Source organism: Haliotis cracherodii, unplaced genomic scaffold, assembly GCF_022045235.1.
Source record: "Haliotis cracherodii isolate W230 unplaced genomic scaffold, xgHalCrac1.p SCAF_10, whole genome shotgun sequence".
Lineage (NCBI taxonomy): Eukaryota > Metazoa > Mollusca > Gastropoda > Lepetellida > Haliotidae > Haliotis > Haliotis cracherodii.
The window spans coordinates 36,372,684-36,661,041 of NW_027266265.1; the positions used below are offsets into that span (position 1 = coordinate 36,372,684).

The window sequence follows — 288,358 nt, forward strand, 5'->3', positions numbered from 1 at the left end:
AGTTTAATTATTTGTTCAGTGACACTGCAGATGACTTCTTCCAAGTTTTGGGCTAGTTTTCACTACCATACGCTTTGTACAAACTGCAGTCTGCCCTGCTGTTAAATGCATGATGTAGAGCTCAGGCTAGAAGCTGTAGCGAGCTATGTGAGCTCCATACAGGGTGCTGCTCAACAACTCCACACACAGCTGATAGGGGTGCAAAGAGCTCAAGAGCTGGGGGTATCATTCACATTGGTTGAAAGGTTTCAAATTGTCAATAATGCAGTCCAAACCTTCTGCATTTATACAAGTTTTCAAATGTGCATTGACTAGTTTGACTCATGGTGTTTACATATTGGTAAAATAAGTCTTTGTTGCCATAATTTCCTGAATTTGTATGGAATTTCTTTTGGTTTCGACCTAATTTCTTATTTAATGGCACTCTCACAGTGCCTGTAACCAAGTAACACACTGCTGTAACAGGCTGCCATAAATACAGGCTTTTTGTTTGCTCTTTACCTTCACATGCAATAAGGTCTCAAGGAAATATTATCAACACAGATCTAATCAAGATGAAAAATCGTTGGTTCTCAAAGTTAGATATATGCTTGGAAAGTAATTATCGGCTGCCTTTTATTTGCAGTAAAACATTACCTTGTATGCAAATTTTCGTTTTTTCGTCAAGTAGCAAAATAAAATGCTTCAATACAACTTTATTGAGGTATTGAAATATCGTTGGAGAGCCAGCTTTTTTTTAGCATCAAGTTTGAAATTTGTTTTTGAGAGCATCAAGTTTGAAGCTTGTTTGCATGAGCACCAAGTTTGAAGCTAGTTTTTGTGAGCTTCAAGTTTCAAGCAAATGTTTGTAAGCATTACATTTGAAGCTAGTTTGTGTAAGCATCACATTTGAAACTAGTTTGTGTAAGCATCACATTTGAAGCTAGTTTTTGTAAGCATCATGTTTGAAGCTAGTTTTTGTAAGCATCATGTTTGAAGCTAGTTTGTGTTAGCATCACATTTGAAGCTAGTTTGTGTAAGCATCATGTTTGAAGCTAGTTTGTTACAATGCTCCCTGCTCAGCCGGTGTGGTGGTGTTGAGTGCTGCCCAGTGTGTGCATGTACTATGTCGGTACCTGCAAGTGCTGCGCTAACCTTGAGGTTCAAGCACTCACATGTTGTACAAGTTTTAACATCATAATAAAAATCTGATGAGTGCTACTATGCATTCAGAGTTCTGTTGTGTTTTTGTGTGTGTATCAGTTGGACAAGACACAGAACAATACGCGACACCTTTTATCGTAAGATACACCAACTGTAATGTCCACATGACACAGCCACATGACAATCTTTGATATATTGGTTTCTTTGTTTGTTAACCTGAATTGCTCAGTTTGGACAGATGAACGATTCATGACATACAATGAAACTTAAAATGATGGGGTCAAAGAGTAGCTTTTCTTTAAAATGTTGAAACATTAAAAAGACAAAAGTGGGTTTACGCTTTGAAATGACAGCATCAAAGAGAAGCAAAGACCATGCAGAACAAGGAATTTGTCTTGCCAAATGTGTACTGGTAACTTGAATGTCCTTAAGATTGATAGCTTTTCTTATATACTCACTGCCAAAAGAAACACGAACCATAGAAACATAAAGAGAAGTATGTATGTTGAGAAGAAATTTTTCCAATCTGTACCACTTCATGACAAAACTAACAATCAGTTAAGTGTTACTAGAGTGTCTTTATTCTTATCACGATATGCTGCACATGATTTCCAAATGCTACACGCTAATCCTGCATTAGACAAATGGCACATGGATCTATGATGTCACATGTGATGTGTTCATGAGCAATTGTTCATACAACATACCAGTAAGACCGCCTCCGTTGTCTTATGGTAGAGCGTCCGCCCAGAGAGCGGAAGGTCTGGGGTTAGATCCCCAGCCGCATCATACCAAAAGACGTTAAAAGATGGAACTTGTTGTTACCCTGTCTGGCGCTCGGCATTAAGGGGCTAAAACAAGGACAGGTCGGCTTGGAGTCAGTATATATAGTGGGGTATTCATGTTAAACTGCGGCATGTTATCTCAGTGTGCTAGCACTATAAATCGGCATCAGTCCGGACAAGTACAAGCAGACGCATGCACGTCGCTATATAAGTGCAATAATCTTGGACGCGACGTTAAAACCCATTTCACCTCACATACCAGTAGGTTGGTTTGTGCATCAAACTCATCTAAATCTCTTGAATATGAGTAATTCTTCATATATTAACGAACATAAGGTATTTGTTTTTTTTGTTGGTGAATATATAAAAATGAATTGATCATGACTGAACTTTGACAGTATTTTGGTTATGTGGGTTTGTTGTTTAACGCCACACTCAGCAATATTCCAGCTATATGAGGCGGTCTGTAAATAATCGAGTCTGAACCAGACAATCCAGTGATTAATATCACGAGCATCATTCCACGCAATTGGGATTGATGACATGCATCAACCAAGTCAGCGAGCCTGACCACCCGATCCCGTTATTCGTCTTTTACGGCAAGCATGGGTTGCTGAAGACCTATTCTACCCCAGATCTTCACAGGTCTTTTGGTTATGTCTCTGGATGTCATGATAATATGGGAGGAAAGCCAGAAGTGATGCAGGTTTTGTAAGATGAATGTTTACCAAAATGGTGAAACACACAGTTTAAGGGAGGGAACTCTTCAGTCTTATATGACGAGGTGATGCCACCTTTGTCTATTGGCAAAGTGCTGACAATAATAATTGATCTATGTTTAACCGAGTGTCCATCATAAGGTGCCTTAAGTGCTCACAATACATACAACGTACACAAAAGAGATGAAGTACAGCACAGGTTTACGCTTCCTATGAGGAGACTGTCCTGATGGAAATTGGAAGATTGTTCCAAAGATGGGAGCTGCTGCAGCAGGCTTAAGGGGTGAATTTGTAAAATATATATGAAATATAGAGCAGCATTTGCTGCTTGATCACATTCAGGCTGACCCGTGAAGATCGGGGGCTGAATAGGTCTTCAGCAACCCATGCTTGCCGTAAAAGGCGACCATGCTTGTTGTAAGAGGTGACTAACAGGATCGGGTGGTCAGGCTGTCCGACTTGGTTGATGCATGGATCTATGCTCATGATATCAATCACTGGATCGTCTGGTCCAGACTGCAGTCGTATAGCTGAAATATTGCTGAGTGTGGCGTAAAACAACAAACCAACCAACCAACATTCAGGCTGATGTGGAGTTTCAGGGTTCAGTTTCCCAGTCAAAAGACTGCACTGCTGCAGGTTCAAATGAGCTTGTGCAGCCTGAGTTTTTAAGCAGACTTCACAAAGTACAGATGGTTAAATATTCAACAAAGGCTTACAAAGATCAGTTGCTTTAAATTTATACCATGTGTACAAAATCTATTCAAATACAATTACTTTCATTTGCAGGATGATTATGGTTACATCCTGTTTATTTCAACTGCAGAACGACAATCTTCAATGTTCACATGTTTAATTTGAATGTAAATTATGTGGTGCAGCCAGTTGTCGTGCAATTAGTTACCTGCCGGCAAATAGGTGAGGTGAAATTGGGTTTAACGTCGCGTCCAAGATTATTCACTTATATAGTATACTGACTCCGAGCCGACCAGTCCTTGTTTTAGTCCCTTAATGCCGAGCGCCAGACAGGGTAACAACAAGTACCATCTTTTAACGTCTTTAAGTATGACGCGGCTGGGGATCTGACCCCGGACCTTCCGCTCTCCGGGCAGACGCTCTACCACTAAACCACGGAGACGGTCCTCAGGCAAATAGACTGGAATCTGTCATACCATACAAATCGTCCCCAAAATGATAATCCGACAAATCAGCAGTGTTAAGATGTTTAATTCACCTTTTGTTTATGTACATCCTAAACATCAACAGGCGTCTCATCTATGAAGCCTCCCCATGGCCCCGGATGAAACCAGCGTGAACGAAACTTTCACCTCTAGAACAGGTCACGCATATTTACAAAGAGCAGATTTCCTACTACAGATAACGTTTCACTTCTCAGGTGCCGGGGCGTCTTTGATGGGAACCTCTTCCTTGTTGGCCTTGTTGAAAGGGCCGAACGTCTCCCAGGGGGTGGCGTATTCAAACTTCCTAAATTCCTGGCTCATCTCTATAGGTTCGATGACCACACGCTTTGCTTCATCATCGTAACGTACCTGTTGTGCCAAGAAGAGTGAGTGAGTGAGTGAGTGAGTGAGGGAGGGAGGGAGAGAGGGAGTTTGATGCTGATTTGAACAGTATGTCATCACAGCATGAAACAGCATGATGTGCAAGAAAAGACTGAGTAGATACAGGTCTTAGATATTTAACACTGTGTGAAACCCACTAGTACGGGTCTGGTGCAACTCTGCACAGCAAATGGCAGCGCCTTAGATGACTGTACCACCCGTGCCTCCATTTCAGAAGAGTGAATGTCAATATGAACTAAGAATACACGATGCCATTTAGAAAGTGGTCCAATGTAACAAATCTTATATCTGGGATAAATACTATTACTTTATTAACTTGAGTCCCATCTGGGATTTAAACCAACACTCTCAGAGAGATGCATCTCGGTGCCAGCACACAAAGTCAGCAATCTAACCCACTCAGCCACCGAGGCTTCCACAAAATGGAAGTACGACAACTGGTGGTCAAGATCATGTACTTTGTATACCCCTCTGATACATGTATGTGTAAATTTGCATGGCTCGCATGGCCGTTAGCTATGAAAACAAAATGCCATTTAGAAAGTGGTCCAACGTCACAAATGTTATGTTGGAATAACATCTTCTCAGGAAAGTACCAATTCTAATACTTTTTTGAGTTGAGTCCCATCCGGGATTCAAATCCACACTCTCAGAGTGAGGCACCTAATCCCAAGCACAATACAACATTTCTTGATAATACAAAAAAAAGCACATCTGATAATAATCGTTTCCTAATGCTTCTTTTGTTTATTATTTTGTGATGCTAAAAAACTTAACCAAATGCAGATTGAAGACAATGGCTTACCTCCACATAACCAGAGAGAGGGAAGTCCTTTCTGAATGGATGGCCTTCAAAGCCATAGTCTGTGAGGATACGTCTGAGGTCAGGATGGTTGGCGAAAAACACACCATACATATCCCAGATCTGAAATACACAAACTGCCATTTACATGCTTCATAAAACCAGTATCAACACATAGTGTGTCGACCCATGAAGACCCGGGGTAGAATAGGTCTTCAGAAACCATGCTTGCCATATAAGGCGACTATGCTTGTTGTAAGAGGCGACTAACAGGATCGGGTGGTCAGGCTCGCTGACTTGGTTCATGCATGTCATCATATCCCAATTGGGTTGATCGATGCTCATGATATCAATCACTGGACTGTCTGGTCCAGAATGGATTATTTACAGACCACCATCATATAGCTGGAATATTGCTGAGTGCAGCAAAGTAAAATGTCAACATGAAAATATTCCAAAAGAAATACCGACACGTATATGCAGCAGCATGAAAATGAATATATCTGGCACCACGGTGTACATGTGAGTAGCTGCTTGTACATGTTGTACTGATGCTTGTTGTATTGATTGTATATATGACAACAAGTGAGTTATTGCTGTGCTGTTAACAGCTTCTGTAGACAATATACAAGTTATATCACGATGTCCCAGATCCGCCAAACCAGTGACTGAAAGCATGAGTAACATTCCACACCACTGGCCTGTGGTCAAGATTACAAAGGGCATGCTGAAACGTAAAGTAGATGGCCCGTCTGGCTGGTCAAAATGTCACCCCTTCTCATTTTTTTGACTGCAAACTACTCGTGAATCATTTTGTAAATAACTACTGATACTTTCCAAAGCTTCATTGTTTATTTATGCACTGTAAACAATTTCATATAAAGTAATTGGTTGGGACAAACCCCTGTGGACAAGAAATGATCTTTTTAGTATGATCTGCTCTATTTTTTGACCATTGTTAGTTTTATATACTCTGTTATCATCTGGCGCTCCATCGTTACAATGGATACCGATTAATGAACAATTTATAATAAGCCGGTGGCCCCCTTACGAAATAAAGTCATTCATTCATTCACTCATGAATCATGTAATTTTGATGAGAAAATATTTAGGGGGATGAGGTCGTGTGAATGGTTAATTCAAAGAAAGATACATGTCGATCATCTCAGTAGAATGGCAACCAGACGCCTTTTTGTAATGTTATGTACAACAACATCTTTATTTGCTCACAAATCACCATGAAACGAAGCAAATGGAAGCCAAGGGTTAATCTCAGAGTGCAGAAAAAGGCATTTCAGGGGTGAGGCGTTCTAAAACTTTCAGAGACCTACAAGGTGGCAATGCGACCTCAGGTTCGGACTCTTTGCAGCCTCCACAATATAGTTGTAGGGCAGTTAGTTTGGACAAGGGCCAGTTTGTTTGGAGAAGGCCAGTAAGTTATACAAGGAGCAAGCCCTACTGGCTACATACAAATTTGCTGTTAAATCTTCCACTGGATATTTCTACCTCAACTCTTATGCTTATGGCATGTTGAAAGGGTAATATATACAAAACTTGGTGTGAACCTGACACTTACCTCTCTCTCGTACCAGTCGGAGCCTTTGAAAACCTCATAGGAGGAGTCCAGTGGGGTCAGTTCATCTGTGTAGGTCTTCACTCGCACGCGGGAGTTGAAGCGGAGAGACAGCAAGTTATAAATAATCTGAAACCCAATAGAGTCAACTCAGCAAATATCACAATAGTTCACTCTTCAAACAATGTTCAGCACGTTCAGGTTAAGTAACATCAGCATCATTTTTATTATCATTATACACGTATATACCGCAGGTATCCAGGTACTAGTATCTGCTCAAATGAGGTTTTATTTGTTCCCAAACCATAGGATCTGTTTGCATTCTGGTTATCATTCTCAACTCCCTGGGGAGTATACAACTCAAGCTGCCTACGGACGCTAGAGTGTTACATTCACCTCACATATTGCGTACTCATTCCCTGCTGGTTGAACAGAGGGACATTGGACTGTCGGAACTAAGCAATTTGCCAAGGGTGACACCACATGTTTTGACACTTGTGTTTCGGGTGTATGTATGTATCCTTTGCAAAGAATGTAGTTTCTTGCCTGTAAAGGTAACTGTGCCTCAGGAACTGACAATGATAAAACCATGTTTTACAAAAACTTAAATGCTGACCTTGACCCATGCTGACCTTTGTCAAATTCTGAAACCAAATTCGACCAGTCTATGTTTCACAGGTCTTTCAAATAGACCATAAATGCAGCCTTTGAAATTGATGCCAGTACGCTAGTCCTGAGACTAAAAATTCAGTACAACTTCAGTGATGGTAATCCTCATTGCCTCTTACAAAGACTGCTGAAGACCTATTCTACCCCAGATCTTCACGGGTGCTGAGTACCGGGGAGTGAGTGAGTATGGTTTTAAGCCTCTTTTCACAATATTCCAGCAATACCATGACAGGGGACAACAGGCTTCACACATTGTATCCAAGTGGGGAATCGAACATGGGCCTTCGGTGATGGGCAAATGCTTTAACCACCAGGCTACCCTACCGCACCAAGGACCAGAGAAGTAAAGATCCTCTGGACTATAGTTTTAACATATTTTCTTTACTAAAACTGTGAGTGTAGGATGGTGCAGTTGAGAACTGGACCCACCTCAAATCTGTACTCTCTTGTGGGGACGTCCATGCCAGCAACATCTGCTACGTTGAGGTACTGTGCGTTGGTGTGATCTCGGAGGAAGGTGAGGACCGGGACAACTCCATCTGGATGAATCATAATGTCCAGCTCATCCCCATTGGTCACTTCCACTTGCTGGACATACTTGGGAATACACTCAGCAACATACTGACCAAAGTCCTTCAAGTGTTGCTGGACCACAGCGTTAGTTGGACGTATTGTAGCTGTGGAAACAACATGTTTTATTCTTCAGTCATAGATAAAACATGCAGTGGCTTAAGTGAGTGAGTGAGTGAGAATGGTTTTACGCCGCTTTTAGCAATATTCCAGCAATATCACGACAGGGGACACCAGAAATGGGCGTGACGAGCGAATGCTTTAACCACTAGGCTACCCGACCGCCCCTGCAGTGGCTTAAGATACACTTCATACGATACATGGGATCTTACGATAGCAGCTGCTGGATTGATACATGTAATTATTATACTAATGTAGTTATTGTGGGAATGTAATTACCCAGTCACGATTTGATTTCCTTCAGTACATAAACAATATGTCCAAATTAACAATGTGGGAATAACAAATATTGAATAGGATTTGGCCGAAAACTTAAAAATAAATTGCAAGTAACTCCTTGGCATTTGAGTGGCTAACCAAGCAATAGATCCAAAAACCCAAAATAAATGAGGCCAAGCCCACAAACTGACTACTGGCTGATAACAGAATGGGACGGTGTTGCATTATTACTGAATGATGTCACTGATTTTGTACTGTTTTCTGTGTGTAATGATTAAATAAGCAGTCTGAAGTTATTATTGTGGACATATTTATTAATAAGAACAGACTTCAATATGTATTAACGTTTATACAGCAGTGTTCACATTGTGTATAAATCAACATACACAGTTTGCACACAATATTTTACATAAAAATAATGGAGTCAATTCTTAAATAAAAACATGATCAAGTCCCTTGAACTGCTGACTTTCTGCTCTCTGGGCAGTCACTCTAGACCCTAGACCATGGTGGTGGTTTCACGATCCAGATGGAGACAGTACTCTACCACAAGTGATGTATGTAAGACTGCATGCTCAGAGACCTTTACTTCACACTTACGGCTTGTTTCTTTGACGTCACTTGTCATCCACCGTGAAGGAGCCAGAACCGCTGGTCGGGAGACGGCTGAAAATATATCACTGACAATAACCCACATACTTTAAAATGCTGAAAGTGTGACAATCATATTAACAAGTGTTTGAAATTAAGGGGTTTGTTGCTATTTAGCATGAAATAATATTTGATTCTGAATGAAAGTATGCCTTCGGATATGGTGCTGATGAACCAGGAAACATAATCTAGGCAAACCGGGATTCGAACCCACAATCATAGGTTCTTGCTTGCCCAAGGGACAAAACTCTGCACAGCAAAGCAGACCCTTAGACCACTGGGCAACCAGTTGCCCTTGGCAGCACTTAGTACAACTGCCCTGATACATGACCTTGCAAGCCAATCGCTTGATCAATAGGGACCAGTCATTATCAGATATTGTTACCAGCACTAAGGTTGGTTGGTTGTTTTACGTCACACTTGGCAATATTTCAGCTGTATGACGGCGGTCTGTAAAAAATCCAGTCTGGACCAGATAATCCAGTGATTGACATCATGAGCATCGATGCACGCAATTGGGATCGATGACATGCATGAACCAAGTCAGTGAGCCTGACCACCCAATCCTGTCAGTCCCGTCTTACAACAAGCATAGTCGCCTTTTACGGTAAGTATGCATTGCTGAAGACCTATTCTACGCAGGATATTGCAGCCCCAATGTTGACAGGGCGGATTGTCATGCTTTGGCCCATTTGTGTCAATAAACAAGAGTGGACATGATAATCATTATAGTAAACATACTCTGTGGTGGGGATGACATATTACATCAAGAGCCACGCAGCTTGAGGTGTAACATTGTAATAAGTGATCAGCTGGTGATGGATGGGAACCACTGTCCAAAATATATATGGACAAAGATTGTAATTTACCCTGCCATTTTTCACGTGGCACTTATCTCAGTACAAAGCATGCACTGTACCTGCTTCATGGGTGTCACACTAACAATAACCATTCTGACACCAACAATTACCAGGTTCTAATACAGTACTAATGATTTTCAGACACCGCAAAATTGTAAAATGCTTATGCTGAATCTATTTGCCATGTTTGCAGGAAACATGAACAATAATTAACATGATTCATGCATCGCAACTTTTGCTTTGCGAACAGTAGACGATGGGGAAGAGAACATGACAAATAATAGTATTCAATTTATTTACCATGATTCCGTATTAAAGTTGTTGCGATAGGTCGCAAGGATCTCCACAACCTTGACGCCATTTTGTTGACCGAATGTTTTCACGGATTGTATCACCGGAAGTTGAAAGTTAACACTAAAATATGAATTAAGTACGTCCTTGTTATATGTGAATAGTGTGGCATTATGGATTAATTTATAGTAAGTTTCCACATGTATCATGTAGAAAAAAAAACACATTGTGATTCTCTGCAAATGAGTGAAAATAATTATAATTTGCCCGGATTTTAACTTTTCAATCTCCTATCATAGAAGAGTCCCTGTACGACGAAGGTAATTTTACACTGCAAAGTTGTTTCAATTAGATATAATTGCTGTTTTATTTTTTGTCGTATTTTTGAATTACGAGCTTGCAGTGACGATATTCATTTCATGTTTCAGGTGCATCCTAGTATGCAAAGCGTTGGTCTTCACTTCCAAAGAGATTGTCAATTTCTCGTTTTTCCTTCATGTTCGTCAGCAGTGAAATACCATGTAATTTAAAAAGAAACAACGTTCGTCAGTTGTACTAACGTGCCCTTTCAGAGCCAACTACACATATGATGTATTAAGTCTTTCTATTTTCCTTAAAAGGTATAAAGGTTTCAACCATGACATGAAGTTGCCTGACATCCTGTGGGAGAAGAAAGCAATAGGCCTAGATCTATAACATGAGAAAATGATGTCCCAAGATACATATAGAAGGAGCACTAGTCAAGACAAACCAGCCTTGTACTCCATCTTGACAGGGGAATGGATGGAGTTATCTGATTCTGCTAGGGTAAGCACAAGAATAACATGGGCTGGGAATAACCACAGATTTGGGTATTATACATCAACAAAATAGCTAGTAAAATTTCGATCAGGCAATGATTTTGAAATGTCCCTAGCCCCGACTGGCTACTGAAATTTTAATGATGGTTTTTTTATGCACACCTCACCCGTTTCTATAGATCAATGCAACTATCAAAAGTAAAAAGTAAAATTAACACCTGCAACAAACTAAGACTGAGAGATCAATGTTTCCCCCTTTCATCATGTTTGTGTTACTGTAACTCTGTGTATAACAAACATGTTTTGATTGGTTGTAATTTATAGTTTAACCAATTACATGCTGTGTTATTTAACGCTTTTAACTTTGCTGTACACGTTGGCCAATACGTCATGAGACACCAACAATGTGAAAGAGCAATATAAAGATAAAAATCAAATCAAATATTTCTAAGTTTCTATTTCCATCTTTTCATGCAATTGTGGAAAAAAGTCAAATGACATCTCAGCATTTGTCGCCTCAATTTTTAGGCTTGGACACAATGTTTAATGCCAAAATATATGCATGAGAAATCTTTATCACACATCACCTAGCACGATATGTTCACAAAGTTCAATATCTTAAAGGGGCACTGATCTAACGCAATTCCCCGGACTGGTTGTTGCCTTTGTTATTGTTTTTTCCCCCGTGAGTACCCGGATGATACGCAACGCAACTGAGCGTGACCAGAGACTGGGCTACCGTCTGCAAGGACAGCTAAATAAACTTGGAGGCTGGAGGCAATATTTGTTTTACGCATTTTTGCATAAACACTGATTGGTTAACTGTGATCTATAAAGATTTCGACAAAGGGCGCATGTTAATTAATTTCTTCAGCCTAAACAAACAGACAAAAAGAACAGCGGAGCTCATCGGATGTCGTCATTTGGAAATACCCCAGATGGTTAAAGTTTATACGAAAAAAAGTATCCATGCAGTGAAAGCATTTTCGGATTTCGGCTTGCGTCGATAATACGATTACTACTCCCTTGTTGTCATCCACGTTTTCTCGTATAACCCTACACTTGTGTATTTGTCGTCATTCATTTGATGCTCAGATAATGAATTTATTACAGGTACAATTAGTGGTAGCACCACTTCGATTACCTGACAAAGGTTCCCATTTGGCATTTATTGTGTCTGGGGTAATTATTCAATCTAAATCCAGGTTTGAAGAGAGGTGAAACGTGTGTTATGTAATATGCACGTGGCAGCCCAGCAAGAGATGAATGATCAGTTGATTTACTTTTTTTTGTAAATCAACGGATCATTCCTAGTCATCAAACGATTAACAGAAAATACGTTGATTGATTAATCACTGTTATCTTGCACAGTGGATATGTCAAGAGTGAGTGTTTACATGTCTAGGTTTACTAAACCAAAGGGAATACACTCATATCATGGCGTGAAGTGCCGATGTAAAAACAACATACTTTGTTCAAAGGGTTAACTGATAATACGTTGATTGATTGATAATTGTTATCTATCACTCAATGGATTTTTTAGGAACCGTGGACGTTATGAAAATAGTTGTCACGTGGGCTTTCTCAGCCGACCATTGAGACTTGACACCTATGTAAAACACCTGAAACAATCCAAGTGATTAGTTGAGAAACGAACACGGGTTATAATATCCCGAAACGATATATATCTTTTAAAATATTTGATTGTTACTGAGACACGTGACATCGAATAAGTTTCTTTGTACAGCTGCAGACGAGTGGGATATTGTTCCTTTGTGTGAATATTTACGGATACATTCCTCGAACAAGGAAGCTGCCTAAAATTTATACACATAAATTTGGTAGGTTGTAATTATGATATTTGCATTTTGTTTTCCTTCATTTGAACCGATTTGTTCATGTTTCTCTACGTCTTGGTTGGGAAATTCTTCAGTGCGCGATAGACGTTGTTTTCACAAGTCTTTTCCTTTGTAAGCGTGTATATATTACCGACAATTTGTAAAATGTGATTCTCTCAGGCAATTAATAAAATGTGTAAATATTTCAGTCATTTTAAATAAAAAATCTGTCCAGATTGATTAAGACGATCAAAAGGGCCTTCAAACATCACAACAGATTATTATGTAGGATTAGAAGCCAAACAACATAAAAATGTACTTTTCAACGTAACATTTTCAGTCTCTTGGTGATGACATTAAACATCAAAATGTTTGGAATTCGTTATCATAATAATACAGAAGGAAATGTTTTTCAGTCACATTGTAAAATATCTGAATATTTAGACGTTTAATAAATTTGTTACACATTTGACAGTAAAAAAATATACACACTATATAAAAAAGCAATGCTCAGGTGAAATATTTACTTGGTGTTGCAAGTCAAAATAGTGTAAACGAAAATCGCAAAATTACCAAGCAAGTGACTTATCAAAACTTTGTCACCATTACCGATGCTACCCACAAAGATACCTACAATACCTTATTATCTCAAAAACTGTATTTCATTTTGTTGATCAATGTGACCATACGCCCTTATTACTACCCATAAAAGTGACTAATGCGCTTACGAATGGCGCAGCAGAGGTCGCGAACTAGTCTAGATTTCTGCTATACATCCAGGTACTCACTGGGAAAAAACAATAACAAAGGCAACAACCAGTCCCGGGGAATTGCGTTAGATCAGTGCCCCTTTAAACATAAGTCATAATTTCCTGCTAAAGTAGAATAATAGTAATATAGAGGCTCTTATAAAAACAAATGTTATTCATAAATTCCATGTCTACATCACTATCAGTGATTCAAGAAGCCAGCTGCAATTTTAACTTCTCAGCAGAATGACTTTCATTAAATGAATGAATGAACGAACAATCGAACAAACAAACGAATGAATGATTGACGTAGCTATTTATATTTATTTATATTTTGACCAATCTTGAGTGGAAAAGCTGGAATAAATCTGTGAAACATAAAATCAAAAACATGTGGCTTTGATATAACATTTTGTGCCACACTAGTTTATTTTGTTTGAAAGACAAACCCAATAAATAGAGGTTATCACGCGAGTGTGTTTGGGGATGGTAAATATCCTGCATTAGGAATAAACATTGTATTTAGCGAGCCTTGGCGAGCTAAATACATAGTGTTTATTCCTAATACAGGATATTTACCATCCCCAAACACACAAGCGTGATAACCTCTTTATCATATAATGTCATTCTTTAATTCTGTGCTTCAAAATCGCTTTCCCTCTCTCACAAACATTACCGAAACATTGCGAGTTTTCCTGGAATGCGCGCATTAATATTTATTACGTCACAGGGTAAGTGATGTGTCAGTCGGACAGTGACAGTAGCCAATATAGTTCCAACTGAAATCTGTTTCTTATACAGTGGCGAAGCAACATATTCGCAAAACAAGAGTTGTTTTTAATTGCCTTTCGCGGCGATCCATCGGTCTATCCGCTAGAGTAACTGCCCTTTGTCAAAGGGAAGCTACTCTAACCCTAGTCTATGAGACGTCAGGGCCACGGTCAGACATTGTTGACAGTCGGTCTGTCCTGTCATTACGTTAAGAAGTGTAGTCAGATGTACACACAGCGACAAAACGAAACAAGGTAACAATTCAAACATAGTTCGGCCCAATCCAACTTTTTTAATATGTGGAGAAGGTTTTAAGCCGCAGAGGTCTACAAGCACTGATCCCGCTTGGCTATATAGGCCTCGTGCCCTCGCAAAATTGTTTCAAATTGTATATCTCCAAAGTTGCCAAAACTTATAAAATGCCTTAGCTACGTCACAGTTAGACACTGATTCTCAGTATATTAGACTGTTCTTTTGATAATGATAGCAATTATCCCTGTAGTTTATCCAGATTGCCCATGGTTAATTCTGACTCGATCGCCGAATGACGAGGGCGACGCCATGTTTGTTTACAAACAGTGAAAGTAGTCCTACTTGACCTTTGATATTTGCATCTCTATCCGCATATGACCCCAACGGATATCGTTTTTATCCGTTGGCTTTATCCTGCCGAGAAACCTACCCATTATATGATAATTGGATATATACAATGGGTACTATGGGTATCAATGGGTATCATGAATCAAGTACAAGTATTGCGATAGCTATTGTGAGTAGGCATGTCATGACCCCCAACTGTTGACCGTAGTAGACCTCATAACTATGGTAAAATTATCTGAGCATCACTCACAGAAATAATTAGTAAAAGATTATGAAATATGAAACACCTCTCTTTCAGCTTGGGCAGTCTCGGCCTGTCACAGACTTTGAAAAGCTGAATCGAGTTGGAGAAGGAACCTATGGCATCGTTTGTATGTGGACAGGAATGTCATCATGGTTATGACTGATGAATAACAGTTGGCCATTGCCTGATAGAAATACGAACATTGATGTTGAGGCGATAATAAAAAAGCCTTATTTTGGGGGAACTCACTTGAACTCAAAACAGCTATGACTGAAAACATTTTTCACCAGTTATTTTTTTTCTTATTTCCCCACATAAAATTACCCCAAAACTAACGTCCCCACTGTCACACAATTACGTCACATCCTGACAGTGTGTGAGTGAGTTGGGTTTAACGCCGCTTTTAACAGTATTCCAGTCATATCGCGGCGTGTCAGCTTGATGTGGGAGGAAAGCACAGCGAATTGCGGCGCCTTAGATGTCTAGGCCACCAGTGCCCCCTAAAATTCCAAGGGGATCTAGAAATTAGAATATGCTTAATAAGGGAACAAAAGGGAAGGGAAGTCCAAAATACACCTTAAATATTTGTTATGAGCGACATATTTCAAATTAATGTTTGAAACTTCAATCAATAACCATACCTTAAAATTCGAAACACAGAAGTTAATTTTCTTAAATTGTCTTTGCTTTTCTTGTTTCTTGTTTTTCTTCATTCCAACTTTTGTGGGGCGGTCGGGTAGCCTAGTGGTTAAAGCCTTCGCTCGTCACGCCGAAGACCCGGGTTCGATTCCCTACATGGGTACAATGTGTGAAGCCCATTTCTGGTGTCCCCCGCCGTGATATTGCTGGAATATTGCTAAAAGCGGCGTAAAACCATACTCACTCACTCACTCATTCCAACTTTTGTAACAATCAGATCGGGCCAGAGATACAAGAAGTAACAGAATTGTGGCATTGAAGAAAATGAGAATGGAGAAAGAAAAAGACGGTAAGTATTAGCTAATGTTGTGACGAAAACAATTTCTGGAAATGAATATATATTGGTGTGAAATCTTTTTTTAGAATATAATTCATACTGAATTAATCCTCTTGTTGTATTGAACTATTTTAATGCAATGTTCTGGAGAATATCTTGGCAAAGATGCAGGGGAAAGTCAACACAATTACAAAGTAGCAAATTGAATTTGAGGTTAATGATAAACAAATCACAAATTATAATCTTGAAAATATTTATTGTGTGTAAGTTCTGTTTTTGTTTTTAAGATATGTATCAGGTTGTCACCTATGCAAGTAAGACGTGTACTATCAAGAGGGGTTTACCACTAAACTTTTTGTTCTTGTGTGTAGGATGGCACTGGGGGCTCAATTGTACAGAGTTGTGCCCCCTAGTTGTGCCAGAATTTGATGATCATGGGTTCAAATCCCAGATTCACATTAATGCGGATTCTTGGTTTGTAAGCATCACACCTTTGCTTGTGAGTTTTAAGTTTGGCTTTCTTCCCACATCAAGCTGTCATACCGTGACACGACAGAAATACTGTTCAAAGTAGAGTTTGTGTAAATGGTGTGGATCGCTGCTCATGATGTGAATCACTGGATTGTCTGGTCCAGACTTGATTACTTACAGACCGCCATCATGTAGCTGGAATATTGCTGAGTGTGGCGTTAACACTCCCTCCCTCCTCACTCACTCACTCACTCACTCACTCACTCTCTCACTCACTCATCCTCTCACCCACCCACTCACTCACTCACTCACTCACTCACTCACTCACTCACTCACTCACTCACTCACTCACTCACTCACTCACTCACTCACTCACTCACTCACTCACTCACTCACTGTTTTTGAGGGGCTCACCAGTACAAAAAGAAGTAGTGTTGGCCTGGTATTAAAGTAACTTCATTTACAGGTATTCCTATCAGTGGGTTGAGAGAGATCAATATCCTGCTGAACCTGCGACATGAGAACATTGTTGAGCTGAAGGAGGTGGTGGTCGGCAAGAGTCTCGACAGGTACGGAGTCACCACATGCTATTACTCGAGGAGGCACGGGTGGCCAAGTTGTCAAAGGTGCCACAATTTGCTGTGCAAGGTTGTGTCCCTTGGACACACCAGAAACCTTTGATCATGGGTTCGAATCTCGGTTCACCCCGATTATGTTTCAAGGTTTGTCAGCACCAGTGCACAGTGTCACTGACTCTATATACAACAGACCCGGGAAGACCCGGGAAGACCCGGGTTAGAATAGGCTTTCAGCAAACCATACTTGCAAAAGCCGACTTGCTTCTCGTAAGAGACTAACGGGATCGGGTGGTCAGGCTCGCTGATTTGATTGGTACATGTCAGCGTATCTCAATTGGTGGATCGATGCTCATGATTGTCTGGTCCGTACTCGATTATTTACAAACCACAGACACATAGCTGGAATATTGCTGAGTGTGGTGTTAAACAACATACAAAAGTAAATTCCATTGCACTGCTGGCGATCGTGGTTTGCTGCGTTTCACACATATCAACCAAAGTGCACTTCTAAAATCAGAGGGGGCACGGGTGGCCCAGTCGTCTCAGACGCCGCAAGAGTTGCAGAGTTGCATCCCTTGGGCACGCCAGAAACCTATGATTGTGGGTTCGAATCCCGGTTCGCCCCAATTATGTTTCTAGGTTTGTCAGCACCATACCCGTGCTCTTGGGTTTCACCGAAGTGGTAAACGTCTGAAACCTGCATCACTTGGGGCTTTCCTCCCATTTTAAGCTGACATGCCGCGATATGACTGGAATACTGTTAAAAGCGGCGTTAAACCCAACACACTCACTCACTCTGAAATCAGAAGAAAACTGAGACATGATTGCGTGCTCTGGATGCTATCATGGGATGTTGGGGATGACACTGGTCCTTGGTGATGGCCAATCAGAGGAGTTCGTGTATAATCGCTATGAACAATTATCCGGGGACGACATCTTTATTGATGTTCTTGTCATATTTCAGCATCTTCCTGGTGATGGAGTACTGTGAACAAGATCTAGCTTCACTACTGGACAATATGGCAGCTCCATTCTCCGAATCTCAGGTACCTCACACCATGCCACCAGCAAGGCTGATCTTTCCAACAAACTTCCCAACCATGTAATCTCATTAATATCAGATCTCTGCTGCAGCTTTCTTGATCTTTATGGCACTAGTTTCAAACTGGCGACTTCCATTTCAGACTACGCTTTGAAAAATAGTTCTCCATTCAAAATTTGAAAAGTGAACCAAAGAAAATTCAGGAATGTCTATTAAATCGCCAAGATGGTATAACAGTACAGTAAACTACGGTTATAACGAACTCGAAGGGACCACTAACTTTAGTTTGTTATAACCGTAGTTCGTTTTAAGCATATATACAGCATAACTATAGCAAATAGTCGGGACAAAAAAATCAGTTCGTTATATCCGTCAGTTCGTTATAAACATACTTTACTGTACTTGCCATGGGCTAGGCAAAGTCCCTTCCATTCAAATGTTTATCCCATTGAGGCAAGAGATAGACAATTTTGACAGAATCAGTTGAACAGCTCGTAACTATCGTTCAGAATACCACATGTTAACATTTCAGAGGCTGCATGATTAGAAAACACGTTTCCGACGGTCACTTTTTGCGATCTGGAAAGCTACGAACTGATTGGTTGGATGAAAGGTCGTTCTGGCATGACCTGTACTGGGATATCCTCAGATCTTTGTTTAGCTGTAGCGCACTAAGATATGATATCAATAAGATTGCCTACCACTTGACATTGATCAGCTTGTGCATCATGTCAATCTCGTCAAAATCAGATCTTTTAGGGAGGTGTCGTTATGGACTGTCATGCAAAGTTTCTGTCTTTTTCTTGGGTGGTTATAAAAATTACAGATTGGCTAGAAGCAGTGAGGGAAATAAGCACCTTCATGGCAGGTAGATCTTGTGTCAGGCCCATAATTCCAAATTAGCATAGGTCCTTAGGACCTGCTTCCAGTGTAGAATAGGTCTTCAGCAACCCATGCTTGCCGTAAAAGATGACTATGCTTGTCGTAAAAGGCGACTAATGGGATCGGGTGGTCAGGCTCGCTGACTTGGTTGATACATGTCATCGATCCCAATTGTGTGGATCGACGCTCATGATGACAATCACTGGATTGTCTGGTCCAGACTCGATTATTTACAGACCGCCGTCATATAGCTGGAATATTGCTGAGTGCAGCGTTAAACAACAAACCAACCAACCTTAGGGCCTGCAGTAAATTCATATGTCAATTTATTTGTCACCATTCGCTGCAGTTTTTTAAAAGAGGTCCTGAAGAGAATAGTCAGGGTCTGCAGCTTCTAAAGTCTGTGAGGGGCGGTCAAGTAGCCTAATGGTTAAAGGGTTCACTCGTCACGCCGAAGACCCATGTTCGATTCCCGACATAGGTACAATGTGTGGAGCCCATTTCTGATGTCCCTGCCATGATATTGCTGGAATATTGTCATAAGCGGCGTAAGACCATACTCACTCACTCACTCACTCACTCACTCACTTAAGTCTGTGGGTCCTGATGGCGGCCTGGCAATATGTTTTTATCAAACGCTGCCTAGAAAAAATGCTTATTGGAACAGGGTGTTGATACAGTGAATATGGTATACGTCTTGTTGGTTTTTATGATAAGTCGTCTATTCATGGCACCACCATTTTTCAGGTGAAGTGCATCATTATTCAAGTGTTCAAGGCTTTGAGATACCTTCATGAAAACTTCATCATTCATAGGTGTGTATTACAGTATTAAGTATTCAAATAACTATCGCTATCAACAATAATTCAGTATTTGTGATTATATTATCTGTCTTGTTTTTAAAAAATCTTTAGTTTAAAAAAAATTATTTTCTCGTGTGGTCATGTGATAACCAAATATGGGTTATAGTCTCAATCCAAATGTTACAACGCATACACTTGAGCAGATACCACTCATGAATATTAATTAGACCGTTTACTACGTTAACAGATCGTTATTATAACAGATATAAATGTATGTTATCCATGTATTTCTAAAATGATATTATTTGTTATTAATTGTCCGGTGAATTAAACAATTTAAATCTAAACAATTCATAATTCATCATATTATAAATATGTGACAACTTGTAATGTGTGTGAAAAGTCATACTAAAATATGCTATTTGAAGGGGGCTTGGCCGAAATGCAAATGTCCGATTGGGATTTTAAATTTTCCGAACCCCTGGTGTGTAATAACTGCCAACTCCCTGGGGAGCCCCGGGTCATATCGGGGCCCTGGGTCACATGGGGGCCCAGCAACATTTGCTGGTCGTAAGAGGAGACTTAATGCATCATGTGGTCAGACATGGTAACTAGGTTGTTAGTGTTTCATTGTCTCCCCAACGGTGTGGATCATGGCGCATTTGAATCACAGGATAGTGTGGTCCAGATTTGATTAATTAATGACTGAAATCACATATTTGGAATATTGCTTTGTGTGGCATTTGACAACAAATAAACACACATAAACAGACACACTGTTATGTGATGCCAAATGATAACCTTGATACAGTAAACTACTGTTATAACAAACTCAAAAGGACCACTAACTTTAGTTCATTAAAACTGTAGTTCATTATACATGTTATAAGCATATATACAGTATATATACACCAAATCCATTTGGGACTTAAAAAAACAGTTCGTAATATCAGTCAGTTCGTTTTAAGCGTGTTTGTTATGAACGTAGTTTAAAGTATTTACAGAAGCACTCGCACATCGGGGAAACCAATTTTGGGAAAGGAAATTTTTTTTTAGCAAGTAATCATCGCATTGATGTATAGGACTAACTCATGTAGTACCTGTTCAAACCATGGATACTCATCGACAGAAGAAACAAAAATACCTAAAATGTTGGTTAATATGTGAAGAAATACTCATATTCAAGAGATATTAGATTGGTTCAACGCACAAACGAACATACCGGTATGTTGTGAGAACCAATGCTCATGAACGCATCACATGTCACGTCATAGATCCATGACTCAGGATGCACCATTTGTCTCGTGTAGGATTACATGTAAAGTTTGGACATCATGTGCATCAAATCGTGATGAGAATAAAGACACTCTGTGGTAACACTTGACTGATTGTTAGTTTTGTCATTAATAGGTTCACATTGGAAAGATCTCTTCTTATAGTTCATACTTCTCTATATGTTTCTATGGTTCATGATTCTTTTGGCAGTGAGTATAAATCTGTTTAGTTTATCGCGTTCATCCACTATGCATTGTGTGATATACCGTATTCGACGTAATAAGTGCCCAGGGCACTCTCATAATTAGAAATAGGGGGCTCTTATTATAATATTATTTTGGTGAAAAAAAACAGAGTTGAAAGATAAGTTTCGTGGTTTGTGCTGACAGCCTGAAATGTTCATATACGACAGATATATTTTTCCAGTATTTAATTGCCCATAATTAAGGGTGCATATAAACCACGAGTTCGTAATGAATAAGTCTTTTGTACATTGATCAATCGGAAGGGGATTGTTCACTAGCCAATATATTAGCAAATATCGCCGTAGGCGCTTATCAGAGAGGGACGCTTATTACGTCGAATACGGTAACTAAAGTACTGTTGAAAGCTGTGTGAAACCCAACACACTCACTCACCCTGCTGACTGCATTCATCAGTTATCAGAGCCAGTATGGAGCATGTTGATGAAGCTGAAATGTAGTAGATATTAATCTGGATTTGTGTTGCCATGGTTACAGGGATCTGAAAGTATCCAATTTACTGATGACAGATAAGGGATGCCTCAAAGTAGGTAAGTCAAGTCACATCAAGCCAGCTAGCATTTGATCACTTCATCTATGTAGTGGACATACAGCCAGTCAATGCAGGGTCGGCTGTAGAACGTCCCCATGACGATGTCGTCACCGATGCCTAATATAGAGGACCCATGCAGAACGTTTTCTTCTGAACAACCTGATCTAAATCAGTCAAATGTTTCTCCATAATCTTGGTTATCTCACAAGATTAATGTTATATTTCCAAGTCTGAACTACTGTTGATGGGTATCTTGTAGAGGTGTGCGGTATTACTGATATACCAGTACGTCATCATTTGAAATATGAATGAATACATGTCCCAATACGTTTGATTGAAATACGAATGAATACGTGTCCCAATACGTTTGGAAAATACTAGTATATTTTGTTTTTAAAAATAAGTCATATTTTCATCTTGTTTGCAAAGTTTACATAAGTGACAAGTCAAATATTGAAATTAAGAAATAAGCAACCAGCTTCCTGTATATGATGTGTCAAGTATGCATGTGTTGTAACCATAGCAACATCCCACAAAATGGAGGACAACTATGTGCAGGTCAAGGGATCCGTCAAAGTCATTTGGGTTTTTCTTATTCAGGTTTATAACATATTACAGATGAAAGAATTCATGCAACATATTGTGGTACTTCTTGCAATACATGAATCAATAAATGGCAATACAAAAGTATTTACAAATATCATTTTCTCAATGTTTTCAGCTGATTTTGGTCTGGCAAGGAAACACAGCCTTCCTGTGAGACCCATGACCCCCCGGGTTGTCACTTTGTGGTATGTATAGTCTCGGGCTCATCCTCAGTTGTCCAGGTTGTATTATCATTTAGTTAGGATAAATACCCTGGACTCAACAACACAACGCTTGGTTTTGACAGTGACATGCCCATCTCCATCGTATCACAAACTAGCACGGTTTGGGCAGAGGTCATTTGCCTAGTGTTATGTAGCCTATGGAGCCTTGGGCAGGGATGAGTCCAAATTTTACTACCCAGGTATAACATAAACCCCTATTACTTGACTGGACCCGAATACCCACTGTTGGTCTCAAGGGTTAGGAATTCAATTCGAATTCCGGTTCGCCCCGATTATATTTCTAGGTTTGTCAGCGCCATACCCATGCTCGTGGGTTTCACCGAAGTGGTTAACGTCTGAGACCTGCCTCACTTTTGGCTTTCCTCCCACATTAAGCTGACACGCGGTGATATAACTGGAATACTGTTAAAAGCGGCGTTAAATCCAACTCACTCACTATATATTTTGCCATATTTACCAGTGGTCGACACATTATACAATTACAGAGTTATCTCCCTTTGCTCCTTCCCAGTGCGTGACCCCACGTTACACTCTGGCTGCCACCAGTGTGGGCGCGCCCATTACAGGAATTTGCCCTCTAAAATGTAGTCAGGTTTATATTTTTGTTTGTCTTTTGGAAAGCCATCACAGTTAATTTTGAAAAGTTTTACGACTGACCATATTTCCCAGATGAATTTACCTTTTTGTTTGTTCAGATTGGTTCGGAAAATCAACCAACTTCTCCCTTACATTCTTACCATACCAATAACATGATCGTTGAAATGAAACAGAAATTCAAACTGATTGAAAGAAAATAATTTAACAGGGGTAAGAGTATTCGGCGTCACAGCATTCATCACTTGTTTGTAAACATAACAGTCAGTCGGCTGCGAGTTCAACTATTGTAGCCACCTATCTCAGTGGGGAGCTTTGACTGGTGGCAGTGATAGTATAGAGAGCTACATGAACGGGCTATCGCTGTGGGGAGCTTGATCCACATGATATTACTTCCAGCTTCCTGTGAGGCTTGTGGTTCGTTAGTATCCATGGATTCCTCACATCCTGTTTTGTGTATGTACATATTCTGTCAGGTTCTAGGGGTGCGGGTGGCCCAGTCGTCTAAGGCGCCGCGATTCGCTGAGCAGAGTTGCGTCACTTGGGCACGCCAGAAACCTATAATTGTGGGTTTGAATTCCGGTTCGCCCTGATTATATTTCTAGGTTTGTCAGCACCATACCAATGCTCGTGGGTTTCACCAAAGTGGTAAACATCTGAGACCTGCATCACTTCGGGCTTTCCTCCCACATTAAGCTGACACGCCGTGATATATAACTGGAATACTGTTAAAAACGGTGTTAAACCCAACTCACTCACTGTCGGGTTGTGACGTAATCGTGTGACAGTGGGGACGTTAGTTTTGATGTAACGTGTGCGACAGGGATGGTGTGCTCTCAAAGGCTGAGCCCATTGCGTCTCTGTTTGTATGTTATAGACAGTTGATCTGTGGAATAAATGTACAGACTATTGTATCCTGTTCCCGAGATAATTTCTTCAGCTATAATTATTATTTCATGATATGCCTGTCATGGTATTAACGATCAGTGTGTATGGCACCAGGTACCGAGGGCCGGAGTTGCTGCTGGGTTCACAGAAACACACATCAGCTGTTGACATGTGGTGAGTGACTTGTCCTTTTTTTTTTTCACAGTGTCGTTCCACCACCGCTACCCCCATCTTCCCGAAGCAAGAGAGTTGACTGACTATAAAAGTCCAGTTTCCACCCTTGCCAAACTAGGCTGGAATTCCGTCGTAGCGCCACCAGTGGCTATTACGAGTTATGTCCCTTCTGAGCCTCTCCTTTAGACCAATCAGATTCCACCTCTCGTATCACTTGCATTTGCCTGAAACAAAACAGTGGCGCCCAGTCAAGACGATCTGATCGATAATCAAGGTCTATATTGTGATAAAACGTGTCTTACATCGCGCAATGCGTGAGCACCATGATTAAAAACATGAAAAGATTTGGTTGAACATGTAAAACCCCGAGGGAGGGAAAAGCCTGAGAGCCGTAGGAGGCGTGTTTTATCCAAATTATGAACCATCTAAATGCAAGAAATACCAGAAAAAAATTAGAAATCATCAGGATACATTATAGTGAATCAAATATAGTGTAAAGGGAAAACAATCAAAGCGTGCGAGAGAAAGACCATGTGCAACATGCACACACCTGAAGTCATGACATGTAAAATTAAACAACCTTTTATCACCTGCCCAGGTGTTTCAGTGGGAAAACAGTGGTTTACAAAAAAACTTAACATATGTGAGGTTGCAGGTTCAATTCATGTCCATAAATTTCCAGGTGAAAACAAAATTGTGACTTTTAGCAAATCAAAAATCAACATTATATTCAGCTTCAGTTGTAAAACCTAGGTGTTTCAATTCATATGTTAAACCTCAAAGCAGGTTTATGAAACTGCAATGTAATACGTAGGGCTTACAATTCAAAATGTAAAAACTATTTGTAGACACATGTTCGTTGAAGCTGTTTTAGTAGTGAACTTAAATGCAACACATTTTGCAATTTTTTACTGACAAACACACAGTAAGGTATTTTAGCAAGTGTATCGTCTTGTATTGATACAGAAAAGAATGTATCATGTATCACATCGGCTCATGAAATCTCACAATGCACCGGTGCACTGATGTATCTATTCACCTCCACTGAAGACTAATTTTCATTGACTGTACTGGTCAAGAGGTTTCTACATGTTGTATCTGCCCAGGTCTGCTGGATGTATCTTTGGGGAGTTGCTGGCCCACCGACCTCTGCTTCCCGGGAGATCAGAGGTCCAGCAGGTCGACCTCATCGTGGAGATGTTCGGGACGCCTACAGAAGCTATTTGGCCGGTGAGTAGATTCAGAGTGTCATGGTACACCAGCATAACAGTACTTGAAACATGATCTGGTATCTGTTCCTGGGCTTTAATACAGTCAAGCCTTTTATCTGGATCATTAAGAGATGGAAAGCTTGAAATCTCAAATCACTCTCTGATTTGAAACTTTCCAACGTGTTTCTCATAGTTTTGTTTGTTTGTTTATTTGTTGTTTAAAGTCCTGCTCAGCAATATTCCAGCTATATGACGACAGTCTGTAAATAATCAAGTCAGGACCAGACAATCCAGTGATTGACATCAGGAGCAGACAATCCAGTGATTGACATCAGGAGCATCGATCCACACAATTGGGATACAATGACATGCATCAACAGAGTCAGCTGACCTGACCTTTTCATAGGACATTCTTTTTTTTTATTACCAAACTTGACAAATATGTTCAGGATATTTTGGACGACAATTAGAAACCCTAAATATATACAAATATTCATATATATATCTTCAATCTTATGTCAGATGCACATTTGTGATGCATTGATAGATTGGTCCTTTATCATGTTAAAAGTGGCGTCAGATTAAATTCTGAATGATAACTCCATCAAATACGAATAGATTTATTAAAAATAATTCAACTCATATCGAATTAAAAAAACTTTTCAAATTGGTCAATATTAATGAGGTCAAAGGTCACTTTATGATAGCCACAAAACCTAAACTTATTTGATCTCAAATTTGAAAGGATTTTAAAAGTTTAAAAGAATATGAAAATTGATCATGCAGTTTAGAATTATGAAAATTTTGAAATACAAAATATAATGTTCTATTTTCAGGGATTTTTGGATTTGCCAGCCTTGGAGAATATTACGCTACGAAAACAACCGTAAGTGTCGAAAAATGTTGATAAATTGTCAAATATAGTCCACCTGTACCAGTTTATTATTGTTTCGTTTAGACAGTGAACAGGTGGAATACACAAAAATAAATACTCTTTCAACAGTTTAACTCACTGTAAAGAAATCCTATGGCAAGCACCTACATTTATCCTTGTCGAATTTACACTTGAAGTATTTGTTGAATTGTTACTGAGAAGCACAGATAAGAAATCTGATGATCAACAAACTCACACTCAGAATTCATACATATCCCAAGCTATCACGGAACTTCTGTCATATGTTAAAATCTGTCGGGGTATGGGTTGTCCAGTCATCTAAGGTGCTGCAATTCGCTGTACAGAGTTGCGTCCCTTGGGCAGAAACCTTTGATTGTGGGTTCGAATCCCGGATCGTCCTGATTATGTTTCTTGGTTTGTCAGCACCATACCCATGCTCGTGGGTTTCACCGAAGTGGTAAATGTCTGAGACCTGTATCACTTTGGGCTTTCCTCCCACATTAAGCTGACATGCCATGATATAACTGGATTACTGTTAATAGCGGCGTTAAACACAACTCACTCACTCATAAAATCTGTACACAGACTCCTGTAACAATTACTATTCATGTCATTTTTTTTAATGTTACCAAATTTTATGTAAAATTGTACATAAATTGCAGGGGAAATAGAACTTGGTGTGACAAGCAAACACCATCTTCCTGAGGCAAGGGATTTAACTGACGTTTAAAGTCCAGTTTCCACCCTTGCCGAACTAGGTTGAAATTCCTTTGCTATATACAAGAACCACCAGTGGTTATATCCCTTCTAAGCCTCTTCTTTGGACCAATCAGATGCCACCTCTCGTATCACTTGCATTTGTTTCACACAAAATGGCGGTGCCCAGTCAACACGATCTGATCGATAATCAAGATCTATATTGTGATAAAACAAGGGTTACATTGCGAAGTGCAAAAAATCACGTGAGCACCTTGATCAAAAACTTGAAAAGACTTGTAAAATATCTGTTGACAACGAGTTGGCGGTGCACATGCTTTGCAAATCATGTAGTTTACTCACCGAATTTTGTTTTCGTAGCGTGATATTGATTGTCTATGCATAGACCCGTTAGTCCAGCCAAAATGTAACTCCATAATACCAGCCTAGTTCAGCAAGGTTGGAAACTGGACTTTTATGGTCAGTTAACTCCCTTGCCTCGGGAGGATGAGCAGACACATGCACAACCACTCCTCAACATATTGGCAATTTCTTTTTTACCCATGGGGATTTGTGGTTAGAATCCATCCCCAGCAACCAATGCTGGCTTAAGTGGTGACTACTGGTACGTGGATGGGGTGTCAGGTTCTGTGACTTAGTTGAGCAATATTGCAGCGATATGATGGTGGGCTGCAAATAATTGAGTCCAGACCAGATAATCCAGTGATTGATACTACAAACAAACAAACAAACAAACAAACAAACAAACCTGTATGTATAACCTATATTGACTCCAGGTACAACAACCTGCGACACACGTTCCCCTGGCTGTCCGACTCAGGCATCAGACTGCTTAACTTCCTCTTTATGTTCGACCCGGCCAAGAGGTAAGACTTCAGTATGCTTAGTTTAACAGACCTATCTGAGGGTGAGTTTTGTGCTTAGTCTCTGGCAAATCAAACTCCTGTGTATTTATGCAATTTATGATTTTAAACTTTTATCAGGTTTACCATGTGTGTAATGTCATACGAGGATGACAGGAGTTTTGTGAAATATCATAGCTCTGTTTTCAGTTGATCCTATTGTATCAGATAAAGCAATGGAACTTCAGAATAGATTACGTTCCCTTCAAAAATGTTATGAATGATAATATTATTCTATTAAAAAAATATTATGAATATTGTTAAATATTAAAAAATATTCTGAGCAATAATATTATATTAACAAATATTTGGAATAATAATATTATTCTATTAAAACATATGATGAATATTGTTATTGTAAAATATTATGAGCAATAATATTATTATATTAAAAATATGAATAATAATATTATTATGTTAAAACATATTATGAATAATAATATTATCATATAAAAAATATTATGAGCAATAATATTATTATATTAAAGAATATGAATGATAATATCATTATATTAAAAAATATTATGAATAAGAACATAAAAAAAATATTATGAATAGTAATATACTCTATTATTATGGTGTGGAAGTTCTTGTTTATGAATGAAAATAATTGCATTAAAATCTGGTTAGTGTTTGTCTTGATATGAAAATTGGAGGCTAAAGGGTATCTTGATTTAGAGGCGCTAAGAAATTACGAATATTTGGCTAAATGACATTGGCACCGTGACAGATTAACCACATTTAACACTTTGGCCTGACATTGCCAGGGCCACAGCAGAGGACTGTCTGGACAGTGTCTACTTCAAGGAACAGCCACATCGTACGTATTGATGGACAATCTCACCCGAGTGTCTTCTGATCTCAACATACCAAGCCTTGGAATTTAATATTCAAACTTTTATCAAAAGGTGTTCTTATATTTAATACCAAAGGGCGGTCGGGTAGCCCAGCATTTGATCATCAAGCAGAAGACCCAGGTTCGATTCCGACATGGGTACAATGTGTGAAGCCCATTTCTGGTGTCCCCTGCTGTGATATTGCTGGAATATTGCTAAAAGCGGCGTAAAACCATACTCACTCACTTTAATACCAAAAGACGCGAGGGTGAGATTCTGGTTATCATCCATTTTCATTCTTTGAACTTTATGTTTGTAATCAGTACTAACTTGAGTCTGGAGTGTAACAACTACAGCTAAACAGCCTTAGTGACGGAGAGATGAGTGATGTAACTAGATTGCGATGTCATGGCAACTGATGATATTTTGATTGTCTGCTTTCAGCGTGTGACCCGGAGTTTATGCCATCCTTCCCTCATCATCGTCTCAAGAGGAAGACCACAAAAGATACATCGAAGGAGGAGCAGTGAGTAACACATATCACCCTCCATAAAGTGACCCGGCTGTAAAAGTGTTCAAAATCAATGCTAATTTATATACCCCGTCTGTTGGAATTGGAATGAAGCACATCACCAGCGCATACACAATCCCTCCATTTGCAATAAAAACGTGTTCTGCAGAAAAAAATGACACTGTATCCCTTCAGCAAATTCGGGGAAACGAACAGATCACAACAATTAAACTTGGTCAATACAAATTTGAAATTTGAGATAAAATATCACTAGAGATGATGCCTTACCGATTAAATCATATTTCCTGTTCTGCAAGGCATTGGTTTATATGCAGAGATTAAGAGTACCATGTGTATTGTTTTGTAAACTAAGCCGGAAGCAGCAATCAGCTGTACACATGTTTTCTTGGAATCTGGTTATAAATTACCCAATATATGTAGTTTAACTTTAAAGGTAGCTCATGCAAGTGTCTGATACCGTTTGTCTTACGTGTTGTAAGATACATGGTTCATGACAGGCTGGCGTATAGTAATTAGTGGCAGGACGATACGCTGATGCATCCGTGGATCGCGATTTTATACTTCTTGATACAAGTATCGATCACACTGGCACACTAAGTAAGAAATCTCGATACATACCCTAAATGTCTGCTGTAATCACTGTTACACCAAACACTAATTACCAGTGAAAACCTACATATTTTTATCCATTGCGCCATCCTTGACACTGTCGACTGTGAACCGTCAGTGTGCCTGGTATTTGTCAATCCTGTCTATAAAGAAAATGGCTTACACTCCACAGATAAGAGCACATCCAAGTTTCGTGCTACGAATTGGATCGTGAGCAAGGTATCGTGATACGTATCAGATCTAAAAGTTGGTGTATCGTCCCAACCCAAGTAGTAATCTGTTTCTTAAAGTCCACAATTTGAGCATTGAATTGATGCATAGTTTGTCTATTGTCATGATCGCGTGGTGCATTAATACATAACACAACGATCATTAGTGACATCATCTTACTTACTACCAATGTGAAAATTCCTCAACATTTCAGTCAGAAAACGGGACCAGACCAGATAAAACGTTGCCTGTCCAGAATATTCAAGCATAATCAGTAGAGGACGTAACGTGTACGCGAGACGGCTCTCCCGTTTCGCGTACAATTGACCACCTGAGAGGGGGTCACTCGTATGCGTGACGGTCTGTCAGTGGACCATGGATTTCTGCGTGTTGCACACAAAGTGTTATTTGTGAAAATAATAAAACAAAATTACGTAGAGTCATTGATAATCATACAAGTTATCGTATGACATGAAAAAAATGTCATAAGAAAAATAATAAACGGTCAAATTCGGAGAAAAATGTGAAAAAAATGAGTAAAATGTTAATGATAATGAACAAAAGTTACGAAAGGGTAAACATAAGAATAGTAGTTTAATGTTCGTTCTCAGAAAATAACAAAAAACTGGTGGATTGTCAACTTTAACTCATTGAAATTTTATTAATCAGATTCCAGGTCTGAAAACCATAGTCTGAATCAAGTCCAGATTCCATTTTAATTTCGAGCATTTGGCCAATAGAAAGTGAGGACAGAATCTTGATATCCACATATAAGGAGGTGACTGAATAATATGTTACTTTGACAGTTAATTAACCTCTTACATTAAATTAAAACTAGAATGCTAATAAACCCATTTATTGACTTTGTAAATACAAAAGTCATTTTCAACATGTCACTCTACATGAACCCATTGTTTGCAATAAAATATATGGCCAAGCTGCCATCAGGACCCACAGACTTTAGAAGGTGCAGGCCCTGACTAAACTCTTCGGGCCCTCATCAGAGTGAGTGAGTGAGTGAGTTTGGTTTTACGCGCTTTTAGCAATATTCCAACAATATCACGGCGGGGGACACCAGAAATGGGCTTCACACATTGTACCCATGTCGGGAATCGAACCCGGGTCTTCGGCGTGACCAGTGAACGCTTTAACCACTAGGCTACCCGACCGCCCCTGCCCTCATCAGAAAACTTGAGACAATATATAGACACATTGATTTACTGATTTAAAGACCCATACAAATCTGAAACTACAAGCCTGACATGGGATCCGACTGTTATGGGCGTGCATTATTTCAAACATTGCATGAATCCCCACAATTGAGAGTCATGACGTCACCGAATGCTTTGACATCACCATGGAATGTGATGACGTCATGACAGAATGGATGATGTCACGTTTCCGTGAGAACTGAACACCTTGTTAGCAGAATATGGAAAAAGATGACTAAATCAAAGTTTTGATAATATTGATCCAACCTAATATAGATCTGTTAAGATTATTTTTTTAGATTGCATTGAGAAGAACATGATTGCTTACATCCTTGTGGTTTCAGAAAAGCAAAAACAGATTCTTTCAAAGATTTTGGGAGCAGCTCTGGTCTTAACTTGTCGGTATGTACAGTTTGTTTAACTGGTTTCTTGTATTTAATTCTACAATGTGCCAATGATATAGATTGATAAAAATGCAACATCCGTAGCTTACCATGTGGAGATTCCAGGGGGCAACTAGGTCTCTTGTAAATAAAGGTGTTGATCTGGTGTTCTTATACACTCACTGAATGAAAGAAATATAGAGCCAGGTGACCAGTTTGTTAGGGTGGTTGACCTTTTTTGCAATGACTCCTGCAATCTAACACTGTGAGTGAGTGAGTGAGTGAGTGAGTATGGTTTTACGCTGCTTTTAGCAATATTCCAGCACAATCACGGCGGGGAACACCAGAAATAATGGGCTTCACACAATGTACCCATGTCGGGAATCGAACCCGGGTCTTCGGCGTGACAAGCGAACGCTTGAACCACTAGGCTACCCGACCGCCCCTCTAACACTGTGAGGGGGGGAGGGGGGTCCAGTTGTCTGAGGGGCAGGAATTTGCTTTGCACAGTTGCAACCCATAAAGCCATGGCCGCAGGTTCAAATCCCTGTTTCCTCCTGATAATATTTCAATGTTTGTCAGCACAACACGTCCTCGTGGGTTTCACCCAAGTGGTCAATGTCTGAGACCTGCATCATCTCAGGCTTTCCCCCCAATTTAAGCTGACATGCCGTGATATAACTGGATGCTGTTCAAAGCGGTGTGAAAGCCAACTCACTCACTTGACATGTGGTGATTGACCCGTGAAGATCTGTGTTAGAAAAAGTCTTCAGCAACCCATGCTTGACGTAAAAGGCGACTGTGCTTGTTGTAAGAGACGACTAAGGGGATCATGCTCACTGACTTGGTTGATGCCTGTCATCCTATCCCAATTGCGGGGATCGATGCTCATAATATCCATTACTGGATTGTCTGGTCCAGACTAGATTATTTACAGACAGACAGCATATAGTTGGAACATTGAGTCAAACTACAAAAGACCGCCTCCGTGGTCTAGTTGTAGAGCATCCGCCCGGAGAGCAGAAGGTCCGGGGTTCGATCCCCGGCTGTGTCATACCAAAAGACGTTAAAAGATGGTACTTGTTGTTACCCTGACTGGCGCTCGGCAATAAAGGGCTTAAACAAGGACTGGTCTGCTCGGCTCGGAGTCAGTATACTGTGTCTTGAGTGGGATAATCATGTTAAACTGCGGCATGGTATCTCAGGGTGCTAGCACTATAAATCAGCATCAGTCCGGACTAGTACAAGCAGTCACGTCGCTATATAAGTGCAATAATCTTGGACGCGACGTTAAACCTAATTTCACCTCACCTCACCTCGAACTACAAAACACGTGGTAATGTGTTTTGTCTAACTAGATCTTCTCACATTTATACAGGCAAAGAAGAAGCGAGTCTAGCAGCACATGAAGATAGAGATGAGCCTCTGTCCACTCCTCCATGTGTCGCCACAAACAGATCATGCCATTGTGTCATCCTCATTTGATGCTGTAAATAAATATACACCTCATATTTGCTGATTCCTTTTGTTTTTGGAGATTCCTGGAGCATGCACTCACTACCCACAAGGTATATTAGAATATATTTTTGTTAGTTTGTTGTTTAAGAAATCGCATACCATTGGCAAGACAGAAACCTATGATTATTAGTTCGAATCCCAGATTTGACCCGATCATTTCTAGATTTGTCAGCAACATACCGTATTTGACGTATTAAATGCCCCGGTCTAATAAGCGCCCACGGCGATATTTGCTGATATATTGGCTAGTGAACAATCCCAATTAGCACCCCTTCTGATTGATCAATGTACACAAGACATTTATTCGTGTATAATACGCACAGGTTCTTTAATATCATTTCAGGTTGTCAGCATAAACCACAGAATTTACAATCTCTCAACTGTTTTTTATCTCACCAAAATTATATTCTAATAAGAGACCCCTAGTTCTAATTTTGAGCGCGCCCTGGGTGCTTATTACGTCAAATAGGTAACCGTTTGCATTATGAGCACTCTCTTAGCGAACACCATCCACTAGTCCATCTCGATTCATTTCCAAAACAATTTTAAGCTGAAATTCTAAGGGGTTGTATGACTCATGATAAATGATGTGCATTCTAAGTTCATCAAGAAAGATTACTTTATGAGGTAATCGCCACAAAATGAAACCCCCATTAAGTCCAACTTGTTGCCATGGAAACACAAAAAAATACAAAATTAAAAAATTCCTGAACAGCAAAAGGTGCCAATTCGTTGCATGCCTGATGTGCAGCATTCAAAGTTTCATAAAGAAATAGTGAATAGTTAATGAGTAACGTGTGGGACAGCTAGTTTCTTTATCCCCCTCAAAAGAGAGGGAAAAGAGAGAGAATGAGGAGATAACCAGGGCTTGGCTCAGGATTCTAAAAATACATACCTGTACTTGCCTCTCGTTCTGTCAACCAAACATCAGAATCTACACCTGCTGACAATAACATTGTTACGACACAAATCATATATAGCTCCCATACGATACATCTTTCTAAGCCAATCAGCACCAAGGCTTAGGAATTCACAGTATGTTTGTTTGTTTGTTTGTTTGTTGTTTAAAATAATGCAGTTCAGTATTGTTCAAAATCCCAAATCATCAACAGGCACTGGTTCCCAACTAGACTAATATATAAAGAAAGCTTCAACAAGAAATATTTACGGGTTTGGAGTTCTCCTCCAGAAACAGAAAATGGATGGCTGACGGACAGACGGACATGCTGATCGCTATATCTCCCTGGTTTTTTTTCAAACCGGGGGGATAAAAAGTATCTCTGCAAAGATAACAGTTCACAAACAATGGTGTTTATTGAAACAAATGCTTTATTTGGGAAAGTTTATTTGAAATTGTCCAAATTTACAAAGGTCATCATACACATCATCATCATATTGTCTATAGAAGCACAGCATTATCAGCAAAATTCCACCTCTCCATCCTTGTCTACATATACTGTACATATACCTCAAGTATAGTTTATAATGAGCTACAAGAATAGTCTTCATTACACGTCTGAAAAGCAAGTGGAATTTTGCTTCAATGATATATGGTCACTGTTGTGTTTTTCTCCCGAGTTAGCTCAAGAAAATAGCACTTTAAATACCTGATTTGAAATTTGTCAAAAGTTAAGATTTACAAAAATAAGATCAATAATTTGACATTCATGTGACCATTTGTATTCTTCAAAAAATGACCATTCTTCATAGTCTGGATCCAATTAAATTTAATTTTGATCATACATACAGCGACATTTCTATCCCCTAAATGCTTACCAACAATACTGAAATTTCACATGTTCCAGATATTTTATAAATAGAGCTGAAGCAGCGCTAAGTGGAAATATTTGTTACAGGCAAATTACATGGGCATTACAAGTTAAATACAATGTATATCGATATGATCTTAACACATGGCACCCTCAAACTCCTAGGGTACTTGTATTGTAGACAGTGAATAATGCCTTGGTATTACACAAAAGAATGGAATTGAAGTACCCACGGGATAAAATAGACTGCTTTGCTAAACATGCCCGTTGTTTTCTGTTTGTTGTTTAATGCCACACTCAGCAATATTCCGGCTATATGATGGCGCTTGTGAATAAGCCTGGACCAGATGAGTAACAATCTACATCACCGGAATACAACGCCATGCCACCGACCAGATGAGCATCAATCTACACCATCAGGATACGTTGACTTGCCACTGACAGACCCGTGAAGATTCCAGGGTAGAATAGGTCTTCAGCAACCCATGCTTGCCGTAAAAGGCGGATATGCTTGTCGTAAAAGACTACGGGATCGGGTGGTCAGGCTCGCTGACTTGGTTGATGCATGTCATTGATCCCTATTGCGTGGATCGATGCTCATGATATTAATCACCGGATTGTCTGGTCCAGACTCGATTATTTACAGACCGCCGTCATATAGCTGGAATATTGCTGAGTGCGGCGTTAAACGACAAAGAAACCAAACCAAGTCAAACAGCCTGATCACCAACCAAGCATTGGTTTCGGGGTACCAATACCAACCTGGAGTACCCAGAGGCCAAAAGCGTGCATTAGATATCCCGGGATGAAATGCCCTTTAGAAAGTTGATTTGGCACTCTTGTGTCTGTCTAGGTAATGAAACTGGCTAACACATGTTGTTAGTTAGCACTAACAAGTTCCTTAAAAAGAACCAAGTATATTGAAGTTCAGAAACAAGACAAAATCCCTGGGAATTTGTGGGTGACAGAAAGGTGCCCAAAATAATATCTTGCATTTTTCAGTGATGCACTCAGGAAATAGAGCAAACATCAAAAGGACAGATGCAAGATTAGGAGGACTGACAACAAAAGATGATACTAAAGACAAAGACACCGAATCCTGAGCGCACCACTGGCCTTCTAAACGTGTGAAATAAGCATCTTTGGTAAGCCGTGATCATACAGTTTGTCAAAGGAGAATCAAGATTGAAAATGTGACAATTATTGACAGTAATCCAGAACAGAACAAGTGAAAGAGATAAATACAAACCAATGACTAATGCATAACAGAGGTAACACACAATCTGGAATATCTAGTACCGAAACGGACCTCCTACTGCTGAGAATCTTCTCCAGAGGTCCGATATCGAACTCAAGAAATCAAACAATCTTTGTCACTTGACACATGGCAAACCCTCAAAACTGAGGTGATGTTAAACCCATGACAGAGTCCAGTTCAGGAACTGTATCAGCTCCAACAAAAAAACACACAAGGATTGAACATGTAGTGCCCATGTGTGAGACATCTGAATTTTTATGTTGACTTTCTACATGTATAGGAATAATAAAGTGAGAAGTCTTTTACTTGGAACACTGAGGTTCTAGCTTCAAAAATGGCCACGTACCTCCCATGCTAAGGTGGATATTGAATAAATAGAGGAAATTGTACGGATACATGAAAGTGAATTGGCTCTGGTTTCTGAGGTACGACTAAACAGTTTGTATCTTACAGAAGAGATTCTGTTCTTGAACAAAGAAACTATAATGTACATGGCCAAGGATTTGAAAGGAAGCCATCCTTAGAAATAGATGGACATATACTATGTACAGTAAAAATCTAAAAGTCCAAAAATAACGCCTCTCACAATATTCTTCAGAAAGGAAAAGCTATGAGCACATAACTATAAAGTTAATGACAAATACAAAAGCAAAGTGTTCATCAGAAATTTACACATGACATGGGAAACATTGGCTACACAAAATCTTTTACAAAGAATCTCTTATTTCTTTTGTGTTCCATCGTCAATCAATTCTCTACATCTTGGCAATGTGATATGTCAATATTGACAGGTACAGTGTGCCATGCTCAAATATCTATCCTTACATGCGACAGCTTAACCCGACAACTGCGTCTCAAACAATATTGTTACACCCATAAAAAGACCCACATCAACCTTTTTGGGAAAAAGAGATGTTGAGATGTTGCGCGATGTCCCTTGTGAAACACTGCAAAGTGAACCGTCATATTGTCTCTGGTTAGTTGTAGGTGCATCCCTCAGAGGGCTGTGAGTGTTTACAGTTGTCCTTATGTGACATCAGTTTCCGCAAAGCCTGCAGTATCGATTTAAGACAGAATCGCCCCTTATGTTTACAGTCATCAAGCTTTTTTAAATCAACCTGGAAAAAAAATTAAAAATATAAAATCATGTTTTGTGTTCTTTGTTTCATGTTTAACATCACACTCAGCAATATTCCAGCTACATGACAGCGGTCTGTAGATAATCGTGCATGGACCGGACAATCCAGTAATTGATATCATGAGCATCGATCGATCCACGCAATTAGGATATGATGACATATTTCAAACCAAGTCAGCAAGCCTGACCAGCCGATCCCATTAGTCGCCTCTTACAACAAGCATAGTCGCTGTTCATGGCAAGCTTGGGTTGCTGAAGACCTATTCTACCCCGGATCTTCACGGGTCGAATCAAATCATGAATCGTCAATGCAGTTACTACATCTAATACGGAGGCAGTTTGGTTTAATGCAGATATAAACAGTATTTCAGTTACGTCATGACATGTCAGCTTGATGTTGGAGGAAAGTGGGTTCTGGCTTCTTGATGACTTAGGCAATAGTGTAGGATCTACAGACACTCCACATCTTTAATATCTTTCATTCTTAATAACAAACACTGACATTGGTAATCTACAGAACATGGCAACATGACTGCTAGAATACTTACAACTCCTTTAGAATCTACACAGTTCAAATTGACTTTAGTAACGAATCTCATAGTTGGGCATTCATCAGGGTAGTTTTCTCCACAGTGAATTCGCAGGTTGTAAATTCTTCCCTCAAATGGTGACTGTAAAAACAAAAACAAGAGTGAGTGAGTGAGTTAGTGCAGTTTTACGCCGCTTTTAGCAATATTCCAGCAATATCACGGCGGGGGACACCAGAAATGGGTTTCACACACTAAACCCATGTCGGGAATCAAATCTGGGTTTTCGGCGTGACAAGCGAACACTTAAAACACTAGGCTACCCAACCACCTACAAAAAATAGGTCAATAGATTTCTTATTTTTTTAACAAACTGCAAGGACAAGGTATGACATGGTTTCTCTGGCCTACCAGAATATAAAGAAATTATTGGATATCTTCCTAGGACCATATTTTTCTTCCACTACCATTATATAGTACCAATTCATGAACAAACTGTTTGTTTGCTTGTTTCCTTGTAATTAACGCCACACTCAGCAATATTCCAGCTATATGACTTCGGTTTGTAAATAACCAAGTCTGGACCAAACAATCCAGTGATTGACATCATGAGCTTTGATCCACGCAATTGGGATACGATGACATGCATCAACCAAGACAGTGTGTCTGACCATCCCATCCCAATAGTCGCCTCTTACGACAAGCATAATTGCCTTATACGGCAAGCATAGTCACCTCTTGCGACAAGCATAGTCGCCTCTTAGGACAAGCATAGTCGCCTTTTACAAACAGTACAAACTGAGTACCCTGGGTGGTCCAATGATAGTGCCTGTCCATCTGCACAAGTGTCTATCATCTTCATCTTCCAAGCCCCAACTGATTGTGCCATCACCGTTGCCCTTCTCGCCTTGCTCCAGCTCCTCCAGCAGGTAGAACCCACGGGGCATCTCCGCTGAAACCACAAGCCCACCATTGCAACTTTGAAACAACAAGCCCATCATTGCAACTTTGAAACAGCAAGCCCACCATTGCAACTTTGAAACAATGCGTGATTTAGTGTCAGTCATGGCGCCACACAGGACGGAAACTTTTGTAAATGGCTTCTGTTGAATTTACCACATCATTGTAATGTATATATGTGTATTTCCATAATTAGTGCAACAATACTCTTCCCATGAATATTCTCAAACGCGTGATCGAGCCAATGTATGCAACAATTAGACGAAAGTACCTCTATATATGCTACACAGTGTTATATCTGAATTTTGCTTTGTTTACATTTCAGCAAGTACAGTTTTCCGAGCACAGTTTTCGTTTCCATACCTAATTTATTTCACATGATTTCATCTAGATAATTTGCATTGGTGACAAAGACTATTTATCCATTGTTTCGAAAATGTATGAGGAATTCAGGGATGCATTTATAGCAGCTGAGTTTGAAATATACCTGATCGAATAGTGTTTGTTTATTTTTATTATTAATTATACAGTCCTGTTGTTCAATACAGACGTAGGTGAACATTCGACTGAAGCTCGAGCAACTTATGAATGACTTACACTCAGGAAAGTAGTACGTCATCATTACCAAAATTACAATCACCATAGCAACAACAGAACGTTCGATGTTGACGCCTCACAACCGAGTAAGTATGAGGTGTTAAAGAGTATGCATGTTTTTTTCTAAATAAAACAATAGGTTTACAATATTGATAAATACTATGTGTGTGTCTATTTCTGGGATTTTATCGAGTATTTGCATCTTAGAAATTTTCATTCGAGCCCCTCAAGCTAACACTTTCGGGTCTCGAGTAGTATTTATCTTATAATTATTGCACTTATATAGCGTGTATGTGTGTGTCTGCTTGTACTAGTCCGGACTGATGCCAATTTATAGTGCTATCACACTGAGATACCATGCCGCAGTTTAACATGAATACCCCACTCAGACACAGTAAACTGATTCCAGTCCTTGTTTTGGCCCCTTAATGCCGAGCGCCAGACAGGGTAACAACAAGTACCATCTTTTAACGTCTTTTGGTATGACGCGGCTGGGGATCGAACCCTGGACCTTCCACTCTCAGGGCGGACGCTCTACTATTAGACCACGGAGGCGGTCTGTCATTACACAGACCTACAGGCTGTCCCATATAGGCCAGTAGGAAAATCCTTAATTTGATTAAACCTAGACATTTTCGATAACATACAAACATGCGTGCCAAAAGTATTTACTTCAATCATAAAGTAGCTGCAAACATTCAAGAAGGAAAAAAGAAGACCAACTGATTAACAGCTGAGGCATGCTTAAAGGGAGACAACTCAAGTATGATCTATCCATAAAAGACCGTGACCTAATTCCCTTGACAATTAATCCCAATTCAAATCTCTATTATCATAATCTGTATTTGTCTACCATCATTGTCCTGATAAATAAAATGGTGAAAAATATATTTGCCAGAGGTTGATTTTAGTTCAATAGTTGGGTTTGGCATGGTGTGAGAGAATATACAGACAAATGTTATGTTAAAATGAATTTATGTATAATACATTAATTCATTTTAACATTAAGTTTGTCTGTTTTCAAAAATGTCTAGGTGTTTGAATATTTCTACTGGCCTAATAATGTTTTCCTAAAAGATGCCTGATCCAAATCTGCATCACACTTTATGTGCTTCAGCAAAGTGCATGCATCATGATCTAACGACAAATGCAACATACTTTACTTCCTGAAACACTTTCCTTCAAATATGAGTACTTGTATTTTAGATCGTAGAACAGTGCATTTACCCATCAAGTTGGAAACCGGAACTATAAAGATTTTTATTGCAATGGCGGCTAAATATCTGTACCCTCTTGATGACTCAAACCTCATATGTACGAAGGAAGTTGCATAATAAAAAAATAAGTACACATGCGTTTTACTTTAAGCAAGTGTTTTAGGAAATGAATCATGTATGTTGCAGTTTTTGAAGGATTACGAATCACGAACTTGAATATTTAAAACCTAATGGTGATGTGTTCAGTGACACATGAAGTTACTTTATCACAATTAAATGTCATGGTCAATATCACCATCACTGCTCCAACCTGACACTTAGCGCCTAGTCTTCCAGACATGCAAACTGGTGCTTGCTTCCTTCTATGGGTTTTTAGTCATGCACATAGCAACTGCAGCTTAGGGGTCTCCAGTTTGATGGTCATGATTATGTTCTATTCATAAATGAAAAAAGGATGAACCAAGTACCGATTCCAGGTCCAACACAAGCTTTGTGTGATAGCCACCTGGTCTGCTTTCACAAATATTAATGATGTATTGCTCTTCATAGATATATTATATATGTGCACATAGTCGTGAAGTACCCGCAATTTGATCATGTGAGGTTACTCACAACACTGAGAATAGCGAAGATCAATGTTCTGTAGAAAATGTACTTAGTACTTCAGTCACAAATACATGTACAAGTATGACATGCACTGGGTGCATGTAGAAATCAATAATAAGTTGCATTTTAAACATGTTAAAAAAAAAACATCAATTAATTATCTTTGTTATCTTGCCAGATTAAAACATGTTTGTTTCTCATTCATTGGAAGCAATACTAACCGGGAAGTCAGTTTCTTTTAATATTTTGAGGTGAGTACCTATATTGAAGTTTAGGTCAAGTTTGTTATGTTAAACCAAGCATCATAACTATCCCCCACCATGGATGAATTTTGTTCATATAGTAGTGAATATAAACTATAGAAAAGAGTCCTAGAAAGCATTAAGAAGAGGTAGGCCCTAGGGTACTTCATACCATCAGAAAAAAATATTAAAATGAAATTTAAAAACACAAAAGGCCCTCTCTCTGGAAAATATAAGTTATGGCACAAATTCTCGAACTCTTTGTAAGTATCTCTTAGATAAACTAACTTCAGTACTTTCTGGGAAATGTCCAAATTGAAACAAGTAAATATCAAAGCATGGAGCAAGGGCAATAACTATAAAAACATAATTTTCGGGACCAATTTTCGAACTCAGTCTTGACAAGTATCCTTTAGATAAGCATGCAAATTGTTGTTCATGTAGCGTCAAAAGTTTTTGAGAAAGCTTGTCCCCAGTGCACACACTATGCACTAAGTTGAAAAGCATTGAACAAGGGCTGTCAATCTGTAAACATAAAAATGAATGGACCAATTTTCGAACTCAGTCTTGACAAGTATCCCTTAGATAAGCATGCAAATTGTTGTTCATATAACGTCAGTAGTTCCTGAGAAAGCTTGACTCCACTTCACACAGCATGCACAAAGAAGAAAAGCATGGGGCACGGGCCATAACTCTGTAAACAAAATATGAATTTACAACACCAATTTTGGAAAACACTTTGGTAATATCAGTGTATTAAATTACATTTCTTTGATTTAAATAGCTTTTGAGAAAATTTGTCCCCTTTGAGAACAAAACGGATGAACCCGGTCCACTTTGTGGCAGGGGATAATAATCTAAATGGACCATGTATTACTATCAGTGTTCCTGTTTACCGGTAATTACCAGTTTTTCACTGATAAAATTAGGCTTGGACCGGTAATTATTGTGACTGCCAGTCCCTGTGGACCCACAAATAAAGTACCTTATAAATCTTTGTTGAACAAAACAATGGCGATATTCAAATAAGTATATTTTTTCAAACAAGTCAGCTTGTCTAGGGTTTGCCCTTGTCTATTTCTAGTGCAAGGAAATAACATTACAATATATATTTGTAGCGACGTAAGTCATATTAAAAAAGAAGAGAGAAATGTGACTGAACTTTGTGTGAATGACGAGTAGATATAACTACGCTACTTCAGAGATGACATCATTGCATTGAACATGATGTTAAAAGAATTAATACCAGGTAATTTTCATACATTTTTTTATTTGTTGAAAGTTGGGACTGACAAAAATTAGAGGGGACTGGTAATTTTTAAATTTGCCAGTCCACTAGGACTGGCAGTTTCAAAAGCTAGCGGAAACACGGACTATTAGACTTCAGTTACTTTCAAAACCTGAAAGGTCCCAACACATTCAGTGTAACACAGATTCAGTGTAAGAGTGTATGCATTATCACAACTATCAGTGCCCCAAGTCCACAGCAAATGTTAGCCTAGAAATCACACAAATTGGCATACAAAAATACCAATTTAGGTTACAAATAGAACTTCTGTTTTAGTTTACTTGTACTTCACTAATAACAGGACCAAACAGAAAAGAGATTTTATTCTTAGATAAATTACATAATTTCATTGACCAATGTTGAAACCTGAATGCAATGTTAAATATCTCTTCATTCTCAGAAAATAACAATATTAAATCAAAATCTCAATTTTGATCTGAATAATTTACCTGCCAAGGGCACTTCGTGTGAATGAGACATCCTACACAACTGCCCGAGTAGGTCCCCAATGCCAGGTGGTCTGGCTCAGTGACTCAGATGAATGTGGGTCAGCGTATCACTACCACAACTGCATGTTGTTTATAGCTGTTATCATGAGTCAGCAATATTCCAGCTACATCATGGGGTTTGTAATTAGTCCAGTCAGTGCCAGGTAAACTAGTGATAGATATTAGGATCAACGTCCCATGCTGCTGTGGTACAAATCCATGCAACGAACCGATTCACCAAGTCTGATAATCTTACCATATTGACGGTCTGTATATAATCGAGTCTGGACCAGACAATCCAGTGACTGACATCATGAGCATTGATCCATGCAATTGGGATACAATGACATGCATCAACCAAGCTAGCGAGCCTGACCACCAGATCCTGTTGGTCACCTCTTACAAGCATTGTCCCTTTTTACAGCAAGCATGGGTTGCTGAAGACCTATTCTACCCTGGATCTTCACGGGTCATGTACTGGGAACCTTTTCTGAGGTGCTGGTTAATGGTTATAAATGTGAATGTCACAGGATAATAATTAATAATAGAATGGTCAAATAATACGAAATTTTTGTTGTTGTATAATATCGAAAGTGGTTACATATATACTTCTTATGATTATTGGTCATTATTGGTGTTGATCATATTAAGATTAATGTATGACATAAAGTCATCTTTATTTCTATTCTGACATTTCGTGTTCTTGCTACCTACATTTTCTATTGTGTTGTCACTGGGACCTCCAATAATTAATTTTAATGATCTTTGCGGGCAATATGAGGGTCCTGTAAAAATGGTCAAGTAATGAAATGGTGTAGTATACTGTATGTTTATATAATTACTTCAGTGCCTGGAATGAATAAATTATCATGTGGACAGTGGTCATGATTGATGGGTGAAATACCAGACATCTGTAACTGTTTTTTATGCGCTGTAGGTTCACCAATAATACTGTGCATCCCTCGGGACACGGTATATTTTTTTTCTGTGTACATTCTTTATATTTGTGAGTACTAGACACACATTTGTGCATCACTAAATCCCTGGTGACTAGGTCAAGCAGCTAGACTGAGATTTTTTAGGGTTTTGATCCTGCCCCACTCAGAAGCATACGTAGCACAGGTGGTGTCTCCTTCGTCAAGTGACTTTGTAATATGCCTCTGTTCACCCAGGAGTTAAATTGGTTACCCAGCAGGATGAGATGGTGTTGTGACTGTTAACTTTCTTACACCTGACAACTCACATGGCTACTTGGGTTGCATACTCCTCAGGGAGCTGAGAATGGTTGGTTGGTTTGTTGTTAAACGCCGCACTCAGCAATATTCCAGCTATATGACGGCGGTCTGTAAACAATCGAGTCTGGACCAGACAATCCGGTGATTAATATCATGAGCATTGATCCACGCAATTGGGACCGATGACATGCATCAACCAAGTCAGCGAGTCTGACCACCCGATCCCGTTATTCGCCTTTTACGACAAGCAAAGTCACCTTTTACGGCAAGTATGGGTTGCTGAAGACCTATTCTACCCCGGAATCTTCACGGGTCGAGCTGAGAATGCACACTTGTCCATTGACCGGGGTAATAATGCTGGCGCTTTGAGCATCCACCTTGTGTATGGAGTCATGCGCAATGTAAGTACACACATTATTTATTCATTTTTATGGACCAGCCAGTGAGACAGGAGCATCTGGCATCCAGCAAGGAAACATTATTGATTGCAGTGTGTATAACAAGGGATGTATACAATTACAAACTAATAAGTCAGCTATTCAATGCATTTTACACTTAAGCATTAGGGTAACGTTTAAATTCAGAGATATTTCCCCCATCCAAAAAAAAAATGTCTAAGAATTTCAGTCAGTTCACTTTGGTTTGGGGTTAATATCGTCAACATCAGATCTTAGTTCTAGCTCTGCTATACAAAGACCTGGGGACATCCCATTACAGGTCACGTCAAAATCACCTTTTGTGGAGGTATGAGAATGTGTAAAGCTGTAATACAAACTCATTCTGATTGCTAATATGTTTATGACAGTGGGTTGTCTTTCACTTAACGAAGTTGTTGGAAAACAGTAAGTCTCAGTAACATTTCTAAAAATTACATTACTCTGGCAATGTACAACTCTTCTGGTTCAGTAAGTCCAGTACAATTCTTCTGGTTCAGTAAGATCACATTATCAGCTGATTATACTAGTCTATAAACTAAGATTATAACATACTTAGTGAGTATGGTTTTACGCCGCCTTTAGCAATATTCTAGCAATATCACAGCGGGGGGACACCAGAAATGGGCTTTACACATTGTACCATGTGGGGAATTGAATCCGGGGCTTTGGCGTGACAAGCGAACACTGGAACCACTACCCCACCGCCCACTAAAATATACTAAAGTTATGCCAAAATACATTACCTGCTGGTAGATTTGAACATTTTTGACACTGATGGCCCTCAAATCTCTTGAATACGCATAAACATGATAAAAGGATATTCTCATATGCATACTATTTTCCCAGGTAACCCCCAGATTTGCAGAAGAAAATTGTTCATCAACCCAATTTCAGTAAATGATTCAGTCATCAACCTAAAATACCTGAATGAATTAAACTTTTGGTCCTTATTTCTTTATACAAATTAAACATAGAAAAGTAGCTTGATCATTGCCAATAGACTACTGTGAATCAAAGTAATTGTTTACCATGCTTAACGAAACAATGTCAAAAAAACATAATACTTTCAAGTTTGAACTGCATCATTTCATTAACAGTCCATTTCATAAACCAAATAATATGCTGAAGAAACGATGTCGTCACCAGGCAAGATTCAACTGTTTCTTGGCAACAACAAATATAACGGAAGATAGAAAACGCCATTAGTTACAACGAACCCATTCGCCTGACGAATGGATGTTCATTTATCACACTTTCAGCGTTTAATGCTAATTAAATACCCACCAAAAATTCAAAACATTTCCACTTAAGACTTTTCGGGGCAATCAATACATTATCCAATCTAAATATTTCCTCTTCCTGTCATGGCTAGAAATACAATGCACCTACTGGTTCGCACATGTTAAGATGAAATTCCTTTGATTACATGCAATGCAACATGTGCGTTGGCGTTTATTCAACCATAGCATCTCTATATATTTGACAAGTTAATCGTCTAAGCCTGAAGGAATATCATATCCTGATAAAGACTTTGATGGGGCCCCTTTGGGGCGTTACAAAACATTACTTCAATCTTACAGACGTCAATATAGACAGTTGTGTTGAATGGTGAAGTCCTTAACTCGAACATGATGTTGAAATTATCCATTTCGCGCAACAAACGACACCACTGGCTATCATGAAGACTTCGAGTCGAGCATTTTCTGCTTTGATCATGTGGCCAAATTCATGTCCGAGAAAAATGGCGGTACCATCGCACAGCAATGCTTTTAGCAACCCAGAGAGAAAACGACAGTCTTTGATAGTAACATCTTTTCCCCATTTGTTCATTTTATTGTATACTCCATTTACCTTACTAAATTATCAATCTTTTGTAAATATTTTAAACAAATATTCCACAAACCTGAGCCCTGTGACTGCTGCATAAACGCCGCCATTTTGTTTTCTCTGCTGTGTGAGATGTTCCGGAATATTCAGCAACCAATCTTGTTCAAAATATATTCGTGCCGGGGCAGTTAAAACGGAGTTCCTCTAAAAACTCTAAAATAAATTACGTGGTTTTGTAAGAAGACGCAATTATTTTCCAATACAATAATTCACTGCGGAATATTAAGATCGCATTCGTGACCAACTCGTGTTATTCCGGGACAAGCCGAATAGCGACTCGTGCCCCTCTCGTGGCCATATTTGCGACCGGGTTCCGTCTGAGCGCAAACGGGCATACCTAAAACAATTGTCAACTCGTTGCGTAATGTTTCACATATATGTCCCAATATTATATATATTTCAGATGCAATTAAAAGCACATCGGTACGTGCGGATTTATACAATATGATTGACCACATTTAACTGTGTCTTGGGTATATTTTTAGATGCAAGACATATGTAAAAACAAAAATTGTTTTTGACGGATTCTTTGACGAAGAACTTGAAATCATACACGCATTCTGATTGGTTTGTCGTATTTTCGCACAAAACATTCATCGATAGGGGGACGAGTCTTCTTGCAGGTTACGGAAAGGGGCGAGTGGTGACGAATGATTAAGATCGGAGTTTAGAAACCGGGATTAGTGATAAAATAATAAAATATGAAATCACAGGCGAAACGAAATATATTACCACCATCACGAACACATTGGCTGGATTGATCAATTTTATCAATATCGTTTTATTCATCCTAACTATTTCAAAAAAAGCGAGAGTCAATGGCACCTATATACACCAGGAGGCCTTCTGGAGAAGTTAGGATTAGTGAGGTGAGGTGAAATTGGGTTTAACGTCGCGTCCAAGATTATAGCACTTATATAGTGATGTGCATGCACGTGTGTGTGGCTGCTTGTACTAGTCAGGACTGATGCCGATTTTATAGTGCTAGCTCACTGAGATACCATGCCGCAGTTTAACATGAATACCCCACTCAGACACAATATACTGACTCGGAGCCGACCAGTCCTTGTTTTAGCCCCTTAATGAGGGGTACAACAAGTACCATCTTTTAACGTCTTTTGTTATGATTCAGCCGGGGATCGAACCCCGGACCTTCCGCTCTCAGGGCGGACGCTCTACCACTTGACCACGGAGGATTTGTGATGGGCCTCATTTTTTTATTTATTGTTTTTTTTTCACAATTTGTATTGGATAAGAGGCCCTCTGAGACGCCTATGTGTATTCCACCTCACTCAGGCCACTTGGATGAAAGTCCAAGATATTTGCTTACAAGTGTGTAAACTTGATATTTATTTAGTTAGTCAAGTTAAGTAAGTGAAATTAAAATTTCTTTAGATATGCCAGTGTTCAAAATGTTTCATAAGTTTCCCATGCCGCTTCCATGAGTGAGTGAGTATGGTTTTACACCGATTTTTAGCAATATTCCAGCAATATCACGGCTGGGGACACCAGAAATGGGCTTCACGCATTGTACCCGTGTCGGGAATCGAACCCGGGTCTTCGGCGTGACGAGCGAACGCTTTAACCACTAGGCTACCCGACCGTCCCCGCTTCCATGAAGTTTTTTTCTTACACAAAATGGTTCCGAGGCAGTATCTGCGCTGCGTCACGTTTATTCTTTTCAAAATTTGCCGTGGCATAATAATCTTCAGCGGGACAAGGACTAAGCAAGGTTTGGTTCGAATCATGTTTACCGTTCGTTGTTTGTCTACTAAACCATCGTTTTTATTTACAAATAATGTTTGTTCGTGTATGACAGATGAAAAGAAGAATTGCCCAATCAAAACGGATATCAAAATATTATCTTATCTGATGTTATCTTATTTATGGTGTGAATCAATCTGGCAGGTGCTAATTAACATAATTATTCAGATACAATTTCACACATGCACTAATTACAAAGGCGAGACAATGACTGGAAATCGAATGGCTCTTCGCATTCGATTTTCATTTCCTGTAATATTTCTACTTTTTAACCCACCCCATTTCCGATATGTATTTACAATCCGGATTGTATTGCCAGTGACGTCATGACATATTTTGCTTTCGCGGGGATGTCAAAACATTTCAGTTGTCATCATTTGGTGAATGGACAGTTCACGTATTATCATGGCTGTGTCAGTGAAAATATTTATGATGGACATGTGAGAAAATAGGACATATGGGTGCCTTTGATTTATTTTAATGGTAAACAAGAGCTTTCAGTGGATTTACCGTCATCGTGCACCTGCCTGTTCGCTGGTTTTGCATATTATTGTTAGACTCGGTAAGGGTCTCCATATTAACCTATAACAGTAGTCTTATTTGATGATACTTTGATTTGTGATGTTGAACGTATGCTAATTCGCTTTGCACCAATGCGTGTCACTGTAAACAATAAAACATACGAGTTTGTCCCCAAAATACTTTGAGGTCCGTATATATAGGCTATATATCGACATGTAGGGCTGGGATGAGTCCAAATTTACGACCCTGGTACTCGACCGCCACACCCTCTTACCCGACCCTACCCGAGTACCCACTGTAGGTCACAAGAGTTGGGTACCTAATGTCCTATTGGAAATTGTTTAGGGGAGCCCTGGGAAATGCTATTTTCACACACGTATAAAACGATCGGATCATGCATACACTGAAGTCGACTGAAGTTATATTTTTATTCAAACGTATAAATGTCAGAAACAGTATGTGCATAGTCAGAAAGAAATGCAAACATATGTGATTTTTACTGTTGTTGTATTTAAACGATATATCATGTTACTAACTACGGGGCCGGGAAGTCTTGTGAGTATCCGAGTTGCCCATACAAAAAATGTCTTGATATATCTTTTTTTACCCAAAATAAAATTTGTGAAACGGTAATGCTGTGTAGTCCTACTGATTGTTCTATCTGAAAGGTCATAACTGTCTTCTTTGCTAGCGGACAATTACATAGCTGCACATCCCTTGTACAGTGATGACTTAAAGAGTAGGATGCTAATTCTACATTTTGTGTTCACGAGTGACATCAATTTGCACATTGACAAATCTGATCTAGTTGCCAAACATTTACCTTAAACCTTATTTGCATACTGTATTCTCGTACAAGGTGACTAATGGGATTGGGTGGTCTGGCTCACTGACATGGTGGGACTGTCGAGTAGCCTAGTGGTTAAAGCGTTTGGTCGTCACGCTGAAAGACCCGGGTTCGATTCCCGACATAGGTACAATGTGTGAAGCCCATTTTTGGTGTCCCCCACCGTGATATTGCTGGAATATTGCTAAAAGCGGCGTAAAACAACAAACAAAGCATACTGTATTCTACAAATAGCAATGTGACCAGCTGGAATTCTTTTATCCATTTTAGATTCATTGCCAGGGATTTACCAAGTAGTTTAAATTTTAGTCATGAAGATATTGATAAAAAATAAATAAATACCATGAACAGTCTGTTGAATAAAACAGATATTGGAAAAAAATAACACTGTCTGGTACAGATCTTTGGCTATTTGAGTTGGATCTAGCACTGACTGATAAAAATATAGCTTAATATTGCTGAGTGCAGCGTTAAACAACAAACAAACTAACTTGGTGGGAAATGTAAACTTTTACATTTTTAATGAATCTATTTGGTCTGAAAGATCCTGGTATATTGCTATGTTGGTGTTTAGCTACAAATTGTTGACAAATTATAACCTAAAATTTTAATCAGGTTTTATAATACAGATGAGAGTTTATAACATAATACAGAATACCAGAGTATCAGAAGTCCCCTGAAAGAGCATTCTACGAAGAAATATGGAGTGAGTGAGTGTGGTTCGACGCCACTTGTAGCATTATATCAGCAATTTCACGGCGGGGAACACCAGAAAATGAGCTTTACACATTGTACCCATTTGGGGAATCAAACCCGGGTCTTTGTCTACCCCACCGACCCCATAATTATTGAAGTCCACAATACCCATCTTCCGGAGGCAAGAGAGTTAACTGACTTTAAAAGTCCAGTTTCCACCCTTGCCGAACTAGGCTGGAATTCCTGGGCTCGATCGTAGCGCCACCAGTGGCTATTATGAGTTATGTCCCTTCTAAGCCTCTCCTATGGACCAATCAGATTCCGCCTCTCGTATCATTTGCATTTGCTTCAAACAAAACAGCGGCGCCCAGTCAAGATGATCTGATCGATAATCAAGGTCTATATTGTGATAAAACGGGTCTTACGTCGCTAAATGCATCAAATCACGTGAGCATCTTGATTAAAAACATGAAAAGATTCAGAAAATATCTGTTGACAAAGAGTTGGCGATGCACATGCTTTGCAAATCCTGCAATCGACCGAAATCTGCATGACAGTTTACGAACCGGATTTCGATTTCGTTGCACGATTTTGATTGGACTATGCATAGACTCAATAGTCCAGCCAAAATGTAACTCCATAATACCAGCCTAGTTCGGCAAGGGTGGAAACTGGACTTTTATAGTCGGTTAACTCTCTTGCTTCGGGAAGATGACAATACCATATGCATCTCGATACACTGGTCAGGATATGGTTTGTATCTCTATATGTCAGAATAACAACAAGAAGGTGTGAACTGAAATTCTCGTGTATTTCAGATGAGTGAAAAAGTAGCTGCAACTGTTTCTTCCTTGTTAGCTGTTCTGTTGAATGATCACAAACAGCTGATTAGTAAGATGCGGGCAGGCTTTCAAGCTCACATTTATTTCTAGTTAGATTCGGGGGCACGGGTGGCCCAGTCGTCTAAGGCCCCGGAATTCGCTGTGCAGAGTTGCGTCCCTTGGGCACGCCAAAAACCTATGGTTGTGGGTTCGAATCCCGGTTCGCCCCGATTATGTTTCTAGGTTTGTCAGCACCATGCCCGTGCTCGTAGGTTTCACCGAAGTGGTAAACGTCTGAGACCTGCATCACTTCGGGCTTTCCTCCCACATTAAGCTGACACGCCGCGATATAACTAGAATACTGTTAAAAGTGGCGTTAAATCCGACTCACTCACTCACTCACTCTAGTTAGATTAGTTATTGTGACCCGTGAAGATCCGGGGTAGAATAGGTCTTCAGCAACCCATGCTTGCTGTAAGAGGTGACTATGCTTGTTGTAAGAGGCGACTAACGAGATCGGGTGGTCAGACTTGCTGACTCGCGTGGAATGATGCTCATGTCAGTCACTGGATTGTCTGATCCAGACTCGATTATTTACAGAGAGCCATCATATAGCTGTAATACTGCTGAATGTGGCGTTAAACAACAAACAAACAAACAGTTACTGCTTCGTTAAGAAAGTTAAAGATGTATATTTTGTATTGTCATGTAACGCAATACAGTTAAGATGTATCATGATGCATTGTGTATTGTATTGATGGCTACATGTCGCAGTGCTAACATGGGCATTATTTTATGAACATGGCTATGTAGGTTCCGAGTGTCTAATGCTTCTCATAAGCACCAAGGGAGGATGGGTGGCATCGCAATTAGCTGTGCTTGCCAGGAACCTTTGAAAGTGGGTTTAAATCCCAGTTTGCCTCGTTTTGTTTCTAGGTTTGTCGGCACCATACCCGTTCTTGTGGGTTTCACCAAAGTAGTAACAATCTGATTCCTGACATGGGTACAATGTCTGAAGCCCATTTCTGGTGTCCCCCGCCTTGATATTGCTGGAATATTTCTAAAAGCAGCGTAAAACCTCACTCACTTACTTAATTCACTGTGCATTGTGTGTCGTATTGATGGCCACATATCACATTGCTAACATGGGCATTTTGTAATAAGATTGATGAACGCGGATATGTATGTTCCGAGTGTCTAATGCTTCTCATGAGCACCAAGGGGGCAATCAGCTGTGCAAGCCAGAAACCTTTGAAAGTGGGTTTGAATCCTGGTTCGCCTCAGTTTGTTTCGAGGTTTGTCAGCACCATACCCATTCTTGTGGGTTTCATCAAAGTAGTAAACATCTGAGACCTGCTTCGATTCCTGACATGGGTACAATGTGTGGAGCCCATTTCTGGTGTCCCCTGCCATGATATTGCTGGAATATTGCTAAAAGCGGCGTTAAACCATACTCACTCACTCACTCATGTTTGTGTCCCATGTTGAATAGAACTCTAATATTGCTGACTTCAGCAGGAAACAATATTTGCACATGGATTCTTTCACTTTCAGAGAGGATGTTACACAAGGAGGGCAAGCCTTCAACAACATCTCAGGAAGACAGAATTGTGTGACACCAGTCAAAATGTCCGATGGTACTGGCGCCCTTGCCAGCTCCTTCCTAGAGGTCTTCAAGTGTGAATCCCTGGCGAGAGAGTTCTCTCTGTGGGAGCAGGTGTATTGGAGTCTGACTCGTCCGAGGGAAGGAACGGAGAATGTCTTGGGGACCAATCACAGGACTGAAGCAGTTGATGCCGTTCATTCTGAGCTTCATCTTCTCAATCTTACACAGTCAGAAATTGACAATTTTGTGATATATACATTTGTGCGGAGGTATGGATGGTCGGAGGGGGTCAGGTTGAGCTTGACTGACTCGGGGCTAGTGGTAGAGACGGGTGTGCCTGAGGTGAAGTCCGTCCACAAGCGTGATAAACAACAGTTGGATAAACAGCTGGATGCAATCATCAAATGGTAGGATTTTGTAACTTTTCTTTCAATGTTTGACTAGTCCTTTGTGGATTTGGTGATTCCAGAGTTGCTGATTACTTCCTATTCTGTCGAAATACATTTCGGTGCAAATTAGAGAATTTGCTTTTTTGTATAAAAAATACATTAATACAGCATGTTTATCTGTTGGTAATATGATGGGTTTAAGTGGAATGTTGACACATTTTGAGACACTCATCAAAAGAACCTGATGGCAGGAGTAGACTGCAGTCTTGTAGATGTGCTCGATGTGGAACTTAAAGTTGCACTAAATATTTTGATGTTCTCTACAACTGACAAAGAAGGCTTGAGAATGAAAATTCTTCTGGGCTGTGTCTCTGTTCCTAGCCTTGTGATAACATTATAGCTTATCTATCTGAGGGGGCTATGGGTTCCCAGTGTGACACCTTCATTACATTCTCTGTGACATCGCTGCTGTCAGTGTGGAAGCAGCCATAACAAGAATCTCGACGATGAAGACCAGGGTTCGATTCCCTACATGGGTACAATGTGTGAAGCCTATTTCTGGTGTCCCCTGCCGTGATATTGATGGAACATTGCTAAAAGCGGCCTAAGAGCATACTCACTCATATACAAGGATCTTAGAATTTTCCCTCTAATCCCAAATGTAGTCACGTTTATATTTTTGTTTGTCTTTGGAAATACCATCATGGTGAATTTTGAAAAGGACCACATTTCCCAGATGAATTTACCTTTCTGTTTGTTTGATTTGTTCAAGATTGCAGATGAACGAAAAATCACCCAATTGCAACCTTACATTCATACTATACCAATTACATGGTCGTTGAAATGAAATAGAAATTCAAATTGACAAAGGAAGAAAGTAATTAGCTAGGATAAGAGTATTTGGCGTCACAGCAGTCATCACTTGTTTGTAAACATAATGTTCAGTCCGTTGAGAGTTCAACTCCAAGCATGGTTGTGGCCACCTATCACAGTGGGGAGCTTTGACTGGTGGCAGCGATAGTATAGAGAGCTCCGCGAACGGGCTATCGCTGTGGGGAACTTGCTTGATACTCAGGCTCCTCACAGCGATAGACCGTTCGCGGAGCTCTCTATACTATCGCTGCCACCAGTCAAAACTCCCCACTGTGATAGGTGGCCAGACCATGCTTGGAGTTGAACTCACAACCGAATGACCGTTATGTTTACAAACAAGTGACGACTGTCGTGACGCTGAATACACTTACCCCTGCTAAATTACTTTCTTTGTTTGTCAAATTGAATTTCTATTTCATTAAAACTATCATGTTATTGATATAGTAAGAATGAAGTTGGTTGATTTTCCGTCTGCAATCTCGAACCAATCTGATTATTATAAAAACAAAGTAAATTCATTTGGAAAACATGGTCAGTCATAAACCTTTCCAAATGAAATATGATGGCATTCCCAAAGACATAAACAAAAGTATAAATGTACTACATTTGGGGTTAGAGGCCAAATTTCAAGATTCTTGTAATGGCCACGCCCACATTGGTGGCAGCGATGTTACTGAGAGTGTAACGAAGGTGTCACGTGCTGGGAAGGAGCTGCTTGGCTTGATACTGTTAGAAGGGAGATAACTCTTTAGTAAAGGGATAAGGCTTACCACTAATAAAATATGAATGAACAATGATGAAGAAAGTAGATTACCTTGATAACATCTTGCATGTCTTCTCCAGGCTGTCCGAGCAACATGTGTGTGCACAGTTACTGAGGAGTTTCCTGAAACTAGTGAATGAAGGTGAGTTGGTTGGAACAAATCTAAATCATTCACTGGATTCATTTCCTTTTCTTTTTAAGTTGCCCTTAATCAAAATTCACTTGCATAAACTTCATGACGTTAGACATGTTGGATGAGCTTTGGTCCTTATCCAGATCTGTTTCTTGCATTTCTTTGACACTATAACACTATGGACACCAGGTCTATTCAAGTGGGGATTAACTTGTCCAGCGTGTTAATCTTACCGTATGATTGTGAACATGTCTGTTGCAGCATCAACCCTGCCGATAGTGAGGAACAGATCAGTGGTCCACACCCTCGCCTGGTTACAAGGGGCAGGGGAACAGCTGAACGGAGCAGACGTTCTCCCACTGGTGACGGTAAGCATTAGATAAGGTTCACACTGTTGGATTATTTGAATCCCAACAAGCTCCCGGTCAGAAATGGTGAAAAGAATAACCATTAAGGTAGTATATATAGTAACATCTTTTGCTTTATGCCAGGACCAGCTGATCATACAGTGTTTGAAATAAGCATGAAGTCAAGGGGCCCTTGTCATTGTTCTTATGCTGGAAGTTTTTAGGGATCCATATATTCCAATACCAGGAGGGAACCTCAAGCAGCGTTCTCGTTTACCGGTAATTACCAGTTATTTACTGGTAAACTTAGGCTTGGACCGGTAATTCATGTGACTGCCAGTCCCTGTGGACCGCCAAATAAAGTACCTGATATAAATCTTTGTTGTTGAACAAAACATTGGAGATATTCATATAAGTACATTTTTCAAAAAAGTCAGCTTGTCTGTTACCATCAGGGTTTCCCTATATCTATTTCTAGGTTAAAAATCCACTTGTGGCGACTTTGTCTCAAAATATTAAAAAAGAGAGAGAAATTTGTGACTGAAGTTTGCGTGAATGACATAAAGATCTAACTAAGTTACTTCAGAGATGACATCTTTGCAATGAGCATGATGTTGAAAGAATTAAAACTAAATAATTTTTATACATTTTTTTATTTTTGAAACTTGGGACTGGCAATAGTTAGGGGGGACTGTTTAGAGTAATATTTAGAGTTGCCTGTCCACAAGGACTGGCAGTTTCAAAAGCCAGCAGGAACACTGTCAAGGACCCCGAGGCATCCCTTAATTTCAAACAGTGTAACTGGTTCAAATCCCAGATTGTCTTGAATCGAGTCCACTCCATCCCAGTGTTGGTGAAATACTGTTCAAAGCTCACCTAACCCTGAAGAGATGACAAGTTCTGTGTTGTGATCTCAGCAGGGCTATACAAGGTGAAGTGAGGTGAAATGGGGTTTAACTTTGCGTCCAAGATTATTGCACTTATATATAGCGACGTCCATCTTCGTGTGTGTGTTTGTGTGGCTGTTTGTACTAGTCCAGACTGATGCCCATTTATAGTGCTAGCTCACTGAGATACCATGCCGCAGTTTAACATGAATACCCCACTCAGATACAGTATACTGACTCTGAGCCGACCAGTCCTTGTTTTAGCCCCTTAATGCCGAGCGCCAGACAGGGTAACCATAAGTACCATCTTTTAACGTCTTTTGGTCTGACGCGTCCGGGCATCGAACCTTGGACCTTCCGCTCTCCTGGTGGACGCTCTACCACTAGACCACGGAGTCCATCCAAAGCTATACAAAGGCAAACTACTTTTACAATAATATGGCTACTCCCTGGTATGCAAGGCACCCATTTTCACCAATGTCTCTCTGCACATCTACAAGTCTGTATCAACATGTTCTCACAAGGGCACCTAAGGCTAGAAAAAGACAGAAAAGTTCCTTGAGCATCGGCATGGGTCTTTAGATCCGGCCCATCAGACATGTTTATTATACAAGTTTATAAAGCAGACTGTTCTCCATGTTGGTATTCTTGGTGGGAAACAAATATTGTTCCTCCCTCACCACTTTTGTTTTCAATAGAATGTGTTTTATAAAGTCCTACCTCCCTCCTCACTTATGAGAAAAATGTGCTCAAGAACATACTTTTATGCAGCCTAAAACAAAAGAGTTAAGTAATTAGGAGATGTTCTGTGTTTTCCAAGTTGACCTACAGTCTGCTTCTTTAGCCACTTGTCCGAAGCCTGTGTCTAGTAAAGATCTGTTCAGTTCAGTAAGTAAAAAGGATAGCCATGTTCTGGCTAGTAGACTGACAGGTTTGGAGCAAGGTCACGATTGAGATAACTAAATGTAATTTGGAACTGATTGTGCAACACCCCCAAGGCCATCCATATTTTTTTAATGTTTTTTTTCTTTTTGTGTTTCTGCTTTTCACTTGTTATCTAATGAGTGATGCATTGTTTCAGGAATTTGTTTTAGCAGCACTAACAGATGTCTGGTCAGCTATACGTAAAGTCAGCTGCAAGGGCCTGGGGGATATCATAGACTGCCTGTCAGATGTGCATCAAGAGACGGTGTGGAACAGCCTCGTCAGGGTGGGTGTATGGCCAACAATGTGTTGATCACCAGGTCTGGGTGGGTATATACCACCATGTCTGGGTTGGTATGTAAGGCCTTGCAATGTGGGTATGTTAGGCCTTGTCAAGGTTGGTATGTATGGTCTTGTCAGGGTTGGTATGTATGGCCTTGTCAAGGTTGATATGTAGGGCCTTGTCAGGGTTGGTGTGTATGGCCTTGTCAGGGTTGGTGTGTATGGCCTTGTCAGGATTGGTGTGTATGGCCTTGTCAAGGTTGGTATGTATGGTCTTTTCAGGGTTGGTATGTATGGCCTTGTCAGGGTTGATATGTAGGGCCTTGTCAAGGTTGGTATGTATGGTCTTGTCAGGGTTGGTATGTATGGCCTTGTCATGGTTGATATGTTTGGCCTTGTCAGGGTTGATATGTAGGGCCTTGTCAGGGTTGGTTTGTATGGCCTTGTCAGGGTTGGTGTGTATGGCCTTGTCAGGGTTGATATGTAGGGCCTTGTCAGGGTTGGTATGTAGGGCCTTGTCAGGGTTGATATGTAGGGCCTTGTCAGGGTTGGTGTGTATGGTCTTGTCAGGGTTGGTATGTATGGCCTTGTCAGGGTTGGTATGTATGGCCTTGTTAGGGTTGGTATGTATGGCCTTGCAGGGTTGGTATGTATGGCCTTGCAGTGTTTGTATGTATGGCTTTGGAGTTTTGATATGTATGACCATGTCAGGGTTGGTATGTTTGGCCATTAACAGGGATGGTATGTTTGGCCTTGTGAGGGATGGTATGTATGACCATGTCAGGGATGGTATGTACAGCCTTGCAGGATTGGTATGTATGACCATTGACAGGGATGGTATGTTTGGCCATTAAGAGGGATGGTATGTTTGGCCTTGTGAGGGATGGTATGTTTGGCCTTGTCAGGGATGGTATGTATGACCATGTCAGGGTTGGTATGTACAGCCTTGCAGGATTGGTATGTATGGCCTTGCACTGTTGGTATCTATGACCATGTCAGGGTTGGTATGTTTGGCCATTAACAGGGATGGTATGTTTGGCCATTGACAGGATTGGTATTTATGGTCTTGTGAGGGAGGGAAAGACTGGCAGTGTCAATATGGGTACACAGCCTTGTTCAGATCAGTTTAAATGGCCTTGTCATGTTGTGTCTACTTGGCCATGATTTATGATTTTTTTCTTTGTGATACACAAAAGTACAGTATGTACAAGGGAGATGTGACAAGGTACAAAGATGATATAGTTACAAATGTCATCCCATGCATTGTGTACAATAGTTCTCAAGCCATTACTCATTTAATTTTGACGCAAGCTTAATATGTTCTTGTACAGTCTATAATAGTTTTTTGTTAGAATTTGACAAGTGTCTACTTTTCATCTGTTAATATCTAGATAGGTATCATAACATGTATTGTTACATTGCTGATCAACCATCATGTATCCTCCACAGGTCTGTGATGATGAGCACACATCCTGGCAGGCAGTAGATGGTGCCATGTTAGGTAGGACCTACATTTGATTTTTGTGCCTACCGTATTTTCTTGAGTGTAGTGCGCACTTTTTTTTGAAAAAACACGGCTTTGTAGAAGGGGGTGCGCATTATACACAAATTATGAGTTTGGACTTTTTTTTGCCCCATGGAAAGACATTACTGTGAGCACGTAACACCGGAAATACCATGTCAACAAATCCATACTGAAGTACGCAAAATAATCATGTAATTACACTGTCTGGCTATAAAAAGTGTTCTTTGTATATCTGGACTTATGTTTGTAACTTACTTCATTAATTTTATTCAAATTTCCTTATAATATTGTTTTTATTAATTTCGGCGAAATCGTGTGTGAAGCGATCAGAAGATCGCACAACTCACCGTTATTAACAGCAACCACGGTCAGAATACCGCTATTGACGCCATGAAACGAACTTTAGTTGACAGAGAATGGATACATATATCAAAGCTGACACACTTTGACTCGTTAAAAGTCATATTTGTTTTTGTTTGACGATTCTATGTCAACATGAAATTCTCGCGATCACGTGTTCACGTGCGCGTGACCCTTAACGGTGACTGGTCAGACATGTTCCATGTAAAAAATAATACCCGGGAATAGCGATCAGCTGCTTCGCTTAGGGTTATTATTATTTTAAATATGTTTAGTAAAGGCTGCATATAATTAAGAAAATAACGGAATATATTATTCCTGATAAATAAAATAGTTTCAGATACAATTGTTGCCGATTCTTGCATTAAAAATCCTATAAAGTTATATCATTGGGTGTGTCTTGACCGAATCACCGGTCGATTCCAAGAAAACGTGTGTACAGCTGATTGCTGTTTCCGGCTTAGTTTACGAGAAAATACACAAGGTAATCTTAATCCCTAGATATAAAACAATGCCTAGCAGAACAATAAATACTATTTAAACGGTAAATAAACATGTATTCGAATTTGTACTGACAAAGTTTCTCAGCTCCTGTTCGTTTGCCGGACTTCGCTGAAAGGGTACGGTGTAAATTTTTTCTGCGCATATTATTCGAATTTGTTTTTTTCCAAAATATTGAACCCGCAAGAGGGGGGTGCGCATTATACATGGGTGCGCACTATACTCAAGAAAATACGGTATTGATATATCAGGGCATTGTGGCCCCTGGTGCAGAGTTGTGTCCCTTTTCCATGCCAGGATTGGCTGATCGTTTTTGCATATCTCGGATGCCTTTGGATAGCTTGAGATTTTTGAAAATCGATTATATATTTTTAACCAGTTGACATATTCATGACAAGTATTTACCATTGCTGGGGATGCCGATGAACTTTCCTTCTGTTGTTTGTTATTTGCAGGCATCAGTGCAATAGTACAACATCTACACACATACAGAGGTACAGCTACATCGAATCAGAAGGTGGGTTCACTGTTGTCACCCATTCTCTGTTTAGTTATGTGTTGCCCAGATTAATGAGAGTTGTGTCCCTTGTCACTTAGATCCCTGGTCCTGTTTTTGAGGTCAGGTGAAATGGGGTTTCACATATAAGTTACGATTATTGTACTTAAATAGCCACATGCATGCATGTGTGCGCGAGCATGCGAGCGTGTACTAGTCCGGTTTTATTGTGCTAGCTCACTGAGATACCTTGCAGCAGTTTAACATGAATACCCCACTCAGACCCAGTATACTGACTCCGATCCAACCAGACCTTGTTTTACCTCCATAATGCAGAGTGTCGGGTAATGACAAGTACCCTATTGTAACGTCCCTTGGTATGGGTGCAGCCAGGGGATGGAACCACCAACCTTCCACTCTCTGGGCCGTGTGTTTGAGTCCGTGTGTTTGAATCCGTGAGTTGTGATCCTTGGTTACTCAGCTCCATGGGGCAGTCGGGTAGCCTAGTGGTTAAAGCGTTCGCTCGTCACGCCGAAGACCCGGGTTCGATTCCTAACATGGGTACAATGTGTGAAGCCTATATTGGTGTCCCCCGCCGTGTTATTGCTGGAATATTGCTAAAAGCTGGCGTAAAACCATACTCACTCACTCACTCACTACTCAGCTCCATACCATGCAGCTAGTTGAAAATGTCTGCATCCAGTATCATTTGGGTTTCCCCTGACACTAACTTGTGAAATAACTGAAATACTGTACAAAGCAGCTTTAAAGTCAACTCACTCGCTCATCTATCGCGATTCTTCTGTCAGTGGCACTTTTTGTGCTTTGTCATTTTCATGTGTGATGTAGAACATATACTAAATCCTTCATTAATATATTTCACCCTTTTTTGATGTGAATTTTCAATTCGACAGCTGACCTCTACAATACCAGGTTTCATCCAGCGAGATATTCTCACCGTCGTGTTCAGAGTTATCTCCCATTCTCAGCTTCCAATACGAGAGTCCGCAGTGAAGGCGGTATCTGCCTATATCAGTCTAGTGGATAACCAGGTTGTTATGGTTTTTCATCTTCTCAGCCAGAAAATTGTCTTTATGCTTTCATCTTTTGAAAATGATAATATATAAAATATTGCATATACAGTCGTATAAAAAAAGTTGTTATATTATTCTTTTGAAAGTTGAATTCAACACCACAAAGTTTGTTATAAGCATGATAAGTAACAAGAAAACATTCTCAAAAGAAGCTAGTCTCTAGAACTGTATTTAAGTTGTCTGACTTTGTTTCTGTCAATCCTCATGATAACCCCTGAAGACCCGGGGTTGAATAGATCTTCAGCTACCCATGCTTGCCATAAAAGGCGACTGCTTGTCGTAAGAGGAGACTAACGGGATCAGGTGGTTAGGCTCGCTGACTTGGTTGATGCATGTCATCATGACCCAATTGCGTGGATCGGTGCTCATGATGTCAATCACTGGATTGTCTGGTCCAGACTTGATAATTTACAGACTGCCTTCATATAGCTGGAATATTGCTGATTGCAGTATTAGACAACAAACAAACAAACGATCCTCATGATGGGGCGATTGGGTTGTCAAGTGGTTAAAGTGTTGATGTATGAAGCAATTTATAGTGCACCCGCCGTGATATTGATGTAATATTGCTAAAAGTGGTGTAAAACAATACTCACTCGCTCAAGGATATTTACTTTTGTAGTTAGACTGGACCAAATTAGTTTTGTGTTTTATATATTATCCTAATCAAGATGCAAAAACGGAGAAGGCAAAATGAAAAAGAAATGTGGGGGTTGATTTGAGGTTTATGTTCCTTAAACAAAAAATACATTAATTATTAAAAAGCATGTATTCAATCAAAATCAGATTCTAGATTTTGTTATTTTAAAATAAGTAGGGGTATCTTGCAATAATATAGATTGATATGGCCCAGTTATAGTTTAACTGGGGCGGTCAGGAAGCCAAGTGGTTAAAGCGTTCCCTCGTCACGCCTAAGACCAGGGCTTGATTCCTGACATGGGTACAAAGTGTGAAGCCAAATTCTGGTGTCCCCCTGCCATGGTATTGCTGGAATATTCCATAAAGCTGCGTAGAACCATACTCAATCAATAACCCTTAACGTGGCTGCCTTTGTTTTTATTCAGGAATCTTTAAGAATCCTGGAGCAGACGATAGCCCTGTTGCGAGGAGGAAATCATACACAGGTTGACCAGGTACTCATGTCAGACACCAGTAGATTAAACAAGTACATCCATCTGGAGCTTTCAGTCCGAGAGCTGACGTGTGGAATCTGACAACAAATAAGTCGACATTTTTAAAGCTTGTTACAGGTTGTTTTTGACTTGACAGTCACAAATTCTGTGAAATCGTGTAACAATTCTGACTGTGATCCTTCAGTAAATGCACACAAAATATAACACAATCTTTATAATTACAAAGTTAATCGTCCTTTCTTAGATTTGTAATATTCACAGATAAAGGGTCAGACCCGTGAAGATTCCAGGGTAGAATAGGTCTTCAGCAACCCATACTTGCTGTAAAAGGCAACTATGCTTGTCGTAAAAGGCGACTAACGGGATCGGGTGGTCAGGCTCGCTGACTTGGTTGATACATGTCATCGATCCCAATTGCGTGGATCGATGCTCATGATGTCAATCACTGGATTGTCTGGTCCAGACTCGATTATTTTACAGACCGCCGTCATATAGCTTGAATATTGCTGAGTGTTGCATTACACAACAAACAAACAAACAAACAAACAAACAGTTTTGACATTGTAATGGTAGTGTGGAGCATTGACCCACAACTATCTACATTGCTTTGCATCACCTGAAAGTCAGGTCACTTGTCGTACCCTTTGTGGTATAAGGGTACAATATTGTTGCTATGTTTCTGTGATTGCCAGGACAGTCAAGAGTTTGTGGATGCCTACAAGGCGGAGGGTCTTCTCAATGTCTGTCAGTCTGTGGTAAAGGTGAGAATGTCTCTTGTCTGGACTCCATTATATACAGGCTCCTGGTGTGTAGTTGGAATATTGCTGGTTGTGGCACCAAGCTACAAGCATAATTAGTATCTTGTACCATGTGTTATGGCTTGAGAAGGAGGACAAAAAAGGTCCTATTTTTGCCATAATGATAATTTTGCCTTTTGAATGTACATGGAAAGCCAGTTTGCCCAGAGCCCTGCCTTGTGGATGTGGTGTGGGTACAGAGATGTATCTCCCTGCTCAGAGGCCAATATTCGGCCACAAGTCTGCAGCTAATGATAGTGCAGATATCCAATGGCAATTAAACATTTCCCAATTCCTCAGAATTTATGAAATACGAACTTTACTATAATCAAATTTTGAACAATATTACGATTTTGTCTCAATATGCTTGCCAAGGGCACTTGCACGTATACAAAGGGACATTACTCTGTTCTTGTGATTTGTTGAAGATTTACTTTGGTCAATCTGTTTGTGAGGCCTCAGGAATACTTTGGGTGGTCCGAAAAATGAAAATGGGCAACTGACCACTTGATCTATGTAATGTCTTTAGGCTGGTGTTACTTTCATGACTACATTACACATTTTCCTGGACTAGGAGGGTTTCATGTGCAGATTAACAGGGATTCATGTCCAGATTCACAGGGTTTCATGTGCAGATTAACAGGGTTTCATGTGCAGATTAACAGGGTTTCATGTTCAGATTAATGGATTTCACGTCCAGATTAACAGGGTTTCATGTCCAGATTCACAGGGTTTCATGTTTAGTTTAATGGGTTTCATGTCCAGATTAACAGGGTTTCATGTCCAGTTTAACAGGATTTCATGTTCAGATTAATTGGTTTCATGTCCAGATTAACAGGGTTTCGTTTCCAGATTCACAGGGTTTCATGTCCAGATTAACAGGGTTTCATGTTCAGATTAATTCGTTTCATGTCCAGATTAACAGGGTTTCGTGTCCAGATTCACAGGGTTTCATGTCCAGATTAACAGGGTTTCTTGTCCAAATGAACAGGGTTTCATGTCCAGATTATCTAGGTTTCACTGTCCTTGAGTTGTCTCCTATTACAGAGTCTGCCGCTGGCTTCTCTGCTGCCATGCTGGGGCGGTTACCTCTCCTCATTTCTCCATCACCTGGCTCACCCCGCCTCCTCCGTCCGTCAGTCAGCGAGCTCCGTCTTCAAACTCCTGGGTAAGTACGGCACAGTAGAAGTGTCATCTTCATAGAAACAGGCATTTAATCTTAATTATTGAATAAAAATCCAACAATCAGTCCAGCCAAATGCAGCTACGACACTTGAAACCCATTTTGTTCCAAGTTCAATATTACACTGTTTCCTAAAGTGTTCATGAAAGCATATTACAAATTACTTGCAAGGTAAATCAGAATTAATTGACTCTTGGTTTTGTTCAACTTGAATAGCTGAAACGTAATTAGAATAACAGATAATTAATTGATTGTGATCGATCAGTGGAACTTGACGAATGCAGACATGACAACAGGCATGGTTACTGAAACTGTCTTGCTAGTTCTGTGTTAGAATCTGTAGAAACTCCTTTGTTTGTTTGTTTGTTTGTTTGTTTGTTTGTTTGTTTGTTTGTTTGTTTGTTTGTTTGTTGGTTGGTTGGTTGGTTGGTTGGTTGGTTGGTTGGTTGGTTAACGCTGCAATCAGCACTATTCCAGCTATATGTTCGCGTTCTGTAAATAATCAAGATATCATGAGCATCGATACACGCAATGGGTATACGATGACTTGCATCAACCAAGTCCACGAACCTGACCACCCGACCCCATTAGTTGCCTCTTACAACAAGCAGAGTTGCCTCTTACAACAAGCAGAGTTGCCTCTTATGACTAGCAGGGGTTGCTGAAGACCTATTCTAACCCGGATCTCCACTAGTCCGTTTTGTATGCCATCAGACTGGCTTCATAAGACAACCCGAACAAAACCCTTTTCAAGTTCTTGTTCAGTCAAACATCTTTTTTGTTGCTCCAGGGGTATAGTTCTGACAAGGTCGAGAAGCAGTGACCTAAGAATTCATGGAATTAATTTTGGAAAGCTGTGGCAGTAAAAGGTGAAAATATAGGGTCTCTGGCTGTTGGAGGTTTGCTGAGATAGAATTTGACCCCTTTTACTTGATCTTCTTTTAACATTAGGGTTATGGCAGAGGCTAGATTGCAGTGTACCTTCTGCCTTTTTGGTAAGGGATGTGCACAAGTCCTTCCTATATAACGGTGACGAAGTTTTTCAGCCACTCTTTTTAGCCGTCTTGCTAATATGGTGGGGAAATGCCACCACACAATGGCTTTTAATAAATACATACATAAGTAAATATAATTTTGAGTTACCAAAGTTCATGAATAATACCATGTTTGTTGATGTGGCCTTGATGGATGCAACTGATGAGGTTACTGAACGCCGTTATGGAACTTCCATGTTGAAATACTGTTATATATTGCTGACAGGTATGTAGTATAATGTAAGGGTTCCAGGGACTTCTTGACATCCGTGCTTTATTTCAAACACTGCATGTTTCTAATGTTCCGTGTTTCAGTTCAGAAGTCGAGTGAGAACACAGGCTTGTTGTGCCAGCTGCTGCACACCCTGACGGGAGGCTGGACCACGACTCTGTGTGACGAGGCCACGCCACCAGGTAGCAATCATCTCCCCAAGGCAAGGGAGTTAACTGACTATAAAAGTCCAGTTCTCCTTGCTGTCTAGACTAAAATTTCTGGGCTCGTTTGTAGTGCCGCCAGTGCCTGTTATGATCAGATTCCATCTCTCATATCACTTGCATTTGCTAACAAAATGGCCGCGCCCAGTCAAGACGATCTGATCGATAATCAAAATCTATATTGTGATGAAAAGAGTAGATTGAAAGTTGCATGATCTTAAATATATGTGCGCATATGTGAAGTCGAATCATGTTTCAATCATCGTTAAGTCATTATGCATGCACTTGGCTGGAGCATATAAAGTGCGATGCAGATTTGCTTTGGGAATCTATTTGGAAAACACTGTGGGACAAGTGTAGTGACAAGTCATAGTCAAATCAGTTTAAGGGCACAGCACAGAGAGATGGTTACCACAGCTAGAAGTAAACCATCACTGTCATTCTTTGTGATGATGATGATGATGATGATGATGGGAAATCTCTGGAATCCAAGGATAGCCTGACATTTACTGAAGTTTTATTTACAGATGTCATTGTAGTAGCATACTCAGAAAAGGTCTATTAAGTTTGGAGTCAAACTCTTTATTGTACTGGCATTTAAAGAGGATTCTAACATGATTTTGAAAATAGTTAATTCTGATTGGTCAATCAGAGGTTTCAAATGACAATAACCACTCAGATTGAAAAAGCTAGTTTTATGTCTGGATCACTGCAGAAAATAATATTTATAGACAAGAACTTTTTTCTCAATCATTGTCTGAAGGCATTGAATAATTGAATAGCACTATGTTCACTTTTACACTATCAATGTACAGTAAACTACTGTTATAATGAACACACTTATAACGAACTGACCGATATAAAAAACTTATTTTTAGTCCCGGCCATTTGTTGTATATATGCTGTGTATATGCTTATAACGAACTACGGTTATAACGAACTAAAATTAGTGGTCCCTTTGAGTTCGTTATAACTGTAGATTACTGTATATTGATGTAAAAAAAGCATCAATGTTTGGCTACATGCTGCAGCATGCTTCGTTTGAAGACTATTGTTGGCGTTGTCATAATGACTGCAAATCGACAACCTTCTCTAAACATTAGCTCAAGCCGTGTTGATTCACTCTGTTGTCTCTGCTATAGAATCAAAGTGTTGTTTTATATCTGCAGACTCGCAGACTCTTTCCTGGGAGGCGAAGGAAGGTCGGATGTTTGCCTTCGAGGTCATCTGCAGTTTCCTCATCAAGAATCACATCAGGAAGATGTTTTCAAGGCGGAAACCAAGCAAGGTGGAGAGTGATGCACAAACACCTGAGCCCAGGGTCAATCACCACAGGTAGAAGCATGTCCCAATGTCATCATGCATGCTGACAAGTGGTTATTTCTCATATAAACACTTACCGTAATCGACGTAATAAGCGCCCTGGGCGCTCTCAAAATTAGAAATAGGCGGCTCTTATTAGAATGGTATTTTGGTTAAAAACTTAAAGATAAATTTCGTGGTTTATGCTGACAGCCTGAAATGTTTATATACGACAGATATATTTTTCCAAATTTAATTGCCCATAATTAAGGGTGCATGTAACACACGAGTGCGTAATAAATAAGTCTTTTGTACATTGATCCTTTGAAAGGGGTGCTAATTGGGATTGACCACAAGCCAATATATTGATAAATATCGCTGTGGGCGCTTATTAGAGCGGGGCGCTTATTACATCGAATACGGTCTGATGATGCAAAAGAATGTTATACAGTTCCTAACTGCGGATTCTTGGTTAGAATAGAAGGCAACAAAATGGATTGGGCTGTCAGCCCCTTCCTGCATGGGACATGCTCGCAATATCAATCACTGGTTTGCCTGGCCCAGACTTGATTATGCTTCTAAGTGGATTGCGTGGACCATCCTACATGGTACATGCTCATAATATCAATCATTGGTTTTCCTGGCACAGACTTTATTATGCTGCTAAGTGGATTGGGTGGACCATCCTACATGGGATGTGCTCACAATATCAATCACTGGTTTGCTTGGCCCAGGCTTAATTATGCTGCTAAGTGGACTGGGTGGTCAGGCCCAACCTACATGGGATGTTGCTCACTATATCAATCACTGGTTTGCCTGGCCCAGACTTAAATATGCTGCTAATTGGATTGGGCGGTCAGGCCCAACCTACATGGGACGTTGCTCTTAATATCACTCACTGGTTGCCAGGCCTAGGCTTAATTATGCTGCTAAGTGGATCCTGGTAGGACAAGATAGTTTTGTGAATGTAAACCATTCATCCTGGGTTGCATACTCCCTAGGGAGCTGAGAATGTTATTTGAGTGCACACTTATCAAGGTAATAATGCTATTGGCATGAATTCGGTTCAACATTCATGCACATGTTTTCAAAAGTGGAATGTTTGAGTGTCAATTCTTCCAGTGACCGTGTATCTATTCCCGTGGAAGGAGGAAACATGGCCCCCCCGCAACTCCAGGTCAAGACGGCCACCAATCAGGAGTCTCCAAGCTTTTCTGTCATAGCTACTCTGAGACTGCACAGCAAAACAGAGGGACAGGTTAGTGAGAGAACATAGACTAGCTTAAACTGTTTTTGGAATCTTCACTGTTTAGCTCACCTGAATGGGTGAAACTACAAGACATATTATGAAGTGGAAATCTTGCAAGAATGATCCCAGCTGTGGTGTCTCTGAAATGTGCTTACATAATCCTGATCCAATTTAAAACATGGCAGTCAATATTTCTTCGTAATTCAGGTGAGCTACAGAGCCTTGTATATTTAGTTCTTGAACCGTCACTAAGCAGCCACCGCCTCTGAGAGGGTCTAGATAAATCCTGTTGTCAGTTTAAATCTCATGCTCACTCACTCACTCACTCACTCATAACAGTGCCTAAAATCATGAAAGTGTGAAGTTTTACACGAAATACGGCTTTTCCATTGGATGAGAGGTCGGTTACATGACCCCAAAACTGAGGTTTGTAATTGTATGAATGACGCATTTTGACGTTGAAATGACATAAACACTGATGGACGACTTCCACATTCCTGGGAAAACCCCTTGGAATTCCCTAGAATGAATAAAAATGTCGTCTCTCATCATTTAGACCCTTTAATCTTGAACTTAGCATTTCAGCTAGGATATACAGGATATATTTAGGATAAGTCAGGGAGTTCGATTACAATGTTCATACAGCTAGGTCCTTGCTCTTTGAAGGTTCATGCTCCAATGAACTCACACAAAGTGAAAGTCAATTCTTAAATACTGTGAATCTTGATATTAACTCGAGATTGAATTGTGAAAAATGAAAAATGCAGGTGTCTTTGCTCTTTGCAACTGCATCAAAGGCTGACACGAGCCAGCTTGCACGTATTGTTTAAGCTGAAGTACTCTACTCAGCGCTAATAAGCGGTGCTATTTGGTGTGTGATTGGATTAATGTAAGGTTGGAATAAAGTGAGGATTCTCCTGTAAACCTGACAGAGGACATTTTGTTTAGATATAAATCCACTGATGCTTGAGAGGAGGGGGTGTCGCATTCATATTGAGTCAAATTTTTGGCTAGGGGTCAGCGGTCGCATTCTTTTGGAGACGCATTAATTTCATGTTTGAGAGTAGCTGCTGTGTATCTGACCTGCCATCCCCGTGTTGTAGATTGGGACTTCCGATGTGATCCCCGACAAGTTCCCTTGTGCCCTGCATGGAGCTGGAGAGTAAGTTCCCCGTCTCGGGACTCAGGCAGAATGGGGCCCCTTGTGGGTAATAAGAGCTGATCCCTTGTGGAGTCCACGTTAGAATTGATCCGGAGAACCTATTCAGATCCCCAGCATGATTATATGGACTGGGTGGTCAAGCTCTGTGACTTCATTGAGTGTCGTTGTACGCTGTTGGCATGGGACTTTGCTCATAATATCAATCACTGGTTTGGTAATGCATGCACTCAGTTAAACATCTTGAAGCCATACAGCATTCTTGTTCAGAATTTCAGAAAATGATTTAGAATGAATGTAACGTGTCACATTAAAATCATAACTTTTTCCTCGCTTTGATCATGTTGATACCTCTCCGTCAAAATCTGAGAAACCCACCATTTCTGATTTCTGTATCTTGAAAATGAACACAAAGGGCAGGTCTGAATGGAAAAAAGTAAAGCCCAGGCTAAATGCACCATGGCATCTACATTATGAGGTTATCTCATGGTTCAGCTGACACAAAATTAGGTAGTGTTAGTCAGATCTTGATCAGAGAGAGAGATCTGAAGAGATTATGTTGTTTGAAACGGTGCTGCATTGTTTCTTGTTGTACAGGATTCCATCAAGTCCATTACTGGAAAAAGCACAAACCAAAGCACAAACCAAAGATTGTCCAAGTATACGTAAATTGTTTGTGACGATCCTGTACCAGACCATGGAGTGTTTAGCCGACAACCAGTGGGAGCTCCGTAGAATCGCTCAACAGGTAAAGTGTCTCCAAGGAATGGGTGGCGGAACGTAATGGTCAGGAGTTCATGGTGCTCCATGGTGGATCTAAAGGGAGGTTCTAGGGGAACCCCCCAGTTCATACTGAACGTGGTGCTTTTGGATGGCCCTGTGGTTAATGTGTTCACTCGTCAAACCAAAAACCCGGGTTTGATTCCTGACATGGGTACAATATGTAAAGCCCGTTTCTGGTGTTCCCTGCTGTGATATTGCTGGATTTGTTAAAAGCAGCCTGAAACAATACTCACTCACTCAATGCACTTGCATTGCAAAGATGTGTGAGGGTGTATATACCACCAAGTGAATTAACAATTTCGCAAATGAAGTATAAGCTGGAAGGTAATTTAAGGTACCAACGTTTACTACAATATCTGAAAAACTATCGGACCTACTCCAGTCAAAGTTGGTATGAGATTATTAAACAGTCATACATAACTTGATATTACATTTAAAGAATAAAAAATCTGTCTATTTAGCTATCACTATAATTCATCAACAACCAGACCTGTTCCTCACGAATTGAAGGAGCATTCATTGAAACAGCCATCTGCATAATGCTACCCCTGCATCACTGGGCCATATGACACAGTTGAACCAATCAACTCAACTCGAAAGGGTGCACAGGAATCATGCACGTTGAGACGCCCAACGCTAACACCGTTTTCGTGCGTGCGTAAACGTAATATCCAGTTATGTATGACTGTTTAATAATCTCATACCAACTTTGACTGGAGTAGGTCCAATAGTTTTTCAGATATTGTAGTAAACGTCGGTACGTTGAATTACCTTCCAGACTATAAGTATATATATGTTGTATCGAAACTTGACCTATGTGTGTGGGACTCCTGTTTAGGTATTGCCTTGTCTGGCAGAGGTGATCCGGTGGTTTGACTGTCACCTGGTACAACACATCTGGGACAAGCACCTGCATGTGGACACCTGTCTCAACACCTGCCTCGCCACCTACATGTGTGTGTTCCTCCTGAAGGAGAGCCTCTATCACTGTGTCCGCCTGGAGCCACTCCTTCAAGAGTCCTTGGAGTCTGTCAAGGTAGGCAGCATCAGCAGGGTTGAAATGACATTAGATAAGGCCACAGATCTGAGACAGGTTGATAAGCTACGTAAAGTTCTATCGGCTATTTAAGCCTGGGGCTGGTGGGGTAGGTGGTTTAAGCGTTTGCTTGATATGGTGAATGTCTGGATTTGATTTCCCACATGGTTCCAATGTCTATTTATGATGCTCCCTGCGGTGATATTGCTGTGATATTTATTTACTCACTCACTCACTCACTCACTCACTCACTCAATCACTCACGCAAGTTTACTCACTCACGCACGCTCGCTCGCTCACTCACTCACTCACTCACTCACCAAACGCCTACTCAGTCACTCAGAAAGATTCTTGGGGTTGGTAAAGTATCCATTATTGTTGTGTGTTAAGATCCAGGGTAGAATAGGTCTTCAGCAACCCATGCTTGCCGTAAAAGGCGAATAACAGAATCGCTTGATCAGGCTAGCTGACTTGGTTGATGCATGTCATCGTATCCTAATTGCGCAAATCAATGCGCATGCTATTAATCAATGGATTGTCTGGTCCAGACTTTACAGACCGCTGTCATATAGCTGGAATATTGCTGCATTGGGCGTTAAACAACAAACAAACATACATACATACTGGCTAGTGTATTCTCCTTGTCACACAGACTGCAGAGTTGACAGCTTCCGTCAGGATAATACTGGAGTGTGTCAAGCTGAACACAGCACGCTATCTGCCGGTCGCTGACCTCCTGCTCAAGAGGCCGTGTTTTGACAGACTGTCCGTGACCTCTGCTGAAGTGGTCATCATGGCTCATCGACTGTTTGATATGGAGGCAAATCAGGTCAGTTGGCCATGTGGCACGGTTGGAACATTGACCAAACGTGATGGTGTTCTTTTCTCAAAGTATGTGCTTTTGTTGGATTGGATTGAGATGATGCCAGGGTAGAAGTGGTTGAGGAGGTGAAATTGAGTTTATTGTTGTGTTAAAGATTATTGCACTTATATAGCGATGTGCATGTGTGTGTGCGTCTGTGTGTGTCTGTGTGGGTGTGGGTGTGGGTGTGTGTGTTGGTTGGTTGTTTTGTTTGTTTGTTGTTTAACGCCGCACTCAGCAATATTCCAGCTATATGACGGCGGTCTGTAAATAATCGAGTATGGACCAGACAATCCAGTGATTGACAACATGAGCATTGATCAATGCAATTGGGATCGATGACATGCATCAACCAAGTCAGCGAGCCTGACCACCCGATCCCATTAGTCGCCTCTTACGACAAGCATATTCGCCTTTTACGGCAAGCATGGGTTGCTGAAGACCTATTCTACCCGGGATCTTCACGGGTCAGGTGTGTGTTGGTGTTGGTGTGTGTGTGTGTGTGTGTGTGCGTGTGCGTGTGGGTGTGCGTGTGCGTGTGCGCGTGTGCACGTGTGCGTGTGTGTTTGTGTTTGTGTGGGTGTGGGTGTGGGTGTGGGTGGGGCTGCCCCAGACGAACGCCAGTTTTATGGTGCTAGCCCCACAAATACAATGCCACAATTTATGAAATCCCCCACCCGGGAGGGGAGTTCCTCATAGTATCAATCACTGGTTTATTTGGCCTAGAATTGATTATGTATATGCTGGAATATTGATGACCGCAATCTTGAACAACAAACCCTTCATTACAATAACAGATTCAAGAAACAACGATTGGTGGGTCAGTCTCTCACTCTGTTGGTTGGGACATGTGTAATGTCGTGTGTATGTTTTGGCAATCACTTGTACTGTGAGTGAATGATATCTCATGCCTCAGTCCGTAATATCCCAGCTGTGTTGTGGTCTGTGAGTAATCAAGGCTTGGACAGCTTAAACCAGTGGTTGATACCATGAGCAATGATTCACATCATCGGATGACACAATGTTAAATCCAGTGTTTTATGTGATACCCAATCTTATTTATGACAGAAACAGAGTCAGTGCTCGGCTGTGCTGAGTTTCTGGAGGAGCGTGTTTGTGTTCGCCCACCCCGGTAGTCGGATCACGCGGCACATGCTGGAGCCCCCGGCCAGGCCGTTCACGTCCCCTTACGAAGGATACCTCAGGTAGGCCGTTCATATCACCTTACGAAGGATACCTCAGGTAGGCCATTCATGTCCCCTTATGAAGGATACCTCAGGTAGGCCATTCATATCACCTTACGAAGGATACCTCAGGTAGGCCGTTCACGTCCCCTTACGAAGAATACCTCAGGTAGGCCGTTCACGTCCCCTTACGAAGGATACCTCTGGTAGGCCGTTCATGTCCCCTTACGAAGGATACCTCAGGTAGGCCGTTCACGTCCCCTTACAAAGGATACCTCAGGTAGGCAGTTCACATCCCCTTACGAAGGACACCTCGGGTAGACCGTTCACGTCCCCTTACAAAGGATACCCCAGGTAGGCCGTTCACATCACCTTATGAAGGATACCTCAGGTAGGCCGTTAACGTCCCCTTACGAAGGACACCTCAGGTAGGCCGTTTACATCACCTTACGAAGGATACCCCAGGTTGGCTGTTCACGTCCCCTTACGAAGGATACCTCAGGTAGGCTGTTCACGTCACCTTACGAAGGACACCCCAGGTAGGCCATTCAGGTCCCCTTATGAAGGACACCCCAGGTAGGCCATTCAGGTCCCCTTATGAAGGACACCTCAGGTAGGCTGTTCACGTCACCTTACAAAGGACACCCCAGGTAGGCCATTCAGGTCCCCTTATGAAGGACACCCCAGGTAGGCCATTTACGTCCTCTTACGAAGGACACCTCAGGTAGGCCGTTCACATCCCCTTATGAAGGATACCTCAGGTAGGCCGTTCATGTCCCCTTACGAAGGATACCTCAGGTAGGCCGTTCACATCCCCTTACGAAGGACACCTCAGGTAGACCGTTCATGTCCCCTTACAAAGGATACCCCAGGTAGGCCGTTCACATCACCTTATGAAGGATACCTCAGGTAGGCCGTTAAAGTCCCCTTACGAAGGACACCTCAGGTAGGCCGTTTACATCACCTTACGAAGGACACCTCAGGTAGGCTGTTCACGTCACCTTACGAAGGACACCCCAGGTAGGCCATTCAGGTCCCCTTATGAAGGACACCTCAGGTAGGCCATTCACATCACCTTACGAAGGACACCTCAGCCAGGCCGTTCACGTCACCTTACAAAGGACACCCCAGGTAGGCCATTCAGGTCCCCTTATGAAGGACACCTCAGGTAGGCTGTTCACGTCACCTTACAAAGGACACCCCAGGTAGGCCATTCAGGTCCCCTTATGAAGGACACCTCAGGTAGGCCATTCACGTCACCTTACGAAGGACACCTCAGCCAGGCCGTTCACGTCCCCTTATGAAGGATACCTCAGGTAGGCCGTTCATATCCCCTTACGAAGGATACCTCAGGTAGGCCGTTCACATCCCCTTACGAAGGATACCTCAGGTAGGCCGTTCACATCCCCTTTTGAAGGACACTTCAGGTAGGCCATTCAAGTCCCCTTATGAAGGATACCTCAGGTGGGCCGTTCACATCCCCTTTTGAAGGACACCTCAGGTAGGCCATTCAAGTCCCCTTATGAAGGATACCTCAGGTGGGCCGTTCACATCCCTTTATGAAGGATACCTCAGGTAGGCCGTTCACGTCACCTTATGAAGGATATCTCAGGTAGGCCTTTCACGTCCCCTTACAAAGGATACCTCAGGTAGGCCGTTCACATCCCCTTTTGAAGGACACCTCAGGTAGGCCATTCAGGTCCCCTTATGAAGGATACCTCAGGTGGGCCGTTCACATCCCCTTATGAAGGATACCTCAGGTAGGCTGTTCACGTCCCCTTACGAAGGATACCTCAGGTAGGCCGTTCACGTCACCTTATGAAGGATACCTCAGGTAGGCCTTTCACGTCCCCTTACAAAGGACACCTCAGGTAGACCCTTCACGTCCCCTTACGAAGGATACCTTAGGTCGGCTGTTCACGTCACCTTATGAAGGATACCTCAGGTAGGCCATTCACGTCACCTTATGAAGGATACCTCATGTGGGCCGTTCACGTCACCTTACGAAGGATACCTCAGGTAGGCTGTTCATGTCACCTTATGAAGGATACCTCAGGTAGGCCATTCACGTCACCTTACGAAGGATACCTCATGTGGGCCGTTCACGTCACCTTACGAAGGATACCTCAGGTAGGCTGTTCATGTCACCTTATGAAGGATACCTCAGGTAGGCCATTCACGTCACCTTACGAAGGATACCTCATGTGGGCCGTTCACGTCACCTTACGAAGGATACCTCAGGTAGGCTGTTCACGTCACCTTATGAAGGATACCTCAGGTGGGCCATTCACATCACCTTACGAAGGATACCTCATGTGGGCCGTTCACGTCACCTTACGAAGGATACCTCAGGTAGGCTGTTCACGTCACCTTACGAAGGATACCTCAGGTAGGCCATTCACATCACCTTACGAAGGATACCTCATGTGGGCCGTTCACGTCACCTTACGAAGGATACCTCAGATAGACCGTTCACGTCCCCTTACGAAGGATACCTCAGGTGGGCCATTCATGTCACCTTACGAAGGATACCTCAGGTAGGCCATTTTTTAGATATTACTTTGAATTTCTAACATGCAGAAAACTTTTTACATTTGCAGCACACAAGAGCTTTCAAGTTGCCTGTTGTAAAATGAGATTTTGAAATTAAAGCGACCTCATTGATGTTTTAACTTTAGACTCTGATTCTCATTGACAGATAAACTTGAAGTGTGAAGAACACATTTCCAATGCACAACAGGTCAAGTTAATACTAAACAAAGTACTAGCAGACATCCTTAAATGATACCACTTTGAAATGTATTTGTCAGTTACCAATCTGGTATAGTTGTTTCAAATATTTTAAAGTAATTCTGATATTTTCCCAACAGTTGTTGCTTGGTGAAGCCTGAGGGAGACAGTCAATGTGGACGACAGGTAATGCCAACCTGAGTGAGTGAGTGAGTGAGTGAGTGAGTGACAGTCAATGTGCACGACAGATAATGCCATCCTGAGTGAGTGAGTGAGTGAGTGAGTGAGTGAGTGAGTGACAGTCAATGTGCACGACAGATAATGCCAACCTGAGTGAGTGAGTGAGTGAGTGACAGTCAATGTGCACAACAGGTAATGCCATGCTGAGTGAGTGAGTGACAGTCAATGTGCACAACAGGTAATGCCATCCTGAGTGAGTGAGTGACAGTCAATGTGCACAACAGGTAATGCCATCCTGAGTGAGTGAGTGAGTGAGTGAGTGACAGTCAATGTGCACAACAGGTAATGCCATCCTGAGTGAGTGAGTGAGTGAGTGAGTGACAGTCAATGTGCACAACAGATAATGCCATCTTGAGTGAGTGAGTGAGTGACAGTCAATGTGCACAACAGGTAATGCCATGCTGAGTGAGTGAGTGACAGTCAATGTGCACGCCAGATAATGCCAACCTGAGTGAGTGAGTGAGTGAGTGAGTGAGTGAGTGACAGTCAATGTGCACAACAGGTAATGCCATGCTGAGTGTGTGAGTGACAGTCAATGTGCACGACAGGTAATGCCATCCTGAGTGAGTGAGTGAGTGAGTGAGTGAGTGACAGTCAATGTGCACAACAGGTAATGCCATGCTGAGTGAGTGAGTGACAGTCAATGTGCACGACAGGTAATGCCATCCTGAGTGAGTGAGTGAGTGAGTGACAGTCAATGTGCACAACAGGTAATGCCATCCTGAGTGAGTGAGTGACAGTCAATGTGCACAACAGGTAATGCCATGCTGAGTGAGTGAGTGACAGTCAATGTGCACAACAGGTAATGCCACCCTGAGTGAGTGAGTGAGTGAGTGAGTGACAGTCAATGTGCACGACAGGTAATGCCATCCTGAGTGAGTGAGTGAGTGAGTGAGTGACAGTCAATGTGCACAACAGGTAATGCCATGCTGAGTGAGTGAGTGACAGTCAATGTGCACGACAGGTAATGCCATCCTGAGTGAGTGAGTGACAGTCAATGTGCACAACAGGTAATGCCATGCTGAGTGAGTGAGTGACAGTCAATGTGCACAACAGGTAATGCCATCCTGAGTGAGTGAGTGAGTGAGTGACAGTCAATGTGCACTACAGGTAATGCCATCCTGAGTGAGTGAGTGAGTGAGTGACAGTCAATGTGCACAACAGGTAATGCCATGCTGAGTGAGTGAGTGACAGTCAATGTGCACTACAGGTAATGCCATCCTGAGTGAGTGAGTGAGTGAGTGACAGTCAATGTGCACAACAGGTAATGCCATCCTGAGTGAGTGAGTGAGTGAGTGACAGTCAATGTGCACAACAGGTAATGCCATGCTGAGTGAGTGAGTGAGTGAGTGACAGTCAATGTGCACAACAGGTAATGCCATCCTGAGTGAGTGAGTGAGTGAGTGAGTGACAGTCAATGTGCACGACAGATAATGCCATCCTGAGTGAGTGAGTGAGTGAGTGAGTGACAGTCAATGTGCACGACAGATAATGCCAACCTGAGTGAGTGAGTGAGTGAGTGACAGTCAATGTGCACAACAGGTAATGCCATGCTGAGTGAGTGAGTGACAGTCAATGTGCACAACAGGTAATGCCATCCTGAGTGAGTGAGTGAGTGACAGTCAATGTGCACAACAGGTAATGCCATCCTGAGTGAGTGAGTGAGTGAGTGAGTGACAGTCAATGTGCACAACAGGTAATGCCATCCTGAGTGAGTGAGTGAGTGACAGTCAATGTGCACAACAGATAATGCCATCTTGAGTGAGTGAGTGAGTGACAGTCAATGTGCACAACAGGTAATGCCATGCTGAGTGAGTGAGTGACAGTCAATGTGCACGCCAGATAATGCCAACCTGAGTGAGTGAGTGAGTGAGTGAGTGAGTGACAGTCAATGTGCACAACAGGTAATGCCATGCTGAGTGTGTGAGTGACAGTCAATGTGCACGACAGGTAATGCCATCCTGAGTGAGTGAGTGAGTGAGTGAGTGAGTGACAGTCAATGTGCACAACAGGTAATGCCATGCTGAGTGAGTGAGTGACAGTCAATGTGCACGACAGGTCATGCCATCCTGAGTGAGTGAGTGAGTGAGTGACAGTCAATGTGCACAACAGGTAATGCCATCCTGAGTGAGTGAGTGACAGTCAATGTGCACAACAGGTAATGCCATGCTGAGTGAGTGAGTGACAGTCAATGTGCACTACAGGTAATGCCATCCTGAGTGAGTGAGTGAGTGAGTGAGTGACAGTCAATGTGCACGACAGGTAATGCCATCCTGAGTGAGTGAGTGAGTGAGTGACAGTCAATGTGCACAACAGGTAATGCCATGCTGAGTGAGTGAGTGAGTGAGTGACAGTCAATGTGCACAACAGGTAATGCCATCCTGAGTGAGTGAGTGAGTGAGTGAGTGACAGTCAATGTGCACAACATGTAATGCCATGCTGAGTGAGTGAGTGAGTGAGTGACAGTCAATGTGCACGACAGGTAATGCCATCCATCCTGAGTGAGTGAGTGAGTGAGTGAGTGACAGTCAATGTGCACAACAGGTAATGCCATGCTGAGTGAGTGAGTGACAGTCAATGTGCACGACAGGTAATGCCATCCTGAGTGAGTGAGTGAGTGAGTGAGTGAGTGACAGTCAATGTGCACAGTATGATTTTATGCCGCTTTTAGCAATATTCCAGCAATATCACGGCAGTGGGACACCAGAAATTGGCATTTAGAGGAAGGAAGAGAATATATGGATGTCAACTTCTTTATTTTGAGGAACACAACGTTTCAGGTCTAGTTTGTTGACTAATTATAATTTAGTCCTGGCTTCCAGTTGTCCATAACTATCTGTGCTAATCACTGTAAAGTGTTGGCTATTGCTGATCACCTATTAGCGGCAATTATCTGTTGGCTTCCCTTGTTAAGCGTCCACGTTTTATTGTCTTTTTACTTTTGTTCTTACAGGTACATATTTATGCTCTCTGCCTCGTAGCATTCATTCACCTGATGAAGGAGGAAGCATGTACTCTGAAATGTTGTGTTCCTCATCATAAAGAAGTTGACATCCATAAATTCTCTTCCTTAAATCAAATTTGCTGGGACTTGCAACTAGCCTAGGTCAATACCCCTTTAAGCCTGTTTGAACTGACTGAAAAGTTATCTTATCGTTTCTCTGTGCACATTTTAGGTTGAGAAGGTGTTTGTGAAGACTGTGTGCTGTCACCTTCAGTATTACCTGAGTTGTCTCCCCTGGACGACAGTAGCTGCTTACCTCCCCCTGGTTATGTACAATATTGGACTCATCGTTGATGATACTCGTATCTGCAAAGCATTGTTACGATGGTGAGTCTCAGTTGTGTTGAGAAAGTTGGTTCATGCTGTGTTCCTGTTTTCTCTGTTTTTACTGAAAAAAATAATTTTCCCTTAAGTTTGACCCCCCAAAATAACTTGTTCACTGGACATGCCACATGTTCTAAAAAATAATCTGTTTTGAGTACAAAATAGATATCGTTTTGACCCTCCTTTCAGAGAAAACAAGTGTATGTATTGAATCACTGACTGAAAAAATGTTCTTTCTCAGACAAAATCTCAGTCCACGAGAGTGAGTGAGTGAGTTGGGTTTAACACCTCTTTTAACAGTATTCCAGTTCTATCGCGGCATGCCAGCTTCATGTGGGAGGAAAACCCGAAGTGATGCAGGTCTCAGACGTTTACCACTTTGGTGAAACCCTGAAGCACGGGTATGGTGCTGACAAACCTAGAAACCTAATCGGGGCGAACCGGGATTCGAACCCACAATCATAGGTTTCTGGCGTGCCAAAGGGATCCGTGAAGATCGGTAAAAAAGGTCTTCAGCAACCCATGCTTGTCGTAAAAGGCTACTATGCTTGTCATAAAAGGCGACTAACGGGTTCGGGTGGTCAGGTTTGCTGACGTGGAAGATGCATGTCATTGGTCCCAATTGCGTGGACCGATGCTCATAATGTCAATCACTGGATTGTCTGGTCAAGACTTGATTATTTACAGACTGCCGTCATATAGCTGGAATATTGCTGAGTGCGGTGTTAAACAACAAACAAACAAAACAAAGCATTTAAAGTGAGGAGCCACGTGTGTCTTTTGGGTTGATAACCTTGACACAATTCTTTTCCCAACATTTGAGAATTTTTTTTTTATGTTATGTGTAAGAAAACATACCAAAGTGTTTTTATCTTTACCTTGAATATTAGCTTCAAATCATTTTTTGTGGCTGACTAAATTTTAACCTTGACACTTGACCTGCAGTGTGAGCAGTCAGAGTTCCAGTGTGGTGAACAACCTTTTGAGGGAGGAGTCATCCGACCGCCAGTCCTGCCTCAGGTGCATCTACTACTGTCTGAGAGAGGCTGCGGGTATAGTTACCATGAAGGTGAGACATGTAGGTCCGTCAGTGTCTGCTACTGTCTGAGAGAGACTGGTGTAGGTGAGACATGTAGGTCTGTCAGTATCTACTGCTGTCTGAGAGAGCCTGGTGTAGGTGAGACATGTAGGTCCATCAGTGTCTGCTACTGTCTGAGAGAGACTGGTGTAGGTGAGACATGTAGGTCCGTCAGTGTCTGCTACTGTCTGATATAGGCTGGTGTAGGTGAGACATGTAGGTCCGTCAGTGTCTGCTACTGTCTGATATAGGCTGGTGTAGGTGAGACATGTAGGTCCGTCAGTGTCTGCTACTGTCTGAGAGAGACTGGTGTAGGTGAGACATGTAGGTCCGTCAGTGTCTCCTACTGTCTGATATAGGCTGGTGTAGGTGAGACATATATGTCCGTCAGTGTCTGCTACTGTCTGAGAGAGACTGGTGTAGGTGAGACATGTAGGTCTGTCAGTATCTGCTACTGTCTGAGGGAGACTGGTGTAGGTGAGACATGTAGGTCCGTCAGTGTCTGCTACTGTCTGATATAGGCTGGTGTAGGTGAGACATGTAGGTCCGTCAGTATCTGCTACTGTGTGAGAGAGACTCGTGTAGGTGAGACATGTAGGTGAGACATGTAGGTCCATCAGTATCTGCTACTGTCTGATATAGGCTGGTGTAGGTGAGACATGTAGGTCCGTCAGTATCTGCTGCTGTCTGATATAGGCTGGTGTAGGTGAGACATGTAGGTCCGTCAGTATCTACTGCTGTCTGATATAGGCTGGTGTAGGTGAGACATGTAGGTCCGTCAGTATCTGCTACTGTCTGATATAGGCTAGTGTAGGTGAGACATGTAGGTCCGTCAGTATCTACTGCTGTCTGATATAGGCTGGTGTAGGTGAGACATGTAGGTCCGTCAGTATCTGCTACTGTCTGAGAGAGACTTGTGTAGGTGAGACATGTAGGTCCATCAGTATCTGCTACTGTGTGAGAGAGGCTGGTTTAGGTGAGACATATATGTCCGTCAGTATCTGCTACTGTCTGATATAGGCTGGTGTAGGTGAGACATGTAGGTCCGTCAGTATCTACTGCTGTCTGAGAGAGCCTGGTGTAGGTGAGACATGTAGGTCCATCAGTGTCTGCTACTGTCTGAGAGAGACTGGTGTAGGTGAGACATGTAGGTCCGTCAGTGTCTGCTACTGTCTGATATAGGCTGGTGTAGGTGAGACATGTAGGTCCGTCAGTGTCTGCTACTGTCTGATATAGGCTGGTGTAGGTGAGACATGTAGGTCCGTCAGTGTCTGCTACTGTCTGAGAGAGACTGGTGTAGGTGAGACATGTAGGTCCGTCAGTGTCTCCTACTGTCTGATATAGGCTGGTGTAGGTGAGACATATATGTCCGTCAGTGTCTGCTACTGTCTGAGAGAGACTGGTGTAGGTGAGACATGTAGGTCTGTCAGTATCTGCTACTGTCTGAGGGAGACTGGTGTAGGTGAGACATGTAGGTCCGTCAGTGTCTGCTACTGTCTGATATAGGCTGGTGTAGGTGAGACATGTAGGTCCGTCAGTATCTGCTACTGTGTGAGAGAGACTCGTGTAGGTGAGACATGTAGGTGAGACATGTAGGTCCATCAGTATCTGCTACTGTCTGATATAGGCTGGTGTAGGTGAGACATGTAGGTCCGTCAGTATCTGCTGCTGTCTGATATAGGCTGGTGTAGGTGAGACATGTAGGTCCGTCAGTATCTACTGCTGTCTGATATAGGCTGGTGTAGGTGAGACATGTAGGTCCGTCAGTATCTGCTACTGTCTGATATAGGCTAGTGTAGGTGAGACATGTAGGTCCGTCAGTATCTACTGCTGTCTGATATAGGCTGGTGTAGGTGAGACATGTAGGTCCGTCAGTATCTGCTACTGTCTGAGAGAGACTTGTGTAGGTGAGACATGTAGGTCCATCAGTATCTGCTACTGTGTGAGAGAGGCTGGTTTAGGTGAGACATATATGTCCGTCAGTATCTGCTACTGTCTGATATAGGCTGGTGTAGGTGAGACATGTAGGTCCGTCAGTATCTGCTACTGTCTGATATAGGCTGGTGTAGGTGAGACATGTAGATCGTCAGTATCTGCTACTGTCTGATATAGGCTGGTGTAGGTGAGACATGTAGGTCCGTAAGTGTCTGCTACTGTCTGATATAGGCTGGTGTAGGTGAGACATGTAGGTTCGTCAGTATCTGCTACTGTCTGAGAGAGGCTGGTGTAGGTGAGACATGTAGGTCCGTCAGTGTCTGCTACTGTCTGATATAGGCTGGTGTAGGTGAGACATGTAGGTCCGTCAGTATCTGCTACTGTCTGAGAGAGGCTGGTGAAGGTGAGACATGTAGGTCTGTCAGTATCTGCTACTGTCTGAGAGAGACTGGTGTAGGTGAGACATGTAGGTCCGTCAGTGTCTGCTACTGTCTGAGAGAGACTGGTGTAGGTGAGACATGTAGGTCCGTCAGTATCTGCTACTGTCTGAGAGAGGCTGGTGAAGGTGAGACATGTAGGTCTGTCAGTATCTGCTACTGTCTGAGAGAGACTGGTGTAGGTGAGACATGTAGGTCTCATCTGAGAGAGGCCAGGAAGTTTAGAAGCTTTGGTCTCAAATAAACTTTTTAACCAAATGTGACGAAAATTAAGAATTCCTTTCTTCAAAGTCCTGTGATGCTTTAGAGAATCTCACCCGAGTGTCTTTTGATATCAATGTCAATAAAAGTTTGAAAAAAACAAACAAGGAATTATTTTGCAGCCACCATATTATCAGTATAAGACATTGACATCAGTAATGACCTGTGATCCTCTCTCATTGACAGAGCCTGGACACTCAGCTGCTGCAGAAGGTTCTCAACATATACCTCAGCTTGTGCCGCGCCATCAACCCAACAAGGCACCTCCAGATGATCTTCAGGGGCCTCTGTGGCCGCATCAGTAAGGTAAGGCATCAGCCACACCAGACACCTCCAGATGATCTTCAGGGGCCTCTGTGGCCGGATCAGTAAGGTAAGCCATCAGCCGCACCTGACACCTCCAGATGATCTTCAGGGGACTCTGTGGACGCATCAGTAAGGTAAGCCGTCACCAGATACATCCAGATGATCTTCAGGGCCCTCTGTGGACGCATCAGTAAGGTAAGCCATCAGCCACACCAGACACCTCCAGATGATCTTCAGGGGACTCTGTGGATGCATCAGTAAGGTAAGCCATCACCAGACACCTACAGATGATCTTCAGGGCCCTCTGTGGACGCATCAGTAAGGTAAGCCATCAGCCACACCAGACACCTCCAGATGATCTTCAGGGGACTCTGTGGACGCATCAGTAAGGTAAGCCATCAGCCACACCAGACACCTCCAGATGATCTTCAGGGAACTCTGTGGACGCATCAGTAAGGTAAGCCATCACCAGACACCTCCAGATGATCTTCAGGGCCCTCTGTGGACGCATCAGTAAGGTAAGCCATCAGCCACAACAGACACCTCCAGATGATCTTCAGGGAACTCTGTGGACGCATCAGTAAGGTAAGCCATCAGCTCCACCTGACACCTCCAGATGATCTTCAGGGCCCTCTGTGGACGCATCAGTAAGGTAAGCCATCAGCCACACCAGACACCTCCAGATGATCTTCAGGGAACTCTGTGGACGCATCAGTAAGGTAAGCCATCAGCCACACCAGACACCTCCAGATGATCTTCAGGGCCCCTTCTGGATGCATCAGTAAGGTAAGCCATCAGCTCCACCAGACACCTCCAGATGATCTTCAGGGCCCCTTCTGGACGCATCAGTAAGGTAAGCCATCAGCTCCACCAGACACCTCCAGATGATCTTCAGGGCCCTTTCTGGACGCATCGGTAATTCAAGCCATCAGCCTCACCAGACACATCCAGATGATCTTCAGGGCCCTCTGTGGACGCATCAGTAAGGTAAGCCATCAGCCGCACCAGACACCTCCAGATGATCTTCAGGGGCCTCTGTGGCCAGATCAGTAAGATAAGCCATCATCCTCACCAGACACCTCCAGATGATCTTAAGGGGAACTATCAGCTTGCTTCTCGAACTTAATCAACAATTTTCATGATTCCACACCTGTTCCTTGTGCTCTTACCTTTACATAAGTACACCTGCCACTTGATCTGATGAACATACTGCCAAGATTTCCAGGGATAAGGCTCCCAACAATGTGGCCAAGATGTCATGTTTCTTTCACCAACACATGTTCTTTGTTCCAGTCTTCCAGCCTGCATGAAAGCCTGGACCTGTCTCCTCGCCCCGACCAGGATGTCTCCTTGTTGTGGCAGGAGTCACCGATGTTGCTGTGTGCTGAAGAGCCAATCAAGGCCGACCTAGAGGAGGAGGAAGATATATTTGCAGGTATACTTACCTCATCAAACGATGTATCACTTATTCAGGGATGTGTTCATACAAGTTTAGTTGTAAGTGTTTTGAGGTGAAAAGGGTTTTAACGTAAGATTATTGCACTTATATAGCAAAGTGTTTTTATTTGTTGAAAGCTGGGACTGGCAAAGATTAGCGGGGATTTTTACCCCTAGTTTCAAAAGCTAAGGGGAACACTGATAAATCGGTTAAAATCAAGGACTGGTCGGCTCATGGTCAGTATAGACCGCCTCCGTGGTCTTGTGGTAGAGCGTCCGCCCGGAGAGCGGAAGGTCCAGGGTTCGATCCCGGGCCGCGTCATACAAAAAGACGTTAAAAGATTGTACTTGTTGTTACCCTGTCTGGCGCTCGGCATTAAGGGGCTAAAACAAGGACTGGTCGGCTCGGAGTCAGTATACTGTGTCTGAGTGGGGTATTCGTGTTAAACTGCGGCATGGTATCTCAGTGAGCTAGCACTATAAATCGGCATCAGTCCGGACTAGTACAAGCAGCCACACACACACATACACGTGCATGCACGTCGCTATATAAGTGCAATAATCTTGGACGCGACGTTAAACCCAATTTCACCTCACCTCATGGTCAGTATACTGTGTCTAGTACAAACAGACATGGGCATACACACAGGCACATTGCTGTATAAGTGCAATAGGTCTGAACGCAATGTTGAAACCTATTTCATCTCAACTCACCTAATCAGTATGATACTTGAGTAATGACGTTTGAATACTTTTGTGTTTCAGGTGGTGACCTGCCAGCCTTCTACGCGGAATGCCTTTCACTGAATGTGAGCAATACAAGCGGTCAGTTGAGTCTGTCTGGGAGACAACGGACCGTGAGCACCCAGAGTGAGGGGGGTGAGGCACGGGAGACTGAAGGGGGTCAGGACAAAGGGGAGGAATCTGATGACTGGGACAGTTGGAGTGATGATGATCAGGTGAGCACCAAGATTGAGTGGGGAGGGTGAACGGGAACTTGTAATGAAGACAGGATGGTGAAGGGAGGAGGCTGGATGGTGAAGGGAGGAGACTGGGTGGTGAAGGGGAGACTGGGTGGTAAAGGGGAGACTTGGTGGTGAAGGGGAGGGGAGACTGGATGTTGAAGGGGAGACTGGGTGGTAAAGGGGAGACTGGGTGTTGAAGGGGAGGGGGAGACTGGGTGGTGAAGGGGAGGGAAGACTGGATGTTGAAGGGGAGACTGGATGGTGAAGGGGAGACTGGGTGTTGAAGGGGAGGGGGAGACTGGGTGGTAAAGGGGAGACTGGGTGTTGAAGGGGAGGGGGAGACTGGGTGGTGAAGGGGAGGGGAGACTGGATGTTGAAGGGGAGACTGGATGGTGAAGGGGAGACTGGGTGTTGAAAGGGAGGGGGAGACTGGATGTTGAAGGGGAGACTGGGTGGTGAAGGGGACTGGGTGTTGAAGGGAAGGGGGAGACTGGATGTTGAAGGGGATACAGGGTGGTGAAGGGGAGACTGGATGGTGAAGGCAAGACTGGATGGTGAAGGCAAGACTGGGTGGTGAAGGGGAGGGGGAGACTGGATGGTAAAGGGGGAGACTGGATGGTGAAGGGGGAGACTGGATGGTGAAGGCAAGCCTTGATGTGAAGGGGAGACTGGATGGTGAAGGCAAGACTGGATGGTGAAGGCAAGACTGGATGGTGAAGGGGGAGACTGGATGGTGAAGGGGAGACTGGATGGTGAAGGGAAGGCAAGACTGGATGGTGAAGGCAAGACTGGATGGTGAAGGGGGGGACTGGATGGTGAAGGCAAGACTGGATGGTGAAGGGGAGGGGGGAGACTGGATGGTGAAGGGGAGGGGGAGACTGGATGATGGAGGGGAGGGGGAGACTGGATTATGGAGGGGGCACATGCAAGGGAGGCAGGATGGGTGATGAGCATGACTAAAGATTAAATCTTGTATTATGATCAATTTGTTATTTCACATCACTCTGATTGCTTCTGTTTGTTGTCCAGGATGATGCTTCAGTCATTGAGATGTTTTCTACGTTCCTGCACCAGCTGAAGTTGTCCCTGGGGCAAGGTAAGAACATGGATTATAGTAAAATAAATCAGGTGTTCTTTAACTCTTTTTTCTAAGCTATGAAATACTTTGGAATGTTCGTTTCTGTGCATAAATGGATGTTTTGTCTTCTTTCTAATATGATTGTTCATAAATTGCCGTCCGTTGATTCTGGGTTAGAGTAGGTCCACAAAAACATGTGATGGTCGTCAAAGTCAACTTGAGGGATCCAGTGGTCAAGCTCAGTGACTTCAACATAAAGCAACAGTGTGGATCGTTGCTCATAACATGTAACACTGGATTGTCTGGTCCAGACTTCATTATTCACAGGCCGTCATAAAGTTGAAATATTGCTGCATTAAACAACAAACGAAAAAAAAAAAAATGAATGAACATGGTCAGTAAGATGTGTAGGTTTTATTTCAAGCTTTTGTAGGGGTGGTCTGGTAGCCTAGTGGTTAAAGCATTTGCTCGTCACGCCGAAGAACCGGGTTCGATTCCCGACATGGGTACAATATGTGAAGCCCATTTCTGGTGTCCCCTGCCGTGATATTGCCGGAATATTGCTAAAAGCGGTGTAAAACCATACTCACTCACTCACTCACTCAAGCTTTTGTCACCCATGATTATACGAATACTTTATGCTCAACAGGCGCCGCATCAATATTTGACGGGGAAGTGATGCTGCTTGATGAAGAAGAGAGAAGATTGATTAACCGCTTAGTGTCTGATTGATGACAGCTTGAAGTGTCAGTTTCGTCAAGTGTAATTACAAGAGGAGGAAGTGTGGATTCATGTCTGAATGTCTACTCTCTGTTACATGGATATTTTTATTTAAATGACTCATTATCAAATATAGTTTCGTACTTGATATTTCCATTTGTTGGGTCAGTAGTCGTTAGTTTCCATGTGCTTTGTAAGCTGTTTTGTTTTTTAATTATAATCAGGTCCTCGTTTCATAAAGCAATTATAGCGTGACGATGATCATTAGTCTATGTTTAAGTTTGGAGTTACGATCATCGTAGCGCAGTGATGGCTGTGTGTTACAGGTCGCTGATCGACAAGTGTCCTACTGAGAGGGGAGACCATGAATCTAACAATGTGCCACAAATTACACAACATTTGAAATACAATTTGCCTGGAAAAGGCATGAATTACCTCTAACTGGAAATTTCCAGATTAAAAAGCCATTTTTGAATATTTGTTTACTGCAGTAATTTTCTCTTGATTACTTTTGGTTTTCAATGTTACTTTCTCATATTAATATACTACCTGTGAAGCTCTGGGGTAGAATAGGTCTTCAGCAACTCATGCTTGACGTAGTGGCTCACTATGGCTCACTAAATATGTCTCCTATCTAAACTGCCTGGCAAAAGAATACACAGTCATGTTTGTTAGTGGCTTCAAATGAAACAAGACCCCTGAAGATCCTGGGTAGATCTCCCCATCTCCCATGCTTGCTGAAAAGGTGACTATGCTTGTCTTAAGAGGCTGCTAACGGGATCGGGTGTTAGGCCTGCTGACTTGGTTGATGCATGTCATCGTATCCAAATTGCATGGTTCGATGCTCATGATGTCAATCCCTTTATTGTCTGGTCCAGACTTGATTATTTACAGACTGCTGCCATATAGCTGGAATACTGCTGAGGGCGGCGTCAAACAAACAAAAAACAAACAAACATAATGACATACAGGGACCTAAGTCGATGTCTAATGACATGATCAGGGGTTGACACACCTTTGGCCAAATCCAACTAGTTCGCCGCTCATTTTGAATTAGCTGTTTATGTCAAATAGCTCGAGTTTGGAAAGTAACTAGCCTCTCTGGAGTTTCCCTTGCCTCGAACTGTCTACGCTTGTGATTTGTGATAATTATTTCACTACCTTTTCACTTAATTCCTTTGCATCATTGCATCATTGGGCGGTCGGGTAGCCCAGTGGTTAAAGCGTTTGCTCGTCACGCCGAAGACCAGGGTTTGATTCCCGACATGGGTACAATGTGTGAAGCCCATTTCTGGTGTCCCCCGCCGTGATATTGCTGGAATATTGCTAAAAGCGGTGTAAAACCAAACTCACTCACTCACTCATTGCATCATACCGAGGAGAGCTGTGTCCCTTGGGCATGCCAGAAACCTAAGATCATGAATTCGGGGGCGTGGGTGGCTCAAATGTCTAAGTTGTCTAAGGCACCGCGATTCGCTGTGCAGAGTTGCGTCCCTTTGGCACGCCAAAAACCTATGATTGTGGGTTCGAATCCCAGTTTGCCCCAATTATGTTTCTAGGTTTGTCAGCACCATACCGGTGCTTGTGGGGTTCATCGAATGGTAAACGTCTTGAGACCTGCATCACTTTGGGCTTTCCTCCAACACTAAGCTAACACGCTGTGATATAACTGGAATACTGTTAAAAACGGCGTTAAACCCAACTCACTCACTCACTTACCATACCCCATTTCACCTCACCTCACCTCAGGGTGATTATAAGCTGACCGCCGTGATATGACTGAAATACCGTTCAAAGCGGTCAACGCACTCATTCTTTGCATTATATGACTTGACTGTATACTTGTGATATGGAGAAACATACATTTAGGAAAAAAACCAGCTTTTCAGCTGGTGTCGGTTGTGTTATATATGTGACTGCCTCCGTGATCACCCATGTTACATATATATACAAAAATGAGATCAGTGTCATGTGTAGAAATTTCCATAAGGTATATGGAAGCTCGGAATATGTGAAGATATTGATTGGATGGTGGTTGACTTGTTTCCTGGTGTGTATCTGTGGAGACGCATGCCATTCAAATGTGAAAAAAACATATCAATTTATCTTTTTGTTCCTTTGTTTGTTGTGTTCAGCAAATCTGTAGAACCTCCATGAAAAGTGTTGATTTTAATCATCAAAGGGAACAGTATTTCTTATTTTGCAAGTTTAATTTACTAGTTTTTACATGCTCAAAATATTTATTTTGTATTGATTTACAATTTGTCATGGCATTGTGTTTGTATGATGTTATTTCTGAGTGATCTTATTGAAGTTATGTTAAAATCTTGTTATGTTAGGGACTGACATTTGGGGTCGCTGTGGGGGGGGGGGGGGGGGGGGGGGGGGGGGCGGAGATGGGGGGATGCAGGGATTTTTCCCCTAAAATATATTGTCCCAGAAAATTCTTAAAAATAATGTCTATGCTTCAGACCGTTAAAAAAGAAGACTTCTCTGTTAGATCAATTACATTGTTGCAAGGTGTTTTTCTCAAGAAGATAATCAGGATCATAGTTTTAATTCAATAATATCTGGTTTTGCAGCTGTAGCTAAGAAATTATTTTAGGCTAAAAACATATTAGTCTTGGTTCTCAGGCACCGCCCCCACCATCAGAAAGTCCGCCACATGTTTTTTTTTTATTTCCATTTTCAAAATAAATATGAAAATCCTAATACTTAAAAACAATGCGATCCAATAAAGCAATCCCTTTACATGAACACTGCTTCCTCCTCTTAAGGTCAATGCAGCAATAGGAATTTGTATGCTTGTTTATGTAGGGAGGCTCTTTCCCAGGTTGATGGTACACAACTGTTTATTTGGTTACATACTAGTTCTCCAGACAAAATCCCAGCACCCCCTCCAAGAATGTCAAATAGTCATTCTCTTACTCTATCCGTCCAAATTAACAATGATATACTGCTGTGACACTCATGTTGTGTTATACTGTACACTAAATGTCTGTGAATAAAATACTTGAAACTGTGATTTTGTCATTCTTCTATAAGCCCTCCTGGAATTTCCCTTGCCTCAGACTGTCTACGCTTGTGATTTGTGACTTAAATGGCGATAATTATTTCACTACCTTTTCACTTGCTTCCTTTGCATCATTGCATCATACTGAGGAGAGTTGTGTCCCTTGGGCATGCCAGAAACCTAAGATCATCAGTTTGAATCCCAGTTAAGCCCAATTATGTTTCTACAAGGTTTTTCAGCACCTCCTGTGCTTGTGGAGTTCATCGAAGTAGTGGGGCGGTTGGGTAGCCTAGTGGTTAACGCGTTCACCCGTCACACTGAAGACCCGGGTTCGATTCCCGACATGGGTACAATGTGTGAAGCCCATTTCTGGTGTCCCCCACCATGATATTGCTGGAATATTGCTTAAAGCGGCGTAAAACCATACTCACTCATTCACTCACTCACTCATCAAAGTGGTAAACGTATGAAGGGAGGCTCTTTCCCAGGTTGATGGTACACGACTGTTTATTTGGTTACATACTAGTTTGGACAAAAATACAAAAAAACTACCGGCCACCCGCACTATATTTACAAAAAGTTGTTGCCTGAAAACCAATTCTTTTATTTCTTAGGCCTAATCTCCAGACAAAATCCCAGCACCCCCTCCAAGAATGTCAAATAGTCATTCTCTTACTCTATCCGTCCAAATTAACAATGATATACTGTAACAGTTGTGACACTCATGTTGTGTTATACTGAACACTAAACGTCTGTGAATAAAATACTTGAAACTGTGATTTTGTCATTCTTCTATTGTCAACTCACTCACTCACTCACCTTTAGGTTATTACAACTTTTGTCTTATTGCTAATTTATCAAAACTTAAGCCTTGTTTCGGGAAATATATCTTCAAACTTTGTCATCATGCAGCGCCTCTCAATCATACCAATCACCATTGCTATGCTAGCACCAGTCTCACAAATGACAGATGTCTTGTATGTATATGTGTGTGTGTATATATATGAGTATGTCGTAATATAACTATCCAAACCTACCAGTGCACCAAATAATCCTGAACACAAAAAGCATTAAGACCGTTTGCTTTCATAACGTTAAGACGTCTTTATTTCAACAACTTAAACGATCGTATCTCCGCAATACAGGCAGCCATCTTTGATCAGGGTCACTTGACATCTTGACTGATGTAGGTCACTTGCTCGATTGTGACTTCACTGCTAATGACCAACCGGTCTGTGTGGTAGGACGGGTAGGTGTTGCACTGTTCCCCAATGTATTCTCCGTCAACAATCACCTGTAATGACAAACACATTGATACTGACAACCATTTTCTGCTGCCAAACTCGGAGGAAAAGTGATTGAGTTGGGTTTAACGCCTCTTTTAACAGTATTCCAGTTATATCGCGGCGTGTCAGCTTAATGTGGGAGGAAAGCCCAAAGTGATGCAGGTCTCAGACGTTTACCGCTTCGGTGAAACCCACGAGCACGGGTATGGTGCTGACAAGCCTAGAAACATAATCGGGGCGAACCGGGATTCGAACCCACAACCATAGGTTTTTTGGCGTGCCCAAGGGACGCTCTGTACAGCGAATCGCGGCGCCGTAGACGACTGGGTCACCCGTGCCCCCCGGAGGAAAAGAGTGAGTTGAGGCCGCTTTGAACAGTATTTCAGTTATATCGCGGCGTGTCAGCTCGATGGGCCAGGTACATCAAAAGTGCAGGTCTCAGGCGTTTAGCACTTTGAAGAAACCCACTAGCACGGGTATGGTGCTGACAAACCTAGAAACATAACCGATGAATCGGGATTCGAAGCCACGATCATAGGTTTTTTGCCGTGCTCAAGGGACGCAACAGTCCACAGCGACGTGCAGTGCCTTAGACGACTGGGCCACCCGTGCTCCCGACCATGATCGATGCCCCAGAATCAACCGCAGACAAAACCAAGAAACATTATCAAAGCGACTCTGGGATTCGAACCGACGACCACAGGGAGAACGCCTAAAGGACAAGTTCGAGCACCCAGGGGATATATGTTGTTTTTGGGTTTTTTATTTGTTTTTTAACAAAAAATCAATAATTGATTTGTCTACTCCAGATTCGATTATTTACAGATCACCATAATAAAACTGGAATGTTGCTGAGCTAGGCATGTTACAAACAAACACAGTTTTGCAGTTTGTTGGTCAATAAAGCGATCCGTGAGCGCTATAAGTCAGTATTAAATATGAAAGTTACGATCGTCCTAGCTCTAAGATCGCTTTGTTGAACAGGGCCCTTATGTTAACACTACTTGAAGTCACTCACTTGAAAGGTGTGTGCTTGTCGTACTACCCCCAGCCGGAACTGCTTCCCCAGCGTAAAGGGTTGTATGTTTAATAAACCCGATGACAGGTACACGTTCGCGTGGATGGATGAAGTGCTCGCGAAACGGACTTCCAAGTAGAACAGCCGAATGTCGTTGGAGATGAGAGTAACCGTGAATCTGAATTAGAAAATATAAATATGAATTATGACAGCTAATTTTGTAATTATTATACTGCTGCCGTTAATAATGCAGGACATGTGACGTTATGCGTAACACGCACCGTTAATAATGCAGGACATGTGACGTTATGCGTAACACGCACCGTTAATAATGCAGGAAACGTGACGTTATGCGTAACACGCTCCGTTTATAATGCAGGGAATGTGACGTTATACGTAACACGCTCCGTTAAAAATGCAGGGAATGTGACGTTATGCGTAGCACGCACCGTTAATAATGCAGAGGATGTGACGTTATGCGTAACACACTCCGTTAATAATGCAGAGGATGTGACGTTATGCGTTACACGTTCCGTTAATAATGCAGAGGATGTGACGTTATCCGTAACACGCTCCGTAAATAATGCAGGGAATATGACGTTATCCTTTAAATGACACAGTGATCAGTATCTTCTCATTAAGCATACACTTAAAATGACACAATGATCAATATGTTCACGTTAAACATGCACTTGAAATGACACAATGATCAATATGTCCATGTTAAACATGCACTTGAAATGACACAATGATCAATATATTCACGTTAAACATGCACTTGAAATGACACAATGATCAATATGTTCACATTAAACATGCACTTGAAATGACACAATGATCAATATGTTCACGTTAAACATGAAATTGAAATGACACAATGGATGACAATCGCCATTATTCAAGCATCACAATTATTTGTGAATGGCTACGCCAGTTTGTCACATACAAGCACACTATTAAATACGTTACAGGCGTAAATGCAATCACTGGAAACATACCTTGAGCGGACGGTTAGCGTGGCTATAATCTCGAGCGAGTACTGGTCAGTAATACCCCAGGGAAGTGACACATCAAACTCCACTCCCTGTAAGTTGAAGGGTTAATTAACGTCATGTGATCAAATAACCAGTCAATACAAAATGACATTAACCCTTGAGACTGGGTCATATATGACAGTACGACTGTGAAATATTATTTAGGGCAAGGCCAAGTGTACACTAACAATGTTTCGTCTTGATAAGTAGTCTGTTGTTAACTCAGTTACAAGATGTATGAGGGGGCACGGGTGGCCCAGTCGTCTATGCGATGTGCAGAGTTGCGTCCCTTGGGCAAGCCAGAAACCTATGATTGTGGGTTCGAATCCCGGTTCGCCCCGATAATGTTTCTAGGTTTCTCAGCACCATACCTGTGTTCGTGGGTTTCACCAAAGTGGTAAACGTCTGAGACCTGCATCACTTCGGGCTTTTCTCCCACATTAAGCTGACACGCCGTGATATACCTTGAATGCTGCTCAAAGCGGCGTTAAACTCAACTCACTCACTCACTCAGTCCCTTCAAGATGTATAATCATATGTACAACCTAAAAGTCCATATCACCATCATTGTTATCAAAGTTCATTCATCAAGGCATGTATATATATATCATCACAGTAGCTTTTGGCCCTAAGATTACGTCTTAAAGTACTATATATGGCATAAGCCGCCATAATCAAATACATTGCGATATGTAGAGACGGGGCCCAGCTTAAGAAAGTAACAAGAGAGCTGGGGATGGTGACGTCACTTCCGATTCGAAGTGATGGCGAATGGGCCCAGTGCATATATATATATATATACTGCTCAAAACAAGTCAAAGAACACCCACAACTGGAAAACTGAGGGTTGCATGACGAATTATCTATTTTCATTTGAAAAATAAATCTGGTGTTCTTTAACTTCTTTTGAGAAGTATATATCAACACAGTAGAGCTATGATAATGATACACTGGAGAATCGAGGATCAAGTCTACACGATATACGGTTTTTCCATTGGGCGAGGGGTCGGTCACATGACCGCGAAACTGAAGTTCATAAGTGTATGAATGTCACAGTTTGACGTTCATATGTTTTTCACGAGACTGCATTCTTGAAATAACATAAACACTGACGGACTACTTCCACATTCCTGGGGGAACCCATGAGGATTCCCTTGCACGAATTCATACAGAAGCGTTATTTCTTGTCATTTAGACCCTCATTTAGCGCGTTAGCATACATTGGGTTTAGTCATGCATAGGGTTTGGATATCCTCGCTACAACCCATCCTGGAAAACAAAACGAAAAAACGCACATCCAAACTATCGTAGTTGACTCTAAGCTCCGACGTTCATACAGTTTTGGGGGCGGTCGGGTAGCCTATTGGTTAAAGCGTTCCATCGTCACGCCGAAGACCCGGGTTCGAATCCCGACATGGGTACAATGTGTGAAGCCCATTTCTGGTGTCCCCCGCCGTGATATTGCTGTAATATTGCTAAAAGCGGCGTAAAACCATACTCACTCACTCACTCACTCATACAGTTCGGCTCTCACTCTATAAAGGTTCATAAAGTGAACTCACACAAAGTGAGAGTCAATTCTTAAATACATCTGAAACATTTACATACCGGCTTTGGGTGTGGCCACCTCGCCCTATAGCACGAGCCATAGAGTCCCTCCCACTCTCCCACGCTGGAACACCGGTGTTTGGTGCTTCTCCCACAGAAGAGGAATCCCGGGCGACAGGTGTACGTTGCCGTTGCACCGACGTACTTCCCCTTGAACGAAACGTCCGCGTTTGGTAAGGGAGGGGGTAAGCCACATGCGGTTTGGTCTGCGAAATGAAAATACAATATGCATTAGTGTATATGTTCCCACAAACAAAAAAAACAAAAAAAAGCCTCGATACTACTAACATGGTAGCGCGAGGTGAATCGAGGTGAGGTGAAATTGGGTTTAACGTCGCGTCCAAGATTATTGCACTGATATACCGACGTGTGTGTGTGTGGCTGCTTGTACTAGTCCGGACTGATGCCGATTTATAGCGCTAGCTATATACCATGCCGCAGTTTAACATGAATACCCCACTCAGACACAGTGTACTGACTCCTAGCCGACCAGTCCTTGTTTGAGCCCCATAATGCCGAGGGTGACAACAAGTACCATCTTTTAACGTCTTTTGGTATGACGCGGCCGGGGATCGAACCCAGGACCTTCCGCTCTCCGGGCGGACGCTCTACCACTAGACCACGGAGACGAGTCAACCTAAATCTTATACATTTGCAGATACAAAGGTACAAAAAACACACGCGTCAGCTTTCATTACGCGCAATAATTTTAATGAGGACTATTATTGTTATGGGGGCGGTCGGGTAGTGGTAAAATCTTTGCTCGTCACGCCGAAGACTCGGGTTCGAATCCCGACATGTGTGAAGCCCATTTCTGGTGTCCCCCGCCGTGATATTGCTGGAATATTGCTAAAAGCGGTGTTAAACCAAACTCACTCACTCACTCACTCACTATTATTGTTATGAAGATGGAGCAGTGGGATAGTCTAGTGGATAAAGCGTTCGCTCGTCACGCCAAACACCCGTGTCCGATTCTCCACATGGGTACTCTGTGTGAAGCCCATTTCTGGTGTCCCCCGCCGTGACATTGCTGGAATATTGCTGAAAGCGGCTTGAAACTATACTCACTCACTGAAGGTTAATGAAGGTTATAAAACAACCCAAATGCAAAATAAGACACACACAGATACTGATTGTGTTCGTATTCGATACACTCAGCATTAATACAGCTATATGAGGGCGGCCTGGAAATTGTCGAGTCTGAACCAGACAAACCAGTGGTCGATATCATGAGCAACGCCTATGCTATAGGAGTACGACGACACGCAATCAACAAAGTCACCGAACCGGAACACCCGATCCACATTTCTTCTTAAAATAAGTTGATGGGAATCAATTCTACCCCGGATTCCCTAGGGGTCTCAGAAGACAGAGGAGCGGTCGGTGGCCTAGTGGTTAAAGCGGTCGCTCGTCACACCGAAGACCGGGTTCGATTCCCGACATGGGTACAATGTGTGAAGCCCATTTCTGGCGTCCCCCGCCGTGATATTGCTGGAATATTGCTGATAGCGGCGTAAAATCAAACTCACTCACTCACTCAAATGACAGAAAAAACAAATTACCTGGGTCGCATCCTCCGAAGAGAGGCGTAATGGCTTTTGATCCGGGGATCCTGCACAGGCTATCGTCGTCAGCATCTGTTGTGTCCAGGCTGAAGGTCAGTGAGTCCAGCTCTACCCCATACTGGTCACCGTCCTCCACCTTGACCGTCAACTGATGATTTCCCGCTTCGGCAGTTACATTTTCACCGAAATTTGCGACTTCCAGTATAGTGTTCCATAATACACCATCACCAAGTTTTTCTCGCGTTACCCAGCTTCCGACCTCCTGGTCATCGAGATGGAAGGTCAGGAGATCAGACAGGCCGTCATTGGAGTACCGCAATTTTTCTAGCGAAAACGATTTCCTTTTCTTCAAACAGAAATTATATATCAATTTCTCGTCGTCGTAGAGGACAACCGTGCCTTGGTTTGATGCGTGTCCACGGGGACGTAGACGACACTTCTCAACACCAACAGCAGTCGCGAGTTCATCAAGCTGAACCGTGACTTCATGAGCTAGCGACGCCCGCAGCAGGGGTAGCAACAGCACGAACGTGCACCACGTGTTCATCTTTGAGTCCAGACGTTCAGTGAGACAAGAGTCTACTCATTTAAATATGCTTGGGAGATCCGGTATTTGAATATTTAACTGCTTCGTCCATATAAGGACATGCGACTGCCGCATTATAGGTCCCATAATCAGCATTATTTACAAGTGTGACAATTTTATCACATGTGTGGATATAGATTAAAACTAAACTTTCTTAATGTTTCGACATATGATAATTTTACGATAATGTTATTATCATTCTACGATAATTTTACGATAAGTTTATGATACTTTATGATTATTCTTGGATAACACTTTCTTAGTAAAGTACAGATTCTAGTACTTAATTGTGGGTTGAGTCCCATCCGGAATTCGAACCCGCAATGTATAGTATCATAAAAAAATGATACTTCTAGATTTTGAATATTACTAAAAAGTACTGCAGGAAAACGTTTGGCGAGTCTTACTTAAGTTTAGAACCAACGTCTACCTAATGAAACTGGGAGATGGAGACAAATAGCTGTAACCGAAAGAAAAATGTCAACTTTGTAAACTATCTGACATAGGTGATGAATCCCATTATTTGATTATTTGTCCATCTTTAGAAAAAGAAAAACAACACACTTTTTACACAGATTCTACAACATTGAACCCAATATGTATAAAATAAATTTACTTTTCAATAATCCACGATTAGGAACATTGTCCATATTTGCAGTCATTATTTCATTGTTTAAACCTATCAAGTAACCCACTCCTTATTTAATTGCCCACATAACATATAGTTACCAGGAGAATCTGTGCATATGTATATCATGCATGGTCGGCAAAGATGTTCAGTATCTTTTCTCTATTTATATGTATATGTATCATGTTGTTGGAGTAATTTTGTACCTCTTATACCGAACAATTTAGTCGCCTTACAATAAGCGCAATGACAATCACGATCAATGTAATACTAACTTTAATTTCACACTTTAGTTTCGCTGAGAACCATCAAGTGGTCCTCAGGTCAGAACAGATCCGCATTACCCGATGATGTCATAAAAGCCGACAATTCTGATCATAATGCATGATAAATGTTTAATATGCGGAAACAATACGTCCTGTGTACGGGCATATTTGTGACGTGCCATTGTTCAGCCGGACCTAACTTGCAGAGTTGGAATTCAAGATCCTGTTAAGGCTAAGCGACGCTGAGTGTATGTCATACTTCGGTTGACCGAAGTTGCTAATGCTTAGTGAGTGAGTGAGTATGGTTTTACGCCGCTTTTAGCAATATTACAGCAATATCACGGCGGGGGACACCAGAAATGGGCTTCACACAGTGTGCCCATGTAGGGAATCGAACCCGGATCTTCGGCGTGACGAGCGAACGCTTTAACCGCGAGGTTACCCGACCGCCCCCTTGTGTGTTATAGCAATACACATGGGCGTTGTGCTTCTCATCATGACAGCCATCTTTTTTTATATCTTTTTATTACGAGAATTGCCGAAAGTAACACTGATTGACCACACGATCCCGTTAGTCGCCTCTTACGACAAACATAGTCGCCCTTTACAGCAAGAATGGGTTGCTGAAGACCTATTCTACCCCGGATCATCAAGGGTCCCAAGCAATTGGAATACGATGACATGGCATCAACAAGTCAGCGAGCCTGACCACACGATCCAATTAGTCGCCTCTTACGACAAGCATAGTCGCCTTTTACAGTAAGCATGGGTTGCTGAAGACCTATTCTACCCCGGATCGTCACGGGTCAAATGTTGTTTTTTTGTTTTTAATCATGACGGGCATGGCTATGTAGCTAATTCTTTACAGCTCCCAAATGTCCTTGCTCTGTCTCATTTGACTGTTGTGATGGTGAGTGTTCATAATAATTAAACAGCCAATCCCCTTCCACTGATTTACCCACCTGACCAGAACTGAAGGAGACCAGTGAGACCACCTCGTCTGTTTCATATTTACATCTATGCATAGAGATTTAGAGTAACACTTTCCACAAAGACATATGACAAGAAGGATGACTTCAACTTCCCAATAGCAAATGTTCCCTTCGTGTCGAGCAATATTTTTGCAGCTCCAGCCTTTGGCGTTTACATTCCACAACTTCTGAGGAACAATCGAGCATGCGTTTTCTTCGGCGATTTCAAAGACTCTTATTAAAAGTTGTTTGATAAAGGGTACAACATTCAAGGCCTCAGTAAAACCTTCAAAAAGTCTTATGGTAGACATGAAGAAGGTATTTCCAATGCTTGCCGTAAAAGGCGACTATGCTTGCTGTAAAAGGCGACTATGCTTGCTCTAAAAGGCGACTATGCTTGGCGTAAGAGGCGACTAACGGGATCGGGTGTTCACGCTTGCTGACTTGGTTGATGCATTTCATCGTATCACAATTGCTTGGATCGATGCTCATGATATCAATCACTGGATTGTCTGGTTCAGACTCGATTATTTACAGACCCCCGTCTATAGCTGGAATATTGCTGAGTGCGGCGTTAAACAACAAACAATCATCAATCAATACTTCCCCAAATTAAAACATAACAATTCAAGGGCTGTACAGAGGAGGAACACACCTCTGTATTGAGTACGATACATATAACAACAGTGTATCGAAAATTCAGGTCAGGAAATCATCTTTGTCCGGCTGAACCCGATATGACGGCAAATAATGCTACAACCGTTGTCAACACTGGCATAGACGAGAGGCGGGATGAACTGTCGCAGACGCGAGTTTCGTCTGAATTATCAGCGCATTCGTCCACACCATTGCAGGCTAACGTCTTGGCTATGCAGAAGTTGTTGCTGCACTGGAAGGCGTCGTCGAAGCAGCTTCCTAAAAAACGAAGCAAACAAATTTTGGGCAATGGTCTTTTAACGCTAAAATGTGGTTAAGTATGCTAAAACTTATATTAGTTCACTATTATTTCCTGATACTTTTTTTATTATAAAATACAACTTTGTGTTTTTACAAAGCAAAACAAATGGAAAAATGAGTTTAGATCAAAGGAACATTTGATTTTTCGATTTAACTTTAATTTGTCCTTCCTTAGTATTTTATGCACACGTTAATACAGCATGTTGAATTTTGTACATATCTCAACCGAGACACGTCATAGCAAAGAGAGTTCAGGACAAATGTGTTAACAGAATAAAAAAAGATTATGTCGTAATCAGGCACAGTATTGCTGTTGTTGTTGTTGTTGTTAACGATGGTGTTGAACCAACACATTAACAAGCAGGTCATGTTTGAGTTTGAGGATGACAATGACGGTTTCATTTGGGACGTCATTTTGCCCATCAAAACCGATACCGCCTTGAATATTCTTGAACAAAATTATAGCCCATCGCATCAGTGATATAAGAACCCAGATGTATATATCTTTAAACATATTTTATTAATAGTGGCCAATCGGCGATGTAGAAGTCCGCTAGAAAAATCCTCAAGTCACACATCGGCAGACAATTTCTAACTGGTTACCCTAAAACTGCAAACACCGACAAGCAGATGGTGAAGGATGACCGAAACACAGGTTATACACGTAGTGGCGTCTCCTGAGTCGAGGCTACTTATACATTGGCCTCAATTCACCCAGCAGTCAATGGGTACCCGGGAGTATGCGATGTAAACGTAAATGCAGTACCTTCCAGCGCAAAATAGACAGCTTGGATTGTATACTCCCCGGGGAACTGAGACTGCAAAATGAATGGACCCTGTTCCCTTGAGTCGTGTTACGTTTGAACAGCCGCTGTGTGGATAACGCGCTGTACAGGTGTGTACTGTCATTACCATTGTACCACAGAAGTAAACAGGGACTTACCAATAGGCCCTCGTTTGAGCGATGTCAGTATGATAGTGAAGGTAGCATCGGAGTCTATTGTGTCCGTGTCATACTGCAGAGCTATGGCTGGCACAGAGGTGTTGAACACCTTGGTGGCCAATCTAGAGCCGCACAATGTTCCTGTTGGGTGGAAAGTAGAACATATATAGAATAGTATAATTAGGAGATAAACATACTGTGTTTTCAATGTAGAGCTAGGTTACCTGTAGATTTCACCGCGCTTAATTGAATTTGGAACCGAACCGACTAAATAAAACGCGAACTCTTTGGTGTCAGCAAATATACTGAGTGAAGCGGCATGGGTTGAGTCCAGTGTTTTGAGTGGGTTCTCGATCTGAATTACGGAATCACCGAAGAAAATAAGGTGCTGTATATACTCAAGCAGTTTGTTTACACCGTAATACTTCACTCGAATATATGACAGGCATTGAAAGCATATAAAGCACGGCAACTTGGTAAGATAACATGAGGTGGGCATCCCTAAAGAAAACAAAGCAAGCTTTGCAAGGCTTTCGCTCTACATCGCGCGTCACCATTATGACGTCATATCGCTCATTATGACGCAAAAGATATGACGTCACAGTCGTAAATAGAAAAGGCTCACAATTCCAAGCTCTCTGTTGTCTCCAAAATGTAAATACATTCCCTTTGTTGATTTCTTTCTTGTTTTTTCTGCACGAAATGTATTGCCACACATCCTTTGAATATTGTAGTAACCTCATCTTTGCATTTTGTAACCTGTAATTGTATATATAATTATTTAAATATGCCTACCGACAATGACTGAAAATAGTACTATTCTATGATTATTAGCTTCCGCGGTGATGCGGCCGTCAAACCTGCTGTTTCACTCAGAGGGGGTTTATTGTGATTTAATAGCCTCTGATTGACCAATCAGAATCGAGTAAATTCCAAATTTATGGCAGAATAATGATTTGTCGACGCCATGTTGCACTCAAGTTGACATAATGACGTCACAATATATATACGTCACAATATGACGTAATGTTTATACTTTTTGATCATGTGGAATATGGGTTTGTCAACGTTATGACGTCACCAATGATAACGTAGTGTGCAATAAGGTCAGAATACTTATAATATCCTTGTGGACGCCAAGTTAACACTTCTCCTCTGGGCCCCGTTCCACAAAGCGATCATAGTGCTAAGTCAATCGTAATTCCCATGCTTTAACATAGACGTACGGCAGTCGTAGCGCTAAGATCGCTTTGAGGAACGGGACCCTGGACACTGTTTTCAATACTTCTTTACAACCGTTTTAAATGGAATGGATAACACAAAGGTTATAATGAAACTGACTTTACCAAACACGTAAGTCTGAAACACCATCTGTCGGCCAGCACTGGAAGGAATCCATATTAGTTTCGTTCACGTGACTATCTCATAACAAACTTAATAAATACTGACATTTTGGCTGGTCTACATTTTTGTACTTCAGATCTATGTATTGACCAACTTGTATTTATCATAAATGGTTAATGTCATGGATGCGACAAACCAATCCGATAAACTTGAAACACGATCCGATGACTATTCAAATGAGGTCGCCAAGCATGTACTACTTTCAAGCTCAATACATCAATACATCTATTGACCGCCTCCGTGGTCTAGTGGTAGAGCGTCCGCCCGGAGAGCGGAAGGTCCGGGGTTCGATCCCCGCCCGCGTCATACCAAAAGACGTTTAAAGATGGTACTTGTTGTTACCTTGTCTGGCGCTCGGCATTAATGGGCTAAAACAAGGACTGGTCGGCTCGGAGTCAGTGTACTGTGTCTGAGTAGGGTATTCATGTTAAACTGCGGCATGGTAACTCAGTGAGCATGCACTATAAATCGGTATCAGTCAGGACTAGTACAAATAGCCACACAAACACACACCCGTACATGCACGTCGCTATATAAGTGCAATAATCTTGGACGCGACGTTAAACCCCATTTCACCTCACCTCTTTGTTCTATTGACTAACGTTCTCAAGATTGGGGTTTCACAATGTGTCGTCGGGGCGGTGGGGTCTAGTGGTTAGATGACATGGGTACAATGTGTGAAGCCCATTTCTGGTGTCTCCCGCCGTGATAATGCTGGAATATTGCTAAAAAGCGGCGTAAAACCATACTCACTTACCTACTCATTCACCCAAGTCGTCACGATATGGCTGAAATATTGCCCATGTGACGTTAAATAATAACTCACTCACTCACACATTCACCCAAGGACATACAATTGCAGAATAATAACAATTTACCGGATATTCGAGGCCCGAGCGGATCTACGATCTCCAGCGTGGTGTTGCATTCCAAGGGGAGGCTGAAGGATGTGATGTCAATGAGGATGCCTAGCGCGTCTTCATCAGTCGCCACGTCCATATTGCACGACGACGACAGATTCCCCCTCAGAATCATGCTATCGGAGAAGGAAAGTGTGTCGTCACAGTTGCTCTCCATGGCAACTGAAAAGAACTTGAGGTCAGGGCATGGTGTTTATGCTTCGCGGAGAGATGGAGATTTTTAACAAAAATAATGCTTTGTGTTTTTTTGTATTTAAAACATTGCATGTAAAGGCGGCGTAAAACAATACTCACTCACACTTTACTAATTGAAATGGGGCACGGGTGGACCAGTCGTCTAAGGCGCCGCAATTCGCTGTGCAGAGTTGCGTCCCTTGGGCATGGTAGAACCTTTGATTGTGGATTCGAATCCCGGTTCGCCCCCATTATGTTTCAAGGTTTGTCAGCACCATACCCGTGCTCGTGTGTTTCAACAAAGTGGTAAACGCCTGCGACCTGCATCACTTCAGGCTTTCCTCCCATATATAGCTGACAAGCCGTGATATAACTGGAATACTGTAAAAAAGCGGCGTTAAACCAAGCTCACTCACTCACTATAAATTTTTTTTGTTATTTAGCGCCACACTCCAGCTACATGGTCCAGCTACATGACGCTATTCACCACGTCACCGAGCCTACCCATCTGATATATGTAGTCGCCTCTTGCGACCAGCATAGTCTGTGGGATCTATTCTACCAAAGAAGCATAGGCATATGTAGATACTAGGACAATAAAAATCCGCTCTAATCCGGCAGCATAGGCATCCGTAGGTACTTGGACAATAAAATGAGTGAGTATGGTTTTAAGCCGCTCTTAGCTCTACTCCAGCAATATCGCGACAGGGACACCAGACATGGGCTTCACACTTGTTGGAAATCAAACCATAGGCGTGACGAGCGAACGTTTAACCACTAGCCTACCTATCCGCCCAATGAACGTGAGGCTGTTTGGTCAAGCGAAAACGATAACGATGAGATCCAATATAATGGACGCCCACCCTACCCACTTTCCAAAACATCAGACCGCCTCCGTGGTCTAGTGGTAGAGCTTCCGCCCGGAGAGCGGAAGGTCCGGGGTTCGATCCCCGGCCGCGTCATACTAAAAGACGTTAAAAGATGGTACTTGTTGTCACCCTGTCATATTGAATTTAGCAAATATTCTGGTTCAATTCGTGACGCTCTACGATCTAGTTACGATACAGGTACGATATAGTTACGAATATTCGTGGGATTCAGCTGGATTCGCTTGAATATTGTCAGGAATTCACTACGATTCACAAGAAGATATTAGGAATACTGCACGAAAGTTACGAATCAGTTACGAATCAGTTAAGAATACGCCGAATTGTACCAATCAGGTACGAATAAAAATGAATTGGTGACTATTCTTGACAATTTTGGGGTGGGTTTTTCCCTCAAGATAGCTTCGGCGTGTATTCGTGGGATTCGTGACAGATTCGTAGCCGATTCGTCGTAAAGCCACGAATTCACGAATCCTCGAATGACTTATGAATACCTACGAATGCCTACGAACCGATTACGATTCAGTTACGATGCATAAGAATGCATTACGAATTTGTTACGAATTAACTACGATATTTTTTAATCGGGAGTTCGTGGCCAAAACTGTGAACAGCTCAAAACTTTTGCCACGAATTCCCCATAGCTCAAGGATAGTAAGAACTAACTACGAATATATGCGAATCAGTTAAAAATTTCACTGATTACGATTCAACTACGAATCCTAAAATTTATCAATTCGTGGGATTCGTGGTCTGTGTGGAATAGTAGTATTCCTCAAATAAGCTCATGACCCTGGTAGACATTTTTACCTGACGAACAGACAGCCTCGTATCATCATTAAACTGCCGACGACCCGAGGCTGCCTGTTTGATCAGGTCAGAAAGGCTATTAGAAGTGGAATGTGGAAAGGGGAAGGTTAGGGGTCACCAGGACGTCTGTGTATACTTACATGTCTCTGGTGTTTTGGCACCGCCGCTGGTCCATGTTGACATACACAGAGAGAGAAACACAACAGTATAGGAAGCCATTTTATTTAATTTTACAGTGACGCATACGTTGATGAATGCACTGTAGATAGGACAACCTTTATCAACAGTGGATTCAAGGATATCTCCGTGTGGGCCCGTATGATAACACAGATACGTATGCTATAACACAGAGTGAGTGAGTGAGTGAGTGAGTGAGTGAGTGAGTGAGCGGAATGTGAGCGGAATGTGAGAGGAAAGCTCTATTTTTTTTTTTTTTAAATTTTTTTTTAGGAAAGCCCTAGGTGATGTAGGTCTTAGACGTGTACTGCTTTGGTAAAACCAACGACCACGGGTATGGTACTGACAAAACATGAAACGTTATCGACGCGAACAGGGATTCGAACCCAGTCAGAACATACCGACCTCGTCGCTCGTATTAAAATTCTTTCGTTCGTTTTTAAACAGTTTGCCAGTGTGAACAGATAAGCGCAATGATAACGTGCAGTGCCAGCCTGTGATCTCGTATGTGTCAGAGTGGCACAGTGTTATCTTATCACCGAATAAAAAACTCTTGTTGATGCTTCGTGGGTACACAATCAACAACTACGGTAGCTCACTTTGGTCATAACGAAGGAGAAGGAGAACGGGTTGATTTGTAGTCTGAGGTGCTGCAATTCGCTGAGCAGAGTTGCGTCCCTTGGGTGTACCAGAAACCTGTGATCACGGGTTCGAATCTTAGATTCTATTTCATGATGATTTCTAGGTTTGACCAAGGTAGTTTGGGCTTCCTCATTCATCAAGATGAAATTCTCATTCTTTTGTTTGTTTCTTTGTATTCAGCAATATTCCAGCTATATGACGGCGGTCTGTAAATAACCGTCTGGACCAGACAGACCACTGATTGACATCATGAGCATCGATCCACGCTGACATGCATCAACCAAGTCAGCGAGCCTGACCACCCGATCCCGTGTGTCGCCTCTTACGACAAGCATATCCGCCTTTTACGTGTCTGCTTGTACTAGTCCGGATTTTTACCGGTCTTATGGCACTAGCCCACTAAGATACCATGCCACAGTTTAACATGGGCATTCCACTCAAACACAGTATGCTGACCCAAGCCGACCAGTCCTTGTTTTATCCCCTTAATGTCGAGACAGGGTAACAACAAGTACCATCTTTAACGTCTTTTGATATGACGCTGCCATGGGATCGAACCACCGACTTTCCGCTATCGGGACAGGCGCGCTATCTACTACACCACGGATCAGGTTACAATCACATCCTGAAATTATCACTTATTGATGCAGATTCCTATCAAAACATGTTTGAAATTCAGCTAACCATAGAGCAACTCGCTTTCGGGTCGAAATACCCATTCACTCAAGCATTGCTAGCCATCGAGTGTAGGATATCTCCATTCTCCATACACCCTGGACCTAGTCGCCATTATAGTTCCGTGTCTTAGGAGTCATCAACAGATCCGTTCTTTCGTGTCATAGCGCCCCTCCTCGACACCCCCACCCCCACCCCCACCACCCCCCTACACACATTTAATAATAATTAAATCATCTACCAACCAGTCAGTGTCATTTTCCAATAGAATGCCCAAATAATGTGCTTCATCATGAATTGAGTATACCTAAGTGAAAACTGACAACTCTGCAAACAAATCACAAGGAAATTTTAATAACAAACAATTATAATAATAACCGTCACCGTCATCATGTACTGACGTTTTCTTTAAGAAAAATCTGAAACAGCGAAATACATTTGTCACAAAATACATTGTCAGATACATTCTGTGAGAACATCGGCTTTATATAATCATTCATCATTCACTTATTGTTACAAATATACATACAGTAAACTACGTTTATAACGAACACGCTTATAACGAACTGACGGATATAACGAACTTATGTTTTTGTCCTAAATATTTGCTGCAGTTAAGCTGTATATATGCTTATAACGAACTACGGTTATAACGAACTGAAATAAGTGATCCCTTTGAGTTCGTTTTAACCGTAGTTTGCTGTATGCATAGCCAAAGAGACATTACCACGTTTGAAATCGTTATTCCTATATATGTAAAAGGAACCGACCAGTTGATAATCTGAAAATGAATCGCCTCCCAATTGCCTTCTTGAAAAAAATAATTGTGGTTCTGACAGTTGAAAAAAGAGAAATTGATAGTCACATAAAATACATCGTTGCAAATGTTGTTTTTTGTGAAAAAATATTTAGGCTCATAGTATTAATTAAAAAAAATAGCTGGATTTGCATATGTAGCTTAAAACAGCTAGTCCAGCTATATGACGGCGGTCTGTAAATAATTCGGACCATACAATCAAGTGATCGATGTCACGAGCAACGATCTACGCAATTGGGATCGATGACATGTATCAACCAAGCCAGCAGCCTGACCTACCGATCCCGTTAGTCTCCTTTGACGACAAGCATAGTCGCCTTTTACGGCAAGCAGGGGTTGCTGAAGACCCATTCTACCCCGAATCTTCGCGGGTCCTCTATACAAATTCCCCCACCCAGCATCCCAATAACAAATGGCCGGTTTCTTAGTCGGATTAACGATTCAGAAGGAGTATTTTCCTTTTGGCTATGTCGAGTTCCCAAAAGGAATCGTTCGGAATGTGAGGCTTCCTGTTTAACAAGATGTCACTGTGTATGCAACTTCGTAGTGATCAGGGGGGAATGTTGAACAGTCATGATCTATGTGTAAGTGAGGCCAAAATACATCACAACTCTGATAACATTTGTACTCTTAAGGCAAGGCAATAGTAATCAATTTCAATATTATCCTTCCAACGGTACTGTCAAGCCGGAAAGTCAGTATAAATTCATCTTGACAACAATCGATGCCGTAGTTAGGCCGACAATACACATCTGTGTTAGTGGGGAAGTAGCAGGCGGAGATGCCGATGTCGGTCTCGGCGGGGACAGGGTAGACGAAGGAGTCGATGTCGAGGCAGAAGTTGCTGCCGAGGAAGAAGCTGCTGTCGAAGAAGAAACAGATACCGATGTCGGTTTTGGCGATGACAGAGTTGACGAAGAAGTAGATATCGAGGCAGAAGCTGCTGTCGAGGAAGAAGTTGCTGTCGAGGACGAAGAAGATGTCGAGGAAGAAGTAGGTGTCGAGGAAGTAGAAGATGTCGAGAACGGTGTTGATTGACAAACAGCTGTTTCATCGGAATTATCAGAACACTCGTTGTAGGTATTGCAGACCAAATCCTTTGGGATGCACAGCTTGTTGTCACACTGGAAGTCAAGCTGCGAACACGACCCTGGAAGACATAAGCAACACTTCTCTGTCATACAAGAATGAGAGCCTTAAAATATAAAGCACCTCATGGGGGATGAAACAGGGGCCAAAGGTTTACAAGCGAGTGTATGTCATTGCACGCCGCAACCAGCTATACCAAGGGGATCCGTAAATAATCGAGTTTGGACCAGACAAACCAGTGATTGATGACGCCGTCGGGATACGTCGCGATCAACAAATCACCGAGCCGGACTTCCCAGAGTCACCTCTTGCGAAACTCAACACAGTGGTCGGGACCTGGACCCGCACGTGCCCAAAACAAACGTTACGACGACCGCAAGTCCAATGCTTTAACCCAGAGGTGAAGGTGAGGTGAAATTGGGTTGAACGTCGCGTCCAAGATTATTGCACTTATATAGCGACGTGCATGCATGTGTGTGTGTGTGTGTGTGTGTGTGTGTGTAGTGCTAGCTCACTGAGATACCATGCCGCAGTTTAACATGAATACCCTACTCAGACACAGTATACTGACTCCGAACCGACCAGTCCTTGTTTTAGCCCCTTAATGCCGAGCGCCAGACAGGGTAACAACAAGTTCCATCTTTTAACGTCTTTTGGTATGACGCGGTCGGGGATCGAACCCCGGTCGGGGATCGAACCCCGAACCTTCCGCTCCCCGGGCGGACGCTCTACCACTAGACCACGGAGGCGGTACTTTAACCCAGACGTACGATGGTCGTAATGCTAAGATCGTTGTGTGCTCAGTGGGCTCAGTCTCAGCGAGGTGATTTGTTGAATGAATGTAATGTGAATGAAATACGCCTACCATGGATGAAGTTATTATATTTTTTAGAATAACAATACTCACTATTTTAATTAAAGTGCTAAAGAGACACATTCTAACCTGGGCCACCACGGTTAGCAGATCGTAACATAAGTGATGAAAATAGGACTTTAATACACACCTTCAATCCCCATGTTGAACGCAGTCATGGTGATTGACAATGATTTCCCCTCAGTGTTTGGAGAGTTACTTTTGTAATCAAATTGAGCAAAGTTGCCCGGCGCTTTGAAGACTTGGGCGTTATCCTCCTTGCATAGAGGACCTGTATCATAAAGCAACAGGTCATTATTATTCATCAAATGTTTTATAAAGTACAAATTTCGTTTTTTAAGTGTTGATGTGAACAATTTGAAGAGCAACATAATGAGTTTTCAGGATACCAGTATATGTAACGGTATTGTAATGAATTCAGAGGTAAAGCTGAACCCACGAGTACGGAAACTGTGTTAACAAATCTAGGATCATATTGAGGGCGAATTTAGGACTCAAATAATGATCGCAGGATCCTTGCACAAATAAGGGACGTCACTCTGCTCAGAACGTTCATGTAGCGTGGTTGACTGAGCCAAACACTCTGACCATGTATAATCACAAGTACAGAATTCAGAAATAGATTCTGACCAATTGACCTGCCTTTGCATGTGTTTGTGACAGTTGCCACCGGTAGGACAGGTTACGCTCACCTTTTCGCGAACACCTGGTGTCGTCACTATTTCAGAAACACATGCTCATGATAAAGTTGGAATCGTACAATCAACTCTTTTTATGAATATGGGAAGGTGTTTGCCGTTTTCATTTGAAGTTAGAACTCTCCTTACCTGCAATACTGTTTCCATTTCCATCTAGGATGTCCAGGCTGGTGTTGTTGCAGCTGTCCACGAGGTCTAACACGGTGATGTCGATGAGGAGCCTTTCGTTTTCCACGTTGCTCTGAATGACGAGGTTACATTCCTCCACTGAACGCAGGTCTGAGGCGAGCAATATCACGCTCTCGGAAAAACTCATGGTACTATCACAGTTCTCTTCCAACACCCCTGAAAACACGTGAAGTAAATATATGTTGCTGGTTGACAAATACGCTTTATGTTTCATGACATACTTAAGAGTGCAATATACTAAACTTAGAGTCACGATCTGATAAATATGCAAATGAGTTCCCCTAGCACGAAATAAGTTCCATACATCGATTGGTCCGTTAATTATAACATAACGTCCCTTGTAGGTTTAGATAGAGGATTGACAATATTGGAGGCCAATTGATTAAGTAGTTTCTATTCCATATACATGTATATGATGAGAAATGTATTTATCAGTGTCTAAAAAATACATATATCAAGGTCTTCGCGCAGTGTGATATACACGTAAGATGATGTAGGTTGTTAGATATATCCCAGACGGTGTTTTGGTCTATATGAAACAGAAACTATAGACAACTATGATTGTCAGCACAACACAGCACCACACTTACATTGCTCTGGTGTTTTTGTACACACGGATCCGATAGAAACAATTGCAATGAAGAGGAGGAAAATTTCACAACACGACGCCATCTTGGAAACAGGAGATAACATCTGGGACAGAGTGTTACAGATTCAGGGTCGGCGATACATCTCTCATATCAAGTGACTGTGTTCATATATCAGGTTGTTACCAATATGTACTTACTACCAGCAATGAATAAGGGATCTATCTGCTGATTTGAAAGCGGCTATCGTTGAGGTGTACATATACAATACCGTGGCGTTGCATCTAATCGCAATGTCCAAATACAATGAAATTTCACATCGTGTATGAAAAACATATAATGCACGTGCACACTGAAGCTAAACTGTTTGCGCAGGTAGGGAACTAATACAACTGAGCTAAGCACACGCTTAAAAATGCCTCCGAGACAGTTTCTCAATGACCAGACAAAATGGCGGAGTGTGGGTACGATAGATGGGGGACTAGTGGTGTAACGATACATCGAACTATCGATTGATTGCGATTGCGTGTCTCACGATAGTACACTATCGATTGCAACTTGAAACAATCGATACTATTGACGATTGTCTAACTATCGATAGTTTCGATAGTTAATTTGTTTTGTACATTTACTTTCTTAAAAAACATAGAAACAACTCCTATGATCATCTAACCTCTGTCGTGCTTTCGTTTGGATTGCACTACTTTGTCTGCTTGATTTAGAGTTACGTCCCTTAGCTACTCGTCGCTAGGCAACATTGACAAGTTGGCGGACGCCACATATCAGTTAAAATTGTCGCCAATAAGGCAGGCAAATCGTGGTTATGGGACCATTTTGGCTTTGTCAAAACGGAAAACGAGACAGACAAGCAAAAAGTAAGTTGTAGAATCTGTCGGATAATTCTAAAGTATTCAGGAAATCTAATCTGACCGACCACTTGACAAGACGGCACCCAGATATTCGTCCACGTGAAAAAGGGGGATCAAATACTAGTCATTCTATCACATTCATACACATTGGTGCTAAAACACTGCAGTAACCTAAGACTTTACCAGTTACATGAAGTGAATTTTTTTATTAAAATGTTTTTGAGAGGTCAATTTGAACTTGTTTTCTTTTCATTTCTTGTTTTCTTTACACATAGTATCAGAAAGTTATAATTAGTTTGATGGTGTCAGTCAAAATGCTGAAATATATGCTGCTAAAGCCTGCTATAATTGCAAGTGAAAACTATCGCAATAGTATCGCAATAGTAGGGCCACTATCGCAATAGTATCGCAATAGTTGTTTTAACTATCGCAGTAGTATCGCAATAGTAAAAAATGCCTCAATAGTCACCCCTATGGGGGACGTCAATATTTCAACTTGCCCAAACGTTTGGTTAATCAGAAAGTGAAATTCCTCGACTGTGTGGTAGGTACCCTCAAACGGGCGAGGTTGCAATGAGATCTGGGCGTGGCAGGCCTTAAAACATTATTGCAATACGCCATTGATTTCAATCTGCTCCTGTTATCAATATGTGTCATGGTGTGGGGCGGCGTCACACATGGCAGGCGAACTGATTTGCTTATTGTGAATGGACATTATACTGGCCAGCGATATGTTGACGAAAGTTTTCCTCCCTCGTTGTTCCATTCGCTGGAGTTATCAGCCGAAATTGTGAACAGCGAAAAAGCACATCGTGCCCAGCTCGTCGCCGATTATCGTCGACGCGTTGGGCATACGGACTTCCGTCTGGCGAGGATTGGCAAAATCTAAACAAGGTAATTTGGTCAAGAAGTAACTTAAGCTTTAGTTATATTGATGATCTGATATCGTTCAATAACAATCAAATAGCTAATTTCCCTCCACTGATTTACCCACCTAAACTAGAAATAAAGTGACCAATCGGACCTCCTCATCTGTTTCATATTTAGATCTGGCCGACTCCGTGGTCTAGAGGTGGAGCGTCCGCCCGGAGAGCGGAAGGTCCGGGGTTCGATCCCCGACCGCGTCACACCAAAAGACGTTAAAAGACGGTACTTGTTGTTACCCTGTCTGGCGCTCGGCATTAATGGGCTAAAACAAGGACTGGTCGGCTCGGAGTCAGTATACTGTGTCTGAGTGGGGTATTCATGTTAAACTGCGGCATGGTATCTCAGTGAGCTAGCACTATAAATGGGCATCAGTCCGGACTAGTACAAGCAAACACACACACACGTACATGCACGTCGCTATATAAGTGTAATAATCTTGGACGCGACGTTAAACCAAATTTCACCTCACCACACCTATGCATAATGATTCAGAGTGACAAATCACTCTCCACAAGACTGTATGATGAGAGGGATGACTCCTATCCTATAGTCAACCTTCCCTTCACGTCGTGCAATATTCCAGCAGCTCCAGCCTTTGGTGTTTACATTTCACAACTTTTGAAATACAATCGAGCGGGCTCTTTCTACCAAGGAGCACGGGCATCAGAAGTTGTTTGATCAGGGTTAAAACACTCAAGGCCTCAGTAAAGCTTTCAAAAAGCGTTATGGTAGACATGTGGAGGACTTTTCCAAATTTGACGCATCAGTGACAAAAATGATGTCCGATGCAATTCCCTATTTTGACTTGTACCATACATGTCTGTTCCCGTGTTGTTTCATGTGAACAACTGACTAGCCTTTGCATGTGTTTGTGGCAGGTGCCACCGGCTGTTCAGGATACGCTCACCTTTTCGCGAACACCTGGTATCATTACTATTTTTTAGTGTTTCTTGAACACGTGCTCATGATATACTCAGAATCGTGCTGAGATTTCTACTGGATATGGAATGGGTTTTGTGGCTTTATTTATTTGATCTTATCTAGTTTGTATTATCATCATCGCCTTGATAATCCATATACTTGGCGGAAACCTTTTTGTGTAAGGTCACATTAGTTATGAGTAGTAAGCAGTACGTCGGATGACGTCACTCATGGCCGTCATGTTATGTAATAATGCGCCACTGCAATCATGAGAATAGAGAGAATGCATCGATTCGATGCTAAAGTGATCCGCTATTACTGCACTCACACTACAGGCTACAATTTCTCTTACAACTTGTTTTTCCACTGTTCGCTGTAAGATAAATGGTATCTGACAGACACTCGTGTATTAATCTTTACATAACGGGTGGGCACGGGGGGCCCAGTCGTCTAAGGAGCCGCGATTCGCTGTGCAAAGTTGCGTCACTTGGGCACGCCAGAAACCTTTGTTTGTGGGTTCGAATCCCGGTTCGCCCCGATTATATTTCTAGGTTTGTCAGCACCATACCCATGCCCGTGGGTTTCACCGAAGTGGTAAACGTCTGAGACCTGCATCACTTCGGGCTTTCCTCCTACATATAAGCTGACACGCCGCGATATAACTGGAATACTGTTAAATGCGGCGTTAAACCCAACTCACTCACTCACTCTAAATGACGCACCCCATGATAGTGTTACTTCTGCCACGTACTTATCTTAAATATAATTAAGGAAGTAATGGCGTAACAAGGTCATAGGCGGACCATATGGGATAGAACATAAGACTATTGTATGTGGAGCCTTGAGTGAGTGAGTGAGTGAGTGAGTGAGTGAGTGAGTTGAGTTTAACATGTATAGGATATACCATATTTAATTATGAATAATGTGTAAGTTTTGTTATTTCATCAGATCAGACGGATTCTAACCAGGGAACTATGTACCTTCAAGCCGACGAGGCATGACATATGTCTCTTCGTCTTATTGCTGTAATACAAAGTTTGTTTGTTTGTTTTTTTCTTTGTTGTTTCCCGCCGCACTCAGCAATATTCCAGCTATATGACGGCGGTCTGTAAATAATCGAGTTTGGACCAGACAATCCAGTGATTGACATCATGAGCATCGGTCTACGCAACTGGGATACGATGACAAGCACCAACCAAGTCAGCGAGCCTGACTACCTGGTCACGTTAGTCGCCTCTTACGACAAGCATAGTCGCCTTTTACGACAAGGAAGATACATATGTCGACGGAAGATACTCCAAGCCTTATGTATTTCAAAAACTAGTGATAGCGATAAGGGCTTCATTCAGATTGTCCCGGAATAAAACGAGTGGTCCCTAATGGTATTTATAAATGTATCACGTTAACTACAGTGACCATCTACATATAAAAATGTATAATACAAACATGCATCAACCAAGTCAGCGAGTCTGACCACCCGATCCCGTTAGTCGCCTCTTACGACAAGCATAGTTGTCTTTTACGGCAAGCATGGGTTGCTGCAGACCTTCCCCGGATCTTCACGGGTCCTCTAATACAAAGTAGACCAGTTAATTATTTTAATTAGAATATAGCATCGAAAGGCATACTGTCATATATTAGCGGCCACAGATGCATGCTGGTAATCATCAATCTGACAAAATCTTGCATTCATCCTGTTGCAGAATCCTCTGGAACATAAGCTTTATTTAAAACGGTTACTCAATTAACGCTGTCATATCCCCGATGGTGCCTAAGTCTCCTAGTCAGACACAATGCTGCCACTGCGACCGCCAACAAACAAGCGAATGTCACACCAACTATAAGTCCCGCGTTTTCTCCCAGAGGGGTGTAGTCGGGGCCGTTGCAGTCATTCTCATCTGAGTTATCAGAACACTCGTTGTATCCATTGCACAATAAGTCTTTGGGTATGCACAGATTGTTGGCGCACTGGTACTCAATCGAAGCACATTTCCCTGAAACAAAAACAACCAAGACACTTTATGAAATGTGCCAATAGATAAACAGGTTTTTGACTTTGATAATATTACTGGTTTACTTACTGTTTAAATTGTTTACAATTCGGTCCCCGAAATAAGCATCTGTCAATGCACAGTATGGCCTATTCTTGGTGAAGAATAATTGTAGAGGAAGAATGTTTCTTTCTCAGAATATGCACACTATGGCCTATTCTGTCTTGGTGAAGAATAATTGTAGAGGAAGAATGTTTCTTTCTCAGAATATGCACACTATGGCCTATTCTGTTTTGGTGAAGAATAATTGTAGAGGAAGAATGTTTCTTTCTCATAATATGCACACTATGGCCTATTCTGTCTTTGTGATGAATAATTGTAGAGGAAGAATGTTTCTTTCTCATAATATGCACAGTATGGCCTATTCAGTCTTGGTCAAGAATAATTGTAGAGGAAGAATGCTTAATTCTCATAATATGCACAGTACGGCCTATTCAGTCTTGGTGAAGAATTATTGTAGAGGAAGAATGTTTCTTTCTCATAAATGCACAGTATGGCCTATTCAGTCTTGGTGAAGAATAATTGTAGAGGAAGAATGTCTCTTTCTCATAAAATGCACAGTATGGCCTATTCAGTCTTGGTGAAGAATAATTGTAGAGGAAGAATGCTTCTTTCTCAGAATATGCACACTATGGCCTATTCAGTCTTGGTGAAGAATAATTGTAGAGGAAGAATGTTTCTTTCTCAGAACATGCACACTATGGCCTATTCTGTCTTGGTGAAGAATAATTGTAGAGGAAGAATGTTTCTCATAATATGCACAGTATGGCCTATTCTGTCTTGGTGAAGAATAATTGTAGAGGAAGAATGTTTCTTTCTCAGAACATGCACAGTATGGCCTATTCTGTCTTGATGAAGAATAATTGTAGAGGAAGAATGTTTCATCCTCATAATATGCACAGTATGGCCTATTCTTGAAGAAGAATAATTGTAAAGGAAGAATGTTTCTTTCTCAGAATTAATGACGATAAAGCAACATAATGTGAATTTGTAGTGCCGGATGTTTTGTCTGAAGGGACCGGAAGTGTAAAAATATATACATTTGGAACATTTACTTAATATATTGTTGCTGTGTTATGATGCTGTTTCGTTCTTGTTGACATGTGCCTGGTATTAATTATTATTTGGTGCACAGAAGGGAACGTTATGTGTGGTCTCCATAGTGATATGTGGTCTCTGGCAGTATCTAGTACTTTCATCAAAATAGACATCTTACATGGATAAAAACATCATTAGTAAATGGAATATCTCTTGCGAAACGCAATACAGTGCTGGAGACCTGTGTCCACCTGCTCAAAGCAAACGCTACGACGATCGTAACTCCAATACTTTAACATTGACTTAAGATAGTCGTAACGTTAAGATCGTTGTGTGCGAGTGGGTCCCGCCTTAGCCTGGTGATTTGTTGAATGAAAGAATGAAATGCGCTAAAGGTGGATGAGTGAGTGAGTTGGGTTTAAGGCCGCTTTTAACACTATTCCAGTTATATCGTAGCGTGTCAGCTTAATGTAGGATGAAAGCCCGAAGTGATGCAGGTCTCAGACGTTTGCAACTTCGGTCTATCGTGGATGAAGGATTTATACTTTTTACAATACAAATAAACAATATTTTAATTAAAGTGCAACAGAGACACATTCTTACCTGAGTCACATCGGTTAGCAGATCGTAACACAAGTAATGAAAATATGACAACTTTGATACAAACCTTCAATCCCCATGTTGAACGCAGTGATGAGGATCGACAATGATTTCCCCTTAGTTTTCGGAGAGTCACTTTTGTAATCAAATTGAGCATAGTTGCCCGGTGCTTTGAAGACTTGGGCGTTATCCTCCTTACATAGAGGACCTGTATCATGAAGCAACATGTCATTATTATTCATCAAATGTTTTACAAAGAACAAATTTCGTTTGAGTTATTAATGTGAACAATTTGAAGAGCACCAGACTAGCAAGGGGCGCGACTGAGGGACGTTTCTGCACCAAACACTCTGACCATGTATAATCACAATCATCACTCATTTTTGACAAGTACAGAAATTAGAAATTCTGGCCAATTGACCTGCCTTTGCATGTGTTTCTGACGGGTGGCACCGGTGGGACATGATACGTCGACCTTTTCGCGAACACCTGGTGCCGTCACTATTTGATAGTGATTCAAAAACACATGATCGTGTTAAAGTCAGAATCGTACAATCGATTGCATTTGGCAGAATCTGAATAATATGTAAAGAGGTTTGTCGATTTCATTTGAAATTAAAACTCTCCATACCTGCAATGCTGTTTCCATTTTCATCTAGGATGTCCAGACTGGTGTTGCTGCAGCTGTCCACGAGGTCTAACACGGTGATGTCGATGAGGAGCCTTTCGTTTTCCAAGCTGCTCTGAATGACGAGGTTACATTGCTCCACTGAACGCAGGTTTGAGGCAAACAGTATCACGCTCTCGGAAAAGGGCATGGTACTGTCACAGTTCTCTTCCAGCACAACTGAAAACACGTGAAGAGAATATCTATTGGTGTTCGTCAAATACGCTCTATATTTCATCGTATGGTTCATCACATACTGCAGAGTGTTTGTGCAATATACTTATCCGATAAACTTAGAGTCACGATCTGATACATATGCAAATGAGTTCCCCAAGCACGAAATAAGTTTCATTCATCGATTGGTCCCTAAATTATTGCATAAGGTTCCTTGTAGGTTTCGATAGAGGTTTGACAATAATGGAGACCAATTGATTAAGTAGTTTCTATTCCATACATATGTATATGATGAGAAAGGTATTTATCAGTGTCTAAAAAAAACATGTATCAAGGTCTTCGCGCAGTGTGATATACATTATGACGTAAGATGAAGTAGGTGGGTGGAAATATCTAAGACGGTGTTTTGGTGTATATGAAACAGAAACTATAGACAACTAGACGGGAGTAGACAGCACCATACTTACATTGGTCTGGTGTTGATTGAGGCCACACGGATCCGGTAGAAATAAGTGCAATGAACAAGAGGAGGGTCCTACAACATGACGCCATCTTGGACAGAGATAACATCTTCGACAATGTGTATCAGATACATGGGTCGGCGATACAGCCAAATGACTGTGTTGATATAGTAGGTTGTTATCGGTATGGTTAAATTTTCTTAATTATACACATGTGATGCATGTCTTTTCACGAAGATATGTTATCCTTACAGTAGTGAGTGAGTGAGTGAGTGAGTGAGTGAGTTGGGTTTAACGCCGCTTTTAACAGTATTCCAGTTATATCGCGGCGTGTCAGCTTAATGTGGGATGAAAGCCCGAAATGATGCAAGACTCAGACGTTTACCACTTCGGTGAAACCCACGAGCACGGGTATGGTGCTGACAAACCTAGAAACATATTTGGGGAAAACCGGGATTCGAACCCACAATCATAGGTTTCTGGCGTGCCCAAGGGACGCAACTCTGCATAGCCATTCGCGGCGCCCGTAGACGACTGGGCCACCCGTGCCCCCTCCTCACAGTTGTGATTCATAAGTACCTTTATACCCATGACGCATTATTTTCACACACGCACGCACGCACGCACAAACTGCCGACCAAAAGAAACTTTGCCACTTTAAAAATGAAATTGCAAAAATTAAAAAAAAAAAAGTTCGACCAGGATCAATTCAAAACACATCGTCAAAACACAACAATGCCCTATGCAGAAAGTGACACACGTTCACGGGATGTTTTTTTGCCGAAAATGCGAAGAGGTGAAAGACGTGCCGCTTGGGCAGCCAAAACTACACGTGCAATAAGGGTATGTAAATGATACAGACGGTATGGCAAGTCAGACACACACACTGATAAGAAAGCATCACAAAAATGCCACGACTGACACCCGAACACCGCGAGCGGGCCCTGGGTAGGATACAGATTGTAGCCACCCATGCCCATATTGCTAGAACCTTTGGTTGCTCCCGTGTTGCTGTAACTTACCTGATGCAACGTTACAGACAGACCGGACAGACATCAGACATGCCAAGAACAGGCAGACCCAGTACGCCCAATAAAGACCGGTACTTGCGTACTTTGCATCTCTGGAATCGATTCCTGACAGTGATGACATCAGCGACGGATGCCTCCAGGCATATGCTTACTCGACAGGCAGTGGCCAGGGCTACAGGAGTTAGGGCTTACAGACCTACCAGAGGACTATTATTGCCAGTGCAACATCTTCTTCACAGATAAAAGCCACTTCTGTCAGTTAAGAGCTGATGGAAGATAGCGAGTTTACCGCCGAAGGGAAGAACGAACGGCGGCATGTTGTGTTCAGGTGGTCGTGCCGTATGGTGTTATGGTGTGGGGATAGATTTGTAGGCAGGAGCGAACACCACTGGTCATCGTTAACGGACATTTGACAGCTCAGTGTTGCATGGATGACGTTCTTCGTCCGATTGTCCGACCATTTCTATAGCAGCTGCCACGTAGTGTCCTTTATCAGCATGACAACGCCAGACTCCCTACAGCCCGTTTGTGGCTGGATATCAGTGTACTAGTGAGAATGATCTTCCATATAACTATGTGCACATAGGCATACCTGCGAGCATTGAGAGGTGAGGTTGTGAGGTGAAATGGGGTTTAACGTCGCGTCCAAGATTATAGCTTTTATATAGCGACGTGCATGTACGTGTGTGTGTTTGTGTGGCTGCTTGTACTAGTCCGGACTGATGCCGATTTATAGTGCTAGCTCACTGAGATACCATGCCGCCGTTTAACATGAATACCCTACTCAGACACAGTATACTGACTCTGAGCCGACCAGTCCTTGTTTTAGCCCCTTAATGCCGAGCGCCAGACAGGGTAACAACAAGTACCATCTTTTAACGTCTTTTGGTATGACGCGGCTGGGGATCGAACCCCGGACCTTCAGCTCTCCGGGCGGACGCTCTACCACTGAGAGAGTCATGGAAAGTGTTTGAAGCGAACAGATGCTTTGACTTCATTAAAGATGAACATATACAAAGTAATGGAGTATTGTCATATCATGAAAATGATTTAATCTGTGTCTCGAATAGGACTCGTCAAAACGTGACTTTCCCAAGCAGGATACTTTTCTGTGACTCTCCTATCACATCTTCCATCTAGCCAAATAATTGGACACCAAACATACCTATAATAATACATAAACGTTGTTCCTAATTTTGGGATATCTAAATTATCACCACGGAAACTGATGCAGAAACTGAACATTATAAAATGATATGTTATAATGTAAATTAATTTCCAACTATAATAAATATAAAATGAAAAAATATTTTTACAGCCTGTTTGTTTGGTTACATTTGTTTAAAGATGTGCTAATAAATAATTATTTTTTTAATAAATAAAAAAAATAGCAGTACTATCTATAACAGGAAACATTTAGGGTGTGTGGGAAATACCCCCAATCGTTCAGTGTTGGTTCATCTCTAACACAATGTAAGCGCATTTCTTCTTCACTATAATTATGATCTTCTGTTTACGTATAAATAGTCATTAATGACATTACATAATCATATAAATATTACAACGCCTTGTTTGAACAAGAGTATGGCGCTCTCTGAAATATTCATAGAAAGAGCATGCCCGATAGTACTTCAAAACGTTGTGAAATGTAGACACCAAAGGCTGGAGCTACGGGAACACTGGTCAACATAAAAGAGTTGACTTTGACCAGTTGAAGTTTGTTGTCACTCTGAATCAATATATGAAACAAATAAAGTGGTTTCGCTGGTCTCGTTTATTTATTATGCATGTAGGTAAATCAGTCGAAGGGAATTGGCTATTTTACTATTACTGAACGACATCAGATCATCTATATACCTTCAATTAATCTTCTTGTCAAAATTCACTTGATTTAATTTGTCAATCCGAGCAGACATTCAAATTTATATGCATAAAGAAACAGCCCAACTTAGAGATGAGACCCGTGAAGGTGCCGGGGTAGAATAGGTCTTCAGCAACCCATACTTGCCGCAAAAGGCATATATGCTTGTCGTAAAAGGCGACTCACGGGATCGGGTGGTCAGGCTCGCTGACTTGGTTGATACATGTCATCGATCCCGATTGCGTGGATCGATGCTCATGATATCAATCACTGGATTGTATGGTCCAGACTCGATTATTTTACAGACCGCTGTCATATAGCTGGAATATAGCTGAGTGCGGCGTTAAACAACAAACAAACAAACAAAACTAAGAGATGGCCACAGTTTGTGTCCACCTCTTGCTTCATTGTCCTAAAGACCTGCGTCTTTCTGGCACGAAGCAACAATACATTTGATATGACATACTACAAGTCTAAATGTAATGTCAACAGCAACATTTCTACATGATACCACTGATCGGAAATGACAAACTAGGGTTGATCATAATGGCAATGCGTCGTGATAAAATAACGTGCGTTCATTCCAAGGATCAAACTCGATCGGGCGATCTAACCCACTACTGGCAAATCCAAGCTGAGGGGCAATACTCCGCACAGCGAATTGCAGTGAATGAATGAATGAATGAGTATGGTTTTACGCCGCTGTAAGCAATATTCCAGCAATATCACGGCGGGGGACACCAGAAATGGGCTTCACACATTGTACCCATGTCGGGAATCAAACCCGGGTCTTCGGCGTGACGAGCGAACGCTTTAACCACTAGGCTACCCGACCGCCCCGCGAATTGCAGTGACTTGGCCACTACAACAAATGTATCCTCGAACCCCCCCAAAGACAAATGGAAACTAAGCAGACACATACCGATTTCCTTTATTGCAATATTATACATGTGAAGTTGTTGGTTGGTTGGTTTGTTGTTTTACGCCGCACTCAGCAATGTTACAGCTATATGACGGCGGTCTGTAAAATAATCGAGTCTGGACCAGACAATCCAGTGATTGATATCATGAGCATCGATCCACGCAATTGGGATCGATGACATGCATCAACCAAGTCAGCGAGCCTGACCACCCGTTAGTCGCCTTTTACGACAAGCATAGTCGCCTTTTATGGTATGCATGGGTGGCTGAAGACCTATTCTACCCCACATGTGAAGTAAAAAGACGCGAGTACATCCCAAAACAAATAAAACCAGCTACACTGTATGAAAACATTCACCCACACTTCAAAACCAACCCGGAAACTATCATCACATTGCTCACTGTGCAGATAGATTTGAGAACCAGTTTCAATGTACAAGGAAAGACAATACACCACTGTAGGCACCTACCTACCCTTTATCGAGTTACAGTTCCGGTCACCTATCAGGGCCACCTCCGCGAATCTTTGAGGAATTAACGTGGCACTTTTGTGGAATTGCCACGTTTTGCATGTGAAATTAAAACAGTATACTTGTGGGAAAAACACTGTTCGTAAGGAAGAAATCATATAAATCTGTTGATTCCGGAACTAGAACCGGCAATCTCCTGAAGGATTCTACTTCCGGAATCAAATGATTCGAGTGACGTCTCTGACTTAAAACATGTTATGGTTATAAAAGTTCTATAATGTTTCATAATGCCCTCTCGTTGCGTCAGGTTAAAATGTTAAAACTTGTTTAAAATGCATGTTCAAAATGGCCAGTGAATTCCAGGCTCAGAATCACCTGCAACAACAGTAGCGCGGCGTGGTCATACTGGTTTAAACTTGTGGAAACTTGATACATGTGGAATTAGCACAGAACACCTGTGGACTTAACAAAATGTCATTATACTTGTGGAATAATACAGTTTACTTGTGGAATTAACACAGTGAGCCTGTGGAACTAATGCAGCCAGTTTGTGGAAACACGTGTACGTGTCAATATGGAATTGAACTAAAACTAGTTAATTAAACCTGTTTTTAATGTATAGGTTTGGCAGCTTGTGTCCATGTCTGTCAATCCATTTCTTATTTGAAAAGTTGACAAGTTTCGAAACGTTATTCCTCCAAACCTGAAAAGGGGAATTCAAGATAAGTAACTTGGGATTTATTCAATGCATGTTATCTATCAATGACACAAACCATAATGTTCACCACAATACCGAAATCCCTTTACTAAGGGCCAATTCATCAGGCGCACCCCTGTCAGCATTATTCAAATGAACTTACCACACCCCTGTTTATCTGGTTTAAATATCATACAACACTTGTTGTAATTAAGTTAGAATATACCTTCCGATCGGGTTGAAAAAAGGTACTTTCGTAGAAATGTCATTTTCCCGAAAAAAGAGAGTAAACTGACTATAAAAGTCCAGTTCCCACCCTTGCCGAGCTAGGCTGGTATTATGGAGTTACAATTTGGTTGGACTAACGAGTCTATGCATAGTCCAATCAAAATCGCGCAACAAAATCGAAATCCGGTTCGTGAACTGTGGTGCTGATTTCGGTGGACTGCAGGATTTGCAAAGCATGTTCACCGCCAACTCTTTGTGTACATATATTTTCTGAATCTTTTCATGTTTTTAATCAAGCTGCTCACGTGATTTGAGGCATTCGCGATGTAAGACCCGTTTTATCACAATATAGATCTTGATTATCGATCAGATCGACTTGACCGGGCGCCGCTGTTTTGTTTGAAGCAAAAGCGAGTGATACGAGAGGCGGAATCTGATTGGTCCATAGGAGAGGCTTAGAAGGGATATAACTCAAAATAACAACTGGTGGCGCTACGATCGAGCCCAGGAATTCCAGCCTTGTTCGGCAAGTGTGGAAACTGGACTTTTAAAGCCAGTTAACTCTCTTGCCTCCGGAAGATGTAGAAATATCGACCATCTGACAAAAAAACCCAGATTCCACTGGGCCTAAAATGCAAGACAGCGGAGACAATGATATGAATGGACCACTAAAAATCGTTGCGACACCAGGTTTTCGCGAAATGGGTCAGCGTCCTGCCTCCTAAACACTGTCATATCCCCGCTGACGCCTAAGTCGCCTAATCAGACACAATGCTGCCACTGCGACCACCAACAAACAAGCGAATGTCACACCAACTATAAGTCCCGCGTTTTCTCCCGGAGGGGTGCCACTGGGGCCGTTGCAGTCATTCTCATCTGAGTTATCAGAACACTCGTTGTATCCATTGCACAATAAGTCTTTGGGTATGCACAGTTTGTTGGCGCACTGGTACTCAATCGAAGCACATGTTCCTGGAAAAACCCCATCAAGACACTTTATGAAATGTGCATGCATATATACCAATAGATAAAGTCGCAGAGTGAGTGCTGCGTTATGCCGCATTAGCAATATTCCAACAATATTACTGGGGTGTGTGGGTGGGGTGGGGTGAGGTGGGTGGGGGTCGTTTGGGGTGTGTGGGTGTGTGTGTGTGTGTGTGTGTGTGTTAGGTGAAGGTTTGCTTGTGTGTTTGTTCTTCAAGGCCGCAACCAGCTATATTCCAGGTATATGATGACGGTCTGTAAGTAATCGAATCTGGACCAGACAATCCAGTGACTGACATCATGAGCATCGATCCACGCAATTGGGATCGATGACATGTATCAACCAAGTCAGCGAGCCTGACCACCAGATCCAGTTAGTCGCCTTTTACGACAAGCATAGTCGCCTTTTGTGGCAAGTATGCATTGCTGAAGGCCTATTCTACCCTGGCATCTTCACGGGTCTTATCTCTAAGTTGGGCTGTTTCTTTATGCATATAAATTCGAAAGTCTGCTCGGATTGACAAAATAAATCAAGTGAATTTGGACAAGAAGATTAATTGAAGGTATATAGATGATCTGATGTCGTTCAGCAATAGTCAAAGCCAAGCATGAGTTACTTAAGACCTGTTCTAACCCGGATCTTCCCGGGTACGAGGTAACGGTAGAGACGTTGCACAAAATCGTGGTATTGACATAACAGGATTGGCGAAGTACGTAAATCTCTCTAACACGTCTGTTGCCTGAATAACCGTGACACGACTAAAACTTACATGCTATTTATGACTACGGCGTTATTGTAACTTTAGAAATGATGTTAACTTCTAAATGTTTCATAAACTAATGAATGATATATTTAGTACCACTCCAGATAGCAACAGACCCGTGAAGATCCGGAGTAGAATAGGTCTTCAGCAACCCATACTTGCCGTAAAAGGTGACTATGCTTGTCGTAAAAGGCGACTCACCAGGATCGGGTGGTCAGGCTCGCTGGCTTGGTTGATGCATGTCATCGTATCCCATTTGCGTGGATCGATGCTCATGATGTCAAATCACTGGATTGTCTGGTCCAGTCTCGATTATTTACAGACAGCTGTCATATAGCTGGAATATTGCTGAGTGCGGCGTTAAACAACAAACCAACCAACCAACCAACCAGGTAGCAATACTGGCTAAAATTATTACTGAACAATCTCGTTGCTTATAATGTTTTCTGTTATCTCCTAGTTAACCCATTAGTGGTGTGTTTCATGAAGCAATGCTTGATTAAGTGTTAACTTACTTAACAATAGCAAGGAAATCATCATGGCGTAAATAGTTACCATTTATTCCCAGGTTGAATGAAGTGATGATGATAGACAAATTTTTCCCCGCTGTGTTCGGAGAGCTGGTTCTGTACTGGAACTGAGCGACGTTGCTATCTGCTCTAAACACCGTTGCGTTCTCCTCTTCACACAAGGGTCCTGAACGATAAGATGTTAAAGTGAAAATAACTCTTCCATGTCTTTGAATGGCATTTAGTGTGAATTAGTTGGGTTTAACGCCGCTTTAAACAGTATTCCAGGTATATCACGGCGTGGCAGCTTAATGTGGGAGGTAAGCCCGAAGTGATGCAGGTCTCAGACGTTTACAACTTCGGTGTATCCCACGAGGGAATGGTGCTGACAAATCTAGAAACATAATCGGGGCGAACCGGGATTCGAACCCACAATCATAGGTTTCTTGCGTGCCCAAGGGACGCAAGTCTGCACAGCGAATCGCGGCGCCTTAGACGACTGGCCCCCTGTACCCCGAGAATGGCATTTGGAAGTGATACACATAAGGAGGTGAATTTACGGATGTCAGCTTCTTTATTATGAGGCACACAACGTTTCACCTGATGAAAGAGTAAGAATATACTCCGAAACGTTGTGTTCCTCGTCATAAAGAAGCTGACATCCATAAACTCTTCCATGTTTCTCAATCAGCAGTTGATTATATAAAAAGTGAATGTTCGCTGGGCATGCACGATGTTATGAAAAATATGTTGTTAAAACATTAACAACAAAACCATAATGACAAGAAACCTCTGCCAGAAGCAGAGTTCATAGATTCCGACTTACATGTATCTATGAACGTTCGGAACCTCCTTTTAGAAAGAATATTTGTACGTTTTGAAGTAGTGGCCGTTGAAGTCTCGTGCTTCTAAAATATATTCCCAGGCCCCCACGATATCAAATGATCGGTCCGATCGAATATGATTCCAACTGGTCTTAAAATTATACCTAAACATAAGTAAGAGCGACAAAACCCTTTCCTTAAATGAAGAATGGACCTCGCTGTGATACCTGCTATGCTACTTCCGGTGTCGTCGAGGATGTCGAGTTTGGTGTCCGTGCAGTTGTCGACGAGGTCTAATTTTGTGATGTCGATGAGGAGTCTGTTGTTGGCGATGGTGCTTTGAATGACAAGATTACACTGCTGCACTGACGTCAGATTTGATACAAGTAGGACCACGCTCCCTAGAAAGTTGATGTTGTTATTGCAGTTTGCCTCCAGCACCTCTGTAGAAACATACAAGTTTCACAACTACATTGTATTTTCAAGAATATATTACCGTATTCGACGTAATAAGCGCCCCGCTCTAATAAGCGACCACGGCGATATTTGCTAATATATTGGCTAGTAAACAATCCCAATCAGCACCCCTTCCGATTGATCAATGTACACAAGACTTATTTATTCGTGTATAATACGCACTCGTGTGTTATATCACCCTTAATTATGGGCAATTAAATTCTTGAAAAATATATCTGTCGTATGTAAACACTTCATAAACCACGAAATTTACGATCTTTCAACTCAAAATAATATTCTAATATTCTAATAAGCGCCCTCTATTTCTAATTTTGAGTGCGCCCTGGGCGCGTATTACGTTGAATACGGTATCTCAGTAATAGGCAAGAGAAAATGTGTTCTTGATCGGACTACGAGTTACGAGTCATGTACATGTGTAATATGAAAAAGTGCATGTGTCACTTCGTGGACATCTTCCCGAGGCAAGGCAGTTAACTGACTTTAAATGTCCAGTTTCCACTCTTGCCGAACTAGGCTGGAATTACTGGGCTCGATCGTAGCGCCACCAGTGGCTATTACGAGTTATGTCCCTTCTAAGCCTCTCCTATGGACCAATCAGATTCCACCTCTCGTATCACTTGCGTTTGCTTCACACAAAATGGTGGCGCCCAGTTAAGACGATCTGATCGATAATCAAGATCTATATTGTGATAAAACGGGTCTTACATAGCGAAATGCATCATTAGTCCAGCCAAAATGTAACTCCATAATACCAGCCTAGCTCGGCAAGGGTGGAGACTGGACGTTTATGATCAGTTAACTCTCTTGCCTCGGGAAGATGCTACCAGGACTACGAGATTGTACAAGCTGAATGATCTTGTATACAAGAGTTCACACGTTAGAAGTCCAATGCTTGGTGAAATACGTTTCCTTGACATTAAGATCTAAACGGTGTACGCCGTCAGACTCACAGTGTGGTCACTCTATGTGCACATTGGGTCAAATGTGACGTTAAAAGTAAGTGACGTAACGTCAAACACTATGCCATCAAGATGACGATGACCAGCAAATCACATAGCTAGATTTCTAATGTCCAAATTCATGTGCTCAATCATGACATAACTGCAGTATCAATGCATGCAGTCATTCTAGTATTGATCTTGATGTCGCATTTGTTTTCAAGTGATAACGTGATTCTGCATGCTTTGCAATTGTCTTCCATATTCCTATCTTATGCAATATGTAAACCGAACATATATCGTGCTTGAAAAGCACGGATAGGACAATTTTATTCAAATCATCGTATCTGTATTTACTTATCATTAAGTGATTAAGAACTTCTCTTTTTTATCAGTAAAAGAGACAAACCCTTCCCATTACTATAAGAAATCCCCTCCATTGTGACAATTCCATAACCATATGTTTATGATCTCTACTATCAAATAGTGATGACACAAATATTCGCGTAAAGGTGAGCGTATGCTGTCCTACCGGTTGCAACCACTACAAACACATGCAAAGGAAAGTCAAGTAAGAAATCCTCCTTTTCGTACACTCACTCTCTTGGTCGCATGAGGTTTCACATATCCAATTCAATAGATGAATAGAATTACAATCAATATACTGGAACTTTCTGCCTGTACACTGTATACCTACAGGTTCATCACTAATCATCGTTATCTAGTGAGTGGTGACTGTACGTTGATCACATGACATACTAGCAGTATAACGGTGACCTGTAAATATGCGATGTCACGCCATTACCCGCATCAAACCACCTGGTCTAATTTACTCGGCTCTTGCATCAAACAAAGGTTCCTGGGTACTCATCTTCTCTGATTCAGTGTCAGTTATCAAACAAAGTGATGAAGATGGTGATGTGAGCTTGAAAGAGTGACCATCAACGTATATACCATGTGTATATCTTGGCAGAACAGGTCCCAGCACTCCATATTGAAGGCGATGGGCACGAAATAGACTGAATATAGACACGACATATGTACGTACCCTGTTTGGGTTTCTCTCCGTCACAGACGAACGCTGTAGAAAGGAATATCGCACACAGCAGGGAAACTACATAGCAAGAAGCCATGGTCGACACAGAGGCAAGAGATAACTGGGCCACGCGGCTCAATCACAATCGCAGTCATGAGACAAAGGGCGAGTGTGGATCACCTGTATTCATGACATCAGGGTGATGCGTGTTGCAACATTTCCGTGATAGTTGACGGTACAGGTATACAGGGGGCGGTCGGGTAGCCTAGTGGTTAAAGCGTTCGCTCGTCACGCCGAAAACCCGGGTTCGATTCCCGACATGGGTACAATGTGTGAAGCCCATTTCTGGTGTCCCCCGCCGTGATATTGCGGGAATATTGCTAAAAGCGGCGTAAAACCATATTCACTCACTCACTACAGGTATACAGGTGTACAGACGCTAGTCATACGATTATGCAAGGATTTCAGTATTCAATAGCAAGGGGGATTTATTTGGACACTTATAATACGTGTTAAAAATGCAAATATAATACGTGTCCACTTTAATATATATGTTAGAAAGTAAACTTTACAAGATATGTTAAGAACTAAACATGTTTAGGAATAAGTTTAAATCCAAAACGGAGGCGCGGGTGGCCCAGTCGTCTAAGGCGCCGCAATGCGCTGTGCAGAGTTGCGTCCCTTGGCTACGCCAGAAAACTGTGATTGTGGGTTCGAATCCCTGTTCGCCCCGGTTGTGTTTCTAGGTTTGTCAGCACCATACCCGTGCTCGTGGGTTTCACCGAAGTGGTAAACGTCTGAGACCTGCATCACTTGGAGCTTTCCTCCCACATTAAGCTGACACGCCGTGATATGACTGGAATAGTGTTAAAAACGGGGCTAACCCAAACTCACTCACTCACTTAACGCCAAAACGGAATATATACACATTTGGTGTGTATATAGGTATACAGACGCTAGTCATACGATTTTGCAGTCGGCCCAAACGTCTCGTGTAAAACACATGGTATGACTGTATTTTTATAATGTAACTTGATCTCAATGTAGCACATGTTATATAACTGGATTATGACAATGTAACTTGATCCTAATGTAACACGTGATATAATCATGTTATACAATATAGCTAGATCTTCTGTGCACCGGTAATATGAAGATACAGTGTGTATGATGACAATCAATCTTCATGTCACATTGTGACAATGTAACTTGATCTCCATGCAGCACACGTGATATAAATGTATTGTGACAATGTAACTTGATCTCAATGTAGCACACGTGATATAAATGTATTGTGACAATGTAACTTGATCTCCATGCAGCACACGTGATATAAATGTATTGTGACAATGTAACTTGATCTCAGTGTAGCACACGTGATATAAATGTATTGTGACAATGTAACTTGATCTCAGTGTAGCACACGTGATATAAATGTATTGTGACAATGTAACTTGATCTCAGTGTAGCACACGTGATATAAATGTATTGTGACAATGTAACTTGATCTCAATGTAGCACACGTGATATAAATGTATTGTGACAATGTAACTTGATCTCAATGTAGCACACGTGATATAAATGTATTGTGACAATGTAACTTGATCTCAATGTAGCACACGTGATATGACTGTTGTGTGACAATGTAAGTTGATCTTCATGTAACACGCTGATACAACTAGGTCTATAACATACAACATGGATGTTATAAGGATCATCTTTTATTCAGATAATTGTCATTACAAATCTATTGCACATGCATGTTAATGACAAATTGGTATGACAACATATAACCACTGTACAATTCTGTTAATAATAATAAAATCCAAAAGTGCAAGTACCCCCTTCCCCATAGTATCCAATGGTTGGCCCCTGCAAGGAAATTCCCGGACATGATCGTACTATAAAAAAACGATAACTGTGGCTCCTAATCACATACCTAAGAGCCCTCCTTGAAACTCATTATAGGTAATTTTAAAAAGGGGCGCTTACTATATTTTAGGGGGCGGTCGGGTAGCCTAGTGGTTAAAGCGTTCGCTCGTCACGCCGAAGACCCGGGTTCGATTCCCAACATTGGTACAATGTGTGAAGTCCATTGCTGGTGTCCCCCGCCGTGATATTGCTTAAAGCGGCGTAAAACCAAACTCACACGCTCACAATATTTTAGTGTTTTAGCCTTCAATGAAAGACGTTTGGGGGAAGATGTAATTTTAACTTTAACTTTAACTTTAAATTTAAAGTTGGGGGTCTATCGTAGTTATCAGACATACTTTCATTGTCAGCTTCCGTGTCCGGTATAATAGAAATACTATTCGTCATACAACAACAACACATTCCTGAACAGGGGCAGTCGGGTAGCCTAGTGGTTAAAGCGTTCGCTCGTCACGCCGAAGATCCGGGTTCGATTCCCGACATGGGTAGAATGTGTGAAGCCCATTTCTGGTGTCCCCCGCCGTGATATTGCTGGAATATTGCTAAAAGCGGCGTAAAACCATAAGACTCAGATTCATTCCTGAACACAAAGCTTGTAATAACTACGATTCGACCTTGCAACCTCTAGACTGGTAGTCCTTCACGTTACCACCTGCGCTACCGAGACTGTTTACAGCACCAATGTCAAATTGTCCTCGTCAATATTATCATTAGTTTTTTATGCACATTATCTTGTTAATATTATACCAAGTTCGTTGTAAGTCCTGATGGTATATGTGTTATGCATGTGCTTGTGAATCTAATTTCAAATATATAATATATATCTTATCCATATTTGAATTAATGCCCAATTATTTGGACTTAATTTAGATAATTAAGACAATACACAGTGATATGTACTTTGTCGTCATTTAAATTCAAATTTTAAACAAGTTTAGATATGGGGATGTTGTGTTTAGGTGGTGTTTAGGCTGTGAGACGATAGCTCATTCCATGTGTTTTGACCATAAACGTGTTTAGAGAGAACACATCAAATGTTTATTCTGGTTAGCATTTACACACATTCCTAAACATGTTTAGATATGCACATATCATATGATGTCTTGAGGTCTTTGTACGATGAGCAATGATATATATTTTTATAAATATCGCTGAATGGAGACAAAAATCCGCCCAGGGCACATTTGTATTCATATCTGATCAATTTCTGATCGACAACATAAGACTTGTATTGTTGACAATGGGATATATTTTCAACTTGAACGGCTTAATATTAGTCACTCCAGTTTTCTAAGGAATTCGCTATGCAGCGTTGCGTCCCTTAGGACGAAACCAATGATCGTGGATTCGAATTCGAGAATCGCCCTGATTATGTTTCTTGGTTAGTCGTGCTTCACGAAAGTGGTAAACATCGTAGACCTGCATCATTTGACGCCTTCCTCCCAAACTGACAAGCTGTGATATAACTGAAAAAGTGTTCAGGCGGCGTTAAACCCAACTCAGTCACTCACTCACTCACTCAGTCACTCACTCACTCACTCATGGCTGATTATTGCAGGCTATTCATACAATTACAGATGTGGACTGTTTAGTTATGTTGACACCCGATATGGAATTATGAATTTCATTTTGTTCGACAGGTCATAGCCTCTCTGTTGTAAATTGGGGTGTCGCTACTTGTACAAGTTAGCACTAATGCCGCTTCCATCGTGCTAGCCAACTTTGATACCATGCCGCAGTTTAACATGCTCTCCGGGCAGAATCTCTATCCACTACACCACGGAGGCTGTCACTTTATTGTTAACGAATGAAAGTGTTTGCTGCGATCTGACTTGTTGAATAAAAATATTCTATTGCGCATGATTACGTTTCTAAAGTATCTTTATTTTCCTCAATCCAAAATTTGAAAAACTTGTCATTCGGTGGGTAAGAAACATACAGCATTTGTTCAAAATTTATCTGAATACTTGATCGGCCATTTTAACATGTAAAACCTCTGGCTACCTGTTCCGAATGGAATTTAATCTATGCTTCATTTAAAAGAGTTTACACTCGATGTTCATTTGTCGTTATGGCGCAATTCTATTAAAAATTCCCAAATTTAATTATTGAAAAGAATATATACATTCTTGCCTTGGTATATATATATATATATATATGCCTAATTGTAAGGTTATAGACGTGTTAATGAATATAAATTTAGACATTTGGAATTTAAATAGAAAAAAAAACAAATACTGTATTTAGGCAGAGGCTCCTTTTGGTATGAAAGGGTTTGTTTGTTGTTTAACGTCGCACTCAGCAATATTCCAGCTATATGACGGCGGTCTGTAAAATAATTGAGTCTGGACCAGCCAATCCAGTGATTGACAACATGAGCATCGATCCACGCAATTGGGATCGATGACATGTATCAACCAAGTCAGCGAGCCTGACCACCCGATCCAGTTAGTCGCCTCTTACGTCAAGCATAGTCGCCTTTTACGGCAAGTATGAGTTGCTGAAGACCTATTCTACCCCCTTTTTATTTCGAAAAAAATCTTTATTTCTGTATAAATTACCACCAAAGACAATAAACAGATCTTAATTGTGCACCCCCCTTTTAAAAAAAGCTGTAACCGCCCATGTTTAGTATGTACTTTAGAGGGAGATTTTCTTTTGACTATACAAAGACTATTAAAGAGAACCAAATGATAGAGCTTTCTGACTGTTTTTTCGCGTTTTCGAGCACAACATTCGTAGATTTTTTCTTGCAGGTTACTGAAAGGGTGGTGACGAATGTTATATATGCTTTGACATTATTAAGTAAGCCAAATTTGTCATTTATGAAATCAGATATAAAAAGAATATAAACACAATTCTTACTCGAATCTCGTTATACACTGTTGGTACGTAATCAGTCAATAGGTAAATATGACCCACGTCTGTTCCTTGCTCGGTGTATTTTGACGGCGAAGACACAAACAACAGCTAACAGAAACACCCCACAACATACAGACACAATAACAACTTTCTTCACCAGCTGGTTGCCTTCAGTCGCATTACAGCCTATCGTCTCGTCCGAATTATCGGAGCAGTCATCGAAGCTGTTGCAGGTCATGTCGCTGTCTATGCAGAGTGAGTTACTGCACGTGAAGTCATAAGACGTACACGCCCCTGCAACAAAGATATCCTCTTAGGCGACTCTGGTGTTAAGGGTTTTGGTTTGGGATTGGTTTGTTGCTTAACGCCGCACTCAGCCATATTCCAGCTGTATGACGGCGGCTGTAAATAATCGAGTCTGGACCAGACAATCCAGTGATTGGTATCATGAGCATCGATCCACGCAATTTGGATCGATTACGTGCATCAACCAAGTCAGGGAGCCTGACCACCCGATCCCGTTAGTCGCCTCTTACGACAAGCATAGTCGTCTTTTACAGCAAGAATGGGTTGCTGAAGACCTATTCTACCCCGGATCTTCAAGGGTCCCACGCAATTGGGATCGATGACATGCATCAACCAAGTCAGCGAGCCTGACCACACGATCCCGTTAGTCGCCTCTTACAACAAGAACAGCCGTCTTTTACAGCAAGGGTGAGTTGCTGAAGGCCTATTCTACCCCGGATCTTCACGGGTGTAAGTGCACGAGCGTTCTGTAGCACTTACCATTGATCTGTTCGTGAAAGGACGTGATAAGTAAAGTGAAGACATCCTGAGAAGCCTCATGCTCGCCACGGTTGGAATGGTACCAAACTCCCACTGACTGACCGCTGGAGTTGAAGACAGGAGTTGTTATGTTGGTACCACATAGACGTTCTTGAAGAAAGAATAAAAAAAAAGAAGAAATAATTATCACAAATGTCATAAAAACTACAATTATATATTAATTATGGTGGATAACGTGAAATGTCTACATATATGTAGCGCTCCAGTGAGCTAGGATGAGGGTCAAAAGAAAATATACCCAGTTTGTTTTTTATGTAATTGAAAATTGAAGAATTGTTGTTAAATTTTATTATATTTGTTTAATCATCACTCATTCCTGCAAAAGTTTACAAAAAGTAATCTGTGGCTGGGTAATTTTGTGTAAACAAATTAGCTTAGTGAAAATCGGAGTAAGGTATGAATTTGCAACCACATGACCCCAACCATCTTGAAATGTAAATTTGTGTCAAAAAAAGGTAATTTGTTGATTATAAAAGATAAGATGTCTAAGATACCCATCGACAGCTGTGTATCAAGTCATTTTTAAAAAGTTAAACGAATTATTTTTCAAATTATATAAAAAAGAAATAAAACCACGTAGAATATTCTTTGAGTGCTGACTAAGCGCCAGTACAGTGTTTTTTTGTGTGGATATTTTCAATTGAAAAGCAAACATATAATAAAGTCAACTGAAGCCATAGTTTCTCTCGCCCCTCAGTTTGTTTGGGTTTAACGCAGCTTTAAACATGGTTTCAAACACGGTGCACAAGAGATGCAGTTTTTAGGCATTTTCGACTTTCGTGAAACCCACTGGTCTCGGATTTGATGTCTGATTTCAGGCACATGAAATGATTCCTGAACGACATGGTGAACAACATGGATTACACGTGCATACTATGTCAGAGGGGTACTCAAAGAACGTGATCTAGACTACCAGTTGTCGGACTTTCATTTTTTGTGGACGCCTCGGTGGCTGAGTGGGTTAGATCGCTGACTTTGTGTGCTGGCGATTAGGTGCCTCACTCTGGCAAGTGTGGGTTCGAATCCCGGACGGGACTCAACCCCCCCCCCCCCGCAATAAAAGAAAAAAAAAGAAAAAAAAAAGGTACGGGCATCTGTACTTTATTAAGAAAGTGTTATCCCACATATAACATTTGTTACATACTATAATTGATGAAAATATATGATTTACACAATACATAAATTGTTTGTTTGTCTTTAATTCCCTACTCGTGTATAGTAGTTCTGCTATATAACGTGTGCTGAACCACACATTCTACAACGTCGGGGTGCGATGACACGCAATCAACAAAGTAACATTGACTGAGAGGATTTTTATGAATTGTCTGAGTTTCCCATCTCCCGCCCGCCCTGAATATCCATTCCGGCGTAAAACATTACAAAGTTTTCATATCTCAATTTTCCCCGCCGCTGTGGAAACCGATGCTCCGATATGAAAGTTACTACTGCAACTGCACAATCATACAAAAACTAGGTCAGCTTGAAATTGCTTCAGCTATATCTATTAAATAGTGGCTTCCAAAGAACAGCGACTCGATCTTCGTCGTAAATTAATTTGAATAAAAGCGAAAAAATCATTTCGCTATATTTGCATATTACGAAATCTCGATTGTACGATTCTGACTATATCAAGAGCATGTGTTTATGATTCACTATCAAATAGTAATGATACAAGGTGTTCGCGAAAAGGTGAGCCCCACCTGTGGCACCCGTCACAAACACATGCAAAAGCAAGTCAGGTAAGAAGTCCTCCTTTTCGTACACTCACTCACATGGCGGCATGAGGTTTTCACATCTGATTCAATTCAATAGAGTGAATCATTGTAGAATCACAACCAATATACCGGAACTTTCTACCTGTACATAGTAGATATATAAGTTCATCTATAATCATCGTTAACAAGTGACACATGATCCAAGTTAACATAGGGAATTATATCAGACATCATTTTTGTCACTGGTGAGTCACATTTGGAAATGGGACCCGTGAAGATCCGGCGTACAGTAGGTCTTCAGCAACCCATGCTTGGCGTAAAAGGCGACTATGCTTGTTGTAAGAGGCGACTAACGGGATCGGATGGTCAGGCTCGCTGACTTGGTTGATGCATGTCATCGATCCCAATTGCGTGCATCAATGCTCATGATGTCAATCACTGAACTGTCTGATCCAGACTCGATTATTTACAGACCGCCATCATATAACTGGAATATGGCTGAGTGCGGCGTTAAACAACAAACAAACAAACAAAAACATTTGGAAATGTCCTCCACTTTTTGGAAGCTTTACTGTAAACTTGAAGTCTTGGTAGAAAGAGTATGCTCGAGTTATGAAATGTAGACACCAAGGACTCAAGTTGCAAGAATATTGCTCCAAAGTTGAAGTCATCTCTCTTGTCATATAGTCTTGTGGGGAATATTTGGTTACTAACTGGTACTTTAAAATGTCCTAAAACAAGTCACACGATTAGTAAAAAATGTCTTTATAAAATTTATTGTTTTTTCTTACTTCTCCCACCCGCTCTCTTGCTGGTGAGGATGGAGATGACAAACACATAAAAAACACGGATGCCTTACCGAATACAATAGCTATCTCATAAAATATCTTGTGGAATCCCCACGGAGCCGAACGAAAAGAAACACGTGTGTAATAGGTATGATTCTGTGGCCATCCCAGTCTCACCTGAAGCATGTTTGCCCTCAATCTGAGACACATGGACGCCGGCTTTCGAGCAATCTGGATAGCCGGGGATGTCAATACTCAGGAGGCGAACTAACAACCGATTGCCGTCAACGTCACTTTCAACCAACGTCTTACAACTCTCTTGTTTCTTCCTGGTCTTGTTGACGGATAGTTTGAGAAGCATATCTTCCGAAATAATGATCGTATTGCCACATTCTTCAGAAAGCTCAACTGAAAGGATAAAGGATACAGACACTCACCATTGAAACGTCTCCTTCTAAGTCAGCGATGTAAGAAAATAAGAACGGTATAATATTGTCTTCGAGTGAGTGAGTGAGTTTGGTTTAACGTCGCTTTGAACAGTATTCTAGTTATGTCGAGGCGTGTCAGCTTAATGTGGGAGGAAAGCCCGAAGTGATGCCGGTCTCAGACGATTACCACTTATTGAAACCCACGAGCACGGGTATGGTGCTGACAAACCTAGAAACAGTATAAAGCCGAACCGGTGTACGCGCCCACAAGCATAGGTTCCTGGTGTGCTCAAGGGACGCAAATCCACCTGTGCCCCCGTTTATCTTCGAAGGCATACAGGATAATCAAAAAAGACAAAGGATGTTGCGCAAAGGATAAAGCAAACATGGCAAAGGATAAAACATAAGTGATAAAGCATAACATATCAACACAAAAGATGAAACATACATATATAGAATGTAGGATAAAGTGTGAAGCATAAACGCCCTGATAAGGAATATAACAGTCACAATTACCCTTACAGATAAATAAAAAAATATTAGCCGATATATGCAGCGTCGTAAATGTGATACTTTAGGAGTCAAATTTGTTATCCAATCGTTGCTTTTCCTGTCTAGGGAGGCAGTGGGGTAGCCTCGTGGATAAAGCGTTCACTTGCACGCCGGAGACCCGGGTTCGATTCCCCTCTTTGGTACAATGTGTGAAGCCGATTTCTGGTGTCCCCCGCCATGATATGGCTGGAACATGGCTAAAAGTGGCGGAAAACCATACTCACTAAAACCGATATAATGTCATAACGTACTTACATGACATATTATTTACTCCACTGGGCTAACGAATTGTATTATCAAGTATACCAATCCTTCGGTTTTAGTGTAAACATAAATACACCACTAAATTAAGGCAAAACAAGTACTTACATGTCTTTGGTGTGTTCTTTTGAGCCTGACTGACCCCACGTGTGCCTATCATTACCAGCAAAATAATATTAACATAAAGCTCCATTGTTTCAAACTGTTATTATTGTTCACGTATCGCTCCCTGTCAGGGTATAGAGTTGGCGTGCTAGTTGGATATGGTGTAAAGGTTATCACTGAAAGTAATCAAGGAGAGATTGATAACATGCAGAGAGTCAATGCGGACCATTAAACATATCGTGTCGTGTTGTATATATCGCTTACAAAATGCCTATCTTTGATGTGGGCCTCCTGCGTTGATCGTTGCTCACAATATCGATCACTAGATTTGCTGATCCAGGCCTCGGCCCTGTAACTGGAATATTGTAGAGTGCGGCGTTCAACGACAAACACACTTTTGGGCTGTTTGGTAATGATAGGAACACATGGTGTATAGCCTGTCATCGTGCACCGCCTGCATTGATCGTTGCTCACAATATCGATCACTGGATTTTCTGGTCTTGACTCGATTACCTCTAGGCCGGCACCCTTTAGCTGGAATACTGCAGAGTGCGGCGTTAAACGCCAAACACACATTCATGGGTATAGAGGAGTTACATGTATTCGGTCGGTCACAGCGAACACTTAAACGTAACCGTAGCGTATTTTGTATATTTATGCATGTATTCTGATGTTAGATACTAATGGGAAAGACTACATAGGATTATTGTTCTGGTGATAAACGATTCATACAGCACATGTCTTGATCACTCTGTGAACTTATGTGTTTCGATAATGAAATATATCATGGTACGTCGCGTATCGCATTACAGAACATGATGTCCTCAACAAACATTTCGACAACCGTGAACCTACACAACCAGGCCAGGCATACTTGGTAAATTATAAACGAGCCTTGTCTTGATAGATTCAAATATACGCGGTACATAAAAACACAAAAACCCCAGTGTTTACACACCCGAAGCGTTGACATTTTGAACTAATATGATTTGTGTTAGGTTCAGTAGAGGTAGTTATAAATTGACATGTATTCGGAGACGTGTCGACCTTTGACCGTATTTAATCTGCACGTCGGCTATCGATACTGGTGTTGTACCCGTTCATAATATACCTGACAGAACAGTTAAATGACATTCAAAGCAATTGCTATTGTGACAGTGAATGTATGTGTTACTTTAAGATGAAAACCTGAGACATGTACATGAGTAAGTGAGTGAGTGAGTGAGTTGGGGTTAACGCCGCTTTTAACAGTTTTCCAGTTATATCACGGCGTGTCAACTTAATGTGGGGGAAAGTGATGCAGGTCTCGGACGTTTACCACTAGAAACATAATCGGGGCGTACCGGGATTCGAACCCCCAATCATAGGTTTCTGGCGTGCCCAAGGTACGCAACTCTGCACAGCGAATTGCGGCGCCTGAGACGACTGGACCATCCGTGCCCCCACATGTACATAAATTGAATGGCTGCTGATGCACAGACAGTGACTATCTGGAGGAATGAGTGACTAAGTAGTGTGAGTGTATGAGTGAGTGTTTGAATGAGTGAGTGTTTGAGTGAGTGTTGAGTGAGTGGTGATTGAGTGAGTGTTGAGTAAGTGTTTGTATGAGTGAACGTGTGAGTGAGTGTTGAGTGAGTGTTTGAGTGAGTGTTTGAATGAGTGACTGTTTGAGTGAGCGTTGATTGAGTGTTGATTGAGTGAGTGTTTGAGTGAGTGTTGAGTGAGTGTTTGAATGAGTTAGTGTTTGAGTGAGTGTTTGAGTGAGTGTTTTGAGTGAGTGTTTGAGTGAGTGGTATTTGAGTGAGTATTTGAGTGAGTGCTATTTGATTGAGTGTTTCATTGAGTGTTTGAATGAGTTAGTGTTTGAGTGAGTGTTTGAGTGAGTGAGTGATTGAGTGAGTGTTTGAGTGAGTGTTTGAATGAGTGAGTGTTTGAGTGAGTGTTGAGTGAGTGGTGATTGAGTGAGTGGTATTTGAGTGAGTGTTTGAGTGAGTGTTTGAATGAGTGAGTGTTTGAGTGAGTGTTAAGTGAGTGGTGAATGAGTGAGTGTTTGAGTGAGTGGTATTTCAGTGAGTGTTTGAGTGAGTGTCAAGTGAGTGGTGAATGAGTGAGTGTTTGAGTGAGTGGTATTTGAGTGAGTGTTTGAATGAGTGAGAGTTCGAATGAGTGAGTGTTGAGTGAGTGATGATTGAGTGAGTGTTTGAGTGAGTGGTATTTCAGTGAGTGTTTGAGTGAGTGTTGAGTAAGTGAGTGGTGATTGAGTGAATGTTTGTGTGTGTGTGTATAAGTGAGTATTTGAGTTAGTGGTGTTTGAGTGAGTGTTTCAGTGAGTTTTTGAGTGAGTGAGTGTTGAGGGAGTGGTGATTGAGTGAACGCTTGAGTGAGTGTTATTTGAGTGAGTGTTTTAGTGAGTGTTATTTGAGTGAGTGTTTGAATGGTATTTGAGTGATTGTTTAGGTGGTGTTTGAATGAGTGAGGCTTATGACACCGTCAGCAATGCTGCAGTACAGAGCCGACAAGAAATGGCTTCACACATTGTACGTATGTGGGGAAATAAACCAATGCGTTATTTACAATGTTTCTAACACCTCATGAACAGAATCAAGTATTTGTCCATTTTGATATTCTTATGAGGTGTAGGTAGTCTCAATTTATGTTTGTTTGTTTGTTGTTTAACGCGGCATTTAGCAATATTCAAGCTAAATGACGGCGGTCTGTAAATAATCGAGTTCAGACCACACAATCCAGTGGCTGACATCATGAGCATCGATTCACGAAATTGGTATACGATGACATGCATCCAACAAGTCAGCGAGGCCTGACCGCCCGATCCCGGTAGTCGCCTTTTACGACAAGCATGGGTTGCTGAAGATGTAATCACTGTAGAATCACGTGGTAATAAAGTATATTGGGTCACGAACTATACAAAATGTTCTCTTGGACGTTTTAACTCATTATTACTTATTTCAAGAGTACTTACAGAAAATATGTGGGTCCTGTAAAATAATGCAATGATGTAATATACTGTACGCTAAGATTTTTAATAAATACTTTAATTACAGGAACTTTATGTTTCTTGCTAAGAATTTTGTCACAATGAATATTATTTTACGTCTTTCGGGATGCAATATATATTCTTTTCCATTCTATGCATTCTATACTTTTGTGCGTATTGGACGCAAATCTCTGAGCCATGTAAAACCCTGTATGTTCAATTATTTTATAACATATTTTAAAAATCACAGGTATCCGTTTTAGAATTTGACCTTTCCGTTGGGCAAGGGTTTCGCGGGATACATAAACTGTTGCATATATCTTGCTGGCTGTCATCAGGTATCAAACCAATTAAAATCGTGTAAACAGGTCTACTATCACACAGGGCAATTATGCATGTTAATCGGATCGGATATGTGTAAAAAAGGTATACTATCATATAGAGCAATTAAGCGTATTAACTTCGAATCAGTTATGTGTAAACAGGTCTATAATCACATGGGGCAATCATGCATGTTGAAGTCGAATCGGTTGTGTGTAAACAGGTATAGACTACAATAGATAATCAGGTACACGAAGCATCAACTGCCCGCTATTGCGACAACTTATCACCGTCACATGTAGCGATAACGTTCCTAGTATGACCTGGGGAGAAACGTCACCAACATGAAGGGGAAATACTGAATACTGTCTCGACAACATGGCTGCTAGGATCTTCATGCTATTTAGTTACATTGCATTATATAATTTAGGAAGATGTACTTACACACCAACGACATGTGAGTATGACTTTTGGTTTGTTAAGACAGGATACTATCGGATTGAGATGCGCTGTCGGTTTCAAGTGATTTCAGGTGTGGTCTAGTCGTCTAAGGCGTCGCCTTGCTTGCCGTAAAAGGTGATTATGCTTGTCGTAAAAGGCGACTAACGGGATCGGGTGGTCAGGCTCGCTTACTTGGTTGATGCATGAGGATATTAATCACTGGATTGTCTGGTCCAGACTCGATTATTTTCAGACCGTCGTCATATAGCTGGAATAGTGCTGAGTGCGGCGTTAAACAACAAACCAACCAACCAAAAATCTAAGGCGTCGCAATTAACTATACAGAGTTACGGACCTTTCTTGTGCCAGAGACCGGTGATCGTGGGTTCGAATCCCAAATTGTTCCTGCTTATGTTATTAGATTTGTAAACACCATACCCAAACTTGGGAGTTTCACCAAAGTCATACATTTCTGAAACCTGCATCACTTCGGGTTCAGTTGCACAGTATCCTGACACGTCGTGATATAATTGGAATTCTGTTCAAAGATGATCTGGGTCGGAAGAGATCTTCAGCAGTCCATGCTTGCCGTAAAAGGCGACTATGCTTGTCGTAAGAGACGACTAACGGGATTGGGTGATCAGCCTCGCTGACCTCTTGGCTGATTCTCGCCAATCTTGTTACGTCAATGCCACGATTTTGTGCAATGTCTCTACCTATAGTACCCGGGAAGAACACGTCTTCGGCAACTCATGCTTAGCGTAAGAAACGACTAACGGGATCGGGTGGTCAGGTTCGCTGACTTGGTTGATGCATGTCATCGTACCACAATTGCGTGGAAAGATGCTCATGTTGTTAATCACTGGATTGTCTGGCCCAGACTCGATTATTTACTGACCGCCGTCATAAAGCTGGATTATTGTTAAGTGCGGTGTTTAACAACAAACAAACAAACAAACAACTCAAAGCGGCGTTGTAACCAACTTTATGGCCAAACTATTATTGCTATTCCATGATATCGTTTCAGCAGATTTTACGTGTTACGGTCTGAGAGATCGTTTTAGAACATATAGTGACGTCATTAACATGTGTAACATCAAAGATAACGGTAAAGTGAGTGAAGGTACCACATGTTTGTATATCTTCACGATTGTAGCTTTCAATTCCTCTTGAGGTGATGCAAAAGGAAGTTCTACATAATATGTTTGGGAAACATTTGTTGATATTGGAACTACAAGGGATCTGGGATCTACTGTCAAGTAGATGATTATTACTCCAGAATTACCCATTAATCTGCCTCCAGTTGGTGGATGTTTGAAAGAATTTGGACATAGAAGAGCTCTATGCTCTGCTCTATGCTTGGCTTATATGATTGGCTTTAATGCGCTGACAACTTGTGACAGTGAAGAGGACAAAGTGGTAAACGTCTGAGACCTGCATTACTTCGGGCTTTCCTCACACATTAAGTTGAATACACAGCTGGAATACTGTTAAACGCAGCTTTAAACTCACTCACTCACAAATGCTTGACCGAAATCAAGCTTTAGAAATAGATATAGAATGGATGATTTGGTTGACAGCGTGCCATGGTACTCCGATGACGTGGGACGTTGTTGGAACCTTAACGCTAAAACGCGTTAAACAACAAATGACGTTGAACAGAATGATCTAGTACTGCTTCTCCTTATTGCTCATATTAATCACGGTAGAATTCATTAATACGTTTGTTATTGCTTTAAATATTATTTCTTCCAGATTATTTCGACCAGGAATGTGGCACCACAATAGACTTCACGAAAGACATGCTGCTAGAATTCACAGACAACGGTACAGAGACGGATTCGACAGAGATGTTTTGTACAGTTGTCGTCATGACGAAGGAGTTGACACAGCGACTCCTCATAACTCCGCTCAGCATCAATTTAACGGCAAGTGACCTCTGCAACGAGACCTCACTGATCATCCTCAACTCAGACGCGCAGCCGCTCAACGGTAAGTGCAGAAAAACATCTTCTCCATTATAGTGTAGATTTGATGGTAAGTGCAGAAAATACATCTTCTACATTATAGTGTAGACTTTATGGTAGGTGGTGAAATATATCTTATCCATTTTAGTGTAGATTTGATGGTAAGTGCAGCAATATATGTTCTCCATTATAGTATTATAGATTTGATGGTAAGTACACATATATATCTTCTCCATTATAGTGTAGACTTTATGGTAAGTGCACACATATATCTTCTCCATTATAGTGTAGACTTTATGGTAAGTGCACACATATATCTTCTCCATTATAGTGTAGACTTTATGGTAAGTGCACACATATATCTTCTCCAATATAGTGTAGACTTTATGGTAAAGGCACACGTATTTCTTCTCCATTATAGTGTAGACTTTATGGTAAGTGGTGAAATATATGTTGTCCATTATAGTGTAGACTTTATGGTAAGTGCACATATATCTTCTCCATTACAGAGTATACTTTATGGTAAGTGCACACATATATCTTCTCCATTATAGTGTAGATTTGATGGTCATTGGTGAAATATATCTTTTCCAATTAGTGTAGATTTGATGGTAAGTGTTGAAATATATCTTCTCCATTATAGTGTAGACTTTATGGTCAGTGGTGAAATATATCTTCTCCACTTTTTATATTTTATTTAAAAAAAGGAAATTCCCGTTGCATATTACAATGTCAAAACATCTATAACTAAAAACAGATATGTTGTTATGCATACAAACTACACAAAACTAAACAGTTATCAACTAAACAATGAATGACAATTTGACAAAACTGTGTTAAAGAACTTCGTGTTAGCATATTATAAAGATGCAGCGTATTTTGTCGAGTTATAACTTTGGGTAAATTAAGGCGGTGTGTTAAAACGTTTATATCTAAATTTTTTTATAAACAATGTACTTTGACAAAATGATTCGTTCATTTATTTTACCAAATATCAAATGGTTGGCCCCTAGCTCGCGAAACCATGTCCGCCACTGCACCACTAATCATGTATTTAATTCATAGATTGACTTGGATTGAGCATACATGTATATATCACTATTTTTTTAAAGAACTGTAAATAACATTGAACATAAAGAACGTGGCAGATATAGTACTGGAGCTCATAGCAACGTTTTGGTATTCTCAAAAGTTAAAGAAACGAATTAAAATTATGTAAATAGAGCGTTAGCAGTATTATGGCCACAGACACTGATGACGTCAAACCTCCGGACATCTAAGCGCCAAATTTCGAAAATGACAGACGACTTCCTAGGACAGATCGTTTCCAATGCTTTATTTTGTAGCCATCTTCACATGTCAAACATATTCAATGAACTCCCCGTTGGGATTTCAGGACAGAATATATAAATTCACAGTCCCCAGACAACGGTGGCCACAACGCTTGACCAGTTGCTCTTGTCATCGTTCTCGGAGTGGATCGATGCTCATGCCGTCAACCACGGGTCTACCTGGTCCAAACTAGATTATTTATAAACCGTCATGATACTACGGATATAACGAACTGAAAGGGACCACTAATTTTAGTTCGTTATAAGCATTTATACAGCATAAATACAGCAAATAGTCGGGACAAAAAAGTAAGTTCGCTATATCCGTCAGTTCGTTATAAGCGTGTTCGTTATACACGTAGTTTACTGTAGCTTGGACTTAGCTGTCAACGGCGTTAGATATCATTCTCTCAGTAATACTCCATTCCAGAACCTCCGCGGATATGTGGCGAGCACCTGTCCCGACCCACGCTGAACACCTCCGGGGTCTACTCCTGGTGGGAGTACCACAAGGACGAGGGCGTGACGGAGCCCGGGGGGTTCAAGTTTCTCATATCTTCATTCAGGCTCGCTAAGGATGGTAAAAAGATGCTGCCTTCATTCATAACTGGGAGATGGGGTAGCTTAGTGGCTGAAGCGTACGCTCGTCACGCCGAATGCCCGGGTTCAATTCCCCATATAGGTACAATGTTTGAAGCCCATTTCTGGTGTCCCCGGTCGTGCTATTGCTAGAATAATGTTCAAGGCGGCGTAAAACCACAATTGCTCACTGACTCACTGACAACTGCCCCCCCCCCCCCCCCCCCCCCCCCTTCGTTTAGGTATTGGACTATTCATACTGTAATTCAATGAAACCTGGTTATTCAGAAGTACTGATGCCAGAATAAATCTCTAGTTAATTTTAGTTTGAGATATTTAAATCAAAGTACTTAATTTTCTTTAGGTATTCAATTATGTATATTGTTATTCAGTGACGCTATGGATAGCAAGGGGCAGTGGGGTAGCCTAGTGGTTAAAGTATTCGCTCATCACACCGATCACCCGGGTTCGATTCCCGACATGGGTACAATGTGTGAAGGCCATTTCTGGTGTCCCCCGCCGTGATATTGCTGGAATATTGCTAAAAGCGGCGTAAAACCATACTCACTCACTCACCCATTTCTGGTGTCCCCCGCCGTGATATTGCTGGAATATTGCAAAAAGCGGCGTTAAACTATACTCACTCAATGCGGATGGCATAAGATCAATCTTCTACTTATCATTATTTTCCAGTCAAATTATCTCTGAACAATTAGAATAATACTACAATTCACTGTCGCTGTTTTATTCATTTAGACGAAAAAATGTCAGACCACAATTGCTTCTTAAATTACTCGTACACAATAATTTAGAACCTTTAGAGATGCTACCAAATTTTCTACATGCCCTATTAAATTGAAAACAAGTTTTCGCACGTGTTTTATCATACGTACGGTAGTTGCTTTTTCATACAACTTAACTTTTCATATGCTTCATAGATTAGCATTTTGTTTACGAACAGCTGGTGTGATAACTGACTTCAGTGATCTATTTATATAACGTTTACACTGTTTTCGCTTTCACGCCCATGAAATCAGCAGATAATTGAGACTGATTCTTCTTCAGGCGGTGATGTTTAGAATTTACATTTCAGTGGGTGCAATCAAAAAAATATATATGAGCGAGTGAGTGAGTTGGGTTTAACATCGCTTTGAAAAGTATTCCAATTATATCACCTGTCAGCTTGATATGGGAGGAAAGCCCCAAGTAATGCAGGTCTGATCTCTGACGTTTACGACTTCGGTGAAACCCACGAGTACGGAAATGGTGCTGAAAAACCTAGACACATGATCAGGGCGAACCGGGATTCGAACCCACAATCATAGGTTTCTGATGTACCAAAGGGACTTAACTCTGCACATTACAGCTTGGACGACTGGGCCATCTGTGCCCCCTTAACATCTATGTTTAAACGAATGATTTGATAACCACACATATGCGATCAACTTTCATAATGAACTGACTATATCCACCGTCAAATGTTACGCTATGTTACATAATGTTACACGATGTTACGCTTCAGGTTCTTGCGGTCACCACGAGTACCACTGCAGCAACGACAACTGTGTTTCCCGCGACGTCATCTGTAACAATTACGACGACTGTGGGGACAACTCCGATGAAACCACAGCGTGTCGTCCAAGCATTTTGGAGATTCTCATTATCTCTATTGGGGGCATACTTTGTCTCGTCACCGTGGGGTGCATCATCGTCGTCATCAGAAAAAGGAGAGCACAGCGGTTGTACACGCAGATTCAATAAAGACTAAATGGGGATCATCTGTCCACAATGGATGATCATGCTGATTTCTTCTAATCGATATCGTTGATTGTTTGCATGCTACAGTTGTATCAATCACTGGCTTGCCTCATGCAGAATCGATTATTTAGAGTTTGTTTGTTGTTTAACGCCGCACTCAGTAATATTCTACCTTTATGACGGCGGTCTGTAAATAATCGAGTCTGGACCGGACAAGCCAGTCATTGATATCGATGGGATCGATGACATGCATCAACCAAGTCAGCGAGCCTGACCAACCGATCCCGTTGGTCACCTCTTACGACAAGCATAGTCGCCTGGACTGTTTAGAGAGCTGGAACTATTGTTTAACGCCACATTCAGCAATATTCCAGGTCCCTATTATTCAAAGAGCTGGAATATTGCTGAATGTGGCGTTAAACAATAGTCTCCGAACTTGATTCGTGTCATGACAGTTTAAAAGGGCGTCAACGAGAGGGATGTTATTTCCTGAACAATTGACAATAATATTTCAATTACACTCATATCGATTATGATATAATTTAGTGTCAGTTTGAGGTAGTTAGTTCGACACATATTTAAAACAATATTTGTTGTTAATGTGACATTTCAGTGAACATTTTTGTTGGAGAACGTGAAGAATTATTCCTTTAAAAAAATATCAGCTCTTCACATCCTTCCCCCAGTAAATATCCAATGGTCAGCGTCCAACTGTCTGTAAGAATTATGCATCAGCGTGCATGTAATCGTTCTTCATAATATGTAAGTTCATAACGTGCCAAGAGATATTCGTGCTGTTTTAATGTGAATAAAATATGTCGCACGGTGATATGTATTTGTTACTACCGCCTCCGTGGTCTAGTGGCAAAGCGTCCGAATGGAGAGCGGAAGGTCGGGGACTCGATCCTCGGCCGCGTCCTACCAAAAGACGTAAAAAGATGTATTTGTTGTTACCATGGCGCTCGGCGTTAAGGGGCTAAAACAAGGACTGGTCGGCTCGGAGTCAGTATACTGTGTCTGAGTGGGGTATTCATGTTAAACTACAGCATGGTATCTCAGTGAGCTAGCACTATAAATCGGCATTTAGTACAGGCAGCCACACATACACGCACGCACGCACACGCACACACACGTGCATGTACGTCGCTATATCAGTGCAATAATCTTGAACGAGACGTTAAACCCTATTTAACCTTGTATGTGTTACAAGCTTAACATCTGTGCGTTAGCTGTGTAACAGCTGTGTAATTTGCATTTTGACGTCGTGTGATCAACGATAAACGTCACATCATGCATTAAGACGTAATGATTTCCAGTTGACTAGTATGGGTTTTCACAAGACAGCACCTTGCAAATCCATTCTTTTCAAAGTCAGAATCTAGTTCAAACAACCACTAAACGTAACTTTCAGCGGAAACGAGCACTAAGATCTGATGTTAATGGTTGGTTGGTTGGTTGGTTTGTTGTTTAACGCCGCACTCAGCAATATTCCAGCTATATGACGGCCGTCTGTAAATAATCGAGTCTGGATCAGACAATCCAGTGATTAATATCATGAGCATCGATCCACGCAATTGGGATGGATGACATGCATCAACCAAGTCAGCGAGCCTGACCACCCGATCCTGCTAGTCGCCTTTTACGACAAGTATAGTCGCCTTTTACAGCAAGCATGGGTTGCTGAAGATCTATTCCGAATCTTCACAGGTCTGATGTTAATGAGATTGCTGGCTAATGTAACCAGATGCAATGGCGAGTAATTTACATACTTGCCACCAGCTTCCACTATGAAGTCAGTCTCCAGATACAGGTCATCTGGATAAACGATGTTCCACTATACAAACATCCTTTGGATTTCGAGTTAGAATAGGTCCCCAATGCTTGTCGTCCGAGGCGACTTTGTTGATCGGTTGGTCAGGTTCAGTGACTTGTATGATTGCATGCCACCGTACTCGAACATCGGGGATCAATGCTCCTAATATCAATTACTGGATTGTCTGGTCCAGATTATTTACAGGCCGCCGTCATATGACTAAATTTCTTTGTTTGTTTGTTGTTTAACGTCGCACTCAGCAATACTCCAGCTATATGACGGCGGTATGTAAATAATCAAGTCTGGACCAGACACTCAAGTGATTGATATCATTAGCATCGCTCCACGCAAGCGGGATCGATGACTTGCATCAACCAAGTCAGCGAGCCTGACCACCCGATCCCGTAGGTCGCCTCTTGCGACAAGCATAGTCGCCTTTTACGTCAAGTACAATATTGCTGAGTGCAGTGTTAAACAACCAACAAACAAACACTGTAAAGAATGCGGTTAAATTAATTATTCCAAGCCCATCATGATTTGGGGCGGTGGGGTAGCCTATTGGTTAAAGCGTTCGCTCGTCACCCTGGTCACCTCGTCACCCGGGTTCGATTCCCCCAATGCGCACAATGTCTGAAGCCAATTTCTGCTGTCCCCGGTCGTGATATTGCTGGAATATTGTTAAAAGAGGCGTAAACCCATACTGACTCACTCATCATGACTGGTAAAATACACGGACGTACTTGGGATTTAAACCTCTACAACCTCTTTCAACCTCTATTTCGAGCGGAAGTGAAACTGTACTTAGAACAGGAAGCTCCATTCATGTATCCATCTCTTCGTAGTCAAAACGCATGACATTAAACGTATTACATCCTAATCACATGTTCACTGCTGCAGTAAGGGAGTTCGTCAAGGATGTGTCCTTAGTCCCATTTTGTTTGCCTTGTTCATAAATGATCTTGCCATAGATATTGAATCCAGTTGCGCACATGGTATCCAATTTCATCCAGATGTAGTTCAATTGTTTTTATTACTTTTCGCAGATGATGTCATTCTCATAGCAGATACTGTTTATGGTCTCCAGAAAAGAATCAATGTGTTAGAATGTTATTGTAAAGATTATTCATTAACAGTCAATATTGATAAAACTAAAGTAGTAGTTTTTAAAAATGGGAGTGTTCTTGCAAAATATGAAAAATGGGTTTACGATGGAAAATTGTTGGAATGTGTAACTACATATAAATACCTTGGTGTATTATTTTTTCGAAATCTATCTTGGAGTGCACATATATCTAATGTTGTTAATCAAGCTAAAAAGGTTTTGTTTAAGCTTTTGAAGTCCCTACAGCTAATTAAACCTACTCCTATGAATATTTTCTTTAAAATTTTTGATGCTAAAGTTGTGCCAGTACTTCTTTACGGTGCAGAAGTTTGGGGTTTATCTTTATCGTTTTGCGAGGAGATTGAAGTTGTTCATACACTTGCTTGTAAACGTATTTTAGGAGTTAAGTCAGCAACTTCCAATCATGTTGTGCGTGGAGAGTGTGGGAGATACCCTTTGTATATCTATGCTTTCAAAAGATGCTTGAATTATTGGTGTAAGATTTTAAAGATGCCCGATTCGCGTTATCCACGAAAAAGTTACAATATGCTTGTGCAGCAGGCCATAGCAGGTAAGACTAATTGGGCCTCTAGAGTTAAATTACTTTTGTACGCCTATGGCTTTGGCTACGTATGGGAAAATCAGCATCTTGTTATTTCTATTTCATTTATTGATGAGTTCATACAAAGATTAAAATGCTCTTATGAACAAGATTGGCATTTTGCTTTGACCAATAGCCCCAAGTATTCATCATATCTTTGTTATAAATTTAGGTCTAGCAGGGAATTTTATTTATCGGCTATTACAATCAATAAGTTTCGCGTTGCACTGGCACGTTTTAGAGCTAGCTCCCACTCGCTCCACATAGAAACCGGGAGATATTTTGGTATCCCAAGACAGCGAAGGTTATGTATGGTTTGTAAAACAGGCTATGTTGAGTCTGAATACCATTTTGTATTGGTTTGTGAAAAATATTATGCTCTCCGAGTGACATATATTCCTCAAAAATATTATGTAAATCCATCAATAGAACAATTTTACATACTTATGTCGTCTCTGCATCAGTCAACAATTAGAAGTCTGGCTTGTTATATTTACCACGCTTTTAAGTTAAGGAATTCATTTTTGCAGAAGTAATATTCTTTATCTATGAATGCCTTGCTGTTGTGTATTTAGGTGTACACTGTTGTATTTTTATACATGTCTGGTGAACCGAATTGTACTATGGGCCGCTGGCCCACTCATGTACTGAATAAACAGATTAGACCTTGTTAAATAATAGCTCTGACTAAACAGCATAGGAGTGTTTTTAATGGAGTCTGAACCGTCCATAGTCAAACCAGCTCCGTATCAATGGCCCGCTGACATCACACCACGGTGATATCTTATCACGGTGATGGACAATGTATATATCATATATTCGTGATGTGTATCACACATAGCTTTACCCGTGTCCCATCACTATCTCCTTCACTGGCCTATATCTCATCGTCACGAAATTGTGTAGGATTAGTATCGAAGTTAACTGACAGGATATGGAAACGTGGATCTGTTTCGTGGGTGTTCTCCTTGGTGTGTGTACATTTCAAGGCAGTGTGACAGGCATTACGCATTTTCCTACGATACGTGAGTATATATTATGTTATTATGGGAACAACCAAATGTGTGTTTGTTTGTTTGTTGTTTATGCGGCACTCAGCAATATTCCAGATATGTGACGGCGGTTTGTAAATAATCGATGCTGGACCAGGCAATCCAGTGATTGATATCATAAGTATCGATCCACGCAATTTGGATACGATGACATGCATCAACCAAGTCAGCGATTCTGACCACACGATCCCGTTAGTCGCTTTTTACGACAAGCATAGTCGTCTGTTACGGTAAGCATGGTTTGTTGAAGACCTATTCTAACCTGGATCGATCGTAGCGCCACCAGTGGTTATTACGAGTTATGTCCCTTCTATGCCTCTCCTATGGACCGATCAGATTTCACCTCTCAGTATCACTTGCATTTGCTTCAAACAAATTGGCGGCGCCCAGTCAAGACGATCTGATCGATAATCAATATCTCTGTTGTGATCAAACGGGTCTTTCGCGAAGTGCATCAAATAACGTGAGCACCTCACTTAAAAACATGAAAAGATTTGGAAAATATCTGTTGAAAACGAGTTTGCGGTGCACATGATTTGCAAATCCTGCAATCGACCGAAATCTGCATGACAGTTTACGAACCGGATTTCGATTTCATTGCGCGATTTTGATTGGACTATGCATAGACTCGTTAGTCCAGCCAAATTCCGTAATACAAGCCTAGTTCGGCAAGGGTGGAAACTGGACTTTTACAGTCAGTTAACTCTCTTGCTTCGGGAAGATGACCTCGACGGCGTGGATAGATGCGCATAACATCCATCACTGGATTGTCTGGTCGAGACTCGATTATTTACAGCCCGACGTAATACAGCCGGAATATTTTTAGTGCGGCGTTACATAACAAACAAACAAACATGGTTATAAATGAGTGGAAGTTATGTTCTTATATCTTTAGGTGGCGGTCGGGTAGCCTAGTGGTTAAAGCGCTCGAAGGCCCGGGTTCGATTCCACGCATGGGTACATTGTGTGAAGCCCATTTTTCTGGTATCCCTCGCCATGATATGGCTGGAATATTGCTAAAAGCGGTACAAAGCCATACTCACTCACTCCCTCTTATATCTTTACTGAGAAATATTGACATAATTCAGTTTATAGATAGAATCCAATTTCCGATCGATGCCTTCTTTAAAAATTAATGTAGATTGTTGCATACGATATCAGGCCCGTGAAGATCCGGGGTAGAATAGGTCTTCAGCAAACCATGCTTGCCGTTAAAGGCGACTATGCTTGTCGTCAGATGCGACTAACGGGATCGGGTGGTCAGGCTCGCTGACTTGGTTGATGCATGGCATCGTATCCCAATTGCGTGGATGATGCCAATCACTTGATTGTCTGGTCCAGACTCGATTATTTACAGACCGTCGTCATATAGCTGGAATTATGCTGAGTGCGGCGTTAAACAACAAACAATTAAAACAAACAAACAAACAAAAACAAAACTGAAAAACTCTAAAAATTTTGGCACACCAGACGAAGGAACATCTTCATTGCACAAACTGGAGATCGTTTCTAATGAGGTCTAGTTATCTTAAGATAAGACCTGCATCACTTCGGGCTTTCCCCCCACATTAAGCTGACACGCCGTGATATGACTGGAATACTGTTCAAAGCGGCGTTCAACAACTCACTCACTCACTATTAATGATAACATGCAAAGAGATTTCATTACTACATTAAAAAACAACACCAACTTAACAGACACCGGGTGATACGCAGGTCCATATTGCGAAAATGAGTGAGTAAATTGACGCCGCTTTGAACAGTATTCCACTTATGACACGGCGTGTCAGCCTAAATTCGAAGGAAAGCACGACGTGTTGAAGGATTGAGTCATTTACCACTCCGGTGAAACCCACGAGCACGGGTATGGTGCTCCCAAAAGTAGAATCATTATCCAGCCGAACCGGGATTCGAACCCACACTCATAGGTTTCTTGTGCACCCAAGGGACGGTATCTCAGACGACTGGGCCACCCGTGCACATGGGGGAATACATAAACAATACCCTTTTCAAATAACTTCCTATTACATTGAGCATTTCCTTGTAATATACTCTTTTAAAAAAGTAGGGGATCATGATGTTAACGAAAAATCAGCGATGATAGCGGGTGATCGCGAAAAGGGCCCGCGACGTTTAGACAACGCCATATATACACGTCAGCAGATGGTAGCTATACACAGACTTTTCACGTGTAGGGTACTCGGGTGATAAACCTACATATACTTATCATTCCAAAATGCCAACCGGCAATTATTGAGAAAAGAGTACTTTTTCTATAAATATAAACATCCGCCTTCAAAATCAGCTGTTTCAACCAGAGGTGGTTATTGTGATTTGAAACCTCTAGTTGAGCAGTCAGAAAAGAGAACTTACCAAAGTCTTCACAGAATTAGTATTAAATCCTAACTAGCATGTGCCCTTTTAAAAAGTGTGTTCGCAACTTGCTTGATATTTCAGACTACCTGAACGAAGAATGCGACCTCACAATCCGTTCCGTGTATGACATGCGAATTAAGCTGACTGCTGACCCTGTCCTTCCTCTCAAGGTCAACTGGACGTGCAGAATCGTCGCACGGGCGGATTCTTCCGGGGACATGCTCCAGACGCTATACAGGGACTTAGACACCGTCGACAGTGAGGGATGTAGGACGAATGGACTTATGATTTATGCATCTAATAGGACATTGCTGAATGGTGAATACCAAACTACATTATATGCCCGTGAAGATCCGGGTTAGAATAGGTCTTCAGCAACCCATGCTTGCCGTAAGAGGTGACTATGCTTGTCGTAAGAGGTGAATAACGGGATCGGGTGATCAGGTTCGCTGCCATGATTGATCATCGTATCCTAATTGTGTGGATTGATGCTCATGATGTCAATCACTAGATTGTATGGTCACTATTGACATATTGCTTATGGTGATGCTGTATGATGACATCCTTTTATTTTCGTCGTTCGTTAATCCTGATAACAGTGTGTTTGTTGTTTAACACGGCACTCATCAATAGTTTTTGGAGAAGTCTATCCAGTGATTGATATTACCAGCAACGTTAGTGAATCTCACGAGCAGGGGTATGGTGCTGACAAACCAAGAAACATATTTGGGCGAATTTGGTTTCGAACCTAGAAACACGGCTTTCTGGCGTGCCGAAGGAACGAAACACTGCACAGCGAATTGCACACTTTTATTCAGCATTAGGTTTTATTCTATACTTGAACATAGTATGATATTAGTAGCGTTTCGTCAAAGGAAACGAATTCTTGTTGTTTTTTGTCACAGTAAAAAAATGATAAAAAATGTAATTCTAATTCTTTTCAAATTGATCATACTCAAGTATAAATCCACCAAACATGCTCCAAGTTTCCGGGTCTTGCGACAGGAGCTCTACACATAATATTTCATTACGAAATGTTCAGCCACCTTAAGTTCCAGAATTGACTACTTTTATAAATTCTGGTCATTGTGTCATAACCTACTTACGGTCTAATCTCATGTTAAAACTTTATTTTTGCAGTTAAAACGTAAAATGTTAAAAAGGTTTATCAACATGGTCAACTGTCATTTAGGCTTTTGATATAAATCGGCTTCAGTTGGTAAACTGTGAATTCATGCTTGACTAACACTCTATGAAGACATTTCTCTAAAAGAAATTGTATTTTATTCTTCAAAAGAACCTTTTCTCTTCTGCTGTTTTAATATGTGGAATCAAGGAAATTAGACTTGGTTTAGTTTGATCTAGTCGCGCTAAGGCTTTTTGTAAAAGAATATCTATACTAGCATATAAATTCCACAGTCATGGCGCATTCGTGACCATCTCGTGTTAAAACAGAATAGCCACTCGTGCCCTTCTTGTGGCCATTTTTGCGACTGGGTTCCGTCTAAGCGCACACGGACATAGCTAAAAGAATTGTCAACTCGTTGCGTAATGATTCCCATACGAGATAGACACAATTTTTATGGATAAATTGTTTGATAGGCATTACTTAGAAGTTGACGGATGACAAGATAGACACAATTTTTATGGATAACAACTTCTTTAATACTGTAAAAAAAAAATCGATTCCCATACGATTCCCCCATGCATCAGATACATTCCAGATGCTATTTAAAACACACCGGATCTTCTGGTATTATGCAGTCAGTATGATTGAACACATGTAACTGCGTGTTGGGTTTTGTTTTAGATGCACGACATGTAAAATGTAAAATCAAAAATTATTCCTGAGGGATTCTTTGAAGGGGTACTTGAAGTCATACGCGCAACCTGATTGGTTTGTCGTATTTTCGCACATGACAGTCATCGGCAGGGGAACGACTCTTCTTGCAGATTACGGAAAAGGACGAGTGGGGACGAATGAGCCATGGCGCAGGACTAAAGTACTTACGGAAATGAAAAAAACCTGCTATTTCGATCTCAGATTTTTAATAAATGCAGTTAATATACAAAATATATAAATATTCAAACAACTCAATTAGTTCTAATTGGGCCTTGGCACAAATACAGCGTATCAAAGGTTTTTATGTCTTTTTACACTTAAAAGTGTGTACAAATATGAACAAAACAGACTATTGTGATAATGAGCATAAACAGGTGTTAGTAGATCAAGGTGAATGTCCATGACCTATGACACCTTGACGACAGGTGAACAGGTGCTAGAAACCCACGTACATGTGATTTGTCAGTGGTTAGTGATTTGTGAGTGGCATTGGGGGATAGTGAATCATCGTCAAAATATCAGAACGTAAAAGTAACATATTCCCTTCTCAAACAACAACTTACATGTCATTATTATTATGTACATAAACATAGCTGTTATTTTTATTGTTGTTTTGCATAATGCCTATAGCCTGTTTCTGCCATGTCAATTTGGAATTTTTGAATGTTGAAAGTGCCTACAAATTATCTCCTGTAAAGTACATTTTGTATTGAGCACTGAGATAAAACTAGCAAATCCAGACTAGTACTTTTCCAGTTGTTTTGTTATTTCGTATTTACATATACGTAATGCTTTGTGTCGATTATTAAATCCAGCAAAAAGTGTTTTTTTCATTTCCGTGAGTACTTTAATAACACACTTGCCTCGGTCCATGCATTTCATTGCCCGAGTCGCCAAACGTCGAAGTGCACGTGCTGAAGGCTCCGGGAACAAATTTCACGTGCATTTCTTGGCCGATCGCGACTCGCAGTGTTCACAGAGTTCTTAACTACCTTGATAAATACGTTATATCAAAGCAACGTGTTAACATGTTAGGCGCCTATAATTGTTGGCCAGGATGGGTTAGTGCACTCAGACCAAATAGGATTTTAACTAACGATTAGATTTCAACAAGACACCAGGTCCATGCGCTCTAATCTTGTCTTAATTTCGTTCAAGGTCCCGATGGCAACTGTGGAGCAGTGACCCCTACCGGACAGTTTGAATCAGGGGGAAGCAATCTGACGTTTGAATTCCACACAGACTCCTCCGAGCAACAAGGCAACTTTGACATGCTTGTCACGACGATATCACACAGCAACGGTCAGTAATAATTACACTGCTTTGTTGACAAACTGAATCCTTTATTCATAAAGTTAAATACATAATATTTTAGGGGTTTGATTTAGTGGCTAAATAATACGTACACATGAAAGCACCATCCCTTGTGGGGGGCACGGGTGGCCCAGTCGTCTAAGGCGCCGCGATTCGCTGTGCAGAGTTGCGTCCCTTGGGCACGCCAGAAAACTATGATTGTGGGTTCGAATCCCGGTTCGCCCCGATTATGTTTCTAGGTTTGTCAGCACCATACCCGTGCCCGTGGGTTTCACGTGTTGATTCCGAGTAAGAATAGAGCTCCTCAGCAACCTATGTTTTTTAAGGCGATTAATTAAGTCCGGTAGTCCGGTAACTTGATTGATGCATGTCATCGTATCCCAATTGCGTGGATCAATGGTCATGATGTCGATCACTGGATTATCTGTCCTAGACTCGAATATTTACAGAAGGCCGACATATAGCTTGAATATCTGGACCAGTGATTGGCATCATGAGCATCGATCCACGCCATTGGGATACGATGACATGCACCAACCAAGTCAGCGAGCCTGACCACCCGATCCCGTTAGTCGCCTATTACGACAAGCACAGTCGCCTTTTACGGCAAACGTTGGTTGCTGAAGACCTATTCTAATCCGGATCTTCATGGGTCAGGTGTCTTTCTGCTATCTGCTAGTAAATGATAAGTATATTTGAGAGGAAGTTCCTAAAAGTATATTTTGATACAGGAAGTCTGTGCTTGATTGTTAGTATTGATGCAATATTTATTTCGTTTAAATCTTCCAGCTAAATGACGTTGACCTGTAAATAATCCAGTTACCGGTGATTGATATTATGAGCAGCGACCCACGCCATCGGTGTACGATGGCACGATCAGTATATCTATTTGATCGTTCCGTAGGGGCGATCGGGTAGCCTAGTGGTTAAAGCGTTCGCTCGTCACGCCGAGGACCCGGGTTCGATTCCCGACATGGGTAAAATGTGTGTAGCCCATTTCTGGTGCCTCCCGCCGTGATATTGCTGAAATATTGCTAAAAGCAGCGTAAAACCATACTCACTCACTCCCTGATCGTTCCGTACGTGAAACACAGGATGCTGGGCGTCTTCCCGAGGCAACTGACTGTTAAGGTCCAGTATTCAGTTAACTCCCTTGCCTCGGGAAGATGATTGCTGGGATATAGTGTAACCCTAAATCCACAGGCCCTGCCTTCGCATGTGTTTGTGACGAGAGCCACCTTATGATGCAGGATACGCTGTTCATTTCACGAACACATGGGTGCCGTTGTACAAAGCCATCTTAGCGCTAAGTTGATCTGAACTCCCATTCCTTAACATAGTCTTAGCTCTAAGGTTGTTTTGTACAACGACATCTTGGTATAATCAAATGTTGATGGTGATTCATAAACACATATTTATTAAATAGTCGGAATCGCACAATGGACTCTGCTTTAAGCAGATGTCTCTTGTGATTATGGAAATGTTTTCGTCGCTTTTATTTGTAATAGATTCAAACAAAACAATAAACTGTATATCAAGAGGGAACTCCATATGTACTCCACGTGACTCTGTAATGGGGCCACAGGTGGCCCAATCTTCTAAAGCGCCGCAATTCGTTGTTCAGAGTTGCGTCCCTTGGGCACCTCAGGAACCTATGATCGTGGGTTCAAATCCCGATTCGCACCGATTATGTTTCTAGGTTTGTCAGCACCAATACCGAGCTCGTGGATTTCACCAAAGTAGTAAAGCTACATCACTGCATCCCTTCGGGCTTTCTCCCAACATTAAGCTGACACGACGTGATACAGCCGGAACGCTGTTTAAAGCGGCGTTAAACCCAACTCACTGGGATGCATGTTTTGTTCCAGACACGTGTCCACCGGAGAAGTTTCACTGTAAAAATAAGCGCTGTGTATCGAAGTACGTGACCTGCAACGGATTCGACGACTGCGGGGACGGCAGTGACGAGATACAGGGATGTGGGTCCTCGCCCAAGATCGTCCTCATCTGTGTCGCAGCAGTTTTGGTCGCCGCTGTCGTCGTGTCAATGATCATCTTTCTCGCCAAGTACAGAAAGAGGAAGTACAGACGGTTATCTCGGGTAACATGCATTTCATTAATTCATTTGAGTCATTCATTCTGTTTCATCTACTTCGTTTTGTTTTGGGGGCACGGGTAACCCAGTCGTCTAAGGCGCCGCGATTCGCTGTGCAGAGTTGCGTCCCTTGGGCATGCCAGAAACCTATGATTGTGGGTTCGAATCCCGTTTCGCCCCGATTATGTTTCTAGGTTTGTCAGCACCATACCCGTGCTCGTGGGTTTCACCGAAGTGGTAAACGTCTGAGACCTGCATCACTTCGGGCTTTCCTCGCACATTAAGCTGACACGCCGCGATATAACTGGAATACTGTTAAAAGCGGCGTTAAACACAACTCACTCACTCACAATTTCCCTTTCTTCCCGAGTCGTTAGGGGACACGATGTTCAGAGTTGCTTCCCTTAGTCGTGTCAGGATCCACTAGTCGTACCTCCTTACCGATTGTTTGCCCCAATTATGCTAAAAATAAATTTCACCGTACACCCTATCGGGTATATGGAGTCATTAGTTAAAACCAAACCCCAGGCTATGAGTGCAATCAAACCTATTTCTGCAGCACTCCCGAGATAATTATTGTTATAGTTCAACTTGTCTTTTGTAAATAAGCTTCTAAAAGTACCCGTAGCCTCAGACCACAGTTGGTTTTCTTTTTGCAATCCGCAGTGACGCGACAGTCCACAGTAATTAATATCGGTCATAGGTTGTTCTCCACTTTAAGGGGCGGTGGGTTAGCCTTGTGGTCAAAGTGGTCACTCGTCAGGCCGAAGACCCGAGTTCGATGCCCCACTTGGGTACAATGTGTGAATCCCATGTCTGGTGTCCCCCGACGTGATATCGCTGGAATATTGCTAAAAGTGGCGTAAAGCAATACTCACTTACCACTAAAACAGCATAATATCAGACTAGACCCACCATTTAGATTTCACCCTTACCACTGTCAACAATGGTCACCAGAAGCATCGGGCCAAAACGCCTACATCGTCTTTAAATGTGGGGCCAAATCATGGGAAGCTGGAGTCATTGAGAGATTGTGGCAAAAAAACAATCCCCCCAAATTACAATGTCTAATCTTGCATCCAAGCTATCACCAGTCACACCAAAACAATTGGCACACACCTAACAGACCGCCTCCGTGGTATATTGGACACACGCACACGCGCACATACGCACACGCACACGCACACGCACACGCACACGAACACTCTCATGTGCATGCACGTCGCTACATAAGTGCACTAATCTTGAATGCGACGCTGAACGCCATTTCACCTCATCTCACCCGACCTCTCATTCTCCTTTTTTCCTTCCGGGTCATGGGTGTCACAGTGGTCTGAGGCTAGATGACCAAGCGTACCAAGAATATTTGTGCTAGTCTTAAAGCCGAAATACTATTCAAGGAGGCGTTCAGCACAAATAGTTCATAACTCGAGCCTACTTGTAGACGCCTCCGTCGCCTAGTGGAAGAGAGTCCGCCCGGAGAGCGGAAGGTCCGGGGTTCGATCGCCGGCCGCGTCAAACCAACATACGTTAAAAGATGGCTTAAAGGGGCTAAAAACAAGGACTAGTCGGCTTAGAGTCAGTATACCGTGTCAGAGTGGGGTATTCATGTTAAACTTCGGCATCGTATTTCAGTGGGCTGGCACTGTAAAATCGAACGCGACGTTAACCCCACCTCACCTCACCTCACCTCACCTCACCTACTCAACCAAGGGCCGTCTGAAGTGATGGTAATTCGAAAATGTGGATTGATGAATTTGTCTAGTTCTAAAATTTACACTTTAGTCCCTGTCAATAATCGGATTCGGTAAAGTTCACAGAGTATTATTGTTTTCCTTCCAGAATTCTGAATCACATGGCCATCATCATCATCACCATGGCTCCCACAAAGGAGGCTACCAGAACTACTGATCAGACAGACATAACGGACATTTGCTCCCGTGAACCCTTTATGTGAAAGATGTTCTTTCATTCTTGACCACGTGACTCGTGAACAATATATACTGGCGGACCCCCAGTCCAGTCTTAATGTGGAAGCCGTTCATCCGTTCTCGGGGCAGGTTGTGGTTAAAGCGTTCGATCGTCACGCCTTAGACCCGGGTTCGATTCCCGACATGGGTAAAATATGTGAAGCCTATTTCTGGTGTCTCCCGCCGTGAAATAGCTGGAATGTTGCTAAAAGCGGCGTAAAACCATACTCACTCATTCCATCACTCACTCATCCGTTCTCGTCCGAATAGTGTCCCAATGAACAATGCAGATGTACCATGATTGCTCTGCTTCTATTGAGTTCTATTCCAGTCTTAATGCGATTCCCTCACATGGGTACAATGTGTGAATATTAAACTTCAAAGCCTGACAAAAAACAGGCTTGACCATCTATGGTGTCCCCCGCCGTGATATCGCTGGAATAATTCTAAAAGCGGCTTAAAACCACACTCACTCACTCAACTTTTAAGTGAAAACTGTTCATCCGTTCCCGTCCGAATCAGGTTTCAATGAACACATTCTATTCACCTGTTCCTCCTTCAGGTCAGGAGCCGGCAGCACAAGCTACACATGTAAGTCATGTCTGTTGTACTCTGTACGTGAGTGTGTATTGTTTTACGCCGCTTTTAGTATTATTCAAGTTATATCACGGCGTGGGCTTCACACGTTGTACCCATGTGGGGAATCGAACCCGGGCCTTCGGCGTGACGAGCGAACAATTTAACCACTAGGCTACCCCACCGCTTCACATAATGATTTCGACCAAACTGGTACTCATACACCTCGGACAAAACTAGAATTGATATTTGATATTGTTTTGTTTCTAGTGTTTTAGTCTACGGATTACACGACCGCCTCTGCGGTCTAGTGGATAGAGCGTCTGTCCTCAGAGCAGATGGTCGTGGGTTCCGGGGTAGAATAGGTTTCAGCAAACCATGCTTTCCGTAAAAGGTGAATATGCTTGTCGTAAAAGGCGACTTCCGGGATTGGGTGGTCAGGCTCGCTGACTTGGTTGATGCATAGCGTCGATCCCAATTGCGTGGATCGAGGCTCATGATATTAATCACTGGATTGTCTGGTCCAGACTCGATTATTTTACAGACCACCATCATATAGCTGGAATATTGCTGAGCGCGGTGTTAAACAACAAACCAACTAACCAACTAACCAACCAACCAACCAACATGACGCCGACACGCCGTGATATTACTGAAATACGGCGTCAGACCCGTGAAGATCCGTGGTGGAATAGGTCTTCATGCTTGCCGTAAAAGGCGACTATGCTTGTCGTAAGAGGCGAATAACGGGATCGGGTGGTCAGGCTCGCTGACTTGGTTGATGCATGTCATCTATCCCAAATGCGTGGATCGATGCTCATGATGTCAATCACTGGATAGTCTGGTCCAGACCGCCATCATATAGCTGTAATATTGCTGAGTGCAACGTTAAACAACAAACAAACAAATCAATACGGCGTTAAACACAAGTCGGCCCAGTACCTCCTGCAACGAGACAACACAGACACACCTGAAGTATTTTTATACACAGACAACTGATGGTTAATCACATTCAAATGCAATCTACATGTTGTCAGTATAAAATTTTAACAATGGTTCCAATCCAGATATGTGTCATTGTATTGGTTTGACCACTTAAAGGTATTATTATACACATTAAATATGCCACATGTTCGCCGTTTATAGAACGATGGATTTATCGTAGGCTGCAATTCAGCTCGTCACTGTCGTCTCAGCAGTCGTTGAGGCTGTTACACCAGAGATGAATGCTGATACAGCGGTTGTTTTTGCACAGAAACTCATTTCTGGTACATGTATCTGAAAAAGATAAAACGGTGCAAATGTTTGTTTGTTTGTTTGTTTAACGCCGCACTCAATATTCCAGCTATATGACGACGGTCTGTTAATAATCGTGTCTGGACCAGACAATCAAGTGATTAACATCATGAGCATCGATCCACGCCTGACTACCCGATCCCGTTAGTCGCCGAGGCCTCTTACGACAAGAATAGTCGCCTTTAACGGCTAGCATGGGCTGCTGGAGACCTATTCTACCCCGAATGTTTGCCTTAAACATGTGGCAAATGATTACACCGGGAAAATAGTTAACCATATCTTACTATATATAATATGAGATACATAGAAGTTCAGGATATATGTATATATATATATATATATATATATATATATATATATATCAAACTACGGTTATAACAAACTAAAGTTAGTGGTCCCTTTGAGTTCGTTATAGCCGTAGTTTACTGTAGTTAACCTTATTCCAGGTGTATCTATACAACACAAAACAAGTTAAGGAACATCCACAATCGGAAGGCTGTTTGTTGCAGCCATGACAGATTACAATTGTCATACGAAAAAATCTGGTGTTCTTTAACTTCTTTTGAGTAGTTCTACACAAAACAAGTTAAAGAACATCTACAATTGGAAGGCTGTTTGTTGCAATATCCATAAGTCATGACAGGTTAACCATAATGATATGAAATAATAAAACGCTTTTTTCTTTTCTTTTGAGGAGTATAATTATTAAGAGCAGTGGCCACATTAAAGACGATTATGTATTATTACTATTAAGTTATTTATGGTAGTACTACTGACATGTTTCATATGGTTTATATTGTCATTGATGTCTTTGCTCTTTTATGTAAATATATATCGATAAACTAAAACTCCCTGACAAGAACAGAGTTACGAAGTCTGGTATGTTTGCTTTTACTGATATGACATTGACAGAATTTCGATTTTTTTTCAGTTTCAACTACGCAAAGTTAATGAGGAAAACATAAGCAAGTTTTTTTCCGGGCGAAATCACACCCTCTACATGTGGGCTCAGTTTAACATCAAATAGCATAAGAGTCAGGGCTAAGGAAATATATAATTTGATCCGCTATTAAAACTCATGCTATGGTTTACATCAACAAATACAAATACTGATTGATTTAAACAATCTGCTCACCGTTGCTTGATGTCTGAAATGACGTCACAAGGATGTCAAACTGCCCATACTGAGTATAGTTGTCCGTCTCCACCATGACGGTGATCATGTATTCATATGAGGAGTAAGTTGTATTTAAAGGATGGACACCACAGTCACCGTTTTTACCTGTAAGAAACGTAGGGAATTTGAAAGGGATGATGGTAATCATGTCATTAGAAGTGCCAATCGACAAGTGACATTAGACTTATTGATATTATATATATACTTCTAAACATTTGAGTTGATGTGCGTACGAAGTTGAAGAATAATTCCGCAATATCGCAATAGGTATTGCATATTTTGACCTGCAGAAGTAAGAAGTTAATCTTTGTTTCATACAAGCTTCACCTCTCTTTCAAAACGACAACAAAATGAGTCCTACGTTCACTCAAATACGTGAGAGGTGAGGTGAAATGGGGCTTAACGTCGCGTCCAAGATTATTGCACTTATACAGCGACGTGCATGTACACATGTACGCGTGTGTGTTTGTGTGGCTGCTTGTACTAGTCCGGGCTGATGCCGATTTACAGTGCTAGCTCACAGAGATACCATGCCACAGTTTTAACATGAATACCGCACTCAGACACAGTATACTGACTCTGAGCCGACCAGTCCTTGTTTTAGCCCCTTAATGCCGAGCGCCAGACAGGGTAACAACAAGTACATGTACCATCTTGTAACGTCTTTTGGTATGACGTGTGGTACAATGTGTGAAGACCATTTCTGGTGAATTATTTTAAAAATCATCAGCCCTGGCGAGAAGTATTAAAGAATAATTCATGCAGGGTTAGGGTTAGGGTTGGGGTTAGGTTGCCCTAACAACGGCAAAGAAAGGGGTTTTGGATTCGGGCGTAAATCTTTCCGATCTGCTCAACTGAGAAAAGAGGAAAACAGAGGAAACAGCTAGAAAGATTCATTCAATTATCATACAAGAGATGAATACCGTATTCGACATAATAAGCGCCCAGGGCGCTCTCAAAATTAGAAATATGAGGCTCTTATTAGAATATTATTTTGGTGAAAAACAATAGAGTTGAAAGATCGTAAATTTCGTGGTTTATGCTGACAGCCTGAAATGTTTATATATGACAGATATATTTTTTAAGAATTTAATTTCCGATAATTAAGGATGCATATGACACACGTATTATACACGAATAAATAAGTCTTGTGTACATTGAACAATCGGAAGGGGTGCTAATTGGGATTGTTCTTTAGCCAATATATTAGGTAATATCGCCGTTGGCGCTTATTAGAGCGGGGTGCTTATTACGTCGAATACGGTATTATTAATTGTACACATAATTTTATATCTAACCCAACTTCTCAAACCATCTTTAGTATCAATTACGTTATTTGAATATCATGTAAATGAACCTCTAACCATTTAATCCTCTCTGTGTAATGGTGTCGAATATCTTGACACTGTTGTGGACACAGCCAGTGGACCAGGTTGTATTGAGGTTCCTATAAGTCACCTGCAGTCTGTTACCAGGCTCTGTCTTAAAGATCATGGCACACCTCCAGTTGTACTGAAGGCGTGTGTCTGGGAAGCGATTCATCAGCAGCCGGACGTCCTTCGCCAAGGAAGTAACACTCGAGTCTTCACAATGATCAGACAGGTAATCTGGCAGTAGGAGAAAATCACCTTGACAAGAAAGATGATCATTATAAGGAGCATTAAATTTAATTTATGCTCTCTAGGCTCTGATGCAATCGTGCTTTGACAGCTATAATGGAAAATTGGGTCTTCCAAAGCTTGAGCAATCAGTCTGGCAACTTTGAGCTCAAAACCTGACGCAGTAAAGTAATGTTCCTTAAATTGTGAGCCTTTTCACATTTGATGGCAGGTATGATCTAATTTACGTATACGAATATCCCCAGCAGGAACCTTCTGCTGTTTAAAGAGCCAATTAATCTGGTGGTATAAAAATCTTCATTGCACATGGACCAATTTACAACCAAGGAGATTATCAAAATGTTTGTTCGAGTCAGTTTGTAAGCATCAACATTAAATGTAAAGGGATTATATTATATGAGATTCATATTCAATATCTTCCAAGGAATGAATCTGTCATTTTCCATCAAAACACGTTTATCATTATGCCCAGAAACACTTTCCATTGAAACTGTGTCAAAAGCTGGTTGCATTTATGAATAAATTATTTTGAATACAAGTTAGATCATCGTTACCAGTTTAAATACAGGAAGATGACACTTACTGAAAATGAGCAATTATTGAAATGTGAATTCTTCCCTGACTCTCTACATCTTCCCGAGGCAAGAGAGTTAACTGGATATAAAAGTCCAGTTTCCACCCTTGCCGAACTAGGCTGGTATTATGGAGTTACATATTGGCTGCATAGTCCAATCAAAATCGCGCACCGAAATCGAAATCCGGTTCGTAAACTGTCGTGCAGATTTCGGTCGATTGCAGGATTTGCAATGCATGTGCACCGCCAACTTGTTGTCAGCAGATATTATCCAAATCTTTTCATGTGTTTAATCAAGGTGCTGACGTGATTTGATGCACTTCGCGATGTAAGACTCGTTTTATCACAATATAGATCTCGATTATCGATCAGATCGTCCTGACTGGGCTCCACCATTTTGTGTGAAACAAACGCAAGTGATACAACAGGTTGAATCTGATTGGTCCATAGGAGAGGCTTAGAAGGGTCATAATTGGTAATAGCCACTGGTGGCGCTACGATCGAACCCAGTAATTCCAGCCTTGTTCGGCAAGGGTGGAAACTGGACTTTTAAAGTCAGTTAACGCTCTTGCCTCGGGAAGATGGACTCTCGAAGATGTTTGGACAATAATCGAAGACAGTTTGTGTTACAAGTGGTTAATAAGTGAGTTTGGTTTAAAGCCGATTTGATCAGTATTTCAGTTATATCACGTGTCAGCATGATTCCGACTATATCATGAGCATGTGTTTATGATCTTTATCAAATAGTGATGATACCAGGTGTCCGCGAAAAGATGAGCGTATCCTGCTCCACCGGTGGCACCCGTCACAAACCCATGCAAAGGCAAGTCAAATGAAACACGGGAACATAAGGTCAGAGTCAAATTAAGGAATTGCATTGGACACCATTTTTGTCCATTTTTTTAAAAGCTCCACTGAGGCCTTGAATGTTGTAACCTTGATCACCTTTTTAGCAAGACTTAGAGTCATATGACGCACTTTGAAATCTTGGTATGAAGAGCATGCTCGATTTTATCTCAAAAGTTGCGAAATCTAATATTCCAGTCACCAAAGGATGGAGCTGCTGGAATATTGGTCGACATGAAGGGGGGGGGGGGGGGGGGTTGACCATTGGAAATTTGAGGTCATCACTCTTGTCATACAGTCTTGTGGAGAGTGTTTTGTCCCTGAATCTTTATGCATAGATCTAACTATGAAACAGATGAGGAGGTCTCTCTGGTCTCATTTGATTCAAATTCAGGTGGTTAAATCAGTGGAAGGGAATTGGCTATTTGACTGATATTGAACAATATCAGATCATCGATATACCTGAGGCTTAAGTCAAACTTCTTGGTCATATCACCTTGTTTTGATTTTGCCAATCCGAGGAGAAATTCCGATTAATATGCATGGAGAAACAGATCCGCAAAAAGGGGAGCACAATTCGTGCCTATGGGGATGCTACTTTTACCTAGATGTTACCAATTAGGAAGTCCTAGAATTTCACTTTTTTTTCACTGTAAACTTTCATTTTTACTTTCATTTTCCGTACAAATTGTCCTGAACGCCCGAAGTTATGCAGATCTTATTGCCGTTCGCCGCTTTGATAAAACATAATCAGGGTGAAGTTTGGATTCGACACCAACGTTCTTAAATTCCTGGCGACCCGTGAAGATCCGGGGTAGAATAGGTCTTCAGCTTGCTGTAAAAGGCGACTATATGCTTGTCGTGATAGGCGACTAACGGGATCCGGTGGTCAGACTCGTTGACTTGGTTGATGCATGTCATCATAACCCAATTGCGTGGATCGATGCTGATGATGTCAATCACTGGATTGTCTGGTCCAGTCTTGATTATTTACAGACCGCCGTCATATAGCTGGAGTATTGCTGAGTGCGGCGTTAAAGAACAAACAAACAAACAAACAAGCAAACAAACAAACAAATTCCTGGCAGACTCGAGGTACTCATAACGAATGGCGGCTCTGTAGCAACGAGGCCACCCGTGTTTGTATTTGAAGTGTTTGTGTTTGAAGCGTTTTGTATTTGAAGTACATGTTTTTGTATTTGAAGTACATGTATTTGTATTTGAAGTGTTGTATTTGAATACTGTCTAGTACTTACAGACGGCAGGCTGGTATCTGTAGGCACCCACCAGACAAAGAGATAACACAAACCAAACTAAACAGATGGACGCCACGGTGTACTGAGATGACATTCAACAGAAAATGTCACAGTGTTATCACCTAGACGTGTAACATGACACGTGGTAGGTGCAATATCAGCATCAACACAAGTGATAAGTCAGGCCAGATACGATCGATAAATACGAGTGAAAGAGTGAGTGAGTGATTTGATGCAGCTTTTAACAGTATTCCAGTTATATCACGGCAGTCATCTTAATGTGGGAGGAAAGCCCGAAGTGATGCAGGTCTCGGATGTTTACCACTTTGGTGAAACCCACGAGCTCGGGTATGGTGCTGACAAACCTAGAAACATGATCATGATAAACATAAGGGAGGTAAACATAAGGGAGGCAACTCTGCTCTGTTTGAATCATTAATTATTATTTGATGCTGTTACATTTCGGGTACAAAGAATATAGACTATATCATAGCAATCATACTTGAGATCCCAGCCACTTTCATTTAAAAAAAATATTCCAACTTTGCGTTAAGCATCATGGTACTTAAAACGTTCAGACCAAACACGGTTTTTTCACACTGGGTGTAAATAAATTACAAATTGTAATGTATTATCATTCCCGTGTCCTCTCCGTTGCCAAAAATCGAAAAGAGAAAAGTTAAAATTTGGAAAAGGATTTTATTTTTTAAAAAGAACGAATTTACAAAACAAATGGCATATACATTGATTCAAGATTAGAAACGTTGCCATGACATCGAACTATTGACATGAAGCATACATTACCAATATTGTACATACACTTTACAACCCCTGCAGATCCTGGTTAGAATAGGTCTTCAGCAACCCACAACCATGCTTGTCGTATCAGGCGACTATGCTTGTCGTAAGAGGCGACTAACGGGATCGGGTGGTCAGGCTTGCTGATATGGTTGATTCATGTCATCGTATCCCAATTGCGTTCATCGATGCTCATGTCAGTCACTAGATTGTTTGTTTCAGACTCGACTATTTACAGAGCACCGTCATGTAGTTGGAATATTGCTGAGTACGGCGGTAAACAACAAACAAACACAAATAAACAGACAAACATTACACATTCCAAAAAGATGAAAATATTGATTTAACATAAGTTTGATTACTCGGTGGCTTTGTTGCATGTCATCGTATCCCAATTGCGTAGATAGATGCTTATGATGTCAATCACTGGATTGACTGGTCCAGATCCGAGTCATCAAAGGGAACCGTCATACAGCCCGACTATTGCTGAGCGCGGCGTTTTAAACAACAAACATCGATACACAATAGTTCCTATAACATGTCCTGTGATGTTGTACATGTCCTGATGCGATAGTCATTCACGTTGATGTCGTCCAAGTGGTCGTGTTCCAGATAGAACTACTTCCGGTACGACGGCTGTTTCCTATACTGGATATCGCCTGAGTAGCCCCTATTGGTGATGTTGATAGGCCGGATCTGTTGTGTTAATAGGAATAGTTGACAACAACAACAATGCCGATGATGATGATGATAATTGATGATGATGATGATGATGATTGCTTAACCATAGTTATTGGATACATCTGAGATGATTTAGAAAAGATTTTCCGAAGTACTGGTCAAGCTTTGGTGTAGGACCATTAACCATAGTTGCGGGTGCGCGATTTATCCACGGACAACAGATGCTGAACTTGTTAAAAAATGTAAACTTGTCACAGTTTACTGCTGAGGATCTCATTGAAATAGATAGATAATACGTGTTAGAATCTATTTTGATTTTTATAACGTATATTTGCCAGGTTGACAAACCCTCTTGTAGACTACTTTTGAAAATTACAATCAGTGCTGCAGTTGATCTTATTATTCTGTTCCGCCTTTATTTAAGTGAGACTGAAATACTCGTACCCAATCCTTTTATACGATATCCTCCTACAAATACACATACGCTGTACATATTATATTGACACTATTGTTGCAGCTTTAAAATTAAATGAAAATTACACAAAAAAGATTATTTAGTAGATCATTTAAGGAACATTTCTTGATGACAAAATGGAACGATCACAAGAGAAGAAAGTCGTTTGTATTTAAAGGTATTGTGTGAGAAAACCACGGAATAACGACGTTTTGAACAGTATTTCGGTTAAATCACGGCATGTCAACTTGCTGAGGGTTGAGGAGTGATACAGCTTGTTCATCACGTTTTTTGAAACCAGCGATCAAGGGGCTTTCAAGGAGTGTCAAGTCATCGAGTGTCATCCAAAGGCGAGAAGAGCTAAAGTAGCACGTGGCCTTTCTGCGAAACTAGTGTTATGACTATGAATTAGGACTAAATACGGAAAATTTCCCGTCACGCTAAAAACAGCACGACATTGTAAGCCTTGTTCTCGAATTAAGCAGCGTTTAGAAACTCGATGATTACCTCTGAGACCCCGTGGTCCCGATCGGAGAGTGAAGCTCTGTTTAACAATTCATGTTTTGTTGCGGTTATCTACTGTGCTTGTGTTGAATGTAGGAATGCTTACCTCATCAAGTCTCCGATAGTTGGTACTCTTGGATCGTCCAATGATGGCAAGGGATACGCATACAGTAATGAATACCAACACTCCCACGACGATGCCAGCAATGGCAGCTCCACTTATGATATCACTACATCCATCAATCTCATCACTGTCGTCGCCGCAGTCGTCGAAGCCGTTGCAGGTTAAAAACTTGTTGATGCAGCGGTTGTTGTTGCATAAGTAACGACTACTCGAACAAGTATCTGGATAATAATAATAATAATAATAATAATAATAATAATAATAATAATAATAATTAGTTGATATCATGACATTGCATATAACAAGATGGACACTATAAACTTAATCTCAATGGCCTGGAAGTATGCCGTATCCTTTATGTTTGTTTGTTTGTTGTTTCCAGCTATATGACGGCGGTCTGTAAATAAGTGAGTCTGGACCAGATAAACCAGAGATTGACATCATCAGCATCGATCCACACAATTGGGATACGATGACGTGCATCAGCTGAATCACCGAGCCTGATCACACGATCTCGTTAGTCGCCACTTGCGAAAAGCATGGGTTGCTGAAAACAATTCTGACCCGTACCGTCAAGGGTGTATCCATTCTGAATATACATTATTGCTTTACTGAGGCTAATTAAACTGCGTAAATATATGGATAGAATTTCTATATATATTATGCTGAAGTGTGTGACACAATCCTTGAGCTTCAAGTTCTCAATCCGTAAACAGTTGGTTGATTGGTTAATTGAGTCTGGACAAGACAATCAAGTGACTGAAATCATGAGTATCGATCCATGCAATTGGGATCGATGACATGCATCAACCAAGTCTGCGAGCCTGACCACCCGGTCCGATTAGTCGCCTCTTACAACAAGCATAGTCACCTTTTACGGCAAGCATGGGTTGCTGAAGACCTGTTCTACCATCACGCTTATCTGTTCGAAAAGCATCTGATATCATCACTATTTCATAATGATTCATAAACACATGCTACTGATATGGTCGGAACCGGACAATGGACTCCGCTTTCAGCAGAGATTTGTGATACTTTTGGAAAGGATATGTCCCTTCTAACATCATGATCTTTTGACCTTTTGGGCTTCCTCACATTATAAAGACTTGAAAACTGCTGCAAAATGACGTTAAGCCCCAAGTCACTATAGTGCACACAGTCTTTGAATACTCCTGAGTGCAATGCTGTTTGTTTAATCTGGTAGAAACTAAAGGTACTTGTACTGAACATTTGTTTGTTTGTTTGGTTGTTGTTTAACGCCACACGCAGCAATATTCCAGCCATTTGAAGGCAGTCTGCAAATAATCGAGTCTGGACCTGACAATCCAGTGATTGACATGAGCAATTGGGATATGGTGACATGCATGAAGCACGTCACCCGATCCCGTTAATCACTTCTTACGACAAGCACAGACGCCTTTTACGGCAAGCATGGGTTGCGGAAGCCCCATTCTAATCCGGATCCTCACGGATCACTTGTACTCAACAGCCCGTCCTTAACACTGTGCAGTATTCTTACATTTTGATATTACGTTCTTGTGTATCATTAAAGTCTTACGGTTTATGGCCATATTGAAGGACGTGACAAGGATGTCAAATTGACCAAACTGGGTAGTATCATCTGTCCGGAACTTGAGTGTGACAGCGTCTCCCCGGGTAGTGTAGCTCCTATTGGACACTGTAGACCCACACTCGCCGTGTATCCCTACAAGACACGTGCATAGAACATACAAGACTTAGAACATACATTAAAAACAAAGAACCAATAATACATACAACATACAACACGTACATTAAAATACACAGAAAAAAATATACATAGAACATACACCACTTAGAACATACATTAAAATACACAGAACGAATTATACATAGAACATACAAGACTTAGAACATACATTAAAATACACAGAACGAATAATACATACAACATACAAGACTTAGAACATACATTAAAATACACAGAACGAATTATACATAGAACATACACCACTTAGAACATACATTAAAATACATAGAATGAATTATACATAGAACATACAATACTTAGAACATACATTAAAATACACAGAACGAATTATACATAGAACATACACCACTTAGAACATACATTAAAATACATAGAATGAATTATACATAGAACATACAATACTTAGAACATACATTAAAATACACAGAACGAATTATACATAGAACATACAACACTTACATTAAAATACATAGAATGAATTATACATAGAACATACAACACTTAGAACATACATTAAAATACACAGAACGAATTATACATAGAACATACAAGACTTAGAACATACATTAAAATACACAGAACGAATTATACATAGAACATACAATACTTAGAACATACATTAAAATACACAGAACGAATTATACATAGAACATACAAGACTTAGAACATACATTAAAATACACAGAACGAATTATACATAGAACATACAAGACTTAGAACATACATTAAAATACACAGAACGAATTATACATAGAACATACACCACTTAGAACATACATTAAAATACACAGAACGAATTATACATAGAACATACAAGACTTAGAACATACATTAAAATACACAGAACGAATTATACATAGAACATACAAGACTTAGAACATACATTAAAATACACAGAACGAATTATACATAGAACATACACCACTTAGAACATACATTAAAATACATAGAATGAATTATACATAGAACATACAATACTTAGAACATACATTAAAATACACAGAACGAATTATACATAGAACATACACCACTTAGAACATACATTAAAATACATAGAATGAATTATACATAGAACATACAATACTTAGAACATACATTAAAATACACAGAACGAATTATACATAGAACATACACCACTTACATTAAAATACATAGAACGAATTATACATAGAATATACAACACTTACATTCAAATACATAGAACGAATTATACATAGAACATACAACACTTACATTAAAATACATAGAATGAATTATACATAGAACATACAATACTTAGAACATACATTAAAATACACAGAACGAATTATACATAGAACATACAACACTTACATTAAAATACATAGAATGAATTATACATAGAACATACAATACTTAGAACATACATTAAAATGCACAGAACGAATAATACATAGAATATACAACACTTAGAACATACATTAACATACACAGAACGAATTATACATAGAACATACACCACTTAGAACATACATTAAAATACATAGAATGAATTATACATAGAACATACAATACTTAGAACATACATTAAAATACACAGAACGAATTATACATAGAACATACAACACTTACATTAAAATACATAGAACGAATTATACATAGAACATACAACACTTACATTCAAATACATAGAATGAATTATACATAGAACATACAACATTTAGAACATACATTAAAATACACAGAACGAATAATACATACAACATACAAGACTTAGAACATACATTAAAATACACAGAACGAATTATACATAGAACATACACCACTTAGAACATACATTAAAATACATAGAATGAATTATACATAGAACATACAATACTTAGAACATACATTAAAATACACAGAACGAATTATACATAGAACATACACCACTTAGAACATACATTAAAATACATAGAATGAATTATACATAGAACATACAATACTTAGAACATACATTAAAATACACAGAACGAATTATACATAGAACATACAACACTTACATTAAAATACATAGAATGAATTATACATAGAACATACAACACTTAGAACATACATTAAAATACACAGAACGAATTATACATAGAACATACAAGACTTAGAACATACATTAAAATACACAGAACGAATTATACATAGAACATACAATACTTAGAACATACATTAAAATACACAGAACGAATTATACATAGAACATACAAGACTTAGAACATACATTAAAATACACAGAACGAATTATACATAGAACATACAAGACTTAGAACATACATTAAAATACACAGAACGAATTATACATAGAACATACACCACTTAGAACATACATTAAAATACATAGAATGAATTATACATAGAACATACAATACTTAGAACATACATTAAAATACACAGAACGAATTATACATAGAACATACACCACTTAGAACATACATTAAAATACATAGAATGAATTATACATAGAACATACAATACTTAGAACATACATTAAAATACACAGAACGAATTATACATAGAACATACACCACTTACATTAAAATACATAGAACGAATTATACATAGAATATACAACACTTACATTCAAATACATAGAACGAATTATACATAGAACATACAACACTTACATTAAAATACATAGAATGAATTATACATAGAACATACAATACTTAGAACATACATTAAAATACACAGAACGAATTATACATAGAACATACAACACTTACATTAAAATACATAGAATGAATTATACATAGAACATACAATACTTAGAACATACATTAAAATGCACAGAACGAATAATACATAGAATATACAACACTTAGAACATACATTAACATACACAGAACGAATTATACATAGAACATACACCACTTAGAACATACATTAAAATACATAGAATGAATTATACATAGAACATACAATACTTAGAACATACATTAAAATACACAGAACGAATTATACATAGAACATACAACACTTACATTAAAATACATAGAACGAATTATACATAGAACATACAACACTTACATTCAAATACATAGAATGAATTATACATAGAACATACAACATTTAGAACATACATTAAAATACACAGAACGAATTATACATAGAACATACAACACTTACATTAAAATACATAGAATGAATTATACATAGAACATACAACACTTAGAACATACATTAAAATACACAGAACCAATAATACATAATCGACGTTTGGCTAACGCCATGTTTTCTGGCGAAACGTGTTTCACTCTCGTTCACTCGCGTTTTATGGACCTTACAGCATGGAAGTCAATAACGGTATTTGGTGGTATCACAATGTCTGGCTGAACTGCGCCAAATATTGTCCATGCCAGAGTCACATGTCAATACTATCGGGACAACATCATTGCACCACCCGGGGTTCTATTTGCACAACGAGTTGGGCAACGTGTCATCTTTCAAGATGATGATGCACATGCTAGCATTGTGACCCAATTCCTCCAACAGCAATACATCAATGCCATGGCATGACCAGCACTCAGTCCTGACCTTTCCCCCATTGAAAACGTCTGGGACGTCATTGGCAGACGTCAGCGTCAAAATCCATCACAACTCTCAATGAACTTGATGTTGTCAAGCTAACAATCGTCGACATCAGAGAATACCACGAAGAATACGTGCATGTCTGGCCAACAGAATGGTGTTACCCGACATTAGTGACGTTGGCTGGCAAATGAAAATTTCAAATTTGACCCCAAAACCTCTTTAACGACCATGTGCGCAACACCAACCATTAGAAATAATAAGATGTCATCGCCTACTCCCCAGCAGATATGATCATATCATATATTATTTCCATTTGCCAAAACCATACATAACAGAAGACATCTCTTGATGACTGTCTTTTTCCCCTTCTCTTTTGGCATAGTATATATACATTTTCGGAGTCTATTGGCAGCAGCTATAGTATTACAAATGCCATCACAACTGGTGCCATCACTGTTTTTCAGTGATCCATTCATATACTTTTCACTGCTGTTTTACGGCCAAGTTGTTTTGGCGGATAATCGAGTTTTTTCTCTGACTCTGACGTTGTACATTTACAGGTTAAAATTAATATTTGGGATGTCTGCGGCATATGACCTAAAAAGGAAACAGCATGGAAAAGACAAAATATTTGCTGAATTTTAGTGAAACCCACTGCCGCTTCCATAGTACCCCACCCCGTCTCCTCCATTGAAGACCCGTGAAGATCCGGGGTAGAATATGTCTTTAGCAACCCATGCTTGCCATAAAAGGCGACTATGCTTGTCGTAATGGGCGACTAAAGGGATCGGGTGGTCAGGTGGTCAGGTTGAGCATCAGGTTGATGCAGGTTATCGATCCCAATTGTGTGGATCGATGCTCATGATATCAATCACTGGATTGTCTGGTCCAGACACGATTATTTTACAGACCGTCGTCATATAGCTGTTACATTGCTGAATGCGCCGTAAAACAACAAATCAACCAACCAACCAACCTCCATTGATGGTTTTCGTTTGTTGGTTGTTTAACGCCGCACTCAGCAATATTCCAGCTATATGTAAATAATCGAATATGACGGCGGTCTGTATATAATCGAGGCTGGACCAGACAATCCAGTGATTAATATCATGGGCATCGACCCACACAATTGGGATCGATGACATGTATCAACCAAGTCAGCGAGCCTGACCACCCGATCCCGTTAGTCAACTTTTACGACAAGCATAGTCACCTTTTATGGCAAGCATGGGTTGCTGAAGACCTATTTTTAACCCGGAATCTTCGCGGGTTAATTGAAGTTCGTCATCATTAGGATAAAAATGTAAATATCTTGCAAATGTGTCATGATATATGATAAAATAAGATCTAACCATTCAAAGCTGTCTCCTTGTTAGTATCCATTATTGTCAAGCTGTTTTGGATGCAGTTGGATGTTGATGCTGTGTTGAGATTTCTGACGCCGACAAGGAGACAGTCAGCTGCTACATCTGTCTTGACGGTGCTGGTACACAACCAATTGTAGCGCAGATGGACATTAGGGTAGAGGGTTAGTTGGAATCTCACGTCCTTCGTCATGCTGATTGTTTTGTTGCATTCGTCGTCAAGGTAGTCTGTCATAACATTATTTCAAGATTTTATACTGGTTTTGTTCGTTTTAGTTAGACACCGCTTTCAGCTATATTCCTGCCATATGATGGCAGCCTGTAATTGATCGAGTCGACCAGACGAACAGGTGATGGATAATATGAGCAACGTCCCCCAATATTCCAGCTATATGATGGCGGTCTGTTAATAATCGATCTGGACGAGACAATCCAGTGTTTGACATCATTTGCATCGATCCACGCAATTGGGATCGATGACATGCATCAACCAAGTCAGCGAGCCTGACCATCCGTTAGTCGCCTGTTACGACAAGCATAGTAGCCATTTACGGCACGCATGGGTTGCTGCAGACCTATTCTACCCTGGATCTTCATGAGTTAACCACAGTAAAATGTTGCGGTAATGAAGGAGTCTGATGCTTCTTAGTTTCTTGTCACACGTCATAATAATAGACTACTGTTCATAAATAACATGGCACTGGGAGGATCCCGGGTTAGAAGAGGTTCCCAGCAACCTACATACGTATGCTGTTCATGTAGACTTAACGGACAGGTATTCAAGCTCGGTGACATTTTGATGCCATATGTGATCCCAATTGCGTAGATCGTCGTCACGATATCAATGTGGAGATTGTCTGGTTCAGACTCGAATGTTTACAGGCCGCCGTCACTGTCTGTTTGGCTGGAATATTGATGAATGAGGCATTAAAAACACACGGTACAATACAAAATATCACAAATAATATGTAAATTCATAGGTGCAGGACAAAGTTCAATGCTTTTATCATTCACAAATGATGTTCTATTTGTATATGATATGTCTATGATATATGTAATTATATAAGATAGCTACGCGATAAATCTTAAAGAACAATGACGAGCAAAGCGAGGTATAAAACATTGTTCTATCATGACGTCATGTTTGGAGATTCGAACATATGCTCGTAACTTGATGACGTCGCGTATTGTACGACGTTATTGTTGAGTGGGGACTGCCTGATGAGTTGCTTCCCAAGGATGTAGCAGGGCAACGCAGATAAACGCAATGGCAGAACGATCGCATCCAAAAGCGGGAGAGATATGACAATCGGTATTGGGAGAAAAGGTACAGATAATCGACGTGAGGATTGTCAGAATATGCGGGAAATACCCACCTGTGCATAAAATGGACTTGTCCGACATTGCCGAGGTCGGATTCTATTAAGAGAGTCATCATTATTTGAATACGGGTAAATATTATTAAAGCATGTACATTTTATCATTATCCTTAAAGAGGCTTTACATAATTAATGTTAATATCTCATATAAGAAAAAAACGACTCGTGGTCGTTGTGTATCGTACAATAAAACACTGCAGGGAGAATAAACCACTCGGGGGTGTGTGTGTGTGTTCGGGGGGGGGGGGGGGGGGGGGCCTCATGGTTTATTCTCCCTGCAGTGTTTTATTGTACGATACACAACTCCCACTCCTTTATTCCTTAAATAAAACGTTTTTTGTGCTGAATCGAGTTTTTAACGATCTGAATGACCGATGACAGCATCAGTGTAGTATACGTGTTAGAAATAGAATTTGTCATGGACATTTCAGTAACGACCAGTTTTGTCAATGTTCACAATATGTACTCACAGACGGTAGGTGCAGAGCAATCAGCGAGCCTCAAACACACAAGCACGACGATGGCTTTGAGTAAACTCATTGCAGCTGTATCAAGTCAATAACAGAAAAGGTGTACAGCACAGGTGCATCAACGTGCATCAACGTGCATCAATGTGCATGTTTCAGAATTTTGTGTTATCATGTGGTACACAGATAGCTATCAGGACCAAGTGATCAAATGTCAAGGGTGCAGTATGCGATAAGAGACTGTGCACGTTAAATCAGTCTTCCATCTGCGTGTGTATCTAACTTATACACCGAGAAGGAGCATGGGTGCAGAATTGCGTCCCTTGGGAGTGTCAGGAAGCATAATTGTGATTTTGATGAGTAAATAACAAAACACAACTATATGGATAACAACTGGTTTATTACATTTAACGACATTTCGATGTAGATTCTTACACCGTTATCTATCAAACATTTATCAACGCAAACACCAGTTTGTAAAAAAAACCTGCTATAATAATGCTATTCACCTGATGAAGGAGTAAGCATATACTCCAAAACGTTGTGTTCCTCGCGATAAAGAAGTTGACATCCATGAATTCTCTTCCTTATAATAATGCAGTCATTAAATATTTTTTTTGACATGGATACATGATTTATTCTCACATTGCATTATGTCTCCTGCCTTGTACAAATCTACGTGTATACATGTATGTACTAGCATATACTTATGTAGTGGTTTGATAAATACCACTGTGACACTGGTTTTATCACAGCTGGAGTGTGTACACGTACATGTACTTGGTTAAGCAACACATACAATCTACATGTATGGAGGGATGTTCTAATTAGTGTGCCCATTGATAAAAATATGAAGTTCATCAATGCACTCCTACAAAACGGATTACAACATGTATTATATACGCATTTGCATTAGACACATATACAATTCCCACGTCATTTAATTAAAACCAACTATTCACTATGGATCATTCTGTGTGTAGGCTAAGTGTCATTGTGATATGACAGTAGAACATGTACATTCAAACACGTTTTACACATACATGTTATTACAATCAGACAGGCGGTCAGTTAGACAGCTAACTATCTTGCATAGCTTCTTTGAGTGGCAAGTTGGAATGGTAACTAAGACAAAATTGTTATGGATGAGCAACTTCTTTATTACAATTTGTCTTATCATAACTACCTAATCAATCAGTGTACATCAACCTTATCTGTTATATAAACATCTATCTATTGTTATGTATATACATGTATATCATGCTCATACCTAGTTTGTACATCATTTGCTTGATAACGGTGTTAGAATCTACACCGAAACGAAATTGTAATAAAGAAGTTGCTCATCCATAACAATTTTGTCTTAGTTATCTTGCATAGCTTAAATATTGTTCTATGCGGCGTTAACCCAAAAACTCACTCACTCATATACATGTCAAAATAATTGGTTTGTAGAGGAACAAAATCCACCAATCTGCTACTAATGATGGTTGACCGGAGCTTGACCACCATGCACAGGAATCAATGATGATGGGCTGTGGTCTTGGGAGTAAGGATCGGGATAAACTGTGGAGATATATTTGTTACTAAATGTACGGTCACGATATGGCTGAAATATTTTTGCCGATGTGACGTTAAATTTTAACTCACTCACTCACTACTAAATGTATGCATGAGACATCATTACACAGATAAACCGAAATGGTAAGATAGAAATACGATCACGCGTGCGGTACCAGGTCGGAACTCAATTGTAGAACTCCATCACCCTTAAGAAGCGACTAAACTGGATCTTGTAGCCAGGTTCGGTGAAATGGTTGATTGCGTGTCATCGTGCCTCGATGATGATGGCTGCTGATCATTGTATTAATCACTGGTTCGCCTGGTCCAGATTCGATTAGTCAGAGGGCGACGTGATAACGTGAGAGAGTTGGTTAAAATCTAACGTTAAATCGGCGACTTTTTAGCATTCTAGTGAGCGTGTTAGTGGGTATGTTTTACGCCGCTTGTAGCAATATTCAAGCACTATCACGGCGGTGGACAGCAGGAATAGGCTTCACACATTGTGCCCATGTGGGGAATCGAACCCTGGTCGAGCGAACGCTTTAACCACGAGGCTACCCCACCGTCCCTTCAGCCTACTAGATGAATTAGATGGAATTAAAAAAACCAAACATGTTAACCATACATCAAAGAAATTCTCGGAAACCAATTGAAAACACTCGATATCGTAACAAAGAACATTTATTACAAAATATGCAACATATTGTATGTATGGTCTAACTTGGAATTTTGAGACAATGAACCGACTGAGAAGCGCATTGGAAATGTACAATGAAACAAAATGAAACATGGTAAAATATATATGGTGTGTTGGTGAGTCGTATCAGAGGGTTTGGAGGACTTGGTTGAGACTAGTCTTGAGTGTTGTTAGTGAGTGAGTGAGTATAGTTTTACACCGCTTTTAGCAGTATTCCAGCAATATCACGGCGGCGGACACCAGAAATCGGCTTCACACATTGTACCCATGTCGGGAATCGAACCCGGGTCATCGGCGTGACGAGCGAACGCTTTAACCACTAGGCTACCCGACCGCCCCTGAGTGTTGTTAACGCAGTGTATGGGAACGTGTATCAGTAAATCTGGTACGAGTGTTGTTAATTCTGGTTCCGGGTGTTGGTAACGTGGTGTGTGGGTCCGTGTATCTGGTTCCGGGTGTTGGTAACGTGGTGTGTGGGTCCGTGTATCTGGTTCTGGGTGTTGGTAACGTGGTGTGTGGGTCTGTGTATCTGGTTCCAGGTGTTGGTAACGTGGTGTGTGGGTCTGTGTATCTGGTTCCGGGTGTTGGTAACGTGGTGTGTGGGTCCGTGTATCTGGTTCTGGGTGTTGGTAACGTGGTGTGTGGGTCTGTGTATCTGGTTCCAGGTGTTGGTAACGTGGTGTGTGGGTCTGTGTATCTGGTTCCGGGTGTTGGTAACGTGGTGTGTGGGTCCGTGTATCTGGTTCCAGGTGTTGGTAACGTGGTGTGTGGGTCTGTGTATCTGGTTCCGGGTGTTGGTAACGTAGTGTGTGGGTCCGTGTGTCAGTATGTCTGGTATGAATGTTGTTGATTCTGGTTCTGGGTGTTGGTAACGTGGTGTGTAGGTCCGTGTATCTGGTTCCGGGTGTTGGTAACGTGGTGTGTGGGTCCGTGTATCTGGTTCTGGGTGTTGGTAACGTGGTGTGTGGGTCCGTGTATCTGGTTCCGGGTGTTGGTAACGTGGTGTGTGGGTCCGTGTATCTGGTTCCGGGTGTTGGTAACGTGGTGTGTGGGTCCGTGTATCTGGTTCTGGGTGTTGGTAACGTGGTGTGTGGGTCCGTGTATCTGGTTCCGGGTGTTGGTAACGTGGTGTGTAGGTCCGTGTGTCTGGTTCCGGGTGTTGGTAACGTGGTGTGTGGGTCTGTGTGTCTGGTTCCGGGTGTTGGTAACGTGGTGTGTGGGTCCGTGTATCTGGTTCCGGGTGTTGGTAACGTGGTGTGTGGGTCCGTGTATCTGGTTCCGGGTGTTGGTAACGTGGTGTGTGGGTCCGTGTATCTGGTTCCGGGTGTTGGTAACGTGGTGTGTGGGTCCGTGTATCTGGTTCTGGGTGTTGGTAACGTGGTGTGTTGGTCCGTGTATCTGGTTCCGGGTGTTGGTAACGTGGTGTGTGGGTCCGTGTATCTGGTTCCGGGTGTTGGTAACGTGGTGTGTGGGTCCGTGTATCTGGTTCCGGGTGTTGGTAACGTAGTGTGTGGGTCCGTGTGTCAGTATGTCTGGTATGAATGTTGTTGATTCTGGTTCTGGGTGTTGGTAACGTGGTGTGTAGGTCCGTGTATCTGGTTCCGGGTGTTGGTAACGTGGTGTGTGGGTCCGTGTATCTGGTTCCGGGTGTTGGTAACGTGGTGTGTAGGTCCGTGTGTCTGGTTCCGGGTGTTGGTAACGTGGTGTGTGGGTCCGTGTATCTGGTTCTGGGTGTTGGTAACGTGGTGTGTTGGTCCGTGTATCTGGTTCCGGGTGTTGGTAACGTGGTGTGTGGGTCCGTGTATCTGGTTCCGGGTGTTGGTAACGTGGTGTGTGGGTCCGTGTATCTGGTTCTGGGTGTTGGTAACGTGGTGTGTGGGTCCGTGTATCTGGTTCCGGGTGTAAGTAACGTGGTGTGTGGGTCCGTGTATCTGGTTCTGGGTGTTGGTAACGTGGTGTGTGGGTCTGTGTATCTGGTTCCGGGTGTTGGTAACGTGGTGTGTGGGTCCGTGTATCTGGTTCCGGGTGTTGGTAACGTGGTGTGTGGGTCCGTGTATCTGGTTCTGGGTGTTGGTAACGTGCACATGGTGTGTGGTGGGTCCGTGCATCTGGTTCTTGGTGTTGGTAACGTGGTGTGTGGGTCCGTGTATCTGGTTCCGGGTATTGGTAACGTGGTGTGTGGGTCCGTGTATCTGGTTCTGGGTGTTGGTAACGTGGTGTGTGGGTCCGTGTATCTGGTACCGGGTGTTGGGAACGTGGTGTGTGGGTCCGTGTATCAGTATGTCTGGTATGACGGTTGCTGATACCGGTTCTGGACGTTGGTTGGGTAGGTTGTCGTGGTCGTCTGCACAGCTCTGTAAGGTTTGGCCTGCAAAGATGGAATGACATCATTGTTCTAATAGCATTTACGATACACTATTGAGTCCAGCGCAGGACTTTCGTAATTTATACGAAGATGCCATTCATTGGACGTCTCGTTTCCCGTTTGATCTATTTAACTTTAAATTCTGATTGATTACTTTTAATTCCAAATTCTAGTTATTTGTTAATCGTTCTAGTTGTGATAGACATGGTATCCTATTGGTTAAAGTTTGTTTGTTTGTTTGTTGTTTAACGCCGCACTCAGCAGTATTCCAGCTATATGACGGCGGTCTGTAAAATAATCGAGTCTGGACCAGACAATCCAGTGATCGATATCATGAGCATCGATCCACGCAATTGGGATCGATGACATGTATCAACCAAGTCAGCAAGCCTGACCACCCAATCCCGTTAGTCGCCTTTTACGACAAGCATAGTCGGCTTTTACGGCAAGCATGGGTTGCTGAAGACCTATTCTACCCCGGATCTTCACAGGTCATTGGTTAAAGTGTTTACTCGTCATGCTGAAGGCCCGGGTTCGATTCCAAAAAGTTCTGGTATCCCCCGCCCCCGGTGATATTGCTGGAATATTCCAAGCCCGGCGTAAAGGTTTAGTCACTCAGTCCTTACCTCACAAAGTCTTTGATAACGTCTCCTCCTTGCTCGGCCGACAATGGAGAGGAAGGTGCATATCACAAGGAACACAATTACACCCACGGCGATGCCTGCAATGGCCCCTCCGCTGAGGCGACATTCGTAGATCTCATCACTATCATCACCGCAGTCGTTGTAGCCGTTGCATGTGAGGGTATTGCTGATGCAGAGGTCGTTGTCACAAGTAAATCGACGCGCAGAACATGAGTCTGGATACAAACAGAGGCAAATATATATACCTGGAGGTAAATTAATATACCTGGAGGTAAATACATATACACGGAGATAAATACAAATACACAGAGATAAATACAAATACACAGAGGTAAATACATATACAGGAGATAAATACAAATACACAGAGATAAATACATATACACGGAGATAAATTCAAATACACAGAGGTAAATACATATACACGGAGATAAATACAAATACACAGAGGTAAATGCATATACACAGAGATAAATACAAATACACAGAGGTAAATGCATATACACAGAGATAAATACAAATACACAGAGGTAAATACCATACCAGAAAATACATTACATGTCATTCTCAAATCAAAAGCAGATTCAGAAACATATTTTTAGGTTTATGGTGAATATGGTAGATAACAATTATATATTAACTCTTAGATTAGATGTTCAAAATACTGGTTTAAAATTCTTTATATGCATGGACAACGTCTCCCTAAAGTATTTTTTTCTGTCCATTTTACAATGGACTTCGAAAGAAGTATATCAAAGATTATTTATTAGCAATGTCCCAGATTTTTGCATCCCTTCTACCGACAAAGAACGCATCTGATATATTAAATCTTTCTCAGTTTATATATTACACATGCATCAGCCAAAGGAAATGAACTTAGTCTAATAAACAAACGTGTATTTCCCAATGTGTAACATTTATGATAACATGCGTAAGTCTCTTGTATATGGGCCGGGGGCCTTTTGTGCAATAAACTTCTTTTAACCTTTGATAGGGTATTGGCATTTGACTATTTGTTTTAACGTCAGTTCCTTCATTTACACCTGTTTGAATTCCAGGTCGGTATAAGTTCCAAGGAACCATGCTTGTCGTAAGAGGTGACTTGTGAGAATTGGGTGGTCAACATGGTCAAATGGTCAAAACCTGTCTAATGGTGAACACATGAAAGTAGGTTAGTGTATCAGTTTCTAACATCAAGATGAAGATGCATCAGACACTATTTCATAACACAATTCCTTACGATTGAAAGCTTTGTTGAAGGAGGTGACGAGGATGTCGAATTGGCCATACTGGAAACTGGCATCTGTTTGGAACTTGAGTGTGACGGAGCTGCCACTTGACTTGTAAGTCCTGGTCCTTAATACTGTACCGCAGTCTCCAAATGGAGCTGGACATAGAAAAATGACACATAAATGAGTAAATTGTATTGTAGTTGGTTGGTTGGTTTGTTGTTTAACGCCGCACTCAGCAATTGTCCAGCTATATGACGCCGGTCTGTAAAAATTCGAGTCTGGACCAGACAATCCAGTGATTGATATCATGAGCATCGATCCACGCAATTGGGATCGATGACATGCATCAACCAAGTCAGCGAGCCTGACCACCCGATCCCGTTAGTCGCCTTTTACGACAAGCATAGTCACCTTTTACGGCAAGTATGGGTTGCTGAAGACCTATTCTACGCCGGAATCTTCACGGGTCAAATTGTATAGTACAGTAAAGTACGTTTATAACGAACACGCTTATAACGAACTGACGGTTATAACGAATTTAATTTTTTAATCCCGACCATTTGCTGTACATGTGCTGTATATGCTTATGACAAACTTAAATTAGAGGTCCCTTTGAGTTTGTTATAACCGTAGTTTACTGTATAATGACATTGACATTTGGTCAGGTGAGGTGAAATGGAGTGAGTGCACAACGTCGCCTTCAAGATACTTTCATTTCACTTATATAGCGACGTTCATAGACATGTGTGGCTGCTTGTACTAGCCCGGACTTTAGTCGGTTATAAAGTACCAGCACACTGGGGTACATTGCCGCAGTTTAACATGCATACCCCAGTCGGACATATTCTTCTGTCTCCCAGTCGGACAGTCCTTGTGTTATACCCTCAATGTCGGACGTCAAACACGGTCATCTTTCAACGGCTTTTGGTATGACGAACCACCGACCTTTTGGTCTTCAGGCAGATGCTTACATACATTAGAAATAACACTGGATTGCGTGTAAGTGGGCCTCTGTGGCGGGGCTGGGGTAGGGTGTTGAAGCACATGTTTTCAGTGACTGGTTTGTCTGGTCCAGACAAGATTATGTACAGATCGCCATGATGTATCTGGAATACTGTTGATTGCGGCATTAAATAACATCATTTCAATCCCCTACAAGTTACTTCAGTGACAGACTTCACAGCGAACCCCAATCACCAGTCCAGACAGCCTCGGGTTTACTGAAGATCTCTCAGCAGGAGCAAAGCCCTATACATTCTCAGGGGTCAAGCTTGCTGAACGCGGTCACCCATGCACACGATCTCCGCCACGATCGTTGGTTGATTTGTGACCTGTGCGCCGAACACAGCACTACGTGCCATCCACAACGCCATCTACAAATGGACGTCGTAATGGTCAAAGCGTTTTTTGTCACCTCGTCCGATTTCCGACTTTGGCATAATATGAGAGGTCCAAGCCTATCTCACTCAGCCGGATATTACTGAATTTTTTTGGCAAACTATCTGTACGCGAACACATTGATTATCCACAATGTGCAGCTTCCCCAGGGAGTCGAGAATGAAATTTGAGGTGAAGGTGAAGGTGAAATGGGGTTTAACGTCGCGTCCAAGATTATACACTTACATAGCGACGTGTGTGTGCGTGCGTTCGTGCGTGCGTACGTGCGTGCGTTCGTGCGTGCGTGCGTTCGTGCGTGCGTGCGTGCGTGCGTGCGTGTATGTGTGTGTGCGTGCTGATCAAGACAAGTATACTGTTCTGGTCGTATGTTATTAACCATATGGCCTACCTCCAAAGAGGAAATATTTCAAATACCCAAATACAATATTCTGCAGACCTCCTATCTCCAATATCATAGAATAAAAAATGAATATAAATTGGAACTTACCATTCAAAAGTGTCTGTCTGTCACTATCAAATATTTGCAAGGCGTTTTTTTGGCAATTGGGAGTCGACACAGTGTCAATGCTCCTCAGTCGAACCTGCAATCGATCCCCCAAGACAGTCGTCCTAAATGAGGTGGTGCAGTTCATGTTTAAGTGGAGGCTCCTGCTCGGATAGTATGTCAGCTTCAGTCGCGTGTCCTTGGTCGTGGTCAGGCTGTAGCCACATTCTTCGTCCATGTAATCTGTTTTCAAAACATAATGAGTGAGTGAGTGAGTATTGTTTTACGCCGCTTTTAGCAATATTCCAGCAATATCACGGCGGGGGACACCAGAAATGGGCTTCACACAATGTACCCATGTCGGGAATCGAACCCGGGTCATCGGCGTGACGAGCGAACGCTTTAATCACTAGGCTACCCGACCGCCCCTCAAAACATAATGAAACGCATTGTTGTTAGTCTAACATACTCGATTCTCATTGGTCAGTCAGAGGACTCCAATCCCAATAATCACTTCAGATTGAAACAGTTGATTGGACGGCTACATCATAAATAATAGTGAGTGAGTATGGTTTTACGCCGCTTTTAGCAATATTCCAGCAATATCACGGCGGGGGACACCAGAAATGCGCTTCACACATTGTACCCATCGAGCCCGGGTCTTCGGCGTGACGAGTGAACGCTTAACCACCAGGCTACCCGACCCCCCCTCATAAATAATAGAACTTCTTTGTTAATCATCGTCAGTAGGCATTTGGAATGATAATTGCAGTTGGGTTCAAAATTCAATGTAGCGCGATTCAATCTACAGGTACGCTAGCTCTACATGATAAGCATGGCATATTTACTTCCTTGCTGACGGACAGAAATTGCGAAATGAACATGTAAGTCACTCCTTAACCAATCAGAAGCTAGTATTTTAATGTGAGTAATGGCTATTATTATGCCTCAAAGTAAGACGGACCAATCAGAGAGCAGATCTACTGACCCAACATGGGCCCGTATACCGTCAGTAAAAATCCAAGATGGCTGATACTGACCTAATATGAGACCGTATACCGTCAGTAACAGCCATCTTGGATTTTCCAACACCCACCTCACATATTTCACATGGAAATTCTGTTATCGAAATTCGTTATTTGACACTATGTTGTGTTTTACTATCATTAATTGTAATGTGCAAGGACATTAATCTGTTTTTTAGATCACGTTCGTGACTTTACAGATGTAAGTATTGGTATCACTAACTTATATCTGGTCAAGGGGAATGAATAAGTATTTACTTTTCCATTGTATGCGATAATTTCGCACTCCAGCTGATAAAATGAACTGAACCGCATATAAAATATAAATTTCCAATAAACTTTCCGTAAGACATACATATTTTCTGAATGTTTCTTTCTCATGATCAACTCCGGGGGCGGTGGGGTAGCCTAGTGGTTAAAGCGTTGGCTTGTTACGCCGAAGACCCGGGTTCAATTCCCCACATGGGTACAATGTATGAAGCCAATTTATGGTGTCCCCCGCTGTGACCGTGCTGGAATATTGTTAACAACGGCGTAAAACCATACTCACTCACCCACCCACTCACCTAATCCGGTGGCAGAGTGTTAATGTCAGTGTTATATAGCGACGTGCATGCACGTGTGGCTGTTTGTACTATATAGCTAGTCCCGAATGATGCCGATTTATAGTGCTAGCTCACTGAGATACCATGCCGCAGTTTAACATGATTATCCCACTCAAACACAGTATACTGACTCCGAGCCGACCTGTCCTTGTATAGCCCCTTAATGCCGAGCGCCAGGCAGGGTCACAACAAGTACCATCTTTTAACGTCGTTTGGTATGACGGGCGGGGATCGAACCCCGGACCTTCCGCTCTCCGGGCGGACGCTCTACCACTAGACCATGGAGGCGGTCGAGTATATAATGAATGTATGTGTGTATGTTTGAACTTGTCCTGGGCTATGACTATACATATTCCCTGATCATACATATTCCCTGATTTTACATAGTCCCTGTATCACACACACACACACACACACACACACACACACACACACACACACACACACACAAGGAAACTAATACTCACAGGTCATAGGGGTAAAGCCATATGCATTGATGATGCAGAGTGACAGCACGGTGATGACGAGACGAGATGAAGCCATTATGTTATGTACTCAGTCGAAGGACAGTCGGTATGTTAGCCACATATAAGTGAGTAGGCTTGAGTCCGTGTTTCAGGCGAGCGATCATATGACATTAAATCATATCATATCTCATTTCATATCAGTGGGCGGCGACAAGTTTCGAAATCAGATGATGTGTGTCAAGGGTCAGGAAGTGATTATAGTTAAATGCGATACGATGCTTAAGCACATTATCTATTGTACTCCGTCTGTTTTGTCATTGTCTCTGTTACTGGTTGTGTCTCTTCCGATGGGGCACGTGTGGCCTAGTCGTCTAATACATCACAATTTGCTGTGCAGAGTTGCGTCCCTTGGACATGCCAAAATCCTATGATTGGGGGTTCGAATCCCGGTTCGCCCGGATTATTTTTTTAGGTTTCACAGCACCATACCCGTGCTCGTGGGTTCCGCGAAAGTGGTAAACGTCTGAGACCTTCAAAAGTTGGAGTTTTACACCTACACGCCGTGACGTAATTGGAATATGTTCAATGCGGCGTTCAAACCCAAACTCAGTCACCCTTCCAAGAAAACTGAGGTCCAACAGTCAGTAAGCGCATACATGTTATTTTACGTCGCAGTCATCAATATTCCAGTTATACTATGGCGATCAGTACCAGGCAATATTCCAGTTGCTGTAATTCTTGAAATTAACGCGAGCGTGAATTAAATGCGAAAAATGCGAGTGGTCTTTGCTCGCATTATTAAACACATTATGGAGATCCGTACCAGAAAATATTGCAGTAATAAGGGGATCCAATCTTCCCGAGGCAAGGGAGTTAACTGACAAAAAAACCCGTTTCCACCCTTGCCGAAATAGGCTGGAATTAAGGAGTTATATGCATTGTCCAATCAAAATCGCGTAACGAATTCGACATCCGGTTCATCAACTGCCTTGCATATTTTGGTCGATTGCAGGATTTGTAAAGCATGTGAACTGACTACTCGGCGTCAACAGATATTTTCCAAATCCCTTCATGTTTCTAATCAAAGAGCTGATGTGTTTTGATGAACTTCGCGAGTAAGACCCGTTTTATTATATATAGATCTTGATTATCGATCGCCTTGGCTGGGCGCCGCCATTTTGTTTGTAGCAAATGCACGTGAGAGGTGCAATCTGATTGGTCAATAGGAGGGACATAAAAGGGACATTACTCGTAACAGCCACTCCTGGCGCTACGATCGAGCCCAGAAATCCCAGCCTAGTTCAGCAAGACTGGAAACTGGGTCTTTACTGTAAGTTAACTCCCTTGCCTCGGGAAGATGATCCCGCCGAGGTTTAAAATCTATGTGTTTATAAACGTTTTTCTAGCCCCCCCTCCCCCCACACCCTACCCCCACCCACAATACATACACTCATCCCCATTAAAAGCTATTAAGCATAAAACAACGCCCCTAAATCAACCACAATGAATTTCAAGGGGGGTTTACGGGTGCAGTCACATTAAGACCCTAAATACGTTTAGATGTTAAACACAATCCTAAACATGTTAAGATGTGCACATGTCAAAGTTATGGGACAAGGAACGTGTTCAGCTGATACATTGTAGAAGGGCACCAGGACATGCAAAACCATTCCGAATAAATATTTATCGATGACCCCAAATAGGTTAAGTTAAGGTTTAGGTTTAGGTTTAGGTTTAGGGTTAGGGTTAGGGTTAGGGGTCATCCATACATATTTGTTCCTTTATTATCCATTTTCGCGTGTCATTCACCAATCTTCCACCGATGTGAATAATGTAAATAGAGACAAAACCATTTCCATAATCATAAGAAATGTCTGCTACAAGCAGAGAGCATTGTACGATTCTGACTACTTCGTTAGCGTGTGTTTTTAATCACTATCAAATAGTAATATTCTTTTAACGTAAAGTTTACAGGATATAGGGCTTTTACATCTGAAGAGCGGTCGGTCACATAACCGCGAAATCGCTCATAAGTGTATGATTGACACAATTTGATGTTTGACCGATGCGCCTTATATGGAAATATTATCCACGTGTCTACCATTGAATATTTGTGTATGTTAATATATAATAACAAGTCTTTGAAAGGCATTTAGAAGTTTGGAGAACATGACATTACTTACTTATATTAGAGATTTTACCAGCGCTTTCCGACTCCAGCGTATTTCGCACACGGGCTCGGCCAGGCCATTTCATGTATTTCCGAAAAGGGAAAAGTTGTTTGGCAAACCAGACGGGGTGTTTTAGTGGTTGCTTTTATAGAATTTTGGAAATTTTGAGATTTGGAATAAATGCCGAGAGGGTTTGGGAGGAGAACTAAGGGAGCTGGGTATGGTAGTATGTTTGTTTGTTTATGTGATTAGGATTTGGTAGTTTATTGGGTTAAACTTTTTAAATGCGATTTATTAGTCCTGTTTTGATTAAGAATACGCCTAAGGCTTTGAATTGTTCAGTTTATTTGGTAGGTTTAGGATTGCTTCTAGAGTGAGAGCCTTTTTTAGATTTAGGGTGGTTTGTAGTGTAGTTCGGTGTGTTAGGTAGTGGGTGCAGTGTATGAGTGCGTGTTCTGGGGTTTCTAGTTGTTTGCAGTGTGGGGAGTTTCCTGTTTCTTTTTTTTATTTATTGTTTTGAGGTGGTTATTTAGGTTGGTGTGTCCTGTTTGGAGTTTAGTGATTATTCTGTCGATTGTTTTGGACGGATGTAGAATTTATGGTTTGGTTAGGGTTTTTTTTGAGAACTTTTTTGAGTAACTTCTAGTATGCCATTTTTTGTGATTTTTTGCTTGTTGACACTTTTAATTTCTGAATTTGAGATGGGTAAGTTTAAGCTTATTTCTGGAATTTTAAGGGATAATATAGACATAACACAAGCTAGCACAATAAATAAACAAACCGACCTAAACATAGCTAAAACCACTAGCATACATACACGAAAATTGGCCAAATTGGTGTTACATTTACACAGACGGATCATCAGATCCGATCTCAAAACGCACAGGTCTCGGAGTCCACATCACACAAACAACTAAAGCCATGACATGACACTTTTTATGGATAACACGACGTTTCAGAGCTCCTTCTTTCGCTTTCCTCGGGTGAATTCACCTACTATATGTTTACACAACACAAGGTAGGATAAAGATAGCTATGTAATGACGGAGCCAATGAGATAGGGTCCATGTACAAAGACAACGATGTAATAACGAAGCCAATGAGATAGGAATAATTACAAAGATAGCAATGTAGTGAGTGAGTGAGTTGGGTTTAACGCCGCTTTTAACAGTATTCCAGTTATATCACGGCGTGCCAGCTTAATGTGGGAGGAAAGCCCGAAGTGATGCAGGTCTCAGACGTTTACCACTTCGGTGAAACCCATGAGCACGGGTAGGGTGCTGACAAACCTAGAAACATAAGTGGGGCGAACCGGGATTCGAACCCACAATCAGAGGTTTCTGGCGTGCCCAAGGGACGCAACTCTGCACAGCGAATCGCGACGCCTTAGACGACTGGGCCACCCCAAAGATAACAAAGTAATGACGAAGCCAATGAGATAGGAGTTATTACAAAGATAGCAATGTAATGACGAAGCCAATGAGATAGGAGTAATTACAAAGATAGCAATGTAATGACGAAGCCAATGAGATAGGATTAATGTACAAAGATAGCAATGTAATGATGAAGCCAATGAGATAGGAGTTATTACAAAGATAGCAATGTAATGACGAAGCCAATGAGATAGGAGTAATTACAAAGATAGCAATGTAATGACGAAGCCAATGAGATAGGATTAATGTACAAAGATAGCAATGTAATGATGAAGCCAATGAGATAGGAGTTATTACAAAGATAGCAATGTAATGACGAAGCTGGCTATGTTGAAAGGGAACTCCTCATTGTTTGGTGTTCTTTCTGTCCACAGTTGGCTGTTGACCGCTTCCAGATTTTGGCCATTTGTTCTGGTACCAAACAGGTCATGGTAAACTGCGAGCCATTTGGGCTCGATAGGTGTGCTGTTTTCGAGTACCAAATATACTCCCGTATCGAGGCTTGCTCTGAACATCTGTTGGTGTTCTGATCTGCAATTGTGATTGTGTGAAAGAGTTGAAGTATGAAGCTACATAAGCTTACATATATAGTTGATTGATTATTTGGTGTGTAACAGCATTGTTCCAGCTTTATGGCGGCGTTCTGTAAAAATCATGTCTGGACCAGACAATACAGTGATTGACATCATGAGCATCGATCTTCGCATTTCAGAAACGATGACATCCATCAACCAAGTAAGCAATCCTGACCAACGTTAATCGCCTCTTCCGACAAGCATAGTCGCCTTGCACGACAAGAATGGGTTGCCGAAGACCTATCCCAACCCGGATCTTCACGGGCTTTACATATGTAGAAAGCCTTTGAACATTGTCACAAATAGACAAAACGTCAACGCCAGAGAATAATCAGTCTCGAGTATATGTCTCGAGTATAATCACAGATTCCATTGGACGTAAAAGGCAAAATAGGCTTGACAATTATATGAGTGGATCACTGAAAATACAGTCATGACATCAGATGTTCGCGAAAAGGGTAAGCATATCCTGCCCTACCGGTCGTGAGTCGTCGTCAAGGACGACACAGTGTTTTAAAATGTCTAATAAAATCCTATTTTAATTTTTATTCGAAACTTAATTCTAATTCAATTAAGTTTGTGGAACGAACGTTTGATCAGTAGTATTAACCGGTCAGGTTGCGGTCCTCAACATATCCCTGCACAGCGACCCCCACCCCACCCACCGTGACTACTTTCCGGCACAGCGACCCCCTTCCCCCACCCACCATGAACACTATCCTGCACAGCGACCCCCACCCCACCCACCGTGAACACTTTCCGGCAGAGCGACCCCCCTCCCCCACCCATCATGAACATTATCCTGCACAGCGACCCCCACCCCACCCACCGTGAACACTTTCCGGTACAGCGACCCCCCTCCCCCCACCCACCGTGAACACTTTCAAGCACAGCGACCCCCCTCCCCCACCCACCATGATTTTTTTCCCGCACAGGGACCCTCCTCACCCCACCACCATGAATATTTTCCTGCACTGCGACCCCCCTCTCCCCACCACCATAGACACTTTCCTGCACAGCGACCCCCACCCCACCCACCGTGAACACTTTCCGGCAGAGCGACCCCCCTCCCCCACCACCATGAACACTTCCATGCACTGCGACCCCAACCCCACCCACCGTGAACACTTTCCGGCAGAGCGACCCCCACCCCACCTGCCGTGAACACTTTCCGGCAGAGCGACCCCCCTCCCCCATCACCATGGACACTTCCCTGCACAACGACCCCCTCCCCACCCACCATGTACACTTCCATGCAGTGCGACCCCCACCCCACTCACCGTGAAAACTTTCTGGCAGAGCGACCCCCCTCCCCACCCACCATGAACACTTCCCTGCACTGCGACCCCCTCCCTCCAAAACCCCTCAATGCGTCAATGATCGTTAGAGGCAACTAAAATGGGTATCCTGTAGACAATGTGACACGTAGTTGAAGGAATCTGTACCCTGACAGTAGGGTTCTTTTGCCATAATATCGATAACTGGTTTTCCTGGCTAAGACTAGACGATGTAGCTGAAGACACCCCTCACTCACTCAACCCCCCCCCCCCTCACTCACCCTCACACCCATCCATCCACTCGATCTCCAATGAATGATCACTCACTCACTCACCCATCCACCCACCCAAACATCCTCACTCGTTCACCCATCCAAACAAAATCACCAACCTACTAAATTACCCGACTAACGGGATCGGGTGGTCAGGCTCGCTGACTTGGTTGATGCAGGTCATCGATCCCAATTGCGTGGATCGATGTTCATGATGTCAATCACTGGAATGTCTGGTCCAGACTCGATTATTTACAGACCGTCGTCATATAGCTGGAATATTGCTGAGTGCGGCGTTAAACAACAAACCAACCAAACTAAATTAACCCTCCAACTCACTCACACCCACGTACCCAAACACCCTCTCTCACTGACTCAAATCCCACCCTTCACTCACAACCCCTTCCACCCGTCAATCCACTCGATCTCCCACTCACTCACTCACTCACTCACAAACCCACCCACCCTCACTCGGGCGCTCACTCACAAACCCATCCTCACTCACTCTGAGGGGGCACGGGTGGGCCAGTGGTCTAAGGCGCCGCGATTCGCTGTGCAAAGTTGCGTCCCTTGGGCACGCCAGCAACCTATGATTGTGGGTTCGAATCCCGGTTCGCCAGATTATGTTTCCAGGTTTGTCAGCACCATACCCGTGCTCGTGGGTTTCGCCGAAGTGGTAAACGTCTGAGACCTGCATCACTTCGGGCTTTCCTCCCACATTAAGCTGACACAACTGTATAACTGTAATAGTGTTAAAAGCGGCGTTAAACCAAACTCACTCACTCACTCTGAAGAGGTTTACCTTACGGCCTCTATTGAATCCCTTCCTTCTTACTCTGCTGGTGATGACGAGAAAGCATATGACGAAGCCAACAAACGACCCAACGACGAGGCCTGCAATGGCAGCAACACTTAAACCACAACCGTCGAGTTCATCGCTGTTGTCGCCACAGTCGTTGAAGCCGTTGCACGTGACGTCGCTGCTCACACATCGGCTGTTGTCGCAAAGGAAGCGATCTCTTGAACACCCACCTGGATATACATTACAGGGCGATTCAACATCGTGAGTCGAGGTTTAATGCATTAACGTAGATACGAAGTGCAGAACATACATGCTTATCTCATCATATTGACATGATATATCCAAATAGAATATTCGCTCGATCTCTATATTATTGTGTGTGTGTGTGTGTGTGTGTGTGTGTGTGTGTGTGTGTGTGTCAGCTTGTACTTATCCAAACTGATGCCGATTTATAGTGCCAGCACACTGAGATACCATGCCGCAGTTTAACATGAAGATCCCACACAGACACAGTATACTGACTCTTAGTCGACCAGTCCTTGTTTGAGCCCCTTAACGCCGTGCGACATACAGGGTAACAACAAGTACCATCTTTCAACGTCTTTTGGTATGACGCGGCCGGGAATTGAACCCTGACCTTCCACTCTCCGGGCGGACGCTCTACCACTAGACCACGGAGGCTGTCTCCAAATCAGGCGTCTTTCTGTGTCATATATAAGATGCACACCTGGTCGACTTGTACTTAGTAAAACCATTCGATATGTTTGAATAACATGACCTATAATATTGTTATCAAGTCATGTATGTGAAATAGAAGTAAAATTTAAAAATATTTGGAAATAATCGCTTAGTAATCCATTGGGCGTACACAGCAAAATAGTCGTGCAAAGTATATGAATGGATCACTGGCAAGAAAAGCGATGACACTTTCTATTTCGCAGACGACTATACGTTTGTTTGTTGAATCAGATTGGTGCGGATTAACAGAAAAGCACCCACTCCCCCTTACATATCATTTCATCTTGTTGAAATTATATGGAAATTCAAACATGTACGTACCATTATCAGATATATTTAAAGACGTAATGAGGATGTCGAACTGGCCATGCTGGGTAGTGTCATCTGTACTGAAGACGAAACTGACTGAACTTCCATTGGTCAGATAACTCCTTGTCGCTGGTGTTGATCCGCAGTCGCCGTACTCTCCTGGCATAAAGAGGATGCACTATAAAATGTGTTTAGGTGTGGCATGGTGTTGCATGAAAGACCGAAGTGATGCATGTCTCAGACTATTACCATTTCTGTGGGCCCTGCGAACACGGGTTAGGTGCTGACTAGCCTAGAAACATAATCAGTGCCCCCTCCTGACACACGAACGGGTTTAGGATCTCACCACAAACCCTCAACTACCCTAATAAACGAGTTCACAACTTTGGCATGTTCGCGTAGCCATCATGCTGGTTACCATCCTTTCACGAGTCAACAGGAAGTGCTTGTTTACAGCAGATCTCTTGTTGCATCAATCGGTATATGAAACTCACGAAGAATTGTGAGTACATTTCAATCAAAGGACAATACAATGCTTGAAGGCATGCATTTGTCAGGTGATAATAGTGATACATATTTGACAGCATTTTCTATTCAGTAAATTATAATGGTTGTCATCAATCACACATTAATACATAGATGACATGTTCTTATCCAATTCCGAATCTTGTTACCATTTTGCTACGATAATTACTGTAAGATCGTAGAAAGTGGAGATTTATTTTTTTTAGTTTGTTGCTTGTTTAAGGCTGCACTCAGCAATACTCCACCTATATGACGGCGGTCTGAAAATAATCGACTCTAGATCTGACTGACATCATGAGCATCGATCCACGCGATTGGGATACAATGACAGGCATCAACCAAGTCAGCGAGCTTGACCACCCGATTCCGTTAGCGCCTCTTATAATTACAAGCATAGTCGCCTCTTACAACAAGCATGGGTTGTTGAAGACCTATTCTCTGCCCGGATCTTCACGGGTCGTATTTTGTTTGTTGTTGTAAAATGACATGTTTTAACTTGGAACTCATGGTGGTGATGCTCTCCTATTGTAATGTTTATGTGGGCCAATTGCTTTCTGCTGTGACGCCAGGGAACAACAGATTCCACTGGGCGTAAGAGGCTGAATAGCAGTGAAACTTAAAAAAATGGATCACTGAAAATCAGTGGAGAAAATCAGTGGTGACACCAGGTGTTCGCCCAAAGAGAAAGCATGTCCTGTCCTACCGGTAGCACCCGGCACCCACTCAATCTACATAAAAATAGGGGCGGTCGGGTAGCCTAGTGGTTAAAGCGTTCGCTCGTCACGCCGATGATCCGGGTTCGATTCCCGACATGGGTAGAATGTGTGAAGCCCATTTCTGGTGTCCCCCGCCGTGATATTGCTGGAATATTGCTAAAAGCGGCGTAAAACCATACTCACTCACTCACTACATAAAAATAATTGTTTGGTGTCTCATGACGTCGCACAGCAATACTCCCGCCATGGACGACAATATGGCCACCATGTGTAGTATTTGTTCAAGCTGAAAGCTGTTTCAATGTACAGAGGGTGGCAATGGATTTTGGCCACCTGTTTTGCATAGCTTTCTGGCAGTGTGACCTTTGATATCCGTGCATTTGAAGTCCGAGCAAATCATGATAAATGCACGCACAAAATCTTCCTAATCGACGCGCTCTCTCGAGTGTTTTCACATCCAGGATACAGCGATTGTCAGCTGTGATCTCATGACAATAACCAGATTGACTTGACTGCAGCAAGAGGGAACTAACACCACTCTTGGTCCCCCCCCAGATCCGGTCTTAATACGATTCGCTGAATTTCATCGCGATTATTGACCCGTGAAGATCCGGGTTAGAATCGGGTCTTCAGCAACCCATACTTGTCGTCAGAGGCAACAGAGGATCGGGTGGTCAGCTTCGCTGACTTGGTCGATGCTTGTCATCGTATCCCAAATGCGTGGATTGATGATCATGATGTCAATCACTGGATTGTCTGGTCCAGATTTGATTATTTACAGACCGCCGTCATACAGCTGGAATACTGCTGAGTGCGGCGTTAAACAACAAACAATCATCATACGTATATGATGTGATTACAGCCAATATGATCGTATGTAGCACAACTACATCAACGTCGCTTTTGCAAACGTTGATTCGTTTAAGATCAGCACTAACCGTTTAACACTCTGTGTTCATCAGGATCTTTTATTTTCAAACTGTTTTTACTGCAGTTGATAGACGGTGATGTGTCTAGATTTCTGATCCGGACAAGCAGCTGGTCGCCTTCTGTATCCGTCTCCATCCTCATATAGCAGGCCCTCATATTGTGGGGAAGCTGGGTGTTGGGAGAGTACGTCAACTGCAGTCTCACATCCTTAGTGAAACGTTTACTCGACCCGCACTGCATGTCCATATAATCTGGTAATATATACAAACATATAAGATGATACTTCATCTATAATCTTACAATTTACTTTTTATTTCCTTTGTTACACAGTGATTGAGTGAGTGAGTTGGGTTGAACGCCGCTTTTAACAGTATTCCAGTTATATCACGGCGTGTCAGCTTAATGTGGGAGGAAAGCCCGAAGTGATGCAGGTCTCAGACGTTTACCACTTCGGTGAAACCCACGAGCACGGGTATGGTGCTGACAAAACTAGAAACATAACCGGGGCTAACCGGGATTCGAACCCACAATCATAAGTTTCTGGCATGTCCAAGGGATGCAATTCCGCACAGGGCGCCTTAGACAACTGCGCCTCCCATGTCCCCTCATTTTTCATTAAGAGTAACAACCCGCAGCCCTTTTTGTAAAAATTATTTTTTTTTACCTGGTGCTGACAAACCTAGAAACATAATCGGGGCGAACCGGGATTCGAACCCACAGTCATAGGTTTCTGCCGTGCCCAACGGACGCAACTCAGCGAATCGCGGCGCCTTAGACGACTGGGCCACCCGTGCCCCCCTTTATTACACACAGCTGACGTTACTCTCAACGTCGATATTGTGTAAATAAGAACGACAAACCCCTTTCAATCATAAGAAATCCCTCGAACAAGCAGAGTCCGTTGTACGATTCTGACTGTATCAAAATTATGCTTATGAATTAGTATCAAATTAATTCCACTGATGATTCCAGGTGTTCGCATAAGCTTAGCGTATCTTGCCCCACCGGTGACACCCGTCACAGACACATGCAAAGGCAAGGTAATTGCTCACTTGGAAAAACACGGGAACATATCGTACTCTCACAGGATATTGGATCGAACGCTTTATCAATAATATCCCATTCTCAGATCCTTTGTTCATCAATTACTGACCTTGTTCGCCGCGTTCAGCAATATTCCATCTATATGACGGCGGCCTGCAAATAATCGAGTCTGGACCAGGTAATCCAGTGATTGATATTATGAACAACGATCCACGCCGTCGGAGTACGTTGACGTACCATTAACCAAGTCACCGACCCAAGCCACCTTATCCATTAAGTCGACTCTTACGACCAGTGTACACCCTCGAAGATTTGCGGTAGAATAGGTCTTCAGCAACCCATGCTTGCCATAAAAGCCGACTATGCTTGTCGTAAGAGGCGACTAACAGGATCTGGTGGTCAGGCTCGCTGACTTGGTTGATGCTTGTCATCGTATCCCAATTGCGTGGATCGATGCTCATGATGTCAATCACAAGATTGTATGGTCCAGACTCGATTATTTACAGACCGCCCTCATACGGCTAGAATATTACTGAGTGCGGCGTTAAACAACAAACAACCAAATCAAATACGGCCAGTTTTGGTTGTAGGGACTAATTCTAACCCGGAATACTCACGGGTCCATCTAATATGTTATCACAAACATGTTTTCATATGTAAGGCTTTATCTGTAATTCATCTGCCTCCTTTCCCTAGTGACATTATTGCTGACTTCGAGTGACCCCCAGTACGAGCACCCGGCGCCCATATATGATCGTATTGTGTTACTTAATTCATACAATTTGTTTGGTTTGTTTGTTGTTTAAGGCCGCACTCAGCAATAGTACATCTATATGACTGCGGTCTATAAATAATCGAGTCTGGAGCAGATAATCCAGTGATTGACATCATGAACACCGATCCCTGCAAATGGGACATGCATCAACCAAGTCAGCAAGCATGACCACCCGATCCCGTTAGTCGCCTCTTACGACAAGCATAGTCGCCTTTTCCGGCAAGCATGGGTTGCTGAAGACCTATTCTACCCCGGAATCCACTATCTGATAGTCATTCATACGCACATGCTTGTGATCATTATAGTCGGAATCGTACAATGGCCTCTGCTTCGAGCACAGCTTTCGAATGATTCTGAAAAGGGTTTTGTGTAGTTTATTTTCAACTGCGTTTCTTGAGAGAACTCTCTTATCTTCAACATATCATCTTGATAATTGTACACTTCATTATCAAGGAATTTGTGATAATACGAGCATCACTAAATTTGATATCTCAATTTCTATAGATAACGCCTGAATATTGATATAATAATCATTCACTGATGACCCTTTTTCTGCTCATAGAAGGGTGGCGTCTTATTTTATAACCCTTCATATATATGGTGTACACATACTGATGGACACGAATAAGGGAACAAAGAAAAATATAAAGAGATAAGCCTTACTGTCAGTACATTTGAAATAGCATGTATACAAATTCAACACATCAGAATCAAATGTTGTGAAGTGTTTGCGTGCAGTGTTTCCAACGCGTATTTGGTAAGGCTGGGAACCCATGATAGCATATCATTTTACTGTGTCTAAAGTTAATTGTTCCCTTATACATTTCCACCAGTAAAATTTTATTCATCTGGTAATTGAAACATCAACTTCACAAATGAATGTTTTACATTCAAGGTAGCAATTCCGAGCAATTATTTAAAAAAAATATGAAATGCCAGAGAATAACCAGTCTTGATTATCCGATTAAACAGATACCACTGAGCGTGACAGTCAAAAACGCTGTGAAAATTACCAGTCTTGATTATCCGATTAAACAGATACCACTGAGCGTGACAGTCAAAAACGCTGTGAAAATTACCAGTCTTGATTATCCGATTAAACAGATACCACTGAGCGTGACAGTCAAAAACGCTGTGAAAATTACCAGTCTTGATTATCCGATTAAACAGATACCACTGAGCGTGACAGTCAAAAACGCTGTGAAAATTATATAAAAGGATCATTGAAACTCTGTGATGACACTAGGCGTTTGTGAAAAGGCTAGGCAAGTCCTGCCCTACGGGGTGAGGTGAAATGGGTCCTAACGTCGCAAGTGTGTGTGTGTGTGTGTGTGTGTGTGTGTGTGTGTGTGTGTGTGTGTGTGTGTGTGTGTGTGTGTGTGTGTGTGTGTGTGTGTGTGTGCCTGTTTGTACTACAGTAAACTACGGTTATAACGAACTCAAAGGGACTCCTAAATTTAGTTCGTTATAACCGTAATTCGTTATAAGCATATACATGTATACAGTATAACTACAGCAAATAGTCGGGGCTAAAAAGTTAGTTCGTTATATCAGTTAGTTCGTTATATCCGTTAGTTCGTTATAAGCGTGTTCGTTATAATCGTAGTTTACTGTGTCCAGACTGATGCCATTTTATCGTGTGGACCCACTGAGACGCCAGGCTAGGCAGGGTTACAGCAAGTACACCGAAAGATGTTTGAATATACAGAGGATGGACATCGATTTCGGTGACTTGTTCGGCACTGTGACCTTTGATATCCATGTATTGTACAGTTTGAGAAAATCATGGCGGCACGTAAACTAACCGGACAATCACGTGATGGACAAGGTATGTTTATATTGTGCACCTAAACATATTTAAACTCTAAGATACTCACAAATATGAGGAGAATAGGCATCAGAACTCGCCAAACAGAGCGTTGCAACAGCCAAACATAGATACAGCGGAGTCATTATGCAGTGGTCCTGATGTACATGTAGATACCTTGTATTATTCCCTTCACTGGGTTATATTTATCTTGTTGCGACATAAGTAAGATAACATATCACTGCGCCATGGCGTCTGTGGGCGATGAGACACACGTTAACATGCGCACACATACAACGATATCAAATATACAATCCAAAGTCCTAAACTCAGAAATGTAACCAAAAAACACAATATGGTGTAGAGGTTTATCTTTAAGACAATTTCCTGACTCAGGTGCTGTAAATGCATTTATCGTATACCCATCAATGACATGAGGTATTTTGCACGTTTGATAGAGCCAACATGGAGACGGTCATATCACAGGGGTGGGCGCAGCGGGTGGATGGTGGGTGGCGGAAATGACCAGACCCGTATTATACCCACTCCCTGGCTGATATGGCTTGTCAATGCATTTTGAATGGGCGATTGATGTCAGTCTGATCGGAAAGAAATTAGAGTTACGTCCCTTGATGCGTCGTCTGCTCGGCTTTCCCGTGTCTTCCAAACAAGGTGAACATTTTTATACGGAGTGAGTGAGTAGGGTTTTACGCCGCTTTTGGCATTATTCCAGCAATATCACGGCGGGGAACACCAGAAATGGGTTTCACACATTGTACCCATGTCGGGAATCGAACCCGGGTCTTCGGCTGTTTCTACGGACATGAACGGAAGTTAGCGATGTTTGATCACTTTTACAGCTTTTTACCATTATGAGACAGAACTGATTGAATTTCATGAAAATGAGACATTTACAAACATTTTATGTAACCAAACCAGATGGTCACATGCATTAAATTAGCTTTGCATTCTATAATGTATTGTTATGCATAGAGCTACAACAGACATTATACAATCGAGTTAACAGACAATTCGAGCATCTACATGTAATATCTTCTTCACCACTGCTTACATTAAAAAGTACAACATTCCTGACAACTAATCATTGTCCAAATACAATGCAATTAACTTCTACTGAATCTCAGTAGAAACAATACATGTACGCTCAAGTTAACGCTCAATGTTTACACACACGTTTATCGTTAACCATTTTACAGTTATTTTCGCTTGAGTGTTGTACATGTTGTACACTGTGTTGTTGTTGCGCACTGAACTAAACATTTCAGACATCATACTCCTTTGTTAAGTCATGCTGCGTTTGGTTTCAGTTAGTAGGTATGGATATACATGTGTACCAGGAGGTATTCCAGCAGTATGTTAACCCGTGAAGATCCGGGGTAGAATAGGTCTTCAGCAACCCATGCTTGCCGTAAAAGGCGACTATGCTTTTCGTAAGAGGCGACTAACGGGATCGGGTGGTCAGACTCGCTGACTTGGTTGATGCATGTCATCGATCCCATGGATCAATACGCATGATATTAATCACTGGATTGTCTGGTCCAGACTCGATTATGTACAGATCGCCGTCATATAGCTGGAATATTGCTGAGGGCGGCGTTAAACAACCAACCAACCAATCCAGCAATATGTCAACGGGTCGCGTATACATGCACCTGATTACAGGCTCACGGTGTAGTCAACTGGGGCATAAAAAAGTCTAAACTTGACAAGATAATGCATCAACTGATAAGCTCTTCCACGTTCTCAAAAGCATTACTTGAGTGCGCAGTTTAATATCTATGGATTATTTATCTGACTCTTGTTTACAGCGTCACAAACGATAGGTGTGTGTGAAATATTTTATGTGAAAGGAATGATCTAGGACAATACACGGTTTAACCTACCAACTCTGATATCAGTATGCAATCTTCAGGGAAAGGCTTCATATCTAAACCATCGTTCATTTGCCACCACGTGACCCTAGTTTACTCATGACGCACACAGTTTACCTTTTTCCTGATTGATTCTGGATTCAAATTGTTTAGAATTCAGTTTAACCCTGGCCTGCTCTGTACAAAGTCTGTATCATTAATTGTAATTGTGTCGTCTGGTCACCTGAAAGCACTTCATGGTACAGACCTCTGCAAAATAAGGAAAATATTAAAATATTTGTCTGTATACGCAAAACATGATATTCAGGAAACTATATGTTATCAGTTGTTAAATTGTGTCTTGGCACACGTGAGCAGACAGATAGTGAAAAGGGTATGTGAAGATGTCGGAAACTATTTGGATGCACTGAGGTTTGTTGGTTGGTTTGTTGTTTTACGTCGCACTCAGCAATATTCCAGCTATATGACCGGTGGTCTGTAAATAATCGAGACCAGACAATCCAGTGATTGACATCATGGACATTGATCCACGCAATTGGGATCAATGACATGCATCAATCAAGTCAGCGAGCCTGACCACCCGATCCCGTTATTCGCCTTTTACGACAAGTATAGTCGGATTTTACGGCAAACATGGGTTGCTGAAGACCTATTCTACCCCGGATCTTCACGGGTCGGCTGCACTGAGGACAACTGATGTACATAAATGAATTACAAACTAATGCAATACATTTATTGACCGTCTTCCTTATTGTGATAACTTGTACAGTACATGTTCAATGTATTTCAATGTACAAGTTCTATTAAACTATCATAATGATATTTAGCGTATGTTAATAACATTTGGTTTTAATACAAATAACATAGGAATTGAAGTACGTGTGCCTAATGCAAATGCCTATATAATTATCAGATAGGTGGGAGTAATGCATTCCACATTGCTATTAATGTTAACTCTCTGGGCACACAGATAATCATGTCTCTCTATATCTTTGGTTTACCTTAGTACATACACCAACTGTGATAATACTATTGGCACATCGGTATTTATCAAACTGCTGTAGGCAAGTATGTTTCATTAGTGCATCGTATATGAAATTATAGCTAATAGTTTCCAGATTTAATAGAAATGATATGGCAGATACCCGTTATATATCAACTCCAAAATTAGATGTCTGAAATTCTGGTGTAGAATTACTCTTGGAATGCATGCACGCCGAACTACCAAACTTGCTTATAGCATGCTCATACATTTAGATGACATGGGCATCACCAATTAGAAACCTTAGAAACGTCTGAGACTTTCATCACTTCGGGCTTCCCTCCTACATCAAGCTGACACGCCGTGATATAACTTGAATAATGTTAAAAGCCGAGTTAAAGCCAGCTCACTCACTCATCCACTTGAGGGACATCAGCACCCATAATTGAGTGAAACCCAGCGGGGCTTCCGGGAACCTCATTCTGTTGTACGCGGCGAAATGGATCGGGTGACAATACCAAGTGATAAACGTCTGAGACCTGCATCGCTAAAGGCTTTCCTCCCATATTAAGCGGACACCCCGTGATATAACTGGAATACTGTTCAAAGCAGCATTATACGCAATTCACCCATACTCACTAACACCAGGGTAACGTTGCAAATGTGTGACTACAATAATTCGGCCTGACACTCCGCGGGTCATCAGAGCCGTCGTTAAACAAAGTCCATCACGCTCAAAGACCATAGCGGCTCAAAACTCACGTTGTCCAGCATTCGGCAAAGTCCGGCATAGTTCGGTGTGTTTATGTTCATAACCGTATTGTTTAAGAATTTCTGGTCCATAAAGTTTATTCTCTAGCAGTTTAATCTCATACTTGTATCATGTATTGATTTGATATATGTTATCTCATATATGAATACAAGCCTATTCATGTATGGAAAATGTTTTTGTAACTTTCATCTTCGCGCAGTTGCGGATTTATATACTATGTAGATATTTCTCATAATATATGCCTCCTTATTAAGTGTACATATCTGGTTGTAAATCGTTAAGAGTACCTATGGGTAGCTTATGTTCAGCTTTTTATTATGGTACCTCCATCACCCCTATTGGTTTGGTAAATAGTTGCCGTATTTTAGAAAAAAACCCATTCTGTTAGCTGTCCCCAGTTTTACCCTTCTCAGGGCGAGCAAGGAGAGGTTGTTTTCTCCGACGTCCGCGCGTATTGTTTATAAGCCTTGTCGTTTTCAAATATGGCCATCACCAGGAATCTCCAGACCGTTATGGGTCGCTTTGTTACATTGTGATCAGGTCGAAACTTTGCTACGCTAGTAAGTACTTATGGGTTAAATTCAGTCTTGTACTGACTGACTCTGGTATCACTGAGCTAAAACGTTTTGGTTAGGGTCTATTATACGTCGTTTTCTAGTTACCCGTGAATAACCAGTTTATCCGGATATCCTAGTTAAGGTCAAGTACTAAGCTATTTAGGATTGAGAGTCACTCTACTCTTTTGGTCAGGCACCGTTTTATTGGCGTGAGTCTAGATTTCCTTTATCAGTCCAAGCGACTTTAGATTGTAACGCTGTATTGTTATTCCGGCGTTTTCGTTCATCTTAACTGTCCAAGAGACTTATAATAGGGATAGGCCCTCAGTGCTCATTTCTCCCTATCCAACCAAGCTGATGATAGTCCTTCGTTAGAGTGTCGAGTTAATTAACTCTCAGGTGTTAATTGGTCACAGCCGACTTTATTTACTGTCTAAAAACGTCTTGTCAAAGTGTTGATTTAGTTAACCTTTTGTAACAGCTGTTATACCGTTGCTTATCTAATCAGCTTGTATATTTGGTCTGGTTAATTAATCAGTAATCATTGTCAGTTGCAATTGGGGCTTGATCCTTTAGATTGTCTATCGTTAGTTACACTTAGCTAATACTTTTACTGCGCAGCCCCGAGTGGTTTGTCCTCCCTGCAGTGTTTCATTGTACGATAAGCAACGACCACGTGTCGTTTATTTCTTGAGATAATCAATATTATGTACAGTCTCTTTAAGGATTTTAGTAAAATGTACAAACTATTAAAATATATACCAGTGTTTAAATAATGATGACTCCCCGAATAGAATGCGACCTCGGCAAAATCGGACATGTCCATTTTATGAACAAGGGGGTTAAATGTGGTCCTTCCCGCATACTATCACAATTTGCACGTCGATTATCTGTAACTTTTCTCCCAATACCGACTGCCATCTCTCTTCCTCTTTTGGATGCGATCGTTCGGCCATTGCGTTTTTCTACGTTGCTACATCTACAGGGAGCAACTCACCAGACACTTACTTCCCTCTAAGAAATAACGTCGTCCAAGATACGACGTCATCAAGTTGCGAGCGCATATTCGAATCTCCAGAGATTACGTCATGACAGAACAATGTTTTATCGTGAATTAAACCACGCTTCGTTCTTCATTATCTCTTTGTGATTTATCGCGTACCTATCCTGTATTATCATATTGGCCCCGAACGGTACCGTGACAAATGAAACAGTCCGGAATAACACATGTCCTGAATAATAAGCACGCAGTAGCGTTTCTCATCTATTACTATACTGAACCGCAAAAGAAACGTCACCTCAAGTAACATTGCACGAAAAGTCATTTAAATATCTGGACAATTTTTGTCAAGCTTTCTAAAATTTAACATTTCCTTGTCCGGAAAAGTGAAATTTGATGATAAAAAACAAAGCAGATGACAATAAAACTGATCGCCCAAACGCATCACGACAACGGCCATGGTAACCCGATGTACGTGAGTTCCCTGAAAATTGAAATGCACATGCGTTCCCCCATTTCTTGCCCTATAAAAATCCACCCAGATCAGATACTATTCATTCGATATTGAATTGCTACCACATGCCAAGATTGACAATAAATCAGCGACACCAAGCCCTTGGACGATTGCAAGCTGGACAAACCGCCCGGCAAGTAGCCAATCCATTTCAAGTCCACGTAAAGACTAGGCTCCAGTAACGGTACCAGACCACCAACACTACAGATGACCGACCAAGGGTCTCCACCCGACGTCAGGCTCGTAAGATTGTGCGACAGCATCTTCAAGATCAAGATCAAGATCGCTCATTTGGCACGTCGCCGCAAACACGCATTTCAGCATGATAACGCCCGTGCCCACACTGCGAGAGCAACAAGAGACTTGCTCCAGCAGAATGGCATCATCAACCGCCTCATCTATTCCATGTATTGACGTTGCACGTCAGTCATCAATGGACATGGCGGACACACGAGATACTGACTTGTGATGCCATTTTCTCAGAGACTTGTGTTGTGTTTCACTTTAAGAACATTTGACACTTTAATTTCAACCTTGATGTTCAGTTTTGCCAAGTTTCATCTGTTTAATATGTCTCAAAGTATGTTTACAGTGTTTGGACAAATAAGGTTTATGATGTATCTATCCATCTGCGGTTCAGTATATATACGTCCAAACAGTAAGCGTACCGAAAGTTCGGTTTCCAGGCTTATAGGGTTCGACATAACGGTAAGTTGCCCAAATGTAGCCTGGTATGGACATACCTTAATGGCTTATTGAGAGGAAATATAACATCACTCATTTTAATCCCCAAACACGTAGCAAATCATTTGATAAGAATTCATTTCGTCGGAATTAATACTGTCAGTAAGTGATGAAAAACATTTAAAGAAGAAGAAGAAGAAGAAGAGGAAGTTTATTCGGTATCAAAGGCCGCATGACCAAGAGTACAATGTATGAGATAAGCTTTTGCACATGGACTGGTGGGACAACTTTACAATACAATATTTATGATACATTATACAGGCAGATTTCTTTTCAAATATATAGCAATATGTTTTGTTAGCTTAACATTTTGTATTGCTACCAGTTGATTAAATTTTGCTCGTGATGGATACTTGTAATAGTAGCATGGGATGTAGAGCTTTCTGTTTTCCATATGAAATGGACAAACTAAAAGGAAATGGTATTCATCTTCAATTATATTATGATTACATTACTTGCACTTAAGTAAATCAGTACTGACTTTGTCATTGTAACGAAAGTGTTGAATACCCAACTTATGGCTCAAACATCGGAATAATATGCGGATAAGATCTTTGTTTTGACGTAACTCCATAATATATTTCTCTGGTTCGAGTACAGACTTATATGTAGAATAATGGTTTAGAAATGAGGAAGAAATGAATAATTGTGGCATGCCAATTCTGAATCTATATGTCTTTACATCTTTGCTTAAAACATTGTATACAATTTGATATGCTGCGCCATACTCCTGTGCGATCCAAACATACGTAAATCCAGTTTCTAATAGCAGCGAATGAACATGCGTTACCCAGTTGCTTCTGCCGTTTTCATCCTGTGATTTCAACATGCCATAACATGCTTCTGGGTATCGATAACTATCCATATACAACAGCCTGCACCAATCCTTTATACAACGACTAAAATAATTAACACATAAGTAGGTTCTACCTACTTCGCCTAGTACAGCATTGGTTGATATTTTTTTATTAACACATAAATATCGTTTAAAGTAAAAATATTTGCACGAGAAGTGTAACCTCAAATTTCCGGACCATATAACAATATGGAAGCTATTTTACTGTCAAATATTGTAGATGCTACCTTTAGAGAAATGTTTGGATAATCCCTACATAAGGTAATAATAGGAAACGAAGCCTTTCTGACTTGTAGTGCTAATGTTTCACACGCTTTTGACCAAATTAATCTGGATGTGAAGACAATACCTAGACATTTATAGTGGGATACTACTGATATATGTTTACCATCATAAGTCCATTTTTCTGTATTTCTTAGGTATCCGCCATTTCTGAAAACAACAATACATGACCTCTCCAGGTTAACTTCTAGGTCCCATTTGTTACAATAACCTTTTAACATATCAAGTTTTCTTTGTAAGCCTATTACAGTGCCGTCATTTCAGTGTTACGTCATCTGCAAATATTAGCAGTATGATATCGTTTAGTCCATCTCTGACAAAAACACCCCTCAATCCACATTTCTTCATTAATAAAATAAATAAAACAGCACTCAGCATACATCCCTGGCGTACTCCATATGATATGGTAAATATTTCAGTTTTCGAACTTCCGATACTAATACAAGCTGAGACCTTGTCATACATATATTTTAGAATTCTAAACATTTTCCCATGTACCCCTTTCATAAGAAGTACACTAGCTTATTTCTGTCAACAAAGTCGAATGCCTTACGAAACTCTATGAAAGCTGAATAGATTCTGTGTTTTTGTTTTCTCAAATACTTTTGACACACAAATTGAAGGACAAATATATAATCAATTGTAGAATAGCCATGTCTAAAACCTGGTTGACATTCATGCAATACTTCATGTACCCGTAGCCATATCCTTATTCAGGATTCAAGGATAGATGTGAAGATTTTACCCATTATATTAAGCAAAGAAATACCATGATGGTAATTATTTGGATAATTACCTTTTTATAACACAATTTTAATGAAATGGAAAACTTATGGCTAACATCTTCTGTATTGTTACAAAGTTTCCGGTCCACTTCTTGTCCCCTTGAATACCTCAGTTACTTCAGTTACTTCAGTTTAGTTACAGTTCAGAAATCAAATCTATAATATAAATGTTAAAAACTCCCTCTTTTGCTCTATCACACACGTAGCTAAAATTGAAGGCTAGACTCTGAGCCAGAATACAAGAAATTCGAGCCTTAGCCTAGTGGCCGAAGTAAACTGGATACTCAGTGTTCACTGATGTGAGTATCAATATCCATACGACAAGGTAGAAGGGTAGCTTGCTGGAGCACACGTTGGTGGGCTGGCGTGACAGTGAGTCTGGGAAACAGACAAGTATTGGATTGACAAGGTGATGAATCTACAGGTGAAGGTCACAATAATCCCTTTTCCAACAGCGTTCAAAAATATATACAGTCGACTAAATAGATTAGGAGTAACGCTTTATCATAAGTATAGAAGATCGCTCTGCGACCATATATTATTAATAACGACATTAGTGTATAAACTGCATGCATATATATGAAGACATAGGTATGTCTTTCTGTATGTATGTATGTCTTTCTGTATGTCTTTCTGTAGTCTTTCTGTATGTCTTTCTGTATGTCTTTCTGTATGTACATGAATATATGTGTATGTATGTGTTATTTTATATGCAGGCTTGCATGTGTATTTGTGCTAATGTATATTTGTATTTATGTGTATATTCAAGTATAATGTGTTCGAAAAGCCATTTGATGTAAGTTTATATTCTTGAAAACATTATGTTAAAAAACATGTTTATGTTTTTCATGTAAGTATAATTCTCTTCGTTTCTTTGAAAGGTAATAAATTTATACATAATAGTTATTTATATGTATAATCAATGTCTGTACATATACATAAGGGAAAGGACCACCTAAGTTGGAAAACTTTTGCCCAATCCCAATGATGTTTAAAACAAAAAAGTATTTATTTAGAGAAATAAACCAAAAGCAATAAATAATTTTAAAAATCATTTCCGACCGATCCTCATATTTAGAACTATTTTGTACCTGTGGATTTAACATCAGGACCTGTAAGAAAGAGCTACTGATATGGATTCCTATGCAGCATAGATGTTTTAAACGTAAGGTGTTTTATGTGCGTGTTACAGGATAATGCATAATGTCCTATACAATGTAAAGCACAACGAGAAGAACACCTTTGGGTCCACAGGATCTGCATTATTAAGGACATGAGCAAAACATTTGGAAAATGAAAGTTATCAGATGAGCACTTGCATCTTTTGGATTTAGAACAAAAATAAATGTGAACATTATATTCAAATGTGTCGTCTGTGTATTACTTAATTTTTGACCTTTTCAGGAAGCATATTTACCCATGACTATCTTCAGCAACCCATGCTTGTCGTAAAAGGCGACTAACGGGATCGGGTGGTCATGCTCGTTTGCTTGGTTGATGCATGTCATCGATCCCAATTGCGTGGATCGATGTTCATAATATCAATCACAGGATTGTCTGGTCCAGACTCGATTATTTACAGACCGCCGTCATATAGCTGGAATACTGCTGAGTGCGGCGTTAAACAACAAACAAAACAAACAAACAAATATTTAAATTTGAAGAGGAAAAGGGCTTGTGAATACCATTTTCAAGTTTTATGTTACAGAAACATTTTACGTAAAAGGCCCTTATCCTACCTCGCCCTTTGGCTGACAACGTTCGATTAAATTATGGTTTACTTCAATTTACAATATGACTGGAAATGCCAGCCTTGCTGACAGCTATGTGATATTGAATATAATTATTCTATGAGCATTCCGTACATGTGAACACATCTTACCATAAACTGCATACAAACGTGCAATTTTCAAATATCTTTATCACGTAACACAAACCCTCATACATGGCATGCTACACATAATTACAAAGTATATTGCATATGTTTATGTCAAATTACGCATTTTCAAAGCTGCATTCGAAATATGGCTGCCATATTTTATCTTGTTTTCTGAACTCACGTCAGTAACGCAGTCTTCTCCCATACACCCTGCCGACGAGGACCATCACGATCAGAATAAATGCTATCGCTCCTACAACTATGCCCGCCATGGAACCTGTACCCAGTTGCAATGATTTGCCATTTTCACATCCACAGCAGTTTAAAATTGTTTCCAGTGCTCACGTCTGTAACGCAGTGTCTTCTCCTGTAAATCTTGCCGACGATAGAAAGAACCACCACGATGACAATAAAAACTATCGCCCCTACAGCTATGCCCGCGATGGCGCCTGTACCCAATATGCTGTCGCAGCCACTGTACTCGTCCGAGTTGTCTCCGCAGTCGTCGTAGCCGTTACACTTTAGGTCGTTGCTGACACAGTGGTCGTTGTCACACTGGAATCGGCCGCTTGAACATGGACTTGAAGCTGTATATGTGATAACACGCTGAGAGATACACATAAGTCATGAAAAATAGAAAGTAGCCAACTTGAGGATCGGATATGAAAGTTTGAATGGAAACTTAATAAAATGGAACAATAATAACACACATGATGATCCAGTCAGGTCACATCCACTTCATTTTGATAAAAAGTAAAATATGTTAAAGACATTCGTGTGGGTTTGTTGTTTATAACGCGAATATTTAATCAATAAAATTGCAGCCTGCAAATAATATCTTCCCGAGGCAAGGGAGTTAACTGACTATAAACGTCTAGTGTCCACCCTTGCCGGACTAGGCTGCAATAATCGAGTTACATATTGGTTTGACTAATGAGTCTATGCATAGTCCAATCAAAATTGCTGAACGAACAAGACATCCGGTTCCTGAACAAAATGGATTTCATGTGCAGATTCCGGTCGACTGCAGGATTTGCAAAATATGTGTTCCGCCAAATGGGCGTCGACAGATATTTTGCAAATTCTTTCATGCTTTTAATCAAGGTGCTCAAGTGATTTTATGTGATTCGCGGGGTAAGACCCGTTTTCGTAAAAATATAGATCTTGATTATTGAGCAGATCGTCTTGAATGGGAGCCCCCGTTTTGTTTGAAGCAAATGCGAGTGACGTGAGAGATGTAACCTGATTGGTCAAAAGGAGGAACATCGAAGGGACATAACTCGTAATAGCAACTAGTGGCGCTACGATCGAGCCTGGATATTCGAGCCTAATTATATAGTCAGGTAACGCCCTTGCCTCGGGAAGAAGGTAAATAATCGAGTGGGACAGACAATCCAGTGAATGACATCATGAGCGTCTGATCTATAAAGTTGTTTTGTCATGACATGCACCAACCAAATCAGCGACCCTGAAAACCCAATCCAGTTTGTCGCGGCAAGTATGAATTGCTCAAGACCAATGTCTCTTGGGGTCCGTATTCATATATCAGTGTCCCGTGGTAAGAAACAATTTTGTTGAACTCTGAGCTTACGAATTATTGCAAACGCATTGTCCTAATGATGGACGAACCCCATAGTGAGTGAATGCCTGTGTGTTAAAGAGTTTCCCCCAAAGTTCCTGAAGTTTAAATTGAAACATAAGATGTTCAAGCAGTTTGAGGTTGTGACGAAATGAAGCCGAATCGTTTTAGAAATATGTCATCTGATCGGCTCGACAACCAACGCAGCCTTGATTTAGACTAGGCGGTCCCAGTCTATCTCAACATTCACATGACGCAGCCTTCTATTGAGGTGTCGACAGATCTTGACGTAGAAACAGATCACATTGGGGTAAAACAACTGATTCCAAAATATTGCAACTTCCATGAGCTGTTGTACGTTTTTCATGTCATGCGAAAGAGGTAAATGCATGAGGTGAGTGAGTGAGTGAGTCGGGTTTAACGCCGCTTTTTAACATTATTCCAGTTATATCACAGCGTGTCAGTTTAATGTGAGAGGAAAGCCTGAAGTGATGCAGGTCTCGGACGTTTACGACTTCGGTGAAATCCACGAGCACGGGTATGGTGCTGACAAACCTAGAAACATAATCGGGGCGAACCGTGATTCGAACTCACAATCATAGGTGTCTGGCGTGCCCAAGGGACGCAACTCTGCAAAAAGAATCACGGCGCCTTAGACGACTGGACGACCATCCGTGCCCCCCAAATGTTTGAAGAATGTTTTTATTAGAAAAAGTGTATAAAATGCCCTTTTTACTCACAGAATGCCGTCACAAGGATGTCGAACTGGCCAGTTTGGGTAACGTAGTCAGTCTTAAATCTAAAGCTAATAGAACCAGTAGGTGCTGTATAGACAGTATTGTCCACGATACCGCAGTCACCAGAAGCTCCTGAAAAAGAATATCTTACAAACATGTTTTTTCTATAATCTTTAACATGAAACGTCAACGTCAAAGAAGAACTGTCACCGAAACAGATTCTGTTGGGCGAAAAGGGTAAGATGTCCTACCCTACAGGAAGCATCCGGAAGTCACACACATTGCATTAAAAAGTCATTTTTACAGTGAATTTGATTCATATTGTATTAAATGTTTTACACGGTTCACACAAACAATGTAGCTTTCCCCAAATTTCTCTTCAGGGAAGCAAATTTCAAAGAAAGGACAATGACGCCAGTTTACACTTTTCAATGAAACCTTTACATCATCGGCCTGGTTAAGTCATCCCAGAAATATATGGTAGGCATTCAGAGTAATGTTCCACATATGACCTGTCGCTTGCCACCATGACGCGCATTGTTTTTCCCATACTTTAACTTCAACATGGAGTTTTCACACCTCCTTACTGACTGGCACTTCCGGTTGTAATGAAACAAATATGTGGCGGGTGCTACGGGTAGGACAGCACATGCTCAACCTTTTCACGATCACCTGGTGCTGTCACTTGTTTTCAGTAATCCATTCATATTATGTTCATCACTGTTTTGCCTTTTACACCCAGTGGAATATGCTGAGACACATATTTACAATTTACAAGGTTCAAATTAAAGTATATAATGTCCCTCAACTGATATCCAGTGGATCAAAGAAATGACACTGACTCTACGTCTTATTTACCATTCATGGAATTCGCAGCGTTGTCCGTTATGGTAAGGCTGTTCTTGCTACATAAGTTCGACGACTTTGTGTGGAGAGATCTGATCGACACCATCAGTCTATCCCCTGGTGTTTTGGCATCGAACATCAGGAAGCAGTTCATGCCCATTTGCAGATAGGTGTTGTCATATTGGGTCAGCTTCAACCGCAAGTCCTTGTTCACCGTGAGCGAGGTCGTACATTGCTGGTCCATATAATCTGTTAATGATTCGGTTAATCATAACACTACCATGGAATTGACAACTAATGATGGCGACGGTCAAGTAGGTATTTTTGAACTTAATTGAACTCACTGTTCAATAACAATGTGATTGATGAAGATCAGTTCACTGATATAGCGACTTCCATTATGGGCAATCACATCTATGGGTTGTTAATAATCGAGTGTAGAACAGACAATCCAGTGATTGATATCATGATCTTCGATCGACGCAATTGGGATATGATGACATGCATCAACCAAGTCAGCGAGCCTGACCACCCGATCCCGTAAGTCGCCTCTTACGACAAGCATAGTTGCCCACTACGACAACTGGGTTGCTGGAGACTATTCTAACACGGATCATGTAAAATGCTAATCTCCTAATACGAGTCCATAGGTACAGAGCTGACAAAGCTAGATACATAATCATGATGAACCGGGATTCGAACCATCTATCATGGGTTTCTGGTATGCCCAAGGGACGCAACTCTGCATATCGAATTGCAGCACCATAGACAACTGGGCCACCCGTGTCGACCACAAAATAATTATGCATGTCATACCCAGAGATACATCCAAAAGAGTTAAAGGGTTTCAAATCCCATTTAACAACATTTTGGCGAGACACATCTAATTTGGTTTTCAATATAAAATAAAATATCATTGTCAATACATTAGTAAACAATTTACCATTATTCCCATATATATTCTAGCTTTTCCTACTTACAAAGGCGAGGTGTAAATCCGTTTACGTGGAATAACCAGAGAGACATCAACAACATACATCGACACAGGGACTCCATGTTGAATTGATCTATGTGTTGTGGCAAATGCAAGGTGTAATATATGTGGGTGTTGTGAGTACGCCCCGTTTCCGGCCAATTGCGACATAGAGGTAAACATATACAGGGATCAACACAGCGGATCACATTTAAGACACGCTTGTCCCATGTATTTTATGAGTTACGCAATGTTATCGCCGGTAACAAGTGTAAGTTATACTGATACATTACTTTGTAATTTGTAAACAAAGCTAGGAGCCCCAAATTTCAACTTGACAAAATGTCCAAAAACAGGATGACCAGAGTGACGGTGATTTTGAATAAACTCATTGAGGGTTTATCAGATCAATAACAGGACAGGTGCACAGCACAGATGTATCTTTGAGGATGTTTTAGAATTCTATTTCTACAGTGTGTAACATAGATAGGGTGAGTGAGTGAGTTAACATTGAACGTCGCATCGGCATTATTTCAGCCATATAGCGACGGTAATTGTCAGGACCAACTGATCAAAATTTCAATAGAACCATTCATTTTTAAATAGTAATCTTCCGTCAGTTGAGAATTTCAATGCACAACTTTGAAGTTAATAATTCTTATTTAAGTTCATTTACACATTGTAACTATATCTTCGTGTAAGTGAAGATGAAATCATGTCCTGTCTAATTATAAGTGTTAAGGAACAACCATTTGTACGCTTGGTCTAAAACGTCATACCACTGAAAAAATCTTGTCTTGGCGTGTCTTGCCTTTTCTCATTTCTCAGGTGCTAAGGCGCCGCGATTCGCTGTGCAGAATTGCGTCCCTTGGGCACGCCAGAAACCTATGATTGTGGGTTCGAATCCCGGTTCGCCCCGATTATGTTTCTAGGTTTGTCAGCACCATACCCGTGCTCGTGGGTTTCACCGAAGTGGTAAACGTCTTAGACCTGCATCACTTCGGGCTTTCCTCCCACATTAAGCTGACACGCCGTGATATGACTGGAATACTGTTAAAAGCGGCGTTAAACCAATCGCACTCACTCACTCACTCACTCTCAGGTGCTTATATTAAAAAAGGCTGAAAAATGGGAACCGTAAGCTATTTCTATGTCACAATGATTCTAAGTAATTTCACGTTGACAATAGAGGAACTTGTACAGTTCTGAAACGTGCAACCCGAAAATGTACACGAGACCATTATTTCAACCAAGGTTTTCTAGAAGTCACTACGGTAAAAATGAAAGGCCAAGGAAGAATATTGAAAAAAGATATTGTTTTTAAGTTGGAAACGTTTTGAAATGACTGTATTTTCCAAACCTTTCAAAGCATGGAAATCACTAATCCAAACGTTTACAAATTTAAACGTTTACAAATTTGGAAACTCTTGCAAACCAAAACGTTCCCAAACGTTTCCAGTTCAAAAGTTATGACAATATCCAAACGTTCCCAACTCTTTGGAAACTATACTATTTCGTCCAGTGTTCTAAATGTCATATTAAAAGTGACATTTTTCTTTGGTAATGGGTTCGAATTCCAAATTTGTACTGAATCTGTCAGCACTGTGTTTGTGTTTCCAGTACTCAAGTCAGGAACGCATGGCCACAGATGCAAATTATAGGAGCGGATCAATGAAAATCCTGTGTATCCAAATCTTAATAAGAAATTGCAATAGTACTTGTCACATACCATTCGGACGTGTTAATATACTCCCACAATCCGCACTGTGCTGAATGACCTGGTTATCACTATCAGTTTGCCCCCTGGAGTAGAGGTCTGGAAGGTTTGTGTAACAGATCCAGCCCTTTCCAGAGGGGAGCTAGGCAAGGTCAGTTTAAGTCGTATGTCCTTTGTCACCTTGCAATTGAGAGATCACGTACACGTGTCGTCCATATAACCAGTGCAGAATCACGTTAATCATAACTATCATAGAGTGACTGAGTGAATGTTGTTGCAGTGATCAATATTTAGGTTTATCACGGCTTGAAAATAATAGGCGATCGATCCATGCAGTGAATGTATCCGATTGACAACTTGCAATCAGCCAAGACACACACTTTCTGAAAATGTCGAATTTATATTATTTTCTGTTTCACTATTACCCGTCCAAACAGTTTCAGTACTATGATAGTTCGTTTGATAGTTTGACACTAGGTCATCATGAACTTGCAGCTCACGTTCACACATATGTATTCTACGTATCGCATTTTCTACTTCTTGAGTAAGGGGATGATAATTTGTTTTTATTTCACTGTCAAACAAATTCTTGCAGAATTAAATCCTTCTCAAAGGACATTTTCATCTCTGTGTGGAAGCAGCAGAAGCAAAGACCATTTAAGTAATCAGAACTGTGTAATTGAAATCTGGGATGCCGAATTACAGCAAAGGTTGTTCCTTTCTTAATCCAAATGTCATACTTCTCAATGTGAAATTGTTCAAGTCTGTGAGATTTGGAAGGTTTGGAACATTTCTGGAACCAAGATGCAAAGCGATAAGAACTTAGGCCTTTTAACTCAACTGGTCGATGATGATAAGAATCCAATATATCTGTATAAAAGATGTATGTACTGCCATCATCAAGTTTAGATATTAGCTTAAGGTTTAAGTAACAATTAGGTTTAAGTAACTTACATCATTGGAATTCTAGTGTTTAAATAAACAACTGTTTTTTGTGGAGTGCATACGATGCAATGTTGCCAAACGACATGCAGCTTCTTGACTATGTTTCAACACACATAGTCCTCTCTTAAGCAATCTTTGAAAGTTAGGAATATTTAAAAAAAAATGAAAACTGATTGAATCAATGTCCCGAAAGTATTTCTTAGATGATCTGGTTCTGATTTGCATAAATAAGTGCAAACATAGTGTGATTCTGCTTCAGCGTTATGAATTAACTGAACGTCCATATTAAATCGCCAGTGTCTCAATATTGTTGGATTATAGTTATTAATAAATGTAATGCAGGAATTTCTCTTCGTGATATAACATCTGACTCTATTTATTTACATACATCTACATGACTTAGTAATTTAGTGTGAAAAGTAGGTTTGATTTGAATTCATTGACCCTGCCAAACAATCATATTTCATTTCCCCATTGCATGAACCAGTATGAGATGATGAATTACTCGTCAGAATTTATCGTCAGAACCACTTGAGTTAGACCCGTGAAGATCCGGGGTAGGATATGTCTTTAGCAACCCATGCTTGCCGTAAAAGGCGACTGTGGATGTCTAAGATGCGACTAACGGGATCGTGTGGTCAGGCTCGCTGACTTGGTTGATGCCTGTCATCGATCTCAATCGCGTGGATGGTCTGGTCCAGACTCGATCACTTACAGACCGCCGTCATATAGCTGGAATATTGCTGAGTGCGGCGTTAAACAACAAACAAACATACAAACAAACAAACAAACAAACAATACATTATTGATGTGCGATCAATGAATGATGTGAAAACAAGATAATTAGGTTTCCTTTCACCACAAATACCGCCCATGCCATGACGCCGTCGAACCTGCAATTGTCGATGAACTGTACGCTTTATCAATGAGGTCACCGCCAACGTCGCACACCTCGTGACCACTGTTGACGGGTCAATCCATTCCGCGGTGGGGTCTGTATGCCCGAATTCCTGCAGCACGTAATCGTCTTCACATTCTGTGTGTCGATGCGGATTGCGCAGATGACAGCCCCCCTGTGGGGTGGTCACAGGTGGGGAATCGAACCCGGGTATTCGGTGTGACGAGCAAACGCCTTATCCACTACGAATACAGGTTTCTTTTCACTCTTTGTGAGCACACAATGTTCACAACCATGCACGTATTCGTACTCGGGATCTCCATGACAACGAATCCCAATGAAAATAACGGGTTATTTTAGGTCCCTTGCAACCTATGCTTGTCGTAAGAGGTGTTTTTGTTGGACCGGATTGCGTGATTTGTATATATTGTAGAGGTAAACATCTGAACGTACTAATTTGATTCGTATTGGGATTTTGTATCGATGTTAAAGTTTTTAATACAGCTATAGTTAAAAAACCCGATATTTGTTTATTTAAAACTATGAGCCTGAAGTTTCTAAAAAAATACACTGTAACAGTGTAATTTTTGTGCAAGGCAATAATTTTTGCACAACAGTCTTTATCAAGAGTGAGTGAGTCATCAAATGCTCAGTCCCTTAACACACAGGGGGCACGGGTGGCCCAGTCGTCTAAGGCGCCGCGATTCGCTGTGCAGAGTTGCGTCCCTTGGGCACGCCAGAAACCTATGATTGTGGGTTCGAATCCCGGTTCGCCCCGATTATGTTTCTAGGTTTGTCAGCACCATGCCCGTGCTCGTGGGTTTCACCGAAGTGGTAAACGTCTGAGACCTGCATCACTTCGGGCTTTCCTCCCACATTAAGCTGACACGCCGTGATATAACTGGAATAATGTTAAAAGCGGCGTTAAACCCAACTCACTCACTCACTTAACACACAAGGCAAAGCAACAAAACAACTTTATGACAAACAGGTTATTTCCATATATTCCTTTGAGCAAGCATACAAGAAATCAATCAAAAGCGCAATCTCATGACCGAAGTAGACTTGAGATCCGTGTGTACACTGCTGTTAGAATCAATATCCATACGACATAGAAGAAGGGTAGCTTCCTGGAGAACAAGATGGTGGGCTGGCGTGACAATGGGTCTGTGAAGAGAACGAGAGCGAGAGACTTTAAAATGTCATGTAGTATTGTGAGACGGCCCTTATAAATGAATAGAACAGTCACCAAGCAAACAAATCCATGCCTTTGCATGTACTCACCAAGTTTCTGGCCGACCTTTTAAAAAAATATTTTTCCAGGTATCCCAACCCTAAAGTCGTGAATGTAGGTGCAACGTTTGTGCCCACAGTAACATCTTATAATTCCACATTAATGTTAAAACGTTGTTGCATATAACTAAATAAAAAAAGCTTCAATGATAAAGCTGTTTGAAAATTGTTCAGGGATTTCATATATACATTCATGTAACTTGTTCATAATTGATGAAAGTCAAGTTTATTGATCTTGAAATCTCACATAAATATGCCACATTGTCTGTGTCAACCTGCTGGTGAAAGTCCTGTATGATCACACACAGCAACAAAATAATCTTGCAAGTTTGAGCATTAATAATGTCATCATTTTTCATCTTTATAATTTGCTCTTTTTGTCTGTGAAAAGCATGCGTGATCTGAATTCAGTGTCTTTGCCAAACAATCATGTTTCATTTTCCCATTGCATGAACCTGTATGAGATGTTGTACTTGTTAAAACCACTGGTTCTTGCAAGGTTGATCATTATTTAATGTCAGCCTTAATATATCTTCTACCATGGAAAGTATTTTGACCTAATAGAATTGTTTATTCATAATGAAGAAGGCGCCTCCTTTGTCCGCCCCTTTTGAGATGATAATTATCAGAGTTATATAGTTTGTCTCATTGCATCATTTTACCCATTTAGGTACATTCTGTCGTATTACGTTTTTGTTAACTGGAGCTACCACAAAGTCATCTAAATATTTCCTATTTTTGGAGCTCATATGGATTTATTTCTCACCAAGCTATCTGACCAATGCTCCTCTGCGCTTTTACAGTCGTCGGCATCTTCATTATCATCAACATATTCAGATAGTCGGATGTTTTTATTGAAATCTTTCCATTCAGCTTTGGAAAATAATAATGAATGAACACAAGAATATATATTTATTGATGAATTTGAGATTCAGTAAAAAAAATCCCTATTTCAAATTTCGATGTAAGCGAAAACCTTATTTGAAACACATTGTATTAAACAATAAATAAATAAGTCTCGAAAATGTAAGACAGTTGACTATTCAAGTTCGTTATTTACAATATGCTACTTGGGTGTTGTTAGCGATGAATATCAAGGATTCAATACTCAGAACAGGATATTTACCTCCTGTCATTATTACTGTAACCAGTCAATGGTAAAAATACTGATATAAAAGCTGTTGCTGTGTTTCTTAAGTATGTACTTAATATACGATCCCATTCTCACACTTTCACTATACATATACGTTCCTACAATATCTTTTACCATAAATGTGAACTGTTGTTGACGTGACCACACCACTGGACACTTTTTGTCTTCGTGTCTTTGTTGAGTGCTTAATCCAGATATATTAAACTTGGACTGACGAAATTGAACCATTGGTGGACAATTATGAAACGTTAATACCGAAAATTTACATAGTTTCCTTGACCATTAGCTCAACAATAACGTTCTTAAAACACATGTGCAATATAGTTTTGAAGTCACAGTGGTACATGCAATCACTGAAAAGAGTAACGGCAGGTAATGCCACTGGAACAAAAAGTATAGTTTCCAAGCTTGAAAACGTTTGGAAATCACTACGTTTCCAACTCTTTGGAAACAATACTATTTCATCCAGTGTAATATTCACTGCACACACTAAACAAAGCGACATTGTTCTCTGGTGGGTTGTTAGACTGCCTGTGCTCGTAGGTCCCGCCCTGGTATAACTGAAATATTGTTAAAAGCGATTTTAAACCAAATGCACCCTCTCATTCATACTAAAATCAGGAATAGACGAATGGATACACATCCAACAAAACCAAGGCTCCATTTCAAAAATCGCGTACTGATTGTAGAAATGTTACGTTTTTGGTAATTAATACAAAAATATTTTTTTAGCAGTGACAACTTAAACTATGTTCGTGTTCATTTTACACCACTAATTCTGTTTGAAATACTCACATCAGTAACGCAGTGTCTTCTCCTGTACATCCTGCGGACGAGAGAAAGGACCACCACGATCACAATAAAGGCTATCGCTCCTACAGCTATGCCCGCGGTGGCCCCTGTACTCAATTGCAATGAATTGCCATTTTCACAGCCACTGTTCTCGTCCGAGTTGTCTCCGCAGTCGTTGAAGCCGTTACATATAAGGTCGTTGCTGACACATCGACCGTTGTCACACATAAAGCGACTTTTCGTGCAATTCCCTATAATGATTAACACAAATGTAAATACAACTGATTTATATATAGACTTTGATAACTAAATTAAGCGAATAGCAAAGCCGATAATAACTAGAGATAATTAATTATCAGAGGTCTCAAAGTTTGAATGGAAATCGAGTTTTCCGAAGGTTAGTTGTTTTTTAACGCCGCACTCAGCAATATTCCAGCTCTATGACAGCGGTCTGTAAATAATCGAGTCTGGACCCGACAATCCAGTAATCGATATCATGGGCATCGATTCATGCAATTGAAATCGATGACATGCATCAACCAAGTCAGCGAGCCTGAATTTTTTCCAAAAGGGTCACCGATTGTGCTTCTGTTGGGGGAACTACCATTTAATATTCTGGTTGGAGACGGATCTGATGGATCAATGATGTGACACCAAAATATGAATTCCATGAAATAATCTTCCAGTAATTTGAGAAATTGGCCACGTGTTCAAAATGTTGCAAAAATTTAGGTCTAATTGACATCGGACTATTGTCCCCTGTTTACGTTTCCATGGAGCAGTAATTCGCCGTGAGAGGCGTGCCAGAAACCAATGATTGTAGGTTCGATTTGGTTTCTAGGTTTGTCAGTATCCTACTCGTGCTAATGGGTTTCACCAAAGTTGTAAAGGCCTGGGACAATTTCACGTATCACATCTGGTTTTCCCTTCCATATATATGAAGCTGACACGTCCTGACATAACTGAAATACTGTTCAAAGTGTTAATCCAAACTCACTCACATTAAGCAGAACAATGACTGTCTTGTAACTAAAGCATCCACATTAGAGAAATGTGAAATTTTGATAAAGGAATATTAACTGAAAACTGCAACACTCTAATGTCGTTATAGTATTAGTTTCTCGTACTTACCTCAGTAATGCATTGATAAAACTAAACTAATGTGCAAAATAATAGACGTTTAATCAAACTCAAGCACGAATATGAAGAATACTAAACAATATTATAAATACTAAACAGGGACAAAAAGAGGTACTCACCGAAAGACACTAGCAAGATGTCAAACTGACCACGTTGGTTTTGAGTGAAATCCGTTCGAAACACAAATTTCAACGTTTTTCCACTTGAGATATAGGTTTTGCTTGGCACATTCCCACAGCCCCCATTGGCTCCTGAAACAGTTGTAGAATATATTGAGGTGTAATCCATAACAGAACCGTACACATGCAGGTAGGAATGACTTTTTGATCGATAGGGCCTTCTCAGCCTGTTTTACGTTCGGAGTGTGTTGTAAACATAACTATACTGCGTACTTTGAAACATATGTAGTGAACGACAAATGAAACGCGATAATGACATGCGTTACTGGTAAGCCAGGATAGGTTGAGTTGTTACCTGACATTTAATCCCCTGTGACTGAGTATGAGGTCAGCCCACTGGCGCGTACCATTGTGAAGAGAGGGGTAGCGGGTGTTCCGAGACAATTACGATGGCTTTGTGAGTGTCCTGTATCAGCTGAGAACGTGTTCTAGTCGCGAGTTCAATAGCATATAATAGTACGTGCGGGTGTGAGGCACTCGATGACTGTGAAAACGGCGACAGCAAATTTGCATTGATGACAACAATTGTGAAGTATTTTGACAATGAAGGGAATTCATTTGCTGTAAAAGTGGAAAACTTTGTCACGAGCGATACCTTCTGATCTGATGCGCTTTAGCATTGATACAGACAGACCAGTGGCAATGCTAGATTTTGCCACTGCTTGAGATATATTTGTAAATGTCTTTCTCTATGTAATGTATGACATTATAAGCCAATTCGAGCCTGCGAATGTATCATTTGGTCATTCTTACCTCGCTTTGACACGTTTATTGGTTTGTAATTAACTTCTATCAAACGACTTTTTGAGAATTCTGGTATCGACTTGTCACACCGACCTCTCAATAGTCTTATGAGCAACACGTGTGTCTACGGGAGGGTAGTCAATTTCATCGTCATGACCTGCACGTGAACAAGATGCGTACACCCTCTCTACCTGTAATACAACTACATGTAACATGTGTGCCCAATTCCCGTGTACCGCCTACTTGTCTCAAACTCGTTCAGTGAGTTAATTCAACTTATACTGGATTACTAGTAGATGGTACACATATATATTAGTTAATGACGTCGCTCATTCATATGATGTTTACAATCGGTCGGGGCGGTCGGGTAGCCTAGTGGTAACAGTGGTTCGCTCGTAACGCCGAAGACCCAGGTTCGATTCCCGACATGGGTACAATGCGTGAAGCCCATTTCTGGTGTCCCCCGCCATGATTTTGCTGGAATATTGCTAAAAGCGGCGTACTCACTCACTACAATCGGTCACACAGCTCACATTACTGCCGAAATGTTAATAAGAAATCATTCAGTGCCATATCCAATCAACCATTAAGAGCTTCAAGACATCTGCCTTCGTTACTCAAAGTTTGCATCGCAAAGCCACGTTTGGGGTCTTTTGAAAGAGAACGAGTCACCGTGAGATGCCTAGAGTCACTACCAAGGCGGTCTCTTCTCCCTCGTGGTCTCTTCCAAATGGCCATGTGATCTGCATAGAACGCGATATGATTCCCTGGCCTGACCATCAGTGATTACGTCAGTTAGGCGTCGGCTTGGAAAGAGGCATGTACGCTGCAGACAAACAGCTGCCAGTTATGACTTTATGTAATCGGCCAGTGGAAGGTTTACACTGGCGTAATGTCAAACGTCATTGTTTTCTAGCAGTGCTATGGAATTTGAATGTTTCTTATCAAAATGTCAACACACTGGGAGGTTATTAAAGGAACATGATCGTGAAACTATTCGTCAATTATTTCTGTCGTTCAGTACACATGTATACTATTATACTACATGTATACTATACATTATTATTTCATGATACATATTTCAAATATGATATTCAAATCACTACCACCTACTGTATATTAATACTGCTGCAGGTCCTTGAAAAACCTAAACTTAGTTTACAGTTTTAAATGTTAACATACCATAACCATTGAAGAATCCTGATGATAAAAATATATATTGACAATTTCTGAACACAAATTCTCGAATTGTCGTGCATCCACAGTTTTACACATTTCAACATCAACTTTGCTTTTATCAAATACTTATGAAATAATATGAAACTATGAAACTTTCCCATATAATTTGTCTCATGACGTCAAATACAGAAAACAATCATCGTCGATTATCCATTTGGCGCAGTAGGAAAAACAGTCGTTAAAACTATATCAATGGAGAACTGAAAATTCAATGAATCTAAATCTTATGAAAAATTGCAATAGTAAATTTCACATACCATTTAGACTTGTTAATGTATTCGCACCATCATATATTGTGAGACTGTTCTTGTAACAGAGTACGGTCCCCACAGTGCTGAATGATCTGATCTTCACCATCAGTTTGTCCCCTGGAAATGAACTCTGGAAGATTATGGAGCAAACCCAGCCATAATCCAGAGGAGTGTTGGGTAAGGATGTCAGCTTAATTCGCAGGTCCTTTGTCACCGTGAGAGTTTCCGAACATTTATCGTCCATATAATCTGTGAAGAATCACGTTGATAATAACTATATTGTATGATATAGTGATTGTGGGAATATTGTTGAAGTCAGCAATATGTAAGCTCAACACGGCAAGGGTCAGGAGCAGGCAAACCATGCAGTGAATGTGCTACGATCAGTAAGTGAATGAGCGAGAGATCGTCATATAGGTGAGGTGAAATTGGGTTTAACGTCGCGTCCAAGATTATTGCTCGTGTGTGTGTGCCTGCTTGTACTAGTCCAGACTGGACTGGCTAGCACACTGAGATACCATGCCGCAGTTTAACATGGATACCCCACTCAGACACAGTATATTGACTCCGAGCCGACCACTCCTTGTTTTAGCCCTATAATGTCGAGCGCCAGACAGGGTAAAAACCAGGTCTTTTGGTATGTCGCGGCCGGGGATCGAACCCCAGACCTTCCGCTCTCCGGGTGGACGCTCTACCACTAGACCACGGAGGCGGTCGATCATTATATAGCGATGGGAACAAATTATACCTTCAGTAAAACATATACATCAAGCCAATAGGGCAAAGATCACATCCTCTTGGACATTCTTGAGCAGAAGAGGTCCCCGTCACCACACGCTTGTCTTTTAAGAACTGGGTGGTAGTATTGTGCTGATAGGTTGTGTTTCATCCTCCTCCAATCGAGAGCATCATTGTGTATGCTGCTACAACTCAAATATCGTGTGCAGCCCTCTACCAATTGGGATCACAAATTTAAATATCATGGATGCTGTCGAAACATCAGCCACAACATGGGTCAGAGGAACTCGTTGAATGTGGTTTAGAGTGGGTTAAGTCAGTGCGTGATGTCATTAGTAGAATGTGCAAACTGAAAAAGAGGAAGAGAATTGGAATCAACCTGTTCTGTCCCAGCCACCTGTCATCCACAGTATGGCTTCCTTCCCTGAAATGTTGTTCCCACTGATGATGCCTCAATGAATATAACAATTATAATGTTATGTAAGCATCACTACACTAATTGTTTGATCAAAGAACTTGGTATAAGTGATATATCAAATAATGTCACATATAAGGTCAGTATGTTAACTGAGGAATATTCTGCCAAATCCCTTTGTCAGTACTATCAACTTTTCACTCTAAAACCTGAAGACATGTTTATTCCGCTTTTATACTGCATTCCAAAGCTCCATAAAATTCCGTACACGGAGAGATATTTTGCTTGGTCCAGCAAACGTACCACCAAATCCCTCTCTCAAAGATTAACCATGATCTTGAATATGATCAAGGAACGACTTACAGTTATAGAAAGAATTTGAGACAATGCAAAATCATATACGGATTCTCCAAGTCTTAAAGGATGTGCCTGATTTTTGGCATCCAAAAAGGAAAAAGTTCAATTCTGTCAAAAAACGTTTGATTCTTCAATTTTGTACACCACTATCCCATATAACAAACTTAAGGGGAAAGGCCATTACTTGATCCATTGGGCGTTTGCTAAAATTTGTCAAAAATGAAAGATAATAACATTTGAAATTCACTCAGAAAACAATATGTGAAATTCTGGACTTCCTCATTGGTAAGATCTGCTGTAAAATCTAGGGGTAAGGCACTGAGGCAAGAAGTGGGCATCCCCATGGGCACCAATTGTGCCCCCCCCCCCCCCCCCCCCCCCTTCTTGTTGATCTGTTTCCTTATGCATGTGAATCGAAATTGCTCCTCGGATTGGCATAGTCAAACACAGAAATTTGGCCAAGAAGTTTAACTTAAGCTTCAGGTTTATCGATGATCTGATATAATAAAATGTCGGTCAAAAAGAGAATTGCCTTCCAAGGATATACCATCGACAAACATAAAACACGACGAACCACTCAAATTCCGTGTATGACAATGAATGCTTTCGTCAGTAAATATTTCCTTAGTATGCTTTGTTTATAGGTATAGTTTAAATAATAATAATAGAATACAAAGCCCCAAAGAAACAGTCACAATTGGTTCACAAAACCGAATAATAAGTGGCTGTAGATTTTCATTTATTATTACATACACCAGAAAGAATCCTCGTATGCCTACAAAGCAAAGGCGTACAAGTTGACTTTTCTTTTCGAGATGCCCCTTTGCTTGGAGACGGAATCTTGTGGATAAACTGGCAACGAGTCGCCACTTGGCTTGTCCCGGAATGACACAAGTGGTCACGGATGACAAATCGGCACACAAATGGTAACTTATTTTTGACTCCTAATAACCTTTAAGTGAGGTGAGGTGAAATGGGGTTGAACGTCGCGTCCAAGATTATTGCACTTATATAGCGACATGCATGTACGTGTGTATGTTTGTGTGGCTGCTGCGATTTATAGTGCTAGCTCACTGAGATACCATGCCGCAGTTTTAACATGAATACCCCACTCAGACACAGTATACTGACTCCGAGCCGACCAGTCCTTGTTTTAGCCCCCTAATGCCGAGCGCCAGACAGGGTAACAACAAGTACCATCCTTTTACGTCGGGGATCGAACCCCGGACCTTCCGCTCTCTGGGCGGACGCTCTACCACTTGACCACGGAGGCGGTCACCTTCAAGTAGAACAATAATACCCAAATGTATCCATGTGTTGATAACCGGTAGGGATTCCGTGTAAGAAGCTGTCCCCAGCAAGCACTGCTCGACGTAGGAAGGAATCCAGTGGTCCGGACCGGTGACTTGATTGTTGGCGTGTCAACGTACACCTACATGTACGTCGAGGATCGTTGCTTATGGCATCAATATCTTGATTACTAATAGGGCGCGTCATGTAATTGGAATGTTACTAGCGTGTGGCGTTAAGCAACATATGTACATGCACGACCCGTGAAGATCCAAGTTAGATTAGGTCTTAAGCAACCAATGCTTGTCGTAACAGGCGACTTGCTTGTCGTAAGAGGGTACTAACGGGATCGTTGACTTGGTTGAGGCATGTCATCGCATCCTAATTGCGTAGATCGATGCTCATGATATCAATCACTTGTGTGTATGGTCCACGCTCCATTATTTACAGGCCGTAGTCATGCAGCTGGAATATTGCTCAGTGCGGCGTTAAACAACAAACACTCAATTGTTGATTGTTATGATCACATTATATGTGCTTCTAAGACGTCGTATATTGCTTTTGAGGCCCTTGGGTCGTGGGTTCGAACCCCAAACGTCTGTGATCTGCATCACTTCGGATTTTTCTCCACATATTTTTCTAACTCAGTTCACTTAAACAACATACATGTACATGTATCGTCATTTGACAATAAAGTCGTGGGCCTGTTTCACTGTGACCGTCTGACAAAGGAAACACATAAAACGCACATACCGTATTCGACGTAATAAGCACCCAGGGCGGTTTCAAAATTAGAAACATGAGGCTCTTATTAGAATATTATTTCGGTAGACAAAACAGTGTTGAAAATAAATTTCGTGGTTTATGCTGACAGCCTGAAATGTTTATATACGACATAAATATTTTTTCCAGAATTTAATTGCCTATAATTAAGGGTGCATATGACACACGAGTGTGTATTATACGCGAATAAATAAGTCTTGTGTACATTGATCAATCCAAAGGGGTGCTAATTGGGATTGTTCACTAGCCAGTATATACGCAAATATCGCCATGGGCGCTTATTAGAGCGGGGGCGATTATTACGTCGAATACGGTATTCGCGACTGTTGAGTTGCTACACTAACTGCAAAAGATTAACATTACATCATATACAATGTGCCCCTTGACATGTATGTTTTAATTTTCGCAAACACGCCCCGAATTTCTCTTTTAATTACACAGCTAAAGGTTATTTTGAGTGAGTGAGTGAGTATGGTTGTACGCCGCTTTTAGCAATATTCCAGCAATATCACGGCAGGGGACACCAGAAATGGGCATCACACATTGTACCCATGTCGGGAATCGAACCTGGATCTTCGGCGTGACGAGCGAACGCTTTAACACTAGGCTACCCGATCGCCCTTTATTTTGTTGATTGTAACTTCATTCGTACATATATCCTGGGCTGTTTGGTAGCTTAGTGGTTCCAGCATTTGCTCGTCACACTGAAAACCCGTGTTCGATTCCCAACATGGATACAATGTGTGGATCCCATTTCTGGTGTGATATTGCTGGAATATTACAAAAAGTGACGTAAAACTATAATCACTCACGTTGTATATTTGACCTTTTCATACTTACAAACGGTGGGAGTAAATCCATCTACATGGAATAACCAGAGGAACATAAACAAGGCACGGTGACACAAAGACGACATGTTAAACTGAACTGAGTGTCATCACAATTGCAGGTACTCAAGAGGGCGGAACACGACCAGGCAATTGCGACATACAGGTAAACGAACCCAGGGGACAAAACGGCTCATGTTTCACATTCACTGACTTGATAAAGGTTTGACATTGATGCACAAGAAGTGATAAGATGAGAAGATCAATGTATTGGATGAAGGTGTATTTGTTTAGGCTAGGTTGTTAACTGTATGTCAGTGATATTTATTGCCTTATTGAGCATCACATTATCGTAGATAAATAGTAATTTTACAATTTCGCTATCCCATTCTCGGGGGTTCCACCAAAGTAGTAACCGTCTATACCCTGCATCACGTCGGGCTTTCCTCCCACATTAAGCAGACACACCGTCATATTACTAAATTACTGTTAAAGTTTAAAAAAAGGCGACAATAAAATATGAACATTGAATATTCACATCGCCATATAAATTCTTCAGGATAAGGCACAAAACAACAAATGCTGATAGATTTCTAATACAGTAGAGGTCAGCGTTTATGTAGCCTAATATTGCAACAATATACATATCTAGTTGCCAGTAAATAAAATGCGACCTGACAATACCAATGTTAACACGATTCCCTATGTACAGCGCACAGGTCGCAAATCAGTTGAAGCTGAGCAACGTTGCTTTCAGTTGGATGGGTGTCCATGTTCTGCAGTTTGACTTTTGAGATCATGATGACAAAAGTAAAACAAAACATTGCTAAAAGGACAAAAGCCTAATTGTCTGCCATTTGTACATTTCTGATAATTTTCATTCCAACATTTCAAAGTATTTACCCGGACACTTCCAGTGGGCAAATAAGTCACTTAATGTATTTCCTCATTGACCTGTATGTACATAATTATGATGTTACTGCTGATTGAAGTATGCATTGTAAACGAGAAATGATAGTACCTCAGGTGTATTGATTGGTTGGTTATTGCGGCGAGGTATGACACAATCAGCTAACACGAAGTTATATGATATGCTCACCCCTTGCATGTTATCTGCTCCCTGTCGATGTGGTATGTTCATGGGTGATGTATTTACTGAATATTGCACAAGCTACAATGCAATATGAAATATTACCGAGTGAAATACTTTTTTAAGATTTCCAGCTGCTATCATGGCCGGCCATTAGGAGATATGTCTTATTTTAATTTCGAATCGAGCGCTTTATCGCGAGGTGTCAAATGTACAAATAAGAGGTATCTACTCTAAAGTGGGGCTACATCAAATTTAAAAGTAAGTTATCTCCATTCTACCATGACGGCAACAGCTTTGAAAACGGTGCTTTCTTGCAACGCGCAACTGCACAGGCTACAAAGGTCCGCTATCCTAGAACATTACATTTCTGACATTGGTCACAGGTCGTTATATATGTAACAAATATTTCTAAAGTTTAACATTAAAATACCCATAGTCTTGACAAGTTCGAAATTGTTGTTCAAAACATATTTTCTTTAAAAAGAAGTTGAAAATTAACCCTCCAAACCTAGTCCAAAGATATATATTTTAATTTCATCGCAACCTGCTGTGCACTGATTGGACTCACAAAGTCATGTCTTGGAAATCAGAGCGATAGGTCATTTCTTGGATATCGAATATGCCACTTCCCATTGTAGGGATGACAGGTTGTAGAAATAATTTGAAAAACTGCGAAACGGATATATTTTTCCATCGAACTTTATGAATGAACATTCTAGTACCTAATTTACATGTGTGAGTCTTATTAGTTAGTTCGTAATTACCCCCAGTAAATAATACAAATTCATAATAAATGCCTCTCCACGCCGAATGAGGATGTGGCAAAACTTAGGCAACATCAGGTTACAACTGTCAATGGCTGCCAATGTTGTTGTTTACACCCTCCGTGCCCCTGAGAAGTCACACGAAGCAAGATGACAACCCCGATCTATGTGGTTCAACATAAACCTGTAGATTTACTGGGTAGGAGCCTGCTGGTACAACGTGATTGCCAATAGAACTGCATAGCGAATGATTGTTTTTAAGGCTGCATACGAGCCGGCATTTTGATACGAGGGATTGATATCACAACAATTCGACGCCAGCACATGATTGAAATGTGAGAGTTATGGCCCTTGCACAGTGGTTGTGTGTATGGTTTGCTTAATTGTTCGTGTCCTGTTTTTTTGTGTGTTTAATGCCGCAATCAGCAATATTCCAGCTCTATGACGGCGGTCTATAAATTTTCGAGTCTGGACTAGACCATTCTGTAACTGACATCATGAACATCGATCCACGCAGTTGGGATACGATGACATGCATCAACCAAGTCAGCGAGCCTGACCACCCGATCCCGTTAGTCGCCTCTTACGTGATCGGCAGTCATTCTTTATGGATCGATATGTAGGCTATCGATGTATTGATACGCACGATTTTGTGTAAAAAGAAATATACAATAAGAGGTTTCAGTCCCAAAAAGGAACCTCGTCTTAACAAATCAAAAGCGAGCGTTATACAATGTCATGGTAGAAAAGACTTCAAATACTTCAGCATTTCATAATAAAATTACAAGTTGAAATGATTTTATGACCAGTTTGTTTAACTTTGTTTGGTTGCATTTCCAGCATAAACAAAAACGGTGTTCATGTGATCGAAATATAAACGAATGAGTGTTGCGAAAGTAATCCCGTGAAGGCGGGTACACAATCAGCCAATCAAATGACAAGAATAGAGGACAAGGGATATGTACACATTAGAAATATGTGCAACGATATGTTTTACTTCTGCGGTAATAATTGTCGCCCTGAGGAGCAAATCGATTATAGTAGAACTCTTGACTTCGGAATTGTGATGATCTCAGCAGAACATATTTTCTGTTAACTGGATGCATTGTTGACTGGATAATATATCCTGCGCATTAAACATACCAGTATTGGTTTCGGAGGTTTGCATAATAAGTCGATTATTAAGAATATGAATTGATATTAAAAATACCCCAGCCAATGCGTTCTCGTTATGTTCACATCACTCTGTTGCTCATAAATCGTCTTCGTGGTTCAGTGGATAGAGCTACTAAAAAATGGTACTGGTTGTTATCCTGCTTGGCGATCGGCATTAAGTGGTTAAAACAAGGACTGGTCGGCTCGAAATCTGAATGGTGAATTCTCAGTGATTAGTACGGGTTAGAAGTGGTCTTCAGCAACCCATGCTTGTCCTAAGAGGCGACCAACGGGATCGGGTGGTCAGATTCGCTGACTGGATTGATGCATGTCATCGTATCCCAAATGCATAGGTCGATGCTCATGATGTCAACCACTGGATTGTCTGGTCCAGTCTCGATTATTTACAGACCGCCGTCATAAAACTGGAATATTGCTGAGTGCGACTTTAAAGTACAAGCAAACAAACAAACAATCAAACAAACAAACAAACAAACAGCACTTAAACGGACATAAGGACGGACTAGAAGAAGCAGCCACGCACAAAAACACGTGCAATGTCGCTATGCACGTGAAATACTATTGAACCCTATTGCGTGTAGTGAGAGGCGGATGAATTGAATCGGGTGACTTGGTTTCTTGAGTGTCATCGGGGGCACGTGTGGCCCAGTCGTCTAAGGCACCGCGATTCGCACTGCAGAGTTGCGTCCCTTGGGCACGCCAGAAACCTATGATTGTGGGTTCGAATCCCGGTTCGCCCCGATTATGTTTCTAGGTTTGTCAGCACCATACCCGTGCTCGTGGGTTTCACCGAAGCGGTAAACGTCTGAGACCTGCATCACTTCGGGCTTTCCTCCCACATTAAGCTGACACGCCGCGATATAACTGGAATACTGTTAAAAGCGGCGTTAAACCCAACTCACTCACTCACTCACTCTTGTGTGTCATCGCACATCGACGGCGTGGCCATCACTGGTATTTAAGCACTGGTGTGTCTGGCCCAGAATGGAGTAATTACACTGTCAGGTTATACATCTAGCTGGAATATTGTTTACTCGGGCGAAAGTCATAAAAGAATCTTCAAATCAAGTTTATAGAGAACCCGATATCCCATGCATCTGTGTAATTGTCTCGAATACAGTAATAAAAAACACAATTTATGAGACAAATATTTATTAAAAACATAATGTATGAAATCCTACACGTATTGATCTTTGCAGAGGTAGAACTGGCTATGGTTGAAATCTTAGTCTTTGGCCAAGAATCCATGAACACCAAAATGAACACTCGAACAATCTGACAATACCCTCCGTATCAATATCCATACGTCATAGATTTAGGGTAGCTTGCTGGAGCACATGATGGTGGGGCGGCGTGACAGTGAGTCTGCAAAACATAAAACGATTGCAAATAAAGAAGAAGAGACTAAAATACTGAATCAATAATCATATATTATGTCCATTGCTCGCATCTATTCTGTACAGCGTATTTGCGGTAAGATTATAAACGCTGTTTGGTTTGGTTTAACGCCACACACAGCAATAGTCCAGCGATACGAGACCGCGGCCTATATCGAGTCTAGACCTGAAAATCCAGTGATTAATATTGTGAGCAAAGATGAGCGGTTGGGATGCAATAAACCAAGTCACCGAGCCTCTTCACCCACTTTACAGGTTGTTTTGATCCAAATCTAACGCGGATAAACGCTGAGTTTGGATAAATGAGTAATATTGAACGAAATCGCACAAAAGACCTGGTACAATTAGGTAACATTTAAATACTATTTTAGTTATTTTTACAGTTGAAGTGTTTCCGGACATATAGAAATGAATATAGTTTACAATATACAAATACTTGTACCGCTGTCAAGAATGGTAACCTTTGTTAAATTTGGGTCAGTAGGTAAAGTCGTGGTTAAAGCGTTAGCTCGTCACGCCCTTTGTCTCGGGTTTTATTCCCTATATTGGCACGCTGTGTGTAGCCAATTTATGGCATTCCCCGCTGTGATATTGGCTTGATAGTATTCACCTGCTTATGTGTTAAACTGTATCACAGAATGACTCGCATGACGCTCTTGGTAGAAGGTGCTTGCTCTGTCTATTTCACAGATTTCTTCCTCAGTTAACTTACTGGACTTATTTGATAATATAACAAGTTGATAAAATATTTAATGTAGTGATCCTAACATATAATGGTTTTGATAAAGCAATATTGACAGCTTTTACATTCTCTAATCCACGCCGTTATGGAACTGGAATACTGTTAAAAGCGGCGTTAAACCCAACTCACTCACTCACTCACTCACTCACTCACTCACTCATTCACTCACTCACTCGTTCACTCACTCAATCACTCACTCACTCACTAACCCATCCACCCACCCACCCGCCCGCCCGCCCGCCCGCTCACTCACTCACTCACTCACTCACTCACTCACTCACTCACCCACCCACTCACTCACTCACCCGTTCACTCACTCACTCACTCACTCTCACTCACTCACTCACTCTTAAACCGTTATACTATCCGTTTCTCGAACTCACCTCAGCAAGACATCGTCTCCTCCTGTACACCCTGCCGACGAACGAAAGAACCACAACGATCACTATAAACACTATTACTCCTACAGCAATGCCCGCAATGGAGCCTGTGTTCCAGGTGATCGAACTGCAGCCATCGAGCTCATCCGAGTCGTCTCCGCAGTCGTCGAAGCCGTTACACGTGAGGGTGTTGCTGACACAGCGGAAGTTGTCACACATGAAGCGGTTACCTGAGCACGTACCTGTAAAGCAATTTAACGTGCAGGGGTATTGTCGACATTTTGGTTAGAATCAAAAGAACACGGAATGCTTAAATTGTAAAAATTTCAAATTTCAACTGTAGATGGATTTTACCCAATTCCACAATACAAGTACGTGGAAAAAAGCCACAAAACCCGTTCCATCATCAAGTGAGTGAGTGAGTTGGGTTTAACGCCGCTTTTAACAGTATTCCAGTTATATCACGGCGTGTCAGCTTAATGTGGGAGGAAAGCCCGAAGTGATGCACGACTCAGACGCTTACCACTTTGGTGAAACACACGAGCACGGGTATGGTGCTGACAAACCTGGAAACATAATTGGGGCGAACCGGGATTCGAACCAACAATCATAGGTTTCTGGCGTGCCCAAGGGACGCAACTCTGCAGCGCGAATCGCGGTGCCTTAGACGACTGGGCCACCCGTGCCCCTCCATCATCAAGAAATCTCACATGGCCATTTGTATATCACATTCATTAAAGAGTCGTAGAATGCCCACGTGATTTCCCGAACACCTTGCGACCTCCAACACAACTATTAAATGTAAGGTGCTGAATGTGTCGCTTTCTGATATTGTCTGTTCCCTTTCATTATGTTTATGTTTGTGGGCAGATATGCGCCCTTACTGGTATGACGCTTTGTTTGTGCGCATTTGGCAGGGATGGGTAAACAGATTGAAAAACAACCATATGGACGAATGGCCATGGAAATAGATATCAACTGATATCAACATCTTATGAACACCTGGGTTGGTTGGTTAGTTGGTTTAATTTGTTGTTTAACGCCATACTCAGCAATATCCCAGCTATATGACGGCGGTCTGTAAATAATCGGGTCTCGAACAGACAATCCAGTAATTGATAACATGAGCATCGATCCACGCAACTGGGATCGATGACATGCATCAACCTGACGAGCCTGACCACCTGATTCCGTTAGTCACCTCTTACGACAAGCATAGTCGCCTTTTACGGCATGAATGGGTTGGTGAAGACCTATTCTATCCCGGATCTTCACGGGTCTCAAGCACCTGGGCTTGATCAAGGTTCTAGCTTCTGTGCATGATCGTCGCATTTAAAGAATAAACAAGCTGAAATCAAAGCCAACTCTTTCTTCATTGAAACTGCAGCTTCTAACATGCACTTAAAGATGCTGACATAGACCCTTTAAACTCACCGGCAATTGCTGATTGAAATGACGTCACAAGGACGTCGAACTGACCAGTTTGGTAACTGTTATCCGTCGTGAACGTAAACGTCAGCGTATTTCCACTTGAGACATAGTCTGAGAGTGGCGCAAATCCACAGTCTCCATTTGCTCCTGAAGCAGTTGTAGAACATATTAAGTGTAGATCGCAATAGGGTTACGTCAGTTAGAAAGTCGGGTTTAACGTCCCTTTGGACAATATTCAGGTTAGTGGCGTCTTAGCATATTGTTGAAGGAAATCCCAAACTAATTAAGAATGTCAACGTTTACCACTACCACTTTGGAGAAACCATATGGTAAATAATCCTCAGGGCCAACCAGCCCCACCCCCCTTCCGACATATGACTCTACATGTTATTAAACAAAGTTTAGGCAACCCCTTATCCATGTGGTATCCTATTCAGAACTTTGAATGTCCAATGTCCATCACAACGCAAATCTATCTGCGTGTCTCAAATGTTGATATAGCGTAGCCGTCATACAATGTCTGAGTCCTGTGATATAATTAGATCCATGACCTTTGTTCTGAGACACCTTGTGCATGGTAAAAGCGGTTAATCACTAGCTGACACGGTAGGATGTCATCTGTGGGAAGACGTCACCCCCTGCTAATACTCCCCCGTCAACAGAAAGCACTTTCCAGGTTCCATAGTTGGGTACTGGGACGTATTTTGCTGGAAAAATATATGAATATGCCCAGCCGTACGTTGTTCACCAATGTAGCGACTACAGCATATCAGGTTCCGGTGTTTGGACTCGAAACACGAACCTTCTGATCCGGGGGCGGACGCCTTTTCCACACGGCGAAAGAGCTTAGCTCAGCCAGCGGACAAGCTAAGGATGTCATCTGTAGGATGGCTGGACGCCCTGCTACAGTATCACTACTACAATGTACATGTACAGCTTATCTAAATCTGAGCGTTTACTATTTTAAATTTTATATATTTTATATATTTTGGATTGTGTTTTTATTAATATTTTCTTCATTGTTTGATATGTGTATCCGTCATGTACATAACTCCATAACCTGATTTCAATGTATATAAACAAGCGGTAATTTGACCTATATACTTATTTAAATACAGTAAAGTACGGTTATAACGAACTCAAAGGGACTACTAATTTTAGTTCGTTATAACCGTAGTTCGTTATAAGCATATAAACAGCATAACTACAGCAATTAGTCGAGACCAAAAAGTAAGTTCGTAATATCCGTCAGTTCGTTATAAGCGTGTTCGTTATAACCGTAGTTTACTGTAAAGCACTCCCCAAACTGCTATTTAGTGAATTGTCCTGCATAACACCATTGCTTTACCTAACCGATTTTACTGTTTTGAATAACATCTGCTCCCCCGAAATATTAATGCATTTGTTTGTTGCTTAATGCCGCACTTAACCGCATTTACGACCTGTAACTAATCGAATCTTGTGATTGACATAATAAACAATGGTTCACGCTGCTGGGGTACGATGACAAACAATCAACAAATCCCCGATCCTGAGCCAAACTCCGCAATGTCCATTGTGACTAGCATACACTGCTGCGGACCTCATTCTAACCAGGAGATCCACCATGGAGACTGAAATGCCCCCGAATCAAATAGTAAACACAGCGCTTACCATTTATTATAGTACTGCCGTCATATATCTTGAGGCTGTTCGTGGTGCAGCCGATGCTTGAGCGCGTGTTGAGAGATCTGATGTTCACTAACAGTTTATCCCCTATGGTGTTGGTCCGGATGGTCGTGGAACACGACATGCCGCGTTGCAGAGTAGTGCTTGAAAAGAGGGTCAGCTTGAGACGCATGTCCTTCGAGAACGAGATAGTTCTCGAACATTTCTGGTCCATATAATCTGTCAATAGTCAGGTTTTAGTAATATGAATATATAGCGTCAACGGCAGAGAACTATCAGAAATGATTATCCGCCGAAAACGATTCCAAGGCATAATAGTGGTGACAATGAATTATATTCATTTCAAATTCACATTGCAATACTGTCAATGCACATTTTACAAATAAATGTTTCACTTAAATACATTTCTACTCTTATTTGAAACATGATATTACATATTTTAAATATAAACGGCTCACTGAAATCCAGTAATGACACTTAGATGCTCGCGAAAAGTAATAAAATATTTGGTTATAATGGTCATCAATAAATGAGGGGGTTGCTGCACATATATTATTTATCCCAATAAAAAAATAAAAATAAATAAAATAAAATAAAATAAATTAAAATAAATAAAATAAAATAAAATAAAATAAAATAAAATAAAATAAAATAAAATAAAATAAAATAAAATAAAATAAAATAAAATAAAATAAAATAAAATAAAATGAATAAAATAAAATAAAATAATCTGCGTGTAAAGCGCATTACTCTATATGCAAATTTTGCTCGAAGCACTGTAATATGTTGATAGAAATCATAGCGGTATCAGTTTATATCTAACCAATATAACTTGGCGTAGTATCAGACCAGGGCAGACCTTATCAAATTGATAAAGAGCTGTCTATTTCTATTTGTGGCCATAACCAATCAGTAGAATTTCAGTCCTGTGTACGTATCGATTAGTTTACTGTGTAAAAGTGAGTGAGTGAATATGGTTCTACGCTGCCAGCAATTACACGTCGGGGGACACCACAAATGGGCTTCACGCATTGTACCCATGTGGCAAATCCAACCCGATCTTTGGCGTGACGAGCCAACGCTTTAACAACCATATTTCACGACCGCCCTTTAATGCATGAAAAGATGGAGAGGTATACGCAAAGGAGGTGTGACCCAAACATTTTATTATAATTGTACGCTCATATGCTGCCTGAAATTATTTTTGGACCATCTGTTGATAAAATAATAATATTTTTATTCTGACCTATTCAAGCTGGTTCAATATTTACTTAAGCAAAGGTTACATCAAAGTGTTCGACATCAGATGGAATGTACAACGCGACATTCATAACGACCTCTACTTTTATCATCGTGAATATATACAACTTACACTTTGAACCTTAAACCAGCCTAGGTTAATATCAATACATTGCACCTGAATCTGTAATATGTTGTAAAAGCCATACTTACATGTGTTAGGATAGTATCCGTTAACGCAGATTAAACAAAGAGACAAAATAAAGACACACTGGTTGAGGGACGCCATGTTGAACTGCACTGCGTATGATATCCGAAATCAGGCTATTTATGGTGAAGAACGCCCTTTGTTCGGTCGATTTCAACATGAGATGAAACCGTCTACATGCCCAAACAGGACTTAAAGTGCGTAACGACATCGTCACGAGTATTTCACATCCACGTGACTGACGAAAGGTTTGATAGCATTGTTATTGTAAGAAGAGAAGGATAAGTAGCGCTGACGTTGATAAACTTCATATTTCGTATCTTGTCATCAGCGCGCTTGATATATACCAGATAGATAGATAGATAGATAGATAGAGTGAATGACAGAGAGAGAGTTATATCGAGTGAGTGAGTGAGTGAGTGAGTGTATCATTTAATAAAACCAGAATAATACCCTCCCTAAAATGCAATTCTCCCCTCGTGAAGAGTGAAGGTCGTAGGAGATTCATCAGAATCGAAACGTTGCACCATCAAACATGCAAACGATATCTTGATCTCATGATTAATTAGGCACACATGCCTTTCAACACATTAGCTGGGCTTTATTTCGAGAAGTTAGGGATCAAAGGGCACAATCATGTAGTAGGCATGCTCACGTAAGTAGGTTGTTTTTATCAAAGGAAAAGGCTTGACTACGATACAGTTCACATTTATATGATATCACAATATAAGCGAGTGAGTGAGTGAGTGAGTGAGAGAGTGAGTGAGAGAGTGAGCTCGAGTGAGTGTATCAATCAATAAACCCAGAATAATACCCTCACTCAAATGCAATTCTCTCTAAGTGAAGTGTGAAGGTCGTAGAAGATTCATCAGAATCGTAACGTTGCACCATCAAACATTCAAGCGATACCTTGATCTCATGATTAATTAGGCACTCATGCCTTTCGAGAAGGAAACAATCATGTAGTAGGCATACTCACGTAGGTATTTTGTTTTTATCAAAGGAAAAAGCTTGACCACGATATAGTTCACATTTATATGATATCACAATATAAGTGAGTGAGTGAGTGAGTGAGTGAGTGAGGTGGGTCTTTTCGCCGTATCAGTATTCGAGCTTAATCATAGCAGGAGACACAAGAAATGAGCTTCACTCATTCTCTTCCCTTACATTTAAGTCCTAGCTTCCGATAAGTTAAGGAACGTGCAATAGTTTTCCACGTAGCCCGCTCACAGGCGATGAATAAATGTCATGGATAATACCTTGCTCATGTCGTATCAATGAGTTTCTGAGAACCGATGTTTATCCGATTACATTGGGTAAAGGGAAGTAAATCGCTTCGTTTGCGTCATCTCCTACGCGTGTGAAACTCTGTGACTTGAATGTTGGTAAGATAAATTAGTTGACAACAGATCTCTCGTGGCATATGGTGTGATGTACGCTGGGTGTGAGTCTGTGGGATACATCACACAATTTACCCCTCGAATTCGGTTGGGAACTTATACTGTACCCGGAGGCACGGGTGGCCCAGCCGCTGTGCAGAGTTGCATCACTTGGGTACGCCAGAAACCTATGATTGTCGGTTCGCCTCGCTTATGTTTCTAGGTTTGTCAGCACCATACCCGTGCTCGTTGGTTCCACCGAAGTGGTAAACGTCTGAGACCTGCATCACTTCGGGCTTTCCTCCAAAATTAAGCTGACAGGCCGTGATATAACCGGAATACTTTTAAAAGCGGTGTTAAACCCAACTCACTCACTCACACTGTACCCCTTTGATCATCATTGCGCGTTTTCTGTGCTGTGCTCGCATCAACCGTTCTGAAGCGGAGAAGAACCTTCTACTGGCTGTGTCTGGTGTCACAACTGCTGGTGTTCCCCTTGCTGAGTCCTCTGAGTTACCTGGTTCCTGCAGACAGTGGGGAGAAGACGACCCTGGCCATCACATCCCTACTGTCAATCTTTGTGTTCATGTCGTCCATCTATGAGACGTTGCCTAAACTTCCTGTAACACTATCTCCATTTTCGGTAAGATTCAAGTCTCAATTGTAAGGTGCTGATATATTATCGGTCACTACATGCACATGCTTAAAAATGTCTACAATGGATCTGCGACTCTGGGTATTCCTTACAATCTAACAATCTCAGTCAGATTTTGAACAGGTTTTCTTCAGCCGTAAAGTTATGTTTTACTTGCTTTTAGATATGATATAATCAACATTTACATGGAACACATGGTCAATAGCCTTACTCATGAAAATGCAGAGTGCACTGGTGTTATGCCGAGTTGTGCATTATTCCATTCTTATAGCGACTGGGAGATACCAGGTATAGGTTTCCGAGATAGCAAATTGCCTGTGTCTTACATTATAATCGCAAGCAATACTGATTAACTTAGTTGTTCCTTATGGGGGCTTTCAATCGCATATATGATGGCTTTGACATATTTAAGAACTTATTGGTTGTCCTTGCAAGGTGACATTTCGGTGCTAAACGTTTTAATATAAGACTTAGTTGTATTTCAGATGTGTGTGCCTTACTATGTTGATTTCACCAACGGTATTGACAATACGGCTAATATATACTCTCGTGGACACATGAAAACTACGAACTTTGATCCAAGTTAATGTTATACAGTAACATTTTTTTGTTTTTATTACTTCCTCTTTCAGTGCTCCTGGCAGCTGTTCAGACTTTCATTAGCTTCCTGATTGTGACATGCTAGATCAACATACCCTATTTCCATCGACTCCCATCAGACTACACAATACCAATCAGTCTTTAGACAGTATTCACAAAGAGGTCACCAACGGCAAGAACCATTGTGGTAAAGACGGGCAGCATGTTGAATTCAAAACTCGATGCAAAGACTGTTCGTTTGGCTAAATGAGTACACAGGTATTTGCGAAAAATGAACCATCATTTGGCTTCTTAAGTTTCTGGATGTTATTTTTTGCCGGGAGAAGTAATAAGAGAATTATTTATTACCAGCCCCGTTGTGGTATCCACACTTGTCTGTTTACAAATAATCAATATGTTAAGAAGTTGAAAACTGAAACAAGACGTTCATGTGAACACATCACAGGTTTATAATGTCGTATCACAAAAGATTTTATGCATTATACATATATATGATTTAAGTGATGCAATTGTCAGCAGTATCAGTATTTGTTAATCTCTAATTATACCTAAACTTATATATTAAGCCATGTCGTACTAAGTTGTTGTTCACTTTCTCAAAAACTGTAGGAGTACAAACCGAAACGTTGACGTGTCTGCATTTGTGTATAGAACATCCCAAAACAATTTAGAAAAACAACGAAATAATGTACAAAGTGGCCTTAAGCCAAACTCGTGCACACACGCATACACACACAGACCATGTCAAACGTCCTGAGTTCTAATACCAATAAATACGATTTATCATAAGCTATTTTGAGAATTATGAAGACCCTTGATTTCTTATCTGTGACACAATATGTGCTGCCCGGAACATCATGGCCGAAACTCATCACACTTTAGTGAGTGAGTGAGTTGGGTTTAACGCCGCTTTTAACAGTATTCCAGTTACATCACGGCGTGTCAGCTTAATGTGGGAGGAAAGCCCGAAGAGATGCAGGTCTCAGACGTTTACCACTTCAGTGAAACCCACGAGCACGAGTATGGTGCCTAGAAACATAATTGGGGCGAACCAGGATTCGAACCCACAATCATAGGTTTCTGGCGTGCCCAAGGGACGCAACTCTGCACAGCGAATCGCGGCGCCTTAGACGACTGGGCGACCCGTGCCCCCTATCACACTTTAAGTATTTTCCCTGTTTTAATTCACAATCGACCAACCCCGGCACATATTTACGGAGCACTTTCCCCAGATATTGGAGTACATTATGGTTGTAAATAGGGTGTCATTCGACGAGGGAATCTTAGTGAAACGACTGTCAAGTCTAGGTTTGTGTATTGGAGTTACGAAGTTCTGAGGTCTCTATTTAAAAGTTGCCTGTTTGCAAACTTTCGATATCCATTCAGGTGCATAACATATGATGCTTAACTCTGTTCTTGCAAGTTGCAGGATTATTGATTTCAGTCAAAGGAACCCTAACCCCCATCATCCCCGTAACAAAATGAAACCCGATAATCTGAATGATAACAAAGAAAATTCACTAATACCAAAATGTTCCCTGACAGACTGAAGAGTCTTATTGAACGTTGATGGACACAATAATGAATTTTATTTATTAGAATGAAATTAATTCCACGAAACTACTTTAAACCTTTATTTTTTTATCAGTGCTTGCGACGACGTTCATACAATGTTTGGCCTTCACTCTATGAAGGTTCATACGCCAATGAACTCACTCACACAAAGTGAAAGTCAATTCTTATATTTTCATATCACAATTTTTTACCTCAAAGGATGTAGATCTATACACAATTTTATAAATTACGTGTGACTTCATGTTTACACTGACGGTCATACAAGCAGCCCTATCGCGGAATGAAATAGTGCCTCAAAAGAAGAGGAGACGAGTACGTGTACATACTCACATTGTTCTACAGTGACGTCTTTCGTAGTTTGTTTACCACAAATATAGTCAAATAAGATCATCATTAGATAAGAAAGGTATGTTAAGAGGTACCTCAGTAAGTCAGCCACAATCACAGCGCGTCATAATACATTCACATCAATTACAAATGGTCAAAATAGCAGACACGATAAACGTGTGTTTTCTGTCCATCGTGTTGTGATAGCATCATCCTTTGTTGTCACACCTACCTATGTTATCCCACTCATGTATGCCCTTGTTGTTACTGTTAATCCTCTACTGTTAATCCTCCACTTGCTATATATATTCTGCACTATGCCCCTCATTCAGTCTTGCGTGACAACGGTATAAGGAGCTATACCGAAACGTCGCTTTTTACAGCATTAAAGAAGCTGTTATCCATAAAAATTGTGTCTATCTTGTCATCCGCCAACTTCTAAGTAATGCCTATCAAACAAGTGACGGGGGAGATTTCCGAAGTTGTTTATGAACCTGTGGCAGTTACATGTATTTGTAATAACTGATCAGGTATCCGATCATTGAAAGGTGATCATAAAGATGTGTCAGATAGATACTAAGGTAAATTCATAGATTGTTGCAGACTGCCACTGAGTCTAGCCACGGATCGAGTCGATACTACGATAGTGCATTTCTCCGTTTTGTTCACCAGGATGGGTGGTAGCGAGGATATCAGTGAACGATCATGCAGTAAAACTCTCTTATTTTTCTCAATGTATGCTACAATACTGAGTTCAAGATTCAAGGGTTTAAATGATCGGAAACAACGCTTATGTGTGTATTCTTGCTTGGGAATTGCCAGGGGTTCCCCTATGAATGTGAAAGTAGTCCGTCAGTGTTTACGTCTTTTGAAGAAATCGGTCTCGTAAAAAGACGTGTGAACGTCAAATTGTGTCGTTCATATACATGCAAGTCAGTTTTGCGGTAATGTAACCGACTTCTCTTCCAATGGGAAAGCCGTATATCGTGACAAACTTTATATAAAAAAAATTAGTCCTTTGTATCTATTTCGTATCTGACGACCAAAATTGAGGCGTGCAGGGCCTACTCTGACGTAGGGAGTCCTTGCGGCCCAACATCTGAAAAAAGTTTCAAACTGTGTTATACATCAATATTCCAGCAGTGTGTCGACATAAACATCCCCAATCAACAATCACACCAACGGATTAATAAATGCACTCAGAGTTACCTTAAATATGGACATTCGTGTCTAATCAATACACTAAAAAGCTAATGATTTGCAGACACATTACCGGTAGTTCAAGTAAACAAGAACGTTTGGCTTTTCCGGTCTTTAGATATGTATATAGCACTTGAATAAAACAGTCAATACACACGAGGCAATGGAATATACCTCTCAGACTATCTACACATTTCCGTCCAAACATTAACGTCTCGCTCAAAATTCAAAAGTTGTATTTTTTATCCACCAATTAGACAGAAACTAATTTCGTTCATAGTTTTGTAAGGGGTATTATGTACCCATACCTACAGATGGACTGTCAGTATTTTCGGGAATCCGTCGTATTTGATAAGTACAATGTAGATACTCATTGTTTCTTGAAGGCCTTATGTGTAATTGAATCCCAGTATAAAAGAAAATTGAGACATTCAGAATTCCTGAAATGTGATGTTTTGTGTTTAATATTAACACTATGTGAAGTATGAATGTAAATGCTGTATGCTAATACCATTTTTAGATAGAATAGGTCTTCAGCAACCCATGCTTGCCGTAAAAGGCGACTACGCTTGTCGTAAGAGGCGACTAACGGGATCGGGTGGTCAGATTTGGTTGCTGCATGTATCCCATCGTATCCCAATTGCGTGGATCGCTGCTCATGGTGTCAGTCACTGGATTGTCTTGTCCCAACTCGATTATTTACAAATAGCTGTTATATTGCTGAGTGCAAACAAACAAACGATTCCTAAAATGCTCTCATGCTTACACATGTATGCCAATTCCGGACATCAAAACTAAGGTTAGAAAACTATTGGAATCTTCAGAATTATAAGTTCATGGCTTATTTCAACTGTCAATTTTCAGTACCATCATGCATAATCTTTTTGAAACATTTGCTGTGTCTATTATTTTCGTATCAGGGTATATATTCTATGAATTACTTTCTATTTTATCCCACCGCCTCCGTGGTCTAGTGGTAGAGCGTCCACCCCGTTCGATCCTCGGCTGCGTCATATCAAAAGACGTTAAAAGATGGTACTTGTTGTTACCCTGTCTTAAGGGGCTTAAAGAAGGACGGGTCGGCTCAGAGTCAGTATACTGTGTCTGAGTGGGGTATTCATGTCAAACTGCGGCATGGTATCTCAGTGGGCTAGCACTATAAATCGGCATCAGTCCAGACTAGTACAAGCAGCCACACACACACGTGCATATAAGTGCAATAATCTTGGACGCGACGTTAAACCCCATTTCACCTCACCTCACCTTTTTTATCCCTGTAATGTACGGTATCCTAACATTAAGTGTATTGACGAACATCTCCTATATGTTCATCTTTTTTTTAAACAAAATTCACAGTAACCAGATTTGAAGGTTACACAACGGCAGACAAAGGGCCAACCTGTATTCCTAAAGGTCTCTTGTAAAATTCGAGAAAGGATTGGGATTATCGGGTTTCTCGCTAAATGCGCCATCATCTTGAAAGACAGCCTGAAGTGTATTACAAATACCATCACAAAATTGCATTAAATATTTGTCAACCAAATAAGGCATCAATACTTGTGGGAGATCGATATGCGAGTCAAACGAGGATATGAGCGTCCACACTGATGATTCGCGAAGGGCGCAATGAAGAGAGTTGATGCGATCCACCGCCGTTGGTCTGACATGTCTTGTCAATGGTTTTCTTCAGAGGGTGTACCTAACAAGCCTTGTGTGCTCTGACATCAGTCCCCATATGCATACTGCAGGTCTCCATGCAGTGCATCTCGCTCCATCCTCTTTCAATAGCATAAAAAACACACGAGCACGGTTTCCAAAATCTGGCTGCCCCACATGAAAATTTTGTACTTGTTCCCAAGGACAAAACCTCTAAGAACATCACCACTATATGCAACTAGAAAAGAAACTCATCTTCAAAGAAAGTTTAATAAAAAGAATATTGTTCTGAAATTAAATAATGCATCTTTCAATTCATATTGATGAAGACATATCTTCGACTATAAGGTCGTGATTTACAATGTGTTCGTGCATATTCAATTTGGATGGTTGCGTGTTTGTTGGGCGCATGATACTCCTTCACATAGTTTTTTTCAAATATGGGCTGCAGACAATTATTGTTTAGCTATGAGGAGCTGACAAAACACTTTAGTTTAACCATTAAATAGGTTTACGCAATACAACGGTTTTCTGTAAATCACCGTCTACGAGCCGAAGATATGCTGTAAAACAGGATGGCGCAAAACGAAATTGTCAGACATTTTGATGGTCATCGAAACACAAAAGCACCTCTTTGGAGACGTTATCTCCAGCAGGGCAACATAACTTGCAACGGGACGCTCGTCCACATGGGACGTTACGTCAACAAGAGAACCGTTTTCGGTTGGTCCATCTACGGAATCCACACCACATGTCACATTATAACATCTCGGACAATTCCGGGGTTGAGACCAATTAGTGTCAGAACTGTATTGAGAGAGTTGAGGGAGCACAATATTTTGCCCCGACATTCAGCAATATGACAAATTTCGCTTCCACGTCATCGCCAGGGACGCCTAGCTCGGTGTTGACAGTATCTGACGTTCAGGAGACAAGACAGGGGCAGTATACTTTCCCCAGAGCAGTCCAGGTTTTATCTTGACAGCTCTGATGGTTCTGCAAGTGTCTATCGGGGTCCATGAGAACGTTTAGCGACGCTTACTTTACTACACGCCGTAATGTTTGTGTGGAAGTGTAATGGTATGGGTGACCACAACGCTGGGAGAACAGAACTGACCATTGTGAATGGCAATTTCAATGGCGTACGCTGCCGGGACGACATCGTTTTTTATTTTATTCTACCCTTTGTGCACATACAGAGTCCACATGTTGCCCATGTAACAGACTTTCTGATGCAACATAGCGCAGCTGTACTGATATGGCTGACTGTAGCTCACGGCCTCTCCACCATAGAACATATCTGGGCTGAGATTGAACGACGCCTATGACAGGACCAGAACTAGCTGGTAGCGCTAGATCACTTAGGTCAATCTTAGGTTGACATTTGGAACAACATGCCCCAGGCTGTTTTTAATAATATGGTGTCTGCAATACCCCTCGCCTGTATCAACGCAAATGGTGGTTACACCCGATACTGACATTGTTAATTGGGTTGTTAAAGCTCCCTAAAATTCCGTACAAAGAGAGATATATTTCTGGGTCAAGCAACATGTACCACCAAATCCCTGTCTCAAAGACTAACCATAAGTCTTAATGCAATCAAGTAAGAACTTTCATTACATTCACAGAAAGTATTTTAAGTGGAATCAATTCAATATGGAGTCTCAAAACTTATGGGGTTTGTTGAAAGGACAACTTTATCCATGGGCCATTTGGCATTAAGGTGGTGACCATAGGTATAGCTAAATGGCTATCTTCAAAGGTTGAGGACAATTTGTCAAAAATGAAAGCAAATGCCACGTGAAGTGTACTGACAAAAGTGAGAAAACAATATGTTAAATGTTGAACTTCCCAATTGATAACATATATGTGACATTTGGGAATAAAACATTTAGATGTACTTGTAGGAATCCCCATGATCTACAATTGCTCCTCCCTTCTTTCTGGTTTCGTTATGCCATGAAGTTTACCTTCAGGTAAACGTATGATCTGATATCAGTCAACAATGGTGAAATAGTCAATTTGTTTCCACTGATTTACCCACCTCAACGTTGTAACTGTCAACTTATTTTTTTCCGGCAATATGCCTCGGACGTCTACATTTCACAACGTTTCAGGTTGTATGGGGTTTAATGTCGTGTTCAAGATCACTGCGCTTATCACTGTGTATGTGTGTGTGTGTGTGTGTGTGTGTGTGTGTGTGTGTGTGTGTGTGTGTGGCTGCTTAGACTAGTCCGGACTAATGCCGATTTGATAGTGCTAGGCCACTGAGATACCATGCTGCAATACTATCCTTACCAGTTTAACCCGGAATCCCAACTTGGTCTAACGTCACAGGTCCCACTTCATGACCCATCTGGGCGTAGATGTATATGAATCAACAGACATGATACATATACCTATACTATCAACGACTGATTTGTCTGGCCCAGTCTCGGTTGTCTTCTCGCTGCTGCGATATGAAGCTGCAATATTCCTGAGAGCGACGCAAAACAACAAACAACATGCCAACTAATGCCAGATATATATTAGAGAACAAACTTTGCTAGCTTTATTTGAAAATTGGCCCTACTTCATCACAAAAAAACGAATAAAACGTGGCGATGTAACAATTTGTAATCAATATTTCTGCGCACCTCTTGTTTACAATGACGTCTAGGGAATGTAAATTCAAAGACTGCCTTCACGCGAGTCACCAGGTATCACCATGGTATCCTGCATCATGAATTGGAAATTGATTAACAGCATCCTCACATTCCTCCCAAGTGAAAAGAACATATATTACACGAGGGCAGTCTCAGACAAGAGCTCTTCCACGATGTTCCGTGCTTTTGTGGTAATGATCGTGACTGTATTTTTCAGAGATGAAGGTGAGAAGTCAGTGCCTACTTGAGGAGGGCCTATTTTGTTGTCTCTGCTACCATTGGGTGGCCAGGCTTGGTGAATTTGGTTGATTGAATGTTATCCTATCCCCGTTGCCCATAATATCAGTTACTGATTTGTCTTGTCAAGAGGGGCGGTCGGGTAGCCTAGTGGTTAAAGCGATCGCTCGTTACGCCGAAGACCCGGGTTCGATTCCCGACATGGGTACAATGTGTGAAGCCCATTTCTGGTGTCCCCCGCCGTGATATTGCTAAAATATTGCTAAAAGCGGCGTAAAACCATACTCACTCACTGTCTGGTCAAGACTCCATTATTTACAGACCGTTCGAAGCTGGAATTGTGCTTAGTGCAGCGTTAAACAACAAACACACAAAGAATCAATCGAATCAGGCCTTTGGGTTAATGAAATTTGAATGTACATGTTGTTCATGTTTTATATGTTACTTTATCTTAAACATGACTCATGGAAAAAATGGCAACTTGTGTAATAAGTAAGTAAAATATTGTGAAAATACAACCGCAATTAAATAACAGTGTAATGGTTGGATTGTTTTGTATAATCTATTTGTACACTTTCCGTGTAATAGAACTATAAATATATATTCTTTCTTTGATTGTTAATTTTAATGTACCGTTTTGTTATGTGCAACTTTTCATGTAATGAGTTTTATCTCGGCACCTTGGTCACACTTTTCTTGGAGGCAGAACTGGTTGCTCAAGGGTCAAAGGTAGAACAATTCGCTTAATTGACCCGTAGCCGTGCATGGATCCGCCGCTAGCCCTTGGGCCCACGATCCAGAATCGCCCTGATTTATGGAGATTCTGGTTGAGAATAAATCCCCACCAACCTTTGCTGGTCACGACCAAATGAATTGGATAGTCAGGTTCAGTGAGTTGGTTGATTGAGTGTCATCCTACCCCGACTGCGTTTCATCATGCTCATAATATCAATCACTGCATTGTCTTATCTAACTCAATTATCTGCAGGCCGCCGCATACATGTGGAATATTTCAGAGTACGACAATAAACAATAAACAATATTCGATGTTAAAATAATAGATAAGATCTATAGATGTCGTCGTGTCCGTCATCCGGTTAAAAACGGAAAGTCTAACCAATATATTTTATGTTCTATCCTGTTTTGTAAGCTACTCCACATACGGCACATGATGTGCACAGACTACTGGACAAGCTATTCGCCAATTACAGCATTCTCGTGAGACCCGCTAACGATCATAGCAACCCGACGGCGATTAGTGTTGACTTCATTCTGAATCAAGTGGAATACCTAGTGAGTAGAAGCAGCATGGTCGTTGACCCCTGCCAGATCTATGATCACATATATATACAATGGGGAACTAACGTTCGCAAGGGATACTTAGGGGCCGACCAATGTCATTCCTGGGGTTGTGTTGGTTGGTGTGGGGTGGGGCTGGCTGAATGTATCGAAAAATGTAGATTGTAGCAGAAGATACCTGAAAAAAATATATTATGCTTCATATTGTTGATATTTGTTTTGGTCAAAAACATATTTAGGCCCATTGATGTAATTACAAAAAGCAGTAGATATATGAAGAACTGTCTCGATACAAATGCCAAATCCGTCACGCGAATATGAAATATAATTATGGTATCCGTTTTATTGGAGTCAAATCTGGCTGAGAGAAAACTGGAATACAATTGTTTTGCCTCACCTCTGACGGAAAAGAAATGTGTTGTGCAAATAAGATTGTTCCTCTTTTCAGAGAAACAAATTGCAGTTTCGAACCCATGAAAACTAAAATTACTGTTTTTCTTACAAAACCGCTGCCTTCAGAATGCAAGATTGTCTGCAAAATGCAATTATCCATCTACAAGTATTTTCATGTCAGCTTTCAAATATATTTCATAAAATATATGTTATAATTTCAGGACATTAAAACACAAGAAATGAAATCACTGGGATATTTCAGCATTGTAAGTAGATACCGTGCAGTGTATATTAATATTTCTGTAATATCGCCTAATTTTCACATTTTACTCGATTGATTAACCCGTGACTAAATAAAAGCGACAACGCCATTTTCATAATCATAAGCTATCGTCGAGTCAGTTGTACGTTATGTTTATGAGTCACTATCAATTAGTGTCCACAAAATGATTGAATCCGGTTCTGTATTCATAACCTTATCCCGCCACAGTGCAGTTCTGTACTTGTAGATGTTTCCCCGTGTGGATTCAGGAGATGAACAGACAGCGTCGACTAAAATGGGGATGGTCAGGTTCTGTGACTTCATTGGTTGGTTGGTTTGTTGGTTTACGCCGCACTCGGCAATATTCCAGCTATATGACGGCGGTCTGTAAATCATCGAGTTTGGACCAGACACTCCAGTGATTGACATCATGAACATCGAGCCACGCAAGTCCTGTGACTTTACTGATTGAATGTCACCGTACATAATCGCGTGGGTTACTTATGCTTCCTGTCAATGGTTTCTCTTGTCAGATTCAGTTAGTTCCAGGTTGCCGCGACGAATATGTGATATGGCTGTCTGTTGGTTTTAAACGACATTCCCTTTTTCATTTTGTATGCTGTTTGTAAAATGGAAGTAAAATATCTATTATTACGGTGCGAAAATACAACCGCAATCCAATAATAGTTCGGATTTGAATCGTATTGTGTATGAAGACACCTATAATATGTGTTTGAGCTGTGTCTCTCCTGACCTTATCAGTCTGTCTTATGTTCTTCACTGTCTCGTCAGGGCGGTCGGGTAGCCTAGTGGTTAAAGCGTTCGCTCGTCACGCCGAAGACCCGGGTTCGATTCCCGACATGGGTACAATGTGTGAAGCCCATTTCTGGTGTCCCCCGCCGTGATATTGCTGGAATATTGCTAAAAGCGGCGTAAAACCATACTCACTCACTCACTTTCTCGTCAACACGTGGGGCCAGGGAAATCGTATATTTGAGGAGAACACACTTTGTTACCATTTGAAAACTGTTGACGTAATTACTTGGTATCACCTGGGACTGCCGAGTCGTGAGAACGCCTCATTTGTTTCATATTTAGATGCATAAAGATTCAGGGTGACAAAACACTCTTCACAAGACTGTATGACAAGATGGATGACTTCAACTTTCCAATAGTCAACATTCCCTTCATGTCGAGCAATATTCCAGCACCTTCAGCCTTTGGTGTTAACATTTCACAACTTTTGACATATAATCGAGCATGGCCTTTCTACCAAGATTTCAAAGAGCGTCATACGACTCTTGCTCAGAAGTCGTTTGAGCAAGGTTACAACGTTCAAGGTCTCAGTAAAGCTTTCAAAACGTTTTATGGTAGTCACGTGGAGGACATTTCCACATTTGACGCATCAGTGACAAAATGATGACCGATGCATTTCCGTCTTTCAACTTGTACCATGTGTTCCAGTGTTTTTTCAGGTGAACAATTGACTTGACTCTGCATGTGTTTGTGACGGGTGCCACCGCCGGACCAGGATACACTCACCTTTTCGCGAACACTTGGTATCATTACTATTTGATAGTAATTCATGAACACATGTTCATGATATAGTCGGAATCATACAATCGACTCTGCGTAATGTTGAGTTTTCTATTTGGAATGGAAAGGGTTTTGTTACTTTAATTAAAACTCTCAATCATATGTGCGTGTGGAGTGTCATTATTGTCCAAAATCATCACTTAATCAGAAGTGGTTATTGTGATTCGAAACACTCGGCTGAACAATCAGAATTAAGCCCTTTTTCGTGAGTTGAGTTTAACGCCGCATTTAACGGTGTTACAGTTATATCATGGCGTGTCAGCTTAATGTGGGAAGGGAGCCCAAAGTGATGCAGGTCTAAGCCCTTTTTCACTTCATAGTTAAATGTTTCATAATACTTACCCACTGAACGAGTAAAACGTGGTAATTGAACAATGGTAATACGTTTCTATAATTTGGATTCATATATTCATGTTGTTTATCTTATTTTTATAGAACTGGACAGACGAGTTTCTAGTATGGAACCAAACTGATTATGGAGGAACACGCTATATTACCGTCCCTGGAAACAAGATATGGAAACCAGACTTTGTCATTGACAACGAGTAGGTGAACAATTGTAATTCATAGTGTCAAATGATATATTGATATCCTTGTTTCTCAGAGTCACGGACAATACATCGAGTTATACATGGCCATAGTGTCGATATCCAGTAGGCCCGGGTCATTAGGCCTCCCTTGACGACATATCAGATCAATGCCGTTACGGATAACGATACATAGGATCAATCGAGTTAGCGATAAATGAGATCAATAGAATTGAAGTCTACGATTTATCTGATCAATTAAATTCGAGTTAACGATTTACGGAATCAATGGAATTTGAGTTAACGCTATTCAGAATAATGTTGTTCGATTTAACGATACATTGACAATTGGGGTTTGGATTAACGGGACTTCACTGCACATGGACAAATGTTATGGGGTAGAGTTGATACTGAAAGTACTTACCACAAGTACAATTGAATAAAGGAGCTTCAGGAAATTGATAAAATGAGGAAAAACGTATGAAATCTCAAATATATAGCTATAGCAGGAATATTGCTGAAAGCGGCGTAAAACCGAACTCACTCACTCATAATGTATTGTTCGTAACAATTCAGCTATGTGACGTTCAATCAGCTTTGAACATCGTTATCATGAAAATGTGCAAATGTCGAAAAGGTATTTACGTTCGACTTTTTCTTAGAACAAAGGAGGTCATTGCAGTTGCAAACCGAACCTTGGAGTATGTCATTCGATTGACACATTGTGTCTGTTATTGATTAACACATATGTTCTATTGCAGTATTAGTGCAAAACGCCCGATCGGAGATGAGAGACATTTGGTAATAATCGATTTCAATGGAAGGATACTCTGGGAACCTGGCTATGTTGCTACAACTACATGTAACGTGGACATCAAATACTTCCCCTTTGACACACAGATCTGTTCTGTGACGTTAACGTCATGGATGACGTCGAACATTAGCCTTCGCATGTACTCAACGAGGGGAATGTATCTTGGTTATTATTCGGAAAATGGAGTGTATAAAGTAACCAATCATTGGGTTAAACAATCAACATTACCACTGACTGGTTTTGAAAATGAAGCCCTCGACGGATTGGATTTCTTCGTCGTTCTGAAGCGGAAGACAACCTTCTACTGGCTGTGTATTGTGTCACCACTGCTGGTGTTCCCCTTGCTGAGTCCTCTGAGTTTCCTGGTTCCTGCAGACAGTGGGGAGAAGACGACCCTGGCCATCACATCTTTACTGTCAATCTTTGTGTTCATATCGTCCATCTACGAGACATTGCCTAATCTTTCTAACACTGTCTCCCTTTTCGGTAAGATACTCGTCTCAATTGTCACGAGCTGATATATTTAACTCAGTCACCACATGTACAAGCATGGGCAACGTCAACAATGTATCTGGGACTCTGAATATTCCTTACAATCTAATATCTCTAGTCAGAGTTTGAACAAGTTTCCTGAAGCAATATATACTGAACCGCAAAAGAAATGTCACCATGGATAGATATATGATAAACCTTATTTGTCCAAACACTGTAAACATAATTTGAGAAATATTAAAAAGATGAAACTTGGCAAAACTGATAATCAAGGTTGAAATTAAAGTGTCAAATGTTCTTAAAGTGAAACACAAGTCGCTGAGAAAATGACATCACAAGTCAGTATCTCGTGTGTCCGCCATGTGCATTGATGACTGCCGTGCAACGTCGATACATGGAATGGATGAGGCGGTTGATGAAGGCCATAGACACTTGAACCCACACTCTGAGGAACGCCTGACGCAGTTCGTCGGCCTTCGTCGGACGTCATTCAGCCGTCTTTGAATCTCGTCCCACAGGTGCTCAATGGTGCAGGCCACTGCATGGATCTGATGCCATTCTGCTGGAGGAAGTCTCTTGTTGCTCTCGTAGTGTGGGCACGGGCGTTATCATGCTGAAACTCGTTGTTGCGGCGACGTGCCAAATAAGGTATTGCGTGTGGTCTCAAGACTTGATCAATGTACCCAGCTGCCGATGTTCTGGAAGATCACAGGGCTGTCCCTCTGTGCAAGACCAATTCCACCCCACACCATGATACTCGTACCACCCTACGAGTCTCTCTCAACAAGTCGCCAGATTCCCTTTCTGCCGTCTGCTGTTGTGATAGAGTAACGGCTCTCGTCTGAGAAGAGGAGTCTTCTCCACTGCTGGTGTTGCCAAAGCTGGTGCTGTGTTGCCCACTGAAGATGGTCCCGGCGATGACGTGGTGTCAGAATGGGTCCTCGGTGTGGCCTGTGACAGTCGAGGTGTCTGCTCGTCAATCGTCGTCGCACAGTGTCCGCACTAATGTGTCGCTGGTGTGTCCTCATGGTCTGTCGAGCAGTTTCCGCAGCAGTAACAAAGCAATCTTGAAGAAAATGTCGCACAATCTGACGATCCTGACGTCCGTTGGTTACCCTTGGTCTACTACATGGTCGGCCATCTTTAGTGTTGGTGGTCGGGACCGTTGCTGGAGCCTGTGTATGGTCCTTTCGTGGACTCGAAATGCATTGGCTACTTGCCGGGCTTGGTGTCGCTGATTTCTTGTCAGTCTTGGCATGTGGTAGCAATTCAATAACGAATGAATTGTATCCGATCTGGGTGGATTTTTATAGGGCAGAAATGGGGGAACGTATGTGCATTTCAATTTTCACGGAACTCACGTGCATCGGGTTATCGCGTTTGGGCGATCAGTTTTATTGTCATCTGCTTTCAAATTGTTTTTTTTATCATCAAATTTCACTGTAAAAGTAATGTAACTTTGACGATAATTACCCAGATATTTAAATGACAACTTATCATGTATTGTTACTTGGGCTGACGTTTCTTTTGCGGTTCATTATGTATATAAGTGGAAGACAATGTGTGAGCTGCATCGGGAACTTTATATTTTACTTGCTATAAGATGTAAAATGATCAATAAATCATGCTCAACCTTTATATGATACACATGTATTGCAGAAAGTATATTTGCATGTATGCACCCTTCCTGTGTGGCAAGCATATGTGTACACAGAAGTAGATATTCTGCCCAATAGCTTATTTTATTAAAAAAAAGGCAGAGTGCGATGGTGTTGTGCAGAGTTGTGCTTCCTTGGAGTCTTATAACGAGCGGGAGAGACCAGAAATGGGCATCTCTCATAACAATTCTCCTGTTTCTTACGCTTTTACCACCAGGCTACCCGCCCACCGTGCCCCCGCAGATACCGATTTACTTTCACTTATGGGGACTTTCAATCACATGAACGATGGATTTGGCATCTATATGAACTTGTTGGTTTTCCTTGCAAGATTACATTTCGGTGCTGAACTTTTAAAGACTTAGTTGTATTTCAGATGCGGATCCGGATGCCTTACTTAGTTTATTTTACCAAAGGTATTGCTAATAAGGTTAATTGATACGCTCATGGACACATGAAAACTTCTAACTTTGTTCCTCGGCAATGTTATACAGTAAAAATGTTTACTTCCTCTTTCAGTGCTCCTGGCATCTGTTCAGACTTTCATCAGCTTCCTGACTGTGATATGCAACGTCACCATACTCTGTATCCATCGACTCCCACCAAATTACACAATCCCAATGTGTCTGAAGAGAGTATACACAAAGGGTTCACAAACGCGTACGGCAAAACGAATGAAGGCAAAGGAAGGCAGCAGTTCGAATGCCAGACTCGACGGAGAAACTGTTCATGCCCCTGTTGACACTGTTACTTGGGGAATGGCTGCAGAATTCATTAACAGAATGTTTTTCATAATTTCTTTTGTGTCGACCACAATCGTTACCATTGTGTTCGGAGCCATGCTTTTCACTTGACTAAATGTGTACACATGACATTGTATTTGCAAAAACTGACATCACATTTATCGTGCAATGCTTTAAGGGAGAACAAATAAATAGACGATTTATTTCCTTCCCTCTTGTAAAAACACATGGAAACTTCAAATTTTTATCCAATCAATATTATATTGTAATTTTTTTTGTACTCTAAATACTTCCAACTTCAGTGCTCCTAGAATCTGTTCAGACTTTCATTATCGTCTTGACTGTGGAATGCAACGTCACCATTTTGAGTATCCATCGACTCTCACCAAACTACACAATCCCAATGTGTCTGAAGAGAGTACTAGTAGTCAAGAAGGGTGCACCAAGTTTATTATGGTAAAAACGGGCAGCTTGTTGAATGCAAAACTCGATGGAGAAACTGTTTATGCCTGTTACTTTGGGAATGATTGCAGAATTCATCAACGGAATATGATTCATTGTTTCTTTAGTGTCGACTTCCGTCGTTACCATTCTGATCGGAGCCATGCTTTCGAATTGACTAAATATGTACATATGGCATTGTATTTGCTAAAACGAATATCACATTTTATTTTAAAGTTTCTGCTTGCATGCTTTTAAGGCGAAGACATAAAAACGGATTTAGTACCAGCCCCTTAAAAGGGTCTAATAGGTAAATGTATTATGCATCTGTAAACCTGACAAACAGGGCATTCGTTTCAGCGGGTCAAATAATTATTAGCTCCAGTCATAGAAAGTTGTATGCAATGTATGTAATTTAACTGATTTATTATAAATATTTGTGATTTTGTAGTTGCATTTGTAAATATATGTGTATGTACCTAACCTTTTCTGTATAGCCATGTCATACTCAATAAAACTGTAGAACAAATCGACTCAAACAATTAATTGCACCGCGCAATACATTCAAATCTGTTCCTGGCACCAAAACAACTTATGTGCAATAACAACACTTGCGCCAACGCCCAAGAAACATGAAAAACATGAAAATTAGTTTTGCAAATATCTGCGGAAATTCCACAGAAACTCTTGGGAGTCTCGTTTAGCTATTCAGAATTTTAACAATATTTCTGTGCAGTTTCTGCGGAGGATTCGCAGGAATTTTCAGTCAAAGAGTTTGCATTGTAGTGTATGTTTACAGTAGACTCTATTCTCTTATAAATTGGAATATGCATTTTCGCCGGTGTTCGGTTCATTGAGATACTGTCTCGGAGGCGTTTCAAAATATGTGCCTAACTAAATTGCAGAAGAGTCCCCTATAAGCGCATACACTTGTTGCATCATGCGTGCAGTTCGGGCATGTATGAACTTTCATTGTGATTTGATGCAAAGCCATAGTATTTTAAACTTGATACATTTTGTACACTACATGCAAATCAATAGTTTCTTATTTTTTTGTCGTAGTATACAGACACAGACACATATTCTTCTGAAGCCGTAAGTAAACGTTATTGGTTCGTCACGTCACTCAAAATTTGTGACTTCATGATGTATTTGTGAAGCCCATTTCTGGTGTAGTACTGGAATATTGCTAAAAGCGGCATTAAACCGAAGTTACTCATAATGCATTGTTCACAACAATTCAGCTTTATGACGTTTTATTCCTTCACCGGAACAATCACCTGTTAAAATCGCTAAACGAAAAATGTGCATACATGTATGTTGTCAAAAGGTATGTGAAACCGACCGTTTAAGCTTAAGTTATATAATTTGCACTCGGCACTGACTTTCGTGGCCTTGATAAAAAAAATAACGTTGTATTAAAGGATACTGTACAGTACCAAAGATCTTTAGTAGTCAACACAATTGCATACTGAACCCAGGAGTATATGTCATTCGACTGCCACGTACATTATGTCTGCAATTGATTAACACACATAATTTGATGACGGTGTCATTCCAAGAAAACTGATCGGAGATGACAGAAATTTGGTAATAATTAATTTCAGCGGACATATATAACCAGGTTATGTTGCTACATCTATATGAAACGTGGACATCCCCATTCCCATTTGACACATATATCTGTTCTGTGAATTTAACGTCATGGATGACGTCGAACATTAGCATCCACAGCAGTAAATCAACGACCGAAAATGGAGAGTTTGAATTAATCAATCATTGGATTGAATAATTGCCCTTACCACTGTCTCGATTTGAAAACGAAGAAGTCTTTGGGTCGGGTTTCTTCTTCGTTCTGAAGCGAAGAACAACTTTCTACTGGCTGTGTCTGGTGTCACCATTGCTGGTATTCCCCTTGCTGAGTCCTCTGAGTTTCCTGGTTCCTGCAGATAGTGGGGAGAAGACGACACTGGCCATCACATCCCTACTGTCAATCTTTGTGTTCATGTCGTCCATCTATGAGACGTTACCTAAGCTTTCTAACACTATCTCCATTTTCGGTAAGATTCACGTCCCAAATGTGAGCTACTGATATAGTAACATCCGTCAGGTGTCCATTAGTCGAATATGCAAGTAAAAGACTATGTGAGTTGTATTCGGAAGTTCTATTTCACTTTCTGTAAGATATAACATGTAATCTCAAAATTATGTTCAACATTTATGTGGTACACATGGATTGCAGAAAGTATATATGCGTGTATGCACGCATCATGGGATCCAGGCATTTATGTACACAGAAGTAGATATTCTAGCTCAGCATCAATAGCTAAACTTATACAAATGTTGAGCGCAATGGCGTTGTGCCTCGTTGTGTATTACTGCAGTCTTATAACGAAACTAGGCTTCTCACATTGCAGTTTGCCTGTGCCGCACGCTTTAACTACAAGGCTACCCGACCTAGCAGAAACTGATTTATTTAGATGTTCCTTTTTGGGACTTTCAATCACATACATGATGGTTTTGACAAATATATGAACCTACTGGTTGTCCTTGCAATCACATTTCTGTGCTGAACATTTACAGATTTATAATGTAGTTGCATTTCTGCTACCGATCCGGATGCCTTACTATCTTGATTTACCAAAGGGATTGCCAACAGGGTTAAAATATACTCTCACTGACACATGGAAACACCAACATTGATCCCAGATTGGTAATGCTATACAGGTAATGTTGGGTTTATATTAATTCCTCTTTCAGTGCTCCTGGCATCTGTTCAGACTTTCATCAGCTTCCTGACTGTGAAATACTCTGTATCCATCGACTCCCACTGAACTACATAATCCCTATGTGTCTGAAGAGAGCACCAACGGCAAAGGCCATTATGGTCAAACGGGCAGCATGTTGAATGCAAAACTCGATGGAGAAACTGTTCACTCCCTTAGTGACACTGTCACTTAGAGAAAGGTTGCAGGATTCATCAACAGAATATGTTTCATTGTTTCTTAAGTGTCGACTAGTGTCGTTATCATTGTGATCGGAGCCATGCTGTTCAATTGATTGAACAAGTACACACGTATTTGTGAAAAGTTAACCTACATATGCTATTTTAAGGTTTCTGCGTACAATTATTTTACAGGATACAACTATATCTTACTAGCCCCTTTGTGAAAGAACGGTTGGTGATATCCAAACTAGTCTGTTGGACATAATTAATATGTTAAGCAGATTGAAACCTGAAACAAATGATATTTATTTCAACACGTCACATATTTATTATCTCGTGTCACAAAAAGCTTTTTATCTGATATATCATTATATCTGATTACGCCAATGGCCTCATTGCTGATCGGCATGCAGCGGACAATATCATGCTTGAACCCGTTCTTGCAAGTTGCAGGATTATAGATTTCAGTCGAAAAATGATTTTCAAGAAGGGAAAGTACACAATGGACTTTGTCCTTTGTATTTATTTCATATTTGAGGTTCAGGATTTTGAGTTTTTAATTATATGAGTCTTTAAAGTACCGGGCGAGTGAATGCACGGATGTTACACTGCAATATTCAAGACGTTTGTAAATAATCGAGAGGGGGCATGTCGAACCACTGGTTTATAGCATGAGACACGATCAATTCGATACCTATTCTGACCCGGAATCATCATGATCGCTCTTTAGAAAGCATCAACGATTCAATTTTATTATCTTTTACGACCAGAATGAAGTGTGCTGGGTCTATTCTCTCACTGCGAGTCCACTCCGCCCCTCATCTAAGAAAGCGACCAAACTCACATGCGTTAGTGAATGACTGAGTATGGTTGGGTGGTTGTGTTAGTGAACGAGTATGGTTTGGCACCGCTTTTATGAACATTACAACAATATCATGGCGAAATGGGCTTCACACATTATGCCCAAGTAAGGAATCCAACCCGGGCCTTACTTGCAAACGGTTTTAGCACTGGGTTACCACCACGACTACCCCCTAAAGTCAAGTATCACATAAGGTTAGTTTACAAAAACAGTTATGAAATTGAGACGAACAATAGACTAGATTATCGACAAAAACTCAATTGCAATACCTGAGGAAAATCGAACGTGTATGTCTGCCATATTGTCAAATATTTATATACGACTGATATCAGATACTTCCTGTTACATATTAACATGAATTAAAAACAAATTAGTAAAACAACAGATGGCGGTGTTAGTGCATATAGGATAACAAATGACATAAATGTTCTAGAGAGATCTATCTCCATTATCACATCCCCTCTTTGAACGTCCAACTTGAATAAAATTGTCTCATTGATCGACAATGCCGAAATCGTGAGAAACAAATGAGCATTGTCTGCGCTGACAGCACAAGGCGCGGTTTGTCAGCAAAAACATACTCGGCTACCAATTTCACAAAACCAATCCCCCTCCAAACGGATTAATAAATGCATTCAGTGCCATCTTAAACATGGACATTCGTATCTAATCAATACACCGACAAGCTAATGATCTGATTTGCATGTTTTTCCTTTTCGGTCTTTAGATATATAAACCTTTTAATAAAACAGCCAATGCACAAGAGGGAATGAAATATACATGTACCTCTCACACACTCTGCAGTGTTTTTCATTTCCGTCCAAACATTACCGTCTTGCTGAGAATAAACAATGTGATCACTGTTTTGGACCCATTAGCCCGAAACTAAACTCAGCGCCGTATGCAATTTGAAATAACTCTCCCTATTGCTCTATTTCTTCATCTTTGTGACACGTCAAATAATGCCACACACAAGGCAAGGATGTTACCTGAGTAAGAAGTCTGCCAAAACCATGCACAGTACCACGGCTTTCAAACTTTGCCTTGACCTTAAGAATTCGAAGTTGCTGCTTGTACTAGTCCGGACTGATGCCGATTGATAGTGCTAGCTCACTGAGATACCATGCCGCAGTTTAACATGAATACCCCACTCTGACACAGTATACTGACTCCGAGCCGACCAGTCCTTGTTTAAACCCCTTAATGCCGAGCGCCAGACAGGGTAACAACAAGTACCATCTTTTAACGTCTTTTTGGTATGACGCGGCCTCTACCACTAGACTACGGAGGCGGTCCGGCTCCTTTTGAAGTACACTAATCGAGCAAACACTTTCTATGGTTTACATGTGAAGGACCTTTCCAAATTTCGAATTCAACGCCAAATCAAATTCATCGTGTAATGGCCCAAACAAGAAGGTTTATGGGACTAGCCCATGGTGAACGCCAGGAGTGACAAACTACACGCTCCAAGTAAATCAGGTTAACAACAGTACTACAGTGTGAATAGTTGCAGGTAATGTTTGATAAATAGACACCAGTATGTAAAATATTCCTGCCGTAGCAATGCATTGTCTCTGCATGAATGTAGCTTGATAAATAGCGCTGCGTCAATGTTGTTATCACTGTTGACATATGTACTTTGGTAAATCACACATATAGTGAGACATCTTAATCCTGTTACACTCTTGCGACGAATCAAAACTTTCGCAATTTCCGTGTTTTTCAGTTTAAGGATGTCGTCGTTTATTGCTTCAGTGATCATCGCCTCTTTTATGTCATTCCCATCCATGTTTCTTTGTGTCGGAGCAAGTTGAACAGAAATCACATGCCACTGAGTGGAGGCAATAAGTGTCACAGACACAAACGATAACAATTTTGAGCTAATATTATGAAACGAAATTGAATTGAAATTGTGAACAGCCTTGAGATTTGTAATAATTCCCATATTAAGTATGGTGTGTGAGGTTCAGTGCAGCTATATGCCAAGTTGCAACTGGAACATGAAGACAGGTGCTCATCCTTCAGATTGATTACACGTCCAGGATGTTGGTGATCGCCATTTGCCGTTACTGTACTTAATTATATGTGACATCCGGCAAATATGTTGTTTTTAGGTACACTTAATCGTGTATACACTATCACTCGCCCAACAACAATATGTGTATTCCAACATCGTCGGCCGAATTTACAGGGGGGTCTACAATCTCTGTCCAAGCTATCTTAATGTTCATTTTCAACCTAACACAGCAGGCGTGAATAAATGCATGTGTTGATAACTCAAACTGCCGCAATCAAGGAATTATATATTGTTGGTTATTATCCTCGTTAATTTATGTAATACCAGGCACGTTGAAAGTTGGACCCGTGAAGATTTCGGGGTAGAATAGGTCTTCAGCAACCCATACTTGCCGTAAAAGGCGACGATGCTTGTCGTAAAAAGGCGACTAACGGGATCAGGTGTTCAGGGTCGCTGACTTGGTTGATACATGTCATCGATCCCAATTGCGTGGATCGATGCTCATGATGTCAATCACTGGATTGTCTGGTCCAGACTCGATTATTTACAGACCGCCGTCATATAGCTGGAATAATGCCGAGTGCGGCGTTAAACAACAAACAAACAAACAAACGTTGAAAGTTGATGACACCGAAAGTTGATTTCAGAAGAATTCGTCCATCAACATGGTGTAATGCGATTGGCGCACAGCTCATGCCTGGTATTGCCTAGCCCACCCGCCCTGTTTTCAAGCTGGCTGCATTGAGCCGGTTTCTAACGGCAGGTGTTGAAATTAGCCTTCTTGTTATTGTATGGATTTCAATATTGATAACAGGAGAAGATTTGAATCTATTGCGTTGTAGAACTAATAAGACGATCTTATCTAGGTGTTGTTTTGTTGGGCCTGCTATGCCAAGGTCTCATTGTAACTCCACCCGTTTGACGGTACCCACAGTCGAGAAATTACACTTCTTGATTTGCCAAACAATCGGGCAACTAGAGATTTTGACGTCCCCACTCCAAAAGTGTCCATAGTGCGCCATTATGTTCATGGAGATACTGTCTCGGGGGCCTTGTAATCGTGTACTTAGCTCAATTGCAGCATTTGTGATTGTGAGTTCCTTTATAGGCGCACACCTTGGCTTCTGTCTGCACGTGCATCACGCGCTGTTCAAGCATGATGTGAAACTTCATTATTATTGAATGTTGCGTTGAGATGCAGCCCCACGGTATTGCAGATGTGCACCTCAACGATAGCTCCATACAAATCGTTCCCTTATGTTTTGTCGGGACTATATTTCCCAATATTTCTGAATAATTGATTGTGTGTATCAATGTAACAGGGTTCATTTTAGTATTGTTGGAGGCGAAACGTAAATTATGTGTAGTCCCTGCATACATATGCGGAACTTTTGCAGAATGTCAGCCGACGCTGCGCGTATGTGTATTTTTTCAAGCATTTGCTATTTCTTTCGACGAAATGCCCAGCCCTTCTGAACGCTCTTTGTAGCGTATGTGTATTTTTTCAAGCATTTTCTATTTCTTTCGACAAAATGCCCAGCCCTTCTGAACGCCCTTCTGAACAGTATTTCAGTTAAGAATATATTTCAGGAACTTGGAAAATGCAAATATCAGCCCTGTGATTATTCAAGTAAACCAACGATCGGGTACGATGACACTCAATCAAGCAAGTCACCCAACCTGACCACCCGATCCATTAAGTGACCAGCAAGGGGGCTGTGGATAAATACTATTCTAATCCGTCAGAGCGAGAATTCCAGTGGGGTGTAATGTCACAAGTCTGTATCTCCCTGTGCGTGGATGGATTTGAATAGATTTATTAGAAACATAATATCTGTTATGTCCACGACTATTTTGTCTGTCCCAGGCTCAATTATTTTAAGGCTGCTGCCGTAAAAAGCAGGAATGTTGGAGAGAGCGACGCAAATCAATAAACAATATGCCAGCTCACTTCTTTTAGGCAATTAACGTAACTAGCTATACTGGAATATTGAGCAACGGCCTGACAAGTGACAAATAAAACGTGTCGATTTCACAATTTGTTATACTTGTTTCTGCGCACTTCTTGTTTACCTTTAGATTGACGTCAAAGTGAATGTAATTACAAAGATTGCCTTCCCACGGGTAATGAGGTATCTCCTTTCCAATGCCAAGGTATCCTGCATCCTGCATTGGTAATTGGTTGACAGCATCTTCACATTCTTCCTGAGTGAAGAGAACCAATATAACATATGGTGATCTGAGACCAGAGATCTTCCACGATGTACCGTGTTTTGTTGGTAGCGATCATGACTGTATGTTTCAATGATGAAGGTGAGTGGTAGATGTCAGTGCCTCCTTGAGGAGGGCCTATTTTGTTGTCTCCGCTGCCAATGTCTGACCCTATGGGGATTTCAGGTTAGTAATTGGCCCTCAGCAAGTAGGCGCCGGATTGGTTGACCGAGTGTTATCGTACCCCGACTTCATTGCGCATGGCTCATAATATCAGCTACTTGATTGTCTTGTCCAGTGTCCATCATTTACAGGCCCCGATTTCTCGAAACAAACTTAAGTTCAACAACTGACTTAAGTCTGAATTTGTACTCAAATTTGAGAAAACTCAGCAAAATTCATTTCTAAAAAAAAACTGAGTTCAATTTTGACACAAACTGAGTTCGCAACCAAGTTAAACTTAAGTTGCACACATGGTAATTTAAGTTATTCGGAGAAATATGGCTATTGCTGATGGACGTAAGCAGGGGATCGAGAAGGAGACAGGTTATTTCCAGGCAGCTTACCGATCGTGAAAACCCACTGAAAGACATGTCAGACGAAGATTTGTTCCTTAGATTTAGTTTTCGGGCGGAAGCAATTCTTTACATCGTGTCACTCGTATCCAACAGACTGCGTTGTCCCACTCAACGTAACAGCCTCCTTCAGCCCCAGCGGGTACTTGTTACGCTGAGATTCCTTGCTTCTCTCATTTCTGACTCCTTCTCGGCAATATCTGCGCCAACGGTGTTGCGGTCTGTCCGAGATGTTTGCACCAGCTCAACTGCTTACCGGTTTGTGAGGATGGTGACAGGATCATACGCAGACACCACAAAACAGATGTTTCACAAAATCGCAGGTAATTCATCGATCTTTCAACCGTTTTACATTACGTTATAAAAGTAAAGGGGGCATAACTCTAAGTGCAAGTTGGAGCTATGCTAAAATCATTGTTTTGAACGGGTATAATAATTCCCTTAGGCGGCATTCTGTAATTGTAAAGTGTAAAATGTTCAGGTATGAATCAATATGAAATAAACATCCACCAACATCCTTTTAACCAATAAAAATGAAGAATGTTTGGAATATTCATAAAATTATAAATCATTAACAAGTATTTGCATTATCTGACATTTCCAAAAGTATTATGCGTTGTCCTTGATCATATCAGTAAGTACGTTTATTCATAAAGCTGAAACTTTACATGGTTATTTGAGTATTATTGACAAGTATTATGCTGTTACATATTATGTTCAATTCATTTAACCTTAATTAGGAGGATGAACTTTCTTTACTCAAATATCAGATTCCAACCAATTCCAAAAACAATCACATTTATTTTCAGGATTTCCAAATGTGCTTGGGTGTGTAGATGGCACATTTGTTAGAATCAGAGGCCCAAAGGTGAATGAAGGAGACCGACCACCTGAATCGTAAAGGCTATCATTCGATGACTGTTCAGGTACGTATATAAATGGTTCACATAGATTATGTATGTATTTACACCAACAAAAAAGTTCTCATTTCATTTCTATACATGATGCCGAAAAAAAGGGGAATTTTATGTCATTATTTACAAATGAAATTGTATTTCTATACCAATGAAAACCGACCCTCTGCTCCCTTTTAGATGATCTGTGATGCAGAATACCGATTTATCAACTGTGTAGCAAAATTGCCAGGAAGTGTAATTGACAGCAGGATATTCAGGGATAGCATAATCAGTGCTGCATTTGAAAATGGTAGGTATCACATTTGATAATCGGACTTTGTGGTTTCTATGAATATAGGCACAAATGACAATTAACACAAATTTCAAGTAACATTTTGTGATTATTTCTCAAAACTGGTTATGTCAGGATTAAATTATGATCATGTAACCACTGAAGTTGTTAAATATTACTTGAGCTGGTATGTTACAATGTTTTCATAAAGAAATGTAAAAACACCATTCACTATACACTAGCATCTTTTGCAGATAGAAAGCATTGTGATGTGAAATACTAAAGTTCTCATTTGTATGGTGTGTCATGTCTATCAAGTTATCTCCCCTGTAATTGCAATTATCATGTGGGTGACAGAATTTAATGTCATATGTTCTTATTTTGTATGTTACAGGCACATTCAAAGGCTTTCAGCCTACCCCTGCAAAACCTACCTGATGACACAATTCCTCTCTCCAGCATCTGTCTATAACCGCTGCCATGGTCGAACCAGAGTTTTAATAGAACAAAGCTTTGGTATCTTAAAGCAGCGATTTTCTTACTTACATAATAGCCTTAGAACATCACCAGGGAGGGCCTGTCGAATTGTCACACCATGTGTAGTACCTCGAAACATAGGAATTGATAGGAAAGACCATACGTTACCTGATGCCTGTTTTAACGAATGACTAAAATGTTCATTCAATTAGCAGATACATCTTATGAACCGAGGTGTGAATTGGATGCATGAATAAATATGTGAATTGGATGCATGAATAAATATGTGTATCATATGTGATTATATATACATATGTGATTGTGTACCAAAATGTTTGATTTGTGTAAGAGGGTGTATGCATTATTATGTGACCAGTTGATGTGGTATAAAGCCACTGTTTTCATTGAAATGTATCAGTAAAGATGCATCTATAGTAATTAAAGAAAAGAATATTTTTGCATGACTAAGTGGTCAACACCTCCGATAGTTTGGCATTTTTTATCTGAAAGGACCGACAGACAGCACATATTCATATGTCCCCCTCCACAGCAGGGGGTGATAAATAAATCCACAATTGTGTTTCAAGTTCAACATTTATTAACAGTAAAACATTGATAAAAACAGATGATCTCTTTATCAATGTTATCCAAAGTACATCCATTCCAATAAAGTAATCAAATTGTTATTTGCCAAGACCAAATATATGAGTTCAGTTGCAAAGATTAGGTTACATGTAATGTTATTGAAATCAAATATTAGGAAGATAACTTCTCATCATTACACAAATAAGAGTTCATTGAAGGAAATCGGAAAAATAAGAGTGGAAAAAAGGCTTACATTCAATTGCACAAATGTAGGGCAAAACATGAAAAATAAATATTTCTCTGACCTCATTTAGTACTCAATGTACACAAAAACCAATGAGATACATAAAGTCACTCCCAGTCTAGTAGTATCTTACTTGGATTAAGTCATGTAAATATTGGCAAGCATGTTACTTTATGACATACGTAAAAAATAGGGTTTTTTTGTCAAGAAGACAGCTAGTCATATGAGATTTTCAATAGTCTCGGATTTGTTCCTAATGTTTTTTTCAGGGATATTTGCCTATTTGTTTCACAAATGTGGCGAAAATGGCGAAGATCAGTGTTGGATGTTTCCTGTAAAAGTTGATTTTGGAAATGTTGTATTGCAAATTATAATTTGATTTCTTTGCAAATTAATCAGTGATGTCTTGGTCCTGTAGCATCAGTTTCTTTTGGTATCTTCATGATCTTATATGAACATTTCCCTTGTTGTGTGATTATTTCTTCCACGCAAGCGTTTTGTTTCTTTTTCTTTTCCCGCTTGTACAGGTTGAGGCCTCTGTTAATTTTGGTGCTGGATGTAAAATACAAACCAGGGATGACCAAGACATCCATGTGCCTGTCCCTGCAACACTGATGAAAAAGTTGATATGGATCACTTAATATATATATTGACCTTTTTCACACTTCGCTACTTCCGGTTTGAAAGCGAGGCTTGGAGAGCATCGCTGCTTCTGCAGGTAGTGTCAACACACAGGAAGTAATGGTTCACTGTTCGGTCCCATTCTGTACGAGCGATCGGAGAAAAGCAGTTTCTTCGGAATTGTCTTTTTTTAATTTTCCTAAAGACAATCATCTCAGGAGGAAATGGATCGCAGCCATACGTCGAGATGTGAGCAACTCCTTCCAGGTAAGCAGCCTGTCTGTAGTGGTACATGTGTCGAATCACGAAAAATGTTCATCGTCAGTTCACAAGAAGTCCGACTAATTTGTTGCATACAATGATACCACAAAATTATATTTCACTAAAATATGACAAGAACATCGTGTTCTAGGTAAAATAATAATTGTTTACATGTAATTTCAAAGTTTACTTCAATATTTCGAGCCATTCGTCATCTGACCGATGAGCTCTTGACAACTTCATCACACGATCAGTGAATGGGTTGACATAAACAGACGGCAAACCTAATGTTATGTAAAACATGTATTATTTATTTAAATGTTGATAATCTGGGGAAAGATTTACTTGAATGCAATGCCAGTAAGTAACACTGACACAATAGTCCACCTTATACTTGAGAAATAGTTATGTAATAAATATTTGTGGTTTGGGCCCTAGGCCTTATAGATCTATATTGACTAAGCATGTCTGTCTCTATGGCTGCCTGAAAAAAAATGTAAATATTATTTTGATTAAAGGATACTACTGGTTAATGAAATGTTATGGTTATGGTCGTTTTGCTATCCTGCAAGTCAGGTTTATTTTCAGCAATCCTTGTACTGAAAATGTTCATACATTAAGGTAATATACAGGTAACTTCTACCTTATGTATGCTACGTTTAACATTTTATGGATATAGATTTTGTAATAATGGTTATCTACATATATGTTTCTTTACAGCTTCACCATTTTGAATAATAGAAACTTAATAACATTGTTAAATATGTTTATTGATGTTAATTTTTTTGTTTCAGATTGGTCGCAATATTACTTTTGTATGCTCTGACCACTTCAAGCAATGTGAAATTAAAAGAGGTCTGGGAGGGCACAAAAAGAGGCTTGTTCCAGGAGCTGTTCCATGTATTTTTAGATGGAGCAGTGCCACCAAGAGTAGACCAACCAACAAGGTCCAGGACAGAAGGTATTGATTTGACTATCTCTTATTATCATATCAATTATTACATATAAAATACAGTTCACTAAAATAGTTGTAATCATAATTTGTCATGACATTAATATTTTATTTAATCATTCATTTCTATTCCAGTGCATGTACTGTACAGTGTGTGACACTGTAAATGTATTATGATTATAATAATGTATGAATATATTATTATTTTAATAATGGCAGTATTGCTCCCAGACCTGGCGGGTAGCCAGGTGCGCGGAAGCTATGTCCAATTTTTTAAAAGTACTGATTTAACTTCGAAATGTTACTGCATCCGCCATCTTTGTTTATTTGACCTGACTATTGTCATTGACTTATTACATTTCTTTGTGTGAGTGTTGTCCAAAATGCACCCAATTGCTTAAAATGCAATCAAAAGTATAAAATATTTATGTGAACCCCCGAAAAGTTTTCCTCTTTTTGAGGGAAAACCTGCACACATCCCTGATAATATATTTTATGGTACCAAAATTACTATTCTAGGATATGCTTTATTTACGAGGGAATATGAAATGTTCCATGACTTACTTTTCAGGTTGGATAGCATGGACTGTGTACCAACAATGCCTTCACTGGCTGACACTGCAGATCTGCCTTCGACTACGGCCAGTGACCCGACCCAAACGTCTACTCCCCACCCAACAGCAGATCATGATTACCATGAGAAACAACACGCCACAACTGAAGAAAAATTAGCTTCTGCACATGCAGAGATAAAACGCTTACAAAATTGTGTAAATGTTCAGTCTGCAAAATTATTTTCTATAAGGCGTTTCGCTACCAGTCCTGTGGACATCAATTTTTATACAGGTTTTGCTGATTTCAATGAGCTAGATCATTTTTTTTCAGTGGCTCTATCCTACTGCTTCAAAGATGCAAACCTGGACACAGTTTCAGAGAGGCACTGATGTAGACAAACTACACTGTGGATTTCCATGTTCTTTGTCATTGTTTGACCAATTATTTGCGTTTCTCATTGGAGTAAGACAAGGTTACCCTGAAACACACTTGGCACATCTGTTTAATGTCAGTGTTTCAACTATTTGTAGAATAACTATTACATGGGCCAATTATCTGTATTTTTTGCTTGGATGTGTATGCATTTGGCCCTCCAGAGAAATGATAAATGAAAGAATGCCACCAGAATTTAAATGTTCTTATCCTGCAACACGGGTTATTGTTGACTGTACTGAATTGAAATGTCAAACGCCAACCTCTAGGGTTGTCAATTCAGAAATGTTTTCGCATTATAAAACCCACACCACTATGAAAGCATTGATTGGTATTGCTCCCCATGGGCCAATTACTTTTATCAGTTCCCTTTATGAAGGATGTATTTCTGATAAGGAAATAATCAAACAGAGTGGTCTCTTTTCATTGTTAGAGGTAGGCGATGGAGTTATGGCTGACAAAGGGTTTTTGATCGATGATCTTCTTCACTCTACTGGTGCTCACTTGATTATTCCCCCCTTCCTCTCAAAATCAAATGATTATCAGTTTACTAGAAAGGATGTAGAAATCACACAGGAAATATCCAGACTACGTATACATGTGGAGAGAGCTATCAGAAGAGTGAAGGAATACCATATTTTTGATGGCATAATTCCATTAACCATTGTAGGATCTGTAAATCAAATTTGGACTGTTTGCTGTCTATTATCAAATTTCAGGGGTTCTCTTTTTTAAGTGATGCAAAGAGAAAACTTATGAAACATAACATGGCTAATGCCTCTGTACCGAGAGTGTGGTGACTTTGGACCATTACTTGAACCATGTCATCATGGTGTGTCATCTTGATAAATACTCATTAAACAGAAATGTGATAATTGTTTACTGGTAAATTACTTCAATATGGTATATTATGCAATCAGTTTTGCAAGTTCTTGTGTCATAGTTCAATGGTATGGTAATGGGAGAGTGGAAACATCTTTATTTCCTTGTATTACTAATACATTCATGCTGAAACAGTGCAACTTAAGTTTTAAAAACTGAAGTATGTCAATACCATAACAATTTGATCACCATGAATATATGTGTACACATCTTACCATGGTTACATGTCTAACACATTAATTGTCAATGTCTCATGTCAGAGAAGTAAAGAAATTCATCCTTCATGAAACAAATGAATTACAAAGTCACTTGGCTGATGTATGAATCACTTCATAACCCGATTACTAATGTAAAACTTCATTACCCATAAAAATATACATTTACGGGTTGATATGTCAGTAGAGTCTGTCTGGTTTCCAACCGTACAAGCTACTTGTCAAATTACTTTCCATTCATTACATCAGTCAACTTGCCCCTTACTGATAATATTGTTTAGATTTTACCAAGGATGTAATTTATGAAATAGTTGAAGTAAAACAGATCCAACCTGGTTTTCATTTCATTGCAAAATTCTTCATTGAAATATATTCTCTCCAAGTGGTAATCATCTTTGCACCAAACAAAGAAATCGACCCACCTGGCCCCAGTGAGTAACATTTGACCCATTACTTGATGATAATGCTGGAATGTTTCTTTGAGCTTGTATGTACCTTGAGATGTTAACTTAAGGTAGTTGATATTTGATATGGATTGTGCAGTGGAATATTTGATTTCTAGCAAACCCCAAGGGTCACTCTCAGACGGGTCAAATACCCGCCTGTCTGGTGAAGTGGCTAGATATGGATATGTATGGTTAATGACAATTCCACAAACATGGACATTAAGCTTCTGCAGCCTTGAATATGCCTCAGCAGCAGAGTCCTCATTCTCCATGCCATACTTCATAGCCTCAGTTTGTCTTTTGGATTTAAGTAGAGAGTCACACAAATGTTCAAAATTATCTTGTCTTGTATGCACAAATTTAAAGTTACTTGAAGATAGGCGATGTGCCTTAAGTTCAAACCACTTCTTTTGCTCACCTTGATCTTGTGTTTCCTGCTCGTTTAAAGCACTCTGTGTTGATGAAACTGACAGTCCATCGAGAAATGTTTGTTGGTTTGCTGTAAGTGGGCCATTTAGTTTGCTTTTAATATCAGGCGTTACAAAAGGTGGGGGAAAGGGGTGTGAATGGTTTATGATATGACTTTTGTTTATGTTTGATATATGAGGCTGTTGAAGTGAAATGGTTGAACCTTTGGGAACTTGACCAAACGCAGATGGTACAAGAACTATATCATTCATATTCGGAATGATTGATGAGAACTGATTAGCCTTAGGATTTTGTCCACAAATGTTTTTTAGAGTGGAAGAAAATTCATTATGGTTGATGTCTTTGGGCAAGGGATTGTATAGAGTAGACCTCAAACCATCAAGGCGTCTCTTTTTTAAAGGGACAGGTTTCGCATTGGAAGATGATGAGTGAGTAAGTGTAGGAGAAGCAGAGGAAGTGTTAGTAGAGGCAGCAGATGTAGTTGAGGCAGCAGATGTAGTAGAGGCAGCAGATGAAGTAGGGGCAGTAGAAGAGGTAGTATCTGTTGATGACTTAGATGTAACAGATCCACTGGCAGGTGTTTTTATTTTTTGAACAGTGATTTGGTCTACCTTTTTGGCAAAAAGGCCTTTACTTCTTTGTGGAACATGCCATGTCTGTGGCAGCGATGTTTTTGACAATGCAGGTGGCACTGTTTTTAAGTCAAGGGATTGATAGTGTTGTAACAAATACAGTAAACCAATCACGTGATTACATTTGCCCTGGCCAGATTCACAATTACACGAAGTCTGCTCAATGAGAGTTGAATCGGTTGTATTGATCCAGATCTGAAAAATATCATTGGTAGTCTATTGTTATTATTGTGTTATGTGGTAATATCTGCTCAGTGTAATAGCACTTTTTTTCTTATGAGGATTAATTGGCATGTCCAATTATAACCATGGCTTGAAAATAATTATGCAGGGAACCCAGTTATCTTTTCTAAGCCTTGAGCATACTAAAGGTTTCTTCACTAAATTGATTGTTCTTCAGACTATTGATTCAAGGTGTGGGTTTTCAATAAATGAGAATTTTAATTATCTTTCCATCAAAAAGTACTTTATTTTCACAGCCACAATTGTTTTAAATGTATCTTAACGAGAAAATATGAAACAATTTATTGAGTACAAAAACACAATTTCCTTTCGGTTTTATTCACCTTCATGTGATAAGGGGTTTCATTCTTTTTTATTGACTTGAAGCTTCGAGCTCTGCAAACTGCTCCATCAGGTTGAGGCGATACTATAATCATAAAAGTAATTGAATATCCTGCCTGTTATAATCATGATAATATCAATGTATATAATTGATTTAGAACAGGTCTGTAAAATAAACCCTTGTATACAATTTATATCATTCTTTGTTGTATTTAATTTGCCTGTATGTGTTTACTTTTAGTCTGACTCATGTTACCATAAAATGGTGAGTTATTACACATATACTTCTTTGGATTTATGTGAATGTTGATGGGTCACACAGCAGATCATATGGACATATATTACTCAAATGTGGAGGGCAATAGAACATTATCTGAGCTCCCTGGTAATGTTTAACACTGAACATGAATGGTACACTATGTACAGTGAAAAACAAAATTGATGGAAAACTGTGAAACGAATCTTTACTTAAGGTGAGTTGCTGCTGGTTCTTAGGCTTATGATGATGAAGGGACTTTTTCACAAGTTCAACACGTTTTCTTTGAAGTTACAACAAATGTGAGTAGAAATTTATGTTTTGATAGGTCAATGCACATAACAGAAGAAAGTATTATTTCAGCCAGAGACCATAAAATATGGTATCTGCTTCAGCCTAACAATAGTTATGTGACATATGAGAAAGTCATACAAATCATACAGTGATCAACACAGCAATATATATTTTTTATCTTTAAATTTCAGTTTTACACATACTGTTATATTACTCATTTCATGTTCAAAACAACACCCAATATTTTTTAATGATTTTTCATTGCTACTACAGTAGGAAGCTATTCACCACGTTTTTTTGTTGTCGAAAATATTTATACTTCAGGTGGAATATAAACAATGACAAAAATCCGATTATTCATTTCAAAAGCTGTTCTTATTTGGACTCATTCAATAAGAAAACAAATCGAAACAACTTCACAGCCAAATAAAAGTGTTGTTTATTGTTTACTAAACAATGTGATGTAATGATTATCCCATCAACAATACTAGGTGTCACATGTTTTATAAAAACCGCAAGATGTGTGTTTTTGGAGGATTTTGATAAGATAATATTTAACGGAAAAATCACTTCCGGGTTGCCGACACAACCAAGCCCCTACCTTCAACATCGAATATGTATCCCTCGCAAAAATTGCCATAGGCTCTTTTTAATACTTTTCTGGGGACTTTTGCAATTTGGTTTACCCAAGTTTCAACAAAACCGGGTCTTATGACCGGGACACAGTTTAAATTTTTGGTCCACACAGTCTTCGCGCTCAAATTGGTGGAAGCCATTTCGATACTGATTCCTTGACACGGAAGCACCGAATGCTCTCCAAGCCTCGTTTGCGATCCAAGATGGCGAAAGTGTGATATATATATATATATATATTAAGAATTTAATAAATGATTTTCCTGTGCTCATTGCATAGGGATCTTGTATTGATAGTATCTAAGGATGTCCATCTTACCAACAGGTCATAGTCTTGTTGATGTGTATTGAACTGGTTGTAAGTAAAACATGGGTGGGACGGGGCAGCTTTTATTTCTGCAAACACAGACAAAAACATCTTGTTGGAAACTATTGACATCAGATTATAATGTCTTACTTTTGTCACATAAGTCACTTCCTATTGATGTCACTGACTCTAAGAGTGAAACTGCAGCTGAATCCCCACATACAGCACAATTAGTAGAACAGCATCACCATATATCCAAACACATGTGATATCGTGTGCACACAGATTGTCCTGCTAGGTACTTAATCCTACCTCCGATGGTTGACTCCGATGGTTGACTGCACTGGCACTACTGTACATATTCGCTTTGAATAAACCTGTCGCCTGTAGACTGCAGGAGACGCCACCCAATGAAATATCGTGTTTTAAATAAATGTTTTATGTAAACTTGAGTTACATAAATCAGAACATAATGTCTACATTTTCAGTAAACGGTCAAATCACTTAAAATACCATATGTTCATATCAGTTTACATCAGCATTATATCTAGTAGTATAGTCACGTAACACTAAGTAATATTTTTGTATGTCATAATTGTGTTGTAAAAGTGTTAGGACAAGGTATCAAGCTACTATTTTAACATGATCAGGATGTAAAAACATCATACACTTTACAATGATATATTTTCAGCATGTTCAGCCAACTGTTGGCAACTTATCTATCTTCAGTGTCAATCCCACAAGCCTACCTTTGGATGGTTGGCCTGTCGGACAGTGATTCCAGAATCACAGCATTAGATTGGGATGGCGAAGCAGGCTTTGTGCCCCCCCCCCCCCTGTCTTAGGCCTCCTGTCTGACTTTTCCTTTCCTTTTCCTTAGTCACTGTTATCAACAAACCATATTTCTCTGAACATTCAATAATGGGAACTCAAAATCAGGTAACACGTCGCTGTTTCTTCTACAAAATAGGGGGCATTGTAAGATATTTTAGATAAATCATTGACGGATGTGTGTGTCCGGAGTCAAGTAACACACTAAAAGCATAAAATATGATAACTGTTGCCAAAGACTGTAAATTTCAATAAACGCTTATAGTGAGTTATGAGTGAATAATTCAAGGGAAGATGTAGATATTTATTTATGCAAATTATGAAAAAGATTATAATTGTCCAAACAATAATAATTATCAGCTAGTTTCATACAAAATACAATAAATAAACAGTGTCATTTGATATGAAAACATACATCTCTGTTTCAAGTGGCATATTGCTTCCTGCCCTCATCTGCAGATATTCGCACATAATTGTTTTTTTCTGGAATACAATTTGCTTCATTTAAGTGAACAATTTTCAGATCTAAAGTTATGCTAAAATATTATATGTCATTCCCAAATTTATAAAATATTTTCGATTTGTTTGAAATTCTCACTGATATCTACTTTTACTAAAATAGGCTACTGTAACATTACTTCATTCGTTTTCAACAACATCGTCAACAAAGGTAAGTACAGAATTTAGAAAATGGGTGCGTTTTGGGCAGTGTTAATTTATTTTAACGAGGGCTAAAGATACGTGTGGCCGCGATGGGGTCCTACAGTCTCGGCTGGGATGCGTTTAGACTTGCTATGGTTCTCGTTGTCAAAGGCTCAGTGTACCCAGCAAGGTAATTCGATTGCCAACATATGCTTAGGTACTAAATTCAATGTTACATCTGAATAATAATGTGTTTTAACTTACGCATTTAGGACCTCAGTAATCTGCTCCCGGTGCCTTCCCCTTGTTCTTTGCGCCCATGCCACACCCCTTGAAGTTTCCAACACAGCGATCGTGTCACACATATGTACTAAGCTTTAGCTGAGTTTCATTCGAGAAATGCTTTTGAGTTAAAAACTCAGCTGAGCTTTTTTTTGCAAACTCAATTTGAGATTTGAGTAAAAACTTAGTTTGATTCGAGAAATCGGGGCCAGGTCGATATCGTACATCTGGATTTTTGCAGCATACGACATTAAACAACAAACAATATATTCGATGTTGAAATGATAGATAAGGCCAAAAGGTGTTGTCTTGTCCGACATGAAAGTACCATCAACTCGTATCAAGTATAACTCATATCTTATAAGGTAATATTACTTTTTGAGCAACCCCACATACGGCACATGATGTGCACAGACTACTGGACAAGCTATTCACCAATTACAGCGTTCTCGTGAGACCGGCTCACGATCAAGGCAACCCGACGACAATTAGTGTTGACTTCACTATACATCAAGTGGAATTCTTGGTTAGTAAAAACCGCATCTCACCCGTAGGGGGCCTATCATTTGTTTTTCTGAAGGCGCCCGGGTTTCTTTAAACTTAATTTGTTCTCCTCATGTTCGACTGGAAGCCAAAACTGAAAGACGCATATTCTGCGGCATGATCATTGACCAACACCAGAAAACTGCTGCCATCAGAATGCAAGATTGTCTGAAAAGTGTAATTATCAATCAACAAGCATTGTCCTGTCAGCTTTGAAATGTATTTCATAGTATATGTGTTATAATTTCAGAATATTAAAACACAAGAAATGAAATCACAGGGATTTTTCAGCATTGTAAGTAGACACTGTTGACTAAATTGATTGATTTACCTATGACTCTATAAAAGCAAGAAAACCAGTTCCGTAATCAGTCAACTAAAATGGGGATGGTCAGGCTCCTTTGTGACTTGACTGATTGCATGTTGTCGTACCTATTGGCATGGGTCGTATGTAATGCGTAAATAAAATATCTATTATTACAGTACTGATATGATGCATCCACATTTCAACAATCGTGTAATATTTGGATCAGGAATCTAGTTAAAAACTATTGACGTTTGGCTTGGTATCACCCGGTACTGCTGTGCCCGCCCATTGATATGCTCATGTGGAGTTTCTTTATTTTCCCAAATCATCACTTAGAAGATAAATATTAGCATCCACGGTGTTGTTGACCGTCACATCATCTGGTTCAATCAGAAGTGGTTTTTGTGATTCGAAACCCTCGGTTGAACAATCAGAATCAAGTCTTTTTTCAATTCAAAGTAGAATGTTCCATAATACGTTCCCACAAAACGAGTAGAACGTGGTATTTGAACTATGGTAGTAACTTTCTTTTAATTGGCTTCGTACATTTTGTCCATCTTAATTTCACAGAACTGGACAGACGAGTTCCTGGTATGGGACCAAACTGATTATGGAGGAATACAACACATCTGTGTCCCGGAAAACAAGATATGGAAACCAGACTATGTCATTTACAACGAGTAAGTGAATACTTGTTGTGTAAAGTGTAAAACTATGGATTTTTAAACAGTGAAATCTGGTTATTTAAGTTTCTGAGGGCCATTGACGCGACACCGACATGGACGTAGTTCGAGACAAACGATGTGCTTATACAAAGCCACCGTGTTCATATGCAGTAAGCTGGGGCAATTAGGTCTTCATTAACGATATGTCGAATCAATGTGGTCCGTGTAAATGATATATCGGATCGATACAGTTCGAATTAACGATATATCAGATGAATAGAGCTCAGGTTAACGATATACTAGATCAATACTGTTCGAGTTAATGATATATCGGATCGATAAGGTTAAACTTTGAATTCGAATTTACAATGTACATGTAAGAGATCAATAGAGTTCAAGTTATTCGTATATCGGAGCGGTTGGGTAGCCTAGTGGTTAAAGCGTTCGCTCATCACGCCGAAGAACCGGGTTCAATTCCCGACATGGGTACAAGGTGTGAAAAGTGCGAATATTGCTAAAAGCAGCGTATAATCATGCTCACTCACTCACTGTATATCGGAACAAATACGGTTCGCGTTAACGATATAGAATATTAAAAGACTCCCAGTTAAAAATACATCGGGTCAAAACGGTTCGAGTTAACGATATACGCGATCATTCGATTTCATGTTGAGGACATGTTGGGTCGAGACAGTTCGAGTTAATGATATATTAGACCAATATGAAGTATTACACTGAAGTATGGAGGATCCTAACCTTTCAATAAATACTCATATGTGTATCTGGTATGGCCAATACAACATCGTCACATTATGACCTTTTCTTATCTGGACTGACAACCCAAGTAGAAATGACCGATTGTTGGTTTAATTTGATATAATTGATTCATACCTACATGGGTGTCCCACGTCTTTTGTATTAGATCTCAAATGTAACATCTAATCACAGGTTTATTATAACTGCATGGGATCAGAAGTAGTGTCACAGATTTGATGATTGCTGCTTTAGGGAAAGCATCAGCCATTCTGTTACCAAAGACTCCAACAGGGCAACAATGTCGTATTGGTCAGTAGTAAATTATTATAAAATGCAATGATGTCATAACGAAATATTTGTAATAGCCTTAAGACATGACGGAGAGCCTAAAAGCATAATAAATTGGTTATGTTTCGACTGTTTATTGATATATAAACTAGTTGATACAGTTCTGGATCTACCGATAGTGGGGCTGGCGACAGCGTCTCCACCCTTGGATCCAACAATTTGAGTTGAGTTAACAATATATGCGCTTAATAGAGTTCAATCTGGATCACTGTAGGTCGAGGCCGCACGGCACATCGTCAAATATTATATGGTAGAGTTGATACTGAGAGTATTTGTCTCAAGTACAATTACAGAAAATGGTATCAGGAAATTGATGACATGAAGAAATACGAATGAAATCTAAAGTATATAAAGTAACTAAAATATATTCTTCTGAAGGCATAAGTAAACATTATTTGTCGAGTCATTCATTATGTTTGACTTCATAATGTATTGTTGGCAACAATACAGCTTTGTGACGTCTCAATACTTCATCTGACCAATCAGCTTGGAAAATGTGCCAATATGGAAAAGTTATTTGCACTCAGCCTTTTAATCTTAATATAATATTATTTGCACTTGATACTGACTTCTGTGACCCTGATTGCATCATATAAAACGTATTACAAAGATATGACTACCATTGAATAATAGTCATTGCAATTGTACTCATTATGTCTGTTACTGACATACACATATATACGTCATTTTGCAGAGTAAGTGCCAACGCATGGATTGGAGATGGCATCGGTTTGGTAAGAATATATTTCAATGGGCAGATACTCTGGGAACCTGGTTATATTGCTACAACAATATGTAACGTGGACATCAAATACTTCCCCTTTGACACACAGATCTGTTCTGTGAAGTTAACGTCATGGATGGCGTCGAACATTAGCCTTCACACCTACTCAAGGACGGGCGTTTCTCTGGGTAAAACATCGGAAAATGGGGAGTTTGAATTCACCAATCACTGGGTTGAACACTCATCTTTTCTACTGAAGCGTTTTGAAAATGAAGCACTTGATGAATTACATTTCTTCGTCATTCTGAAGCGGAGAGCAACCTTCTAATGGCTGTGTCTGGTGTCACCACTGCTGGTGTTCCCCTTGTTGAGTCCTCTGAGTTTCCTGGTTCCTGCAGACAGTGGGGAGAAGACGACCCTGGCCATCACATCTCTACTGTCAATCTTTGTCTTCATGTCGTCCATCTATGAAACGCTGCCAAAGCTTTCTAACACTATCTCCCTTTTCGGTAAGATTTAGGTCTCAATTGTAAGGTGTTGATACATGAAAATTAATCACTGCATGTACATGCATAGACAATGTCTGCAATGGATCTGTGACGGTGAATTATCCTTACAATATAACGACTCCTGTCAGAATTGAACAAGTTACTTCAAGGTGAATATGTAAGTGAAAGACAGTGTGAGCTGCATTCGGAACGTACTGAACAACAAAAGTTCCTGTGACATTGAATAACATTTAATGCTTATGTTCTCTATTTTACCAAATCTGAAACAATTTCGGTTTGCAGCAGATAAAAGACTCCTGTAAGTGTTCAAATGGTTCAATTTGCCA

At 41.0% G+C, this 288,358-nt stretch overlaps 20 protein-coding genes and 2 pseudogenes across 21 annotated transcripts; 7 read left to right on the forward strand and 15 right to left on the reverse strand.

Annotated features, from left to right (window-relative positions):
- Positions 1–3,864: 3,864 nt before the first annotated feature.
- Positions 3,865–10,131, reverse strand: LOC139449973 (NADH dehydrogenase [ubiquinone] iron-sulfur protein 3, mitochondrial-like). Its single transcript, XM_071231590.1, has 6 exons — positions 10,055–10,131; positions 8,844–8,909; positions 7,704–7,951; positions 6,609–6,734; positions 5,036–5,155; positions 3,865–4,197 (listed from the first exon to the last, which is right to left on the reverse strand). Exons 1-6 carry the CDS (start codon positions 10,113–10,115, stop codon positions 4,033–4,035), a joined length of 786 nt encoding a protein of 261 aa, XP_071087691.1. The 5' UTR covers positions 10,116–10,131; the 3' UTR covers positions 3,865–4,032.
- Positions 10,132–10,658: 527 nt separating this feature from the next.
- LOC139449985 (cyclin-dependent kinase 10-like) lies at positions 10,659–33,329 on the forward strand. Its single transcript, XM_071231599.1, has 16 exons — positions 10,659–10,852; positions 15,102–15,174; positions 15,964–16,035; positions 16,961–17,063; positions 18,037–18,118; positions 19,744–19,811; positions 21,815–21,867; positions 22,591–22,660; positions 24,296–24,355; positions 25,462–25,585; positions 26,403–26,452; positions 27,955–28,044; positions 28,848–28,900; positions 29,361–29,442; positions 31,823–31,880; positions 33,240–33,329. The coding sequence occupies exons 1-16, from the start codon at positions 10,751–10,753 to the stop codon at positions 33,258–33,260; spliced, it is 1,161 nt and encodes a 386-aa protein (XP_071087700.1). The 5' UTR covers positions 10,659–10,750; the 3' UTR covers positions 33,261–33,329.
- A 1,361-nt stretch (positions 33,330–34,690) lies between these two features.
- LOC139454347 (ubiquitin-conjugating enzyme E2 variant 2-like) lies at positions 34,691–47,094 on the reverse strand. Its single transcript, XM_071235986.1, has 4 exons — positions 47,045–47,094; positions 38,878–39,023; positions 38,093–38,215; positions 34,691–37,524 (listed from the first exon to the last, which is right to left on the reverse strand). Exons 1-4 carry the CDS (start codon positions 47,076–47,078, stop codon positions 37,384–37,386), a joined length of 444 nt encoding a protein of 147 aa, XP_071092087.1. The 5' UTR covers positions 47,079–47,094; the 3' UTR covers positions 34,691–37,383.
- A 6,166-nt stretch (positions 47,095–53,260) lies between these two features.
- Positions 53,261–88,625, forward strand: LOC139449995 (uncharacterized). The gene is made up of 26 exons (XM_071231608.1): positions 53,261–53,691; positions 55,390–55,451; positions 55,704–55,810; positions 57,758–57,886; positions 59,332–59,383; positions 60,724–60,785; positions 61,679–61,816; positions 62,923–62,991; positions 63,684–63,752; positions 64,836–64,956; positions 66,321–66,419; positions 67,610–67,775; positions 68,865–69,000; positions 70,095–70,153; positions 70,748–70,898; positions 71,772–71,969; positions 72,622–72,798; positions 73,900–74,036; positions 76,886–76,931; positions 80,162–80,316; positions 81,259–81,382; positions 84,211–84,330; positions 85,624–85,765; positions 86,533–86,726; positions 87,762–87,828; positions 88,460–88,625. The coding sequence occupies exons 1-26, from the start codon at positions 53,306–53,308 to the stop codon at positions 88,540–88,542; spliced, it is 3,249 nt and encodes a 1,082-aa protein (XP_071087709.1). The 5' UTR covers positions 53,261–53,305; the 3' UTR covers positions 88,543–88,625.
- Positions 88,626–92,630: 4,005 nt separating this feature from the next.
- LOC139450006 (uncharacterized) lies at positions 92,631–98,625 on the reverse strand. Its single transcript, XM_071231621.1, has 5 exons — positions 98,052–98,625; positions 96,490–96,695; positions 94,846–94,931; positions 93,848–94,025; positions 92,631–92,837 (listed from the first exon to the last, which is right to left on the reverse strand). The coding sequence occupies exons 1-5, from the start codon at positions 98,599–98,601 to the stop codon at positions 92,709–92,711; spliced, it is 1,149 nt and encodes a 382-aa protein (XP_071087722.1). The 5' UTR covers positions 98,602–98,625; the 3' UTR covers positions 92,631–92,708.
- A 2,512-nt stretch (positions 98,626–101,137) lies between these two features.
- On the reverse strand, positions 101,138–106,932 carry LOC139450012 (uncharacterized). Its single transcript, XM_071231634.1, has 4 exons — positions 106,741–106,932; positions 104,688–104,891; positions 102,406–102,546; positions 101,138–101,420 (listed from the first exon to the last, which is right to left on the reverse strand). The coding sequence occupies exons 1-4, from the start codon at positions 106,817–106,819 to the stop codon at positions 101,218–101,220; spliced, it is 627 nt and encodes a 208-aa protein (XP_071087735.1). The 5' UTR covers positions 106,820–106,932; the 3' UTR covers positions 101,138–101,217.
- A 1,500-nt stretch (positions 106,933–108,432) lies between these two features.
- LOC139450022 (uncharacterized) lies at positions 108,433–112,454 on the reverse strand. The gene is made up of 4 exons (XM_071231646.1): positions 112,352–112,454; positions 111,702–111,917; positions 111,005–111,145; positions 108,433–110,061 (listed from the first exon to the last, which is right to left on the reverse strand). Exons 1-4 carry the CDS (start codon positions 112,452–112,454, stop codon positions 109,607–109,609), a joined length of 915 nt encoding a protein of 304 aa, XP_071087747.1. The 3' UTR covers positions 108,433–109,606.
- A 4,131-nt stretch (positions 112,455–116,585) lies between these two features.
- Positions 116,586–119,595, reverse strand: LOC139450027 (uncharacterized). The gene is made up of 3 exons (XM_071231658.1): positions 119,386–119,595; positions 118,822–118,962; positions 116,586–117,059 (listed from the first exon to the last, which is right to left on the reverse strand). Exons 1-3 carry the CDS (start codon positions 119,570–119,572, stop codon positions 116,806–116,808), a joined length of 582 nt encoding a protein of 193 aa, XP_071087759.1. The 5' UTR covers positions 119,573–119,595; the 3' UTR covers positions 116,586–116,805.
- Positions 119,596–125,062: 5,467 nt separating this feature from the next.
- LOC139450036 (low-density lipoprotein receptor-related protein 8-like) lies at positions 125,063–130,907 on the reverse strand. Of its 2 annotated transcripts, none has more exons than XM_071231678.1 (4): positions 130,809–130,907; positions 128,573–128,746; positions 127,568–127,708; positions 125,063–126,236 (listed from the first exon to the last, which is right to left on the reverse strand). In XM_071231678.1, the coding sequence occupies exons 1-4, from the start codon at positions 130,891–130,893 to the stop codon at positions 125,986–125,988; spliced, it is 651 nt and encodes a 216-aa protein (XP_071087779.1). In that variant the 5' UTR covers positions 130,894–130,907; the 3' UTR covers positions 125,063–125,985. The 2 variants fall into 2 exon arrangements, with proteins under 2 accessions (XP_071087779.1, XP_071087771.1); XM_071231670.1 differs by having other exon boundaries at positions 128,573–128,788.
- A 3,969-nt stretch (positions 130,908–134,876) lies between these two features.
- On the reverse strand, positions 134,877–140,413 carry LOC139450051 (low-density lipoprotein receptor-related protein 12-like). The gene is made up of 4 exons (XM_071231688.1): positions 140,289–140,413; positions 139,117–139,347; positions 136,377–136,526; positions 134,877–135,884 (listed from the first exon to the last, which is right to left on the reverse strand). Exons 1-4 carry the CDS (start codon positions 140,371–140,373, stop codon positions 135,625–135,627), a joined length of 726 nt encoding a protein of 241 aa, XP_071087789.1. The 5' UTR covers positions 140,374–140,413; the 3' UTR covers positions 134,877–135,624.
- Positions 140,414–143,909: 3,496 nt separating this feature from the next.
- LOC139450058 (uncharacterized) lies at positions 143,910–150,497 on the forward strand. Its single transcript, XM_071231700.1, has 4 exons — positions 143,910–144,058; positions 145,798–146,034; positions 147,771–147,920; positions 149,442–150,497. Exons 1-4 carry the CDS (start codon positions 143,980–143,982, stop codon positions 149,678–149,680), a joined length of 705 nt encoding a protein of 234 aa, XP_071087801.1. The 5' UTR covers positions 143,910–143,979; the 3' UTR covers positions 149,681–150,497.
- A 3,569-nt stretch (positions 150,498–154,066) lies between these two features.
- LOC139450068 (uncharacterized) lies at positions 154,067–163,852 on the forward strand. Its single transcript, XM_071231712.1, has 5 exons — positions 154,067–154,218; positions 156,703–156,939; positions 159,623–159,766; positions 161,647–161,879; positions 163,716–163,852. The coding sequence occupies exons 1-5, from the start codon at positions 154,128–154,130 to the stop codon at positions 163,782–163,784; spliced, it is 774 nt and encodes a 257-aa protein (XP_071087813.1). The 5' UTR covers positions 154,067–154,127; the 3' UTR covers positions 163,785–163,852.
- A 2,981-nt stretch (positions 163,853–166,833) lies between these two features.
- Positions 166,834–171,281, reverse strand: LOC139453754 (uncharacterized). The gene is made up of 3 exons (XM_071235221.1): positions 171,188–171,281; positions 168,257–168,499; positions 166,834–166,997 (listed from the first exon to the last, which is right to left on the reverse strand). Exons 1-3 carry the CDS (start codon positions 171,279–171,281, stop codon positions 166,834–166,836), a joined length of 501 nt encoding a protein of 166 aa, XP_071091322.1.
- Positions 171,282–171,643: 362 nt separating this feature from the next.
- Positions 171,644–182,371, reverse strand: LOC139450079 (uncharacterized). The gene is made up of 5 exons (XM_071231721.1): positions 182,234–182,371; positions 180,373–180,612; positions 175,307–175,453; positions 173,731–173,969; positions 171,644–172,681 (listed from the first exon to the last, which is right to left on the reverse strand). Exons 1-5 carry the CDS (start codon positions 182,301–182,303, stop codon positions 172,604–172,606), a joined length of 774 nt encoding a protein of 257 aa, XP_071087822.1. The 5' UTR covers positions 182,304–182,371; the 3' UTR covers positions 171,644–172,603.
- A 4,068-nt stretch (positions 182,372–186,439) lies between these two features.
- On the reverse strand, positions 186,440–193,044 carry LOC139450090 (neuropilin and tolloid-like protein 1). The gene is made up of 5 exons (XM_071231731.1): positions 192,711–193,044; positions 190,617–190,856; positions 188,740–188,886; positions 187,482–187,714; positions 186,440–186,858 (listed from the first exon to the last, which is right to left on the reverse strand). Exons 1-5 carry the CDS (start codon positions 192,784–192,786, stop codon positions 186,766–186,768), a joined length of 789 nt encoding a protein of 262 aa, XP_071087832.1. The 5' UTR covers positions 192,787–193,044; the 3' UTR covers positions 186,440–186,765.
- A 2,765-nt stretch (positions 193,045–195,809) lies between these two features.
- Positions 195,810–206,230, reverse strand: LOC139450096 (membrane frizzled-related protein-like). Its single transcript, XM_071231745.1, has 5 exons — positions 206,155–206,230; positions 202,467–202,709; positions 200,300–200,446; positions 199,241–199,470; positions 195,810–196,845 (listed from the first exon to the last, which is right to left on the reverse strand). The coding sequence occupies exons 1-5, from the start codon at positions 206,228–206,230 to the stop codon at positions 196,741–196,743; spliced, it is 801 nt and encodes a 266-aa protein (XP_071087846.1). The 3' UTR covers positions 195,810–196,740.
- Positions 206,231–214,774: 8,544 nt separating this feature from the next.
- Positions 214,775–220,565, reverse strand: LOC139450106 (neuropilin and tolloid-like protein 2). Its single transcript, XM_071231757.1, has 5 exons — positions 220,490–220,565; positions 219,522–219,758; positions 218,667–218,795; positions 216,693–216,934; positions 214,775–214,846 (listed from the first exon to the last, which is right to left on the reverse strand). The coding sequence occupies exons 1-5, from the start codon at positions 220,563–220,565 to the stop codon at positions 214,775–214,777; spliced, it is 756 nt and encodes a 251-aa protein (XP_071087858.1).
- A 4,564-nt stretch (positions 220,566–225,129) lies between these two features.
- LOC139450114 (neuropilin and tolloid-like protein 1) lies at positions 225,130–235,332 on the reverse strand. Its single transcript, XM_071231769.1, has 5 exons — positions 235,257–235,332; positions 230,840–231,082; positions 228,540–228,671; positions 227,284–227,531; positions 225,130–225,209 (listed from the first exon to the last, which is right to left on the reverse strand). The coding sequence occupies exons 1-5, from the start codon at positions 235,330–235,332 to the stop codon at positions 225,138–225,140; spliced, it is 771 nt and encodes a 256-aa protein (XP_071087870.1). The 3' UTR covers positions 225,130–225,137.
- A 4,079-nt stretch (positions 235,333–239,411) lies between these two features.
- LOC139454348 (neuropilin and tolloid-like protein 1) lies at positions 239,412–245,474 on the reverse strand. The gene is made up of 5 exons (XM_071235987.1): positions 245,347–245,474; positions 243,880–244,113; positions 242,230–242,373; positions 240,799–241,037; positions 239,412–239,641 (listed from the first exon to the last, which is right to left on the reverse strand). Exons 1-5 carry the CDS (start codon positions 245,420–245,422, stop codon positions 239,570–239,572), a joined length of 765 nt encoding a protein of 254 aa, XP_071092088.1. The 5' UTR covers positions 245,423–245,474; the 3' UTR covers positions 239,412–239,569.
- A 10,123-nt stretch (positions 245,475–255,597) lies between these two features.
- On the forward strand, positions 255,598–266,674 carry LOC139453755 (neuronal acetylcholine receptor subunit alpha-3-like). The gene is made up of 9 exons (XM_071235222.1): positions 255,598–255,603; positions 256,677–256,725; positions 256,766–256,908; positions 257,529–257,573; positions 259,601–259,710; positions 260,454–260,992; positions 263,176–263,316; positions 265,790–265,900; positions 266,601–266,674. The coding sequence occupies exons 1-9, from the start codon at positions 255,598–255,600 to the stop codon at positions 266,672–266,674; spliced, it is 1,218 nt and encodes a 405-aa protein (XP_071091323.1).
- A 5,716-nt stretch (positions 266,675–272,390) lies between these two features.
- LOC139453756 (putative nuclease HARBI1) lies at positions 272,391–274,243 on the forward strand (annotated as a pseudogene).
- Positions 274,244–284,033: 9,790 nt separating this feature from the next.
- Positions 284,034–288,358, forward strand: part of LOC139453757 (neuronal acetylcholine receptor subunit alpha-6-like) — a 7,105-nt pseudogene continuing 2,780 nt past the window's right edge.

Coding starts and splice junctions, on each gene's coding strand:
- LOC139450079 (XM_071231721.1), bottom strand. CDS start 182,303: ATGAGTTTACTCAAAGCCATCGTCGTGCTTGTGTGTTTGAGGCTCGCT. Junction 175,454..180,372: donor CAAGGAGACAGCTTTGAATG/GTTAGATCTTAT, acceptor CGTGTCTTGTAG/GGATACACGGCGAGTGTGGG. Junction 172,682..173,730: donor ACTATCGGAGACTTGATGAG/GTAAGCATTCCT, acceptor TTAACACAACAG/ATCCGGCCTATCAACATCAC.
- LOC139449973 (XM_071231590.1), bottom strand. CDS start 10,115: ATGGCGTCAAGGTTGTGGAGATCCTTGCGACCTATCGCAACAACTTTA. Junction 8,910..10,054: donor AACTTTAATACGGAATCATG/GTAAATAAATTG, acceptor ATATATTTTCAG/CCGTCTCCCGACCAGCGGTT. Junction 7,952..8,843: donor TGACGTCAAAGAAACAAGCC/GTAAGTGTGAAG, acceptor TTGTTTCCACAG/CTACAATACGTCCAACTAAC.
- LOC139454348 (XM_071235987.1), bottom strand. CDS start 245,422: ATGGCGTCCCTCAACCAGTGTGTCTTTATTTTGTCTCTTTGTTTAATC. Junction 241,038..242,229: donor ATTTCAATCAGCAATTGCCG/GTGAGTTTAAAG, acceptor ATTGCTTTACAG/GTACGTGCTCAGGTAACCGC. Junction 239,642..240,798: donor GGAGACGATGTCTTGCTGAG/GTGAGTTCGAGA, acceptor TATGTTTTGCAG/ACTCACTGTCACGCCGCCCC.
- LOC139450114 (XM_071231769.1), bottom strand. CDS start 235,332: ATGTCGTCTTTGTGTCACCGTGCCTTGTTTATGTTCCTCTGGTTATTC. Junction 227,532..228,539: donor CATCTTGCTAGTGTCTTTCG/GTGAGTACCTCT, acceptor TAATCATTATAG/GGAATTGCACGAAAAGTCGC. Junction 225,210..227,283: donor GAAGACACTGCGTTACTGAT/GTGAGTATTTCA, acceptor TTCTCTTCACAG/ACCCATTGTCACGCCAGCCC.
- LOC139450096 (XM_071231745.1), bottom strand. CDS start 206,230: ATGACTCCGCTGTATCTATGTTTGGCTGTTGCAACGCTCTGTTTGGCG. Junction 202,710..206,154: donor TGCCTATTCTCCTCATATTT/GTGAGTATCTTA, acceptor ATATATTACCAG/ATTATATGGACATGCAGTGC. Junction 196,846..199,240: donor GATTCAATAGAGGCCGTAAG/GTAAACCTCTTC, acceptor TCACAATTGCAG/ATCAGAACACCAACAGATGT.
- LOC139450106 (XM_071231757.1), bottom strand. CDS start 220,565: ATGGAGTCCCTGTGTCGATGTATGTTGTTGATGTCTCTCTGGTTATTC. Junction 218,796..219,521: donor CGCTGCGAATTCCATGAATG/GTAAATAAGACG, acceptor ATTCTTTTTCAG/GAGCTTCTGGTGACTGCGGT. Junction 216,935..218,666: donor CATCCTTGTGACGGCATTCT/GTGAGTAAAAAG, acceptor TCACATATACAG/CTTCAAGTCCATGTTCAAGC.
- LOC139450036 (XM_071231670.1), bottom strand. CDS start 130,893: ATGGCTTCTTGCTATGTAGTTTCCCTGCTGTGTGCGATATTCCTTTCT. Junction 128,789..130,808: donor CGGAGAGAAACCCAAACAGG/GTACGTACATAT, acceptor ATGTTTCTACAG/AGGTGCTGGAGGCAAACTGC. Junction 126,237..127,567: donor ATTCAACCTGGGAATAAATG/GTAACTATTTAC, acceptor GGGTTTTTCCAG/GAACATGTGCTTCGATTGAG.
- LOC139453755 (XM_071235222.1), top strand. Junction 256,726..256,765: donor CATCCGGTTAAAAACGGAAA/GTCTAACCAATA, acceptor CTGTTTTGTAAG/CTACTCCACATACGGCACAT. Junction 260,993..263,175: donor TAACACTGTCTCCCTTTTCG/GTAAGATACTCG, acceptor TTCCTCTTTCAG/TGCTCCTGGCATCTGTTCAG.
- LOC139454347 (XM_071235986.1), bottom strand. CDS start 47,078: ATGGCGGCGTTTATGCAGCAGTCACAGGGCTCAG. Junction 38,216..38,877: donor CTATCATTGGACCACCCAGG/GTACTCAGTTTG, acceptor TTGTTTTTACAG/TCACCATTTGAGGGAAGAAT. Junction 37,525..38,092: donor GTGTAGATTCTAAAGGAGTT/GTAAGTATTCTA, acceptor TTTTTTTTCCAG/GTTGATTTAAAAAAGCTTGA.
- LOC139450006 (XM_071231621.1), bottom strand. CDS start 98,601: ATGAACACGTGGTGCACGTTCGTGCTGTTGCTACCCCTGCTGCGGGCG. Junction 94,932..96,489: donor GGTGGCCACACCCAAAGCCG/GTATGTAAATGT, acceptor TTCAACTTACAG/GGAGTGGAGTTTGATGTGTC. Junction 94,026..94,845: donor ACGCTAACCGTCCGCTCAAG/GTATGTTTCCAG, acceptor TTTCTAATTCAG/ATTCACGGTTACTCTCATCT.
- LOC139450058 (XM_071231700.1), top strand. CDS start 143,980: ATGGCTGCTAGGATCTTCATGCTATTTAGTTACATTGCATTATATAAT. Junction 146,035..147,770: donor AGACGCGCAGCCGCTCAACG/GTAAGTGCAGAA, acceptor ACTCCATTCCAG/AACCTCCGCGGATATGTGGC. Junction 147,921..149,441: donor ATTCAGGCTCGCTAAGGATG/GTAAAAAGATGC, acceptor GTTACGCTTCAG/GTTCTTGCGGTCACCACGAG.
- LOC139450027 (XM_071231658.1), bottom strand. CDS start 119,572: ATGCCCTTTTCCGAGAGCGTGATACTGTTTGCCTCAAACCTGCGTTCA. Junction 118,963..119,385: donor AAATGGAAACAGCATTGCAG/GTATGGAGAGTT, acceptor TTCATGATACAG/GTCCTCTATGTAAGGAGGAT. Junction 117,060..118,821: donor GTTCAACATGGGGATTGAAG/GTTTGTATCAAA, acceptor TTTTTGTTTCAG/GGAAATGTGCTTCGATTGAG.
- LOC139450051 (XM_071231688.1), bottom strand. CDS start 140,373: ATGGAGCTTTATGTTAATATTATTTTGCTGGTAATGATAGGCACACGT. Junction 139,348..140,288: donor AAAGAACACACCAAAGACAT/GTAAGTACTTGT, acceptor TTATCCTTTCAG/TTGAGCTTTCTGAAGAATGT. Junction 136,527..139,116: donor TGAGGGCAAACATGCTTCAG/GTGAGACTGGGA, acceptor TCTTTCTTCAAG/AACGTCTATGTGGTACCAAC.
- LOC139449985 (XM_071231599.1), top strand. CDS start 10,751: ATGATGTCCCAAGATACATATAGAAGGAGCACTAGTCAAGACAAACCA. Junction 10,853..15,101: donor AGTTATCTGATTCTGCTAGG/GTAAGCACAAGA, acceptor CCTCTCTTTCAG/CTTGGGCAGTCTCGGCCTGT. Junction 28,901..29,360: donor CTTCAAGGAACAGCCACATC/GTACGTATTGAT, acceptor GTCTGCTTTCAG/CGTGTGACCCGGAGTTTATG.
- LOC139450090 (XM_071231731.1), bottom strand. CDS start 192,786: ATGGCTTCATCTCGTCTCGTCATCACCGTGCTGTCACTCTGCATCATC. Junction 188,887..190,616: donor CAGACAGACACTTTTGAATG/GTAAGTTCCAAT, acceptor TTCTATGTCCAG/CTCCATTTGGAGACTGCGGT. Junction 187,715..188,739: donor CTTCAACAAAGCTTTCAATC/GTAAGGAATTGT, acceptor GTTTGTATCCAG/ACTCATGTTCTGCGCGTCGA.
- LOC139450068 (XM_071231712.1), top strand. CDS start 154,128: ATGGAAACGTGGATCTGTTTCGTGGGTGTTCTCCTTGGTGTGTGTACA. Junction 154,219..156,702: donor TACGCATTTTCCTACGATAC/GTGAGTATATAT, acceptor TTGATATTTCAG/ACTACCTGAACGAAGAATGC. Junction 156,940..159,622: donor TAATAGGACATTGCTGAATG/GTGAATACCAAA, acceptor ATTTCGTTCAAG/GTCCCGATGGCAACTGTGGA.
- LOC139449995 (XM_071231608.1), top strand. CDS start 53,306: ATGTCCGATGGTACTGGCGCCCTTGCCAGCTCCTTCCTAGAGGTCTTC. Junction 60,786..61,678: donor CAGCTACATCGAATCAGAAG/GTGGGTTCACTG, acceptor TCAATTCGACAG/CTGACCTCTACAATACCAGG. Junction 64,957..66,320: donor CTCCGTCTTCAAACTCCTGG/GTAAGTACGGCA, acceptor TCCGTGTTTCAG/TTCAGAAGTCGAGTGAGAAC.
- LOC139453754 (XM_071235221.1), bottom strand. CDS start 171,281: ATGTCATCTCAGTACACCGTGGCGTCCATCTGTTTAGTTTGGTTTGTG. Junction 168,500..171,187: donor CAGATACCAGCCTGCCGTCT/GTAAGTACTAGA, acceptor TCCTACTGCCAG/ATTACCTGTCTGATCATTGT. Junction 166,998..168,256: donor TACACAGAGAGGATTAAATG/GTTAGAGGTTCA, acceptor CGTTTCTTACAG/GTAAAAACGGTGACTGTGGT.
- LOC139450022 (XM_071231646.1), bottom strand. CDS start 112,454: ATGTTATCTCCTGTTTCCAAGATGGCGTCGTGTTGTGAAATTTTCCTC. Junction 111,146..111,701: donor AAATGGAAACAGTATTGCAG/GTAAGGAGAGTT, acceptor TTTATGATACAG/GTCCTCTATGCAAGGAGGAT. Junction 110,062..111,004: donor GTTCAACATGGGGATTGAAG/GTGTGTATTAAA, acceptor TATGTCTTCCAG/GGTCGTGTTCGCAGCTTGAC.
- LOC139450012 (XM_071231634.1), bottom strand. CDS start 106,819: ATGGCTTCCTATACTGTTGTGTTTCTCTCTCTGTGTATGTCAACATGG. Junction 104,892..106,740: donor TGCCAAAACACCAGAGACAT/GTAAGTATACAC, acceptor AGTTCTTTTCAG/TTGCCATGGAGAGCAACTGT. Junction 102,547..104,687: donor GCTCGGGCCTCGAATATCCG/GTAAATTGTTAT, acceptor TCCACCCAACAG/GAACATTGTGCGGCTCTAGA.